Here is a 213,990-nt window from a genome sequence, read left to right as displayed (position 1 = left end):
TCTGTTCAAGAACCTTCAGTGGCCTCCCTCCTGCAAATAAAGCCTGAACTTTCTGTGCTAGCACCTTGCAAGGCAGTGCCCGGCCTGACCCCGAGCCACCTGCCAGGCCTTCCCTCCCACCGCTGCCACCATCCTCCAAGCCGCCCAACCTTCTCACCGTTGCCCCAAACATGCTATACCCATGTCTTCCGTTTGTTCGCTCTGCTCATGCCACTCTACTGACAGCAATGCCCTCCCTTCAAAGCCCTGCGCCATTTCTACCATCTGCCTGAAGTTGGATTCTCCACTGAAATGCAGAACTTCTGTGTAGACAACTCACTTAGCCCTTAGGAGTCACTGCCTGGCATCCAACTAGATGAAGCACTCCAGGCAGGTAAGGAACCCCTCATCATGTTTATTAACTCTTCATCTGAGAACATGGGACCGAAGCCCTATGGACCTGGTACAAAAATACTTGTCACCTGCATGTACTTTACAGGTTATAAAGTACATCCATCACCTCATTTAGTTCTCAAAGCCACTCCGAGAGGCAGGCCTGATGCCAGGATTAGTGATCTGCCTAAGGCCAATCAGTTTAGGCGGAGTTACCTGTGCTAGGACTAGGTCACAGCTCTTCTGCCTCCAGGTCCAAACTGTTCCCTCTCAGAACCTGCTGGGGGGAGGGGAGGCAAGCCCACATGTTAAGAAGTACCCAGCCAAGCATAGTGGTCATGTGTCACCCAGAAGGAAGGACTCACGTTTGGCCACTAACTGAACGATCCCGACACCTGCTCCCTAGAGGACAGTTAGCTTGTGCTGCCACCCATCACAGCAGTTTCCTCATCTGTAAAATGGGATTTCCCTCATTGGGGAGGTATGAGAATTACATGAACCGGGCTCCCCACATGCTCCAGACGTTTGTAGCGTCCGTCACAGAACAAGTGTGGGGACAGAACAAGCTCTTGGAGACCTAGTGACAATAGTCTCATTCTATGAAGGGAGGAAGGGGGTTCAGAAAGGGGAGTAAGCCAAAGTCACAGAGCAGCAAAGCCAGCCAGGAACCCCCAGCCACTCCCTTCCCTCCCACCTAAACCAGGACAGGGCCCACTTGGGGACAGCTGGAGCAGATGGGCCGCCACAGGCCAACCTAGCAATGTCTCAGGGCATCTGACCTCCGCTGTTGATTTCTACCCAGAGGCCATGAGCATTTTTAGTTTCCAAGGAATGTAAATCAGTCTCCGGAAGCTAGGCTACCCTGAGATAAGGTTGCTGGTTTAAAACAAACACAGGGCTTCCTATATAAGGACCAGACAGCCACCAGGCACCACCTCCACCAGGAATTCCAGGTAGGCACCCTCTGTGTGGGGGGCTAGGGGAGGTCTGCTTACGGGTGTAACTTACTGTGACCGCTGGCCATTCACAGCCCCATCTGAACAAAGGGGAGGTTGCACAACCTGGGGTAGCCTGGCTGCTCAGACAGCTGGCTCAGGAGCCGCCCCAACTCCCCCATGTCTCCTGGGGACCTTGCTCCTTCAGCTTCATCGTCCCTGTTAGAAACCTGGTACAAGTTCCTTGGGGGCTGGGACAAACATGGGGAGTCCCACTTACAAGGGTTCTGCCCCGAAGGAGCAGTCTTGGAAGAGAGCACACATGTCCTTCAATTCGCTCCTATCTTGGCAGGGGGAGGGGGATAGAGGGAGCCCCTCTGGCAGGGATGGGAAGAGCTTCTCTATTCAGCAGTTGCCATCCCAGGCCAAAGTGCTTCGCCCTGTTAGGCTCCTGCCTGCATTCTGGGGCATGGGGAGGGGAGGGGAGGAGAGGGGAAGCCAGGGGAAGGGAAAGCATGTTGCTTGAAGTCCCTTTCTCCTCCAGGCCCATCTGTCCCCACCCAGCTGAGGCCATGCCCTCCCTGGGGACCATCTGCTGCCTCCTGCTCATCAGCGTGCTCTGCGTGGACTTGGCCATGGCAGGCTCCAGCTTCCTGAGCCCCGAACACCAGAAAGCACAGGTGAGACATCTCCCCACAAAGCCCCACATTCCGACTGGGGTATCTCTTGCCAACCCTGCCACATAGCAGCTAGCCTGGGCAGTGGCTCAAACACCTGGGCTTCAGCCTTCTCCTAGAACACAAAGGAGAACTCTGGGTCTGCTCATAGGCCCATACTTCTGCTTCTGGAAGGATATGGGAGCTTAGGGCCCTAAAGAGAACACCTCCTGTCTCCAACAGAGAAAGGAGTCCAAGAAGCCACCAGCCAAACTGCAGCCCCGAGAGCTTGAAGGCTGGCTCCACCCAGAAGATGGAAGTCTGGTGGAAGGGGCAGAGGATGAGCTGGAAATCCGGGTTGGTTCCTCTGTAGTTTTACACTTTGTGGCAGTGGAGGGATGACGGGGGTCAGGGGGAGCTGGCTATGAACAGGGCCCACTTACCAGCTACCCAAGAAATGTAAAATAGTTGACATGGGCTCTGCACTGGGCTCTATGAGGTCTTTATCAAGAGGCGAACATCTAAGAGAAGTAACTTTGCTACAACAGAAGGGGAGTGTACAAGGAGCTGAAAGCCAGCAGACGCCAGGTGATTTCAAAGGGTGCAGCAAGTAGGATGCCCAGAAGTAGACATCCAGGAAGATGGCTGGTTATAGACCAAAGGTGTTTCCCCGCAGAAGACGTCCGGTTGGCTCTGGGGCCTCCCAGACCTGACCTGGGGCTGGAGGGCACCAAGGCTGCGCCCTGAACAGGGAGCTACTGCTAGCCGGGCTCTGGCGGCCAGCACTCACCGGCGTCCATCTGTAGGAGGACAGGCCAGTCAGGCTTGCTTTGGCTCTGACAAATTTTACATGGGACAAGAAAGCAGTTCAAAGTGGAGGACTCAGGGGCGGAGGGAGGGAGGCGCTTTATAGGGTTATTTAGGTAGCCTTCCTGAAAGGCTGGCTGTGGTTCAGGAGACGGTTCTAACAGCATTTAGGTGGCCACAGACAGTTCCCTGCAGAGAAACCACAACTCCTGGGGTGGTTCCTAATAATGGTAATTACTGTACTGCTGTGTCCCACGATCTCATTTACAAACTGTTTCACCCTTATTACATATCGTATAATCGCTACAACCACCTGTCAAGTAAGGCTGATATGCTTGCCCTCATTTTATAGACAAGGAACAGAAGTTCAGACAAATGTATTCACTTGCCTGAGGTGCCACAGCCAGTGCGTGGCAGGGGTGGGACTCAAGCTCAGAGCTGACTCCGGTCCCCAAGGCCTCTTTTCCTCCGCCCTGGTCTGGCAGATAGACAGCAGCCAGGCAGTGCCCCCGCTCGTCTCCTCCGGCCCGAGAGAAAAACAGCTCAAGTGGGTCCCGACCTGGCCTCCCTCTAACCATTCACCGGCCTCTTCTCCCATCAAGGATGAACTCCCAACCCATGCTCTGACCCTCCCCAGAGCCCAGGATCCCCCCCACTAGGTTTAAGACCCCCCCAACCCACCGCATTCCCACTTGATGGCCTGCACATCCTTGAAGTAAAGCCAGGCAAGTTTCCCGGTGAGATTGCCAGCTCCAATTCAGAACGGCTCTAAATTAGCCCCAATGGGGAAGGGGTTTCAGTGGCTAATGACTCAAGGCAGGGCTGGGACAACTGGAAGTTTCCAGTTTCCATGAAGGCTGGCTGTGGAAGGAATGACCCACACTGCCTCAACTAGAACCAGAAGTCGGAAATGTCTGGGAGATATTGAGGCTGTCAGAAGCTGGGTGAGGCCGCAGAGCTCTGGGTTGCTCCCCAAACCACTCCCGTCCTAGGGTTCCACTTCCCCCAAATGTTATCCTCCTAAAATCCATTTCAGCTGGAAGACTTTTGAAACCAACTGCTACCCACTCCCCTCCCCAACCCACCCACCCCCGACAGAGCAGATGAGCCAGAGGCCCCATGAGCCTCGTCAGGTCACCTGACACTTATCTCCCAAGCAGTAGCCGCCATGCTGCCTCTCAGCTGCTCTGCAGCAAGTCGCAGCTGACAAGGCCTTGGATTGGGATCCTAACGTGTGTTCGGATGATCAGATCACCCACATTAGCCACAGGGGTGGAAGAAAAATGAATCGTTACTGAAGGGAGGGAACAGGAGGGCTCAAATTCCTTTAAAAAAAATCATGTCATTCTCCACTCACTCCAGCTTCACAGTGGAGACCAGAGGGAAGGCAAATGTTTAAAAAGGTACCAACAGCTATTTGCTGTTCTAGTAACTCCTCTGGGCATGTCCGCACACCTGTAAAATAGGAATAGTGGTACCTGCCTGAGGAGGGTGTACGGAGGACAGGCTACAACGCGGGCAAGACACAGCCCGGGCCTGACGCAGGGTGGGGCCCTCTGCTGGGCGCTGCTGCAGCCCAGGGAATAGGGTCCTGGCTGGTGGACCCCGAGTCCTGTGGGGCCTCAGACAAGTCATGTAATTTCTCTGGGCCTTGTTCCTTTATCTGTAAACGGGGATAACACCTCCTGTCTGGAGGGCAGGGGGCAGAAGGACCAAGATTCGTCCACTGACTCCTTCAGACATCACGGTGACCGACATGGCTAGGTCCTGAGGCAGCTACTGGATGAAGAGATGATGACAGTCTCTGCTCTCAAGGGAATAAATGATGATGTGGCTCCAGAGGTCTTTTCCATTTCCCCAAAACCTTTAGCTCCAATAAATCATCTCATAGAATGCCGAGGGAGTAGGGGACATGGGGCGCTCTCCCCTGGAGGGGAAGAAATGGAGGCAAAGAAAGGATTTGGCTTAGAGTATCTTTCTAGGAAGCCTCCTGTCTGCTTTTCCACAAAACAAGGAAAGGCCTGTGAGTCTGAGGGAGACACCTGGGAAGGAAGATGTGGGGGCAGCAGAGGGGTCAGAGACCATCACCCAGGCTAGTGCCATGCACACCCGGTACACTCTCGTCCCCAGTCTCCCTGCCAAGGCCAGAAATCCCCCCGTTGGCGACTGATTCCCACTCGTGCCTTCTAAGATTGCAGATGGGGGGCATTTGATCCAGGGGCCTCCACAGCTTTTATCAGCAACCTCCTTAGAGGTAAAGGAACAGAGTAAGTCTTGAAGATCGATGAGGGTGTTGGGGAGGAACGGGCCTAAGGCAGGATATCCTAGCTCAGCTGCCCTTCGGGGTGCCTGCTGGGCCCATGGGCCCTTCTCCCTCCCTGTCCACGATGAGACCCTGAGAGCCCAGGGCCTTCTTTGGGATGGGGGTGTGCTTGGGTTGGGGTGGGAGGGTGGGGACTCTGACACTTCCTGGGTCCTTCCTGCCCTTCCTCCTAGTTCAACGCCCCCTTTGATGTTGGAATCAAGCTGTCAGGGGCTCAGGACCACCAGCATGGCCAGGCCCTGGGGAAGTTTCTTCAGGACGTCCTCTGGGAAGAGGCCAACGGTAAGTCCTTGCCTGGGTCAGGTCAACTCAGTTTCCTCCGAGTCCCAAACGTGAGCCCCTCCATGGGTGACACGAAAGAAGTTTTCTCCCCCCACCCCTGCCTCTCAAAAAGAGCTTCTAATTCCACTCCAGAGGGAGTGGCTCAGAGTGGGCTGAGCAGTCTTTGTATTTGAAGAAGCACTACGTTCCAAGGACTAGCACATTAACTAGCTTTAGGGCCCCAGGGAACCCCAATCTCCTTAAGCATAAAATGGAGCTAACACCCTCTGTGAAGTATAAAATTACTTAATTTAAAACACCTTTACTTCATAAACAAAAGGAATTAGTGTGACAGTTACATTCAGAATAGGCTCCATAGCCAGTGAAGCAGTTCTTTTGGTTTTGTTTGAATCCTCTTGCCTTGTAAAAAGGTACCACCCCACTTTTTCCTGATTGAGGTGTTTCCGAAACACCTGCCTTGGGAAGCTCCCTACAGTCTGCAAAGTACACTCCTTTCCTCACCCACATGGCAGCACCACCACCCCACCCGCCCTTCCCTTCGAGGTAGGAGGAAAACAGCACTCAGCTGTGATGCGCATAAGGAAAGCGAGACTCAGAGCTCTGAGATGACTTGCTCAAGTCACACAGCCCACACTCCAAGGCCAGAGCTTCCCCCCATTCCCACACACCCCCTCCTATGTCACCAATGTGGAAGAAGGCCATTTTGTGTGGCACTGGCCAGACACAGACACGAAATTTTGACTTGGCCTCTTGCTTTTCAGAGGCCCCGGCAGACAAATGACCATCAAGACTGACAAGTGACATCCACAAGACCAGCTCACCTTTGCTCTCCTCCCACCCTTAGAAGAGCTCACCTGGTTTTAGATTGCTTTCAAAACTCCCAGCTCAATAAATGTTCAAACTGTGTGCTGAATGTTCAAAATGGAAATTATTTCAACAGAGTAAAATATCACATTTCACCGAGGAAAAAAAAATTCTTGGTATGTGGAGGGTGGGAAGAGGGAAAAAGGGTATAAAAAGGGTATGTAGCAAGGCAGATATGAATGCTTAGAAAAACAAACTAGACTAAGGCCTACAAGCAGATGGAGTATTGGGGCATGTGTGTCAGGAGGACAAAGGGGGGAAACGGAGAAGGGTGGGCAGAGGGAGAGGAAGGAAAGACAGTCCCTTTAAGTATCAGATTCTTGAGTGCACCCAACTTGCATGGAGAGCTTATTATCAAGAACTGCACGGACGAAGAGCAGCTACCTTACCAGAGCTAACATCCACTGAATTCACACCCAGGATCAGAACAAGATGCTGGGGCAAAGCATGAGTTTGAAGTTGCATTAAATGGGGTGCTAACGATAGCTACTTGCCACTGCTGGGCAGGGCTGAAATAGCTACTGCTCCTTCCTCCTCGTCCACTACTGAAGAGACCTGGTGAAGCAGAGGCCGCCTCACTGTGGGCAAGGCTGGCCGTGGCCTTCATGACTTCACTGATACCAGGTAGGTGTCCCAAGACATTTCCACTCCAGCTCACGGCTGAAATGAGCCTTGCTCCTTCAGTTCTACTAGTTCTAGTGAAGACACCACTCTTCCTGGGAAGAATGTCCCTTATTGTTGAACATGTGAACTGATTATTGAGAGCTGGTGACAATGGATGGGTGAATCATTAAGGGCAAAAAACAAGGAGGCTCCGAAGAGAAGCACTGCCACCCTGCCTGGTCTGACATGAACGCCTGTTAGAAATACATAGGCCACCCCTCCGTAGAGAGTGGGAATAACAGCTACATTCTGGAAAAACCTCTACCACAGAGGGCTCTAGGAGCCGAGCCTAGAGTCAAATTCTGGCCACATGGCACTCAAGGCACAGGCCTACAGGAGCTATCCACTCGTCAGTCGCACTGAAACACAACTGCGATCCGTCATCAAGGAACTGCAGTCTGTGGGACGTCACCGTCATCTGGAAACCTCTCAGAAATGCAGACTCTCAGGCCCCACCCCTGCCCTACTATGTCAGGATCTGCATTTTTTAAAAAGATTTTATTGGGGAAGGGGAACAGGACTTTATTGGGAACAGTGTGTACTTCCAGGACTCTCCCCCAAGTGAAGTTGTTGTCCTTTCAGTCTTAGTTGTGGAGGGCGCAGCTCAGCTCCAGGTCCAGTCGCCATTGCTAGTTGCAGGGGGCGCAGCCCACCATCCCTTGTGGGAATCGAACCGGCAACCTTGTGGTTGAGAGGTCACCCTCCAACCAACTTAGCCATTCGGGAGCTCAGCGGCCACTCAGCTCAAGGTGCCATGTTCAATCTTAGTTGCAGGAGGCGCTGCCCACCATCCCTTGCGGGACTCGCGGAGTTGAACTGGCAACCTTGTGGTTGAGAGCCCACTGGCCCATGTGGGAATGGAACCGGCGGCCTTCGGAGCTAGGAGCACGGAGCTCCAACCGCCTGAGCCACCGGGCCGGCCCAGGGTCTGCATTTGAACAAGTGGCTTGGAGACGACTGGATCCAGCTCAGGCAGCACAGCCACTGCACCTGGCATACAACAGATGTCAACTGTCACGCGAGAAAACTTCAGACCTGGCCAGATGGGACCAACAAAACTGCCAACACATGAAAAAGGTGTCCTGTTTCTTCCCTCACTTACCTTCTTCCCATCACTGCAGTTCCAGCTGTCGTCAACTCCATGCCCCTCCCTTGGGCAGACCCCCCCCACACACACACACACACACACTCTTCCTTTTCTCAGATGGTTACAGACCCTGACTACACGACCACACAGTGACTTACTTCCGGGTCCTTGCTTCCAAAGCACCTGCCTCTGAGTCTCAGTAATGCTCACAGAGGGAAACGTGTTATCACCATTAAAGGAATTCAAGGTATTAGAGAGAGCGGAAGTAGAACTAGAGAGAAAGGAGCGTCCTCAGCCCGCCAGCCCGCCCCTCCACCCAGCCTAGCACGGAGGCCTAGACCGCACGCTATCCCGGAGCATAACCACACCCCAGCGCTATCCTTTAGGGGTGAAACCCAGAGCACCACTGACCATGCCTACAGCCCTTTTCTCAATAGCTAGAGAGGAGGATTCAAGGCTCAAGCATGACCAAAGCTGCTGACCTGGGGGAGCAGCAGCCACGGGTGGGGCTCAAAGGAGGACGCGTGCCAGGCCCTGGCAGGAATGCTGGTCACCTGATGCTTCTTCCCAACAAAGACAGACTAGACTGACTCCTCTCTCAAAGGACACAAGCATTCTCTCCCACTTGCCTAGGCCATTCATTCAAGCAACAGACGTAAAGCACCCACTCCGGACCAGGGATTCTCACCTGGGGCTGACGGCATGGTGTGGTGAAAGCTACGGGCTTCAGACTCAGACACAAATTTGAACACTAGCTGCATGATCCAGACCAAAACACTGAATTTCTCAGGCTCCTCAAATGTCAAACACCTACCTCCCTGGGTAACTATGGAAACTGAATAGTTATCTCCCACAAGGAGACCTGGCACATAGTAGGCATTCGATTCTAACAGCCATCATTTACTGCATCCCTGCCGTGCATCAGGCACTGCCCTAAATGTGTACGTAATTAACGTCATTTCAGTTAATTCTCACAACACACCACTTAAAGGGGACTGAAGTGCAGAGAAATGAAGTAACTGCTCACATAGCAACACGCTGTCCACTCACACCCAGAGCTGTGGTGCTCAAGTCCACGCTTTTCATAGCCCACTGCCTCCCACTGTTACTTCCCTTGCCCGACTACTGCGCGTCCAAGGGATTCCTTGTTTGTTTTTTTATCTCCCTTCATAATACACTGGGTCAACGTGGGGTAGGGTGAGGACAATTTCAACAATGGGCAGAAATAAAACTTATCAAAAGAAATGAGACGCACTTAAAACGTGGCATTTCAAACACGGTCCTGTGCCAGCCTAGCCCTCCATGCACCATTAAAGGATACCACTAACTTAAGCTTCTCTGAATGGGGTGTACTGACCCCCGGGGTGAGCAAGATACCCACTGGAGAAAAAGATTCTCCTAATGAAAAACTTTTATTTTGCATTTTATGATATACCTCGCACATCAGTAAGTAGCACATGTATTTAACTCATCATACACTTGAAGATGTGTGCTCAGACATTCTCTCGTGACGACGTGCGAACAGTAGAATGGAGACACGCTCAGCTATCTTCCTTAATCTGAATCTACTTCCAAACATTACTGACAAACGCGCATTTACAGGGGTCACAGGGGCCAGCTGGCCACTGATCAATAGCTCTGCTCCTGCCGCCATCTTTGTTGGACCGAGTTTGTTTAATGACTGGATATTTCAGTGACCATTTGCCCTTATTTTATAAAAACGAGTGACACAAAACTGAAAGTACTGATAGCAAATGACTGCCACGTTGCCCAAACTTCATACAGAAAAAAAAAAAAAATGTGAACACCAGAAAAGCCAAGAGCAGCAGATTTTCAGCCACAAACAGACTGTCACTGAGTGGACACAGTCAACTGGGAAGGCACTGAGCCAAAGTGAAGAAAGGTGCTAAAAACACAGTCAATGACTGTCTCGAAGATGAGGCACCGACAGATTTCAAAGCTGTTGGGCACTCTCGGACCAGAGCCTTCCTTCTCACAGGTGGCTTTAGCTTGCGCACTGTGTTCAAGAATCCCTTCGCATAAATTCAGAGGCCTGACTGCAAGCAGTGAAACAGTTTCCTCCAAAGTTTACCCAGAGGCATCTGAGGAGTTCTAGGTACTCGATTTTCCCACCTCCTACTGCACTGCTCCGGGGAAAAAAGAAGACGGTATCTATGTACTTTTCAAAGGCTAAGAAGCAGCAATGCATCTGAGTTCCCAGGCTGTAAAATGAAACGTAATGCTCAAAGGCAGCAGAATATTTAAGAAGCAGAACCATGTCTTATTTCCAGTGTAATTTTGCAGAGAGGCACATGTATATTGAAGAACGTCTCTAGACCATGGGGACTCCCAGGTTATGAAACCAGCCAACAACTGACCCACTGTTCCCACTCTGAGAACTCTAAACGAATGTGGAGAGTACGGGAGATGGCTGAGGGTCCATCCTTTATTTTCAGAAATTGACAGCCAGAGGTGGGGTAATACAGAGGCGTTCTGGCAGCACAGCAAAAACAATCAAGTCAGCCATCCAAAATAAAAAACGTGGCTAAGCAGCCTTCATGCCCCCGGCACAGAAATGATAATCCTACAAGCTAGAGCTAAAAGTCTGTAGCACCTTGTGCTTCACCTTGGCGGGGGGACTGCACAGGCTCGGAGACTTCCATTTAGTCATCATTTTAACCCTCTAACGCAGGCCTCGCTGGTGTCCTGCGCGAGCAATACTGACTTACAGGGCTTGTGCTGAAGGATAGAGACATGCTGCAGTTCATTTGGGTGACAATAAAGCACTCAATACTTAGCAGTCCCCAAACTCTTCCAAGTAGAACGAGCCCCCGATTCCCCACATTGCCAAATTCGAGGCAGACAATACATAACTAACCCTGGAAGGTCGACAGTGAATCAAGGCCTACTTCCCAGGCCAGCAACTTGTGTACGGGGACAAGACAGAAATACCAAATATAAACCATGGTAAGTCCACTCCCTTTTAACTTACAAGGCTCCAATGCACCTTCCAAAAACACCTAGAGAAATTCAGCGTAAGTGATGGCCTTTACATTTAAGCTACTGGCCTCCAAGAAACACACACGGGACTCAGGGTGACCTATTTCACTGCAGGAGACTGGGGTAAAGGATCTTTTTGGACAAAGTGCAGAGTCCTCACTTAATCCTTGAACATGATAACCTTCCAGGGCCTGTAATGAATACATCTTTACAAGGCACCAGCAGGGAGAAGAACACGGCTCAAAACTTGACACGACCTAGCTGCTCAAAAGTCAAAGGAGAGGCTTTCACTTCCAACCAGGAGGAAGGACACAGGAGGCCAAGGCAAGGGAGACCCCCCCACACACGAGGGCGCCTGACAGACTTACAGACACCAGCCCTGCCTGGTCTGCATGGGCAACAGAACATGGCTGAGTGGCCCCAGCAGAGCCCTGGAGAATTACTGGTCTGCCTCTCCACCTGGGTGGGAACATGAGGGCCTATCATAAGCGCTGCAACAGGAGTATTCCTGGTCCAGTGTTCCAGAAGGGGGCAAAAATGGAACACAGGCAACTGGGACCCCAACAGCAAACTAGCAGGTAGCTTCTGCTGCAAACTGGACTCTTATCAGTTTAACACACCCAAGCTGCAGCCCTGGGGGGACAGGGTGAGCGGGAACACCTTCTTTGGGGTCCTTATTCCAGAAAGCCTCTTCCTTTGTCCCCCAATCTGTCCAGACCTGCATCAGCCAGGACTCTCCCTGGACAACGAGCGCCCCTCTGTATCAATGGCAGAGGAACCAGGTAGACCAGCAGCTGAGGTCCTTCCACACCTGTGCCAATGCAGAGCTGACACAGCAACAGCCACGTTGAACAGTTATCCAGGGAAGGAAGAGGGGTGACTCCACTGATTGCAGGAAAATAAACCTCTGACACGGGTCTCCAGCAAAGGGCCCCCCCAGGAGATTTCCCACTAGTTCATTCATTCTTAGAACTGAGACCAGGAACCAAGTTACACACTGGCATGTGCTTAGATGAGTAGGAGGGTGATTTTATTCACAGGCTGCTCAAAAACACAGGCTGCAGAGGCCAGGGACCTGTGCTGGCCAACTTGCTGCACCCTCCTACCAGGCTTTTTCTCCTTCCCTGACTGCCCTGGAGCATTGCCCTGGGAGGCAAACCCTAGCCCTCACCCACTGCACTGCACCCACCCCGCCAACCCAGTAGCCAGAAGCAGAAGCCTTATGAGGCAGTTTCAAGGAAAACATCCTGCCTCTAGCCTGGTTTTCTCCATTCCAATGGGCTCTCCAAACACGTCCTCGTCCTCGGATCTGGGCAGAGTTGAAACCCAGCCATGTTCTGTCAGGCCACTGGTCATCCTGGAGGGCAGAGAAGAGAAAAGAAGGTTCCAAACCAAGTTCACTCAAGACAAATCAGGCTTAATGCTCACGCTGGTCATTAAGATAATGCAGCAAAAGACATTCTTGTCCTGATTTTTAAAAAACATACATGTGAATTTTATGACCTTTTAATGCGAGACTCGAATGCAGTCTCTCTGCTTAAAGATTGTAGAGGCGACTGGTGTTCTCACGCAGAGCAGCCAAGGTGCGGGAGAGCGGCTGATCTTTGACCCTGGCAATCTCTCGAACTGTATGCAAGGCCAGGCCTGGGTGGGCATACTGGCAAAGGCTTCTCGGAACCTGGAAGACATCAAGCATCAGAACATCGCTGTGCCTTCTGTACACAGTCATTACACAGAGCTCCCTCCCCGGCCCTTCCCCAGTAAGGACCTCTTTGGGGCTGCCCTGTAGAGACCCCTTTACCTGCAGGTGCAGGGAGAGTCCTAGTCATGGGGGGCTCTGGGTGAGCAAGGTCCCACGCTTCCTTGGACTACCCTCTACAGGGTAGGGCTTTGCACTGCCTGGAAGAGAGTGGTTACCCTTCAGCTTCTCAGCCCCCTAGCCTTTTGGTTCTGCAGAGCAACAACAGGGAGACATCTACAAGCCAAGGGTGGGACCTGGAAGTCACTGGAGCTCTGGCCCTGCAAACCTTGTAAGGGTGATCACCCACCGCCCCACCCTCTCTCCTCAGGGCCTCCACTCAGCCTGCAGACACCCCTACCTACCTGTCGAGGCAGGAAGTAGGGGGCGTCAGTTTCTACGATGACCCTCTCCAGCGGGATCTGTTTCAGAGCGTCCCGGGCCTCCCAGGCGGAGGAGTACGTCAGGACGGCCGTGAAGCCCACAGACATGTTGGGAAAGTGCTTCAGCAGGGGCTCGATGACCGGGTAGCTGCCAGTGAAGCAATGCCTGGAAGGAGAAGCCCAGGTCAGCGCTCTCTCAGAATCCACACTGCAGCCGCCCCACCACGCCCTCTAGACACGTTACCCCTTTTGAATCATTTTCTGTGGCTACATTTCCAGGAATAAAATGACTGCCTCCACGGGGAGGACGCCACAGTAAACACAGACGAGAGCTGGCTCTAACACAGTAAGACCCACCCTGACTCTTGGTGAGTGAGACTCCCCAATCACCCCACTACACTGCAGAATACTACACAGCCACTTGGAATAATCACCGCAAAGAATATACAGCAACAGTACAGGGATGAGGTATTCTCATAACACGGAACGAGAAGCAGAACTAAAAACGGTGCCCCCTCTAAGATTACAAGTACAGTAGATAACAGTATGTCCATGTAGTCAAATGAACTCCAAGGGAAAAAAAATATCGGGGAGTAGGACTACAGGTGAATTTTCTTCTCTTAATGGCTGCTTATGTCCTAGTACAATATATGTATTGTTAACCAATCTGAAAATTCAGGGCTTCCTCCAGCCACACCTCGTTGGACCATCTTAGCCCTGTCTACCTACCATCCATTAGTGTTCCTTTCAAGTCAGCCCAAAAGGAAGCAATGAAAAACCAACCTACCAACCCAGAAGGGCCAAGTGACTGGGACTCTTCTGTGCTGTGTGCTACCACAGCCAGGTCACAGGCTTCACTCTCTGCCTGGTCACCCAAAAGACATGGCCTAGAGGCCTGGCAGCCCCAACCCCTTCTGCCACCTGTCAAGACCTGATTTGGGCTCTAGACTCCGTTTTTTCAGTTAACACATCTCACCCATCACCCTGTGCTGGAAGAGCCAGCCCAGACCCCGCCTGCTGACCGCTTTCTGGCCAGGCTTAGCTAATGGCTCCTCTGGCTCTCCCAGCACCTTCTGCCCACCTCAGCTCCACACTCTCTCTCCAAGTCAGCAGATGACTTATCTGTCTCCCACAATCCTCCAGATTGCCCCTAAGTCAATGCCCAGGACAGACACACGGTTGGAGATCAGAGAGTTTACCAAACTGAACTTAAGAACCCCTAGATACCATTCAGATAAAACACAGCTTGGATGAGCTTTCAAATTCAAAACAGGCCAATTTCTTTTCAGGTGCTCTGGAATGTTCTCTGTGTGCTAAGTCACTGGACCCCACAGTAGCCTCTCCCAAGATCAATACTGCTCATTTCTGAGAACTGAGACTCCATTCTAGCCTGCCACCTGGGCCAGGGGTCACGAAAGGCCCCCTTCTTGCCCCATGGTGATTTAGGGTATTAGTCAAACCACATGAAGTTGCCATTTTGTAAGTAAAAAATGGTCAAAGATCAGAAATTTCATATGGTTCACCCTCATACTTAATCTTCAGAAAAAATACTACGTAAATATGTACTATTATCCATGTTCTCCTACTGAGTTTTCGTTTTCCCAAATAACATCCTAGACAGGGAGGTGTTCATTTCCTCCGCCCACTGAAGCTCCGGCCTCCTAACCTATGGATCTTGTAGTCCGAGGGCACAAATCTTTTCATGATGCTCAGCAGATCTTCGTCAGCTTCTCGGCAGTGGATCACCAAGGGCTTCTTTAGGGACACGGCCAGCTGCAGCTGTCTCTCAAATACCTGGGAGAAGACAAAGTGACACCACTGGTAGGTTAGGGCCACTTCGGAAGTCTGTTACCTCCAGAACAGCCAGTCCAATGGGCAGCCCCACGTCTCCAACTCTGTGTTTTTAAACTATAATAAACTATAATAATAGTTTTAAACTATAATAATAGCGAAGGCTTACTGGGTCTTACTACTGAGCCAGGTAGAGCTCAAAGCACTTCAGGTGCATTATAACCTGTTGTCCTCACAAGCACCCTGAGACGGGTACTGCTCTTAGCCCATCATGCAGTTGAAGAAACTGAGGCTCCAAGTGAGGTCAAGTAACATGCATCTGCGAAGCTGTAGGACCACCATTGAATTCTGAACCCAGGCAGCCCACAGAGCAACCACCACGCAACGTTCATTTAGCGTTGCAGGGGCAGAGCGGGGCTCAGGAACATAAAGTACAAGTTCAAGGTCCTTCTCCTCATTGTCTCCACCTCTACTCCCAAGAGGTAATCACCTTCCACACCTTTTCCTAGGCACAGTTGTGTGTGTGCGCCTGCACACGCACCAAAATAAATGTATACACATTTTAAGAAAGGAAAAAACTGTACTAAAATTGTAATAATATATACCAACAACAAAAGATGAATACAAGTCACGTTTGACTTCTGCAATTACAAGAGGTGCTCAAAGTAGTTACCATCAGTGTCCAGACACTTCTGATTAAGGCAAACTACTGCTTGAGCAACGCTGACCAATGTGTCTGCTTGTATACATTTTTTTGGCACTCTTGCTATATACACAATGCCTGGCTTTCAGAAGGTGCTCAAATATTTGTTGAAAGAATAAATACTGCACGTATTTTCTCCATTCAACCACAATCAGATATTTCTTTTAGGTGAATACCTACAGATACACTACATTTTGTCTTTTTCTTTTTAAACTCTAGCTATTTTTAAATCTTCATTAGTGAAATATATGTACTGTTAAGTATTTAAATGAAAAAAGTAGGGCTAGAACTTATTCATTCCTCTAACAAGTTCAGGTTTAGAACAAAGAACAAAAATATTAATTCATTATAAATTACCTCATCTTAAACTTAATGTTTCCATGAGTAGTTTTTTCAATTGTGGAATATAATTCACATGTGCATTTTTAATATCGTATAATAAGATGCTTTTTGTAATTTGAGTCAGGTGATATTCACTTGAGAATGATATTTTCAAGTCTAACACTTGTACTATCTCTTCTCAAAATAGTAGCATTGAGGGCCAGCCCGGTGGCTCAGGCAGTTAGAGCTCCATGCTCCTAACTCCGAAGGCTTCCCGTTCGATTCCCACATGGGCCAGTTCAATTCCTCGAGTCCCGCAAGGGATGGTGGGCTGTGCCCCCTGCAACTAGTAACGGCAACTTGACCTGGAGCTGAGCTGTGCCCTCCACAACTAAGACTGAAAGGAGAACAACTTGAAGCTGAAGGGCACCCTCCACAACTAAGATTGAAAGGACAACAACTTGACTTGGAAAAAAGTCCTGGAAGTACACACTCTTCCCCAATAAAGTCCTGTTCCCCTTCCCCAATAAAATTTAAAAAAAAAAATTAATTGCCCTCATTTATTTAAAAAAAAAAATAGTAGCATTGAACCAATACCAATTCTGATGTAACTCTTGCTTAATCTCTGTTTTCAACTAAAGGAAAATGACCAAAAGAACCAAAATCATAGAATGCTTGGTAGGGGCTTTAAAGACGGCCTAGATGCAATATCTACAGCTGGATGGAGCCCTCCCCAACACATCTGCCCTCCTTCGACCTCTACAGAGGCAGGAAGTTGCAGGAGATTCTAATTCCAACATGCAATTCCTGCTTCTAAAAACATTATTCCTTAGGGTAAACTACTACAGCCATAGGGTTTAAACAGTGTATTTTTCAAAGTATATTTAATGAAACAAGAATCTTTCCACAAGTAGAAAAACCATTCAAAACAATTACTTTCTTTTTTTAAATTTCCTAATTTCTTTTTTAAAAAGCACACAAACACACTCATTTCCTTGATTCTATGGCAGATGTTTCTAAGACTTGCCACCAATTATCGCTTGTGATTCTCTAAGGGATAATAGCATTAAAAATACAAATGCTTTGTAAAACACATCTGAATTTCAAAAACATTAAATGTTAGAATTGTTAGCAGGCAGGACCTTGAGGCTGGGTTGGAGCTATCTAGAGAACGCAGATGAAAAAGAGCCGGAGTGAATGAAGTGCAGATGAATTATTTACCCAGCATAATTACTCTCTTCTGCCTGCATGAGTCCGGGTTCCCACTGATCCATTATTTCCAGGGACTGCAGAGTTCATCAGTCTCTCCTGTGGGTGGCCCCAGGCAGCTCTTGCCTACTCATTACCTCAGTAATTAACTCCGGTCAAACACAAGTACAGACAGAAGCAGCCTGGCTCAGCAGGAGCAGTCTATTCACCCGGCTTTGGAACTCCAGAAACCGAGAGTTCTGATCCTCATACTGGCTGATGTGTGCAACTCCCACACACACGGTCCAGGACCTAACTCTTAGGAATGAAATAGGAAGGCCCATGGTTAAATCAATGAACACACAGACAAGGAAAAGTTAACCGTGGTTTGCTCTGGGTAGCAGGATAACTAGTGACATTTTTTCTCAATTCTTTTGCTTTTCTCTATTTTCCAATCCTTCCGCAAAATATTAGCTAACGGAAATCAAGCTCCCTCTTACAACAAACCAGAGCTGGCACTCTCTCACTTGGCAAAATATGGTCCTTCCATAGGTTTTTCTTCTTCCTTTCTCAGATAAAATCTTCAGCAGGACACATCAAGAATTTGCCAACCACTCCGCTTTTAGGCCAATGTGACTCAACGCAGACATCCACCTAGCGCAGCCGCCCAAATTGAGATTTCCTTCAAGAACTCGGCTTCCACTTCCTCCATCCAGCCTACCAGCCTCTAGTGCTCTAAGACAAATCTTACCTTCCTCTCCTCTACGTGCAGTTCTGCCCTCCCCCTGCCGGCAGTTTGTTTCCTCTGAATCGCCATTTTCCAGTCTTGAATCCCATCTCACCCAGCCACGTGATACTGCAAGATTCTTTTTATCACCCTATATTACGACTGCAAGTCTGGCTGTGCGGTGGTATGCCCCAGGGACAGGCCTCTATATACAGATCTGATACCACGATGATTTAACAAAGAGAAGGGCACTGTGAAATACTTAGCATACTTCCTGGCACGCGGTAGGCATTCAATAAACGTCATCTGTACAATGAAGCATAACACTGCTCTGTCTCCTTCCAGTCACCTTACTGGACATTTTCAAAACTGTTCCTCTTTCAATACCACACCTGCCCTGAGCCATAGAAACTAGTTGGGAAAGCAGAATATTAAGTATTTGTCTTTCTTAAAAATCTATCTTTTCCTATGTCTTCAGATTTAGCCTTTTTTCCATTCATTTCTGGCTAAGTTACCACCTCAAACCAGAAATCGTAAGCTTCCTAGTGTTACTAGTAATGAAAAGGAACTCTGGATAGGCAAGAGGTTGTTTGAATGTACAGGACACACCTAATTCTGAATAGAAACACTACTTATACTAACAATTTAATTAAGTCAAAAACTGAAAACATTCACACAAATAAAATCTCACCCACCTGTCTAAATGTAGATCCTCAGGTCAAAATCACTCTGTTCTGAACTTAGTAACCTTAATAATCCCAGCAAACTCATCTGAAAGATCCTGTGGAAATATCTGCACACCTGAGGCTGTTCCTTATGGAAATTAACTGTGAAGCTGGCATGCTTACTGGCTCTCACGGACAATTGTATTCACATCAGAATCTCCACCTCCTAAAGGTCTATAAAGGTCTGGAGCCTTCTGCTTCAGGAGACCATCACACCACCCCTGAATTTTCTTTGATCAAAAATTTTCTTCGAAAACAAAAAACCATTACTCTGGAAGAGTGTTCCTCTTAATTCGCAGTTCACCACATGCCCCAGTACCAATGGACACAGTCTCTGTGCACTAGAGAGGCTGGTGACCACACCAAAGGGACAGCTGGTGTGCCAAACTGCCCAGGCAGAAATCCACACACATGCTTGCTGAAGCCTGGAGCCTGTGGGGCGTGCAGACCCAGACCCAACTAACAGGTATCAGCAGGAACACAACAAAGTCTCCTGGCAATGCAGGCAGTGATGAAGTGGGAGGGTAGTTCTCCCTGTCCTGCTCTTTTCTAAATCAGAAACTTCCATTAAAACACTACAACTACTCTTATCCTGCCAAATCTCCATGCTCAAAAGACACTGGGAGGGAAAAATATTAAGATGGTAATAATTGTTATCTCTGGTGGAATGAGAAATTATCTTCTTTACAATTTTTTGTATTTCCCAAATACTCTGTAATGGGCATACTTAACTTTAAAATCAGAATAAAAATATATTATTTAATTAAACAAACACAACATTTGTTGCTTCCCAAGAAGGAAGGAAAACAAATGGTTTGACACTTACACCATTAGTCATAAGAAGTCACGAAGTACCCTATCCCACCGCTCTCACATAATAAAGCTGAAAGAAATAGCTGGTGAAGAATTTGAGAAATAACATCATGGTCTGAATACGAGCAATTAAATTTTTCGGAATTCTAAATTCTTTAGTTCCCAAAATAGAGCAACCCTTATTGTTTGATTACAATAACTAAAAGAGGAATGAAAACCGTAAGTGAGCTAAAGAGAACCTCATTACCTTGTGCTGTTCTGGGACAGGCGTCGTGCACTTATAAGAGTAATCCAAACCCATTTCCCCAAATGCCACAGCCTTGGGGTGCCTTAAAGCTTGCAAAAGATTTCTTTCTTGACTCTCACTGTAGTAACGTGCAAAATGAGGGTGACAGCCAAAAGCCCCCCAAACCAGATCCTCTTTCAACAGCTCCTCCCACAGGCAATCTGTCAGTGTCCTGGGATCACAGAAGTCAGAGATGCAGCCCTGAAATTCCTTAGGGAAGGAGCTGCTATAAATTTTTCTGAATTTACTAAAGGTCCCTTTGAAAGACAACTTAGAATAGAGCATGTCCAAGTGACAATGGGTATCAATGAAACCCTCCTCTAGACTTGGCTCCCGATGGCTCTTTGGCAGGGAGCTAGATGTGTGTCCTTCACAAGAACGGGGTGCTATTTCCTCCTGGAATGCTCTTTTCTCCTTGACCTCCTCTTCTTCGAAGCTTCTGGAGAAACGAAATGAACGAGAACTCTGAGATCTACCTTCCTCGGTCGCCTCCAAGTCTCTGGCGGCGTTTTGGGAGCTCACTGCAGAACTGGGGGAATAATCACTCAGGAGGCCCCTGCTGCCCCTCCCAGCCTGCAATGTGTCGCTGCTGCTGCCGCCCATGGAGGAGTAGCTAGAAGGCTTGGGACTGCTGGTCCAATAGCTGGCATAGTCACACCAAGGACTACTATACAAGTGGGCCGGGTACATGACATAGTCTGTGGGGAAGGCAGAAGGCTCTGGAACTGCTGAGAGTTTCAGTGAGACAGGCTCCTCCTGAGAGAATCTGACTGAGGAGACGTCATCCACATCGGACCAGTCGCTTCCGGAAGAGGTGTGCTCTATCACCACCTCCCTTTCTTTAGGCTGCAGAAGAGAAACAACAAAGGGTGAGCCTTCTTGTGTGAAGACAGCCTCCCATACTCACTCCGCTGTACGACATGAACTCTGGCTTGTTTTTTGGCCATGGTGAAGGCTTTGCACTGGCTCATTAGTTCACTTTGTCACCTGATTTCCTTATAATTTCCAGAAAGTGAGCCAGGTTACAGCTGTGAATAGTCAAATCATGTTCAGGGAATAAACTCATAATACCATCCTTAAAGGGGATGTTATACCTGCATTCCTTTCTATATGACCCTTCTTTGAGAAAAACTGCTCTCTAGAACATACTATGTCATTAGGGATTTTGGAAAAAAGCAGTGCCAGGCATCTCATCTCTAGTAACATGTCTCTAATACATTCAAAATGCAAAAACCACACCGTTGTGGCAGCTTTAAGGTGTGCCCTCAACTTCCCTGACACTACTCCCCACTGAAAGGTGGGATGTGTGACCCCTCCCCTCGAACCTGGGCCAACCTAGTGACTTATCTGTAACCAACAGAATGCAGCAGTGAGATACTATGCAACTTCCACGGCGAGGCCAGACAGCCTTGTTACTTCCCCCGCTTCTTTCAGCTCGCCCCTCGGGGGGAAGCCACCCCAAATAGGAAGTCACCACCCAGACCACACACTGGAGGCCACATGCAGGCACCAGCATCAACCGCGCCATGTGTGCTGAGCACCCTGGATGTCTAACTCTGTTGAGCTTTCCGACTGTAGCCCTCCTGACATCTAAATGGAACCACGTGATAGACCCCCTCAAGCAAGTCCTGCCCAATGTAGACATTCCTGAATTCTTGACTCAAAATTGAGAGCAAAATAAAATGGTTCTTTGATACCACCAGGTACCATGGTCACTAAAACAACTGTGCATGGCGTTAAATCAAATTAGCACTGCTGAATCATAAATTCCACAGCCACCAATTTTTATTTTCTTCACTGAGGTCTCCCACACACCCAGAACGGTGCCTGGTATATAGTGCGTGCTCATAAGTATTTGTTGAATGAATTTGTAGAATGCATGGTACAATGGTTCCTGAAATTAGCTTCACATCAGAACCAGTAGGTAGGCCTTTTAAAAACACAGCGTTTTAAGGCCCACCTGGCCCTGAGATATTATGATTCGGTAAGTCCAGAGCGGAGCCAAGGAATCTGTATCTAATTCTCCATGTAATTTTGACCATGTCAAAGGCACATGTGAAAAGGTTTAATGACATGTGAGAGTGGGGGAAAATAGGAGAGTGGGAGAAAAAGTGATTTCAAAAATGCATGTGTAACAAAAATTAAAAAAGGGAAAAAAGTGCACATGTAACTAGAAATACATACCATAAACAGACTTACGATCATGTCATCTAAGACCCTGAAAGGCTTTATATTGTCAAGCTGGCCAAGAAAAGATTTTCTGATTTTCTTTTTGGGAAAGCGGGAGATGACCTATATTCAAGCCTGCCTTAGGTTAAAGCCCACATGGCAAAAGTTAAAGTACACTCAGCACTGAGCAAAGTGTTTTCATGTGTTAATTCAGGGTTCAGTAAACTATGGCCCACAAGCCAAATCCAATGCACTGCCTGTTGGTGTAAATAAAGTTTTATCAGAACAGTCAGGCAATTCACTTAAATATGGTTGCTTTCATGCTGCTACAGCAGAATTGAATAGTTAACAGAGGCCATATTGCCCATAAAGCCTAAAATATTTATCCTTTATAGACAAAGTTTGCTGAACCTGTACAAACTTTCACGTATCTGTGATAACATTTAACCATGTCTTTTTACACAGAGGAAGAAACTGGGGCTCCAAGAGGTGAAATGACTTTCTCATGATCATAGTTCAGGTAGCAGAACCAGGATTTGAGAACCCTCTCTATCTGATCCCAACACTCATGTGCTTACCTACCATGTCACGCTGCCTCCAAATATGTACTTAACAGAGACAATCTAAATGTTCAGTCTGTCAAACAGAAATTTGGGTATATAATAAGTCTGGGAAGGTCATCCATACAATGCAATTCTAAGCAGCCAAATAAGATAATGACCTACATTACACAGGAAACAGTCTTTATGTATTTAGTGGAAAGAATAAGTTACAAACCCTAATGTTTTGGGGCTTTCCAGTTAAACATAGCATACGTGGCTTTTGTCCTTCCTGACAAAAAACCCTTTGAAAAATATAGGAAATGGACTTGAAAGGGCATAAACCTACAAAGAGAAAGCATATAATGTGTTTCCCCAAAAATAAGACCTACCTGGATGATCAGCTCCAATGCGTCTTTTGGAGCAAAAATTAATATAAGACCCAGTCTTATTTTGCTATAATGTAAGACCGGGTGTTATATAATATTTTATATTAATTTTTCTCCATAAAAAGCATTAGAGCTGATCGTCCGGTTAGGTCTTATTTTCAGGGAAACACGGTAGAATAAACAGCAAAGCAAATTAAACAAAATTTAGATGCTAGAAAGCAGAGAAATGAAGAGTTATTAAATAAGCGGATTATAGACGGCCAAAAACCTAAAACCCAGAAACAGGCTGACTCACACTACGGGATCCCAGGAAAGACTCAGGAATTGGAGGTACCAGACTTCTCAAAATGAAGGTGAAGGTGGAGATGACAATGGGAGAATGCGTTAGAAGTCTGTGAAGTTAGATCCCCAGCTCCCTGCTCCCATCCTATACAGGTGAGTCTGCCCTTTGCCCACCCAGGAAAAGACTAAGGTTCACAGTTGGAAAAGCTAAACCAAGGAACCTGTAGAATAATCAGGGACAGCAGATGCATAGACAAGTGGAAGGACCGTCACATGCTGAACAGTGAGAACCAGACATCTCCATCAAGCTGACTCCCAGAATACCAGCAGCCAGATGTGTGCCTCCTAGGCAGAAGAATGGAGGGTTTCTCCCAGGGGACACTGGGCAGCTTCTGAGGATCAAGCTACAGATCCAACTGGGAGCCCAGAAAATTACCCAAAACCACCGCTCTACACTGAAGCCAGCATCTGATAAGCCCATGCATGCACTCAGAACTTCCCATCAGCTCTGTAACCCTTCATCTTTAAGTATGAACACATAGCCAGGACATCGAAGGAAAGCCCTACCACAAAACATACAAAACCAAAATATTTAGGGGAAAAAACAAAGAACTAGAATGAAACTCAGAGAAAAGTAGAAAAAGTAATGTAGAAAGCAGACGATAACTTCAAAATAAACATATAATTAATATTCTCAGAAAAACAAGAGAAGGTATTATAACCTCAAAACAAGAGTTCAAAGAAAGGAATACTTAAAAACCTAAACCAGAGTTCTTAGAAATTAAGTATGTCAAAAATGAAACAAAAAAGTATTACCATTATATACACTCACCTTAAATACTCATAAAGAAAGCAGAGAAGAAAAAACAAAAAAACAAAAACTAGAAAAAAAGGAATCCTAAGAAAATAACTAAGGGAAATACACTTCCAAGGAAAAACATGGGACAAATTACTTACTTTGACAATATTGATAATAATTTTGTGGCACTAGCAGTTTGAGGATGAATTAGTGATAGGTACACAGAAAACTATACAATTGGGAGCCCAAAGTACTGATGAACCCAAAGGAAAACAAACTTCTACAAGAAAGAAAATGAACATGGTGATACTAAATCTTAAATAGATTTAATCAAAAATTGTAGGACAACACAGGGAGCTGTAGGAAAGGGAGGGAATGAATATATTTATGGGTGTGGGTGCCACTGAAATGTAGAAAACTAAATTTTCATCTTCCCGAGTAGTCCACAGATGTCTACAACTGAAAAATCAGTAAGCAAAATTACTTAGAAACATGGAAGAAAAAGCTAAAAGAGATGAAAGGGACTGCTTCTGAGGACCAACAGTACAAGCTGAGCAGAAACGAGGGCAGAGGAATGCTTCCCCACCCCCAATTAGAAGCTATGTTAAAAATGACTACTTTCCCTCCAATATCATTCTCTCCTTCTATAGCAACAGAAGTTTGTCTGGGAGTAAGTGAGCTCACATGGAAATTCATTTTCTAGACTCTCTTGCAGATCCTTCTCAATAGATCTGAGCAGATACCGTGTGGACAACTTCCGAGCCAAGCTCTTAAAAGAGGAGTATACGTTTCTCTCCTCCCCTTCCTACTGGCGGGACTGTCAATGCAATGTGCTCTAGAATCTGTCAGAGTAACCATCTCAGACCACAAGATGGAAACTGCACTGAGGAGCAGCAGAGCAGCAGGAAAGAAGGCCCAGGGTCCCTGACACGGGGGCGCCATCCCCCTTAAGCCAAACGTCTATTTTCTTTAAGCCACTGTTATTTTGGCCTTTGTACAGCAGACAAACCCATATCCTAACAAACATAAATCCTCAAAAAAAAAGGAGAGCACTGAATTGAGGTTTCCTAATAACTCTGAAAGTATGTTGAAAGTGAACCATCAATTTTTTCCTGGAGTCCTGGTTAAGTAAAGTACTGCTTCTAATGAGTACCACTTAGGATCAAACTAGAAAGACCAAATACTACATTTCATCAAGAGAACTAAAACCCCGGGACTGGTGTGAGCACACTCACCTTGTGGCTTTCGGAATGAGAATCGGAGTCATCCAAAAACTCCAGGGGTGGAGAGCACTTGTCAATGACTGTCCTTCGCTCCACAAGAGGCTCCTTGCTGGGTTTCTCCTGAGGGTCCATCACCACTCTCCGGTCACAGAAGCTGCTCCTCTCCAGCACAGCCTTCTCCTCCTTTACTCTGACCTCTGGGGTTGACTCTTTCTCTTTTGGAGGCGCAGACACAGTTCCACTCCTGGTTGGTACTTCTCCACGGCTGGGATGCTCTCCCGTGCTTGCTTTTGCCCTCGTGGCAGCCTCTCCCTTCCTTTTCGGCATTGACTTTCCCAGGATGCCCTGGAGAGCCTTCAGATAGATCATTGTGGACCCTTGGTCTCGAAGTCTATCTCTCTTCTTTTTCTGAATTTTGTTTGGATCCTCAACTGTATCACTCTGACCCTCAGCTTCAGCTGCAAACTCAGAGTTCATGGAATTACGAGAACTATCTTTGGAATCAACCTGGAAGAAAAACCAAAGATCATGAAAGGGTGATTTCATACATGAAGCACTTGGCAAATGAGAAATCAGTGGGGGCTCCACCAATCAAAGGGAAAGGAATAGTGGCTAAGACACAGATTTTCTCTGGGTGGTGATTTCCATACCACTCACTGAGAAGTGCCAGTGTACGAGACTGAACTACTGCCATTTCTTAATATTCACCTTCTCATGCTCATGAGATATCCTCATACAGAAGTGGAAGGAATGAGCTGAGAGATCAACAGTCTACTAACACTAAATTGCAAGCTCCTTGAGGGCGAGGACCATCACGTCCTTCAGAACACACACAGGCAACACAGAAGATTAACATTTCAGTACTGGAAGGGACCCTTGAAACCAGCAACCCAATCCCACAGCGAAGAGTCACAGAAACCCAAGAGCCCTGTGAGGAGTAGACACCAATCTCCTCACTCCTGAGGGTAGTGTGCTTCCCACTACCGTGTTTCCCCAAAAATCAGACCGGGTCTTATATTAAAGTTTGCTCCAAAAGACACATAAGGGCTTATGTTCAGGGGATGTCATCCTGAAAAATCACACTAGGGCTTATTTTCCAGTTAGGTCTTATTTTCAGGGAAACACGGTATACCCTGAGCCTTCCTGAAGTTCTCTGCAAACTTCTTCCCCCAAATCAAAATCATGGCGTTGCAAGGTGCCCCATCTCCCAGAGACTGCACCAGAGTCAGTCAAGAGATCCTAACTACCCCCTGGCCCCAAATCGCAACACAAAAACAGGTGAAGTCTCAGCCCCTTTCTTCTTTGCCTCTCTGTACCCACTCATTCCAGGAGTCCACAGGGAAGAAGCTAGACTATTTGCTCGCAATGTTAATTTGCTGTGAAACTCAGATCCAGTCTACTTCCAGCGTGGTTTAAGAATGCTCCATAGGCTGGTCCGGTGGCTCAGGCAGTTGGAGCACCGTGCTCCTAATGCCAAAGGCTGCCGGTTCAATTCCCACATGGGCCAGTGGGCTCTCAACCACAAGGTTGCCGGTTTCACTCCCGCAAGGGATGGTGGGCTGCGCCCCTGCAACTAACAATGGCAACTGGACCTGGAGCTGAGCTGCGCCCTCCACAACTAAGACTGAAAGGACAACAACTTGAAACTGAACGGCACCCTCCACAACTAAGATTGAAAGGACAACAACTTGACTTGGAAAAAGTCCTGGAAGTACACACTGTTCCCCAATAAAGTCCTGTTCCCCTTCCCCAATTAAAAAAAAAAAAATCTTAAAAAAAGAAGAAAGAAATTGAACTTTAAAAAAGAAAAAGAAAAAAAGAATGCTCCATAAAGCTTCCCCCAGAACCATCCCAAAAGCAGAGCACTCCACACACCCCCAGCTGTGACCTGGATTGACCCAAGAAATTCTACAGCACCGACAACTTGCATTTATAATTTGTTTACATTAAATTCCTCTCAAATGTACATATAATTAGAGAAAGGAACTCCACACTAAGCTTGCTAATCCTTGTCCTCTACTGAGGAAAAGTACAGTCTACTCCAAGAGATGTCCATCAATAAGGGAGTGGTTAAAGAAACATGAGACAGCTTTTAAAAAGAATGAGGAAGCTCTGCTATGCGCACAACACAGTAAGAGTGAAGGGCAGCTAACAAGCGCAGTGTAAGCTCACGTCTTCAATGACTAACCTGTCTTACACGTATACATTTGCAAAGTCTGAAAAACAAACTGTTTCTAATGAATATTTTTGGGGATCAAAGGGAAAGGAAAAGAGGCTTAAGCTCTTATTTTATATGCTTCTTGTATTATTTGAATTTTTTTCCCAAGAAGCACATAGTATCTTTATTTAAATAGTAAATCATTAAGCCTTTTGGGATATACATAAATCTAGATAGCAGTATAGGCACAATATTTTTTTCCTAAAAGTACTCAAATTGTTGACAGCTATTAACTTTGGGGAGATGGACAGAAAAGGTGGCTTTTACTTTTATTTTTAATATCTCTGAATTTTCTAACATGTTAAACATGTTGTTTTAATTGTCAGTTTCCAGTCAAGATAGCAGAGTAGGTCAACCCTGTGCTCGCCTCCTCCCACAACCACATCGAAATTACAACTAAACTATAGAACAACCATCATTGAGAATCGCCTGAAGTCTCATTGAACAGAAGTCCTATAACTAAGGATATACAGAAGAAGCCACTTCCAGACTGGTAGGAGGGATGGAGACGCAGAACAGGCTAGCCCCACATCCACATGTACCAATTAAAAATCAGGAGGGATATCTCGGCTGTGGAGGACCCCTGGGGAGTGAGGAGTCCCAGCCCCACACCAGGCTCCACAGCCCAGGATTCCAGCGCCAGGGATATAAGTCCCCACAACTTCTGACTGTGAAATCCAGAGGTGATTACGACTGAGTAAGGCAGAGGGCTACTGGAATCCCAGGTGTTCTCTCAAAGGGCACACACACAAACATACTCTCTGATGGACTCACTCACTCTGGGCTCCAGCACTGGGGAAGCAACTCGACAGGCACCGGGGACATACAGGGAGGAAATGAATTGTCCAGCTTCAGGGCAGGGCTGGAGAGGCACCTTTCTCTAAGACAGAAATGCTAGCAGAAGCCACTCTTCCTTTGTTGAGCCCACCCCAACCCAGCCTGCACAAGCAGGCAGGCACCAAATCTGAGTTTCCATCGACCTATATAACATCCTTTGCCCCTCCTTGATGATTCCCTGAGACCCCACCCAACCCAACTTGTGGGCTCACCCAAGCTGCTTCCAGTGGCTTTTCCATACAAACAGCCTGTCTTGGCTCATGCTGTGGACTTTCCTAAAATCTACCAAAGGTTCACAAACTCCAAACAAGCCTTAGTATGCCCCGGACCTCTTCCTGAGCAGCCCCAAGCTGAACATTAGCAGCAGCCAGCCTCAGTTCACAGCTTAGCCTCTCCCAAGCACCTCCAAGCCCAGTACTCATGGCAACTATCTGCAGATCATTTTGTAGCTCAGACCAAATGACCCCAGGAAGGGCACAGGCAACAGCTGACCCTGACCTGCACCAGAGCCCCTCCCAAGAGGCCCCAGAACCAACATACCTGGTAGCCAGCTTCAGACCACATCAGAGCACCACCCAACTACCTCCACAAATGACACACCCAAAGGGCAGACTAGGCAGGCATCAGAGCACTGCTAAAGAGAATCCTACTCCATAGTGTCAGCCCCTGCACAACAGCGACCCCACTATGGTCACTGCCAGTCCTCACAACCAATGAGCCTGAAGATCAATCTCTCCTATTGATATGTCAACAGCAATCAAGGCTCAACTACAAAGGAGGACACACAACACCCATACAAGGGACACACCTGGAGCATCCAGCTCAAGTGACCAGGGAGACTGTGCCACGGGGCCCCATGGGACACCTATTACATAGGGCCACTCTACCTAGACTGGGAGACATAGCCACTCTACCTAATACATAGAAACACACACAGGGAGCTAACTAAAATGACGAGACAAAGAAACATGTCCCAAATGAAAGAACAGAACAATGCTCCAGAAAAAGAACTAAACAAAATGAGCCAAGCAAATCTACCAGATGCAGAGTTCAAAATACTGGTCATGTGATTTCAGGGAGAACGTCAACAGAGATAGAAAACATAAAAATAGAGATAGAGGGGCAGCCGGTTAGCTCAGTTGGTTAGAGCACAGTGCTCTTAACAACAAGGTTGCCAGTTCGAGTCCCACGTGGGCCAATGTGAGCTGCGCCCTCCACAACTAGACTGAAACAACTACTTGACTTCGAGCTGATGGGTCCTGGAAAAACACACTTAAAATAAATAAAAGTTTTTAAAAAAAAGGAGATAGAAAACAAAAAAGAACTGGTCAGAAATGAAGAATACAATAACTGAAATGAATACATTACAGGGAATCAACAAATTAGATGAAACAGGATTGAATCAGTGGTTTGGAACATAAGGTGGCAGAAAACACTCAATCAGAACAGCCAAAAGAAGAAAGAATTAAAAAGGAAATGAGGATAGTTTCAGGGGCCTCTGGGACAATATCAAACATTAACAACATTTGCATCATAAAGGTACCATAAGGAAAAGAGAGAAAGAAATTGAAAACCTATTTGAAGAGATAATTACGGGGCCGGCCAGGTGGCTCAGGTGGTTAGAGCTCTGTGTTCCTAACTCCGAAGCCTGCTGGTTCCATTCCCACATGGGCCAGTGGGCTCTCAACCACAAGGTTGCCAGTTCAACTCCTTGACTCCCACAAGGGATTGTGGGCTCCGCCCCCTTCAACTAAGATGGAACATAGCACCATGAGCTGAGCTGCCTCCCGGATGGCTCAGTTGGTTGGAGCGCATCCTCTCAACCACAAGGTTGCCAGTTCGATTCCTCGAGTCCCGCAAGGGATGGTGGGCTGCGCCCCCTGCAACCAGCAATGGCAACTGGACCTGGAGCTGAGCTGCGCCCTCCACAACTAAGACTGAAAGGACAACAACTTGAAGCTGAACACACAACTAAGATTGAAAGGACAACAACTTGACTTGGAAAAAAGTCGTGGAAGTACACACTATTCCCCAATAAAGCCCTGTTCCCTTTCCCCAATAAAATCTTTAAAAAAAAAACTATAAAGAAAAAGGAGATAATTACGAAAAACTTCCCTAACCGGTGAAGGAAGGAGACATAAATAAGATGAACTCAAGAAGGCCCACACCAACACACACCATAATTAAAATGCCAAAGGTTAATGATAAAGAGCATCTTAAAAGCAGCAAGAGAAATGCAGTTAAGTTACCTACAAGGGAGCTCCCATTCAGACTGATTTCTCAACAGAAACTTTGCAGACCAGAAGGGATTGGCAAGAAATATTCAAAGTAATGAAAAGCAAGGACCTACAACCAAGGTTACTCCACCCAGAAAAGCTATCATTTAGAATCGAAGACAGATAAAGAGCTTACCAGACAAAAAAAGCTAAAGGAGTTCATCACCACCAAGCCAGTATTACAAGAAATGTTACAGGGACTTCATTAAGAAGGAAAAAAGATAAAAAATGGGAATACTAAAACGGCAATAACTACATATCAAAATTTGCTTTAAATATAAAAATTTGCTTTAAATGTAAATGGATTAAATGTTCCAATCAAAAGACATAGGTTGGCTAAATGGATAAGAAAACTAAACCCTTACATATGCTGTCTACAAAAGACGCACTTCAGATCAAAAGACAAACACAACCTGAAAGGAATGGAAAAAGATATTTTATGAAAACAGAAATGAAAAACAAGGTGGGACAGCAATATTTATACCAGACAAAATAAGACTTTAAAACAAAGGCTACATATAACAAGAAACAAAGAAGAACCTAGTAATTCCACTTCTGGGTATTTATCCAAAGAAATCCAGAACACTAATTTGAAAAGACATGCATCCATATGTTCATTTACAATAGCCAAGATATGAAAGCAACCTAAGTGTCCATCAACAGATGAATGGATAAAGAAGTGGTACATATAAACAGTGGAATATTACTTAGCCATAAAAATGAATGAAATCTTGCCATCTCCAATAACATGGATGGACCCAGAGGGTACTATGCTAAGTGAAATAAGTCAGACAAACATAGACAAATACTGTATGATTTCACTTATATGTGGAATCCAAGAAACAAAATAAACAAACAAAACAAACATAGATAAAGAGAACATTCTGATGGCTGCCAAATGGGAGGGCGTTTGGGGTTATGGATTAAGAAGCACAAATTGGTAGTTACAAAACAGTCATGGGGGTGTAAAGTACAGCATAAGGAATATAGTCAATAATATTGTAATAACTATTCACGGTGTCAGATGGGTACTAGATTTATCGGAGTGCTCACTTTGTAAGTTACATAAATATCTAATCCCTGTATTGTACACCTGAAACTAATATATGTCAACTGTCACTGAAAAAGAAAAAAATAGTTTTTAAAAATGTCTATAGGGATTATCTGGGAAAGGAGTTTACGGGCCTTTTTTTTTTTTTTTCCTTCATACCTTTCCATATTTAAGAAAGCCTAATAATAAATATTTAAAATAAACTTGAAGCTTTCCTGGGCCTGCCCTACAGGACACAGCCACAACTTCCCAGCCCATTCCTCGCTACCCACTTCTCTGACTGCCACCAAGCCCCTGCCATCCTCGGCCCATCACACCCTGATACACTGTCACAGGCACATCCTACTTCCCCGTGCTTGCAATATCCTTGCTTCACTCGTTTTATGCTTTAAGGCCCAACATCCCTTCCTTGATTTTCCCACCTCTGCCTGTGGGCCAAGCTGCCTCTAGTTTGCTCCCCCAAGGCAGATGTAAAATAATCCGGGACGCTGTGGGCTACAGCAAACTGAGGAGCCCCTGCACTTCTGAATGGCAACAGCTCCTCAACTCAAGCCACCAGCAGCCACTTGGAAGGACACACCCAGAGGTATAGATTCTGGTTTTTCAAGTAAAACCAGATTTTACTCAAATGGAATGCATTTTTCATCCAGTGAGCAAGTATTTGTTGAGCACTTACTACGCGCAGCAGGCACTGTCCTGGATTCAATAAAACATACAAAGATGCCTGCTTCCTGGAGTTTATATTCTAGTTGGTGAAGGAAGGGAAAACCAGAGGAAAAGCAGTATACATGTTAGAGAGTGAAAAGTGCCAGGAAGAAAGATAAAACAGGAAAGGAAGTAGAAAATGGGGAATGTGAGGAGGTTACTCAAGTCTCGAGTTCAAGGTGGACATTTGGACTGGAGGCATATATTTGTAATGTGAACTTTGTAAAATGTTAAATTAAATACTGTGATGCCCTAGCAGGCCACACTAAGCCTAAGGACCGCCAGTGTGCAAACCTGGCAGAGGAGACCGGGACTGCACCTGCGGGGGGAAAGGTTAAGAACATAATAACATACCTTTTATATTTTCATATGGACTCACAATTTACAGAGCTGCCATAGCTGTCACCCCTCTTTACTGAAAGGGACACAGCCACATGGACTGGAAGTGGCAGAACCCAGATTCAAATTCAAGTTCTCCCTAACATCCTGAAACCAAGGGAGAATAGCAAAAATATGAAAATTGAGAAACAGTATCAAAGGCTGAGATGCTAAAAACCATGAGGAACTAAGGCGAATCCAGATCACCATAGAAGGGTTTCAACAGTGGACAGGAGGCTATAAAGGTACAGATTAGACAAAGTACAAGAGCGGAAACAAACTGCCTGGCTTCAAAAGGGAGCGATTTCATTTTTCCTGGCAGTACTGCTTGGTGAACTGTGCGTCTCTGGGGGCAGGAGGGAAAGATCAAGTGGTGATGTCATCCCGGCTCTCAGCCCCGCCAGCCTGAACTTCAATCGTTCCTAACCAGTTCCCTGCCGACTCCCTCCCATCCTTTCCCTACAGTGAGCCAGGAGTTCTAAAATCTGGCAATGTCACACCTCTGCTTAAAACCCTTCAATGGCTCTCCATTTGCCTACAGAGTACATCCCAAACTCCTGAGCAGGACATCAGAAGCCATTCCCAGGCTGGCCCTCATCCTGCCCTCCCAGCAGCATCTCCTACCTTTCTCCACACACCGGGTGTCTGGGGAATGAAGGAAGCTGCTGGAGAAGAGGGGCAGGAGGACACACAGGAACCAGTAGTGTCCAAAGCACTTCAGACCAGCCACATTTCCTGACATTTTTTGGATACACATTGTTCCTGTTGCCTGAAATGTCCTTTCCTCCTTGTCCCCCAGAACACAAATGACACCTTTTCTGTGAGGAATTGCCCTATGGTGTGTCACTCATTCCTGACCCTTAGTACTTCAAATATCTCTATTCCAAACTCCACACACTGCACTGTGATGAATGACTTTTCAGTCTGTCAACCGCTGCCTTATTTGTTGCACATCTAGCCTCTAAACAAGACTTCCAGCCCAGCACGAGGGGAAGAGGCAGGAAACGGGATCACACGTGGAAGCTCTAGCATTCAAGAGTGAAGATCCATCATGATTTCTTATGTGTGGGCTGTCACCCTGCAGAGAGCTCCTCAAGGAGAGGCTCTTGCCGTCCTCATGTCTCCATCCCTCAGTCGGACGCTGGGCCAGGACAGAGCAGGGCTCCAGAGGGCAGCCGTGGAAAGAGCCCTGCTTTGAAGTCACATCGACCTAGAGGCCATCACCGTTCTGCTGGGTACAAGCTGCACGGCCTTCGTCAAGTTACTTAACCTTTCTGAGTCTCATTTTCCCAGTGCCTACGCATAGTAGGTGCTCAAATATGTGTTAACCGATATGTATATATTTGTTAACTGATATGTAAAGGTAATGCTACCTATTTCACAAGACTCTGAGGGTTATATAAGAGTCTATAGGTCACACATTGAGAATCACATTTGATCAAGGTCTATCACATCATAAATGTTAAAATTATCCCTTCCACTCTTCCTACCCTATACCATATTGAATGTAAAAATTTACATGTCATAAGAACTACATATAAGGTAGGTGAAGGTGCTCATAAGACACATTTAACCTTCTCTAGAAACAAAGATCATCAGCCACCATTAGAATTTGAGAAAACCTCTCATACAATTGTCCTGGAGATGATAATGAACAAATGCTGAGGCTGGCCAGCAGAGATCGCTAGTGAGTCCAAAAGGCCCAGTCTAGCTGTGGTCTGAATGAGTCCCCCCCCCAAATTCATATGCTGAAATCTGATCCCAAGGTGATGGCATTAGGTAGAGCCTTTGGGAAGTGATTAGGTCATGAAAGTGAAGCCATTATGAATGGGATTAGTGTTCTTATAAAGAGGCCCCAAGAGAGCTCCCCTGACCTCTTCTGCCATGTGAGGACAAATGAGAAGTCTGCAACCCCGAAGAGGGCCCTCACCTGACCATTCAGGCACCCTGATCTCAGACTTCCAGCCTCCAGAACTGTGAGAAATAAATTTCTGTTGTTTATAAGCTACCCAGTCTGTGGTACTTTGTCGCAGCAGCCACAACGAGCTAAGACAAATACCTACCCCTGAATATTCTGACGTGGCACAGAGCCCTCTGTGCTGAGGCAATGGGAAGGTGAGAGGGGTAACCACACACAAAGCCAAGTATGTGTCCCTCAAAGGTCACAGAGCAAACACAGAACAGGTGGATGCGTGGGCAGAAGAGTGATGAGGGAACACGGGAAGGACCTAGGGGAGAACATACCATTTTTGTGAGTGGCCCCCAGCTGTGCTTGCTTACAGGACTTGGGACTTACTAGCCAAACAAGTTCACACATGACTGCAGAGAAAGTGGGGAAGAAGTATAGACTGAGGAGAAGATAAGAGGCACTTTCTAACTCATCAAGATGAGTACTGTCCACCTTGTTTTCAAACACACGCCAGGGAGAACCCTTAGCAGTGCTAGAGATGGACAATTAGTATTGCTAATATCAACATCCTCACATTCTAACTTCATTCAACATGAGATGAGTGATCTTTCAAAAATGCAAATCTGCCTTCCTTCTGTATAGTCCTGTATAAACTCTAATGGCTTAGAATAAAATCCAAATTTCCTTGGCTAATAAAACCCTGCAGCAATTGGTCCCTTACCTAGCTCTCCAGACTCCATTCTGGCCTCTTTGCTCCACCATAACACATCATGAGACAGTCTCTTGACTTTTCCAACCATGTGTGCTCCTTAGACGCCATTTCATGGCTCCAAAACCGGACAGAGGGCTTGGGACACAGGAACCCTAAAGAGCTCACTGAGCCAAAGCAAGGCACTGGTGAACCTGAAGACATCTGAGACAAGCCTGGACCACCATTGCCCCACGGCTAACCATTAAATTGATTTTGGCAGAGCAAGGCCCCTTAGAGCTTGAGATGAGAGAAAGGTGGGTCCGTGCTAGGATTAGACACACCTGGCTTAGAGACCACGCCCTAAAACTGGAGTTCCCGGTCTGCAGGACAGACAGCCTTAGCCAGGAATGCAGCACACCTGAAAGACTAAGCAAGATTAATTTTCTACCCCTCCTACCACATTTCCCCGAAAATAAGACCTACCCAGACAATCAGCTCTAATGTCTCTTTTGGAGCAAAATTAATACAAGACCGCGTCTTACTTTACTATAAGACCGGGTATGGTATAGTATGGTACGGTACAGTACGGTATGGTACGGTATGGTATGATACCGGGTCTTATATTAACTTTTGCTCCAAAAAAAGGCCTTAGAGCTGACTGTCTGGCTAGTTCTTATTTTCGGGGAAACCTGGTAATACCAGGCTTCACTCTACCTGTAATTGTCATTGAAGTTAAATTCAATCAATTGGTATTTGTGGGGACAGAGCCAGGAGTGCAGTTTCCAGGCTCTTGCCCTCACGTGGAAAGGTGCTGGCTCAGGTAGTCAATGGCCATCAACTGTGATTGGATGGCCATCAGCGGTGGCTAGTTGGCCGTCAGCTGTAACCAGTGAGCCATTGGCCACTAATATAACTGCTGTGGCTACGCTAGGAGAAAGATGGGGGCTAGCAAGGAGATGGTGGCTGAGCTAGCAAGCGCAGATTGCAGAGGCACGGAGTATCGTGGTATGACCCCTACCTATGGCTCCGTGGATGTTTTGGCCTCACCATATTCTGTGTTCTTATGTGGGGAGCGAGACCAGAGACCCTGCCTGACACCCTGCACGACACATGGCGCAGCGAACAGGGTATGGTACCAGCCAAAGCTCTCCAAAGGGCAGTGGAGCAGTTTGTGTGTATGAACACTCAGTCTCAGGAAGACCAGGAGGAGCAGCTGCCAGAGAGCTGGACCCCCGTGGAGGGGTGGGAAGACGTGGAAGGTTCCCCAACCAGCATAGGTGGGAGAAAGCAAAGGTCGCTGCAGCCCTGTGGGCTGGGAAGTGCTTGCTGAGGCCCTCACCCCCAGGGTGGGGAGGACCTGGAGCCCTCGCCCTGCGGGTAGGGCACACATTGTGGGGCCAATGTGCAGCCCTGGCGAATGACTATGGACTGTGGGGAATTGCCTTCCATCCCTAATTTAATGGACCGCTTGACTGTTTGCTTAGGAATGTACCACCATGTAGTGGAACTGGTGGATGTTTGCTTTTGTGGCTTGACCGCCGCTATCGAAAATATGTAAGCACCGTGAATGTGAGTCGCTGTTGTTCCAGCACGATACTCTGAGCCCAGAGAGAGTGGCAGTGCCCAGAGAGAGTGGCGGTGCCGAGAGGTCCGGACTGTGCCCAGGAAGTCGGGCTGTGCCCAGAAGGACTGGTGGTGCCCTGAGAAACCCTGGCTGTGCTCAGAGAGCCTGGCTGTGTCCAGGATATTGCATTCACCTCCAGGCTCCTCGCACAGGGCCCCTTGCGGATGACGCTTGTCACGCAGATTATGAGGCGAGAGACCCTGTAGGGGTGGAGTATGGGGACAGAGCCAGGAGTGGTTTTCAGGCTCTTGCCCTCACATAGAAAGGTGCTGGCTCAGGTAGTAAATGGCCATCAACTGTGATTGGATGGCCGTCAGCTCTAACCAGTGAGCCACTGGCCACTAATATAACTGCTGTGGCTACGCTAAAAGAAAATGGGGGCTAGCAAGAAGATGGTGGCTGAGCTAGCAAGCGCGGATTGCAGAGAGAAGCAGACTATAGTGGTATGACTCCCCCATCTATGGCTCCGTAGGTGTTCCTTTTTGGCCTAGCCATATCCTGCGTTCTTATGTGGGGAGCGGGAGCTGAGACCCCGCCTGACACCCTGCATGACAATATTATTTTATGCTGTACCCAAATCCACTGAACTTATATCAAGGATTAATGACAAGATTAAATGGTATGAGCAAAGTCCCACATTCACCTGATTTACAGATGAGTAATATTCAGTATTCTTATGCCAAAGACAAAACTTTTAAATTCACCATTACGAAAAATCCAGGTGCCCATCCATACAAGAGTTCTGCGAGGGCCGCACTGAAAACAACTGGGCACTTCGTCCAAGAGTTCCCTAGGTAGCATCAACAGCCAAAAACAGCCTAATTTCTCAGTTCCACATAGGAAACCACTGAGCAAAGACTTAAAGACAAATCCACTTTCCTTGGGACCTTGTTTTTATTGCGTTTGTAAAATAACTTTTCTCTAAGGACAGCCCATCTTCCCCCAGATAAAGACTTTTTCTCCATTCCTCTACATGCAAACTCCTCCTCACCTTTTAAAGCCCAGAGCTCCAAAACCTACAATGCAAACTCTAAGAGGGCAGTGATCTTTGTTTTGTTACTGAAGAATCCCAAGCAACTAAAACATTGCCTGGCACAAATTAGGCCCTCGATAAACGTTTGTTCAAAACTTGATTGAATGAGTGGATGACGCTTCAACAGTATGGCCGGTGACATTAGCTAGTGGTGGCTCTACTCTAACAGGAAAACAGCAGACTACAAGAGACTGAATTGTATTTGCTCCTATTTATAAGAGACTCACATTCAATGCACGCACGTGTGCACGTGCGCGCACACACACCTGGGAAAATTTTATTACTTTTTAAAAAAGAGGTTAATATAAAATGACCCTGAGTAAAGGAAACGTACCTCCTGTGAAGTAGAAATACTCAGAAACCCTCCTGTGTGTCCCCATTGATGAAACAAAACGTTTAACCTACACAACAAGCCCCCGGCCCCACCAACCAGAACTCCAATATGCTGGAAACCCTAACTTGGGTGATAAGCCACACCCAGAACCAAATTTTCTTCCCTGGTTCTGTGATTCAGAGTGGTTCAAAGCACAAGAACACAATTCCCTCAATTTACAACTACACTACGTCTGTGTCTCTTGAGCATGCAACCCCCTACCACTGCAGTGATTCTCCAACCTGAATGCACATTACAATTACCCGAGGAGCATTTAAAAATGTGGAAGCCCAGACCACCTACGCCCCAACCCTATTAACCCAAGGTGGGAGGCAGCCACAAGTATTTTAAAGCTTTCCAAGTACTTCCAAAGTGCAGCCAGGTCTGAAAACGCCCTCTCTAAGGAACTTCAGCCCACCCAGCCAAGTGCTTCGTCTTCCACGTTAGCACAAAAGAGAGCCCTGGGAAGACCCCAGGGATCTTCAAGGACGTTGACCTTTTTTATTTTTCAGCCTCTTTCCAGCCCAATTCCCATTCCCAACATCTCAAGCCACCGGGAATGGGCTCCACGGGTTGCAAGGCGGTGCTGCCACCTACCTTAAGGCTGCAGGCTTCCTCCTCCAGAGAAGCCATTTCTTCTGGAGAGGGGTTGGCAGGGCGCAGAGATGCCCCCGAGGAAAGGAACGCCCGCGCGCTCCGAATCAGGCGGCCTTGGGGGGCAGCCCCGTCCACACCTGCGCCAGAGGAATGGGAGGAAGAGGAGGAAGAATTTCTGCGGCGGGATGAGTCCCAAGCCCACCGTGGTGTACAGGCCACATCGTCCTCCGCCTGGGCTTTCAGGCGCTTGGGGCTGCTGGCCCCTCCGGAACGCGACGCAGGGCGAGGCGCGGGCCGTCTGGAGGCGGCCACATCACCGGCCTCCCGGAGGCAGCCGCGCTTGCGGGAGCTCCCTTCCCAAGTGCTACTCCAGTGGTGCTTGAGCTCGCGCCTCTCCGACGCCATGGGCACCTGCACGGGGAAGAGGCGGGCTGGGCTCCAACAGCTCCCTCCCAGCTCCCCTCCGCACACTCCCGCCCTCTCGGGGTGCCCGGGGCTGGCCCTACTGACCTTTCCCCCTGCTTCCCACCGCCCATCACAGGTCTCTAGGGCTCAGAGATGCCAAAGCGCTTCTCAGAAGTCAGAACGCCGCAAGGTTCACGAAAGGCTCCGGTTCGGTTTCCAAGCCCACAACGTGCTTCCGCGATGACCAAACGCTTCGGTTTGCACGGCGCTACCTCGCAGATGTCAAAGCGCTTCCGGGACTACAAAGGGCTCCGATTTAGTTTGCAACGCGAAGCCCTTCAGAGACGTCAAAGCGCTTCAAAAGACTGGCGCTTTAAGGTCCACACATGGCGGCCGGACCCGCAGCCCTCCGGCGGGCGCGCGGCCCCGAGGCCCGGAACACCGATGGCGGGCCGCACGGCCGGATCGGCGCGCGGCCCGCCCTGCTCCCGCGGCCCCGCCGACCAGCCCGGGCCGGAAGGGGCCCGAGCCGCCCCTCAGGAGCCGGCGGCGCCCGAGTCCGCCGCCTCAGGACACCACCCGGCCGCCCCTGGTGTCCCTGCGCCGCAGCCCAGACGTCGGTCCCACCTCCCCCACGGCCCGGACGTTCCGCCCCGGCCACCCGCTCGCAGCCCGCCCAGTCCTGCGGCCCCGGCCCGGACTCCGCCCGAGATCCGACCACACTGGCCTCCGCTGCGCCCGCCTCCCGGAACGAGCCCTGCGGCTCGCGGCCCGGCGTGCGGTGGGGGCGGGCCCTGAGCCGGAGGAAGGACGCCCATTGCTCCAATCGGCGAGGGGCGAGACTCCGAGCAAGACGGAGCTCAACTGTTGGTCAGGAGGCTGGGAGGCGGGACCCTACGCCTTATGAAACTCGACCATTGGTCGAAAGAGAGGCGGGGCGGAGACACTCACGTGAGTCCAAAGAGCGCGAAGTTCAGGCAAGGCGCAGTTCCTGGGCCTGGCCTTCTGTGAGGTTTGGGGGCGTCCGCGCGCCGGGATCCGGGAGGACAGCGCCCTTCTGCTCACCATTGCCATCCTTAGCTGGACGCTTTCAGATCCGGAGACGTTCACCGAACTCACACCAACCCATATACAGAGCAGGAAACCAAGTGACTCACCCAGAAAGTGGCAGAATTAGATTTAGAAGTTAGAATCCACGAAAAAAAGAGAGACTACACAAAAATGTAAAATATCCACCTGGCAAAAAAAAAAAAAAAAAAGAAACTCAAAAGACAAGGTACAAACTTAGAAAAATATTTGCAACACATGACAACAGACGGATGGCCTTGCTATGTAAAAACTCTTGCAATGAGATACTTCAGTATTAAAATGGCAAAGGAAATGAACCAATGAGCAGAAATTATGAAAGCCTCTTTAACATATTAGAAAATGACCACCCCAGTCATTTAAAAAGTACAAATAAAATTATGTTTTCACCCATTAGATTGGCAATGATCAAAAACCATGATAATATTCTTTGTAACTGAGGATAATGGAAAAATGCACTCCCATCTATGTCACCGATGGACATTCAAATTGGTACAACCTCCCTGGAAGGCGGCACTGTGTAGTAACAAGAATGACAACAAGCTCAATATGCAGTAAGGAAAGCTAGTTATATAACTGTAAAATATACATTCAATGGAATATCAGGCAAAAAGAATGAAGTGATTCAAACGTACTGGTGAAAAAGAATGGCCAAGAAAGATGTGAAAACACACAGGATCCAGAGCAGTGCGAATGAAATGTGTGTAGTAGTAATAATACTAATAATAACAACAATAATAGGAATGGAGCGTCAAGATATTTTTAAAGGTCTGAGAATAACCATTGTGCATTTGTGTTCCTAACAGCTTTATTGATATAATTTACATACCATAAAGTTCACCCGTTTATATAGTTCAATGGTTTTAGTGTATAGTTCTTTTTTTTTTTTTAACAGGACTTTATTGGGGAACAGTGTGTACTTCCAGAACTTCTTTTTTTTTTCCAAGTCAAGTTGTCCTTTCAGTCTTAGTTGTGGAGGGCACAGCTCAGCTCCAGGTCCAGTTGCCGTTGCCAGTTGCAGGGGGCACAGCCCACCATCCCTTGGGGGAGTGGAACCGGCAACCTTGTGGTTGAGAGGACTCACTCCAACCACTGAGCCATCCGGGAGGCAGCTCAGCTCATGGTGCTGTGTTCCATCTTAGTTGAAGGGGGCGGAGCCCACCATCCCTTGCGGGAGTCAAGAAGTTGAACTAGCAACCTTGTGGTTGAGAGTCCACTGGCCCAGTGAGAATGGAACCGGCAGCCTTTGGAGTTAGGAGCACGGAGCTCTAATCGCCTGAGCCACCGGCGGCCCTATAGTTCTTTTTTTAGTATATTTAGTATATAGAGTTGTACAACCATCACCATAACCATAATCTAATTTTAGAACATTTTCATCACCCCAAAATCTTGTGACCATTACAACTCCCTTCCTCAAATTCACCCCCTGCCCTACACGCACGCAAGCACGCACGCACACACAGTCCTACTTTCTCTATAGATTTGCCTGTTCTGTACATTTCATAAAAATGGAATCATACAATATATATTGGCTTTTACCTAGCATTCTGTTTATCCATTTATCTGATGGACATTTGAGTTGTTTCTACTTTTTGGCTCTTCTGCATATTACTGTTATGAACAGTGGTGCACAAGTTTTGAATGGACATGGTTTCATTTCTCTTAGGTAGATATCAGTGGAATTGATGGGTCATAAGAAAACTATGTTTAACCTTTTGAGGAACTGCCAGACTGTTTTCCAAAGTAGCTCACCATTTTACAATATCACCATCAAAGTATAAGGGTACCGATTTCTCCAACACTTGATGTTGTCTGTTTTCTTCCAGCCATCTGAGCAGGTGTGAAGTGGTATTTCATAGGGGTTTTGATTTATATCTCCCTAATAACTAATGGTTACTTTGATTCAGTCATCAGTTTAAATAGAGACTGCAGCCAAGAAGTCAAGAGAAGGCTGAAACTCAGAAGGGCAGCAGTGGAAAAATTAGGGAAGATCACCAAGAGTAAAGATGTGTCATTAGAGACCAAGGCTAAGGTCATCTAGACCCTTGTATTCCCAATTACTATGTACAGATGCAAAAATTGTACAGTGAAGAAAGATAATAGGAAAAAAAATTGATTCATTTGAAATATGGTGTTGGAGGAGAGCACTTTGGATACCCTGGACCACCAGAAAGATGAACAAGTGGGTCCCAAAGCAAATTAAGACTGAAATATTGCTGGAGGCAAAAGTGACAAAACTGAAGCTGTCCTACTTTGGCCACATCATGAGAAGGCAGGGTTCTTTAGAAAAGACAATATTGCTGGGAAAAATAGAAAGCAGCAGGAACAGAGGAAGACCAAATACAAGATGGACTGATTTCATAAAGAAGCCATAGGCTAAATCTACATGCTGTACAGGGCTTCTGAGAATAAGACATTGTGGACTTCACTCATTCATAGGGTCACCAGCAGCCGACTCCATAGCATGTGACGCACATGATGACTAATGGAGCTAAGCAACAAGATAAAAGTTTTTATCATCTCTGGAAGAATACCAAATTAGTAACAGTGGTTGCCTCTGGGGAGAAGAAATGAGAAACTAAATTTCAAATGGTTAAAAGGCTTCCTTTCCACCATGTAATCTTTTGGATTTTTTAGTCACGTGCCTCTATTAAAAAAAAAAAAATTCAGGCTGTCTGTCCCTCTGGGGATTCATGAAAAGGCACTGTGGTGCCAATGAATCCCTGGAGTTCATATACAGTTGTATATGTATATATTTACAATTTGCTGAGAGGAGAAGGTCCATAGCTTTCATCAGATTCTCAGTGAATCTCCAGAAATTTATGAAGCCCTAGTCTGAAAATGCATGTCTGGATAACCCGTACCCTATTGACATCGGCCCTCTATTGCTCAAACAGCCCTGGAAACACGCTGCTCACAATTGTAAGGTGCTTACCACATGCCAGGTCTTGCTTGGGGCACGTTGACACAACCTTTCACTGAATTCTCGAAGCCACCAGAGCTTAATACAGGGGTGTCAGTACAGCTCACTGTCCACCTGGGCTGGAGCCCACCCTGGCTTTTGTTACAAAGCTGACCTTGCTGGAGGCTGTTGACTGCTTACAGCAGACAGGGTCTGCCCTTTGCCCTGATAACAAACCTACGAAACAGGTACGTTTTATTCTCCCCATTGTATAGAGGAAGAAACAGAGGCTCAGAGTAACTGCCTAACTTGGCAGAAGATTACACAGCTATTAATATATTGCCAACATTGACAGCCAGTGCCCAACCTCAGCCACCCCATGACACCCCGCTCATGGATGCAGAATTTATTCTCCAAAGAATCTCCAAAGAGATTCATCTGGACACAAAACTAATTACAAGGTATCTGTTGACTTTATCAATGTATTTTTATTTTACAAAAATAAAAAGGAAAAAATCACAATAGAATTATTTAAAATTATTTAAAATAAGGCACACTGAATTTAAAGTAACATTTGTTTTACAAAAAGATCTGCAACATGACTTTTCAGAAAAATACCCACTGCATAACCATTAGGTACATGGCAGAAATCTAAGTTTAATGTATTTCTATTTATTTCATAAAACAGGACAAGTGCATTTTCAAAATACGGTACTTCTGTAGCCATGTCTCACCTGTTCTTCCCAACAGCCCAGGGAGGGAGAATGAATAGGTGTTACTTACAAGAAAACTGAGGTTCCAGAAATTAAGTGATTGACTTAATTAGCAGCAGAATCAGATATGAAATCAGTTATCCTGATTCTATATTCAACCATAAATAATATTCTCAAAATAAAACCTCCAATAAAAATATTAGCATTAGTGGAATGGGAGGATAAAGGTGTAGAGTGGACATTAAATAAACATCTGTGGGTTGCAAGATTTCCAACAGAGAAAGCAGAAAACCTACAGAGCCCTTTGCCAGGTGCCTGGCATTTATAAAACTTGAGACCTTGGGAAGTGAGTCCAGAACTGCAGTGGGACACAAGTTGAAAATCTTTCGGGTCATGGAATTTGCAGGCAGCTGTTGGCAAATATGACCCGGAGATCTTATCTTTGGACGCGCTATCAGCATTCAGAATGCTCTCAGTTGAGGGCTGAGAAGGAGTATCGGCATCTGTTGGAGTGCTTAACATCACATCCTCCCCGGAACCACGAAATTGCCCACATCCTGGGCCCATGTATCAGGGTTTCCATTTCCGTCTCATGAAAACCAGCTCTGACTAACAAATCCCAGAAAGGAAGAGGACTTCATAGATTTTGGTGTCTATAAAAGCTGAGGTCCCTTCTTTCTTCCTTTAGTCTGGAATATGGAAGTTTCTCTCCCTCCCAAGAAAGCTGATGTTTGGTTTGTGTTTCCTGGGAGACCTTGGATTCTGCCTCAGACCTTTATCTTGACTTGACAGTCGTCTTTCTGATTGAAGACAGCGGTCCTCACTGTATTCTGGGCATCAGGGGCCAAAAAGCTCGATGCTGTCCAGTTTCTCCTCTTTGTAGAGCAGGATATTCTCCATCAGTTTTCTTTTGGCCTCATTAATCTCAATTTTCCATGAAGTGTCTGTAGCTGATATTCAATGGAAAATTTTTAAAAAGCCACTTGAACAAAAGGCATTTGGAAACAGGTACTACTATTACAATTCTTAGAGAGTCAGACTTGGTCTCTGAACCTCACTTGGACCAGGTTTCTGAATCAGGCACTGAATGTAATGAGCATTTTTATCATCTCTGCCTTTGGAAGGAAGCCCTGTCACCTGCCTCCACCTTTCAGAAAGGAGGGGGCTTCCATGCTCCTCCCTATGGAAGTAGGGAAGGGGGCAGGGTGAACACTGACACCCTCTTCTACATGGGAGGAGGAGCAATAGGAGTGGTCAGGCCCTGGAACACTCATTGAACCGCATTTACTAGAGAACAAGGACACTACATTGAAAAGGCCTTCCAACTTTTTCTTTCAGACAGAAGCCTGGTATATTTGGACCGGAGAGGCAGACATAGAAGGTATCTTTAGAAACAGGATGGCTTGTATGTTGTAAAGTGAGGATGGAGAGGTGGGCGGGGACAAATCAAACAGAGACTTGCAGGTCTGGAGGAACTTCTAACTTAGTCCCTAAGTGTGACGGGAGCTACACAAAAGCTTTAAGCAAAGAGTGACATGAGTTGTTTTTATAAACCACTCTGGTTGGCCCCTGGAGAAAGGACTGATGAGGGGCCAGAGTGGATCAGGGAGGACAAAGGGAGGTTGTGCAGTCATCCAGCAAGAGGACAGTGGCTGAGACGAAGGAGGGAGGTGGGGGCCGTGCAGAGAAGCAGATGGAGCTGAGAGAGATTTGGGTCAATGGATAGGACTGGGTGATGGACTGGACTCAGGGGGGGCCAAAGGGAGAGGAAGCTGTCAAAGATGACACCCCTGTGTTTCTCTTTATGCAGTCAGCTGGTATGTGAACAGCTGTATAACCAAATGACCGCGTGAAGGAGGGAGATGGAAGGATTAAATGATGGGCTGAGTTAGGGATACACAAATGAGTGTATATGTGCACTCAGTTCCCCACACACTTACCATCCTGGGGAGGTTCTGGGCTGGTACAGGGCTCAGAGGAGGAGTCGGCCTGCATCCTGCCTTCTCCATCCTCTGTGGGGGCAAGCAAAGCAGTAGCCCCAGACAGGGGTGCTGCCTTCATGGAGGAGGAGGTACTGAGGCTGGAATTGTTCACATCATCTGTTTCTTCTGGAGTGTTGGAGGAAGAGCCTGTGCCCTCGGAAAGCCCACCCCAAGGGAGCGATGTCTCCTGACTTCTGAGCCGCTCTTCCACAGCGGCCACGGAGTCACACACCTAGGGGAGGAGAGAAACGAGAGCACTCACCAGGAATTCTTTCTGAAATGAAAAATCTAACAGGTCTCTCAGACCTCTGGAGAGACAGACACCAAAGAATTAAATGCTTGTTGCTTTGTCGAGAAGAACAGCATCCTACCTTTAAAAAGAACTGAACTTCCCCCCTACCCTAGCCACCAACCCTAGCCATAGGTGGACCCATTATAGTATCGCATTCCTCAGACCAGGTTTGGGCATATGACCCAAGCAGGCCAATCAAAATCCTTCTCTGGCATTTTTCCACCTAAAGCTTTTTGAGGAAAGATTCCCCTTTCCTTTCTATTGGCAGAGCCAGACTCCTCACCACACACAAAAAAACCCATTTACAGTGGGTGAAAATGCAGCCCCAACACAGAGTAAAGCAGAGGCAAGGGATGGACAGAGAGCCACAGGCACAGACACAGATAGCTGCACCTTTGCTGATTGAGACCCTGCATCAAGCTCCTCTAGCAATGCCTGTCCTGTCTGCTGTTTGGTTAAATGAGCCAATACATTCATTCATTCATTCACTCATTGATATTCTATCTCCATCTCTCCCTCTCCTCTCCTCTCCCTCACCTCTCCTCTCCCTCTCCTCTCTTCTCTTCTCCTCTCCCCTTCCCCGCCCCTCCCCTCCACTCTCTTCCTCTCCCCTCCCCTCCCCTCCTTTCCCCTCCCCTCCCCTCCTTTCCCCTCCCCTCCCCTCCCCTCTTCTCTGTCTCTCTGTAAGAGTTTGAGTTGAGTTTCTATCACTTTCAACTAGAAATACCCCAAGTAATATAGATATTATCCTTAAGAGCTTCTCTGGTTAGGGAGGTTATGAAAATTAGAGGAAGGCAGGGAAGGAATGTTCCTTCTTTATACACACATACACACACTTACATATAAAGAGCATCATACATACATACACTTAATAACAATAACAAATCTCATTTGCTCGGTGTCTTGCAGTTTACAAAGCACATTTGACACATGATGCACAATGATGTTTTCGTAGATAAGAAATTAAAAGATCAAAGAGGCTAAGTTCCCTGCCTAAGGCCACCCAGCTAGTGAGTAGCAGAGCTGACCACCGAACCCAGTCCTGTTTGTCTTAAAGTCCATGACCCAGTTGATCTCTCTTCTTCCTAGATTGGCCAAAAAATACTGGGGGCAAGGACCAGTCTTCATTCCTCTATACACCTAAAGTACTCTATCCCCTTTATTGTACACAGCAAATGCCTCTTCATCCTTCAAGGCCCAGTTCAAGTGTCACCTCTTGAGATAAATCTTTACAGTGCATGCCCAATAAATATTTGCCACGCTTAAGATGATATTCCCTTATACCTACATGTGGCCATGTAACTAGGTTCTGGCATACTAGGTGTGAGAAAAACTGATGTGCGCATTTCCAGGTCACACCTTTAAAAGAAGGGGGTGTGTTCTCCTTTTCCTTTTAACCCCTTTCAGTGGCTGGCATGCATCTGAGCTAAAGTAGCTATCTTGGACTCTGAAATGGAAGCCACCTGGAAAGGACAGTAGAGCAACAACAGAGGAGCCTGGGTCCCCAATATGGTGGCACTGCCACATCAGCTCTGGACTGCCTATATTCAAACTGTGAAGTTAAGGAGAATAATCTGCTATCTCGTTTAAACCACTGTATTTTGGAGTCTCTTCATTATAGTAGCTTATTCCAGAGTACTTTAACTGATACACTGAACAAAAGAATGAAATGAATGAAGAAATAAATGCTGGAATGAAAGAATAAGTGGTTGAGGGAGAGAGATGTTTTAGAATGTAAATCTGATTATGTCTGCCCCTGCTTTACATGCTCAGTGACTTCCTAAAAATCCTGACTGTGCCCGCACAGCCCTCTATTATTGGGCTTCTCCTTCCTCAGCGCAGCATCACAAGACTTTGCCCCGGGTACTTTGTGTTCCAAACACTTTGACCTTCCAAGTCCTTGACCGTGCAAACATCTCTCTCAATGCAGGCCATTTGCATGAGCTGTTCCTTCTGCTTAGACAGTTCTTCGTCAGCCTACATACCACTTCCTGGGAAAGTCCTCCTGAGTGGCCCCGTCAGACACTATCCCAGCACTGACCACACAGTCGATTACTGTGCAATGTCTGTGAGATCCAGGAAAGTGGAACTGGCCTGGCTTGTTTACATATATCCCCAGGGCCCAGCATACAAATGCTGAAGGAATGACTGGAGCCTGTGGCACTTGGGCATAGAATAGCCCAGGCTTAGAACAATGGCTCAGGTTGCAAGACCGTGGTCGTTGGGCTGAACCAGGAGACCAGAGACCTCTGATAGAAATTCACTCTGTGGGCCCATCTTCTCCACTGTCTGGACCTAATTACTTCCTCATCTATAAAACGGGAGGCTTGGACTACATCAGTGATATGTTTGAAGACTTTTTTCAGCTACCAAACCCTTTCCTCAAATAAATACTGAGAACCCAATATAATTATAAGAAGTGAAAGTGGAGTCTGGTCAAAATTATGGGTGGGGCCTATGGCGCCCCACAGCCCTCTTGCTGCCAAAAGCAACTCCTGAGATACTTTCAAGGAGCCCCTCGCTGCCAGACACTTGAACATCACTCAGCTACATGACCTCCAAGAGTCCTCTTGGGCAGTAATTTTATCCTTAGAAAGACCTAGCAGTGGTCCCCAAATTTCTACCTATTACCACCTCTACATAACCTGTCCATAGGAAAATGTTTTATCCTGTGGTGCTTGATTTCTGGGGTGTCTGCCTAGCCCTTTCTCTAGGACCTGGCCCTTGCACCTTCAGCGGTTGACCCCCGAATTGCCAGGTTTATATACTGGACCCTGCCCCCATCTTACCAAATTAGCCAATAGGTAGACACCTGACCCTAGCTAGACCAATCAGATTCTCTCACTGAAGATGTTGGAATTGGGACCTGGAGACTTGATCTTTCAGTGAGGGTAGAGCTATAACTTGTAAATGAATATGGCCACATCCCCTAACCAAGAAGACAAAGGAAAAGAAAAAGGGGGCGTACAGAGAGAAGAGGAGGAATAAGGCAAATTCGGAGAAAGCAGAGTTCTGTTAACATCGGAGGGCGTAATCCCGGGCCCCTGAGGCCAACAGCACACCTCCCTAGGGCTCCTGAGACACCCTTATCCATACACGGCCCTGTTTTGCTGACATGAGCTCCAACACATTCTACGACTTGAAACCAAATACAGCCCGGGTTTATGAGATCACTTCTTGGTGAAGGGATCGACCCTGAGTCTTAACGTAGCCCCTGGTAAAGCAGACCTATGCGGCCCCCAGAAGTGAGGCCACGCTGACCCAGGACAGGGCTCTTCGCGGGGGAAAGGCTGAGAATCAAGCTCACCTCCGTCAAGCTGGTGTTCCGCCTCCGCAGGCAGAGGCAGGCGGCCGTGGCCAAGGCCTCCGCACAGTCCTCCGGCAGCCACCCTGCTCTCTTCTCTAAATATTTCTGGCAGATCTCCTGGGCCATCACTTTCTCCATGCCCATCTTCCGGGAGCAGAGCGAGGTGGTGCTGCTCGGAATTTCACTAAGCAGTAAATCCTTCTGTGGGAAGAAGAGTGGATACACCCGAGTGAGCTGTAAGGTTGTGGGACCCAAAAACACCTGAACCACCTACTTCCATGACTGCACCAGCGCTGCAAAAACTTCTCAGAAAACCAACAGGATTTCAAAAAAGAAATGCAAGGATCCCAGAAACAAGCAAAACAGCCAAGAATTGGAGAATTGCTAAATTTTCAATATACACAGGGCATTCCATAGTACACTCAAAAAATACCATAAATGCAGTGGCTTAACCTTTCTAGGCAGACCTCAGTTGCTTCATCAGGAAAATGGGGATAACATGACTAACAAAAAAATTAAATGACATAATACACCTAAGTATAAAGTGTGATACTTGATACAGAGTAAACATTCAACAGTTTATTAGTAGTAATAATAGTTATCGTTTATATACTATATTACTACATGCTGAGAAATTTACTTATATTAATAATTTAATTTTATTAACAATTACAGGGATAATCTCTTATGATATAAAATAAACATTTTAGGATGTAGAATTCTGACCCATGTATATTTAACTGGAGAAATTAGATCAGGAATTGCCAGGGGCTGGAAGTAGAGAAGGAGGACTGACTATAAAGGGGCCCAAGGGAATTTTCTGGAATGATGGAAACTTTCCATATCTTGATTGGGCTGGTAGTTATATGACTGTCTGCATTTGTGAAAACTGATACCATTCTGTACCCCTCAAAAATGTTAATTATACCTCAATAGAAATGCATACATATGTCCAGAATGAGACCCCCACACAAAGGTACCTAGCAGCTTTATCTGTAAAGGTCAAAACCTGGAAACACCCCAAATGTCCATCAACAGGTGACTGGACAAACGGTGGCATATCCATGCAATGGGACACCATTCAGTAACAAAAGAAATAAGCCACTGACACACACAAAGAGCATAGCCGTATCTCAGAATCGCGATGCTGAGTAGAAAAAGCCAGACAATCAGAGAACACACTTCATTTATATGAAATTCCAGAAAACGGAAACTTTTATACAGTGACAGAAAGCAGATCAATGGCTGCAGGGGATGGCAGGGGCAGGGAGGGATGTGGGGGAGGATTTGAAGGAGAAGAGGAAACTTCTGGGGTAGTGGGTCTGTTCATTATTTTGGTTTGGTGATAATCCCACAGATACATACATGTCAAAATCTATCATATATATGCTTTATCCTCTTTATTTATAAATATTGATAAGCTTATACTCATAAGTTTATTTATTTATAAATAACTTCATGGCATTCCACGGTGTGCATGATTATATTGTAATTTCATTAACCACCTCTCAAATGACAGATATTTCACTTGTTTGTAGTGCTTCGCTATCAAATAATGCTACAACAAACTTCCTTGTTCATCTGTCTTTCCTCACTTGTGTGTGTGTTTCCCTACTGTACAAGTGAAACTACTGCATCAGAGGTTACACACGTTTTAAATTTTGATGGAAACCACTCAATTCGCTCCAAAAGCACTGTCGCCACAAACACTCCCCCCATCACGGAAGAGGGGTCTGCTTCCTCCTACACTGGACCACACTAGGTGTCAGCAGCTTTCATTTCTGACTCGAACCCTGATTACATGCACAATCTGAATTGTGTATGTACCACAACAGGAAATGATGAGATAATTTTTTGGGGTCTAGAGAGAAATATTTGGGTCTGGAAGAGAAAGAAACTAGATTTTTAAAAAATTATACCTTTCACATTTTCAGAAACCATTAGCAAAAAGAACCTTCTAGCAAATTTCATACAAGCATCTCGAAAGCCTCCTTCTGTGACATTCACTCCCAAATTAATTAGCAAGCCCCAGCAAACTGCTAGGGAATGCATCTCAAGAAGTTTCTCGTGTCAGGAGATGAGTAACTGCCCCAAACCACTCAAACCACATCCGAGCTGCCCAAATCGTCTTGTTTGCAATATTTAGAGCTTGGTGCCCAAAAGGGGTGGAGCTTGGGGAGTTCAGCAGAGGGACAAGTTGTGACTTTCTGCTTGTATAGGAGGCCTTCAGCTCTCCACCCCAATGCTCAAGGAATGCTTTTGGGACCCAGTCACAAAAAAGCCAACTGCTCTAATGGCCTCAAAAAGTCAAAAAAGGGACTCCCCTCTCAAACTTGCTGAAGAGGACCAGAGCTTGCACAGAATCTGGAAGTCTGCAGAAAACATGGGTTCAAATCCCAATTGATCTCACTGAAGGGCCAAGACAAGTTTCTTCACCTTGGCCTTAGTTTTCTCATCTGAAAAATGGGGATGATGATAATAGTGGTTGGACTGCCATGAGAATTAGACAGTCAGGAGAGTGTCAGGATTGAGAATTCAGGATCTGCATGCAGTCCAGAAGACCTGACTCAGAATTACAGCTCTAATACTTAGTGTAGCTAAGATCTCATGCAAATTTCTGAATCTGCTTTCCTCATCTATAGATGAACAACATAATGCCTCTATCAATCTCTATCAATGGGGATTTTGAGATGACTCAGAAAGATGATTTATGGAAAGTGCCAACAAGCTGTGTTGTTATATTTTTGAAATGGCACTGCATACCGTGTTTCCCCAAAAATAAGACCCAGCCGGACAATCAGCTCTAATGCATCTTTTGGAGCAAAAATTAATATAAGACCCAGTCTTATTTTACTATAATACCGGGTATAATATAATATAATAAGATAATGCCAGGTCTTATATAAGGCTAGGTCTTATTTTTGGGGAAACATGGTATATGATAGTTCTTTGAACCTATCAAAAATGGAAGTTATTGGATTTATTATAAAACCTATTTAAAAGGACTGAAATTAAGTTTTACCAATTTTAGGACAAACCCTATTTGACTGCTTGATGTGTAGAGAGAGAAAAATGAGTTTTCCCTAAACATTCTAAATTCTACTATCATGAAAAAGTAATTGTTGGCTGGCAGGTGGGGTGGGAGATTAAAGCTATTTTGCACAGATGCAAATTAAACCCTAGACTGAGGCCTCATTAGCATCTGCAAATTAAACCCTAGACTGAGGCCTCATTAGCATCTGTAAAACAGTGGAGGTCCCTCCCCGCCTGACCCTTCATTGCTGTGAGACCCAAATGTAGCACCCAGCCAGAAGTGACTGGTTCCCTTACCAGGTAAACTGGGTTTCGGTCATTGTCCATTGCAGGGATGCCAGTGAGAATCTCGGCTAACACCTGGAGAGAACATGGGGTTAGCACAGTTCAGGCACTTGTGTACAAGGTCAGGCAAGAGATTCTGGCCAAGAGAGAAGCTTCTTTTAGGTAACAGAGTCTGAGCTCTGGGCCTGGCTCTGCCATTTTCCAGCACAGACACTTGCTCAAAATCTAGAACATGAGACTATCACCATACTTCCTCCAACTACCTATACTACTCAGCTGGAGTAGAAGGTTTGATTAATTGATAGCAAGGTAGGGAGGCTGGAAAACCAAATGAGTGTGTAATACCATCAGTTTTACATATATACATACACACACACTTACACACACGTATACATTCATATGTATATATACACACATATACTATATGCATATACCTGCACTTATACATAAAATATATACACACGTATATAAATGCATATATACATTACATATGTATACACACATATATCTCTATATATACATATATCTATATCTATATACACACATATATACACACACATCCTATATTTTAAAGATAATTTCATTTTAAAAACCCATCAGAAATGGAAAGCAAACACTGCTATGTCAATCTCAGGAAAGAAGAAAACTCATTTGTAAATATTTATTCTATACAGAAAATCTCAGCAACATCAATAGCATGTTTCATCCATAGACAGTGAGTAACATCATTTGTTCGTTAATTTATCTGCTCACAAAAGGAGCACAGACCTGAGTCAGTGTAAGCTACCACAAAATTGACAAGCCGTGATATGTGTCTTAGTAAATGGGAAATCTGCTTTGAACAGGAATTCTTTGCAGAGATAATAGCATGGAGGTTAAGGGCTTCTGTAGTCAGACAGGCCTGGGTTAAAATTCTGACTCTGTTCCTTATATGTGCAAGTGTTCTTTGGGCAAGTAACTAAAATGTGAGCCTGTGTCCTCATGTGGTAAATGGGGAACTAGTGGTTGTGAATATAAAGAGTAAGTACCCCACCCTCAGTGTCAAATCTCTCTCCTACAACCTCTCCAGAAGCAACTCATAATAGGTTCACATTTACTGCCAAGAATTCCTCACTCCCAGAGGAAGGGCTCCGAGGGTTAATAACAGACTGGCAGTGACCAGGAGGGGGCAGCAGAGGGCACTCCTGCAGCAAGTGGACAGGAGCCAATTGAAAAGGGACTCCCCATCAGCTCCTGCCAGAAAACGAGGGAAGATAAAGGGAAAATGAATAAACAAACATTTCCTCTGCCTCTTCCACACAATAGGCTCTGTGCAGGGCCTTTTACAGAGGTCCTTTAATGCTCACCAAAAAAAAAAAACCCCAAAAAAACAAAACTGAGAAATGCAGCGTTCCCCATATGAGGAATCAAAATTCAAAATCATATTGTCAGTCGGTGGCAGGGCTGAGAAAATGAGTGCAGGGAGCCAGTGGGCACTGAATGAATGAATGAATGAATGAATGAATGAATGAGTGAATGAATGAATGAGAAAGCCAATTGTTACACCAAAAGCTGAGTTAAAATGTCAAGAGTAAACAGAAATCAGGAGTTTGGGTATGAAGGTGGGAATAATAAAAATAACCACTATAATAATAATCTTCATATGTGCAGGATACTATGCTAACCAGTTTATGTATATTATCTTATTAATCTCCACATGAATCATTACCCCCATTTTACAGAGGACAAAACTGAGGCCCAGAGTTATAGGTGATGTACCCTAGGTCATTTAGCTGAAAGTAACTGAGCTGGGACTCAAATCTATGCTCTTAAGCTCTGCACTATAGTGTCTGGCAATCTGCAGGTTCAGTCCCACCAGGTCTTAAAAGAGCAGGAGCCTGGGCGAGCCCTGCTGAGCTTCGCTGAGCCATTCAGTGGGGCTGATGGGGCCCAGGAAACCAGCAGGGTCAATGGGCTGGGAGACAGAGGAAAGCGGAATCTGACGTGTGGAGACTGAACTAGGAGCAGAAGGTGGCTTAGGGGGAGTGCACTAGCGGGGGAGGTAGATAGGAGACTGTGGTCAGATAGAGGAAGTATAGAGTTCTCAAACCTATTTGGCCATGAGCCTTTAAACACACCAAGCCTGTAAAGATCTCAAGGAATTGGTGTGCTGTAGAAACATACACTGGAGACTGTTACCCCCAGACCATGAGCCCGTGGGAGTGGGATTGTGTTTGAATTATATTTGCAGTCCACACAAATTCTATACACTGTAATGACAGACAGGATGGTGGTGAGGAGGGAGGTTGGATGAGTAGATGGATACTGAATGGATGGGTGGCTATTGGATGGATGGATGGATGGATGGATGGATGGATGACTGGAAAGATGGATGGCCAGATGGACAAAACAGATAGACGAACAAACAAGGACAAATACAAGTGGATAAATAGATGGCTGGCTGGCTGGGAATCAGGGGACTACCTGTAGCCCACTAGAATCTGGACACTCATCAGTGCCTTTACTTGGAGGATCGGCAAACTTTTTCTGTAACAGACTATATAGTAGATATTTCCGGCTTTGCAGCCACAAACCAAGTCTCTGTCACATAGTCTTCATTGTTTTTTAAATTATTATCATTCAATCTTTTGTAAATGTAAAAACTATTCTTAGTTCTAGGCCATACAAAATAGGCCATAGGCCCGTTTTGGCCTGTGGGCCATAGTTTGCCAACCCTTACTATACTTTGATGGAACACATGTATGAGCCTCTATGATAGCCTGCGCTTACAAAGGAGCTGTGGGAAGGACACATGAATGTAGGCCCAAGTCTAAGCAGAGAAAGAAGGTCTTACTATTCCACAGCTGAAGATGTCCACTCGCTTTGTCAGCTGTCCCACCCTGATGAAATCTTCTGGCAGATATGCAGCTGAGGCTTGGAAAAGGTGGGTCTTCATCACAGTGTATTTTGATCTTTTGTTGACAGGACACATGTGAGCCATTGGATGGGCCAGCATGGGGGTCAAGTTTTGGTCTAGCAAAACATTGGAGCTGTGGAAAACAAAGCAGAAAGAAACTTCTCATTTGGGGCTGGACAAGAAGAGGTTGCCATGGAGACCTTTTTGGAAAACAACTTAGCAGTGAGTACTGTCAGCCTTTGCAAGTTAGGGTCACTGAAGACCCTCAACCTGGAGTTTCTGAGCCAATCCTGAGAGGAGAGCCCACTCCCACCAGCAAATGGGGAGGAGCTAAGATTAATCCAACTGCCTCAGAAATGGCATTTGATGTGACCAAAGAGAGGCAGCTATCCTGATCCCCACAGACGTCCACCCTGGTCAACCTCAGCTGGCCAAGCCCATAAGTTGTGCCGGCTCAGTCACTTCTAACGCTGTTCTGCCCCCGAGCTCTGGCCCAGCTGACTCAAGGCTAAATGCCAGCATCCTCTGGCACTGAACCTCCCCAGATCGTGGGGAATAAGAGCAATAAACATATTCTTGGACCTAATCATCTAAACCATGGGAGTGAACTCTCAAAAAGTACTGCAAAGTGGTAGGAGGGACAAAAACACTAAGCTACATGTGTAAAAATATTCAATGTAGAACTAATACCTCATAGTTTTTTTTCTTTAAGTATATACTAATTCTAACGTCCACTATTAGGAGTGTGTAAGTAAATTATGGGCAATCCCTGCAATGGAAGATTAAGAAGTCACCAAACATGATAACATGCAATGTGGGGAAATGTTTACCATGTTTAAATGAAGAGGGGGAGAGAATATAATTGGTAATCAGGTGACCATGCTACCTTAGAGCTAAGAATTCTGTGTGGGCAGGGGCAAAAAAAGAAAGAGAAAAATGGAGGTCGGCTAGAGTCAAGGCAGTTAGCCAGGCCGACCTCTCGTCCTTTCATTTCCTTTCTTGCTATTACAGTTGTTTGTGCAATCAAATAAGAATCAGGGGAGAGGAAAGAGAAAAGGCTTCCCCTTGCCAAACAGAGAGAGGACCTTGGGGAAGAATGGGTCCCACGGTTTTGAGCTCCATTTTGCCAAATTCTCTGGAATTTTCTGGACTCTCTCCCCACACTGCCAGTCCCCAGACAAAGATCTCTTGCTGTTGGATGTTTGGGAGCATGATACTGAGACGCTGGCGTGCATGTTAATCTGCAGGAAGCCTCCCTGACTCAAGTTGCTTTCACTAACAGGTACACAAGTGTGTGTGTGTGTGTGTGTGTGTGTGTGTGTGTGTGTGTGTGTGTGAGAGAGAGAGAGAGAGAGAGAGAGAGAGAGAGAGAGAGAGACGGTGGGGAGCAGGTCTCTGAGAAGACCCTGAGCACAGAGCTCAAAATCCCAGGGGGCTTGGCAGACGTGGCCCAAACACCAAGGACCAGGTGCAGACCAGCTGGGTGGGAAGTAAATACATCAGGGTCGTGGGGTGCTTGCTGGTAACACACCAGCTCAGAAAGACAAATGTGGTGACAGGCAGGCAGGTCACGCTGACAGCAAGCAGAGACACACCCCAGAAATACTTCTTTCTGACAGTATAACAAAAAAAGAAAGAGACTCAAGGTAGATAAGCTGGGTAGAAAAGGCAAAAAGGCAACCAGAGGAAGAGGAAGGGGACCCAGGAATGTGTGCTGCCTCATCCCTGCAGCCTGAGCCCACCTCTCTCACCTCTTAATGTTGCTGTGGATGATATCCAGGCTGTGAAGGTGCCCCACGGCACGAAGCAGCCCTGAGAAGATGCTGATGCGCTGGGGCCAGACGAGGGGGTCCAAGCCACCCTAAGAGAAAGAAAGGACTTCTTAAAGCCCCATGGCAGGGTCCTGGGCTCCTGTCTCTCCAGCTCTTCATACCCTCTGCAACAGGGCTCAGCCAGGACGGTGTGCTGGCAGGATGCCAGTCTTGACACAAGACAGATCTAGGTGTATGTCCTAGCTCAGAGAGGCAATAGCTGTGTGACTTTGGAAAAGACACTCAACCTCTCTGAGCCTTGGTTTCTTCAGATATAAAACGGAAATGTGAACCCCTATGCTTTAGGGTTGTAAAGGTTCAAAGGAGCGTATGGTAGGCCCGTAGCATAGTGCCAGCCACACATTGGGTCTTTGATAAACAGCAGCTATTTTAGTGGCAGCTATTATAGTGACAGCTCTACAATTTTTCTCTAGGAGAGGCTGATGCGGAAAGGAGCTAGGGAGCTTGTATTGACACACCAGGGATGTGGGCCTTACACCCATTTTATGTGTGTTTGGAGAGACTTCACAGGCGCTGATGGGGATTGTGACAGAGCGCGGCTAAAGTCTCCCCACTGCCCCAGGTGCTGCCACTATTTCCTAAGACTGAATTTCCAGACTAACTCACCACTTTGTTTTCAAGTCATGTCTTAGGTCCCACACCCTGTAAGAACTGGCCTTGTTAATAGATTTCTTCTCAAAAACTCTGAAATTTGAAGCCACATGAATGTAGTTTAAACCACTGCCCTGACACTTATCAGCTGTGTTCCTCTGAGCAAGCCACTTTGCCTCTCTGCGCCAGAGACTACTCTTTTGGAAAATGGAGAAAACCTCTTGGGTTGTGGCAAAGGCTGGAGGAGACATGTGTAAAGCCCTTGCACATAGTGAGAGCTCAGCAAAGCAAACATGAATAACTGCTTTGTTTGGTGCCACCCAAAAAAGCCATAATTCTGTTGTGGAGTAACTTTTTTTCCCCTTTGTTTGAGGATTTTATGAAAGGATGTTTGTTTTAAAAATTATGATTTTAATAGGTATTATAGTCACATGGTATAATATGTAAAAGGTACAAAAGGATATGTAGTAAAAGTTTCCCTCCCGTCCTGTGCCACAGCTATCTAGTTCTCCTCCCCAAACGCAGCCAAAGTACCAGTTTCTTGTATCTTTCCAGAGGTATATTCCATAAATACACAAGCAAATACACATATATTAGAATAGCATTTTTAAATAAAATTTTGCCTCCACTTTTCCATACTCTGTATCTCTTAATGCTTTTCCTTCTCCTATTGTACTGGCTAGCACCCCCAGAACGATGTTGAATAAAATTAGTGCTATGGGACCCTTTGTCTTGATCTTGACTTAAATGAAATGCCTTGAGAAATAAATTTGTTATAGGTTTTTACCTGAAAATGTTTAGCCAGATCTTACACATTCTGACCCAACTTTTCTTCTTGAAGGGCCTCTCTGGATCGTCCCTGTCCCCTCCGGTCATCTCTAAGTCCTTAACCCTGATTCTCTAACTAGTTGCTTCCTGGTCCTGCCGTCTGACCATGACCCAGCCCCTTACCTGACCCTGAAGTCTGTCTTGTAAAGAACCATTTGCCATGTAGGGGTAGATCAAGCCATAAAACTGTTTTCCAGTGCAGAAGCCCAGCAGAGGTAAGACGTTGGGGTGGCAGCATCTGAAATCAGGTATCGGTGGAGGGGTGAGGACTCAGACAGAAAGAGTCATCAAAGGCTGTTCCACTTCCTTACCGCCCACCCCTCTTCTGCCCTCTCCACCACCCTGAGGGCCCAGCACCAGCATAGAAAGATGAAAATTGCCTGTCTTCAAGGAGCTGGAAGTCAAGTTGCTTGAACTTATCCTGCTTCACTCCTCTGAAGCATGACACCTTAACCACCCCATTTTCTGGGGTAGTTAAGAGATTTAGAGATTAAGGAACTTGCCCAAGGTTACAACTAACAAGCAGTGAAGCCAGGATCAGTAGGTCTTTTCACTCCCAGAACTGGAGTTCCTCCCCAAAATCCCCGGCTGCTGGGCTCTAAGTCACCCGTCCCTCCTGACTCTCCTACCTCTCTGACCACTCTTGGCCTTTTTCACCAAGACCCTCCTTCTTTACCCCTCTCTGAAACCTGAGTCTCCCCAGCTAGGCTCATCATCTTGACTTATTAGCTGCTCTGCCAGGTATCTCCCACTTCTATGAGAAACGCTCTCAAATCTCATTTCCAGTCCCAGTGCTCTAGATGAGCAGCCTAGACTCAACAAGCCCCAAACCCGCTTCTCCAGCCATAGTTACTGTCACAGTGAAGGGTACCACCATCCATCCAGTTTCCTAGAAACCTCTTTACCTCCCCCATCTAATTAGTCACCATTCATGGTCATAAATAGCTTGCCAAACGTCCCTTTCCTTCCCCCCTCCTCTGCTTTGGGTCAGACTCTGATGGACTCTCCTCAGGACTGTTGTAATGGCCTACTGCCGGATCTCTCTGTTCTCCTTCACTCCCCCCAGGCCATCCTACTTCACACTTCTCATATCATTACTTATTTACACTTCACTTTCCCCACCAGACTTCTGAAGGCAGGGGCTCTGTATTCTTCAGTCTGCACTTCCTAGAGCCAAGTTAAGGCCTTGACAACTCACATTTGCCAAATCAATGAATGAAGGAATGACTGCCAACTCCAGGAAGGCACGACGCCAAGGTGGAAAGGTATTAGACTTCCAGTTTCTACTAAAGTGTATGTGTATATAAGTATGTGTATGCATGTGTGCATTCATACATATGTATGAATAAAGATTAAAGAATATACCAAAATAATACAAAATATTAATTTGGAGATATTATGAAAAATAGGTGATTTTTATTTTTTTATTTGTAATTTTCTTATTTCTTAAAATACTCTACAACTATCATGCATTATGTGCCCAACGCTGCATGTTGGCAGAGTTTCTCAGACAATGACTTGCAAAGGCTGAATGACAGCTGGTGTCAAGCATATGACAGGTGCCCAATACGCATTTGTTAAGTTCAGTGATGGCAGAACCAGGACAAGTCCACAGGTCTCCAAACAGTCCTTCCCCTTTTTTTTTCCCCAGTCCCCACGCAGCTCTGTGACAGGGAGGCTCACTGCACTTTTCCAGCCTCAGTTTCCCCATCTATAAAATGAGCAGGTCTGAGGGTGGCTTTTGAAGGTCCATAAGGACCTTCAAGACCAGAGGCCAGCAAAATTTCTCTGTAAAAGCTAGACAGTAAATATTTTAGACTTCACAGGCCATATGGTCTCTGTTGCAATTACACAACTGAGCACTATCACACAAAAGCAGCCACAGATAATACAGAAATAAATAAGCATGGCTGTGTTCCAATAAAACTTTATTGAGGACACTGAGATTTGAATTTCTTATACTTTTCCTGTGTCATGAAATATTCTTTTTCTTTTTCTTTTTTTCAAACCACTCTTAGCTCTCAGGTCATATAAACACAGGCAGGGCCAGATTAAGCCTGAGGGTCATTTGCCAGATCCTGCTCTAGAGCGCTAGGATTTTAAAATGGATTTGCCCTTAGAGTTGGTATCGGTAAGTGTCTGCCCATCTTAAAAAATGGCACAGGAAAAAAAATGGGACAGAAACGGATTTCTTTCCTCCAGGATGAAAGCAGTTGAGCCAAGTGAACCAAGGTTCTTTTATAATTCTAATCTATGCATATAGTCGCTATGTAGAAAAAGCATGGACTGTGCAGCTAGACCAATCTAGGTTTAAATTCCAGCTCTGTCACTTACTAGCTCTGTGATGTTGGACAAGACACTTAACTTCTCTGGGCCTCAATTTGACCATATGTAAAACAATGTGATAATAGTAGCTACATTACAGGGTTCTTGTGAGGATTAAATGGGTTTATACGTACAGAGCGCTTAAAACATGCTTGTCACATAGGAAGCTCTCCATAAGGGTTAGCTGTCATCATTATTAAACAAAGTATTTTCCTAAGGGGAGGCTTACCTCTGATAAATTTGTGTCTCTGCCTGGAAGAATTTTTCAACTGATCCTGGACCTGAGCAGGGCATCTGAGGGAAAAGACATTGAAAGGTGAAAATCCAGCCTCACCCGTGCAGCCTCCACCCCCTACTAGAAACCAAGAAGTGCTCACTTCTCTGAGCTTCTTGATGACAAATGGTGTGCCCTGCCTTTGCCCTCTGTAGATGTCAGCAAAGGTCCCCTCGCTGATTTTGTGGGTTTGGTTGAAGTTATCGGTTGCCTGAACCACGTCCACCTCACTCCAGAAAAGGCTTTCTCCAGCCAGGCTCGGAAGTGTTTCCTGCTTAGGAATAGAGGTGCTGCAATCCTGGGGATTCAGAGAGAAGAGACAGAGATTCATACTGAATTAATATGGAACATGCTATTTCCCTACTACCTCAGGAAATCTTAGAACAGCAGAGCTGAAGCGATGGCCTGGATCACCTCAACCAGTGAGGAGGAATGGTAAAAAGAGCAGGAGCAGGGCCAGCTCAAATCCCAGCTCCTCCCCGAACTGGCTCTGTGACTCTGGACAACTTACTGAACTTTAATGTCCTCATCAGCAAAAATGAAGATAACAATTGTACCCTGGAGGGTAATTTTGAAGATGAACTAAAATGTGAGTATTCCTGACAAATGGTTGATATTTGCTTTTTTTCAGTTTAGAAAGGTGAGCATCAAGGAAGTCAAAGAGCTGAGGTGAGATCACACAGCTGGTCAATGGTCTAGCGGGTGCCCCTGGTCCTATACGTGGTACACATGCTGGGTGAGAAGCAGGACATAGGGTCACATAACCAAACGCGATTCTGTAATCCGAGCTCCAGAGCCTGCTCGCGTGTGTAAGCCTATGAAAAGCAGCTCTGTTTCAATAACATCTCTTCTTAAAAATAGGTGTACATAAACTTAAGTTTGTGAAAGTTACATATGCTCTAATAAACAGTTTTAGAAAATTGGGGGCATTCCCTTAACCCCATTATCTACTTAACTGTTAGCAAAGTTTAGTGTATTTCTTACCAACTAGATATGTAAGGATGTATTTAACAAATTGAAATCATGACACACACATAGTTTTGATATCTGGTGTTTTCATTTAATATGATGCCATGGTCACTCTCCCAAGCTATTAAGTCCTCTTTAAGAATGATTAATTTTCAAAGGTAATTAAAACCCTGTGGAAGTGACAGTCTCCTTTATGGGAGTGCTTCATTAACCAGACCCACGCAGAGCTAGCTTCTTCACCAGGCACCCTGCCCACAACACTTTTAGGGGTCCATAAAACTGTTTTAAAATCAGAAGAACAAAAATGAACTTTTAGAGTGGAAGAAGATGTTTTAATTTTTAATCTAGCTTGAATTACATTCATCTTTATATTAACTCAATCGTAAAATATAATTTTAAATTTTTTTTAAATGAAGGAAAGGGCCCATGAAGGCACAAATGCCTAGACCCACAAAAGTCATATGTGGCCCTAGACCCAAGTCACTGAAAATTCAGGATAACTCAGATATATTTTCAGTTGAAAAGGTTGACGGGGAGGTAGTTTGAAAGCCAATGACAACCACAACCAATTTATTTTGAGGGGAAGGAAGATGCCAGTTATCATCTCTCATTTAAACACAAACAATGGAAAAGCTCATCAAAAAGAGTATTCATGGGGCATCCGGATGGTTCAGTTGGTTAGAGGGGAGCTTTTGGTAACAAGGTTGTGGGTTCAATTCCCTCATGGGATGGTGCACCCCCTGCAACTAAGATTGATAACGGCGACTGGACTTGGAGCTGAGCTGTGCCCTCCACAAGATTGAAGGACAATGACTTGGAGCTGATGGGCCCTGGAGAAACACACTGTTCCCCAATATTCCCCAATAAAAAGACTATTCACTAAAGTGCACCAATCCCCACACCCCCACCCCTGTCACCCAGCCCCAGCTTTATTGATGACCAGTACTTATAGTTTTAGAAGCTCAGAGTAATTTGAAATCACTAGTGGATAGGGGATTTACCTTTGAATCAGATGAAGCAGGAAGGCTGGTTTTTAAGGTAGGAGGGGCATCTTCAGGAGGCAGGAGGTTGGTTCTGGCTGGAACAGGCCCTAGAAAGGAGAGACTGTGGATCAGGAAGTGGCCGGCTGGAGGCAGGCAGGAGGAGCCCGGTCAGTCCCCAGACCAAGCCAGTCTCTGATTCATTCCACAAACACTTATTGTCCATAATGACAGCTGCCATATCCTGATACCCCCAGGCACCACCCAACACACTTCTCATGCCATCACCTAATTGAATCCTTATGACAGCCCTAGGGATTGGTCCTATAAATGATCCCCATTTGATCAGTAGAGCAACAGTTACTAGAGGTGGCCACCTGCCCAGGGCCACACAGTAAGTGGCAGTACCAACCTTCAAATGGAATGCATCTGTGTGACATCCAACCCCTACATTGTCCCACTTCCCTTGCAAGGAGCAGAGAAAAACTCAGAGGAAAATTAGCTATGAAGCCTGCCTTCCAGAAACCTCCACCATGGCAGGAATGGCAATAACCAGCCTCTGAGGTCAGAGGCAGGAGAGGCCGGCCAGAGGGGCTGGGATATCCAGGAAGGTTTCACAGAGTTGAAAGAGCATTTGAGCTGGGCTTGAAAGATGGGGAAATGTTTCCAACAAGTAGATATGAGGTAGGAGGGCACCAGCCCATGCGGAGGTATGACAGTGGGAAAGCATCATGCCAGAGACTGTTCTAAATGCCTCACTTGGGGCCAGCCCAGTGGCTCAGGCAGTCGGAGCTCCGTGCTTCTAACGCTGAAGCCTGCCGGTTCGATTCCCACATGGGCCAGTGCCAGATGGCTCAGTTGGTTGGAGCGCAGGCTCTCAAGCACAAGGTTGTCGATTCGACTCCTTGACTCCCTCAAGAGATTGGGGACTGCACCCCTCACAACTAAGATTGAACATGGCACCTTAATCTGAATCGCTGCTGAGCTCCCAGATGGCTCAGCTGGTAGGAGCCCATCCTCTCAACCACAAGGTTGCTGATTCGACTCCTCAAATCACACAAGGGACGGTGGGCTGCGCCCTCTGCAATTAACAGCGGCAACTGGACCTGGAGCTGAGCTGCACCCTCCACAATTACAATTGAAAGGACAACAACTTGACTTGGAAAAGTCCCAGAAGTACACACTGTTCCCCAATAAAGTCCTGTTCCCCTTCCCCAATTAAATCTTTAATAAATAAATAAATAAATAAATAAATAAAATCAATAAATGCCTCACTTAACCCTCATTTAACCTCCACTACAGTCCTAGGAGGTAGGTACCACTATTCTCTACTTGTTACAGAGGGTGAAACTGAGGCCTCTGAATAATTGGGGGCCGGCCTTTCCAAGGGAAGCTGACCTCAGGGTTGCTGGCCACATTCACCAGCTTCCCGTACGTATTTCTGGTTTATGACATCAGGAAAGGAGTGATTAATCTGAAACTTCGGCCACACACAATAAAAAATAATTCAGAAGGCTGAAAATAGTACCAGGGTGAATCAGCCCTGCTAAACTATTGATCCAGGAAGCTCATAAAACAAAAGTCACCTGGTACAAAACCTGAGGCTCTTTCGTCCACCACGGAGCCCGACAGGAGGGGCATCCTAAACCTCTCTCCCTGGGTCTGCTCCCGCTCCTAGAGTTGGTAGGAGCTTTTTGCTTTTCTTTTTCACATTTTTCAGCATTAGGTATATTTGAAAGAACTAAATTTGAGAAGGTACCATGTTTGCACACGCACAGTGTATCAGACAACCTGAGCATGGGGCACTAAACACACACACACACAGGTGCACACACACGTGCTCTCAGTCCATCAGTGTACTCGAACTGTAAACTGAGCTTTGGGGTAAGAGCTATAGCTCAGACACCGGAAGTAAACTTTAGCTGAACAAACAAATAAAGTACTTAATAAATCCAGAATGAAAAATAGAATAAACAAAATCAGCAACATGCCACAGACCAGCTGCTGGCAGCATAACTGACCTAGAGTCCTGCTGCTCACGCAGATCCATGCCCACATCTGCACCCAGGCCACGCTTCCCACAGGCTGCTCTCCTCCCCCCACGGGGAATGCATGCAGAGGGGAGTCTCAGGGGAGAGCCAGGACTCTGATGGGGACCCTGGTCTTTCCAAAGACACCCACTGAGCCTGCCTTTGACTATAGGCAGGCAGTACCCTCCCACCCAGTCTTCCCACCCTCTTTCCTTCCCTGGGGTCCAAAGGTGCCCCCAGCCTTGCCTAGCTCTCTCCCCATTTTTCTCTCAGGCATTTGTCCTACGAAAATCCTTGCATGCTCATCGTGGTTTCTGGAGTACAGGCTCCCACTGGCCCACAATGCAGGGACCCCCACTTTGCAGAAAGATGTCCTGCCACTGCCACCCCTGTGATGAAACCTCGGCCCCTGCCCTGCCTTCTCTTGACCTTGGCCCAGTACCCTGGGCCTATGCCCCCCAAACTGCGGTCACATTCAATCACCTCCTAGATGTTGACCACGTCTCTGTGCTGCCTCACTATGAGTTACTTGATGTTTTTCTTTCAATCTACTTTAACTCACATAAGTATGCATTTGGCCTTGAAATCCCTAGGTTTCTGTACATGTGATGTATATTTTTTCTAACGTCCATGTTCTCATGTACCACTGGGGACACAGGCTCCACACTCCAAGAACACTGCTCCAGGCCGACTTGATCTCCCTCCTGCTTCTTTCCTCGAGTGCTGTGCCATCCCCGCTCCCTGGCCGAGTGCTGGCATCAGAGCAGGGCTGCACAATGGCCCCTGTCCTCTCCAAGGTCACTGCTGACCTCACACAGCCAGAACTTATGATTTGACTTGATGCTTGGGGTTCACTTTGGGGGCTGTACCAGGTCCCTTGGGTTGGGGGGATCACTGAGATCTACTCTTGTGACAAATGAGAGCTACTAGTAGTAGTTGGAGGAGTGTCTGAGTCTATTTATTCCTGTGGTTTTGGAAAAAAATAAAAGGAATGGGATTTGGGCCACTACTGCAAGGCTGATACATCAGATAACAAGGAGCCCTTGCTTTGCCGATGCTCATGGAAGAACTGGGTCAGGGAAGACACTGGGCTACATAAGGGTCATTTCCAAAACACCAAGAGTTAACCCTTCATGTGCCCAAACTACTAAAAAAAAAAAAATCCCGTGGAAATCTTTCTAGAATATCTGCTTTCCCCAGCGGAATACCTCCACTCTCACTCTGTGGTGCTGCAACACTGGGGGCCTGAGCACAGAACGCGCGGTGGGCTGCATCTCATTTGGGCTTTCTTGTACCCTGCCTACTGGCTGGCCGGGGATCTGCCTCTGCAGCTTCCCAGTCTCCTCTCTGTTTATCAGACACAACTGGGCTCAGGTCCTGGCTCCATTTTTACTAAAGATTTGACCTTGGGTGAGTTGTGCTTTATTTCTTTAGCTTTCTCAAATGCAAAAAAAAAAAAAAAGCAATAATAATCCATTCCTTAGAGCTCTTGTCCAGATCAAAAGAGATGACAGTTACAAAGCACAAAGATCAGTCTCTGGTACACATGGAGTACCAAGGCTGGCAAAACTATGTGTAGAATAAGAGTGAACAGGTTCTGACTGACAGCCCAAGGGCCTCTCCCATAGCTAAGGCTCTGTACAGTTATTTCAGCTCCTCAGAGGTCTTTTATCTGAATTCTAGCTTTGAGAATCTGTTTAATGAGGTGCTCAGAGCCTGTCCGTGGCTCACCTGCTCACATATTTTCCTCCTCCATGTCTCTCCCCAACTTCCTCCCCACCTTCTGCAAGGGGGTCAGTATGTATATACAGGGATTACGATGTGAGCTCTGGGCAACCCACCTGAGCTGAACCCTGGCCCCACCACTCGTTCAGCCAGGAAGCTCTGGCAGGTCACGCATCCTTCCCTAGCTGTCAAAGTGGGTATCACAAGCCTCCACCCCTCTGGTTGTCAGGGTGACTTGTGAGGCCCTGACTAGGAGCTCTTGGCCCAGTGTCTCCTGCACGCAGGTAGCCGCTATTCCCACCTCAGCCCCCACTGACCCCACATTCTCCACTCCTACAAGATAATCAATCAGCTTGAACTTTGAGGCCCAGTGGAAGCTTGGAGGTTTTCCCAAGAGAAGACAGGCTTTGGGTTATTTGATGAAATTAATGATTACTCTCTTACGTTCAACTTAGAGAAAGACGACCGACTTCCTTTTTCTGTCTACAGATTGTAGTTATCATCTCAACCTGCCAAGGCACATGAGCTTCTAAGGGCCATTCAAGAAAATGAATGGAACCGGAGGGCGGGTGGAGGTGGAAGAAGGGGAGGGGGAAAAAAAGAAAGTGAACGGTATATTCACTTTGTGAGGGGTGTAAATGTCTAACTATTACATTGTTTTGTACACCTGAAACTAATTTTAAAAATGTATCCTAAAAATCTACAAAAAAAAAAAAAGAAGGGAAGAGTAAGTCCCCTTTCTTTGAGTATGGGCTGGACTTAATGACATCCTTCTAATGATTAGAATGAGGCAGAAGAGTTGTACGACTTCAGAGACTGGCATAAAAGACAGGGTAATTTATTATGTAGCAATAGATAACCAATACACTGGCATAAATTTATTTCCAACTTAGCCTTTGTATAAACTTTCTTTTTTTATTAGGTTTTAGCTGCTTCTATTTCTTTCTTCATATAGCAAATTATATTATCAGAACATCAATGTAATCCTGTCCTTAGGTTTTTTCAATATTGATGCCATTTTTTTATGTCATCACTGTTGTTCCTGAATTTATCGAGACAAATTATTCTTTTTTCTTTTTTTTTTAATTTATTGGGGTGATAATTGTTAGTGAAATTACATAGATTTCAGGTGTACCATTCTGTATTACATCATCTATAAATCCCATTGTGTGTTCACCACCCAGAGTCAGTTCTCCTTCCATCACCATATATTTGATCGACAAATTATTCTTTTAAGCAAGATAATGACTATGGTTTGAAATGTGTATAATTTATCATGCTAAAATGTTTTCTTCTGTTACTATCTTTCTAAGATGTCATGTGTAACATGTGTAACAAATGAATACATATTAATTATGAAGTTACTTTTAGAATCTACAATAATGTTATAAAGTATTAGACAGTAGAATCTCTAAAGTAAGACAAAATCTTATTTCAACCTTGAGTTTCATATTTCACCTTTGCTTCTATTTTAATTAAATAATACAATCCATTAAAAAAAAGAAAAAGAAAAGAAAGTGAACAGCACAAAGGCTGGCAGAGACATATGACGCTTGTTTTTGCAGTCACTTAGATAAGGAACATCAGAAGAAGTTGCTACACCTGTAACCTCCTCTAGCCTGACCAGCACATGCCTAGAATTTCCCTGTTTTATTATTGTGTTTCCCGTTGGCCATCAACTAGTATCATGTTTGCTTTAGGACTATTTCCCCTTATCTTTAATTGCTGATCAAAGTTCCTTTTTTTTTCTTTAGCTACAGGAAGTAATTCAGACCTTTTGAGCTAGAATTAATTTTCCAGACTCCACCTATATGGGGTGCCTGGAATGTTCCTAACATCAGCTCACACTGAATGAGCACTTGTACATGGTGGCAGCCCTGAGGTGTATGATTCCTTACCACAAAGTAACGACGTATGTTTTATCATGATGCCCATTTTATAGATGAAGAAACTGAGGCACAGAAAGGCTAAGGAATTCTGCTAAAAAGTGGCAGATTCCAATGGGATTCCAATGCAGGTCTGTCTAATGCAAAGCCTGTGCGTGCTCTCCTCAGCCCATGCTGACCTTGGCTTCAGGATCTACACTGCTGAACTGAGTTTGTGGATTTGGGATCCTTGGCTCACCACTCAGGAGGCTGCAGGAGAGCGGAAGGGAGGCTCCAGGGGAGAGGTGGTGAGAATGGAGATGTGGGCATGAGTGGCAATTCCCCTTGGAGAAGTCATCTGCTGGTTGAGTCCTTCCATCATTTGACAAACTGTCCCTGTGCCCATTCCTGGGCACGAGGGGATGGAGACAAATCTGAAGTGGTCTGAAAGGCTTTGGAATAGTGGAGTGTACAGGGGTTAGGGACACAGCATTCAAATCACACTGCTCAGATGCTCCTTCCTACTCAGGTGAGCAAATCATTTTCCCATTTGGTGCATCAGGTGCCATAGAACAAAGCAGCATATCTGTGACTGGCAAAGAGAAGGACGCTGGGAGGCAGGGAGCACCTCTCAGCACCCCACTGCATGGCTATGAGGGCAAACCACAGGCCTGTGGAGAGCAGACAGAAAGGTCATCAGGCTCCCAGCGCAGAACCTGCAATGGGGACTTGGGAAACCACAGGTAAAATACCTGGGCCCGTTCTATGACCCTGGGAGGCTATTCAGCCTCTCTGGGCTTCAGTTTTCTCATCTGTGGAATGGGGATAATCACAATCCCTAACTCACAGCTAACTGAGGATTAAATAAGTCAGCATCTTTGCAGTGCTTAGGTCAGTGTCTGGCACACAGAGAGCCTTCATTCACTAAGTTATTTCTTCCTTTCTATAAAAACAGTATCACATGATACATATTATTTTATGACTTTTTTCACTTTTTAACTCAGTACATTGTAAGCATGTTTCCATGTATGTATATACATCAAATCACTGTTAACAGTACTGTATGTTAATAATATGTTAACAGTGTTATTGTTACAACCTTCTGTCATTAACTTTACCACCCCCACTGTTGTTTCTTAGTTTTTGCTATTATATGCTGAGCTGAATATCCTTATAGACACATCATTTCCTTAAATAAATTTCCTTTAAATAAAACAATGAAATTTAATTAAAAATACCTGGGCCCAGAACGGTAGCTGGCCTCACAAGCGGTTCCTTTGTCTGTTCATCCTTGATGTTTCTCACAGAAGCTGCCAAGGGCCTTCCTGGCTTCACAGCATCTGGGAAGTCCGGGATGGAAGACTTGATTTCAGGAACTGGTTTCCCTGAAACAAGGTGGAAAGAAAGTTATCATTCAGTGAAGTGGGGTAGCCGTCCAGAGGCTGGGTCTAGAAGCCAGAGACCTAGAGATCTGAGCTCTAGTCCAGGGTGTGCTTTGAATTCACAGTGTGCCCTGGAGAGTTCTTTCCCTCTGTGGGCCTTGGTCTCCCCATCTGTAAAATGTAGTGATTGGATGTGACAATCCAGCTCTGACATTCTGAGTCAGACACACTTGGCTTCTTAACCTACTAGCTGTGTGACCTTACACAAGTCACCTTCCTTCTCAGAGCTTGTTTCTTCACGTCTGAAAGGGAGATGATAATCATGAAAACATCTGCTTGCCAGTTTATAGGCTGTTGGGAAGGGAGATATGAGAGCCCAGACATGAAAGAGCCCATAAATGATACATTTCCCTGAACATGTGGGGCAATGAGAGACATCCATCCTGCTAAGTCCCTAGTGGAGCCCCTAAATACAGAAGTGCTGGCTGTCCTACAGCTTCTCCTTCCACAAGCAGTGGAAACACATGTGTCCTTCCCCATTTTATAGATAGGAACCCTGAAAACAGTAGCTATGTCAACTGAGTGGCAACTCTGCCAGACCCAAGTCCAGCGTGGCATACATCAAAGCCTCACAAGGACTTTTCATTTCATCCCTGTTAGTGATGGAGAAACTGAGGCCTGAGCAGGTTAAATGATTTGCCCAAGATCACAAAGCCTGAGCAGGCAGGACTGGCCAAAAAAGCGTGGGTGAAGGTCACCTGCCTTCACGAGAGTAATCACTTCCCCTTTGCACGAATTTGTAAAACCCCAAAGGTGTTTCACAAACACCTACTCCACCTCTCGCTTCTCAGCGACAGCTCTGTGTGAAGCAGCTTCCTCCACCTCGTGTCATCTCTCGCTGCCTCCAGCTCCGAGTTCTCCTCCCCAGGCCACATCTTACCAAAATACAGACCTGGCCTCAGCAGTTCCCTGCTGAAAGCCTTTCTGACTTCCCATTGCCCAGATAAACAGCACCCCCTTCACCTGACATTTTATATCCCCCGCTTGCCTCCCAGACCAAATCCAAATTCTACAGTCCTGCATTCAAGGCCCTGCACCCTCTGGTGGTTAGAGGTGGACCCATATTTGAAAACCAAAACAGTGGGGGCACTGAAGTCCTGGGGAAGGCCACCGACGTGCAAACTCTCACACGAGCATCACGTGGCGCTGGGACAAACCGTCTCTAGCCTTTGAGTCCCAGTAGCATTCATCCCAACAGGTAAACTGAGTCGCTTTGCAAGCAAAACTGATCATTACAATGGGGCCAACCCTTTCAAACTCAAGCGCTGGGACTTGAAGAGTATTCATAAAGCCTAAACACATGGCACCACCGTTGTATGGCACTATGCGGATTATTTGATGTTCACGACAATCTCGGGTGGTTAACAAGTATCTGTATTTCATTTTTGAGCACCCTGAGGCTCCCAGAGACGAAATGGTTTGTCCCTGAGACAAACAGCTGGTAAGATTTAAACCTGGGGCTGCTTTCACTGTCCCCACCATCTGGCTAGGGCAGATGGTACTGCACCTGGGCCCCACCTGCAGAAAAGCAGGAAAACGGGGGGAACCTGTGAAGAAAGGCTAGAGGGAATGCAAGGAAGTAACAAGGAGGCTGAATGGGGGACAACAGGTGACGTTCTCCTTTACTGTCACTGGTATATTATTATCTTAAATAAAACTGTCTTATAAAAGAAGCGGCAGAGCTTAACTGTTTAGAGTTCAAGGTCTGGATGGAAACCAGCTCTTTCACTTCCCAGCTGTGTTTACTCTGGATGACGTTCATGAGAACTAAGGGAGACCGCGCAAGGAAACTGCTCAGCTCAAAACACAGGGGCTTCATTATTGCTGCTGTTGTTCTGTTTTTAAAATACTGGTTAACAGCCACCTATTAAGTATAAAGAGAATAGGATGAGAGTCATTGTTTTCATTTAACATCTTTTTTGTGTTGTTTATACTTTGAATTGTTTATACTTTCTTTTTTAGTTTTATTATTTTTTTAATGATGGTAAAATACACGTAACATAAAATTTACCAATTAACCATTTTTAAACGCACAGTTCGGTGGCACTAAGCACATTCACACTGTTGTACAACCACTACCACCATCCACCTCCAGAGCTTTTTACAGTTTCCCAAATCGAAACTCTGTCCCCATTAAACAAGAACGACCCATTCACACTCCCTCCAGCCCTTGGCAATCACCAGCCTACTTTCTGTCTCTATGAATTTGACTAGTCATTTACATTTTTTAACTTGTGTGTTTTTTACACTTTAATAGTAACTAAAAAGATGTTATGTGTATATGCATTGACATGGAAAGGTGTTCATATATTGACAAAAAAAGAACATAGGCGTATGTTACTAGTTTTTTGTAAAGTATGGTAAAAGTATAGAAGACATCTATATATGAAGAGAAAAAGAACCTGAAGAATATACACAAAATGTTAACTGATTATTTCTGGGTGGTGTGATTATCAGTGATTTTATATTGTGAGCTGAACAAAGGGGGTTGTTTTTCAGTTTATTCACACTGTAGAATTTTTCAACAATGATAGTGCATTCATTGCACAATAAAGTATGTTTCTTAAGGGAAAAATATCAGTAAGCAAGCTAGCTAAACTAATAACTAGGATTGAGTCTTCCCAACTAGAGTAAACAAGGAGCCGTTTGCCCTGGGAAATCCATCTAGCCCAGATTAGTAAGGAAGCGATCACTAGATTCAGATCTAACTCACTTCTGGCTTTTGCCACCAGCTATCTCAGACGTGTCCTTGATATTTAGCAAGGAAGGAAACTGAGACTCGAGGAGGTGAGGAGACATGCCTGAGAAAGAAAGTGAAAGAAAGGGGCATTGAGGCAGGAAGGCGGAGCCCCTTTCCAGGACCACGGTGGGGAGGCAGGGCTCTAGGCAGCATACACCCTCCACAGTGTGGTCCCCGGAGAACTCTGACTTCCTCTCTTCCCACTGGGGTCCTCAGGCACCTCAAAAGGGTGTCCGTGGACACACTGCCCCCACCCCAATTCCCACCAGCTGAGGCCCTTCAGGCCTAGAAGCCGGCTGTTCCCCAACAGCAGCCCTGCAGACAGGACTCACGGATCATACATTTTTGTTTTAGGAAACACCGCCGCCTTTCACAGGTGGGGGTAAGCGCACAGTCCCTCATACAAAATGAGAACCGAACCATCACCAGTGGTGAATGCTGATTCACGAGTAGATCCGTACCACAGCTGCCTGCTCCCCGAGTGTACAGACGTGTACTCTGTGCCCCTGCCCCCAGAAGAAGGGGCCACCCCATGCCACGCACTGCCCTCATCTTCTCTGCCCTCCCTTCCCTAGCTCAGGAGATGGCCTCTTTCCTGGCACCCTCCCCCCACAAACTGCCTAGGAAGGGAACCTGTGATCTTTACAGGGCCACGTCAGTGACATCCTCATGACATCTGGGTACGAGGCAAAAAGGCAGAGGTGGCTCCTCTAGGCGAGGCCAGCCACAGCCTAGCCCCCGCTCCCCTAGCTAGGCCTGCTAGCAAATGGGACCCCAGACTGCCATTTCCTGCAGAGCCAGACCACAAGAGTAAAACTGCTCCCAGCTGTACTGGCTTCCTACAGGTCGCAACTGCACCCCGAACTGCCTGTGGCCCCAAAAGAAGAAGCACCTTACTGCTCCTGTTTGAGGACTGGCTGAGCCTCAGTTTCCTCATAAGTCAAATGGAGCTGAGGGTGGCCATCCCAGCCTGACCTAACTTCAGTGTCCTACTCCTGGTGACCCTTTTGTTTCCCTTTCTGCACAGATCTTTGCTTCTCTGCAGAGACATTTGGCAGGAACATTTGTGGCTGACCAATATGGCCTCCACCCATGGGGAATATAAAAGGATTCATTATGTTTTCATCCTAAGGAGATTCCGGTTTTTCTCTTTGTTTTTATTCTTCTTTCTCAGTGACGTGCAGTGGCCCACAGCTGGCACCGTGGGTCACGTGCAAGCATGTGGACACATGTGTGGAGGGAAGAACTGTCATGCAGCACTGGTGGGGGCCACACAGCCTGTGACTGAGCCCGTAAGCACCTTTCGGGCTGACACCCACCCTCCCACCTAGTCATACTTCAAGGGCCACACCCAGCCACAGAGCTCAGCTGACAGCCCAGGCCGGCAGGGACAACTTGATGAGAAGTTTTGGTTTCCTGTGAAACCCCCGTCTTAGCATGCTGTGGGTTTTCAGATGTCTTTTAGAGGCAGACAATAAATAAGATGTTTAAACATCTTCATTTCTACTCTTGAGTCGTTGACGCCTGATCTGAGTTGGAAGGCACAGAGCAGGCTTTTTCTTGCCTCTTTTCCCAGCATCAAAACCAGAAAAGGGAGAAATTGTGGTTTCTCGGTCCTTCGTGCCTGGAAACCTGGTAGCTGAGCAAATATATAACGCCCATCTATCAGGCTGGTATACTAGAGTGCCGTGGAAATAAACACAGAACATTGAGGGCAGGGCGGGATAAAAGAGGCCAAAGTGTTCATGACAAAAGGTGGCGACGAGCTTTAAATCTCATCGGAGTTTCCTGCCTGCCAAGGCCAGGCTGCTTATATTATGTCTATGACTGATGTACAGGAGCCGCCTCAGGCTTCCAGGACAATGACTCTTTCCCCTGGGATTATAGTCTCAAAAAGAGTCTACACATAAAGTTGATTCTGCAGGATCATGAGATCCGAAAATATAAATTGTGATCAAACAATAGAACCGAGAATAAGTGTGGGGAAGCTTCCGTTTCCAATCCAGCCTCTAAAATTCCTAGCTATGTCCAAGGCAAATTTCTTAACCCCCTGAGTATCATCTGTGTCTTCTGTGGAGTCGGAATAATTATTAAATATAGGACTATAAAAATATAGGATTATCCCAGGATTCAAAGGGACAAGATATGTAAAGCAGCTGGCCAAAGGCCAGGGTACAAATTGTGCAAATGGTCATCCTCTGTCCTCTGTCTTCTCTCCCTGTCGAAAAGGTACAGGGGAACAAAAGAAACCTTTGCTCCCCAAATTTGGGTCTCTGAAGGAAGCATTTGGAATGGAAGACTGTTTTCAACATTTTAAACCCTCTGATAGAAACGGTGACTTTCAGTAGGCAGTGGCCTGATCTCAAAAGGCACAGTAACCACAGGGCAGCATAACACAGGAAGCCGGCTAGAGAACAGGCGGGACCTGCTTCTGCCTGCCTTTGCCAAGGGCAGCTGGCCTGGTCACACACAGGAGGACAGACTGCTCGGGGTCCCTCTCCCTGCTGGGACCCCCAGGGATGGGGCGTGGGTGCCAGTGATGGAAGTAATAGCTTTGGTGGCTGTGGGCACTGATAGGTTGATATATCGGTTCTCAGACCAATGAAATCAGTCTGAATGTTTTTTGAAGTTCCTTAGGTGAATTTGAGAAGTACTGGCTTAACCCAGAGTGATGAGGGTTGAGTTTCAGGTACCAAAGGGGCAGAGGTAGGGGAGTAGTATTTCTCTGTGCCCCTTTTCCCAGTTCCCAGGGGATGACGGGCCTGTCTTCTTTTCCTCTCTGCTTTGTATTTCAGGTGGTCCCATCCTCTAAGGAGCATGAACCACTTATGCTGTGCAGTCAAATGAATTCACAGCACTCCATCGTGCTTCCAACCAGTTATGCGTGCCGCAGCCAGGCTCACTGGCAAGGTAACCTGTCTAAGTCTCACCTGACACGAACCGAGGAGCTGCAACCCCACGGCAGAGAGGTGCCCCGAGGATGAAACAAGGCAGTGCTCAACAATTAGAAGCTATTAGTATTACTGTGGCTGTTACCACCATCCCTAACTCTAGTTCGGGCTTTGTCCTAAGTGCTTTCCCATATGGCCTATTTCCTCAGATAATAGCTCTAGGGAAAAGGTCCAATTGCAGTCTCTGCTCAATACCTCAATAAAGTGGAACCTAGAAGAGTTATTTATATTTTGTTTATTTATGTCCCCCTTCCTTCAGGTGAAAGGCTTAGGCATAATGGGCCCTTGGCAGAAAGGCCTGGGGTCTCCTCCCCAGTTGCCTGGGAACATTTAACACGGTGGCAAATCCAAGAGTCACACACTTGAGCAGAGGAAACTCTAGCTGCTGACAAGGTCTTTTTTCCATGAGCACACTCTGGAAATCCCCACCACCACCCTTCACAGTTCTCAAGTTAAACAAGGATGTGATATTTATACATTTGTTTTTATTCTTCAGCTGACTCAGGTGGCTGAAATGGATGAAAGTGATTCAACCATAACTAAATGCAACAAGTGGAAATGATTCCGCCATAACTAAAAGAACCCTGGTGCTGGTTGGCCATACATAGCTTTCTGAGCCCTCTCTTTTCCTTTCTCCCTTTTCCCTGGGCTCGACCCTCCTGGGCATCCAAAGTCCACACCCCAACACAGACACCCCACTCAAAATTCCCAATTCAAGCTACACATGAAATTCGGTGAATCTGAGGGCATGACCTTCTCCTAACTGCTTCCCTCTCTGGTTCTCCACTGGACCTGTACTTCAACAGCTACTAAAATGGCTCATCCTTCCCCATTTATCCATCTACTGTGTTAGGGACAGAGGATGCCATTTGTTATCAAAACTGACGTGATCCTGACATTAAGCTAGCTAAATACGAGATATCCAACGATAAACTGGGATGAGCTCTATGCAAAAAACAAACTTGAGGGAAAAGGAGTACCTAACAGACCTAGTTATATAGGGTGGTCAGGGAAGTCTTCTGTGGATAGGTACCATTTAAGCACAGACCCAAAAGATAAGAAGAATTCGTTATGGAAGGAATGCAAGGGAGTTGGGGAGGGACCAGTATTCTAAGGAGAGGGAATGGCATATACAAACTGTTTCCTGAGGCAGAAAACAGTTTGATGTATCTCTCAAATGAAGGATGACCCTAGTGGCTGAGTTGAATGAATGAGGGGGAAAGTGGCAGAGATAAGGTGAAAGAGTTGGGCAAGAGTTAGACCATGTGAGACCTCATAGACTATGGTTAGGTAGAACTTAATCATAAACTCCCTTGAACTGAAGTAACCTGTAGCAGAGACAGTGCTTACCAAATAGTCATTTACTCCCTCTTGTATCCCAGCCTCCCTTGCAATTAGATTGAGGCCACGTGACTAGTTCTGGCCAAAGGATTTTAAGTGGAAATGCTATTGTCACTTCTGGACAAAGCAATTAAGAGCTTGTGAGCCTCTTCCATCCCTCTCTTCCCTTGCCACATTGACCTTGGACCCCATGCATTCCAGAGGACATAGCTGGCAACAAGAATGCAGGAGTCAGCATTGGACTTTGAGAAATCAATCTTTGATATGTCGAACAAGTGAGTTTTCAGGGTTTATTTATTTATGACTGCAACATAACCTAGCCTGTCCTGATCAATGGATAATCTCAAAATGCGCCTAAAACTTAGACCCAGAGGAGCCCAGTTACAAGGGCTTAGCACAGAGCAAGAGCTCAACAAGTGACAGTTTCTTGCCCTCCACCTCTCACCCTCCCTCTCTAAAAAGATGGGGACTGGTTTAGATGCATTTCACATACCCCTCTGTTCATTCTCACACTACTAAGAAACCCATGGTGATTAAAGCTTCCCTTTTTTTAACGGAATAACTAATGTGTGGAAAGAAAGTCAGGTGACCTGTGCTGGGCCACACAGCAATAACTTAAAAAAAAAAATCCTCACCATCTCTTATGTTTTGAAGCTTTCCAGTTTACAAGAAAAATAGACAAGGCAATGTCTATACCTATTTTTCAGAGGGGACAAATGAGACTTGATGCCATCTAGGGATCTACCTCAGAAGGGGTTAAGGTCAAGCAGACCGGAGTTCCCATCCTGGCCCATTACTTAGCAATACATTGCTTGGGGCATGTTACTGACCGTGTTTCCCCGAAAATGAGACCTAGCCGGACCATCAGCTCTGATGTGTCTTTTGGAGCAAAAATTAATATGAGACCCGGTATTTATTATATATTATACTATATTGTACTGTAGTATGTATTATGTTATTATATTATATTATATCATAACTTGGTCTTATACTATAGTAAAATAAGATCGGGTCTTATATTAATTTTTGCTCCAAAAGACGCATTAGAGCTGATGGTCCAGCTAGGTCTTATTTTCGGGGAAACACGGTAATCACTGAGCCTCAGTATCCTCATTTATAAAATGGGGATAACAAGGTTTGTGAGATAAAATGCTACCTGGCACATATTTAGGTGCTAAATGCAAGTTATAACTTGTGCTTGCTTCGGCAGCACATATACTAAAATTGGACCGATACAGAGATCAGCATGGCCCCTGCACAAGCACGACATGCAAATTCGTGAAGCGTTCCATATTTTTTGACTCTGAGTGGTGAACACATAATGCAACATATAGATGATGTATTATAGAATTGTACACTTGAAACATATGTGGTTTTGTTGATCACTGTCACCCCAATAGATTTTAATTAAAAAAAAAGAAAAAGAAAGTTATAACTAGAACCCAGGTACACTGACTCCTGACCTGGCGGGGGATCGTGGCCCAACACAGTGCCACCTCCATTGTCAAATCCCCAGGGGCCCTAGGGTCTGATTTCTACCCATGTTTTGTTATTCCCTGGTGGTTGGAAAGGGACAGATGTTGGGAAACCTTCTGACAGAGCAACACACAAGCACTGTCTGGCCCTTACAACAGCTCAGCCTCTTCAGGAGAGGAAGAATTCATTCTCTTCTTTTTCACTTTAGGCAGCAGCCAAAAATTCCCCCCTACCACTACCCAATGAAAATCCAGCTCCAGGAAGGAAATGACTTTGGATAAGATGTCAAACTAAAAGTTAGAAACTGTCAAGATTGCATAACCAAGAAGAAATTACACAAAAATTGTGCAACCACCCAGGAGAATGGTAGGCAGCAGATGGGAAAATAAACCTTGGTCACTTCCCAAATCCCTTCAGATTCTAGAAGCTTCTTGCTCTCCTATTCAGTTGACACCTGGAATCACCCAGGCCCCCATTCCACACGGCGGCCAGAATAGTGGGATATTGCCCAGGTACCAGCCCTCCAAAACCTTCCCTTCACTCCTGGTGAAAGCAAACTCGTGACCACAGCCTGTGCCACCGTGGATGGCCTGGCCCTGCCCTCTTCCCAGTCTCAGCCCACCACCTCCCACTGCCCTCTGGCTGAGGCCTCCAGGGCCTCTCTTGGGTCCTCAAACATTGCTCCTCCCACTACCATGCCTTTGCATATGCTGTCCCCCCCCCCGCCTAGAAATGGCCGCGTGGTCCCTTCCCTCAGTTGTCCCACGCATCCTTCAAATGGAGGTTCCAGTTTCACTTCCTTGGGAAAGCTTCCCCTGATGAAATCAAATGTTCCCCTCTTTCCCTCCCCTCCCTATCTTCCCACCCTACCTACACTTCTCCTTTGAGTACTCACACTGCAGTTGGTTATGAATATCTGTGTCATCATCCTATGAATATTTGTCTCCCATGCTACACTGCAAGTTCCTTGGGGTCTGGGACCTGTATTTCCATCGCTGTGTCCCCAGTACCTAGTACATAGCAGGCAAGTGATAAAGATTTCTTTCGTTCATTATCGAGTCTCTTGTCCAGCTCTGTGTACCTAACTCCCTATGGAGAGGAACAAGGGGGAGTTTCACCTCATAGGTAGGTATACCTGTGAGGTTTCTGGCCTCCATCCTCATAGTTAGAGCCATCTGATGCCCACAATGAACAGGTCAGCTCCTCGGCCTGCCTTTGGTGGCATTTACCTAGCTCCAGAGCTCAGCAGTGATTGTAGCCCAACCACCACTGGCTAGGAGCCACAGCTCTGACACTTTGGCCTCTCCCTTGATTCTTGCTCCTAACTCCCTAAGATGATGGCACATAGGCTCTAGAGCCTGGCTCAGAGGCCCCTCTTAAACCTGGTTGTCTGTAAAAGTCCCTCTTAGAATTAGGACTCTCATGTTTTAAGCCCCAGGGTGATGGTAAGCCCTAGCCCCTGGGGTCAGACTCTTCCGACGCTGAATGCTGCCCTGACTATATAAATGCTGCCCCTCATCCCCCAGACTCTCCATCATGAGTCTCCCCTGAACTGCCTAGCAATTTCACCATGGTCACTTTTTCACTAGAGCAGTGATTCCCACAGTGTGTTAGTTCCATGGGAATATCAATAAGTATCAAATGAAAAGGGGATTCCGTGGTCAAATATAAATGGAAAACACTGGCCTAGATAGGCTTCTTTGCTGCAGGACTTATCGGAATCCTGTATATGCTGGTGAACACTGTGAATCTCCAAAGGTGGCCTGATAAAGCATAAAGGATTTCCCAAGTTTAGTTATTCATGAACCCTTTGTTTGTAGGAGGGTATCTTGCTGGAACACTGTTCTGAGACATATGGTTTGGGAAATGCTACTCTAGACTATGACTTGCCCTGCAGATGCCCTATACGCACACAGTACTTTCCTCATTACATCAAGGCATCTTTCAACCAGGATACAAAGACAGCATTTCCCTTTCTCTTCTGACCAGAGATCGGAGCTTCATCCAAGACCTATCTCTTCCCTGTGAGCTCGGGTGAGCCTGGAGACGTGACAACATCCATGCAGGACTACTTCACAAATGGTCTTTGCCAGAAGTTGAGAGGTGAAAGTGGGGACGAAAAAGTAAGAAAGGGCAAGGGAATGGACATCTTTGTCTTACAGAGAGGATCATCAAGAGACATTGCTTAGAACTGATGGAAAAAGAACTAGAAAAGTAAGGATATTCATTAAAAGTTGCAAAAGCAATTGTGGAGGAACTAAAAATTGAGATGTAAATGTACTGGGAGGAAAGGGGAGGAGAGGTGTGTACAAAACAAAAGCTCTTCTAGAAAGTTAGTGGATATTTAAATTGCTAAATATAAAAATATAAGATAGTACTAATGTGGTAGAAAACATCCATTCTCCATTTTCCTACATTAAGGAAACTTCAGCTAAATATATGGTTGCCTGACTAAACACTACACTTCCTGGACTCCTTTGCAGCTAAGCATGGTCAGGTGACTAAATTCTAACCAATTTAGTGAAGTCCAGGCTGGACTGTGGAAACTGTAGTAGGAGCAGGAGCAAGCATCTCAAATAAGATGGAAGCCACATACGTGTTAAAGATAGCCAAACGATAAGACAGAAAAAGCCTAAATCCCTGACACTGAATCCATCACATTAGCCTTGGATTGCCAACACATACATTACTAATTGAAAGAAACCATCTCTTAGTTTAAGCCGCTATCACTGGCCTTTCTTGTAGCAGCCAAAACAATATAATAATTAATACAGAATTTGGTATCCAGGAGTAGAGCCCCAGGCAGCAAGTATCCAGATATTGCAGCCTGGAAGGCTAGTCACTCTTTGTATACCAAAGCAATAAGTTGATAAAACAATCACCTGTGACACTCAGAAGGCAGTCCCTGTACTAAGAACACGTGTAATTACGGGGAGAAATTGAAAATGTTCTGAATGTTGGTGTGTGTGGCTTATTTTTCAGGAAGCTTCAACAAAAGAGAGATGAACTCCAGAGGAACTAGACCACGTACAAGCAGAGTTGCAAAGGAAGACTCTCTCAGCCTGTAATTGACAATCTAAAGCGACCAAGAACCCCCATTTTAGGGTCCCTGAAGAGACAGCATTGGCAGGAGATAAGACTGTGACCCCAACTTTTCTAATCACTATTCACCTTTCCCAGTTCCACCAATGAAGGGGTTCTCTGCCAACAGAGAACCCAAAGGCAAAAGCCAAATTAAGAGTGCTTCCTGGGGCAGCCGGGTGGCTCAGGTGGTTGGAGCGCTGTGCTCATAACACCAAGCTCGCCAGTTCAATTCCCACGTGGGCCAGTGAGCTGCTCCCTCTACGACTGGATTGAGAACAATGGCTTGACCTGGAGATGAGCCGCCATGAGCAGCCAGCTGGCAGCCTACTGGCTCAGCTGATTAGGGCACAATACTCATAATACCAAGATCGCTGATTCGATTCAGAGTTGGGGGGCGGGGGGAAAAGAGGGAGTAAGGGGAAAAAGAAAAAAGAAAAAAAAAGAGTGCTTCCTGCCCATCCGATTTATTGTTTCAGGTGGCCTCAAGTGAGAGAGCAAGTAAGCACATTAAATTAGGAGAAGAGACAACGCAGGCCGAGCACACAGACCACTAAATGAAAGATCAAACATTCCAGACTTATGTCTACACTGGATCATAACTGATTAGAAGGCAAGAAACCAGAAACTTCTAGCTTTTTCATAGAATTGTATTGTATTGCCAAAGAAACCACAGGCCGGTATAACAACAGCTTGTAATTATTTGACCCGTCACCTCCTCTCAGGCCTCTAAACCCACACCAGCAGGAAATGGGCAGTGTAAGCCATGTAGCCTTCTCTCCAGTTCCCACGTCACATGAGGCCACAGAGAATAATGAATGGGGTGGGGTCGCTCCCCAGAATGCCTACATCATCCCACCCCACCCCCAAGACAGAGCCAGAAGTTAGAGAACCAGGAGTTAGAACAGTGGTTCTTAAACCTTCATCTGCATCAGAATCTTTGGAATCAGGCCCCACTCCTCGAGTTTCTGAATGAGGAAATGAGGTGAGGCCCAAGAATTTGCATTTCGGACAAGTTCCCATGTGATGTTGAGGCACAGAATCAAGGACACCCACTCTGAGAATCACTGGCTTACGGAGAACAGGGGGACGCCAGGTGGACCCTTGGCAGGACTACGCCACTAGCCACGGGACCTTTTACAATTCCTGTCAGCCAGATGTGTCAACTGCTATAGACAAGTAACTACAGCGTCATCGTGTTTCTGATTTCAAATGGGAGTTTTGATTGTGACTTCATAGTCCACCAATGAGTTTTGGGCTGTGTTGGGGGAAGGGGAGCAAGTAACTTCTCTCTGGTGGAGAGGTACTGGATCATCAGAGGCTCATACAGAAAACTACGCATCACCCACAGATCCTGGGCCTTGAGCTAAAGGAAGAAACTGACTAGGACTCCAGGCCTGTCTCCCGTGGGGAAAGGGTAAGCATGTTTTATGTGTGGGAAGACAGGTATATATGGATATTTGGGTAACCCAAAGGAGAGGATTGTAGACAGACTGCTGTCCCTCCAATATTTATTCCCTCCTCTTCTGGAGTAATAGAAACTTTAGCTGTGCATATAACCTCCTAGCTAAACATTACATTTCCCAGTCTCCCTTGCAACTAGGTGTGATCATGTGACGAGGTCCTGGCCAACAATAGCTTGTGAAGGGAAGTTAGGTGTGCAGCTTCCAGGGCACACTGTTCTTGCTGGCTGGAATATGCGTGTGGGGACATAGGGTAGCCATCTCAGGTGTGAGTCAGCACCCAGGTGTCCAAGACGGCAGAGCAATGAAAAAGAAAGGACCTGGTCCTCCATACCCTGGGCAGCTTGGACTGTCACAGAAGAGAGAAATGAATGTCTGTCTTATTTAAGTCATGTAGTCTGCCCTTAGCAACAGCAGTAAACCTGGAATGCTAATACAGGAGACTACCAAGAAAAGGCTAAAAGAATAAAAAGGGGTTGACACTGACAAGCAGATTTGCTGGAGGAAGGAATGGGTAGCTGGGTAGTAAGCCTTCTGTACTAATTTTTTCTAATTCTTCTAACATTTAATGTTTGACAAATTGAATAACAATGGTCCTCGCAATTAAGGCCAAAAAAATGTCAAGAAACAAAGACGCAACAGACCTAGCTCTTCACACAATCAGACCAGCAGCCACCCACAGTACATGATTTCAAGGTACTGGATACACACGTGGTCCTCCAATGGCTCCCACACATCACCTTTCAGTTGAAGCTCAACCTTCAGAAGGCCTCTGTTAAATACAAATAATATTACCTGGAGATTAAGTCTCTGGGGAAGCCACCTTACCTCTAGGACTTTTGGTGTGTTTGGTTGTTAAGCACTGTTTCACTCCAATCTATTCTTAAAGTGGTGAGCAGAAGTCTGGTTCTCAAAAACGGCAGCAGGCAGCTGACCAAGATCATAAACAATCTTCAACAAGTACATGCAAAATAAGGTTTAACTAAAGTGACAATTGGGAACGGAAACTGGCTTTGACAATTGGAATACAGAAACTTAAAATGCTCCCTACATGCCCCCTACATTCACTTTCACCTCCGAAAAGTAACACAGATTCATAGCATTAAAAAAAAAACAAAAAAAACACAAGATACAGAAAGGGGAAGTGTCTTGCTGAGGACTCAAAGCAATAGTACCAACACAACGAGGCTCTCAAAACAAAAGAACGGGCAGGGATTTGTTGATGTGGAAACAGGCTTTAATCTCTCCTCCTCAGATAGTTTTAATGAACAAGGGGAAGGGAAAGAGAAAGGAGGTTGGGGAAGAAAGGTAGACTCACAGCCCTGAGAGGTTGAGGCAGCTGGAACCGGAAAGCAGGGATCTGTGTAAAGTTCTAAGCAGAAGAGAGGCTGACAGGCAAAAACGTCACTGCTTCCTGGAAGCCCACGCACTGCATTCTGGATGTTCCCGTGAGAAGAGCTAAGAAGGAGGGCTCTGGATCCAAATGGCCTGGGTGTGCCCTCCACCTCCACCCATGACCAGAGGTTGTAACCTCTGTTACTAATTTCTTAGTTGGATGATAAACCCTTTTATTCAAAGTTTGTTTCAGATTAAAGAGGTGTTAAGGCCTGAGAGTGCAGCTCCTGCTGAAACACACGTGGGCGCTGGCCACGCAAGGCCGCCTTGGTTACTCACAGTTCAGGATGATCTGGGCGGCACGGTACAGCTCCAGGCGGCACAGGAGGTCCAGCAGCTGCTGCACGGTGGCCTGTCGCATGCCCCACCACCACAGCAGCTCCCGGGTGATGCTCACGCCCTGCACCCGCTCCATTGACTTGATTTTCCGCAGCTGCGTCAGGTCTGTGATCACATAGGAGGCTGGAAGGCGAGTGAGAGCATCTGCTTAGCGCTGGGAAGGCAGTCCCTCAGTGAGAGTGTCAGCTAGCCAGCCGGCTTTGTCCCTGACATCTTCCCCACCTGCCCCCTACCATCCCTGAACCTCCACTCTCAGCTGGGGTCCCCAGACAGCCCAAGTTAAAATGCTGAGTCCATTTCATACCCACGGGACCAGCACATTCGCACTTGAACATAAAGATCGACTTGGCTGCCACACAAGGCTTAGGAGAAAGACTACTGGATGAGAGCGGCAGTGGCCTTGAGCTTTAGCTGCTTCTTTGCTCCGGGTAAGTCACTTCTCCAGGGGAGCCTGTTTCCTCGACTGGAACAGTGGAGTAACAACGTTGCCTGCCTCCCCTTCTAGAATAGAAGCCCCATGTAGGCAAGGAGTTTGATGAGTTGTGTTCACTGTTAGACCCCCAGAAGAGAGAACAGTGCCTGGCAGAGAGGGCGCAGAGCCAGGACCAGGGTGAGGCAAAAGAGGTGCCCCAGGGGGAAAATTTAAGGAGGCACTCACTCTTCCGCTTATCCTGCACTTGCCGCATCTGAAGAGTAAGTGCCCCCTTAAATTTTGCCCTGAGCGTCTCATTCTCCTCACCCCTAAGTCCCAACCCTGGCAGGGAAACTCAAATGAATGAATGAATGAATGAATGAATGAATGAACCAACCCACCCACTCATGACCACCATCCTCACAGAACTGTTATAAAAATCAAGAAAGCCTGTGGATCTAAAAGCACTTTGCCAACTCTGAAGCACTATACACAATTTACAGGACGCTACCATTGGCAATACTAAAAATAAGGCATTCCTTCTCCATTTTTTATTATAAAATTAATGGTTATTCACTAAAGGAAACTTGCAAGAAAAGGAAAAATGCAAGAAGAAAAAAAGAAACAAGTTACACAGCATCCCACTACGGTACTTTCCCTTCCCAAACACACACACACACACACACACACACACACACACATGGTTCTGGATGCAGGTGTCACCAGACTGTAAGTAAGATTTTGCACCCTGCTCTTATTTATTACCATCTACCAAAAGCATTTCCGAGTTGTAACAAGCTCCTCATAAATGGCTTTTTGAATGGTCACATAGTATCCCACTGACTTTATTGAAATGAGAAAGACATTTTTTAAAAAACTAGGAATAAAATAATCACACTCCAGTTCTAGGATTTCAGAAATCACGGAGTAGGAATCTATATGAACATCAAGTTATTCATTCATTCAACAGAATATGATTCAGCACCAGGTCTGTGGCAAGCTCTAGAGACCAGAAGTAAATCAGAAGCCCATGGAGCTTTTCTGTTTGAAAAATACAAACCTAAGTGAACTGAGTGAGGAAGGGGAGGCGAGAGGAAGCCCAGGACAACAAAAAGACAGGCCTTGAATGCCAGACTGGGAGTGTGAACTGGCTCCTCAGAGCCATGGATACCACGTCAGACCTCAGAGCCCGGGGGTGGAGGGGTCGGGGACAGACAGGGACACGATCATGTTGCACAATCCCCTCTCCTCTGAAGGAATGGGGGAGGTTGTGACAGCTTCCTGAAGAGAGAAAGCCTCTAGGAGAAGTGCCCTGTGAGGATGGAAAGTTCCTTGAGTTGCAACGTTAGTCACTGGAAACCCCAGGCCAGACTCCAGGTCAGTGGAAAGTGATGCCAGCAGGTCAGGGCCTGCTTCCAGCAGCAGAGAGAAAAGAGTGGAGTGAAGCTGTCGACTGCACCTCCCACCCTCGAAGGCAGCATGATGCCAAGGGCTGCCCCCGGTGCCCCACGGCTGTGGGAACTCAGCCACAGCCCTCAGCCTCTGTGGGTTGCACTTCCTCACAGGCAACACAGGAGAAATAGGAATTAAACTCCAAGGTGCCTTGTAATTTGGACATCTGGCTCTGAAAGTGACATATGTTAAGGTACTGACCTTGCAGCATTTAACTAGACCTTTAAAACAAGGTCAAAACAAGATAGAGGTCCCGGGGCCATTAGGCTCTGCCAAGGGCCCTCCTACGTCCACAGCTCTTTTCTCCACACACACACGTAATACCTGCTCATTACAGAACACTGGGAAAACAGAAGAAAATCAAAGTCCCTATGACATTCCACTTGGAAGACCTCAAGAAAGCACTGGTTATACTTTTGTTTCTAATCTTCCAGACTTTCCTATAGATAGAAAAATGTGTGCTTATGTCAGTAGGACAGGCCCAGATGGTCCAGGTGCTGACTTTGGATTCAGAGGCTTGGGTTCAAATCCTACCTCTACTATTTACCTGCTATGTGCTTGGGGAAGGCCCTTCACCTCTCCCTATGCCTCAGTTTCCTCATCTGCAAACGAGGATAATACCAGCACCTGTCTTGGAGGTCGTTGTGAAGATTAGATTAGTTATGGCTATACATGCACTTGGAATAGTGCTCTCAGCACAGAGTAAATGTGATGTGGCTGTCAGCATAATTGTTAAACCACCTACACTTTATGAAAAAGCTGTTTTTATCCCCGCTGGTTAACACCATGTGGAGACCATCCCTCCAGGTCTGAATTCCTGAATCCTGCAGGAGTTCACCTGATGCAGTAGAAAAGTTTGCCCATCTTCAAAGTCCTCTGGAGCAGACCGGGCACAGCCTCCTGAAATGACCCACCCTAGGGTCAAATGCCCCTTGTCTGGACTAACCAGACTCCTCCCAGGTTGAGGGAAGGGGAAAACGCTAAGGACCTTCCCCACTATCATGTCCCCTAAGCCTCTCAGCAACTCATCCCCATTTTACAGATGAGGAAACCAAAGGCTCAGAGAGAGGTAGTCACTTGACTGAAGTCACACAATTGGGCAGGGACAAAGAAGGGCTGTGTACAAAGGCTGTCTCATGCATGAGTAAGCAAGATGAGGAGCAGTTCAACAAAGGAACCTCTATCCCTGGGTCCCTCAAAATTCACCTGGGGTGGGGGGTGAAGCTGCAAGAAGCCAGTTTTCTCCCCAAGGGCAAACATGATACAGCTGCAATCATAGAGAAATGAACAGGAGGCAGCCACGTCATCTGCCAAGAAATCCAAGAACTGTCAAATCCAAAGAGCACACATAATTGTGGCTATGTGATTTTCTGAGTCACTTTAAGGATTTTCTCACCCCCCTGCCCACTCTCAGGACCACAATCAGCCCCAATGGACTATCTTTTCTACACTGACTTGCAGAAGCCAAGACTCTTTGGACTGAAAGGACAATTGCAATCACTGGTTCTGCTGCAGAGGAAACAGAGAATGCTGTGACAGGGCGAGGACAGGCTAACTGGCAGGCATGGCAGGCTCGGCAGGCTCCCCACCCCGTGACTCCTGACCCAACATGGAGAGCTGCTGACCTCAGTCCCAAAGCCATCTCTGTGGGGTAAGAAATGGTCATACACCATGTTCTCACCATTCCTACATCCTTCAGCTCCTCATTCATTCATGTGGTCACTGATATCTGCCCACAGCCAGGTGCTGTCTTAGGCTCTGGGAATAGAAGAGTGAACTAGATGGGTGAGGTACCTGCCTTCATGGTGCTTACATTCTATGAGGAGAGACAGTCAGAAACACACAAGGAACAAGGTAATGCCAAAGTTTTTCAGAGGAATGAAGGAAATAAAACTGGGTGATGGGATAGAGAATAATAGGGCAGGGTGGTCCTCTCAAACAAGGTGACATATGAACAGACATCGGAAGGACTGTGTCCCCCCCAAAGATGTCAGTGTCCTAAATCCCCAAACCTGTGAATGTGGCACCTGCAAAGAGACTTTGCAGGTGGGATTAAGTTAAGGATTTGAGATGAGATTATCCTGGATTATCTGAGTAGGCCCAATATAATCACAAGGGACCTTGTACGAGGGAGGCAAGAGTGCCAGATTCAGAGAAGATATGACTGATAGAAGCAGAAGTCAGAGAGAGATCTCAAGATGCTACACTATTGGCTTTGAAGATGAAGGGTGGGGCCACGAGCCATGGGATGCAGGCAGCCTCTAGAAGCTAGTAAAAGCAAGGAAATGGTTCTGCCCTAGCCCCCCTTGAAGGAATGCAACCCTGCCAGCACCTTGATTTTAGGACTTCTAACCCCCAGAATTGTAACATAATAAATCTGTGCTGTTTTTAAGCCATTACATGTACAGTAATTTGTTACAGTAGCAAGAAGAAACTAATACAGACTAGAAAGCCAGCCATGGGAAACACAGGGGGCAGAATGTCCCAGGCAGAGGGAACAGCAAGTGCAATGGCCCTGAGTCTGGACCAAGGAGGCCAGTGTGTTTGGAGCAAAGGGATGTGAACGGAGAGGAGGTGGGAGCCAGTGGGGTCAGATTGTATCAGACCAGGCCGGCCTGGTGAGGAGTTTGGGTTATATCCTCAATCACAGTGTGAAGCCTCTGAGAATTCTGAGCAATTCTGGTGTCTCCAGGACCTAAAAAGTCAGAGGTATTACCCAAAGAGGGTTTACAAAGGGACAATATGCACAATAAAAGATGCTCAACATCATTAGTCATTAAGGAAATGCAAATCAAAACCACAATGAGCTTTTCATGAAGATGGCGAGAAGGAAGCCCCTGACTCTGCCAAAGCCAAAGACAAAACAAACAAAGCCTTTGAAGACAAAGAAAACAGTGTGGAAAGGCATGCATAGCCACATAAAAAAGATCTGCACGTCACCCACATTCCGAACGCCCAAGACACTGCGGCACCGAAGGCAGCCCAAGGATTCTCGGAAGAGCGCGCCCAGGAGAAACAAGCTTGACTACTACGCCATCATCACAGCCCCCTAACTTCCGAGTCAGCCATGAAGAAGACAGAAGACAACAGTACACTGTGCTCATTGTGGGTGTCAAGGCCAACAGCACCAGATCAAACAGGCTGTGAAGAGGCTCTAGGACATTGACACAGCCAAGGTCAACGCCCTGACCAGGCCTGATGGAGAGAAGAAGACATGCATGTGTTCGATTGGCTCCTGACTATGATGCTTTGGATGTTGTCAACAAAATTGGGATCATCTAAACTGAGTCCAGCTGGCTGATTCTAAACATAAAACTTTTTCACTGTTTAAAAAAAGAAATGAGCCGCAGTGCAGCCTCTAGCTCACCAAGCTCCAGCAGAAATTTAAGGAGAGTAAGTAAGGAGGTCTCTAGACCACGGCTCATATAAAGCAGACTGCCGGCAAATCCATCCGTGGGAAGGCACCTAGGAAACAACAGGCTTCAAAAGCCGCTCACGAGAGTGCGCCCTCTACTGGAGGGGTGAAGAAACCTCATCGTGACAGGCCTGGTACCAGTGGCGTTCTGTGAAACTAGACGTTATCAGAAATCCACTGAACTTCTGATTTGCAAACTTCCCTTCTAACATCTGGTAAGAGAAATTGCTCAGGATTTCAAAACAGATCTGCGCTTCCAGAGTGCAGCTATAGAGGTACTTTGCAAGAGGCAAGTGAGGCATATCTGGTTGGACTTTTTGAAGACGCCAAACTACAAGTGTGTGCCACCCATGCCAAACGTTTAACAATTAGGCCAAAAGACAACCAGCTAGGACATACATACGCGAAGAACATGCTTAAGAACACTATAATCAAATATATGGTGATGGAAGGAGAACTGGCTCTGGGTGGTGCACACACAATGGGATTTATAGATGATGTAATACAGAATTGTACACCTGAAATGTATGTAATTTCACTAACAATTGTCACCCCAATAATTTTTTTAAAAAATGAAGAAAAAAAAAGAATCCACTATAATGGGAAACATCTCATTCTTAAAAAAAAAATTTTTTTCTCTTCTTCCTGTTGTTGGTAGTTCTGAATGTTAGATATTTTTTTCCCATAGTGTTAAAACATACCTAAGTATATGATTGCAAGTGGAAAAATAGGGGACAGAAATCCGGAATTGGCAGTTTTTCCATTTTCAGTTGTGTGTGAATTTTTAATATAATTGCAGGGACATAAAGCATTAATGCAAGTCAAAATGTTTCAGTGAACAAGTTTCAGCAGTTCAACTTTATAACAATTAAAAGTAAACCTGTTAAATTTTTCTGAATAATGCAAGCATTTGGATTTTTTTAAAAACAAGTAAATTTCTTATTGATGGCAACTAAATGGTGTTTGTAGCATTTTTATCATATAGTAGATTCCATCCATTCAGTATACTTTTTTGAATTGTCCTACATTCAAGTATCTGTTTTTAATGTTGTCTGTTTTCTGTGCTGTTCTTGTAAGTTTGCTATTAAAATAAATTCAACTATTTTAAAAAACCACAATGAGATACCAGATCACAACTGCTCCGATGGCTAGAATAAAAAAGACAGACAATAACAAGTGTTGGTGAGGATGTAGAGAAACTAGAAACTAGAACCCTCATGTAGGAATAGAAAACGGCACAGCCACTTTGGAAAACAGTACAGCAGTTCCCTCCAAATGTTAACCATAGAGTAACTATATGACTCAGTAATTCCACTCCTCTAGGTATCGACCCAAGGGAAATGAAAACATGTCCAACACAAAAACTTGTAGATGAATGTGCACAGGAGCATTATTCATAACAGCCAAAAATTTGGAAAGAACCTAAACGTCCATCAGCTGATCACTGGGTAAATAAAATGCAGTACATCCGTACCATGGAAAATTATTCAGTAATAAAAATTAAGCACTGATCATGCTACCTCATGATGAATCTTGAAAACATGGTACATGAAAGAAGTCCGTCACAAAGGACCACATATTGTATGATTGCATTTATATAAAATGTCCACATTAGGAATGCCTAAAGCAGGGGGAAATGGGAGGTATGCGTGGGAGTGTGGGGGTGATGGTTAAGGGGTACAGGGTTTCTTTTGGGGGTAATTACAATGTTCTAAGGTTGATTATAAAGATGAATGTACAACTCTGCATATACTAAATGCCACTGAATTGTAGAGTTTGAATAGGTGAATTGTACAGTATGTGAATTATATCTCAATAAAGCCGTTTTTTAAAAAAAGTCATAAGTGTGCCTTCTAAATTAACATCTTAGGAACCGAAGTTCTTCTGGCATTTACAATTGAGGCCAACATGAAAAAAAGAGACATGGGTCTCTTACACAGAGTTTGTCCACTGTCTAGGAAACATTCAAAGTAGTTAAATCATCCAAGCAAAGGGATACAGTGCAATCTAGAAAATCAAGTAGCAACAGGCCCTCTCAGAGGTGCTCTGACATACTACCAGTGACAGCCGCTAAGGAGAGGAGCAGGGAGACTGAGGACGAGGACCAGGAAAGGTATTTACCTTCCTCTATCATAGGTATATTATTTACATCGTTTATCCTAGTGCACGTGTTACTTTTACCACTAAAAATAGTTAATAAAAATACACACTGAAAATAAATCCATGTTGCTAAAGAATATTACTTGGCAAGGAAAAATAATTGTGATATGTTTAAGTGAAAAAAGCAGACTATTAGAATGTACAAAAATGATACGGTTATTGAAAAATCTATACACATAAATAAAAATGTTTAGGAAAAAATGGCTAGAAGGTATAAAACACCTAGCACTCTGCTGGCACATGGCAAGAAGCCAATAAATATTAGCTACTGTTGTTTTTATTATTATTGACATCCAAATATTAAAAATGGCTATCCCTGAGTGGTGGGATTTGAGCTGTCTTTGTTTATTTCCCACAGTATTTTGCAGTCAGCTTTTATTATTTTTGTTACTGGTTTCAAACAGGGTTTCTGAATTGCAGAACTACTGACACTTGGGCTGGGTAATTCTTTACAGAAGGGGCTGTCCTGCGCATTGTAGGAAGTTTAGCAACATTCCTGGCCTCTATCCGTTGCATCCCCCAAGCTGTGACAACCAAAAATGTCTCCAGACACTGCAAATGTTCCCTAGGGAGCAATATCGCCCCTGGTTGAGAACCACTAAGTTAAAATACATATTATTTGCTCAAAGTGGATGGATAACACATAAGTGTTCATTTTATTATTGTTCTCTCAACTGTACATATATATCACACACTCTTGTATAAGTGGTATATGCCATAATTTAAATTTTAAAGAAAAGATAGATAGTATTTTAAAAATGGGGCATGAGTTACACTGACTTAAAACATAAAACTAAAAATGATCGTTAACACTTCCTTATTACTTACAAGAATCTCTCACACTTAGGTATTGGGTGCTTTTTGTACAATTTTCATTCCTCGCAACAACCTCCAGTTTACAGATTAAGAAACTGAGGCTCAGAGAGGTTAAGTAGCTCGCCCCAAATCACCAGCTGGGCGGACCTGCGAGGCAGACCTCTGCTTGGGAACCTGAGGACCACTGGCGCCGCGGCGCAGACTCCCCCTAGATGCCATACCCTCCCAGCCAACCATCAGGCTCAAACAAACAAAACACACCAAAGAATTACAATACAATGTCTTGGTTCAAGGCGCTGGTTTCTAATCCCACTTTTCTTCTTAGCAAGGCCATGCCCCAAAGCAAGTGACTCCACCTCTCTAAATCCGCTTCTTCCTCTGTCAAATGAGGTTAATGAAATATGCACTTTAGAGGCCGTGGGGACTAAATGAGATCATCTGGGACAAGTGCTTACATCAGAGCCCGGCGCACAGCAGCGCACTGATAGCTTCCGGTAACTGCTGATAGCAATTATAAGCTTTACCGTAAACAGCAAAGTGGAGATGATCATTACTTAGTGACAGACTGAGTGACAACAGCGATCTTCAAAGATCTCACAATGCCTTCCAGATGATCGCACTGAAGTCCAGCGAGGGGGACAGTGGCCCGCCTGTGGTCACGCAGCGCAGCCCGGGTCCACGTGGTAGCACGCAGAGCCCCTCGGATCACCACCCACTTAAACAGAGACGAGAAGGGGGCTCGGAGGACGGTCCCGGGAGGGGTCACTTGGGGTCCACTCACCAAAATGCATCCAGTCCCATTCGCTGAGCGTGTCCATGTTGCGGCACAAGTCGTCCAGCACCCAGGAGGGCAGCTGGTAGATGTAGCAGGACATGACGGAACGGCGAGGGCCGGCGGAGAGGTACTCGGGCGACTGAGCCAGCGGCGGCGGGACCCGACTTCTCTACCCGGGAGCGGACCCCTCCCACCCTGCCCCGCCTCCAGGGAAGTGGGCGGGTTGGCGCTGAGCACCACTGCCCCCCAGTGGCCATGTGCGGCGCGACGCCACCTGGCCCGCTGGACTTGAGCCGCTGCGAAACCAAAAGGGTCAGAGCAGGGAGGGGAAATGGAGGCCCAGAGGGGAGAACGACTACGTTTAAGGCCACACGAGAATTCCGTGGCAGTCCCAGGATGCCTTCTGACTTTACTTCCAGTGCTTTTGGCGCTCCGCCACATATAATTCTTTCAACAAGTATTCTATTTATTATCTACTCTACGCCAGTCACTGTTCTAGATATTGGACATACGTAAGTGGAGAAAACCTTTTATAAGTCCTTCCTTTCATGGGACTTTCAATCGAGATGGAGGTGGTGGGAGGAAACTAAGAATAACTATTAATAATATAAAACCTGAATAAGTAAGTTACATTGTATGTTAAAAGGTAATAATAAGTGCTATTGCCAAAAAAATAAAAAGGAAAGTTAGTTAAGAGGAATTAGGAATTCAGAGCCAGGAGGGGGAGGACTAGTCAAGATAGACTTTATCATAATAATGGCTGATGTTTATTGAGCAGTTGCTATGTGCCAGGCACTGCTCTGGGATCTGGGGATACCCTTGAACAAAATCCCGGCCCTGGAGGGATACAGACAATAAGCAATAAAAATGCTAACTAAATAATTTAGCATTATAGAAGATGATAGGTAACATCAGAGAATAAAAGTAGAGTATGATGAAAGAGAGTGGGGGGTGGCTAACTGCATATTCATTATTTTAGGTGATAAATATTACTAGCGGAAAGCAGAATATGGTAAGAGGGACTGGGGGGGCAAATTGAATTATTAAATAGGGTGGGAGGAGACCTTATAATGGCTAGTATTTATTGAACAAACTTCACCTGGGTTATTTCACTTATTCCTCACAATGACCCCATACGGTAGTTGTGGTTATTACCCCCATTCTACGGAGGAGGAAACTGAAGCACGTAGAGGTTAAATAACTTGCTTAAACTCATACAGGTACAAAGTGGCTGAGCTAAGATTTGAACTCTAGCAGTTGACCACTGGCATCAAACTGCCTCTTTATTATAATAACTACCATTTATTTACACCTACAGCGTGCTTTGCATAAAGCATTTTATGTAATTCTCATAAGCCTATGCTATAGATATTAGTATCCCATTTTTACACAGAAGGAGGTTAGGCAACATCATCGAGACCAGATAAGCAACTAGAGTACCACTTAGTGACTGTAAACATCAGATATGGAATATGGATGCTGAAGAAGGAAACTGAAATAAAAGTGAGAAATCCTGGGGCCAAGTCCCAGTTCTGCCAAAAACAGGCTTTGTGACCCTGAAAAACCCATTTCACTTCCAAGCCTTGCTTTACACATCTGTAAAATGGGACTAATCATTCCCACTGCTTAGAGTTGTGAGAAAGGAAATGGATGAAATCGATTTATACAGCACATATAGAACAGCTACTCCATGGTCTTTCTTGCACAGAGAATGTACTTGAAAAATAGCAACTGCCGTTGATAATATTGAAAAGTGCACGAGGGAGAGTGCTCCACTGCTGGTGAGGTACATCCTCCAGTACATAGATAGTTTCCCCTTAAGTTAAGGACATCAAACTCGTTTAAAAAAGAAAAGAGCACCCATTGGCCTTAGAATCCTATCAGGCTATGAGTCCAAATTCAGCTCTATATGTCTGGCTCTTTATTCTTGAGCAAGATAAATTTGTATTACATTTTTTTGTAATGCAGGTATCCTTTTGAAGGATTGCTGTGAAGCTTGAACTGACCCCAAAATCCTTGGGATAAACTGTAAAGTACTGAGCCCAGTAAAGGATTGCTTTTATGCGAGGCCAGGTCCTTAATGTTGGAAGTGGAGCATGTTTCAGTGTTCTGAGATTTCTTTTCAGGGGAAGTCCCATGTTTCAGCAGTGGTTGAAGTTGGAATTTTAGGTGGAGAAGCTCCAGGGACGGTCTGAGTGGGAAAGTCCCTACATCCAGGGCAAAGAAGAATAAGGGCCCTCTTCTTTTCCTCTTTTTCTCTATTTGCAAAGTGCTCCACCTGCTTCTCCCTCTTTTCTGCAAGCACAGAGCATGTGTCTAGCACTCCTCTCTTAGTGCCATTCGGCCTCTTCTGCTTGATGAGGCTTTAAGACAACAGGTTTGTGTTCAACATAGGCCAGTCAGAGACAGACAAGCCCTGGCAGCTTCTCACTCTGCTACCTCCTTGGGCTCTTGGCAAGTTTCCTTCTCTCCCTACCTCAAGACTGGGGATATGAGTCCTAGGATTTTCTCCTCCAGACAGGCTTGAATAGTTCAGGGGCCCATCTTCATCCCCATCCTTTAGGATAACTTCTTCAAAGTAAGGTCTTTGCTATTACTAATTAATAGAGTTGCCACTCACTACCAAGTACCAGACATTTAGCATACATCACCTGGGACCCTCACAACACAACTACTTTACAAGGTAAGTTTATCATTCCCATTCTACAGATGAGGAAACTGAGGCTCAAATCAATTATAACCTGGTCAAGCCAAATTGGTCAAATGACAGGATGCACCCCACATCTGACTCCAAAGGAAGTGCTCTTTCTGCTCTATTATGCTGCTTCACAATAAAAATTTTCCTACAATCCTGCACAGTTTATGTCTTCTCCTAATTAGCTATTTCCAAGGCCAACACCCTCCCTAACAAGATCAGTTACAAACAGTTATTGAGACTGAATGTAATTAGTTACATAATTAATTCCCTTGAAATGACGATCAGTGGTTTGCCATCCCCACTGCCATTAGAAATGTCTGGGGAGATTTAAAACACTGTACACGCCCAGCCCTACCTGCAAAGATCCAGACTCACTTGTCCTTGCGTGGGGTTCAGACACTGGCATTTTAAATAGCTTCCAAGGGGAGCATTTGAGATCTTTATCCCTGGCATATGTCCTAAGTTTGACTCAAATAAACTTATAAAAATTTAAAAAACAAAACAAAAAAGCTTCCAGGTAATTATAATTATGTCCAGAGTTGAGAACCAGTATTACATCAGGAAGTTGGGGTGTGAAGAAAGAGTAATGAAGAGGAAATAATAATAAAGCTTCTCTATAGACTTTGCACATGTTTTTTCTTGTCTAATAAAAATACCTTGATTGGTTTTTCTGATAGTGCATGATCATTGTCCAAAAAAAGAGAAGGAGTGAATTTAGGGAAAAAAACCCACCCTAGTCTTTCCTTCTCCTGTGTAGGAAAGAACCCAGTTCTCCCTTCTGTGTATTTCTCCTGTTGGAGGGGGGTAAGGATTCCTGCCAGTCTACCCTTCTTTACTTCTTATGGACTAGTAATAAAATAATAAAATTGACATAAGACTACATTAACAAAAGAAAAATCAATTTAATATGTGCACACAAGAAAATCACATTATGATTCTCAGTTCATAAAATGAAGTTTAAAGAAATGATAGAACTGGGTACTTTTCATATTATTTAGACAGTGAAACAATAAATGTGAGAAATTGACAGAATAAAAAAAGTTAGTGTTCATTAGAAAGGAATCTAACAAGGTCTGGGTACTCATTAATGAGGAATTTAAACAAAGTAGTAAGTTAAAAAAAAAAAAGAGGCAGTAAGATTTGATTATACAGACTTTTAGACTCTAAGTTAATCCTAGCGACAGGGACATCTTCCAGTTGTGGTGAGGACACTTTCACAGGGGACATTTATTTCTTGTGTTCAAGAAGATAAGGGAGGTTCCAAGTGCCCTTCTGACACGGGCTGCTGGTCAGGCTGTTGGTCGAGTAACTTGAATTCAAAGTAATCAATATGCCATTGTGGAATATTTTGGGGCAGCCTGTCTTGGGCCCCCGGCTCTCCTTTACTTTTACACAGAACACTTTACTTATGACACTTCGGGTTACCAAACATGTGAGTTTTTCCCACACACACACACCATTCTCTGACACCAGCTGGGTATCCTACAATTTAACTCAATTCTGACACTGTCCACCTAGCGTTAGATCACACAGGTTAAAAGATTCCCCGTAAGATTGTTCCCATCCCACTTTAGGCTCCAATCGCAAGTAGTAGGTTCCTCAGGTTACCCACAATTTCTGTCCCACTTGGCTACAAATCGGAGGTTCCCACGACCTCCTCCTCAGGTTTAGTTAATTTGCTAAGACTCCCTCACAGATCTCAGGGAAACACGTTTACCAGTTTTTAAAAGGATATGATAAAGTATGGAGATAAACAGCCAGATGAAGACATACATAGAGCAAGGTCTGGGATGGTCCCCAGCACACTTTGGACGTGGGGTGTGTCACCCTCGTGGTGTGGATGTGTTCACCCACCTGGAAGCTCTCTGAACCCTGTGCTATTGGGGTTTTTAGGGAAGCTTCCTCGCGTAGGCATAATCAATTATTAATCCATAGCAGGCGTGTCCCCTCTCTGGACAAGTAGGAGTGGGGTGGAACTGAAAATTCCAAGCTTCCAATCTTGGCTTGGTCTTTTCAATGACCAGCCCCCATCCAGGAGCCACCCAGTCCCCTCACTGGAACGAAAGATGCTTGTGGTGCTCTCATCACTTAGGAATTTGCAAGAGTTTTAGAAGTCCTGTGCCAGCAACCAGGGGCGGAGACCAATACTCTATATTCTATTATCTCAGAGAGAGGGAGCCGGACAGAGAGGAAGAGGGAGGGAGGGAAGGAGGGAGGGAGAGAGAGAATGACAATGAACAGCTTCCCATAGTCTCATCCTCTGGGTCTTCCAGTAGTCTTAGCTCTCTTTACATCTGTGGGGCCAGCCTGTTCTCTAGGACTCTTTTAACTTCACCCAACTGGAACAAAACAATCTTTTGTGTTTTCTACCCAAAGACTAGGGAGAGAACATATTGTTGTTATTCGTTTGTATGTTAAGCTGTATGTAATGCTCTGAGGTTTCATGTTCCAAATTCTGAAACAAGTTTTGTGGGTTTTTCTCTCTGTTATATACCCAGTGCTATTGCCCAATCCTCTTGATTACCATCACAAACATATCTAACTTTCCTGTGTTCTGCCAATGGATTGCTGGGTATATGTGGTGAAAAGAGGGAGCCCCCAGGAAAATATTTTGTTGGGGCAAGGAGTTTAGATGTTCCAACAGAAAAGGGAATTACTGAAGGGGTACCAGGCAGCCCCATGACTAGCAGAGCGGGACTAAGGTGCCAAGAATGCTAAGACACAGATATCTGGCATGAAAATATCTGAAAAGCTCACATTGGTGTTCCCGTCAAAAGTACAAAACACTGATACCTATTTCATGTCCTTAGTGCATTGATTTCTAGCCCAGAGTCCTCTCCTTTTACCTACCACCTTCTCAACATAAACACTGGTGGTTCTTTTTTTAATACTTTTTTGTTTTAGAGTTTTAGGTTCACAGCCTAATTGAGAGGAAGGTACAGGGACTTCCCATATACCTCCTGCCCCCACACGGTCTCCCTCTGATCATCATCCCCCGCCAGTGGCGCATGTTAGGATTGATGACCCTGCATTGACACATCCTACTTTACCTTCGGGTTCACTCTTGGTGTTGTACATCCTATGGGTTTGGACAAATGCATGTCACAGACAGTATAGTGTAGTGTAGTAGTAATTAGTGTAGTGTACTATATGACACATCACACAGAATCATTTCACCGCCCTAAAAAATCCTGTTCTGCCTATTCATCCCTCTCCCTCGAAACCCTAGCAACCACTAATCTTTTTACTCCATGATTTTGCCTTTTCCAGAATGTTGTCTAGTTGGAATCATGTAGTATGTGACCTTTTCAGATTGGCTTCTTTCACTTAGTAATAATATGCATTTGAGTTCCCTCCATGTCTTTTCATGGTTCACAGCTCATTTCTTTTTAGTGCTAAGTAATATTCCTTTGGATGCACCCCAGTTTATTTATCCATCACCTACTGAAGGACATCTTGGTTGCTTCCAAGTTTGGGCAGTTATGACTAAAGCTGCTATAAATAAATATTCGTGTGCAGGGTTTTAGATGTTTTCAACTCCTTTGAGTAAATACCAAGGAGCACAATTGTTAGATCCTCTGGTAAGAGTACGTTTAGTAAGAAAACTGCCAAAGCGCCTTCCAAAGTGGCTGTGCCATGTTGCATTCCCACCAGCAGGAAGTGAGAGTGCCTGTTGCTCTGTACCGTCAGCATGTGGTGTTCAGTGTTCCAGATTTTGGCTTTCCTAATAGGTGCCTTGTGGTATTTCATTGTTCTTTTCATGTTCATTTCCCCAGTAGCATATGATGTGAAGCATTTTTTCATATGCTTAGTTGTTCTCTGTGTATCTTCCTCAGTGAGATGTCTGTTTAGTTGTTTTCATGAAAACACAAAAAACTTTGTTCCCAATGTGAATACTTTACTTCTTAATACTTTTCTGTAGTGCTTAAATTTTTTTTAGTCATATTTCATTTAAGAGAAAAATAAAGCTAAAAGAAACGTTGTTTTAAAAAAAATCCAGGTTTGGAAAGAGGATTGAGAATGAAGCTAGTTGGTTGTGTCTGCTACCCCCCTCCCCACCTTAAGCCTTTAAACAAAGGCAGCTTTCACAACTCTCCAAGAGAGAAGAGCTTGGTTAAAATAACACTACACACACCCTACCTATTTCCTTTACTCAGCACCCTTTAATGTATTAAAGAACAGCTTTTTTTTTTTTTAACTCAAAATAGGAAATATCAGTCTCCTATGGTCAATACATTTAATACATTCATAAGACTTCAAATGAAAAACGTTCATGCTACAGGTCTTCAATCTTCCTTGGACAACACAAAACACACTACTCAAACTGCATGTTTTAACAAGAGGAACACGAAATCTCATTTTGACACAAAGACAGGTTAAAAAAATAAAACCAATGTTGAACTAATCCAGCACCAGCAGACTTCCTTAAATCCCCATCCTACCCCACCCTTGAACAGCTGCCTTCTGAACCCAATAATTCAACAAAAAAATTAGATATTTAGAGGTGTGTCATTGAATGAGTCCTACAACGTGCTTTAAAAAAAAAACAAAAACAACACAACACACTTATTTGCAGAATGTTGGAAAAGGGAAGTAATATTGAGTGAAACTTAAAAGCATAGTGGGAAAACTATAGGGCATTTGTTTCACTTCACTGTGATTTCAGAGCACAGGAATTTCTGCTCAAAGGTTAGCATAAAGAACTAAAGATGCCAAGAAATATCCTAACATTATTTACAAAAGGAAGCCTGTTTATAATACCATGGAAAAATATTAAGTTATAAAGTTAAATGAGAAAGAATACAAAACTGTATGTATAATGTGATCTCAACTATGTAAAAATAAACCAAAAGTTGCCCTTTAAAAAAGGTTAAAAGTTCAAAATGTTAAGTTAGTGGTTGTATTTAAGTCGTGTACCCACAGTGATCATTTTCTTCTTTAAACTTTTCTGTCTTCTCCAAAATTTTCTCTACTGGATTTTTTAAACTATTAGTTACAAACAAAGGAAGCCTGACAGAAGTATTCCACTGTGTGTGAGGAGTAACTTCCCAGAAGTTAGAGGGCTTCAGCCTCTCCTCCAGGCAGGTGCAAAGTTTCACCAGATCCTGCCTGATGGAAAATGCTGAACCAAACAGAAATGTCATACATTTACAAAAAGAAACAAATGCCCACACTTGGCAAAAACCTATATACAGTACAGTAGTAGCTCCTTAACACTAGAATTAAACAAGAGGACAGCTATTTTCTCCCATTTTCTGTGCACAAGTCAAGTTTCAAATAAGCTATCATCACAGTAACTTTAGAAAGGTAATCCTGGTTTATAAACAGAAATAAAACAGCACTGTAACAATAGTGAACAGAAAAAAGTGCAAAACTTAGAAAATTATAAAAAGTGCTTTCTATAAAAATGATTCCTTTTAAAACATTTACTGTATACACTTTAAGGTCCCCCTTACCCCCCCCCCCAAAGAGCAAACACTTTCTACCAAAGTATCCATTGGTTTGTTCATTCAACAAACACTGATGAAGGCTCATAATGTGCGAGGCACTGGGGTCTCAAAGAGGAAACAGATCTGTCTGTCCCTGCTTCAAGGACACTTGGTCTTCTCCAAGTGGGAGGCAGACACATCACCAACCATAATACAGCAATTTAAAGCAGACACCACTGCTTACTTATAATCAAAGAATATGCTACCATTCTCATTGAATTACTTACACAAAAGTCCTTACACAGAAACTTTCTTGACTTACTAAGAGGCAAAAATGCAACTACTTTCCCTTGATAAATACTTCTAGAACAGGCAGGCATTAAATTACATTTGTGATACTTGCCCCTAAACATCACAATACTGAGTGAAGTCAGTTCACTTTCTTTTAAGCAATGGAACATTTTTCACTCCAAGAATGAGACAATTTGAAACTGAAAATAAGTGACCAGTCCTATATCTAAATCAAGATTGGTCAATTCCATAAAAAGCTGAGACTCAGGAGTACAAATTTCAATTAAAATCTTCAGTCTCCTCTTCCATCCGTTGATTTTCAATATGCTCCTGTGTCAGCCGCTCCAGGTCTTTCCTCACATTCGGGTGGTCTTCCAGATCTTCATAGAGTGATCTCACGATGTCCAGTCTCCTGTAATTCTCAGGCTTAACTAGGCTTCGGACAACCTGAAGGCATCGCTCTTTCAGGGTGTACACTGTACAAGGGCAGAAAACCAAAATCTTCAGCAGCAGACTCAGGCAGGACTTGGGACAAGGGATGAGCAAGAGGCTTTGCCAACTCTGGCAATTACATTTACTACCGATGGAGCTTACTTTGGGCAAAGAAAATGAGTACATGGGTTGTGGCAGAGTGTAACATGATGGCCCCAATGGACATCTCGTGGTATTTACGACCTTGTGTAGTAACTTCCCGTTGAAAGTGGGCTGGGCCCGTGACGTGCTTTAATTTAATAACTGAATGTAGGTGAAGTGACACTGTGGCAATTCTGGGTCTAAGCCTTAAGAAAGCCTGGCCACTTCCATTTTTATTCTCTCAGAAGCCCTGAGTTACCTTGCAGAAGAGACCACACAAAGAGGAACAGGCACTGAGACTACCTGGGAGGGAGGCCCAGCCCTCTGCCAACCTGCCAGCAGAAGGCAGCCACACCAACAACTCCCAATGAGCAGAATAACCACCTAGCTGAGCTAAGCCCAGGGTGCAGCATTATGAACAAATCAAACTGGGGTAGTTGTCACCCAGCAATAGATAACCAAAACAGTGGACAGTTGGATTTTGGGGGAACTTAATCCAATTTTACACTCACTGGGAAAGTTATTCCTTAAGGGTACCCCATGAGGCAAAATGTATTCCGTCTAACCTATCAATGGTCATTTTTGTCTACCCACTTCCTTAAAACAGGGTCTATACACACATATTAGTTTAAACCTTATGAAGCTGCAGGTATTTGGGGTTTTTTTTTAACCCACAAGAACATCAGTTTCTTAGGGTTCAACCTAATAAAATGACTTGAGTTTTAAACAAATGGTAAACTAAGAGGTTAATGTTCAATTTGGTGATTTTTTTTAACCCCTAATTGGTACTGTGAGCTTCACTGGGTTAAATAACATTAAAAATTATATACTAGAAGTCATATAAATAAGCCATGATATTTCATTCTCTACATTTTGTTCTTCCTCTGAGACTCCAAGGTGTAATTCTGCTCTAAGGTCAGAGAAACAAAATGCATTCACAATTCTACAATCAGAGATTTTAATGTAGCCCATCTCTGACAAGCCCAAAGAGCTTTTGAGACACCACATCTTTGCTCAATACAGAGCCCACAAATATTAGGTTGGTGCAAAAGTAATTGCGGCTTTTGCAATTCTTTTTAACCTTTAAACCGCAATTACTTTTGTAGCAACCTAATACATTACTTCCATTTTATTTGTGGTGGAGAATAGGACTCTGAAAGCTTGAATACCTTACCTAACAATAGGCAAAACTCAGTAAGGGTTTGGATCCCACAAATGGCCTATCCTCTACTGAGTACAACATCCTCATCCTTATGTTTTTAAAAGGATGGAACATCAGTACCTGGCAGTGTGATGTTGGCAAAAATTGGCTGTCCATCAACATTGAGAGATGGCACAAACAGTTCAGTTTGGTTAACCAGAAGCCCATCGTATGTCCCTGCATCTCGGAAGAGCCAAAGGTGACCTGTTAAGACAAGCAGAGGCTGTTAAGTAGCCAGACACCTATTTCCTCCATGTCCCTGGACTGACATTGAAATACTTGCCATTCTGCTTAAATATCATACAAAGCCCTTCCAGTAATATTATCTTATTCAATCCTCACAATAGATCCATTTACAGACGACAGAATAGATCTGAAAAAGCCAAGTGACCTGCTCAAGACAACAGGACCAGTAAGCAGAAGAGCATGTACTTGAGGCTCCAAATCCCACCCCCTTCTGCCACCATGGAAGAAAAGCAAAGTATATGAATTGCAAGTCACACCAAACACGGCAAACTAAAAGAGAGGTCACCAACTCCTCAAATCTGAGCTTCTCAAAAACAAGATGGAGAGAAAGAAGCTAGACAGAAAGGGCACGTTCTACAGGAACAGAGGAAACTAATCTATGATGTGAAAAATCAGATGAGTGGTTGCCTCTAGGAGTGAGGGGACTGAGTGGAAACGGGCAGGAGGGAACTTCCTGGGGTGATAGAAATGTTTGAATCTATTAAATGATCGAGGTGTTGCTGCATTTGTCAAAACACATCAAACCCTAAGATCTGTGCATTATACTACATGTAAATTATACCCAAATTTAAGAAACAAATACATCACATTAAAAAAAAAAAAAAAAGGAAGGAGGGAGGAAGGAGGCAAACCCCCAGGCCTACGACGTTGAAGGAGAGAGGAGGTATCTCAGAATAAGTACAGCAAGTGTTTCTGGGACATAAACTTACTTGAAGATTTAGTAGGGAAATTTAAGAAACGTAAACTGGTAATTTTTTTATTGTGGGAAAATACACATGAAATTGACCATTTAAACCATTTTAAGTGTATAGTTCAGGAACAGTACATCCATATGATAAACGTTTCTTTTTTTTTTTTTTGGCCTATGAAGATTTATTACTACTGTGTTTTCACTATCAAAAACTTAACATCTCCGTCTTTCCTTCTTGCCTTTGTATGAGGCTAAAAGAGAGACACTGGCTACTTTGACAACCTTAAAGCAGACTCCAGGAACGTCACCAACAGCATGACCTTTGCGACCAAATCCAGCAACCAGAACTTCATCATCTTCCTCAATAAAATTCAAACCACCATCACCGGGTACAAGGGCTGTGATGCGTTTTGCCATTCTTGGTCAGCTGGACCCTGACACACTTCCCGATGGCAGAATGTGGCCGGGTGGCTTCGACCCCTACTTTTCCCAGCACAATTCCCTTTGCATGGGAAGCGCCTCCAGAAGGGCTGGCCTTCGGGACTGTGCCCAAATGGGCTTTCTTGTACTGCGGGTCATGCCCCTTGTGATCCCATCAGTGACTCGGAAGCTTCCGGGCAGAACGAAGACAGGAGACCGGGACACTTGCCCGTCCGGCCGACACCACAGGCCTGAGCAAAAAGCCACATGGTCATTTTTCAGAAACATTTTACGTTGAACCGTGCACTGATAACTTTTGGAGAAGAACACAAAACTCACACAATTCTCTAGACAAAGCAGGAGATCAGAGACACGACCGCTGGGTGGCCTTTCCAGAATGCAAACCTGGCAACGCCACTTCCCCGTTAGAAAACTCTCCGTGGCCCCCATTTTCCTAGGGGCGAAGCATCACCGTCCTCCTCCATCACCGCAGCCCTCCTCCTCCTCCGAGCTGCGGAGCGCAGGCCCTGGCCCCCGCGGACCCCGTCCGCCCCGGGAAGCCCCCCCGGCTGACCGCACACGCGTGCACACCCCCCTCCCCGGGCGGGAGCGGCTCCCGGCGCCCGAGCCCCGCAGCCCGCTGCGCTCCGCTCCCGTCGCAGCCGTCGTGACACCGGCTTGTGCTCATCGCGGTGCGCCGGCCCGTGTCCCCCCCGGACTGTGTCCGCCTACGCGGACCCGGCCCCCTGGGGACATCGGGGGACGCGACCGTGTCCCACACACGGACCGAACCAACGGCCTCCGGGGTGGGCACTCCTTTTAGGGGCAGCGCGCGCGGACGGGGCGGGGGGTGGGGGGAGAAGCCGCCCGCACAGCAGAGCGACCCGTCTTGGAAGAAGGCGCGGCCGCCGACAGGTCCGCGTGGGTCCGTCACTACCTCTCCGCGGCCTCACGCCCCCGGGACTAACTGGGGACCGTACCCACCACGGCAGCCGCCTCCCCGGAGGGGAGGGACGTGGGGAGTCCCCGCCGCGGGCAGGCGCCCACGCGCGCGGCGACGCCAGGGGCGGCCACCTACCTCGGTAGCTGTGGATGCGGCGGCCCGTGCCCGGCGGCAGCGTGGGGTAGGGCTGCGGCTCGCCGTCGAAGTTGAGCCACACCGGCAGCACGACGCGCGGGCTGCGGTTGCAGAAAATGACCTGGGACGGCTCGCGCGAGTTCACCGAGCGCAGCACCGGCAGCGGCCGCCCGGCCTCCATCTCCTCCTCGGGGCCCGGCTCCTCCGGGTCCGACTCTTCAGGGCCGGACTCGTCCGCCGCCGCCTCTTCCCGGCCGTACTCTTCGGGGCCGGACTCCTCGGCACCCAGCTCTTCCGCGGCCGCCTCGGCCTCCTCCACGTCCCCCGCCTTCCGGGGCATTACCTCACGGAGCCTGGACAGCCCGGGTCTCGACGCCGGCGGGGCCTAGGGCCGCACGGGGCGGGGCGTGCGTGCGTGCGTGCGTGCGCGTCCCCGACAGGCGTACGTGCCGTGCGCGCGCGCGCGCTGGGTCGGGGAAGGAGCGCAGCACACCCTGGAAGGGGCCGGCCTGTCGGTGCTCCCGCGCGGACGGGTCCTCCGGCTCCACGGGCCCCACCTCCCTGAGGCGGTGGGTGGCGCTAGGACCCCGGCGCCCGGCTGATTCCTAGCAATTGGGTTTTTCCCCTCTTGTCAGCTTTTTAAATTTTCTTTATGTTATAAACTCCGCTGCTTCTCAAGCCAGTAGGGGCAAGATTGGTCCTTGTTGGGCCACGTACTCCTGACCAGGACGGAATCACTTCTCTGTCCCCCCTCCTGTGAGTGCCTGACACAGCGTTTCTGCAGCTTCATTCATTCCCTTAAGAACTTCACGTGTTTTTGCCCTATTTTCCCTACTATCTGCAGTATTATTGAATCATTTTCTCAAGTCAAGGTTCTTGTGCCTTATTTTGGACCACAAAATTCAAATTTTGTACAGAAGAGTACAATAAAGTAAAAAATTTCCCTCGAATCCCAGTTCCCCTAGCCCCCCAGAAAAAGTCTCTGGAGGCAAGTATCACCAGTATTTGTGTACTTCCTTTCAAAGATATTCTATGCATATGCAAGCGGTTAAACAAGTTTGGGAAGAAATTTTCTTTTTAGTTTTTTATTTTATTTTTTTTATCAGTTTCAGGTGCACAAGACAAAGTACTACTTAGACGTTTGTCACTTATATCCCTCACACTGTGTGGACCCCCCCCTTCCCCCAAGGGAAGAAATTTGGTATCACTACCATCAATGGAAATTCATGATCCTTTGCTATAGAGGAGTGGAACTAAATTCAAAGAAAACAAAATAACAGTTATTATATTTTATCTGTTGTCTATCTAGGCTCTGAGCCTACTCTTGATTCAAAAGGGTCAGCCAAGTGTTAGATGTTAGATGCCAAATGTTAGTTGTCAATCCCACTTTGTCCTGGACATACGTCATAGAAAAATTAAAGGAAACTGAAAAGTGAATAAATTTTCACACTGTAGTCTCTGTGCCCTCCGAAATTCACACCTACATGAGTGTGAAGTTCTCATTCCAGGTTTAGCTTTAGATATATGCGATCCTGGGCAAAGCTTTAAATTCTCTGAGCTTTTAATTGCCCATCTTTGAAACTGGCATTTTGGAATAAGTGGAAAAGCGTTCAATGCCTAGCACATAGTAAGCACCCAACAAATAGCAGTAGTTATTATAAAATGAGTTAAATGTACTATCTCTGCCCTCAAAATGCTCTTGGGCTACTGGGCAAGCATACAGGACATGTTATAGTCGTGTGATATTGATTGTAAAAGAGCAGGTGGAAGGTAAGTGGCTGGACCTGAAAAGAATCAGACAAGTCTTCCCAGGAAGAGTTATATCTGAGATGGACTTTGAATAAAGATTAAGAGTTTTCCCTTCCTATCTCCCACCATACAAATATCCATCCTGGATGTCAAATCAGGGTTCATGCCCCCCAGGAGAGAGGGAAGACCCCACAGTAGGCACTGATTCCCCAATCCAGTTTGCTTCTCATTAGTTTTATACCCATTGCCTCCAAGCCCAGAACTCCTACCACTGCCTGGAAACGCACCTGGTAGACCAGGCAAAAGAGGGCCAAATGTTTATGTCTACAGACTAGCACGACAGCCCCATATTTAAAAGAAATGGCAGCGAAAAGGGAGCAAACTGACTTTTTGATTTGTTTTTAGCTATACCCTTGGTTCTCAATCAAACCTGCAGCGGGTTAGATTTGATTTTCACCCATCTAAGCAAACTCTTTTCAGTTTCTTCAACTGCCTCACAAAGATTGATACAAAGTTCCGGGAACTTAATTGTCAGTCCTCATATGCAGTTATTTCCCCCCACTGCCCACTGCCATTTTCTGGAATGTAGTTTTATTACCTTTATAATTAAACTAAATCGGTTTCCCCCACCCAGTTTTATTGAGATAGAATTGACCTAAATCAATTCTTAAAAGCCACAGATGACTGGTAAGGAGGGAAAAACAATCAGATCTACTATGTACAGAAAACTATGGTGAAGATTTAAGAAATGAGACATTCATTTTTGGGAGATTAAAACTACAAAGTATAACCACTCATTTCTTCATTCATTCTACAAATACTTATTGCGGGCCTACTATGTGCCAGGTATTGTGCTAAGTGTTAAGAATATTGCAGAGAACAGTCATGGACCCTGCCTTCATAGCACTTCAATAGAAGGGTAACACAATGCTCAAACAATCACAGAAATAAAAACAAACTTGCAATTATAACTAGGGCAACAAAGGAGAAACAAAGTGCTATCAAGGCTGGAGGTTTGATGATCAAGGAAGATGGTACACAATTGTGTAATTAAATGTTCAGTGATGTGTAATAAAGAGTCTAAGTGAACAATCAGCATAGAAATAGCAGGATTCAGAGGGTTTCACTTTAGTCAAAGATGAATTTCAAGGAGAAAGAAAAAATGTATCAAGTGCCAGGCTCTGTACTAATCATTCCATGTGCATTAAAGCTATGTCATTCCCTTCATTTTACAGCTAAGGAAACTGAAGGGTATGTAAGGTGTGAAAAGGGTGGTCAGAGGAGAGTGCTGGATCAGAGAGGTTCATCATCTGATGCCTTGCAGGAAAATGGCACAAGTGAATCTGAGGAATGGGACATGTCTACAAAGGAACCAACACTCTGAGCCTAGTTACTTTGCCGTGGGCTCTCCCTGGCAGTGCCTTCTAGATATGGCATATCCTGATGGCCTCCAGCAGGATTACATGACCAGCAGTCATGCTGGACTTCCAGCGATAACGAACATCAACATCGAAACATTTGTGGAGAACCCCAAGGAAGGACAGGAATTCATGTTAAATCAAATTACAATGGCTCAGAACCAGCATAATTCATAGGGTTCATGCAAACATACCCTTTTGTACTCCCAAGCTAGTGAGTGAATCATACCACTTTGATACTATAGAAATGCCTACATCCCTAAAATCAGAGCAGTTGTTTAAACACGGGCCATAAAAGTGATATTGCATCAATGTAAATAATGTGTATAAAGATCATTTCAAAGCAAGGAAAACATGTTTAGGATATACTAAATAAAACTACAAACTGTATTGTTTTACAGTACACTTTCCACTATGCAAAAACAAACAGAGGAACAGAAGAAAATGCACCATTGTGTTTTTTTTTAAGTGACTAGTTTTTTTTTTGTTGTTGTTGTTTTTATTTTATTGGGGAAGGGGAACAGGACTTTATTGGGGAACAGTGTGTACTTCCAGGACTTTTTTCCAACTCAAGTTGTTGTCCTTTCAATCTTAGTTGTGGAGGGTGCCATTCAGCTTTAAGTTGTTGTCCTTTCAGTCTTAGTTGTGGAGGACGCAGCTCAGCTCCAGGTCCAGTTGCCGTTGCTAGTTGCAGGGGGCACAGCCCATCATCCCTTGCGGGAGTCGAACCGGCAACGTTGTTGTTGAGAGCGTTGTTGTTGAGAGGACACGCTCCAACCAATAGAGCCATCCAGCAGCTCAGCGGCAGCTCAGCTGTGCCATGTTCAATCTTAGTTGCAGGGGGCGATGCCCACCATCCCTTGCAGGACTCAAGGAATTGTGTGGTTGAGAGTCCACTGGCCCATGTGGGAATCGAACCGGCAGCCTTCGGAGTTAGGAGCATGGAGCTCTAACCGCCTGAGCCACCGGGCCGGCCCCACCATGTTTTAAGATAACTGGTGATTTGTCCCCCCTTCTACTTTTCCATCTTTTCTAAATTTTATTTTAGGACAATATATTTTGTCTTATTTATATTTTGACCAATTAAAAATATGAAGAAATAAAACAATAAAGCAAACACTGATGATCTCATCATATAAAATTAACATGTTGTCATATATACTTTCCTTAAAAAAAATAAGGCAAAAATTCCCATTAACTTCCACCCTGGCCCCATTTCCCTCCTTCCTCCCCAGAGGGAACAACTGTCATGAGTTTGATGTGTTATCTATCCAGGACATTCATTTTCTTCTAAGTTTATTTTACACTTACATATATTCACGGGTAATCATCACTATAATCAAAATACAGAATATTCTATCACCCCCAAAACTCTTGTGGTCAAACCCTACCCCCCAGGCTTATTATGCCTTGGCAACCATTGATCAATCTGCTGTCCTATGTCGGTATAGTTTTATCTTTTCCAGACTGTGATATAATGCATTCATACGGTATGTAGCCTTTTGGGTCTGGCTTTTCACTTAACATAATACACTCGAGACTCATCCACATTGTAGTATGTAACAGCTTATTCCTTTTCATTGCTGAGTGGTATTACACGGTATTACACACACCACCTGGATGACACTGACTTTTTTCCAGTTTTTAGCTATTATAACTATAAACACATACAGGTCTTTTGTGTGTGTGAATATGTTTTCATTTCTCTTAGGTGAAAATCACCTAGGGGTGAGATAACTGGGTCATATGGTTAAGTATATGTTTAACTTCATGAGAAACTGCTAAACTGTTTTCCCAGTGGCTATATTGTTGCATTCCCACCAAAAATGTAGCCTGTCCAGCTGCTCCACGTTCTTGCTTGCCCCTTAGTATTGTCAAATTTTTGTTTTGGTTCCTTTAAAAAAAAAGTGTCCATTCTAATAGATCATATAATGGTATCTTGAAGTTGTATTTTGTATTTCCCAGCAACTAACATGCAACAGTTTCATGAATTTGCCTTCCTTTTGTCTTCAGTGTCATTTCAGGTATTTTGTCCATTTATTAGGTTTTCTTATTGCTGAATTTTAATAGTTCTTTATATAGTTATCCAGCCTATCTTTTAATGCTTTTTCAACACTAGTGTACACTTATATCTATATCTACTGATGTATTTTATAATGGTAAAAAAAATTTTAAATCGTAAACCAAAACAAAAAAATCTGATTTCTACATACATTTTTGGCCTATGGTATCTTTCCTATTTAATAAATTTGATACTGCATTGGTCATGTATGTTCTTTGTGTTTTCCTGAGGTTTTCTGCAAATATCATTTTGGTGTCCTTTGGGTTGCTTGGGGAAAATACACTAAATAATGATTATACTGTAAGCTCCAAGAGTAGGAGCCATGTGTCTGTTTCTCACCATTTTATCTCAGTGCCTCACACATAGTAGACATACAATGTATTTAATGCTAATGAACAACTTCCTAGGCAAAGCCAAACTGAATTACTTATCATTTATTAAACTGGAACATTTTAATTCTTAAAAAATTATATTAACCAAATTGGTTTCCCCTTATGACACACTTATTTTCCATGTTTACTCTTAGTCACACTGGGATTGTCACATTGAATGAATTCAGATTTGAGGATACATCTCAATTCAAAAATGTTTTATGAGGAATATATAGAAATTCTTTGTACTAGTCTTGCAACTCTTCTACAAGTCTGAAAACTGCTTTACAAAAGTTATTTTTGAAAAAATGTTATGGTTGAGAAATATGGATCAAAGCCCAAAGATGCCAAAGGAAACTCTGCCCCAGAATTTTTCAAATGCGTATGGTGATATCAATGGATGCTATTTAGCTACATGACAATTGTCCTTTTGCTCTCTCAAGTTGTCAGAGACCCAGGGAGAGGCTAACAAAGGAAACAGAAAACCAACATGGCACATAAAAACAACTTGGGAGACCCTGAATGGCTCTGGCACTGCACCAGGAACAAGGAAACCTGGGTTTTCGTGTTGGTTTTGCCACCATGTAACTGGATGAGCATGTCACACATCTGGGTTTGTTTCTTCATTTTTCAACAGGCAGGAGTGGCCTAGATTCTCTCTAAAATTCTTTCTCACCTTAAAGTTCTGTGAGTTAAGTTCCAGCTAATCCTAACCTTTGGACAACCTAGAGTACAAGTTAGCTTTTCTTCAGGAAGTAAACGTGAGAGCCCTAATCCAATCTGATTTTTGTTATATAAGCTCCTTGACAGCCACACTGCCTTTAGAAATCAGCTATACTATTGCAGTTACTAATGGCACCAGCTGTCTCCAAACTGTCAGAGTAAGTTTTCTAACACACATTCTCCAGAGAAGTGGGGGCAGACCTTTTCTTGCAGGCAATAGTATGAAATTGAATGAGTACCAATGCTGGGAAGGAGCCTAGAAATGAAGAGGCTTTCTATCCACTTAGTGTGGCCTACGGCAAGATGTTTGTGAACATGGGTTTAGCCTCATGAAATAAAGGTGGAAAGTTCAAAATATTGAGTGATTTTGAACTTTTTAAGTGAACTAAGTGAATTTTAAACAAGAGCAAGATGACAGAACTTGGTACATTTCTAACACTAAAAAAAAAATCAGTTCCCTATTTCTTCCTGCTTCTGAAACCCAGTTCGAGCTTACTTTTAATTAGATTGAAAACTGTTTTATTATCAAGAGATTTGTAGTCTATTTATGCCTAATAGATTTGCTGGTTCAATCCATTACTCTAGTTTTTCAATAAATATATGAATTAAATTACAGGTTGAAAACAACTGCAAGTGTAAGGGAGTGAGGAGGTTCCCTTGAAGGCTCTCATGGATAGCAGATAGATTTTTCATTATTTAGCTCATTTCCCACTCAGGTTAGAAAATAGGGAAGTCCTTCATAATCATCCTTCTTCAGAAATCATTAAGATTTCATGAGGAAAGAAAGAGAAGCACAATGTAGGTAACTTCCCTACAACATGGGAAGAAGAAAAAAATTCAATCTAATTTTTCATTATGGTGAGGCAACTGAGAACAATTTGGAATCAGATAATCTGGGTATACTTAGTCTCTCTGAAACCCCCGTCTCCTCATATTTGAAATCAAAACAACTATCCTGTCAACATCTTGGTTATAAGGAAACATTGTTAAAAAAACAAACAATGATTTAGTAAACATAGGTTAAAATGTAAAATATAACAATCATCCTCAGTGAGAGTGAAATGTTAGTACTGGCAGACCACGATCAGGCATACTGCTGGCTCGATTCCAGATCACCACACCCAACGAGCATTGTAATAAAGGGAGTTGTAATCTTTTTGCTGGTGGAGGGTCTTGCCTTCAATTTGTAAAAAAATGCAACATCTGTGACGCTCAATAAAACCAAGTATGCCTGTGATTAGAACCCTAGCTGCGCAAGTTGAAGTGACACATTGGGAATGAAATATATGGCAGCTTAGCATAACACTATTTATGGACTGCAATGACCTGTGAGCAGAGTAAAATCCCGGTTTCTAGAGCCTGACCAAGTAAGGTCTTTTAGAAGGGGCTCCAGAACTTTTGGCTCCAGAAGCATCTCTAACCCAGAGACAACTACAGGAAGTGCTGGAGTTGATTACATTCCGTAGGCCAAGACTTCCAGAAAACACAACGTACTGTTAAACCTTCAGAGAAAGGAAGCCAGAAGAAGTGAAACTAGACAATATAGATATCCAAAGCAGTGTTTGCCAGATACAGCAAGGAAAACCCATGAAGCCTTCATTACCAAAGGAAGGATGGTGACTAGGCATTGAAGCCTAACATAGATGTGTGTGATAATTTTAAAAGTATCTAATACAAGTATAGTAAAACAGCACTGGACTAGGTTTGAGAAAATAAGTTTCAGATCTGGTTATACCACATTCCGAAGTAGAATGGTCAGAGCAATCTGAGTCAGGTAGGTATAGGTTCAAATCTTAGCACCTTCATTTAAATCGTATGACTTTGGACAAGTTTCAGCCTCCCTAAACCTATTACATGGAGATAAGAATGCCTACTTCTTTGGGTTTGAGGATCAAATGAAATAAAAGTACATAAAGCACTTAGCACATCTAGTATATGGTAATGCTCAGTAAGTTGTAGATAATACTGGATATATATCCTTGAGTGAGTCAGACCCTCATTTTGTAAAGGGGTGAGAACACAGGAAACACTCTGACACCTTACAGCGCCAGGAAAGATGGAGGAGTTACTACTAAAGGAGGACGACTTAGTTTACTTGTCTCCCATACCAAATGTTACCAGTTGCTCTCCTTACACTAGCAACTATTTTAGAAATCTTACTTTGACATTAATATCTATAGGATGAATATCTATAGAACCACAAAAAAATTAACATTTTCACATGTAATCTCATTGAAGGAAGGGCATTTTCTGTAATTGTGGTTTATGGGGCAGCCGGTTAGCTCAGTTGGTTAAAGCATGATGCTCGTAACACCACGGTCGCCGGTTTGATGCCCGCATGGGCCAGTGTGAGCTGCACCCTCCGCAACTAGATTGAAACAATTACTTGACTTAAAGCTGATGAGCCCTGGAAAAACAAACTTAAAATTAAAAAAAATAATAATAAAAATAATTGCGGTTTAGGTTAAAAATAATTGCACAACCTGCAAATTACTTTTGCACCAATATAACAGATTACTATCACTTTTGCCCCTATTATATCTCATGTTATAGTCCTTACAGAGTAGGAACACAAGTATCTGCAGAGTACCAGATAACCTAAAATTTAAACTTTAGAAGTACTTACTTTTTTATCCCGAGGATAGGGGAGATATTATGAATAATGAACTTAAATGAGCTCAATAATGTTCAAAAAACAGCACTTACTAAAGGATGTCAGTTTTGTTTCCATTGTAAAATCCCATTTTTTAAGTGAAGGTACTATTTTAAATGGTCTTTCAAAGGTCTAAGCAGTGGTTTTAAAAGCGCCAAGCAGCGTGAACTCTACAAGTCAGTTCAACTGGTATCTACTGACTACGTGCCTTCTCCAAGGCACCCATCTGGCCAATACACGGACAGACATATGATACAAATGCTAAACTGGAGAACAATTCACAAACCCAGAGCTGAAGTGTAGTGTTAGCATAAGATGGGAGGGACTGAGAAAAGGAAAAGGGCGGTACTGAATGAAAAAGTCGTCCTGGAGAACTTTCTGGAGGAGGTTTGGCTGGAGCTACACTTGGAAAGGCAAATAGAATTTGAATAGTGGGAAACTAGTGTGTACGGAGCACAGTGACTTCCATGTGACTTACAAGCCTTTAGAAGTAGGTTGGCACAAGTTTATAGCAAGCTTTGGATGCTAGAATGAAAAGTTTTAGACTCTTCTGTTCAAACAATTTTCTTTATAAAAGAAGTAGACATTTAGCTGTACCTTATAAACCCTGGATATAAAACCCTGGATTGTGGTTAAATTGTATGAATGCTGTTATTTCAACAGACTATAAGCATCACACCTGATTCAACACACTGTATCTTTTATTGAAGCATAATGTACCTACACAGTAAGTACTTGGTAAATGTCTGCTGAATGACCCAATGATTCCCAGGATGAATTAGTCAGCTCAAAGTCCAAATATGGGGGCTCCAGCTGGCAAGCCACCTAGGCTTTGATCAAACAGCTACCCCTGAAAGTTTTATGTCAGAACAATAATCCCACACATCAGATTTCTGTAGAACAGGTAAACCCCATCTCTAGCTCCTCTCCCCACCACAATCACAGCAGTCAGATAAAGTTGAGGAGTTTATTAGGGAAATGTGAGAGGCAAAGACACCCCAAGTGACAGAAAGAAAATTCTGAAAATGTCCCTTCAAGCCAAGTGGGGGCCTGGCCTTGACCTCCCCAAAAGGACAAAAAACTGGTGGGTTAGCAACCACATTCTCTGGCAGCCACCTTGCCAGGGCATGTGTGTCTCCTAGCCCCCAACAAGGTGTTGAGGAGACAGAGACTGTTTGTAGATTCAATGCAGAGGCCATGAGAGCTATGAGGAAAGTCTGAGAGAGGAAGAGAGGGGTGGGGAGGACCTTCACGAAGAGTCCCAGGCTTTTGGCTCTGAGTGCCTCAAATACATTGACAAGTAGTTCTACAAAATGTTACTGAAAAGGTAAAATGCCTAATGTTTTCAAGAGTTCCCCTGGAACTTCTCCCCACATGCCACATCACACTGCCAGATGTACATGGCAGAGCCCAAAGGCCACATTGTTGAAGAAAGAAAAACAAGAATAAGCCTCGTTGCTCTTTAAGAAGAGAGGAAGGAGTTGAAGGCTGCTGGGGCCTTTCCCACGTAGGCTTGTGTTTTGTAAAGCAACTTCCCAGCAGCAGCTTGGCACAGTTCTAGGTGAGGGTCTCACCTTTTGTCACCTGTTGAAGCAAAACTGAAAATTAGATAAATTCAAAAAGATTACAGGGTCTTAAAAATCTTATTTTAGATCCTAGGTAGTAGGGAGTGGTAGAAAATAAGATACCTTTGGAGTCTCAGACACACGGTTCAAATCCAGGCCAGGTACTTAAGTTCTCTAAGTCTGTTTCTGCTTCTAGGTTTGTTTCAGCAATAAGTGGAAATGTACATTCTCTCTTGCACAGCTATTGCCTAGCCTCATGAGGATGCATCTTGCCTGCCATACTCACCCGTGCTTCAATGTACTCTATTCTCCGTTCAAGAGCTGTCAATTTCTCATTTAATGTTGCGAGTCTTGAGCGACAAGACATATCTGGTAAAAGGAGACTGATGTTCAGGATTATTGTCATCCAGACACACACAGATACACAAAGACACACACCCACCACCACCACCATCCCAAGCTAAAGAAGAGGAATGATGTATCATGCAGAGTACAAATGGGATGGGTGGACAAAGCACGGGAGTGCAGAGGACAAGGTGAGAAGTATCTTAGGAGCACAGCTGCTTAGAATGGATCTGTTGAACTTCCTACCAAATAACGGCCCCCAAAGATGTGGCCTCCTAATCCCTGGAACCTGGGAATATGTATCTTACAAGACAAAAGGGACTTTACAGATATGATTATGTTTAACCTTGAGATCCTGGATTATCTAGATGGGCCCAACCCAATGACAAATCCATAAATACAGAGAAAGGAAGAGGAAAGCAGAAGAGATTTGCAGTGTGAGAGGGACTCAACTTGCCATTGTTGGCTTTCAAGATGGAGGAAGGGGACCATGAGCTAAGGGTTGCAAGTGACCTTTAGAAGCTGGGAACAGCCCTCAGAGGACAGCCAGAAAGGACACAGAGATCTCAGTCCTACAGCTGCAAGAAAATGAAGTCTACCAACAAGCCAATAAGCAAGGGAAAGGATCCTCTCCTAGAGCCTGCCAGAAAGGCACGCACAGTGCTGACCCGCTGTCAGCCCAGTGAGCCAGTGCTGGACCCCTGAGCCGCACAACCGTAAAATAACCCATTTCTGCGGTTTCAGCTGCCACGCCTGTGATAATCTGTTATGGGAACAATAGAACACTAATACACCAAGGGTGTACAGATGGCCATCTGCTAACAGGCAAACTAAGAGTTTCAAGAGAAGGAAAATGACAAGAGGAAGAAAATAATCTCAATAGGGAAGCAAAGCAGAGGCCAAGAATGCAGGAGACTATGTATGGGAAGGCGGAAAGGCGTCAGTGTTTCCGAGCTCAGGAAGCCACAGCACTACTGTGGCTCTAGGAGGGCACTTACGTTTCATTCTATGTTTCATTCGTATCTGCGCAGCCTTTCGGAATGAGGGAAAACTCAGAGGACATTAAATACCTTGTGGAGCTCACATTCCATCTGCAAAATTCCTTTTCTTCCTGTACCTTTTCCAATCTTCTGTCACCACCTCACACAAAATGAAACCTAGATTTCCCCTAAAATACCTTTTCCTCTGCAAGCTTCTCTAACACAAACTACTTGCCTATTCTTTCTCCAACTATTCTCAATATACAAGAGAAAATGGTTTCTAGCCATGCTAATTATTTCCTATCATTCCTCCAACACTGTTGTTCAGTCATCTCTCAATAATCTTCACTTTTTAAGTTTAAAATATCCACTCTCTGAGACACCCTCCCACTCAACGACTTAACACTTAGCTCACAACCTTCCTTTTCATCTCTTCCCTGGCTGTTATGCAAAAGTGCTTCGGTACCCATTTTGCGACAAATCTTCCTACACCCTGATCTTGCCTCAATTTTCATTTCATCACATCCAAATCTTACTCATCTTGCCTGTCTAAACATTCTTCTTTAAGGTTCGGTTTAAACTGGACCTCTGAGGGGGTCTGTCAGATGGATACATTTGCTCCCGTCTGTATTTACCTAAACATTTATGGTTGAATTTCTGATTTGTAAGTTATTTATGCGCTTAGTCGTAGGTTATCACTTCTCCCTTTGGATAAAGATTTAACAAACAAAAATGTTCACCACTATTACTTAGGAATGCTTTGATAAAGCAAGGCATATATATGAGACTATTGAAACAGCCATTAAAATTACATTTGAAGAAAATTTAATCACATGAGAAAATGTTCATGCAACACCAAATGTTTATGTACTTGTAATTTATTATTTACATGTCTGTTTTCCCAGTAGAATGAGTTAATCAAAAGCAGATAATGTCTCTTATCAATCTTTGTAACCTTAGTGTCTTGCCTGGCACACAGATATTTACTGAAAAAAATGATGGATTCTGGCATATTAATGCAACAAAAGCTTGATTTTCATGTAACTCCACTAATTTTACAAATGGGGAAATTAAGGCATAGATAAGTTAAGGGCCCATCAGGGGTCACCGATGGGAGAAAACAGTAGCAGAACTAAGTTCAAAACCCAGCTCCTTCATGCTCTAGTCTGGTACCCTTTCCCATCACACTGTCCCACTGCACGTGGCTACCACCCTTCTGAGACTCTGGGGCTGTAATTTATTCCTCACATCTCTTAAAATTTGCTTACAGCCCAATTCTTTCACTTTCTAGTTCATTTTTTTCTTTTTATTTCCATACCAGATCCTTTCCCACTCATCCATCTTCACTACTACTCTTCATTACTTTTTTAAAAATAGCTTTATTGATACATAATTTATATGCATACCATGAAGTTCACCTGTTTAAAATATATAATTCAATGGTTTTTAGAATATTTATAGAGTTGTGCAGCCATCACCATATTCTAATGTTAGAACATTTTCATAATCCCAACAGAAACCTTTATCTATTAATATTATTAATCATTCCCCATTCTGCCTCCCCCCAGCCCCTGGCAACCGCTAATCGTTCTGTCTCTATGGATTTGCCTATTCTGGACATTCTTCATTCTTCCTTTTAATCTTGTTTGTCTGCTAATACTGCGTCTTCTAATGCCCGGGTCTAGCTTGAGTAGAAGCACCTCAGCGCCCCTTTTCCTGGATACACTGCCACTGCTAGGACTGCCCAATGGGACCAAATCTCTTTCGCTTTTGTTTGTAGAAGCTCAAAGGTACACCATGTATGCTACTGAGTAACAGCATGAATGTTATCACTGACAACCTGTTATTTCCCATAGAAAGAGCCAAAATTATCCAGAGGGGCAGGGTGGCAAGAGGGAAGGTTTCTTCCGGATGGCTGTTCTGTTCTAGCTGTGTCAATCTGGTAATGAATCAGCATCCAAGAACACAATGCTACTGGCCTACATGGAGAATGTGGAGAAATACAAAAGGTTGAACTCCGGACACTTTGCTGATATTTCAGATCCCACTAAAGACATACTGGTTCAAACAAAGCACTGGGAAAACACTCCACAGGTAGACAAATCTAAAACCAGAGTGCACTTATGTGTTCATTATCACCACACTTTAACTCAAAATGCCACTTGTCCTCGTCCCCCCTATAAGCAGGGGATGAGTCCCAAGCCCCCAAGGGAAACCATAAACCCTATGCATGTTATGTTTTTTCCTATACAGACATACCTATGCTAAAGTTTAATTTAAAAATTAGGCATAGTAAGATGAATGATACTAACAAAATAGGACAATAAGATACTGTAATAAAGGTTACGTGAATGCCGTCTCTCTCTCTCCCAAAGTGTCTTATTGTACTTCTTGGTGATAATGCGTAATGAGACAAAGTGCGGGGAATGACACAGGTACTGTGATGAGGCATCCGGCCACTACTGACCTTCCGATGATACGCAGCAAGCACTTTATGGCTTCTCTTTGGTATCACTGAATTGCCAGCATCACTACTCTTGTGCTTTGGGGACATGATTAAGTAAACTAAGGCTACTTGAACACAAGCATGAGACACTGCGGCGTGGATATGGTAACCCAGGCAGCTACTAGGTGACTAAGGCGCAGGTTATATATACAGCATGGATATGTTGGACAAAGGGATGAAAAACGTCCTGGGTGGGATGGAGCAGATTGCAAGAGATTTTATTACAGTGCTCAGAACAGCACACAATTTAAAACATAAATTATTTACTTCTGGAATACTCCATTTAATATTTTCAAACCACAGGTGACTGCGAGTAACTGAAACTGGAAAACAAAATAGCAGATGAGGAGGGACAACTATGTCCATTATCACTGCTGAGTGGATGCCAGTTAGCAGACAGCTCCTTCTCTGAGCTCTCACTGCATATAACCTTGCTCTACAAAAATCAACACTGTCTTTCTCTTGAATCGTTTGTGCAGGTAAATTTTACTTCTTCAACAAAATTCTAGATTTCTTAGGAGTGATTATTATGTCCATTTATTCTGACTTATTCCTTTATCATAGCATCTGACACACAGCTGGGTCACAACAAGCATGCTCTACTTGTTGGCTAAGTATAAAAACTGAGACTTACAAATAGTCACATTCGCTATTTTTCGTTACATTTCTCTGCACATAGCTTTAATCAGGAAAAAAGGTATAAAAATAAAAAGCTATCATCTGTGGCAATTCATTTTTAGAAACTTCACCAATTCAAACTACAGAATAGGCCTCGTATTAGGAAGTTCTCACTGCACGTCCTCAGGTTCAGATGGTGCTCCGACACTCAAAGAGAAAGCCACAAAGAGATTGCAACTCTTCTCACCAGCTGGAATCAAAGGGTAAAAGCTGTTCGAGAATGTCATTAGCTGTCTTGGAAAAACAGATCCCTCTCCAAACCTCACGGCCTACAGACTCTGTGGTTGGCTGAGGACTGTAGGGTTGCTAGCATTTTCAGAGTTCCAGATGCTTCCTCAAAGTAAATTCCTATTCAATCTTTGCACCACCAAATCGTATCACAAATTCAACACAAGCCCACAGATACACATCAGCACTAAGGAGTCACGCTAAGGGCTTAGAATGGGAAAATACATCCCACACACGTTCATCCTGGGTCATTCAATGCCAAGACAATACACTCAAAGTGTACCCTTATGATTCATCCAGTTTCTCAGCCTGATGACCTTTGTCTAAATTCTTATATCATGATATTGTCAATCTTTGCAAGCTTTACACCTGACTGCTAAATCAAATTGCTTTAACTTTTAATCTTGCTTCATAATTCTGTTCTTACTTGTAATTAATTGTTCTTTTATTTAACAGGAGTAAATTCACACTGTAAAATCTTCAAAAACCACCTACCGTGTTTCCCCGAAAATAAGCCCTAACCGAAAAGTAAGCCCTAGCATGATTTTTCAGGAGAATATCCCCTAAACACAAGCCCTAATGCGTCTTTTGGAGCAAAACTTAATATAAGACCCAGTCTTATTTTCGGGGAAACGTGGTAGTAATTACCCCAAACATCAGGCCATTATTACTTTAGGGAGAATAATAGCCTAAGCTAAGGGAAGTCATTTCTTCCCTTTCCTAAAGACTGGAATTCTGTGCGTCTATTTCCAGAGCCTAGGACTTGCTGGAAATCTTGAACAAAAAGAAGTCTTTATTCTCTATCTGATCACAAAATGTGACGCACACACATTTGATAAAATCTCAGAGCAGGGAGTCTCTTGCTAATAAAGGAAGAAAGGAGACATTTCTCCTCTGCAAATCCTAAGCTCAAATTCTTCAATTTTCGGTCAGTTCCAAAAGACTCACTCACTATATAAATTTAGTGGGTGTGAGATGCTAAGATTTATGTCAAAGGTATGTGAATTAAAAGTTTATTAATATTAATAAAACTCAGTGCTCACAAATGAAGATATTACATTACTAAATCCAAATTTGGGGGACTGAGATACTAGATTACTTTAAAATTTTAAAAAAGAGCCCCAGTTTGACTTGTTATTTTAAATGCTTTATTGACTGAACTGACATTCTTAATACTTTGCTTGGATATTGTGTGTACCTATTAGATATTAACTCCTACCAGATAAATGAAGTCTTTTAATTCTGATTTTTAAAGTTAAAACTCCACATCAGTGATTTTTCCTATTATTTTCCACTGCCTCTCCAGACTAAGCCAAAGCTGTGATCCTGTCATCATTCCATTCGTTCCCTAGCATGCAATATTTTGGTTTCTCTTCTCTGGCCTTTCCACTGGGAGAATGTTATGAGTAAAGAATGCTGTGAGGAACCCCCAATAATACTTTAGCTCTCCGAGAAAGCAGGAGAAACCAATTATGAAAACTAACGTTTAAAGAGTTTGCACAGAATTTAAAAACACTACCTGACCGGAAAGGTACTTCTCCCAATAAGGTACCTTCACCCCCATTTCCTGGTAAGGAAATCCATCGCACCAAGACACATCAAGATTACAGTCCTATATATCTTCTATGTGAATACAAAACGATGTGCTGCTTTGTTCTGAAGTTACTATTTCGTGTGCAATACAGAGAGTCTTTGAATGCAGGAAATAGGTTCTTATTCTGTGTGTCCCCCCCCCCCCCCAGTGCCTAAGTCTTGCACTAAGATCTAGTTTCTCTTGCTGATGCTTTTTGACCAAATTCTGTCAAATGCTTCTTGGCAATGTTCGGTCCTTAGAACTCATCAGTCCTCTAGCTAGAAAGTACATAATACGTTTAAAAATCTTTTTTTTACATCATTTTGCCTACGAAATCTTAAGTGCTGAAATGTTGCCGAATTAGTGGAAGAGAAGCACACGAGTTGGAAAAACATCACTAGATGTCACCTCTACGTCTTGTGATTACGTAAGAAAGTCTACCCAGCGCCCAGTTCTCTTAAGGAAACACTTGAAGAACACTTGCCATGAGTAGGAAAGATTCTGCTAGAAGCAGGCAGGGCTGCCAGCTGGCTATCAGCAGCACAGAGATGTCCAATGGCCCTACACGCTCTGGACCTTACTTCTGACCTCGTCTACCCCTCTCACCACAGCAAACACGGGAGACAAGCAGGGACGGGCAGGAGAGTGGCCGAAGGGGCGACTAAAAAGCATGGCACTGAAGGGTTCTGACTCGATCCTGAAAGAGATGGGGAACCGTCAACAGTCTTTTTCAACAGGGCAGGGGCACGGCCACGGAGGCGTCCTGGAAGGCGCCCTCTGAATGCAAAGTGGGAGCTGGAAGGAAACCGTCGCACCAAGGAAGCAGGGAGGCTACTGCAGAGAAGAAAAGCCGCAGAAGGCGGATGGAGCTGCCTGACGAGTCTGGAAAAGGGAGAGACTCGTTTTGTTAATGGGTGCGGGGTAATGGCACTGAAGCGAAGAGCTCAGCCTAGAGCAGGACAACCCGACAGGAACTGCCCAGGGCGGCCTGAGGGGGAGGGGGGAGGCGGAAGGTGCGGCCTGAAGGAGGAAGCGAAAAGCAGCAGGAGCGGGGACTCGCAGAGAGAACCCCTTGGAAGCGTCTCGGCGCCCCCGCCAACCTGCCCCCGAGGCCTCCCGCTACCCCGCCTCCCCCTGCTCGCCCTCTGACCGAAGGAGTTGAGGAAGTCCGCGATTTTCTTGATGCTGCTGGTGATGACCTCAATGTACTCCCGGTTCGCCCAGTCCTGGTGAATCTCCCGCTGCACTGGATCCTCTTGTCCCGCCATGGCTGCCGCTGAATGAAGAGCGACTGCGCAAGCGCCCCGACCCTCCAGGCCGCCCGTGCGCCTGCGCCGCCAGGCCACCCCATCCCTGGGCGCCCACGAATCAGCGGGCATTGTGATGCGCCTGCGCAATGTCACGTCCTCGCCTGCGTTTCGGCCCGGCTCCCACGCCTCTGAAAAGTCGCCTTCACTCCGGCGGGGAGAGTGGAGCGCGCATGTGCCAGGAGCCTCTCACCCACCATAAACCGGGTCACTGGCGCTGCGGGGAGTTAGAGGCGCGTGGTCCCGCGTCACCCTCTCGCTCAGCTGCTCCAAACAGGTTGCGGTCTGTGTCAGCAGTAAGTTGGGCGTAACTGACTAAACCACATTAAATACAAGTCATTTTCAAAATGCCTTTCAACAGCACGGCATGATGGTCCACCTGGATTTGTCAAATGAATACGTATTTTTTTAATAATAATATCCAGTGATGGAGAGGCTGAGGGGAAATTAGTAGACTCGTAAATAGCCGGTCACGTAAACTTGGCATAATCCCTTCAGAAGGAAATTTGTAAATCGATAAACAAGAGCTGTAAAAAATATTCGGACTCTGATCTAATCATTTCATTAAGAAAATCACTGAAAAAGGAAAAAACAACACTTTAAGTTCAAAGGTGCTCTTTGTAACATTATCTATTAGAAAAAACCAAAAGACAACTAAATTCTAAATGTCCATAGTTGAGGAATGAGTAAACAACGGTATAGCCATTTACAGCAATATTATGCAGTCATTTAAATGCTAGTTATGAACACTATGGCAACATAACACATGAGAAGTTGAAGGGAAAAACAAAATATAAATGTTTCTTCAATTGCAACTACACAAAAATTATGACTGCTTGAGGGTAAGAACGATATACCAAAAATGTCAATATCCGGTTCGTTAAGGTAGTGGAATTATGGACAATTTTATTTTTAAGGGAATATTTGCAATCTAGTTTGTGCAGTAAAGCCTTTTACTTTAAAAGTGTGGTGAAACAGTCATTACTTCTAGCAGTAGCTGGAGGAAAAACCATTACTAACAGTCCTTTACTCAGAATATTTTACAACCTATAAAACTCCTTTTGTTAGTTATTACCTCATTGGACCCTCACAAATCCTGTGGAGGTCAGGAAGAGGTTTCTCATTCTACAGATGAGAAAACCGAAGTTCAAGGTCACACAGCCAATTAAGTGGTGGACCTTCACCAGCTAATTCCAGATTCCAATCTTTCACTGTACCAATCTGAAAACAGTTTAAAGTCTACCTGAACTCTTGTACATATTCATATAATGATTTTTAAATAATACATATCGACTAAATATAGAACCGCAGACATGCAGAAGGCTCCTCTGCGCCATTCAAGACCCTGCTTCCCATGTGATGCTGTTGAAGTCAGCATTTTGCTCACTTGTCAGAGAAGTCAGATCTGCAGGGCATCTCAGTTTTAAATCATAAATCTACCATAGAGGAGTCACTTCACCCCTCTGAGCATTGGTAATACAAAAATAACAACATGGAGGGGTTAGAATTGTTGGGAGAATTATGTGAGAAAGGATAAATAAAACACTAAATCTCATCATGAGCAAGTGCTTTGTGAAGACTCAGGCACTAAGAGACAGTACCTGACTCTTCAGAAAGCACTTACTATCAGTTTACATGTATTTTTATGCAGAAAGCAGAAAATTAAATACATATATCTATACAATTAAAAAATGATTGGGGCCGGCCCAATGGCTCAGGCAGTTAGAGCTCCATGCTCCTAACTCCGAAGGCTGCCGGTTCGATTCCCACATGGGCCAGTGGGCTCTCAACCACAAGGTTGCCAGGTTCGATTTCCGGCAAGGGATGGTGGGCAGCGCCCCCTGCAACTAATGATTGAACAGGGCACCTTGAGCTGAGCTGCCTCCTGGATGGCTCAGTTGGTTGGAGCGCGTCCTCTCAACCACAAGGTTGCCGGTTCGACTCCCACAAGGGATGGTGGGCTGTGCCACCGCAACCAGCAACGGCAACTGGACCTGGAGCTGAGCTGCGCCCTCCACAACTAAGATTGAAAGGACAACTTGACTTGGGGAAAAAAAAGAAAGGCCTGGAAGTACACACTGTTCCCCAATAAAGTCCTGTTCCCCTTCCCCAATTAAAAAAAAATGATTAATGGTCTTCCATGGACAAGTCAGGTTCAGCTCTTCTCCTTTTGCTTGACTTCCCATACACGTTTTCCAGGATCTCCCCTGTAGTTCCAAACAACTCAATAATGCTGTCCTGGAGTGAAGAATGTTCCTTTGGACTTCTGGAGCTTTCCCCTAAATGCCTCATGGAGTTTGCTGTCAGGCAGTCAGTCCTCCAGTTATGGGTTTGCCAGCATGGTAGTTCTTCATTGTAGGAAAACAGTTTCCAATATGTGATGCAGGGCTGCAGAGGCAAGCCCTTCGGGAATGGTTGGGTTAACAGGAGTGCTTCAGGCTGGCAGATTGCCTCAGCATAGGGGAATCAGATGTCTGTTTTCAATTTGAGTCTGTCGTATGCTTCATGGAACTTGGAGATCTTGTCAATGACTCCAGGTATAATAATCAGTGTGGAATCAAATTCTTGAAGTCAGTTGCATTAAGCCTCCTTTGCAATCATGCTCTAGGACCATCATTTGCACAGCTATGGATATGGCATGTGCACCATGACGATGTTGCGGGCTGCTTTGAAAGTATCAACTTGGCTTTCAGCACAGCCAATGTGGCTGGCTGTTGCCGTGAAAATCCTAGAACAATGCAACCAGAATGCTGAGCGCTGCATGAAACAAACCAAGTTGATATCGTAGGTCATCTGTAACGTGTAGTATGGAAGATTTTCCAGATGTGCATGGTAGCCATGGAGCTAGGTGGAGTATCAGACTCCGCAGTGATGGCAAATGGTACCTCTGAGACTACATCCCTTAGAACTGGGCAGACTACACAGGGGACTGTGGTGCAGATTGTCATAACAGCATGTAGCCCTTTCTATCCAACAATTTTTAATCATACAATTTTGCTTTGGGGACTTTTATTTAAAAAACACAACTATGCAACGAAAACTACTGCTTTCTTTGCTTTTTAAATAACAGGTGTCTTTCAAGAGGAAAATTTAAAACTTACCAAAAAAAATTATAACTCAAAATCATTTTAGTCTTCCACGAGTCATCATTCTCTGCCCCTTTCCAGTCTGACTCCTCCAAACTCTCCACTTACCTCTTTCCACAGGGACACACACACAAACACGCACACAGGGCATCTGATAATTCTTGACAAATTCCTCAAGGCTATCTGTCCTTTCAAACCAGGATCTCAGCTGGTCCCCCAGTTTCCCCCCTTCAGTTTCATGCAAAGGAACAAAGGGTGACAGTGCTTATTTATGCTGTGTTCTACAGTTCGCAAAGTGCCCTTGCACTTTGTATAAGGGAAGGACAGGTGGGCCCTTCGTTAATTCTTTCCGCAAGTACTTACAGCACACTGCCAGGTACTGAGACAATCAGTCAACAGGAGTTAGCTGGGGAGATCTGTCTGCCCTTAGCCTGAGTGATGCTTACAAAGTTGTCAGATCATTCACACTGTGGTGAAAGGGTCAGTTTTTCAGTTTTGTGAGAATGGGCCAGCATCACCCTTTTCTTTTTGTTGTTTTGTTTTTTAGATTTTATTGGGGAAAGGGAACAGTACTTTATTGGGGAACAGTGTGTATTTTTCCAGGATTTTTTCCAAGTTGTTATCCTTTTAATCTTAGTTGTGGAGGGTGCCGTTCAGCTTCAAGTTGTTGTCCTTTTAGTCTTAGTTATGGAGGGCACAGCTCAGCACCAGATCCAGTTGCCATTGCTAGTTGCAGGGGGTGCAGCCCACCATCCCTTGTGGGAGTGGAACCGGCAACCTTGTGGTTGAGAGGACGCGCTCCAACCAACTGAGCCATCCAGGAGGCAGCTCAGCTCAAGGTGCCTTGTTCAATCTTAGTTTTAGGGAGCAGAGCCCACCATCCCTTGCGGGACTTGAGTTGAAGTGGCAACCTTGTGGTTGAGAGCCCACTGGCCCATGTGGGAATCCAACCGGCAGCCTTCGGAGTTAGGAGCATGGCTCCAACCGCCTGAGCCACCAGGCCTGCCGGCATCATCTTTTTTGAGGTTCAATAGAAGGCAGAGAACGATTTTCAATCAGGAAGTCAATGGAAGACATGTACCTTTCTATTCATAGACGAGCATTTATAAATTCTGTCTCCTTGCACTGGAATCATTCCAATGCAGCAACAAAAGCCTTCAGAACTCTGGATACCTCAGCCTGAATATCCACTGAGCAGGGTTTAATAAGGACTTTTAACACTAACTACAGGTCCCGGGACTTTTATGCAGATTCCTGACCACAGCGTGCGGATCCTCTGCGACTAGATCAAAGGTACACAGGTGTGGAGAGGTGGAGAGAAGGAAGAGGAATGGAGGGGTCGGGATTCGAACCCTCATCCCTGAAAGCTGAGTCCTGGACCTGGCGTTCCAAGCAGGTGGTTCCGAGTCCAACCCTGACGCCCCCCAGCGGGGCACCTCGAGCCCTCCACCCCCACCCCCACCCCCTGCGGCTCAGGCTCCGGGTCCTGGGTCACAAAGGCGGTTGCCAGGCGCCCGGTGGAAGAAAGATGCGGCCCGGGACCAGCAGCCGCCACTCTGGAGCGTGCGGCCCGCGGAGTTCGGCAGGTGACCTCCCAGCCCAGATGGTGGGGCTCGGCCTGGGCTCCCACAGCCACCTCCACCTTGGGCAGAGCAGGGCTGCCCCCGCCCCTGGGTAGGGAACCCCGGGGCACAAGCCCCTTCTTCCAGTTGGGAGGGCAAGCTCCCCACACTCCGGGCACTTTCAGCCCCTGCGGATCGCAGTTCACAGTTCACCAGGACCTCAGCTGCACTTTGACGCTGCCTTCCCCTTTCCCAGGTGGGGACATCGGCGGACCGGTGTCTTGGAACGGGAGGAGCCATATGAAGGGGAAGACTTTTTGGCCAGGAGAACAAGGTGTTCCCTCTCTAGGAGCTATTAGAGCAGCTTGACCAGACTTCCTAGGTTCAACCCCTCTTGGACTGGATGATGGTGACTTCCTGGGGGGTGGGAATGGGGGTGAACCGTCTTTATGTAAACCTTGTGTGAAAGTGGTGGAAAGACCTGGGGTCAGAAGCCCTTCCCATCCCACGTTGGTTCTGTGGAGTATTTAGGCTGAACATTTGACATAGCCTTTTACCTCTGGCCCCATTTGCTCTAAGGAGGTGAGTCAGGAAAAGGGTGCTGGGATGAAATACTTCTTTTGGTCCTATTCTCACCTTCCACCCACCTTGCCATGGTGATATACACTGACCTTGGATGCATGCTCGTAGGGCCCTGATCTCCAGCATCAGAAGCCTTTCATAGGCTATTTGGAATAGATAACTATTCCTTGGCTGTCAGTTTCTCATCCTAAGGCAGCCCAGATAATTGAACACAGTATGCAAAAAGGCCTGCATAGGTCAGGAGAAATACACCAGTTGGAGGAAATCAACAAAGCTCCTTTATACTAACCCTTGTCTGGGGCTGATCTGGTTTGAAATGCCACCAGTTCTTTTTAAATGTGAACTTTACTATCTCACAAATTGTGGTGGAGGTGTCAATTTTTCAGAGCATTCTTGGGCAATTACTAGATGGGATGGGGTCAGATCTGCCGCTGTTACCTTTTCTGGGAGAAAAGGGGCAGAGAAATAAACATGGCTGGAAAGAAAAGGAAACTGCTACGGTGCTTCTCCGAAAATAAGACCTAGCCGGACAATTAGCTGTAATGCATCTTTTGGAGCAAAAATTAATATAAAACCCGGTCTTATTTTACTATATTTTTTTATTTTACTTACATTACTAAAATATTTTACTTATTTTACTATAAGATCGGGTCTTATATAAGACCGGGTCTTATTTTACTAGAAGAACCAGAAAAATCTTTAGAAATTTTTAAAGACTGGTCTTTAGAAACATTTTTTTTTCCCTCCCAGCCTGTTATAATTCCACTGAGGTGGTACATAAATAGCTCAGGGCTCAGACAGCAGCTCCCTTGTGTCATAAAACAGAGGTTTTTTAGGGCCAAGAGGAGATTGTTTCCATAATTAAGAATAGTAAAAGCTGAAGTTCCTTAAAAGGAACAGCATAATAAGTTCTCAAACTATAAGTGCACTCAGAATCCCCAGAGGGTTTAAGTACAGATTGCAGGGTCCTACTCCCATTTCTGTTTCTATAGGTCTAACGTGGGGCCCAAGCATCTGCATTTCTATATCTCAGATGATGGTGAAAATGTTAGTTCCAGGATCAAAGCTTGAGAACCACTAGTGTAAAGTACATGGGATTCAGATACCCAAATAGTTAGTAAGATGTGGCCTTTCTGAGCTTCTGACCACAAATAATGTCTCATTATGAAGTGCCAGCAGCTTCTACAACCTCAGGTGTAGATTCTGTCTTTTGCAGTTATCAACACAGCACAGGTCCTAATGGTGAACTGGGATACTCCACTTAGGACACATCCATTTCCTCATCTGTAAAATAGGCTAAAACCTACAGTCAGAGGCTTGTAATAAGGTTTAATAAAGTTTTAGTAAACGTAGCACTTGCCAGATTCAATACTTGTTACCATTCCCTACTGCCCTTTATAGAATGACTAGTACCCTAACATCTATTGTAATGTGTTCATGGGAACTACAGAGTAAGTTAAAGTCAATAATGAGACAAAGAGATGTGAATTTGAATGGCGATGCCCTAACCAAAAAGTTGCCAGGGAAATTCCATGTTCTGATTCCTCTCCTTTAGGACAGTCAATGGCAGGATACCAGCTCTGGTCACCATGGACCCCACTGGACGAGAGCTTCCAATGGCTACGGCATACAACACCCACACCTTCTTCCAAGCACCCTTTTAGGGCTTCCCCCTGCTTCTCACACACCCCTTCTGACCTTGAAGTGCAGTTATGCTTCCAAGAGGTCACTCTAGTTCTAGACAGCCCATTCCTGGAACCTGGGGTGAGTCCCAAGTTACCCTGCCACACATCAGAGCTCCGAACCATGAACAATAAGAAAGGGCTGGTCAGGAAGCCCCAGCCTGTCCGCCTCAGTGGCGTGGATTCCGTCTTTGGCAGGATCATCACGGCTCAGCCGCCAAAGTGGACGGGGACCTTCAGAGTTTCAGACAAGTCAGCCTTTTGCAAAATCATCAGCCGGGAGCACCAGTGGCCCACTGGACTTAAGGAACCTCAGATTCAGATGACAGTGACCATGTGCAAGCAGATGCTGCGCTCTATCCTCTTGCTGTATGCAACATACAAGAAGTGTACCTTTGCCTTGCAACACTCCAAGTAAAGGGTCCTCATCTGATTCCCGTTCCTCACACCAGGCCCTGTGCTATGTGCCAGAAGCTTACAGAAACCTGTCCGTGTAAAGGAAACTGTGACATTGCCCCTGCCATCTTATTTTTCTGTCAAGTGGTGACAATTCAGGAGTCCCTTTCTTTCCTTCCCCTCCAAAACAGGGCCAATGACAGAGCAAGGGAGAACATTTCCACTGTAAAGTTAAACAACCATTTAAAAGAGAGTCAAACTAGCACTGACATGTACATGTGATAAAGAACCATTAAATAAACCGTATAAACCAATGAGTCTAGTGTGAACTCACTTAAACATTTAAGACCACAGTGAATTGGGGAAACAAAGGAGGGTCAAAAAAGATATGGATTTTTATATACAAGAAGATGAAGGGGTCAAAAACCTGTATGTGGGTCAAGGATTAATTTTAAAAACAAAAAAACAACCTCCCCCACCAAAACAACAATAAAGAAACCTAAGCAGCCACACCCTAATGCCACTGGAGAAGACAAAAATGGGTAGAAACATTAACAAATATTAAACAACATTTATAGCCTGGAAAGAAATAACTTGGTAGCAAGACTGAAAGTGGGCTTTCTGACAGAAGACATGAGAGCTCCCCAGTTCAGTTGAACGTTCTATTTCTAATAAACTACAAGTAATTTTGTAGCATCGTTGTAACTAGATTATAGGTTTAACTCAGAATAACGTGGAAATAAACTAAACATTACACATACAGAGCCAACATGAGTTTGATGGTAACGTTCCCCATTTTATATTTACATGACAACCAAAGAATTTTAAAAAGCAGTCAAAATATTCCTTCTGACTTTCTTTGGGCATTGATAAATTTCATCACTCCTCCAAAAAGATCACAACAATCTTCTCATCTCAAGAAAAGATGGTCCTTAGAATAGGAAACGTGATTTTAATTGGTAGAACTGATGTATTGGCACCAGTCTTCATTATTGCTCTGCTCAAAAGCCAATTCAATTCCATCTAATCCTTGACTAATGAAGGAAATCCAGAAAGAGGAAAAAGATAGCTGAGGCAGAGCTTAAAACAGAATTTATTTGTAAAACTGATACAAACCTAACTTCTAACCATAAATTCAAAACTAGCTCCCAAAGCCCAGACTCATGACATACTCTGCAGCATACGCCTGGCACTGCCACGTCTGTCCAAACTGTTAGATGCTACCTTGGAATTCTGAGCCAGGGTCTTTGAATGTTAGACAATCTACAAAATTCCCAATGAAAGCCCCCACTTTAACGACAAAATATGATGCTTCCAGTGAGTAAGGCAGACAGTTTCAAGTCCTGAACAAAAGAGGGGGCATCATTCTCTCTGTGGTCTAATCAGTCTCGTCACCACTCTCATCACTATCTTGCTCCTTTTCTCCATCACTTGCTTCACCTTCTTCATCAACCTAAGGGGCAAAGGATAATTAAATATTTCAGGTCATCTGCGTGACCCCCTGAATTAAAATACTACTACCTCAGTATTTAAAATAGTACTATATCCCATTGTCATCCTAATAAATTTAATTTAAAAGTAAATAAAATTGCACTGTTGTTAAAACAAATGATAGGTTTTAAACCATTCATTTGAAAAATGAGTCAAAGGCTCCCTCGTTCTTATATCATGACCTCTAAGCCAAGGCCATGGAGGGAAGCCGTTTTGATACTGATTTATGCCATTCTCTAAGTGAACCAAGTTTGCATAATTTTTAACTAAGCCATGGCCCTCTTGCTCTACTGTACATATGTAACAGGAACAAAGTAGCATTTAATATAGAATGAAATGTTTGTTAAGTTAAAAAATCTCGTGTATCCCAAGAGGAATCCAGTGTAAAATTCACTCAGGTCTGCAACTCTAATCCAGGAGGTTTGCTTAGGAGAAAGTACCAAACTAATAGGATATTGGCTGCTTCATATTTTTTGAGAACAAGATAGAGGTATTCTATACAAATAAAACAGAAGACCATGTAACAAAATAATTTTTCATACTAGGTGATCTTTCTGCATCAGACTCAAATTGCATTATGGGTAGGCTCCACAGCAAGGGTTCTTAAATCTGAGCTTCTCAGTATCCATAACCCACCTGAATTATAACAAAATTTTATAAACATATACATTTTTCTTTATCTTTCTTTAAAGTTTTGGAAGTATCTGTAATAGCCCAGAAAAGAATAAAGATCCCTACTCTTATTTCAGTCCTCAGTGGTGGCAGCTTCTGATTCTGTGCTTTGGCTTTCACCAAATGTGTTCACATTTCTATTTTATATAGTCAAACAGCATGTTTAAATGGTTTAACTCATTCTTCTCAACACTCAGAGAACATTTTGACCTCTTTTTTTCTCCTCTCTAAAATAATTTTAGATGTGAATTCAGGGAAAATAGGAGACTATAATGGAAGGGAATTTTCAACACTGTAACATATGCCACAACTTGAGATACTTGAGTGATTAAAAGATTGTGCGGGTATTTTTCCTGGGCCTCCACTGAATTCACATAAACACAGAAGCTTTTTTGGAGGGAATGGAGAGAGGCATAGAAGTCTTTGATTATAAACATAAGTGGGGAAAGTTCTGCACTCTCTACCAACACAGAATACTTCAGGAAATGCAACATCAATGCCATGCTCTGGTGCCTTATGCAGAAATACCTCCATTGCTTTACTCTTGGAGACCAGGGATGATGTGTCATCGTCACTCTCATCTGCTGTGCTTTCCTGGGAATTCTGGGATATAATCTCTTCACCCTAAATGTGGATGGGCCAAGACAAATGGTGGGTTATAATGATCACATTTGGGGCCTCAAGGGGAGAAAGGCTTAGTTTACAGGCAATAAATACAAAGGAAGATATTTCAGCCATTTAAACATGGTCAAACGTGCACTAAACTGTGATCCAGCATCTAGCGAAGTGATAATCAACCCAAGATTTCTGAGATGCATGTGGTTTTGATACAATATATAGTTTTTACAAAAAGTGCTATTTTTGTATTCTAATATCATATTAGATTTTCCCAGGCCAGATTGTATTGATACCCAATTAATGGGAAGACAGCTCTAAAATTTCTGAAATACCTTAAGGTATATGAGCACTCGAACACACCAACCACGAATGGCCATTTAAAGGCTGAAGGACACTGAAGTGGTTTAAGAACATCAACTTTGGAACAGGATTGTCTGGACTCAAACCTTGGCTCTACTCATTGCTGAAATGACTTTAGCTAAGTTACTTAACCTCTCTGAGCTTCAATTTCTCATAGAAACAATAGTATCTACCTCACAAGGTTCATGCCACAAAAAGAAGCTAGTTCTCTGGGGTGCTAGTCTTTTCATATATGATTATAAAACGCAGGTATTGTAAACATGAATAAAAAGGGCCTGGACACTAGTTGGAAAATGCTATCACTCCAAAGCAGGACTATAAACAATACAAGATTTCAGCCAGTTAATCAGACAACTGAAGACCTTAGAAATTCTCACTTGTTAAAATTTAGCCAGAGAATAATTTCAGGAATAAGACAGACTGCTTTAGGAAAAAACCCAAAACAAGTTTGTCCGTATACAAAAATGGTGTCATAAATCTACCCTCAGTAGGACTTAAAAGTGCCCCTCTGGCTGATGGGAGAGGTTTTATTAATCTGGCTCCTCTACCTCTGAGGCCTTGTTGTATCAGTGGCACATTTAGGCCTTTGTTGGCTGGGCTAACAGGTGCAGTCCGTAACCAGGGCCCATAGGCAATGTACCCTAACTTTAAGAGCTAAATGGCCCAGACTTAAGAGAAGAGCAGTCTTATTGAGAGGGCAGGGTTCAGGTGACCTCCCTTGCATACCTTCCAAGGTTCTCAAAAAGAATAGGAGTAGGAGATTATTGCTGGTAGGGCCCCAGACTTACCTGCAAGTCCCGGTTTTTGAGATTGCCCAGCCAGAAAGCTTCCCTGCAATTGTTGAGGATGAGCATGGCTTTCACTCTGCAAACTAATAGCTCCAGAGTCTTTTTGAGCAAAGGCACATGCTCAGTGAGTTTCATATCCTGGTGAATCTGAATGGAAACAAATGCATCTAGCTCTTCTGGGTTTATCATCATGCTTCCACATTCCCTACACAGAAACTTTTGCACTCCTGACATATTGAACCTGTATAAAAGCATAAACTCTGCTAGTACAGGCCAGAGACACATTCCATCAAACAGCAGCAGTTTGGCAGAGTATTCTGAAGAGAATGGCAGCTGTCCTTCAAGCTAAGAAAGTCTAGAAAACATACCACCAACACCTCTAGGTCCTTTTTCATAACGTCTTACTGACCAATGATCGATCAATTTACCTAAAATATTCTTGAACATACATTATACCAATATTAAGCAATAGAGTAGCTGTCTAGCTGAAAGTCCCCAAAATTCCACAGTTCAGCACCTTATAAAGTTAGAAGCAGGGGAGGAAGTAAGTAATAGGAACTGGATTGAAGAATAATTTGGTTTGCAAGTGACTAAAGAACTCTATGGCTCTGTGCTCCTTTAGGCAAAAAGTGACAAAGGTTCAACTGTAAGCTTCAAGTAGAAAAGTCCTTTAATGCTAAAATGTTCTCACAAGAGACAGATGTGTTCCTTTACAAGTAAGGAGTACAGCTGACAAGCTCTAAAGATAGCTACTTTTAGAACCACCTCGTCTCCAGCAGTCATCACTTACATAACACTCCTCCTACCCAGTGCACTTTGTCGCAATAACACTTCCACCACCATTCCGTATTACTCACCAAAGGAAATAGGGCTATGAAGTTTGAGCCAAATTTCAGATGCAGAAACACCCCTCTAAATGATTGAGGGATCTTAACCAGCCTCTAAGGATTTGACCGCTTTGAATAAACTGCCTGTTATGCAGGATGTCATACGGGGTCTCTGGTCCTGCTCACCACATAAGAACGCAGGACATGTCGAGGCCAAAAAGGAACACCCACGGAGCCACAGATAGGGGAGTCACATCACTATAGTCTCGCTGCCGGCTGGGTTGGAGACACAGGAAGCAGAATCCACAACCTGCCCTCCACTTCTCTCTGCCAACCAGCCTCACTTGCTAACTGCAATCCGCCGTGCTAACTGCAATCCCTGCTTGCTAGCTCAGCCACCATCTTTTTGCTAGCCCCCCATTTTTTGCTAGCGTTGCCACGGTAGTTATATTAGTGGCCAATGGCTCACTGGTTACAGCTGACGGCCAACTAGCCACAGCTGATGACCATCCAATCACAGTTGATGGCCATTTACTACCAGAGTGAGCACCTTTCCACGTGAGGGCAAGAGCCTGGAAACTGCACTCCTCACTCTGTCCCCACACTGCCTTTGGACAGACGCAGTCCCAGAAATAAAGGCTGAAGAAGGGTATAAAAAGGAAGGAATTGAAGCCTGTGTATCTCCCGATCGCAACTGCTGATTAAGCCAACAGGTAGGCTGGTGATGTGACCTGTTGCCCTTACCTTGGAATGCCCACACAGGTGCTGAAGCAGCCTCGTGTTCAACTGGAAGGTTTCCAGTAAGCTCAGAACATCTTCCTATAGTCAACAAAATTCATAAACGCCATATGAAATACTCTCATTTTATTTTAGATGCCAGATATCCTTGTAATCAAAGGCTCCAAAGAAGATAAATCTAGCTGATTCCAGTTGTATATCAATAAGCAACTTCATCTGGTCCCCAAATAGGAGACATGCTGGCTAGCTGTCTTCCCCCTTCTCTTGATGGGTTATAAGGGACCAAGCAAATATTGTGAGAGTGTTGTGCAAAGTTTAACTTGCTAAATATGTGTAAGAAATAATCTTTGTGTCTATCCTTATTTCACCACTTTACCTCTGGATCCCGCTTGGCTAAAAAAAACTCTCAAGACTGCCCTTTATAACAGCAAAGGTTTATGACACCAGTGATTTTTTAAATTATTCCTGACAGTAGACCTAGAGCAGCACAAAGGAATAAGCAAGCATATTGATGCATGAGGTCCTGGAAGTGCAGCAACATAATAAAATCAAGCTAAAAGGAAAAACAATCCCCTAGTAGTAGAAGTAGAAGGAAAGGTGGGTTTGAATCAGAGTGGGTCTGAGGGGTTCATCCAACATTGGACTTTTCAATTCTAAATGGGCATCTCTGAAGTAGACCAAAGGTGCCCAAGTAGAACTGTGGCCCAGAACCCAGGTAAGGGTGCTGCCCCCACACCCACCCAGCCAGGAGTCACCATGGACATATCTTCTGAACAACTGCACAAAGCATGTCTTTGCTCTTACCCGGTGTTTTCTAAAACTGAAGTCTAGGAGTGGCATACAGTGCTTCAGAAATGCTTCCACAAAGAGACGCCCATACTGAAAAAGAGAAGAGACACAGTGGGGAGGACCTCCAGCTGAGGAGTTTCCCCTGAGAGGCCCTGCCTGAGGCAGCAGAGCATCACCCTGCCCAGGAGTATAGTTTCTTATTTTTGTACATAAAACATAAATTGGGATGGGACCAAAAGGTTAATTTGGAGAATGTAGCTTAATGTAAAAACTAAGTGGGCCTGCTAACTAAGCCCAGAATTAGGCAGATTTACCTACCATAGACATAGCCAAGGAAGGGCCCTTGCTCGCTTAAGAATGAGGGCACAGAAGAACAGACGGGAACCCCAGCACCCTGAGGACGACTTACTCCCAAGAAGAAAAAATTGGGTAGAGCCAAGAAAGTACATGTCCAACTGTCAAATCTACCAACCACATAAATCACTCCCCCTACTCACCCATCTCCCACACTAGCACCAGGGTGGAGTGAATAAAAAGGAAGAGAGAGGCCAGAAGATAAGAATGGGGCGATATGCACTTGGAAGGAACCACAAGAAGTGGGGAAGACGCATTCTCCCATAACATTCACTAGCGCTTAACCCATTGTGTATACCATTAAAGTAGGGCTAATCTAGGCTATTCCTATGGGAGAGGAGTTCAGTAGTTAATGAGGATATCAGCTCCCACATTCATGAGGCCACCAATGGGCTTTAAAAAGAATCATGCGCTCCTCATTCCTCACTGTTGCCCGCGAAGGAATGGCAGAGACTGACTACTTCTCCTGAAGTCAGTTACCCTGAAGCCACTCCTCCTAATTCTAAGACTCAAACCAAAAGTTTTCAGACTCATAGGAAAACTGGCTTCTCTAGTTATCCAACTAGTAAAGGAAAATGTACCCACTGTCTTTTCTCAACTAACACCCATTATTAGCACAGATTCAGGAAACTGCGGTTTGTAGGCAAGGTGTTAAGCAAGTCCTCCCAGCTGAGGCCCTCCCTAGAGAGAGCCACAGGAGAATAACACTAAAGAGGGCCCACTTAGTCTCTCACCTTCAAACATACATGCAGAACAGGACGGCTATCAAACACCTGGAGAGAGAAGAAACCAAAGCTGAGATATGCTCCTTTGAACACCCCAGCCTTTCTCATTGTACAAAGCACAGCTCTCAGTGTTGTAGAGAATTCTAAAATGAAGACCCGTCAACAGTTAAATTAATTACAAAGCAGAATAATCATAATTAAAGTTCAAGGAAAGGAAGAGGGGAGCAGAGGAACAAGAGACTGATTCCGACTGGGAATGTTAAGATGGCATTGTAGAGGTCCAAAACCTCCATCGGAAGCCGTAGGAAAGAGAGGATTAGAGGCAGAGAATGACAGAGGAGAAAATGACATTCTCAGCTGGGGGAACAGCCTGAGCAAAACCATGGAGTGGCTCAGAGCACAGAGTGTACTTGAGGGATACAGAAGGCATTCAGGGTTGGCAGAGGGAGACAGCGGGGCATGTCCCCAGTCACAGAGGAGCCGAGGTGAGGTGAGAGAGTGGGGGAATGATGTGCGGAAGGAGCCATCTCATAGTAAGTACTGTGACACAGATGACAAGTAGGAAGGGAGAGAAGGAAAAGACACTGCCCGGGGAACGGACGGGTTATCCAGGATGGGTAGGGGCACAAGGGGAAAAGACAGGGAGAGCAGGTCCCCAAGCAAGGGTGAGGAGAGGAGCAGGGAAAGTCCATTTAGGAAACCAGGACTCTTGTTGGTTTCTGCAGTCAGCCAATGCGATGGCTCAAGGAGCCTCCATTTTCACCTTTATCAGGTTGATGAGGATACTGAAGTCTCGAACTGCCATGTTCCAGTACAGGAGCTTCTCTTCATGAATCTGCAAACAGCCAAATATACAAGCACCTCTGAATCAAGCCAAGTACATCTCTTACTGTACTCCTACTAATTACACAGTGATTCAGAGATTTAAGCCAATTATCCTCCTAAAGAGATGTGGCATCTAGTGTACCCCCAAGATGGTTCTGAGGCCTGTGTATACATGAAAACATTAGGGTACCTTACAGAGACTAATAAGATGACTTCTCTTCAGTAATTTCCAAGTAGGAAAAAGCCTCGATTGGCCATCTGCTCCCTGTGACTTCTCTGATTCTCTATGCTAGCCTGAGCTCTCAGCGATCTTAGCTTTGGTTAGCAGGCTACCAAGGCTCGGTACTACCACATCTCAAAGAGGCTTTCTCATCTCATGCCAGCTCACAAGCAGCACTCTGCCGGGCACATGAAGCTGCAAACAAGGAGATTTTTACTAGAGCCAGGGTCTATGGAGCAGTCCAGGCTTTTCTCTGGGTGGGAGCCGGGCAAAACAGCCCAAGCCTCACCTCCAACTAGAGGGAAAGGAAGTTAAACAGGAGCTTTTTGGAAAAAGAAAAATCCTGGATCTCAGTACATCAAGGACATAGTTTAGAAAAAAACCCTAGACCAAAGGAATAGAAGATTCAGCAGATTTCAAAAACAGCAGGTCCTCAAATAACATTGTTTCATTTAATAGCGTTTTGTTATAATGAGGGGGAAAAAATCTATTCATGGCTGGGACCACAGTCTTGTGTCAAGTTGGTCTGAGTAGGTTTTCTCTCCAGGTACTTTGGTTTGCAGCCACATCCCAAAGGTGAGCACTTTAGGTTAACTGCCATGTCTAACGTCCCAGTTGGATGAGAAAGAGACAGAGAGAGAGACAGAGAGACAGAGAGAGAGAGAGCGGAAGTTTGTGTGTGTGTGTAGGGAAGGGCATCCTGTTCACGGAGGGTTCCCACCCACCCTGAGCTGCTGAAATAGGCTACAGACACCTGCAACCCTGACTAGAACAAGCGGGTTAGAAAATAATCATCTTATTTACTTTTATTAATCTTTCTTAAATGTACATATAGCTCACAATTATTTCAAAGTTTAATATTAGAAGTGTTTTGAGTCTTCATTTAGAAGTTTGGTGATTTTTTATGACCTGAAATATGCCATGGGAACTTAACTTTTGTTTACATCAACTAGTCTAGGGCAAAACTGGTTTTGTTATACAAGGTTCATTTCAAGTGGCAGTTTCCAAGAACCTACTGACAACATTAAATATAGACTTACTGTAATCCAGTCTATTTCTGGGGGTGGGAGTATTTGACTCACCTTCTGCGAGTCTGCTGCTGTGCCAGCCTGAAGACCTCTCACTGTCTTCTCCAGTTCAGCCATCATCACACGGAAGAAAATGACAAAGGTATGCCTAGAAGAGGGGAAGAGTGCATGCCCACACAATGATGCCCTGGTTAGAAAGAACTTCCTGGGAAGAAGCTAGGGAACCAAGTCATTTCCTTCCATACCTCACTAGGGTTCACTGCAATAGGATGGGGGAGCAGGAAGGATTTAGAAATCAGCCCAAGTAGGTAGTTTGTGAAACAATGGAATTAACTTTATTAAGGGAGATAGGGTGCTGGGATGGAAAGAGCCGGGAAGTAATGGTGAGAAGATCTGACTTTAGGTTCCTGCTTCCATATTTACTTTATGGCCTGTATAAGCTTGAACAAGTTCCCTCTCCAACCCTCAAAATCGGGTTAACGATACCTACCTCACAGAATCCCCAAAAGGATCAAATGAGATAAAGAATGTAAAAGTGCTTTATAAGCTGTAAATACTATAGGAATATAAAATAACCATTAACAATATTATGAGACACAAAACCCATCAAGTGAGACACACATGATTAGATACACCAATCACTTTATCCTTCTAAAGGTGGTTAAAATATTCGAAAAATAATTTCACGTTAAAGGATGAAAGTAGTAATAGGAGAAGTTGGGCGACCAAATATTCATTGCCTTTGAAGGCGGTAACTACTGAAAATTCATTCCTCAATAAGGTCATTTCACATGGGCTGGTTGAGAGCCCCTTAGGAAGAATACACAGCAGACATTCTATGCGTTAAATGAATGATTGTACCTACCCTCTGTATCAGAATCAAATGAAGAATAAGGTAGTTATTTGGGAATGACATATATTGGACCGTGTGAATCTAACTTTGGGAAGGACCAGAGGAGAGAACTCCCTTACCTGGTCAGTGTAGGGAACGTGGAGGAAGATGCATCTTTAGAAGAGTTGATCAGTTCGGGGACACAAACCCCAGCAATCTCCTCTATGGCCTTCAGAACACTGTCTGTGTGCGCCAGATAGATGCTGCATCAATAGCCACAGGAATACGAACACAGGTTACGGAATTCCTAAGTCAAGACTCTTGAGACATTACCAGGTATTAAGCTTTAAAACAACTACTGACATTTAAATCTTTTTAATAAAATAAAGATTCCAGATACTTGACAGGAGGTAAAGAAAAAGATGTCTCAATTGGAAATACAGTTAGACACCTTGCAAGTGGTGAATGTGTCTTGGATATGATAGGTAATCAATAAATACCCGACTCGTTGGTTAACAAGGCAGAATACAACTGCAGACTCTGCATTTCCTGCATGATTTAATAAGAAACTAGCTGACAATAGAAAACAGAACTAGAAGTTCTTATGATCCACATATTCAAAATCCTGTCAATTTCAAACCTATTTCATTGCTTCCAAGTTCTCCTTAACCAAGGAAATTTCTCAGTCTTTGACCAGATAAGAGACTGCAAAAGTGGCAAAATGGAAGACTACTGGCATATGGACCAAAACTGAGCCCCTTACCCAAGCAAAGCCTGGAGTTGGTCATTAGGGATGCTGCTCTTCTCTCTCTCCCCGCTCGGCCACACCCGACAGAGGAACTGTCTGGCCAGGGAAGCTGTTGGAGAAACAAGACAAAGTTATCTCATGTGTGGAATATAGACCTCACTATTGTTTATCAGGCTTTTGGGGATGATTTTTTATTGAAAGAATTATTTTTATATTGACTATAAAGTTCCTGGTCTAACATCATTTGAAAAAAGCTGTCATGGGTGCCTGCTCCACTGGCTGTTCTACCAAAAATAAACCCATTTATCTAAGACCCTCTCACTCCATCTTCACACACACACACACACACACACACACACACACACACACAAACACACACACACACAGGTAAACTATGCAGACACACACAGAGAAAAAGAATGTTGCTAGGCAGTGGGAAAGCTAATCTTGTTCCTCCTGAGCAGGTCAAAAAGCAGTGGCCACCTAGATTCAGACCAAACCCTCCCGTTTTAATCAACAGGGATAACCAAAGGTTTGTTTTGCACTTTCTTCTTGCTTTTCATCTGTGCTGCCAATCAGTATGTATAATCAGTGGGCTGCATTTTAAGAGCTATGATAAAAGATAATCAAAGAAAAAGATCATGGATGGGGCTAGGACTTTCTTTACACTTAATCCTGATTTCTCTTTTTTCTCCCATTTTATTAACCTCATGATTTATGTCTCTTTTAGTCAAATGTCTCAGATAATTTAAATAAAATAAAGGAAGGACATGAACAAACAGAAGCCAAGCAGAAAATTATCTAGTCAACTGAACTAACCAAATTCAGACTAAGCAATGTTACCAGAGATCAGTTATAGCTCCTTCTGGGAAAACGTCCTTTTGGTATAGCAAGAGGGCACATCCACAGTTATGGGGGGATTTACATGTAAAACATACAAGGTCCTAGAAATCCCCAGGTTTACAAGCTTGTGTTATTAATCCTATTTATGAAGCAAAAAAAGAGAATCTGGGCCCATCACCAATTTTTTCTTTCTTCTGAGCAGAAGCTGTAGATTTCTCCAAAATGACCATCAAAAGTTTGAGGAGATAAAGAGCAGACTGAAAACTGGGAATGCTGTGATGGAAATTCTGCAAGTAATGGAAGCTCTGGCTGTAAGGAGAGAAGAAAACAACAAAGCATCACAAGGGTTACAGATACATCTAAATCTATGAGTTGTTCAAGTCCACGTAAGTGTTTGATGGTCTAATCAGAATCCTCATTTTCAGGTACTTTAGTAACAACCTTCTTTCAAGACCTTGATAGAGAACTATAATTTTGTATGGAGAAAGTTAGGGCAGAACAGAGCCCAGTGGTGGAACACAGGCCTCATGCGTGGGTCACAGGGGTCATGCATGCCCAGGTTCCCAAGTACTAGTCTAGGTCATGCTTATATGTGCAACCCTGGATCAATAACGTGCTCTTTAAGGCCTTAGGCAACACACTGAGAAAATGATTCAATTCTGGGTTCTTAGGGACAAAGTAAAAGGAAATTATGAAGCAGACGAAGCAGAGCTTTTAATAAATGTACCATATATGGTCAACTTTCAATACACTGAAGTAATGGAAAATAGGAGTCACAATTCAAAATTGTAGTTGAAATAAAACTAGAGTCAACTCCTGACTGATTGGTGGGAAGGAGGTCAAACAAATTTAAAATGAAATAAGGTCCCCCCCAAAAAAAGAAAGAAAGGTCCTTCCCAAAAGGTAGAGATGACAGGCATTGACTGCAGACCCAGTGACAACCTAGGCTACCAGCGGAGGTGAGAGAAAAACCACATCAGTCTGGTTGAAGCTGGGGTAAGAGGCTTAGATTTTCTCCCCAGCTCTCTCCTCCACTGCCTTGCCCTCAACCTAGGCTCCTCTTCTTCCAAGACTGGGGGAAGGATACAGGCAATCAGTGATAACTAGCTGCTACCTAATTACCCAACCCTACTGGCAGTCTGAGTACATCTCAGGATTATCAAGAGTTGATTATAATCAAATATATGGTGATGGAAGGAGACTCTGGGTGGTGAACACACAATGTGATATATAGAGGACGTATTATAGAATTGTACACCTGAAACCTATGTAACTTTACTAACCATTGTCTCCCTAATAAACTTTAATTTAAAAAAATAAAACAGTTGACTGTATAGATGGTCAGTGCTGTCATCATTATTACCCGAAAAGGCAAACTTTACAAGATGAAAGATGCATGAAGATGTAGTATGACTTGTTCAATGGTTTCTGATGCTTCAGGATTTATTTGAATACATAGGTGAGAAAGCTCATGTAACTGAGGAAGAGTAACCAAAAATACCAATTTCCCTCACAACTACTGAGAGACACCCAAATTATTTCCAAGAAATCTTGCCAATCTTGTTCCTAGGAGTTTCTTGGGAAACTCTCTGGGATATGTAGTCAGACTCACGTGAGCAGTTCCTCCAAGGACTGGTCAGGCTCTCTCTGCTTCAGTCGGTTAGTAAGGATCTCGAAGGCTAAGTGTAGTAAATTTTGATTTTCAGGTTGAAAAAATCCACTCCTAAGGAAAAATCAAGGGAAGATGGTCTAGCTTAGTTTCAAGAAGATTGCTCGGACAGCATTTGTGGATCCTGGCCTCTAGTCTGTAGCATCAATACATCAACAGAGGAAAAAGGAGAACTAAAGTACTGAAAGTACTCAAATGCCAAATTCAGTCACAGCTCTGAGTATCAGACTAGAAAATGAAGTGTATCCAAAGTAGTCTTTCCTTAAAGACATAACAATCCACCTAAGTTTAGCTTCAAGGGAAAATAGCTCTTCTTCATTCCCTACATGTTGGAGATAAGTCTCAGTCTTCTCAAAAAAACCAGGAATAATTTTGTCAAATTGCTAAATCAATGTCTAATCCATAGTAGGTGCTCAATAAAGAACTTACTCTTTCTATATTAAGTCAAGTCTTGACAATTCTATCTTCAGATTTTCTTTCCTACAGTCCCTTCCTTTCCAAGCTGAGGCCATCACTCTAGGCCAGGCCCTTATCATCACATGTGGAGATAATGGCAATACTTTTCAACTCGTCTTTTTGCATTCCTTTCCAATCTTTCCTGCACACTGCTGCAAAAGGATTCCTCTAAAACACTGCTTTCATTGTATCATAGTTGTGATCATAAAACTCCAAAATTGTTTCCCCGGACAATATTCAAGGCCCAGCACAATCTGAACCCCTAGATCTTCTCCTCTAGAAACATTTCCACATCACCACTGATAGGCTTTCTTCTTTTCAACAAGTGTACTCTGAGGGCCTATTATGGGTCAGATTCTTCTTTTTTATTTTTTTCTCCAAGGGAAAACAGATGAACATGTAATTATAACAGTATGTAATAAGTTTTACCATAGGAAGCTACCAGCCTATTAAAAAAACTCGTGGTCAGAGAGGCAGAAGGGTCAGAGAAGACGCCCCTGAGGAAGTTTAAATCTAAATCTCAAGATTGAGTTAGAAAAGACTGGGGATCAAGGAGTGCGGGGATCCTAGTAAAAGGATGAGTATGTGTGAAGCATTTCAGATGGAAGCTATATAGGGTGCTGAAATTAATTCAGGAGAGCTAGAAAGCAAAGTACAAAACAATGAGTGGGATAGCAGGAGTCAGACAACAAAAGGTCTTGTAAGCTAGGGAAGAGAGTTTGAACTCAAGAAGAATTAAGGGGAATCAGAAACCAAAGATGGGATAGGATAAGATTGGGTTTGCACTGGAAAGATCAGACTGACTGCTATGTGAAGAATGGACCCAGGGAAGGCAACTGGAGGCAGAGAGACCAACTACAGAAACAATCTAGTAGGTGAGAGGTGACGGGAGTCTGGAAGCAGTGGAGAAGGACGGGAACAGCTGGCTATTTCGATGTTATCTAGAAGACGAAAATCAACAGAATTTTGTGACTGACATGAGAGAGAGAAGAAATAGACAGTAGAGGAAAGGACAAAGAATAACTTCTGGTTTCTGGTTCAGACAGCTGGTGGTGCCACTGACCTAGCCAGGCAAAGCTGAAGGAGCAGTGGTAAGGAAGATACACTCCATTTTAGATGGGATGAGTCTGAGGTGTAAATGGCACATCTCAGGGGGTGTTGAGTAGGCAGTTGGATATAAATGCCTATAGCTCAGAAGACAAATTTTAGCACAAATTTAAGCTTGGGTGCGATTGCCGAGGAAACCAAAAAGAACAGAGGGGCCAGGACCCAGCCCCGGAGGAACAAAAGCATTTAATGAACACACCTCCCTCATTTCCACTTTCGTCCATGTTGGCTCTTCCGGCCCCTTCCTTTACCTCCCAAAAGGCCGTCTACCCTCCAAGAGCCTGATGAAGTCCCATTGCTTCCACGAAGGCATCTCTAAACACTCCAGCTCCAACTGTGCTACTAAGCTCTTTATTTACCACATAATCTGGAATTTATCCAGAACTTGTTTAGTAACAACTTCTTGAGTAACAGTCTCTCCAGTGTTATTACAGAAAGCTTGCCATGGCAAACTCGGCTAAGAATCACATGGCCAGATTCATTACAGGTTAGCCAATAGCAAGTCGTCTCATTTTCAAATGACACAGAGGGTGGAAGATCAAATGAAATGATGCCAACAAAAACACTCCAAAAAAGAATAAGTACCGTATTTACATAAGGTTTTGGAGCCTTTTCCTTCTTTTCTATACCTAGTGCCAACTAAAATCAAGTGCATACTGGATTACCTCTACTTACCATACTTGCTACATACTCACCAAGCAAAAAGCCCATGAAAAATCTGCAGTATCCTCTGATAGCATGAAGACATTAGGTGGTACTCCTGAACTTGCATTCCTGGTCTATCAACTATACCATGATTCTCAGCAGTTAAGCACTACAAGAAAAAAATGCTTTTAGGACAGTTGCTTTAGCAACTGCCCTCATTTTCCTTCAATATTTCTTAGCCAAAAATTAAATATGTTAGTGATTTCTAAGTCTCCACAAGGATAAGATAGGCTTCTCACCTGAAAATAGTTGTGAATGTTCTCCAGATGGTTACACATTGGGGTCAGCAGTTGAACAATACAACGAGCAATTTCATGGGCAGATCTCTGATGGAGATGTGAGAATCCAATATTCTGGCTTCCTTTACTCTATAATAAATTGAGTTACTGGAGAATAAACTGCTGGATAACTTCTCTGAAACTAAGAGTTTATTATGGGGTTTAGTTAAACTTGTGCCACCAGGTAAGGGTGGAAAAACAAACTAACCGTTTGCCTACAACTATTCTGACAGAGGAATCTTGCTCCATCATCAAGTAACAAAGGGATTGGCTTTTGTAGAGTACGACCAGTGTGTGAGAAGTATAGACCCATAATTACTAATGAGATAAAGCTCACACAGAAATACAAATCATTTAGGCTGAAAAGAACATAGAGCAAACAGTGAGTACAAAGAAGAAAGAATCAAGTAAATGGATATATTAATGTTTAAATGTTTACACCTAAAATTTTCACATCTTGTTGTTTGCATCATTCAACTCCTTCACCCAAGGCCATGGCACATCTGTACACTACATACACATTCAAGGTTCTGGCCGACTACTCCACTGAAGCTTGGGCATGGGCTCAGTTTGGGAGGCTGTAGAAACCAAATCCCAAGCACAGAACAGGATTCAGGAATGCTCGAGCCATTTAGAAATATATTTCCTATTTTGGGTGGCTTTTTGCTTTCTATTTCAGAGTTCCTTTCTAAAGTAAGGAGAATATGGTCTGGCAATGAGGCTGCCACCAGGCTACCCAGTGACCCAAACACAGAGAAAGGGACAACTTATTCACTACGAAGATCTCCTTGTTTCCAAATCCACGGAGACTAGGGACTGTGCTTCTGCCTATACTAACCTTGAGGAAGGGGATTCTCCTGCCAACAGGAGGTGTCAGCATATTCTCCACCTTCTGAGAAAGATCTTCCAGTAGGAAAAGCAGCTCAGGGGGCTGAAGTTGCACGACTTCTGTAGCCTGGCACAAGGACAGAAAGAATGATTCCAAGCATGTCCTAGCCATCTATTCTGGGGAGCACATTTCATGTTTACTCTTCCCAAGGGGTGAAGAATCTGACCATTACCAAGAAAGGGGAAAATTTCCCCCACTTCATATAAATGGCTGTTGTGCTCTGTCAACAAATCAAAAGGTTAAGCATTTCTAAATTAAAACAAAATTTCAAATTATTAAAACAAAATTTTAAGAGTGTAGCTTTAGAAGACATACTTTTTCGTTAGAAATAAATGCCTCTGAGTATCCTTCCAGCTGTGAACCCAAGGTGCATTCTCTAAGTACCCTGGGATAAAAAAATGACTAACTCAAGGGAATTTCACTTTTCTCTGTTCATTAAATAATCCTTTCATTTTCTTTACCCTAATGTTTTGCTACCAACTCTGGACAGGATCCCTATAAGTGTATTACATTACCAGAAACAGAATGGGTCAAACACAGTATTACTTCAAACTATAAACTCAGTATACATTTATGGAGAATCTCCAAGCAAAAGTGGATATAGAAAGATTGGGGGGGAAAAATACTGTCTATTCTGAAGCAGATTACATTGTTATAAAAGTATATTGTAAAAATCCATGTTATTTCTCAATTTTTTTTTTAAACTAGAGAAACTCTACTCTGATGAAATCCCGTATCAAATTATCTTTTCTGTGAAAATGTTTTCTACTTCCAATTTCCTTATAAATACCATTCTCTCATCAGTTTCACTGGTACTTGGTTCAAACCATCAATAAATATAGCATGTACTGCTAATTATGTCTACTACCTTTATTAGATTATGAACGATTTGAAGGCAAGCATCATACTGTATATACTACTGAGGTGCCAATGTCTAGATTAGTGGCAAACACAAAAAAGGTCTCCATAAGCAGCTGTAGATGCTGAACTAATGCCATGAAAAATTGAAAATAGCGCTGTCCTCTATAATCTGGAACAGTGCTGCTCTGTAAGAGAAATCCAAACAGTTTATTGTTAATAACAAAGATAAGGATCACCTCTTTAGCAAGATCCTTTATAATGTCTAACATCATAAAAAACTTAGAATTATAAATATCAAGATGATGAGGACGATTATTCATCTTCATTTCCACACATAAAGTTGTTTTGGAAGCCAGAGTCCAACCTTTCTCAATGTCATGGTGTTCTTTTTGAAATAAAAATGGAGCTGAGGCACTTTCTGAAAGAAGACTAAGTTCTGGAATTTCATCTCTGTCACTTACTTCAGTGTGCATTTCAGAATCTAAGATGACCTTGGTCACAAGCCCACAATGGAGAACATTGAAGACCTCCATGTCCAGCTCCCGGAAAAAAGCATGGTAATTCTGTAGTGCCACTGTCTTTTCTTCTTTCCCTTTGAACTCCTGGGTAGAAAGGGGCAGCAGCCAACAGCATAAATAAGGATTCTATTTAGTCTAATTTTTAATGAAGATTTCCAAGTGCAATTATGCATTCATCTTATGTAAAGTTACATTTTCATCACATCACCAACTTTCACCAAAGTCCATAAATATTCCTAAGACAGAGCACCTAATTTAATATTGGGATATAGGTCACACATTGAGGGTCTTGATTGGTTTCTACTTAGGGATGAACTATTAGACAAATCAGGCATTATAGTGTGGTCCCTATGAGCTTAGGGGACAGAAAGATTTGGCTTCTTCAAGTTGATGGTCACCAAATGGAAGGGGGTTGGGGTGATGTGTGAAAAAGGCAAAAAGGATTAAGAAGTACAAACTGCTGGTTATAAAAGTAGTCACAGGGATGTAAAATACAGCATAGAAAATATAGTCAATAATATTTAAGAACTATGTATGGTGTCAGATAGACAGATTTATTGGAGTGATCGCTTTGTAAGGTATATAAATATCTAGTATTTTGTGCACCTGAAACTAATATAATATTGTATGTCAACTGCAATTGGAAAATAATTTTAAAGAAAAAAAAGATTTGGCTTTACGTCCTTGCTTAAGCACTTACTAACCACATGACCTTGGCCAAGTCACTTATCCTCTCTGGGTCTTAGTTTTTTTATCTACCAAATGTTATGGACTACTAACCTGGGGTGTTTAGGAGGATTAAAGAAGCTATACATAATATTAAACACTCAATGAACAGCTAAGGAAACAGAAATAATCAGGATCCATGTGGCTCAGGCAATATGACAAACACAGGAACCGTATTGTGAGTGGCACAGAGTTACAGGAAAAGGGAACTACTGGTTATTAAGTACCAGAAACTGAACAAAGCATTTCATGTTATCTCAATTTATTGAGAAGTTGATAATCTGGGATCAGAAGGGGAAAGAGGCTAAAAGAAGTATATCTATAACTACTTCTGAAGACAGAATTTGAAAATTGCTATAAGAATTCTAAGTACTGCTAGGGTGCAAAAAAGGGAGTAAAATGCTCAAGAAAATAATGAGGAAAAACAGTGTGTGGTAGTGTAACTTGACCACTATCAGCAGATTAACCTGAACTCTGCTACTGAGAGGGACACTGCAAGCTCCTAATTTTTCCCTTTGTAAAATGCAGAGAATGAAGCTGGCCCTCTGTTAATCTCACTGGGCTGTCACACCCCTTTATGGGGTGTGACAATACCTTTTGTCCAATACCTATGTTCCAATACCTTTTCCAGCTGGCCTCTATCAGGTAGTGTAGAGTCACATTCTGAACCATCCTCCTTTGAAAGCGTGTCATGGGAGGATGTTTTGTTGCCACCTCTTTTTCGTTTCCTTCCTCTTCCTGTTTCAAAAAGAAACAAGTGATTCAAGAATGCAATAATCATGTCTGCTAAATATCAGTGCCTTCAGGAAACAACCTGCTAAAGACTACCTAAAGACAGAGGAGGTAATTTTATAATCCTAAATTATAGCTCATTTATAACCATTCCAAAGAAATGGTTCAATTACATAATCTTTCCAATTACTGATGTCTTGATTCGTATAATCTCTTACGTCAATTCAGTGCAGCTCATAAGGAGACAAAGAATAAGAAGGACATACTTACCTGTCATTCCTTGTTTTCTGATTTTTGCTGAAACAGCTGTACTGGTATGAGGTATTACATCTACAGTTTCCAAGTCAAAGGTTGCAAGGGGAGGAACATAGTCTGGGGTGACTGAAACAGATAGCAGACACAAGCTCAACATATAACAACCATATACCACCATTAGACTGGGAATGTTTGATCACCTAATTGACTTAAAAACTAGTTTCCAGAACACCAGGCATGGCTGACTGCCTGTAAGATGCATTCAAGTCATCTGACATTAACTGTTTTGGCTTAGGAAAATGGCCAGAGATAACTTATGGGAATATCATATTAACTGATTATAATTAATATAAAACCATTCTAAATAATGATATAAAATATCCAAGCAGATACGGACTAAAAATAAACTTACATTTATAATCTAAAGATACTAGCAATAGTTCACGTAACAGTTGGTTTTACATAGTTATTTAGATGAGGGCCTCAGGGAAGCTTCATTTTTTTCACCAGAGAATCAAGCCAGCACTTTAAAAGGACAAGTTTACTTAATGGTCAAAAGGTATGAACAACTTTCAGCTTTACTATGGATTCATAATTATGTTCCCGAAGGCAAATCACATCAGAAGTTTGACCTCCGAAGAAGCAAACTAACTTGACAAAAGCCCAACCACTGTTTTATATTTTTTCAAGCAGCAAGAGCTCTTGGAGGTTATCAGTGAGAGGAAAATGGATGCACTCATTTTTAAAATTTTGTTGAACATTTGTCCCAGATGGGTAGGGAACAGTGATCATTGAGCCTGGCTGAAGAGCTAAATTCTTTATTGCCTCTCTGGTGTCTGAGTAGGACACCTCTCTTACCTGCCAAGTACTTTTCCAGAATTCTCTGTAGCTCTACAATGTGCTTTAATCGGGTGAGCACCTTCCCCATCATCTCGGGTGACGTTTGCCCACAGAAGGCATTTACAACCTGCAAAAGTTCAAATTCTATCCTCATACTTCGAACTGTTCAGATTTAACCTTGTTTCCATTGTCCATCCAGAGCTAAAAGATGCCATTCAGCAGCAGGATCTGTGAATTTAGTCTGTAATGTAAAAGTGTTCTCAGCAAGATGCTGTAGAGAAAAAGCCCTGGGCCAATACAGGCGATCTGACTTCTCATCCTAGTTCTAGGTATTACAAGTTAAGTAACAGGTGGAACAGCAGTAGCTACAGAAGCACACACTTTGGTGAAACAAGTCCTATTCTGCTACTAACTTGTGTGACCTTGGCCAAGTCTTTAACCTTTCTGAGCTTTTATTTCTTCAACTATAACATGGGAGTACAGTTGTTACACGAATTAAATAGTGTAAATAAAGAAATTAACCCAGCATTTGGCACAGTATAAATGCTTGATAAATTTTAATGACTTTGAACTCTCTGTACCTGCAACTCCATGTGTTAAAAAAAGGATAATACCCATTCTTGCCTACTCACAATATAACTATGAGGATAAGAGATAATTCAAGTGAACAAACATTCTCAGAAATAATATGCATGAGAAAAAAGTGAGATATAAATGTAAGATGTTATTATCATTCTCATCATTTCATTTTCCTTATATTTCATTTTATTGGACAGTTCATAAAGCACAAATATGTTCTAAAGGAAGGGGACAACTAACATTCAATTAATCTCACTGAATCGAAACATTGTGCACCTGTGCAAGGATGACCAGTATTTTCACAATGGAGAAGATGAAGTTATTCTAGGCAGAAATAAGTGAAGTAAGTATATACCGTAAGAAGGCTTGGAGGTAGTAAACCAAGGGCAACATTAAGTGAATTTTAGTATTTCGATTTGGCTACATCACAAGGTACATACAATTAGGGAGGAGTGGGACCTAACAGCTAGAGAAGTACACATACAGGGTTTAGTGCTTGGGGGAGACTTTTTACGGATTCTCATGAGAACCAAGAGAATAGTTTCCTTTTGAGAGGAACTACAGATAATAGGTGAAATGTTCCAGTAACTCTGCTCACCTCTCGGAACCAGTTGAGAGTAAGATATATGAGCGAACACATGAACGAACGCTCTTTAACAGACATGGACTCCAATCTCTCTCCAGGCTCCAGGTCAGTGAGGAATATAGGACAATCTGAAAGAGAACAAACGTATCTAACTCCTTTTAGTTCAACTCAACAGAACCTGGATACTGCTAGCTCTCTTTCTCCCCTTTAACTTGTATGTGAAGGTCAAGCTTTGATCAGTCTCAAAAATACTTCCATATTATGCAGCAGTCAACAAATATAATTAAGAAGTCTTTACAACAATTACAGGGGCAAGGACCAAAAAGCGACATGGAACTACAATAACAATCGATCTGTTAACATTATGTAATTCTGTATGTATTATTTTGTCTTTGGAACTCCATTATTACTGCTATACTAGTCTGTGAAGCTAGAAAATTCCTTCTCTCACACACCAGCTATTGGTCTGCCCTTTATTCAAATTTACCAAAGAAAAGTTACAAAGAAGAAAGATCTGATAACTTCATCCTATACCTAATAAACCATCAATCTCCTCCAAGTTTCCATTATGTTGTCTCACCACACAAAGTCTCAGTAACCGGAAATAGGGAGGCAGGCACAATGGAGACACCAATCTGGGAAGGAAAAACATTTCTAGATCACAGTTTATAGGCATATTAGTCCACATTTATAGGGAGCCCAACCTTATAATTGAATTTTGCCCCAAATAAATGTCTACATTTAAGAACTTATGACAAGAAACTTAATGGATACTTAGCAAATAAATAATAAATAATAATAAATAAATAAACTAAACTGCAAGAAGACAGAGGTGGGTAGAATGAAGACCCATATGTTAGGAGAAATGGAGGCAAGATGAAAGGAGGGAGTGAGAGTGACAAAGACAGAAAACTATGTCCATGAGAGGGGGAAAAGAACAGAAAACGAAAATAGCCTCACAGAAACCGGTTGGCTGTCATGAGGCAGTGCAAATCCCAACCCCAGGGTCGAAGAAAAAAACAGCGCGTCTACCCAATTCTCACTAACCCATCGAAATACCACCCGTCTTGGAAGAAACCCTTTTCAATCAAGTTCCCCAAAGATTCCAAGAACTGTGAAGTTCCTTGTGAATATTCAAAATACTAGCAGAGGTTTTAGAAAAGAAAAGTATACTAACTTGTGGTCTGAGTCCTGTGAAGTCATTCTACTCCCATCTTTTGCAAAATCTTGAGAGAACAACAGTGGCAGGAGGTTGACGGCAATCCCATCACAACTACTGTATTCTTCCAGCTCATAGAGAGCTTTCACAGGAAATGGATAGTCACTGTGGAGAGAACCCAGAATCTGATGCCCCGACTCAAGGGTATGCAAGTCTATGGGGGAAAACCACTGGAACAAATCAATCTCCCCTATTATGAGGAGAAATGAGAAACAAGATAAAGAATAATGCTAAGGAAACTTTTAGCAATTTTGGAGCTGGGGATTCTGGGGTGGGGAGGAAAGAAACTGTGGGAATGGGATAGACTTGGTTGAGGTCAAGGGCATTGTGATGTCTGTACCAGTTACTGACATAATTTCTTCACCAGTACAATCAAGTCAGTGGGTAAACAGTACTTACCCATTTGGAACAGCACACAAGTCCACCACAAAGGAGTCTTGGAAATCATTAAGGATAGTCTGGCCAACCCATTCCTTCAGGAAGCAAACAAAAAAGGCTGTACAGTCCAGGGTGTACTTGCTATGGAGCCCTAGACAAACTATAAACCTTTCTAAGCCTCAGTTTCCTCATTTCTAAGCCTCAGTTTCCTCATTTCTAAAAATAGCGATAATATACACCTCGTTATTATGAAGTGGCAAAGACATAATGCATGAAAAGTGCTTAACACAGTGGCTGGCACAGGATAGAAGCTGGCTGTCAACAACATCAGCAACGTTATCTACACCTCACCATTACTACTGTTACTATTATTATGGGAAGGACGCCTCCATGGAGAGGCCTGGGGCAGGAGGAGTCAGAACAGTTAGAATATGGGAGAGCTCAGAGGACGATCTATTTTTGCAGTGCAAAGCAGAAAAAAGCTTGAAGAATGTATAAGCAGCCCTCATGCTTCGTTGCTCTAAGAAAAGACACTTGACCTTACCAGGACTTTTGGAGCCAGCTTTCTTTTTTGGAGCAGGTTGGCAAATTCATCGTAATAAAGTGCAGAGGCCTGAGGAAACTGTTCAGTGCAGGAATGAACCAACTGCAGCAAGGAGGTCACCTGCCACAGTGAAGAGAGAGGACTGTTCAGCCCTTGGGCTGCCAATGCTTCCTCAACACCATCCAGCCCATTCAGTAGGTTTTTCCTTTCCCAATTTCACTGGCAAAGGTCTTACTCCTTCTCTCCTGAGGTTTTCCTGAACCTCTGAACCAGTCCATCTCTTTCCAATCCACCAGACACATGCAGCCAGATTAATTTTTCTAAAGCAAAGCTTGGATTATGCCATTTCTATGCTAAGAAACCCTTAAGAATTATCTATACACAAAAAATTAAATCAAAATGTTTTGATTCACATTCAAGGCCCTCTGTTTTCTATTTCCAAACTAGCTTTTTCAACTCTCCAATTGTACACTTACTTGTCCCTATGCTCTAGTCAATCTGCTATTCTCCAGACATGGCCCGTCTTTCGCTCTCTAGGAATTTATGATTTAATCAGGGAGATTAGACAGATACAGAAATAAATGCACCCCAAGCCAGTAGATGGTAATTGCCGTAAGAGTGGTACAAATCACGAAAGCTATAAGTCCATGAAAACATATTTTAAAAAAAGCAGCACACTTTCTGGTAAAGTGACAGTGACCAGCATCAATTCCTCAATTCCTCAAAAATGTATCCAATAACATAATATTAAGAACTCACCTGTGTGTACTGTTCATTGCTCAGGTCTGTTTTCCCTTGGGTCAAACTGGAAGATTGACTTCTAAAAACAAGGAATTTTAGCTTCGCTTATGTAATATTTTGTAACAAATGGCAATAAGTTTAAGAATCCTGCCTTCCCTGGGATAGGGGTGGAGGTAAAAGTGCATGAAGGCACAGAAGAGTATTTATTTAGGCCACACAAACTGTGGATTAGAGCAAAGAATGGCTCTCCAGATTTTTTTGAAGGGTACACTAAAATTAGTAATAATTACAAGAGCAAGCACTGGGCATTGTTCTAACCATTTAATGCTCTCAACAACTCTATGAAGTAAATACTATTATTATCTTTATTTCACAGATGTGAGACTACAGAGGCACAGAGCGGTATAGTACAGAGAGGGATTGCCCAAGATCATTCAGCTAATAAATAATGGAGCTAGTATTTGACCCCAGGCAAGCAGTATGGCTCCGGAGAATGAACTCTTAACTAGTACACTGTGTAACCTCTAAGTATTACTAATGCTGATTTTAAGGCTGTCTCCTGAGGCCTCAGGAATTCCTGACAAATCACTTCCAAGCAGCATAAACTGTATTCCAATGTCATTTAGCAATGAAAATGTCTTATCCAGCCCCAAATCTGATGTTTCTTTCCATGCAACAATTGTGGCATCAAAGTACAAGAGGGAAAATCCATAGGAATACTTTATTTGTATCAAACATGATGTCCCAGACAGGAATAACACAGCAATGAAAAAGCCTGTATTGTCTAGTGCTTGGGAGAGGAGCAGATGCAAAAAAATGCATTCCAAGAGGATCAGGGTTTCCCTTTTGTGGAAACAGTTCTAGAACTTTATTTCTTGGCAAGCCCTAGTTTTTAATGTATTACAATGACTGTGATCACAATTCTGTAAAAACTGTATGTGGTATATACAGTCAAGACTAGAAGGGACCATGGAAAAGTAGCAACAAACATTTGTTCACTTTCCTTATTATGGTTTTAATGTCTACTGCTATAATGATGTCTGCACAACGTAATACTTTATTTTGTAAAGTATTACAAAATAATACTTTACAAAGTATTATTGACTAATTGAACTTGAGCCACAGAAGTCAGAATTACCATGCATACCCGTCTGCAGCCATGATGCCAGCCATGGTGACAGCACCAATAATACCAATGAGTTTGTACTTGAATATGGTGCTAGAGAGCTGCTTCCGTACCACCAAGTGCATGTCGTCCTGCAAGGAGACAATGACAGAGAAAAGTGAACATGCTGGAACGGTATATAGTAAAAGGGCCTGGGGCCAGCCGGGTGGCCCAGGTGGTTAGAGCTCTATGCTCCTAACTCCGAAGGCTGCCGGTTCGATTCCCACATGGGCCAGTGGGCTCTCAAAAACCAAAAATAAAATAAAATAAAATAAAATAAAATAAAAATAATAATAAAATAAAAGGGCCTACAGATATCAGAGCCAAAAAACCTGGAACAGCCAGGGTTCTATCATTTACTACCTGTGTGGCCTTTGGCAAGTCATTTTATCTCTCTGAGTCTTAATTTTCTTCATCTAGGAATGTTTTGATAGGATCAAAGAAAAATTATGAAAAATTCCTAGAACAATGCCTCGTACATGACAGACACTCAATAACAACAGTTGTTATTGTTACTGTTGTGATAGCTGCTCAATTAACATATGTGAATTATCATAATGTTGTTGGTTGCTCAGCAAAAATAATAGAGAAAAACACTTAGGAATAAATTTAACCAAGGAGGCAAAAGATTTGTACATTAAAACCTACAAAACATTGCTGAAAGAAATTAAAGAACTACTAAAAAATGGAAAGATATCCCATGGTCATGGATTGGAACACTTAATATTGTTAAGATAATGATCCCACTCAAAGTGATAAGCACATTCAATGTAATCCTTATTAAAATCTCAATAGCATTTTTGCAAATAGAAAAACCCATACTAAAATTAATTTTGAATTTCAAGGAACTCCAAATAGCCAAAATGATCTTGAAAAAGAACAAATTTGGAGGGCTCACACTTTCAACTTCAAAATTACTATTAACACAAAGCTACAGTAATCAAAACAGTGTGCTACTAACGTAATGATACACATAGACCAATGCATAGAATTCAGAACCCAGAAATAAATCCTCACATAGAAGATCAAATGATTTTCCACAAAGGTGCCAAGACTATTCAATGAGAAAGGATAGTCTGTTTTCAACAGAAGATGCTAAGAAAACCAGATACTCACAATCAAAAGAGTGAAGTTGATCCCTTATCTTACACTATATACAAAAATTAAGTCAGAGCAAATCAATGATCTAAGTTTAGAAGCCAAAAATATAAAGCTCTTGCAAGAAAGTGCAGGGGAAAATCTTCATGACTTTGGATTTGGCAATGGTTTTTCTTTACTATGACTCTAAAACACAGGCAACAACAAAAATGAATAAATTGGACTTCATCAAAACTGCATCAAAAGACACTATGAGGAGTGAAAAAACAATCCACAGAATGGGAGAAAATATTTGTAAATTATGCATCTGGTAAGGGGTTAATATCCAGAACACATAAAGAATTCCGGCACATCAACAATGAAAAACAATCCATTTACAAAATGAGCAGAGGACTTGAATAGATGTTTTTCAAAGAGGACATACAAATGACTAGTAAGCACATGCTAAGATGTTCATCATTAGCCATCAGGGAAATGCAAATCAAAACCACAATAATATACTACTTCACACCCAGCAGGATAGTTATAATTAAAAAACAAAAAATAAGTGCTGGTGAGGATGTAGAAAAATTGGAACCCTCAATTGTTCATGGGAATGTAAAATGGTGCAGTCACTGTGGAAAACAGTTTGGTGGTTCCTCAAAATGTTAAACATAGAATCACCATGTGACCCAGCAATTTTACTTCTAGGTATATGCCCAAAAGAATTGAAAATAGGGACTCAATGAGACACTTGTATACTAATGTTCACAGCAGCATTATTCACAGTAACCAAAAGGTGGAAAAAGGCCAGTGTCCATGAATGGATGAATGGTAAACTAAATGTGGTATATATATATATACATATATATATATATATATATATATATATATATATATATATATATATATGTATATATATATATGTATATATATATATATATACACACACACACAATGGGATATTTTTCAGCCATAAAAGAAATTAAGTTCTAAAATATAGAACATCTTCAACATAGATGAACCTTGAACATATTATGCTAAGTGAAAAATAAGCCAGACACAAAAAGACAAATACTGCATTATTCTATTTAAACGCGGTACCTAGAATAGGCAAATTCAGAGACAGACAGTAGATTAGAGGTTACCAGGAGGTGGGAGAAGAGTAATGGGAGTTATTACTTAACGGGTACAGAATTTCTGTTTGGGACGATGAAAAAGTTCTGGATATAGATAGTGGTGACCATAGTACACCACTGTGAATGGACTTAATGCCACTGAATTGTACTTAAAAATGGCTAAAATAGTAAATGTGCTATGCATATTTTACAAGTAAAAAATAAAATGACATAGCTCTATATTAATGATATGAAGCAATCTCCAAATGTACTGCTAAATGAAAAACTCAAGATGCAGAACAAGAGGGGAAAGAGTAGAACATAGGTAAATACAAATTTGTAAATGCTCAGAACATCTCAGAAAGCTGTGAAATGGTAAAAGTGATTGGCTTTAGAGAATTAGATGCCTAGAGGACTGAAAGGGAGATTTATTTTTCACTACCTTTCTATACTTTTGAATTTTGTACCATGCATATTACCTAGCCATTTTTTTTTAAAATTAAAAAATGGTGCTGGTTGTTCAAAGTCATAGTTTAGTATGGATTACTGCCACAGGGTGGCACCAAAGATACAAAAAAGCTATGAGTTATGATTCCAACCTGAATCTCTTCTTTTATTTTAGTCCTTTGCCTGGCTTTTTCAATGAATGGTGTCCAGAAATGAAAACAAGCCCAGATGAAGTTCACGTTAGATGTAGACGTTCCTTAGGGAACAAGAGAATTCTCTGTGCCAAGGTACTCAGCACAGAACCTGAATGGCTTTTCTTACTCCGTTTCATAGTTAGCTGATTACAGACCCATGTCTACCCTAACAGACTAAGTTCCTTAAGGGCAGAAGGTCTCATATACCTAACATCTCAGTGCTTGGCACACAGTAGGCACTTAATGTCTGTGGTAAAAAAAAGAATAAACAAATGCAGGGGGCTATGGTTATGTACTCTGTTTTCTACTGCTACAAAGGCTGGAGTGATTTTTTTCAGTAAATTTCAATAGAAGTGGTTTAAGATTCTTTCTCAACACACTGCCTCTTACCTGGATATGACTGCTGCCTTCATGCTGTTTACTAAATGCCAGTGTACTGAGAATACAGAAGAGTTTTCGTATTTGCTGAGGGGACATTTTATCCAGATAATCTAAAATGCCCTGTGAGAAAAAAATGCCAATGATGTGGTTAACAACTAACATTTATTTCCTTTAAATCAAAAACATTAAATCCTTATAAGAGGTATACATAGATAGGCAGGAATCTGTTCCACACAAGCTCAAGTTCTCTAAAGCTATGCTCAGGGCCCGGAGAGCTGACATTCTGCTTAGTCATCCTAACATAACCTCCTAGTTCTTATTCTTTTTCTCCACCCTTCCATTTTTCTTAGTGAAAACAATATTCCGCCAAAAGTCACGTCTCCACTTTATTCCTTATCACATCATCCCTCCTCAGCTTCTACTCCATGAATTATTTATTCTGAAGGAGTCACAAGGGAACTATGCACTGACTTTCTGACCTTGGGCAAAGCCTCAGCTTTCTCATCTTTAATATGAGGATAACATGATCTACAGTTATCTTTCAAAGCCCAGACTTGATTATGTCAACTCCCTGTTAAAAACCTGGACTAGCTCCTTAACGTCTATAAAGTTGAAACTCATTAGCATTGTATTTGGGACCTTGCACAATCTGTCCCTGTCCCATGTCTTCCCAGTCTCACCTCCCACCACCTCACCATATAACCTACTCACCAGTCACATTGGTCTACTTGTCATCCATCCCTCAGGCACACCATGGACAAGGTGCCAATTTGCTTCCATTCAAACTGTACTCTGCTTAGATGCACTTCCCTTACTTTCTCTCATCAAATCATTCCCCATCCTTCAAGAATCACTGAAATGCTGTCTCCTCTTTGAAGACGTCTTCAGTTCCCCAATCCAAATTAACTATTCCTCCTCTGTTGTATCTATAGCACTTTATTAAAGAATTCATCAGGTTGTATTTATAATGACTTGCTTATGTGTCTTACTTTCCATCAGTCAGGACTGACTTTTGTATCCACAGCACCCAGAAGACAGCCTGACACATAGCTAAGTATAAAGAAGTATTTGCTGCATGAATTAATCCATATGTAGGTGAATTATTTTTTTTCTATTATTTGCCCATCACCTCACCTCCTTCTTGCCCCCTCCTATCGATTATAGTTCTCAATATTTAGAGTACAAAATAAATTGTTGCTAACATAGTAACTATCCCTTAGATATACGCAAGAAAAATGATCCAATAGATGTCAACAGAGGGACTCGATACCTTCACAAAGACAGCATTCAGCCTCATAGCAGATAGGTCTAGAACTGCCAACTCTAGGAGGACATCCAATGCAGTGTCAACTTCGGCTTCATTCCCACTGCAGATATGGGTCACTAATGCACCAATAGCTTCCTATACAGAGAAGAGTCAACAGGGCAGTGTGAGGCAAAAATATGGTATGACCATGGTAAAGGCGTTCATGCCCGAGGCCATTCCAATCTCATCATGATGAAAAACCCACCCTACCCCATCATCTACTTTTAGTATCTAATTTTCATTAATGTTGGATTCAGGAGGCTTAGGATTCTGCCAATCTACCATTCAGTCATGTCCCATAATTTATCAGTAAGCACTCGCTAAGCCCTGCTGATTTTGTTCCTTGGAGTCGTCTTTCTTTGTCATATGGGTTAAATATTAGCCTTTAAGTTGTACTTGTACTTAATCTACCAAAAAATGGCACTTAAGGAACTAAAGGTTGTGAAAGTTTTTATCGGTTAGACTTGTATGTTTCAAGCAAACATGGGCTATGATAGTGTTTTTTTAAGACATTAAGATGGTTTCAAAAAATGTCTTAAAGGCCATTCTCCCTTTCGTTTATACTGCTGCTCCATACTGAGTCGTATGGCTTTCTCAACTGCAATAGTTAGCTCATGCCAGCTAAGTCGATTTCCCTGTTTTAAATTTTTAATTTTTAACTTCATTTTTAAGAGTTCCATTCAAGTGTGTTTTAATATCGTTAATAATAGGTGTAGTATATATAACAAATACAGAATAAGACATTTCGTTCTTTGTTTTTATAACCACTTTCCACAAGTACAACCCTCCCTCTCTAGTTGTGTGCTATTAAATTGTGTGTCTCATGTTCATGAGAATAGATTTAAGCCCTCAGGCTTTCTCCTTCATTGGTTTTTTTGCCACATTATTTTCTAGAGCACTTGAAGATCAACTGGGAGTTGATTATTTGCAACTAAATTTTAAAACTGTAATTCCTGTACTGTGAAAACTGCTTTTCAACCCCAGCCCTTTAAGCCATGGTTTATCTGAAGTACACCAGATATGGATCTTCATTTTAGACTCAGAAAATTTTAGAGCTCACAACACAGTTAGATCCTCCAGTCCCATCTCTTCACTATATTGGGACTAGGATTAGAAATACCTTTTCCCAACTCCCAGTTTAGAGTGCTTTCTCCTTCAATGCCTCCAACCAACAATAAACATCAGATCACATGCAAGTCACTTGGAATTGCATTTGTTCCCTTTTCCCTCCTTTCCAAAATAAATATTTCAACATACCTGCTGGCAGTAAGTGTCGAAAAATTTAAATGCATATTTGTATAAGAGACTGCCAAACAAAATGATACTCTGGTCAAGGGAGTGCAACAAATTCTGAGCCAGCGACAGAATGGACGGACAAAGATCCTTAAGAACCTTGAGAGAGGAAGAGGAGAGAGAAAACAAGCTGTAGGAGAAACTTAGTACAACAACAAGAGTTGCTAACTCTTTGGATGTGAGATTTCTCCTTGCCAACTCTCATTTTAACTTAAGGAAACTTCATCTTTGTTTTACTCAGAATAATCGTTCATCATTCTGAGTTTTCTCTCAGGATCAATGGGATTCAACATATAAATAACAATTGACCTTGAAGCTCAAATATGTTAAATTACAAGCTTAATAGCACTATTCCTACCAGCTCAATTTGGCACTAGAAGCCAGATCTTCTAAATCACAATTTCCTCATTCAATCATACTCCCTCCCTGGGGATATAATAGGCCTGCTCTGTCTTGGTTATGATTTGAAATCAATCTATAAGGTTCAATGCTAATTAAGATGATTTATTTTAAAGAAGATCAAGAAGAGAACTGCTCATGATAATGTTTTTCAGACATTACGGTGCCTTAATGGACCCAGAGTAAAAAATAAGTTATTAAGTCCAGCTTCTTTACTGATGTCATCACAATTTTTAAAAAAACCTTAAATTAAGCGTTGAACTGGGTATCATGCTTTACTGAGGAAAGTGTAGTAAAAAATATTATACATGGTTTCTGCCTTCTGGAAAATTATAGCCCAAAACATGTATCATTGTCAGAATGAACCATAAAATAATACAAACATTAAATCCATTTCTAAATATAAAATCTTAAAGATCCAACTTCATATTCTCAATAGTTCCTAAGTCAAGCCCCAAACTACTGGTCTACCAGTTTTCTAGGAAGGTATACACTATTATAATCCTAAATATTCACCTGAAAACACCATTCCTAGCTTACAAATTCTAATTTGAATGGTTTACATTTCAACAGGAATGATCACCTCAGGTCAGAATGTTGAATGGCCAAATAGTTATGGTTCAATAGATGCATAATTATATTTCTACTAGCCATTCCTTTGATCCTGTTATGCTCAGGGTTTTTAAAAACTGCTTAGAACAGATACAGAAGGCAAGTTTCTCAAAGATGCAGATCGCACAGAACTAGGTAATTAAAATGATTACTGCAAAATTAAGATTTGCAAGTCTCAACGGGCTTGAAGTTACCACGATGAAATTTTACATGGGAGCTGTAAAGCCTTCTATTCCAGGTTAAAAATCAAGTTACATAAGTATGTAATTAGAAGACCAGAATTCAAATACTTCCTACAAAAAAGAATTTAAGTCTAATAAGCTCAACATAAATCAATTTTGTGACCTTTTTGCTAAAAATATGAAAAAAAATCTTAGGTTGGTTTTATCAACATCATAAAGTCTCAATTAAGGTAAGTAACAATCCTACTATGTTTTGAAATACTTAAGTCCCTGTTAAAGATCCACATCCAGCAAAGGTGGTGTTGTCAAGATTGCCACACTGGGTAGGAAAGGTTAAAATGACCTCTCTGTACCTTTCACAGTAATGTAGTCCAATTCTCTGACACTTACAAAGTAATGAATATAAAATGCACTCTGCAGCAGTTCTTCTTCAAAGCAGCCTGATCGAATCTTATTTCTTAGCACCCTCTCAATGTATTTCTTTGTTTGAGCGTTGGTGCTGTATATGATGATAAGCATCGCCAGGTCAAAAGTCTATTGTCAGGAAATACGCAACCACAGGAAAACAGTTTAATAAGTCAGTACATTTACCACGAAAAACAGCAGCTCTCAACTGTTTCCCATAAAAACACAGAATGGATGATACTAACTTGCTCAACATGCCCATGGGAGTAAACCCATTTTCACAAACCCAGAGCAACAAAGTGCCACAACTATTAACCACTGGTATCTTTTAAGAAACATTGGAGTACAAGTGAAAGTGCTATTATAGAAATAACTTTGAATATTTTCATTTATTAAAGAAAAATGATTAAATCACTTGCCAACTTCAGTATATATTTTCATTATTATTAGGAAAATTACGTTGTGTAAAGTTGGAGAGATTGTAAATGTCTGTCAATATGAAAAAGATTAAATAAATTATGAGTAAGTTTAAGAATATTATGCAGCCATTACAGAGAACGAGACTATATTGACAACATATTGAGTAATAAAAATTAAAAAAAACAGCAACCTGCAAGACAATAATCGTAGTAACATTCTATTTTTGTAAAAACAATATACAAATACATATATAAGAGTACTCAGGTATGCTTGCTCTCACACACACATACAACTTGTGTATGAAGCGGAAAACAATCTACAAGAATGATTATGCTTGAAAAACAGGACAGAGAGTAGAGGAAAACTTTATATTTAACATTTTTAGATTTCTTGTGGGGTTTTTTCCTCCCCAATTGGCTTATAGTACCTACTTTAAAAAAAAAAATAACAGGGTTAAAAAGTCAAGCAGGACAAAAAAGAAAAAAACAAATTACTTGGAACTCAAATAATTCAATAGCAAAAACAACAAAATGCAATTAAAAATGGGAAGAGGATCTGAACAGACATTTTTCCAAAGACATACAGAGAGCCAACAGGTACATGAAAGATGCTCAACATCTCTACTCATCAGGGAAATGCAAACCAAAACAACAATGAGGTATCACCTCACATCTGCTGGCATGGCTGTTATTGAAGAAACAAAAATTACAAGTGTTAGCAAAATTTCAGAGAAAAGGGAACCCTCGTGCACTGTTGGTGGGATTGTAAATTGGTACAGTCTCTATGAAAAACAGTATGGAGTTTCCTCAAAAAAATTCAAAAATAGAACTAACACATGATCCAGTTATTCCACTTCTGAGTATTTATCCGAAGAAAAAAAAACACTAATTCAAAAAAGATATTGGCACCCCTATGTTCACTGCATTATTTATAATAGCCACGACATGAAAATGACCTAAGCATTCACTGATAGATGAATGGATAGAGAAAATGTGGTATAACATATATCTTGCCATTTACAACAACATGGATAGACCTTGAGGGCATTATGCTAAGTAAAATAAAGCAGGGAGAAAGACAAATACTGTATGATCTCACTTATATGTAGAACCTAAAAAAACAAAAAACAAGAAAAACAAGTTCATAGATATAGACTAGGGGTTGCCAGAGGCAGAGGGTGAGGAATGAGCGAAATGGGTGAAGAAGGTCAAAAGGTACAAATTTCCAGTTATAAAATAAGTAAGTCATGAGGATGCAATGTACAGCATGATGGCTATAGTTAATAATACAGTATTATATAGCTGAAAGTTGCTAAGAGGGTAGATCACAAGAAAAAAACATTTGTAATTGTGTGGTGATGAATGTTAACTACTTATTGTGATCATTTTGCAATATATACAAATACCAAATCATTATGTTGTACACCTGAAACTAATATGTCAATTATATCCCAGCTGAAAATAGATATTTTAATAAAGATTAGATTCTAATTAAAAAAAACAAAAACAAATTACTTGGGACATCCTCTCGCTGAAGGTTCTACTAATTCAGATACCAAAATTGGGACTCATTGTAACAGAACAAATACAGCTTCTAAAAATAACAATGTAGAAGCACGCAAAATGTTTTTGACATAGTATCAGTAGAAAAAAATCAGAATATGAAATTATATTTATACAATGATTAGAAATCTGTAAAAATTGGTATGCAGGTAGCCAGGGGTCATGCAAAAATACAAACAGTTGTGTTAGGGTATATTGATTTTGCCCCCCACAAAAAGTTATTGACTTTTTCATTGTTTTATTCAATATCATAGAAGTTTTAAAAATAGTCACCCAACAATTAAATAATCCAACTAACAAAAACCCCACAAAACAAAACAGATGGCAACTAAAAAAAAAAAAAAAATCCTTAAAGGAAACCAAACAATACTAGGAAACTCAATAATCTGGCTTCTAGACAGAAGAATGTATTTCCAGAATTTAGACAGATTCTGGAATTTAGACAGATTGTCGCCTTGACAATGGATGGATTCACTCTGGCCAGGTCTGCATAGGCAAAGGAAAGTGAAACATGGAAAGCCATTATCTTGACAATTCTGTTTGGTGGGAAGAAGGGTAGTTGGACAGATAAAAAGACTTGTCTCATTATCCAGGGGACTCTGGACTTCACCTTCTCATCAATGGGGACTTGGCTTCTTTGACTGCAACTCACTATGCTTGTTTGTAAAGTTAATATTTCCCCTTACGGATATTTTAGGCTTACTTTTATTGCCAGAATAAACAAGTAGGGAAGACCATCTGGCAAGTCATCCACTCATATCATCTTCCCCAGACAGGTAATGTTTATTAGAGCAGCTATAGAGGGCACAGAAGGAATGACTAGAGAGAGCAAAAGATAGCAGGAAAAATACACCTGCCATTTTCACTAATTTTAAGTCTGCAATATTTGAAATTCATAGTATATGAACTTTACCTTGTGTTCAGACACTGAGGGAATGTGTTCAATTGCCTGGAAAAACAAGGATCACAAATATATCACAACGTAGTAGAACACTTCCGGCCTTATTCAGCATGTTTTGTTCTCTTACTTGAGAACCAATTTGCCCATCTGGCAACCATCACCTATCATTTCTACTTGAATGACTTTCAAGACTTTTATTTCAACCTACCTTAACTTATACATCTGTCACTGATTGCCACCCATTTTCTTTTTAATGTTTAAAGTTCCAAAGATCACACTCACCTTAACCCAAGCTTCTGAAATGGTTTTCTCATATCTAACAGCTGACTTTATTACATCAAAGAGAAGAAAAACGCAGTCCTGACCGCTGTTTTCTTGATTTCCTGAAAAACTACAAGTAGCAGAAGGGGGAAAAAAAATCATTCTTCTACTTACCAGAGAGGAACCTGTAAGATCTGGGTTTCTGTTTACTAGCCATGTGCCTTGAAACAAGTTATAACTTTGAGTGTAAAATGGCTAATAAACTTCTGCAGTCTATCTGGGACTGACGTGAATAGTCAAGAGAATACACACACACACACACACACACACACACACACACACACACGAGTGTACTATATCTATATATCTATATCTGTATATCTATATCTATACACACACACACACCAGGGTGCCAAAAACATGTATATACATTTAAGAGATATTATCTATGCTCAAGCAGTAGTTTGCCATAATCAGAAGTGTCTGGATGCTGATGGTAACTACTATGAGCACCTCTTATAAATGCAGAAGTCAAACGTGACTTGCATTCATCTTTTGTTATCAGTATATATTGAGCATTACAATTAATACAGTCTTTTCCTTTCTTAAAATGTGTATACAGTTTTTTGGCACCCTGTGTGTGTGTGTGATTTTGAAAGTGTATACACTTACATGAGTGCAATATTACCACCATTATTTACAGTTGTCAGTGTTAAGATCTACTGTCCTGGCTACAGGATAAATGCCAGAAAACTTCCCTTGCCTATGTGAGAAAAAGGGTGGTAACTCTCAATAAGCTTATACCTTATTCGTCCTTTATTTTTCAACTTGCTTTGGGAAGCATGCAACCATACTGGCAAAATAAAATGCTGCAAATCCAACTTTTCCCGGAGCTCGGAAATTACCTGTGGAAAATAACTATTAGCTACATGCATAGTGGACAGTCACAGTCCACTTTCACAGTAAGATAACCATAACTATCTCCTGCAAGATGGAGAAAGTAAAATTATTAAATGTTAGACAAGGCATTTTGAAAAAGAGAGTTAGTGAAAATAGCTAATGCAAGTATAGTATGTCATGTCTCTCAAAATTCCAGAACTTATTGAGATATTACACTGAAATAGCAAATATAACCTATAGCATCTTATGTAGAACAATAAAACTAGTTAGTAGCTCCATTCTCTCCCCTAAATACCATCTGGATTCATCAATATTATCAATTAGTTTGGAGACATAGAAAAACAATTAGAACCTATTAATTTAAATAATTTATCTTCGCCTAGGTTAGTGTTTTTCTGATTGCTGAGCTTCACAAGGGCACCACTGCTTTTCTTTGTAGTCTTTAGGATCTTGCACCCTGTTGGTATTTGTTAGGAAATAATACAGTACCTCAAGTGCATCCGTGGCTGTTATGGAATGAAGAATAAACTTGATTATCACAGGTAAATCATCCAATTTGACAGATGACAGCTTATCCATCATCAACTGACGGACCTAAACATAAAAGCACAAAAACCTTAAATATTTTCATGTTAATACCTCAACCTAGTACTGACTTGGCAGGTAAAAATAGAAAAATTACTTCTCTCACTCAATTTTCTCACATGCAATTTAGAAAAACAAACTCCTTTGTTTTATTTTTTTCCAAATTACAAGCTTTCAGTTGTTAACCACAGCTTCTTGTGATAAATGCATGTTATCTTACATTTTGCAGCCTGGATTTTCCATTGGCTAGATGAAGGCATAAAAAATTGTTATTACTAAGGAGAGCAGTTTATAAATATTCAGGCAGTATAGATGATTTCTATTAAAACTTACTACTTAAAACAGAGCAGCAAATTTAGCACAGTATGGCATACGAAATTCATTGGAAAGAAAAGAGAACTTAATGTCATGAAATATTGTTTCAAAATGAAACTTTTATTACATACAATGACTGACTGCCATTGGTTGTGAAAGGAGAAAACTAGCTCTGCTGCTGGCCTGAAGAGTCCTTCCTACCTTAGACAGGAGCTTTGGGTCAAGTCGGAGGCTAGAAAGGACATCCAGGATCGGGACAGTGAGTGAAGTATTTTCTTTTAGAAGGTCACTGTGAATAGTTGGAAAAAGAAAAGTTGTGCAACTTTTAAAAGAGCTGGGAAGATAACGACTTGGGCAAATCACTCAGAGTATGGGAAAAACGGATATACTTAGTTCCTATTAAATGTTTGTTTATAGTGTGTTTCATTAAAAATTTTGATTAAAAAAATGCTCATTATAAAAATTGAAAAAGCAGAGTAGAAACAAGAAGCCATCCCTCAACACCCCCCTGCCCAGAGGTAACCCACGATTGAGTTTGGTACATATCCTTCCTGAGAAAAGGAAAGAGAAAACTTACCATTACAATCAAGTGTAATAAACATGATAAATGTATATGCAGGATGCTATAGGAGCACAGGGTAGAGAAGAACAGTGATAAATTCTAAGAAGAGGCTATATAAGAGGACAAGCTGGAACTAAGCAGGTAAAGTAGATGGTATAGTGCTATACCCAGAGGGCGCATCCTGCCCACAAGTACAAAAGTAAGAAATCACTGAACATTTTGGAGGTGGCTTTGCAGACAACTATGGAAAAGAAAGTATTACAAGTGAATATTTTTTTAACTACTACTGATAGGATAAGCAAGAAGTTGCATTAAAACAGAAACACTATTACATATATTGTTCTCCCCTTAATTACTACCCTACCAATTCCTATTTTTCCTGTAAATGATAGAAAGCAGTCACTCTAGGCAATGCATCTGATGCAGCAATGTGCATTGGAATGAATCATTTAGGAACCAAAGTATGTATATGTTCAATAAGTTCCACAAATGATTTGAATGTGCAGACGTGCTTGAGGACCCCTTAGGTGGAGGAAATGCTAACAAAACAAAGGGATCATGTTTAAGTCTCCACAGACCAAATTTATATACCTAATCCTAGGCCAGACTTCATATTCACAACAGATATACAAGTACACACCTTTAAAAAAAGGACATGGATCTACTCAAATATATACTCATTGTTAGAAAAACAAGTCAAATCTCACACCCTACTCATGGTAGGTAGGTATCATCCTCTTTCGTATAAAAAGGAACACATTACTGTTACTCTTTTCATACTACAGTGATAAAGCTCCCAGAGTGCAGCCCTGCTTAGAATGGCAACAAGATGCTTACTTACCTGAGTTCTTTCCCCACATCAGCATGCTGAGAATCCCCTAGGATCTCAGGTAGGCTAGTGATGAAGTCATGCTGAAGGTTCTCTGGAGCAATACTGATCAGCTGCATGATCTTGGTGGTGAGATCCTGCAGTGGAGGAGACTATTAGAATTGGAGCACATTATAGAATAGAGAAGGACTTCCTATTCATGAAATGTAGAACTGGAATTATTTTGTGGACAATGAAACAACTATACACATACTCAAACTCGAAGCCTAAATTCAGAGGTAACTCACCCATTAATTTTTACACGTAGGATGGTATATAAAAAAAAAAGTAGGGTGGATGGTATGGTATCTAATTGGTCTTATATTTTTTATTTCCATTTAATCTTCACAACTCTAGGGAGTTTCTGTAATAATTCCCATTTCTAAATGTGGGGATAAGTGTTGTTCTGGATACACAATTAATAAATGGCAGACCCAAAATTCCAGCTCTGATAAGACTTGAAAACTCATGTTCTTCCAAGTAAAGATTTAGCCTTGGACTCTGTCAAAAATTAACAGAATGATTTTAAGAACTCTGAAAGGAAATGGAGCTTAAGTAGTAGGCTCAAAACAGATTAGACTTTACCAAGGTGCTTGATAACAAATAACAATTGCAAAAACTTCCTGAAATTTTCCTCAGTACACTGGTCCCCCCTTACCTGAGGGGGCTATGTTCCCAGACAGTTGGTGGCTGCCTGAAACCATGGATAGTACCAAACCCTATATATACTATGGTTTTCCAATACATACATACCTACAATAAAGTTTAATTTATATATTAGGCCCAGAAAGAGATTAACAATAATAATAAAGTAGAACAATCACAGTAATATACTGTAATAAAAATTATGTGAATATGGTCTCTCTCTCTCAAAATATCGTACTGTACTTACCCTTCCTGTGATGATGTGAGATGATAAAATGCCTACGTGATGAGAGGTAGTGAGGGGAATGATGTAGACATTATGGGTAACATTAGGTTACAATGGATCTTCTGACAACATATCAGAAGGAGGATCATCTGCTTTAGGTGATCCTAGATCACCAAGTCATGCAATGTCAATGGTTGGCTGTCAGGAGCAGAAAATGTCAATGTCAAAAATGTCAAAAATTTAATATTTTCTGATCATGGTTGACCACAGGTAACTGAAACTGCAAAAAACAAAACTGCGGATAGGGGGTCGACTGTGTGTAATCAAATTAAAACATTCGCAGTCAAGTAGGGTGGTTTGGGATCTCATTACTTTTGAAGAATAAAACATAGTGATTTCTATACTTTAAAAATAAATTTCTTTCCAAATATTTAATTTACTTAAATGATATCTAGTCATCATAATCAGGCAAATTTCTTTTTTTGGAGAAATTTAAAGAGTGAAATACCTGTGATTCTCAAATTATTAAAGATGAAAAAAGTTAATGCATGAATTAAAAAATGTGAATTTTTCTGTTTAGAAAGGAAAAAAAACCCAGCAAATTCCAAAAGTTTGATTGTCATGAGAGTGTGGAAAACACTCTCTCTGAATTTAAGAGAAAGAAAAGGTCCCAAAGCCTACCCTGCCATCCACAACTCTGTCCAGCCATTTCAGTTGACTGATGATAAGCCGAGGCACGCTGATTCCATCACTGTTCACTCTGAAATGTTCGGATGAGAAGACAAGGACCTTAGCCTTTCTGGCTTATACCATAGTAAGGACTAACACTGCACAAAACATTGCAACCATTCAATTAACATTTACTATGTGTTGTGCACCGCAATATATACGCAGGTGGTTAAAAAAAAGTGCGAGATAAGGATATATAACACATATAAGTATGTATATATATATATATATATATGTTGAGAAAGATGACTGGAAGAAGATACACCAAAACTGTGAACTGTGGCTACATTTGGGGAAGGTTCACAGAGAGGAGAAGAAAGGTCTGGAGAGTATCTCCTAAAATAATGTAAACAATTAAAAAAAGTAAAGGTAATAAACTTTAAGAAATTGAGTAAGATGAATATTTTAAGAGATAAAAAAATTGTATCAATGTGATGAGTACTGAAATAGTAATCATCTACTGCTATGGAAATATGGCAGGCCAAATTAGATTATATTTGTGAAAGTATTGAAAATCATTTATGGAAGCAAAAATGTTGGCTCAGTTATTGTTATTCTCCGCAAAGTGACAACCTCCGCTTTCCACCCAACCTATAATATCTAAAGTTTTGGACCACCCCCAGGTCCTTCATGTGACAGCATTCTCAGTCTTAAAGGTAAATCTTGGGGCTGCCAGTTAGCTCAGTTGGTTACAGCGTGGTGCTCTTAACACCAAGGTTGCCGGTTCAATCCCCGCATGGGCCACTGTGAACTGTGCCCTCCTTAAAAAAAAAAAGTTACTCTTTAAGTTTATTATTATTACATACAAGACCCAGAAAAAAAAACAACACATATGAAGAAAATAAAAATGACCTATAATCCTGTCATTCAGAGATGTCCACTACTGATATGGGTATTATGTGTACCTATGTGTATGTGTATACAGATGTACCTTTTATCTTAAAGAAAATACTGGACCAGACTATAAATAGATTTGTAACCTTACTTTTTTTTTCAATTAATGCGTGGTATTAAATAAATCTGTTCATAATTTTTTTTTTTTTAAGGAGGGCGCAGCTCATAGTGACCCATGTGAGGATCAAACCGGCAACCTTGGTGGTACCAGCACCACCAAGGTACCAGCACCACCAGTTGGTTAGCTGTAACCAACTGAGCTAACAGGCCACCCCTCTCTTTACAATTTTTAAAGTCTACATGATACTCCATTGTGTGAATGTACCGAATTTACTTAACCAATATCCTATAGTTGAACATGTCAGCTGTTTACAATTTTTGTTATTTTAAAGAGTAATCTTATTCACTAATATTTTCATTCACAATTATTACTTTAGCATAAATTAGGAGACATGGTTGAGGGTTAAATGGTATGTAAAAATCTAGGTTTTGATATATACAAGCTACTACCCTTCAGAATGATTGAACCAATTTATAGTTTCATCAGCAATGTATGAGCATGCCTATTCATTGCATTCAACAAGGGAGATCCTTTGAGTGGAAAACATGTATTGTTTTAAATTTGTCTTTGATTATTAATGAAATTGAGCATTTAAAAAAAATGTTTGATGCTCTTGCCTTTCTTCTTTGTGAATTGTCTGATCATGACCTTTATCTACTTTTCTATTCTGTTCATTTTTGTTTTAATTATTTTTTAAAGTAAATTTTTTAAAAAGTGGTAAATAAATTTAAAAAATGGTACAGTACAAAATTGAAAAGGTAAAGAACAGAATTCACAGAATATTTGACTCCAGCCAATTGGCTCACTACTATTACCAATTTATTGTGTATCCTTCTGGGAATATGTATTCATATAAATAGATGAAGTTTCAAAGATGCCATCATAAAATTTTTGTAATCACTTAAGAATCTGGCATCATAAATATGACCTGCAGAGAAACCAATGATGCTTTAATCTTTTCAGAGATAAACTTAAGTACACCAGGATACTTTAAGCGTTCCAGAATAACTCTACTTACCTTTCAAAAAGAAATTCTGGTACCTTTTCAAATAAGGTTTTGATAATGGCAGGCTGAAAAAGAAGATAAAGGGAGTTAGGAGATGGTCTCAAAATACACAACAGAAATGTATAATTAGCCATAATTCTTTACAACAAGCACTCTTGGAGGAAAAACCCTACTATAACAGAAATTCTCTTCCTATAAGAATGTCCACATGAATGCTACCTGTATTTTGAATATAAGCTGTTGGAATACAAAGACTTATCAATAATTTATCTTCTGAAAAATTGCAAAATGGCTATCAAAGCAACATTAAAATCATCACATAATCAAAAACATCATTAAATATGGTGACAACTGTTAACCCATCAAATGCAGATTTTAAAAGATTATCAAAGAGTTTGCAAGAAAAGAAGATCATCTTCAGAAGAACAGAGGGCAGTTTTTAGATTTAAGCTAATTAAATTATATTCAAGATTTTCAATGAAGGGATAAGAGTATGGGAAGATTAACAGTGGGAGAAAAGAAAAGACGAAAAATGGAGGATAGGGGAAAAGGAGACACTTCACTGGATATATGGTTTTATAATTTCAGATGTTTAAAAGATTGCAATGCCATGTCTACTCAATAAATTAAAAGATAGAGAAAAGAGAGTAAAAGTGCAAAACCAAGTTAATTATCAAATAAAAAGCTAAATGGGAGATGACAAAGATGTCAACATGTCAGAGGTATACAAGGTACTAAGCGCACACAGGATGAAGCTTTTCAAAACAGGAATGAGAGAGGCTGAAGGAATAAATGAGACTTTGAGATGTATCAGGCTAATCAGCTCAGTAAAAAGATGTATATTTTGCTTTGCCAGACGCATTTCTGCAACAGGGCTACAGTAAACTGTTACAAACCCAAACTCTTCCATTAAGCCTACTCTACTCTGTGCTCCAGACACTTATACTTGAGCATATGCCACAAATCACAGCCAACAAATGTTTAAAGAAAAAGCTGCAGTCTCACCTGTAATATGTCAATCCCCAGAAGCAATTTAATAAGGCTCTTAGAGTAAGATGTGCCCATGCTGTAAAAAAAGAAAAAAAGTTTCCTGTTTTGTTTTCCTTGTTTTAATGTTTTCCTCATTCTATCTTCTATCTCCATAAAATCGGTTAAACACATAATCTATAAAAACAAACTAACTTGGTAGATAACAAATACAGAACATGAGAAGATGGTTTTTAAGCCAGGGAAAAGTAGAGAATTGAAATTCTGTCAACACCGGTGAGACGCATTCTAGAAAATACTCTGGTTCTTAGTCTCATCATCATAAACTTAATAATTTACAGGTTAGAATAAAACTGAGGAAAAGAGAGCTATAAATCAAAAGTGAAATTCCAAAAAATTGCATTCTGCACTGTCCCCCCGCCCACCAGTTAGCATAACGGACTAAATTTCAGCGAGACTCCACGCCTCCTCTCCACACCTGGCTTCCTCATCCTGCAGACGTTCACAAGACAAAAGGCAGTTCCTGAAATTGTCTTGATCCTCAATGTAAGACTCCAGACCACTAATAAATTCTTCTATTATCTTAATGACATTAAAAAGAAAAAAGAGTAAGGTTAAGATTTTTAGTTTAACATTTGCTGTTGGTTAGCTAAAAATCACTGTAGCTCATTCAACATTTTATGCCAGTGAGTTTAAATTCCCAATTCCAAAACAATGCTGGCAAAAGTAAAAATATCAGGAAAAAAATACATACTTTGGGATAAGAAGGATGTTTCCTCAGAATCTGAAAGAGCTTCTTTTGGAAAACAATTTGATCCACAGCTATGAGGAAAGAATAGTTGGTCACCAGAATCTTTACTATCTCCTACTATAGTTTTACTTCCTTTCAGACCTAAGTTTCCTATCTGATGAAATGAATAAAGTTATTTTCAACATAATTCAGAGCCAAATCTTCTAAACCCACAGTAACACAGATTTAGCTTTGACAGAAGATAGCTACTAAGTGTTCTAAAAAGACATTCTATAACCTTAGTAGGACGGAATAATCTACACCCCACAAGCAGGGCCGACATGCCTTACATGGCTTTATAAATTTTCTTCTAAAATTATTCTGATACAGGTTTAATTGGTCTTTGGGTATTTATTTTTTCACAAGAAAACATAAAGTAATACTAGCATGTAGTTTTTTTCAAAATAAAGGGTTAGAAGTACTTTACTTAACATGCGTTTATCAGGATCACACACTATAACAATATTCTCTAAAAAGCAATTTCATTTTCATCTTTGTCTCAAGATGAATGGTGCTCCCATTTCTAATCTTCATTGCCTCTCTATTTAGAAAATCCATTATTCAGTTCTGAGCCCTTTCACTATACCCAAAGAAAACACTTAGATTAAAATATCACCTAGTTGATTCTGACTCTCTTTTGTCTTAAGAATAATTCCTGATGTCTTAAGAAGCTTTAAGAAGACACTGTCATTTTCTTCAACTTCATTTTGAACACGAGATTTCTTTGTCTTTCTGGAAAGTGGTTGCTTCCTGGGGTCTGAAAATAGAAAAAAATTTCAGGAATGTGACAAATAGTAAAGCCAAGATAAAACTGTAAATCCTAGAATAATAGCCCTAAGAGGAAAGCTGATAGGTTCCTGAAGAATTATACTGGAATTGAAGCCGTAGTGAAATTTTTTCTCTAACAGTGGTCAACAACAGTAGCTTCCAAATAAACAATCAAAAAATAGAATTATTTTCACCTATTGAGTTTTCATTTGAAAATTTCAAAATGTGCCCACTTCTAACAAGAATAACCATGGAAATGTTTTCCACCCAAATTCTAAAGCAGTCAGGGTTTCTAAAGCTGTTTTCTGCAAACCACTGCACTAGAATCAAAAGCATATTCATAGATCACATCCCAGAGCTACAGAATCAAAATTTCAGGGATGGGGACTGGGCGTCTGAATTTTTAACAAGCTCTCCAGGTAATAATCCTGATGCACAAAGTTTGAGAACGAATGATCTAGATGCAGGGATAGAAAGAATAGGGCAGATTCTCCTGCATCGTATCATTAAGTACAAAGCCCAGATTGGTTTCATCCCAAGGTTTCAACCCATAAGAAGCAATAAAACATAACTAACAAACAAAAACCAACAGGTACTTGAAGTTAAATATGATTATCTATTCTTCCCCCTTAATGATGCAACAAGTTAGAACTGCCTTAATAGAGTAGATGGTGTAATAAATGAAAAAGACTAGCAACTTCTTGTCAGAACTCTTAGGGCCTCTGTCAAGCACATTCTCATATGGACAGAGTCTGCACTGTTTCTTTGCCTCTGGTGTGTTTGCTTTGATATGATGCTTTTCCTTTATACATTACTATCATAGCATTTATCTAAACCATAATTTTTTTAAGGAAACAAAGGGGGCCATAAGTTTTTTTAAAGGGTAAGGACTATGTTGTATCTTTGTGGCCCAGCACCTACATGATGTACAGTAGAAAAGCTCTATAATACTAACTCCTCTTATGGATGTGGATACTGACGCTCAGAGACTACAGGCATGCCCAAGGTCACACATGGAATCAGAGGCAGAAACTCAATCCTGAATTTGATATAGATTGTGTGCTCTACCCATTAAGCCCTGATGACTCCCTGCACTTGAAAGTAGGAACTTCCTATCTCTTTAAGTGCTTCACACATTTTAAAAATTTTATTAAATTTATTGGGGTGACGTTGGTTAATAAGATTATGTAAGTTTCAAGTGCACAACTCTATAAAACATCATCTGTATATTGCGTTGTGTGCTCACCACTCAAAGTTAAGTCTCCTTCCATCACCATATATTTTGACCCTCTTTACCCTCTTCAGCCGCTCCCCAACACCACTTCCCTTCTGGTAACCACCACTGTTGTCTGTGTCTATGAGGTTTTTTTCGTTTGTTTAGTTTATTTTTTTGTTGCTTTTTGTTTTATATCCCACATCTGACTTATTTCACTTAGCATGATACTCTCAAGATCCATCCACGTTGTCGCAAATGCAGTATTTCATTTTTTATGGCTGAATAATAATCCATTATAATTGGATAAAGAAGATGTGGTACATACAGAGGGTGCCAAAAAATGTACATACATTTTAAGAAAAGGAAAAGACTGTATTAAAATTGTTTAATAGTCAATATATACTGGTAACAAAAGATGAATACAAGTCATGTGCATACATTTTTTTGGGCACCTCCAGTATATATAACGGAATTACTACTCAGCCATGATAAAAAGATAAAGTACTGATTCATATATTTGCTACAGGAAATAAAGTAACAAATGACTAGACACTTACTAGAGGCATCTTCTGTCAGGCTCTCTTTATTCTCAGATGTTGACAGTCGTCTTTGGGAAATCATTTTGACCAGTTAAATTCTTCCGCAGTTAAATTCTTTCTACAACAAAATCAGAGAACAGAAGTTACCCTCTAGACCAGGGGTGTCCAAACTGCGGCCCCCCGGGCCAACTGCAGCCCGCAATCCATTTTTAATTGGCCCGCAGCAAATTCCAAAAATATATTTAGTTTCCTTAAATAAACCAGGTGAGGCACTACTACTTCACCTCGAGGGAGTGGCCCGGCTGTTTGTGTATTTTACCGCACATGGCCCCCGGTGAAAACCGATGAAAAGTTTGGACACCCCTGCTCTAGAAGCTAGATGAAGTCTGAGAAGTTAAAGCTATAGCTCAAAGAAAATTACTCTATCCGAAACCGAAGCGGTTCTAGTGTTTACACTAATGCTATCTAAATCCAAGTGCTGAGAAAATTTTAATTCCTGTATCTGGTCAACACTCCCTTTCTTTCGAGACTTGTTTACTTAGTTGCCTTTCTGGCCAGACCCGTTTCCTCGTGCTGAAGGATAAAACCCACAGTTCTCTGACATTCAAGATCCTTCATCATCTAGCCCCAAACTATACTTCTCCTTGAACTTACTAATCCAATAGTACATATTGGGGACTGTGCTAGGTGCTGGGGTCACAACTGTGAACCAGACACAGACATGATGACTGCCCTCAGAGAGTTTACAGTATAGTAACAAGTCGTCTTGAGGCAGTTATTTAACGAGTCATGTCCCACTCAAGGATGGTTCAGATAACAGAACGCACACACCGCAGTGGTCCCATTAGATTATAACGGGACTGAGAAATGCCTATCACCTGGTGACATAACAGCTATTGTCACAGTGGAGTACAACACATTATTCACGTTTGTAATGATGCCGGTGTAAAAAAAACCTAGTGCTGTCAGTCACATAAAAGTATATAGCACATACAATTATGTATGGTACATACTTGATAATGATCATAAACACTCTAATCGTTATTTAGAGTATACTTTCTATTTATAAAAAATGTTTCCTATAGAACAGCCATGTATACCAACAGCCTCGTACATCTCATGTTTACAGCATCTCCTGATTACATCGTTTGTCTTGTGCTTGATTTAATATAGTGCTGTTTTGCAGGTTTGTAGCCTAGGAGCCATGGGCTCTCCCATCTAGCCTACCATCCAGGCTCGTGTGACGTGCGCTCTATGATGTTCACGCAACCAACAAAATTGCCTTAGGATGCATTTCTCAGAATGCATCCTCATGGTTGATCGGCGCGTGACTTCAGAACTGTGTGCTATAAAATGAAAAGCACAAGGTGCGATGAGGGCATACAAGGAAATCTAGTCAGCGGGGGAGTGACGGAGAAAAGCAGGGACAATTCCTCAGGGATAGTGTCTTTGAGAAAACGATTTTCAGCAGGGCACTGAAACAGGAGTTAGCCAGCAGAAGGGGTATAAGAAGAGTAGAAAGGGAGCGGAAAACCCAACGCTGAAAAAGGAAGGAGCTTAGAGTCGGAAACCAGACTGCAGAGGTAGGGGAGCGTCTGAACCACGTGGCGTCTAGTCTGTCCTGCAAATCAGACCATCCCTGCGCTCGGTGCTTTTGCAGAAGGTGTCCTTTTCACTCAAAATGCTCCCATCTGCCTGGAAACTACGACGCGTCCTTCAAGACTCAGTCAAGTGTCAACTTCCCTGAAAAATGTCCTGCCTCTCCCCCAGGGAGTTTGCTACCTCAGCTTCTCTGACCCGAGGAATTTATCTCGGAGCCCCAACAGCACAGTAGCCGGCGGGGCCCCCGGAGAGCAGGCCCCCAGTCTCCCTTAGCTGAGCGTCCCTACTGCCCAGCACAGTGCCTCGCATACAAAACTGTCCTGAGAATGGTGGCTAAAGGAGAATGGCTGGCAGGCAGGTCAGTACTAACCGCTACCAAAAACTACGTCAGTGCTTTCTGCTTCAGACTTCGCTTATCCCTCACACAGCTTTCTGAGGTAGGGGCCATTATGACTGCCACACCCAATGGCAGAGCTGGGCTTCTAACTCACGCAGTCCCAGTCTGCCCTCTGCACTACCACCTACGTCTTGATTATAACAACGGGCTTCCGGTCACACGTAACATTTACTATGCACCAGGCAGCCTACGTGAGCGTTTTCTTGATCTGTTGCTGCGTTTAATACTTATAACCATTATCCGTCACTTTGCAGAGTTTGCGGAGAAACGGGGGCGAGTCGGGGCCCGCTGCCTTCAGGGCTCGCCCTTCTCGGGGCTCTACCTTCCCATTTACAGAGAACCGTAAAAGACCGGGAGATGCGGCCGGATGCCCGGCCCCGGCGATTCGGGGAGGGGAGGGGGATAACAGCCCTTCTTACTTCGTCACCTTAACGACGCAGGGAGGTACCTGGGGGACTATCCCACGATAGAACCGACGAGGAAGCCGAAGTTCAGGGCGCGGAGCCCCGGAGGGTGAGACCGAGCTCTGCCGGGGCCTAGACACCAGGCCGCAGGAGAGCGGGGCCTCGAGACACGACGACCTGTGCTCCACTCACCGCCCGCAGGCTACCGCCGCCCCCCGTTTTCGAGTTTCCCGCCCGTCTCGACGCGACCCTGACGTCACCGAGGCGCGCCGCGTCGGGACGCCAACCTTCCGCGCCGGAAGTGGGCGGCCTCGGCCCGGCTGGCGGCAGTGCGCCGAGGCAGAGGCTGCGGCGGGGTCCCGGGCCAGCGAGGCTGAGGCTGTGAGGGGGCCCGGAGACGAACTCCAAGGGGATCCCGCGCGCCGGGGGAAAGAGAAACCCGGCTCTACCTGGCCGGGCGCTCTGGGAAGATGGCGGGGCCCGAGCTGTTGCTCGACTCCAACATCCGCCTCTGGGTGGTCCTTCCCATCGTTATCATCACCTTCTTCGTGGGCATGATCCGCCACTACGTGTCCATCCTGCTGCAGAGCGACAAGAAACTCACCCAGGAACAAGTCTCCGACAGGTCAGCGTTCTCCTGGATCCTACGACCTCACTCCCCCGTGACCTTGGGCAAGAAAGTGCAGGGATTCTGTCAATTCGCTCCCGATGTTCACGTCGCACCCCCACTGGCTGGGTGACCTGAGCTCAGTTACCTGTTTCACTTTCGTCATCTGTACAATGGGGATGACAGCATGACATGCCTCATAGAGTAGGCTTGGGGATTAAATTGTAGATGATATCTATAAAGGCTTTAGTACTGGGCTTGGGACGAATTAAGTGCTCAAAAAATTGTTGCTGTTAATATTGTTAGGCTAATTGCAAACCCTCGGCTTATCTGTGAACTAAAGATATGGTGGGTGTGATTATACTTGTTTTACCAAACTACTATGGTGGTCAGCTGAGATACCCAATAACCAAGTGCTTGGCAAACGTAAAACTGCCACAGAGATGTCAGGGGTTGTAATTATCTTTTCCTCCACTGGAATGGAGGCGACTTCTTCTTCCTCTTGTGTTTCATTACAGTATTTATCTATGGAGAGGGTAATTTGAGATGATTTTAGATGGTATCTAGACGTGTGCTCCCTCCATATTAAAAACCATTTTCAGTCAATCGTTCTGATTATTTTCAGAGACTATTTCAGGTAAATGCTATTATGTTTTTAACACTTCCCTATTGATTATTACTCTCCCATTTTAACAAAGGGCAAGTCTCAGGCCCAGAACTTTCCACAGACAACACTGTCTACCTATGTTTAATAATGTTTTGTTTTTATTAGAGTTACTAGTTACTTTCTATCTGTGGCAAGTAATACTGGTTTTCCATTTGCTGGTAATTTAAAGATTTAAAACCTACATAAGTAAAAAAGTTGATATATAAGAAATACTAAGTTTTTAATAGTACAAGTTCTAGGTGAATAAGATAATCACAACCAAGGAATGAGAATGACTGAAGTTTGCCAAGCACTGCTTTGTCATTTTCAGTTGTGCTTCCCAATTATGCTGAGAATAATAATAAACCAACATTTACCAAGCACTTATTCTATGCCAAGCACTATGCTAAACACTAATATTCATTAACTTATTTAAAATTCAGAGTAGATGGTGTCCCATTTTATAGAAACTGAGGCTTAAGAGGTTTCATGGTCACATATATAGTGACATCCAAGACTCGAAGCGAAGTCTTCTGGTTCCCAAGTCTGAAGCTCTTTCTACTACATCACAGTAGCCACTGAATTATTTTTCTGGGGCGTAAGTTCAGAACTGATTAGAACCAACCTGGAGATAACCTTAAGAAGTCAGTTCAACACAGAAGGGAAAACTATAGAAAGAGGCAAAGTGGAGAGAACTCAGACAGCATTTATTTATTTATTGACGCCAATAAATTGTTCTCATTGTATCCTCAAACTAAAACTGAGATAATCCTGAACTCATTTTTACAACTGAAGAAAAAAAGTAAGCCTGGCAAAGTTAAGTAGCCTTTCCAAAATAACCAAAATAGTAAAATATTGTGCCTAGACTTGAACCCAGCCCAGTCTCACTCCCAAATTAAATTCTCTTGACCACAATTCCTGCTGTCATAGATTTTCTAACAGTTTTTTGCTGCTGATTCACCATGTGATTTCAGAGTGAAGGTTCTAAATGATATCAGACCCAAAGCTCCCTTTTCTACCCCAAAATGAAATTCACAGTTGATGCACTCTACATACAATAACATTTAAAAACAAAAAACAAAACAATGCTCTAGTGCAGGAGTGTCCAAACTTTTTTCAACGTTTTTCACCAAGGGCCATATGTGGTAAAATACACAAACAGCCAGGCCACTCACTCGAGGTGAAGTACGTATTGCCTCACTTGGTTTATTTAAGTAAACTAAATATATTTTTGGAATTTGCTGCGGGCCAATAAAAAATGGATCGCGGGCCACAGTTTGGACACCCCTGCTCTAGTGTAACAATCAGGAGAAATAAAAATAAAATAATTTAATTTCATAAGTGCTTGTGCACAGTGATCCTAGAAGATGTAATGGAGAAGTCAGATGCAATCACTTAGCTGTAAAATCTATAATAGGGACAGATTGAATTGTAGGCTGATACAGTGTGTTAACTACTTAGACATCACAGAAGGCAGTTCTGTCTTGGATGTGATTTTCCTAAATGGTGAACTGCTCTTGATAAAGTTCTGAACAAAACAAAGTGCAGTTTTCCCTATGTTTACTCGGTGGTTGTATAACTGGAAATTGAGTATATAAAAAAATCATCTCCCCTCCCTGCAACACAAAAAAATGGAATTAGGTTTGAGGTTTAAGATAATGAAAAACAATTTGGTGAGACATCAAAAGGAGTGTGAGACATGGGACAGTTCTTTGTATTTCACAACTGTCCCCAGCACTGAGGGATACTTAGCATCCCTTATCCTTAACAAATGACAATTTTGTGCTCTTTCCTCTCCAGCCCATCCTTTTGACACCCAGAAAATTTCCACAGATTTCCATAAGGCCCCCTAGAGGGCAGTACTAGCTCCATGAAGAACCACAGCTTTAGAGAAAACTACATCTCCATTATTGCTCCATCCCTTAAGTAAGGTGTCTGGGTCATGCCAACTCTGACTTGATATGACTATACCCCACCAGGTCATCATTTGAACTTGGGTAGATTGCTGAGCACGTGATTCTGAACTGCCCCAAAGTCCAAGGCAAAAGATGTTTTTTAATTGTAAAATATCCCTCTAAATACAGTATAAGTTTCCAGTAGCCTAAATGATCACAAAATGCGACATTGAGTTTCATAAATTATTAAACTTTTATTGCCTCAAAAGTTATTAAAATTTTTCTAAAACATATTAAACCAAACCTGAAAAATACATGAACAAAATATATTAGACCATATTTGAGGATAGCGTGTATGTAAAAAGTAGTTCTCAAGCTTCAAGAGTATACTAACTCTTTGGAAAGGGGGAAAAAAAAAAACACAGATCTTTAAGCATGTGGAACTTCAGTTTGAGAAATACTGACTTTAAAAACTAAAGTTTTAAGAAATGTCTTTCAGTTGCAAATTACCACTTACAAAGAGAAGCTTTATCTTTATAACCAGTACAAGGACTTATTTTTAGATATTAATGGAACTGAAAATGCAAAATTAAAATTGTCTTGTAGAATTTGCAGACATCAGAGTTTATAACATACAGAATAATTTAAGCTTGCCTTAATTCAGGGTTGAAATGCCTCAAAGTCATGATTCTCAACCCCAGTTCTACAAAATTGCTCATCAGCATATAGGAGAGTTAGTTGAATTTCCATTGATCACAGTGCCTGCTGAAGTCCTGAATTATCTGCAGTGAACAAATTTTTGCTGATGACCTACCAGGTGCCCTGCATTGTCCTGTGGGTACAAAATCAGACAAGGTCAAGACCCTACTCCGGAAGTTTCAGTCCACGGGATAAAACATGCAAAAGGAAAATAATGGATACCATTAATTTTATGCTTAGGTTGTGCCAAGTACAGTGGTAATCACTTTAAATGAGATAATATATATGAAGAACTCAGCTTAAAATCATTCAGTATTTCCCTTTTGCTTTTTTTTTTTAACAGATTGTGGTAAAATATAACAAAATTGACCATTTTAACTGTTTTTAAGTGTATAACTTAGTGTCGTTAAGTACATACACATAGTTGTGCAACCACCAACCACCATCATCCACTTCCACAGTATTTTTATCTGCAGAAACTGAACCAGTTAATAATAACTCCCATTCTCTCCTCCCCGCAGCCTCTGGTAACCACCATTCTACTTTCTGACTATGAATTTGACTATTCTAGGTACCCATGTCAGTGGAATCAGACAGTATTTGTCATCTTGTGTCTGGCTCATTTCACTTAGCATAATGTTTTCAAGGTTCACCCATGTTGTAGCGTGTCACCATTTCAGTCCATTTTACAGCGAAATGAAGTGTATAATGTAACAATTTGACAGATGTATACTTTGTGAATTGATGACCACAATCCAGATAATTATACATACAACACTGCACATAGTTACCTTTTTTTTTGGTGGTGAGAACACTTAAGGTCTCTTATTAAATTTCAAGTACACTATGCAGTTTTATTAACAACTGTAGTCACCATGCTGTATGTTAAATCCCCAGAGATTATTCATCTTAAAACTGAAGGCTTATATCCTTTGACCAGCATCTCCCCATCTCCCTTACCCCCCATAACCACTCTTCTAGTTTCTCTTTCTATGACTGCAACTTTTATATATACATATATATGTATATGTGTATATACATATATAAACATATATGTATATGTATATGTACATACATATATATGTTCTCCATATAAGTGAGATCATACAATATTTGGCTAATTTCATTTAGCATAATGTCCTCTAGGTTCATCCATGTTGTAAATGGCAGGATTTCCTTCTTCATCATGGTCAAATAATATTCCATTGTGTATACATGTATACACCACATCATCTTTATCCATTCATATGTAATGGACACTTAGGTTGTTTCCATATTTTGGCTATAGTGAATAATGGTGCAGTGAACATGGGAGTACAGATAGCTCTTCGAGGTAGTGGTTTTGTTTCCTGCAGATATATTCCCAGAAGTGGAATTGCTGGATCATGTGGTAGTTCTATTTTTATTTTTTTGAGGAACCTCTATATTGTTTTCCATAATGGCTGTACCAATTGACATCCCCAACAAGGGGATGCTCTTAAGATAAAGATCAAAATACATGGGACCCTTAAAAAGGAAGGAAATCCTGTCACATGCTACAACATAGGTGACATTTAAGGGCATTATGTGAAGTGAAATAAGCCAGGCACAAAAAGATAGTAACTGTATGATTTCACTTGAGGTATCTAAAATAGTAAAATTAATAGAAACAGAAAGTAGAATGGTGGTTACTGAGGGCTGGGAGTGAGAAAAAAGAGGAGTTATTGTTCAGTGGGTATAGAGTTTCAGGATTGCAAAATGAAAAAGTTCTGAAGATCTGTTTTACAACAATGTGAATATACTTAACAGTACTGAACTGTACACTTAAATATAGTTAAGATGGTAATTTTTATGTTACATGGTTTTTGCCACAATTAAAAAGAAAATACAGTGGGTCCTACATGGCCTTGTATAGCCTCTCCTCTCAAGCCTCATTGCCCACCTCAAGCCTCGTTTTCACCACACTTTCTGTAGTTCTCTTTCTTCCAGCCATATGGCCTTTTCTCAGATCCTAAGAAACATGGTGCTTATTACTGCCACAGGACTTTTGCCCATGCTGTTCTCTCCAGCACTCTGTCAAGGTAATCTCTACTCATTCTTAAGATTCCAACGTAATCATACAACCTCAGCAAAGCTTTTCCCAGGACCTTGCTTTCTCATACTTGGTCAGATCCTCCTCTTGTACGTTCCATCATACCATCCATCTCTCCTTCATAGGCTATAAAAGGTAAATTTCAGATTTATTCCTGTGGTTATTTAGTTACTATTTTTCTCCCCCCACTAGACTTTAACCTTCATGAGATATTTGCTTTTTGGCACTTAGAAGCTCAAGAAGTATTTGTTCAATGAGGATAAATCTTTTATTGTACAGAATATGAATGGAGGCATAGGGAATTTAAATGACTCACCCAAGTTCACTAGCTAAGAAGTGGAAGAGCAAGGATTTTAACCCATCTGTCCAACTCCAGAGCTTAAATTTTTACCCATTATTCTAGACCCAGTGCTGCTCAAACTGTCAGTGGTGAAGGACCAGTTTTTTGGTTTTTAAATTCCCAATATATCACAGACTGGTACTCTTATAAAATATTTTGATCAGATATTTAGATCAGTCAAATTACTATAAAAGTTTCTAAACCCTTACTTAGTATCACAAGTAAAGTACAATGTCTGTACTTATCACAAACCAGTATTGGTACATACGCCGCACTTTGACTAGCGTTAGAGTAGCTCACAGGGAACAGAAACATATTACATGTCACCTCTGTACGCCTGTGTGGAGCAGACACCTGTATAGTATGACGAGGCATGGAGGAGGAAGACCAGAGAATTCCGCAAGGGCGCCATGGAATTTTCTCTAGTCTTCCTGGAGAGTTTCACAGAGAAGGTAGGGTTGAAGAAGAGTTTCATGGAGTGTTTCATGGAGAAAGTGGGGCTTGAAGAAGGTATTAAGTCATGTTGCGGTAGAATTAGGAGAGGGACACTGGAGAATTGCCATCATATGGAGAAGCTAGAATAATCATAAGGTGGCAAGGAGACCCTAAGGGTACTGACCAACTGCTTAGAGCAGGTGGTTTGTACTGAGGAGTAGAGAGAACCAAGCAGTTTTCTTGTATTTGTTTCTACCTATGGTTGTTTTGTTTTTCTTTTTCTTTTTTTTTTTTGCACTTTTCAAGACTGAGTTCCATTAACCTAAGGAGACTCCCCCCATCCCCCAATTAAAACAACTTTTGAAAACCTATTAGTATTTTGATCACTGTTCTTGGCACCAACCACTTGTGGTATTACACTCTATTACCTTTAATGGTAACTTGTGTTCAAATATTACCAAATAATTTCATTTATTAATTCAGTTAATGTTTATTGAGAGCTTAATAACAGGCTGAATCCTGGTTGGCATTTCTATTTGTTGTCTGTCAGATAACAACCTTCTTAAGTACTGCACTCATTTCTCTGTGGCATTTAAAAAGTTCCTTCTTCAATCCTCACCCGTCCTCCCTCCTCCTGCCCCCAAATCTTCTGAGTAACCTCCAACTGCTACTTTTTTCACTCAGAAAAAATTCCTTCTTAGCTCATTATAAAGTAAGAAGAAGCTGAATGTTCCAAATGTGCCTTCCTCAGAAATCTTTGTTTGTTCAGAAACACAGTCACTTCTGAAAAATGTTCTCTTGAAAACCTGATTTTGGGGTTAAATATGTTAGATTGGTTTTAAGGGTACTTGTGGTTTGAAAAGTTTCCGCATAGGACTGTTTCCAAATAGGCCCTCTCTTGTGTTTAAATAGGTCTCCTACTTTATTCTCTCATTTTCTTCTAGTGTTTCACTTTTAAAAATCTCATTGTCTTGGTTGTATTTTTCAGTCAAGTCCTAATTCGAAGCAGAGTCCTCAGGGAAAATGGAAAATACATTCCCAAACAGGTACTCATTTATCTTTTATTAAAAGCCCCACAATTCACTGTTGAGGGCAGTAGATATCTGAATGTTTTATAAGGGGATTCTTTGGGGAAAACTGAAGGCTGGCAAGTCGGGAATTAAACTGGCCTGGTGGTGTTTGCTGTCATTGTGACCTCACCTTTCTTAGGAAATTGTTTTTAAATGTGACTCAGCTAAAATGTCAGTTCAGCTGCCAAATAGGCTGCCAGCTCTGAGTGTAACAGCATATTCCAAGGGCCTTTTGACTAAACGTCTGGGGAATAATTTGACAATTTGCTATGTCACAGTTTTAAGACTTAAAAAGCTCTTTTTTTCTACTAGTCTTTCTTGACACGAAAATATTACTTCAACAATCCAGAGGATGGATTTTTCAAAAAAACTAAAAGGAAGGTAGTGCCTCCTTCGCCTATGACTGGTATGTTTACTCCCTTCTCTCATTCTTTGAGGAAGATTTTTAACATGGGTGAGGGTAGGAGGGACAGGAAAGATGTCGTTTGATTTAATTGTTAAATTGTAGAAGACAATAATCTCAGGGACTTTAGAGATCATCTAGTACAGGGATCTACAGAAGTGGAGTTCTCTTTTTCAGATATATCTTCTGGGAACCCCAGTGTATAACATGGATGAAAAATAAGCTCTCGGCTAAGGGGTTGGGGAGCCTAAAGCCATTGTGCCTGGGTCTCTCCCTGTTGCTGTTCCTCAGGACCCAGGGCTCTGGGGAGTACAGTTGGAAAAAATTCCAGCCCACCCAGTGCCTGGCTCCTGTTGCTGACAGATGGTCACCCCACTTCTGCCTGGATGAGGAGGAGCTCTCACTACTTCTCTAGACCAGGCATTTCTTTGTTAGACATGACTGCTTGGCTCACCCTACAATTTTTGCTCTAGCAGATTTCTTACTGCCACTGATCCCAGCCATGTGAAAAACACAGCATCACTGAAGTAAAACAAAATAATTTATTATTGTGTGTTGACTGTCCTCTCACTTTAGTACCCATTTCTTTAGGTGAGATAACCAACAATTTTAAACGCAGACAGAAGTTTCTAGAATTGATTTTAGCAAGTCTTTTAGAAGACCTACAAGAAACAAAACACCAATAAATATATGAAAAGATACTTGCCCTAACTACAATCTATGAAATGCAAATTAAAACAAGATGTCCTTTTTAGCCCATCACATGTCAAAGATTGAAAAGCTTGACCAAAGCTGCTACTGTCAAGGTCATGGGAAGTTGGGCCCTCTCACTGTGGTTGAAGGACAATCTGACAATATCTGTCAATTTTAAATGTTCAAACCCCTTGACCTAGAAATTTTAAGAGTTTCTCTTACAGAAACACTTACATAAACACACAGATTTATGTACAAGGTAGTTGTTGGCAGCATTGTTTGTTGGCAAAAAGAAAAAATTGGAAACAGTCTGAAGGTCCATCCCAACAGTGATGACTAAAACCACATTGTGGACTCCTATGCAGACACTGAAAATAATGAGACAGTGTATCAATGTGGAAATACCATTCACACTATATTAACTTTTTAAATTTAAGCAGAATAGTAAGCATAGCACCCTCTGTTGTGTATGTACAGAAACTGTTATTGGTGTAAATAAAAAGATGGAAGGATATGCAACAGTTAAAGTTGTTTAGAGAGTGAGCTCAGAAGAACTGTCTACATCCTGTTTGTATGTCATTTTGATTTTTTACAAAGAACTTGTATTTATCAAATAAATTAAAAGTGTTCAGAAAATTGGAGAAGTCCCTACCAACAGTGGTAAAATGTAGTGGTCTCTTGTGTTTTTGTCTTAGATCCCACTATGCTGACAGACATGATGAAAGGCAATGTAACAAATGTTCTCCCTATGATTCTTATTGGTGGATGGATCAACATGACATTTTCAGGCTTTGTTACAAGTAAGTTACAGACCTAGAAGACTTGAGGTTTGCTTCATCAGTGCACCTTTCCCTTATCCCGATTCGGAGAATATGCTATGATTTTATGGTTCTTATTGCAAACTGATTCTAAGTTAATAATGTGGGTTTTGTTTTTTACACTAATAGGTTTTCCGATGAGTGACTTGCTAGTGTCTATCCGAAACTAATGTAGTGTTCTAGTTGAGTAGGATGAAGGGAAGCCCATTTCTATTTTGACTTCATTTTCTAGGTGTTGGGGTGAGTCGTTAGTCTATTTGTTTATAAGTTGATTTGATTTGAATTAATTTGGTTTCTTAGTAATGTAGTTCTCTGTATGTATATATTCCACTTCAGGTTTAACAAATTAGTGAGAGTTTCTTTTGAGATTTTAGGTCACGGCTCAGTTTGAGTCCCTGCTTCTTAAGCCATAGAGAAGCTAGTGTTGTTCAAGGAACTATAATAGAGTGACATTTGACTGTTGCTTCAGAAAGTAACACAAATTTTCTTATGGAATTCTTACCAAATTCTGTATGGCAGAGTTCCCACCTTCTCAGGGAAAGAATATATGCATTCACACTTAAATTATTCTAAAAATAAAGAAGGTAGAAGTGATTGTGAACTTTTTCTTTGTTCTCTGCAGCCAAGGTCCCATTTCCACTGACTCTTCGTTTTAAGCCTATGCTACAGCAAGGAATCGAACTACTCACATTAGATGCCTCCTGGTAAGAACTTTCTTTTACTTAATGAAAACGCAAACAAAAATCTAAAACTAGTATCTCTTAAAGAATAGGATTTCCAGTTTGCATACCACAATGAATAAGTTTTGGAGTTTTTATCATTGAAACTGCTCAAAAATGCCACAAGTGGATTATGACAACTTTTACATGAGTCTTACAACAGGAAGGAATGTGTCAGCCTCTTTAGGTGCTTGGGGCTTAGGAGTGCAAGGTGAAGGTGTCCACTCCCAAAAAGTTAAAAGATAAAGCCAGGAACTTTGGCCAGGCAAACCTTTTAGCAGTACCCGGAGCTTATGGGAGTGGGTGTTTGTATTAATTTTTCCAAAATATATTACCGCTAATACTAACATTCATCTTTTTCATTGGTACCAGTCTGTGCTAGGTGTTTTCCATATATTATTTTATCCTCATAGCAACCCTACGAATTAAGTGGAGGAACTTGAGATTTGACCACAGAGTCTGTCCAACTCCAGCACTCGTGTCTTATTTACCACTCTGTTTTCTATAGCAAAGTAATAAAAGCCAAAATCTGAAAAGCTCTTGGAATACTGCTGCTGCATCTGGAATCCAGTACTTCTTCATATTGTCTCTTCCGACAATTTTATCTATAGCTTCCCAGAGACTGACATTAAAAAGGAAGCCAGACAAGAGGTGGAGGAGAATGGGCAATGAATGGGGTCAGCAGTGGTGACCTTAACTCACTCCTCAGTTTGAGCAAAGTAGGACAGACTAGGTGCTGGGAGAGCCTTGGCTGTGCAGATCCACTCAAGGAGGAAAGCTACACTGATTTCGAGTAGCATGATTCTATTATTTCATGTGCTAAAGAAAAGCTTTGTTATCTTTTCTCAGCATCTGGCAGGTGTGTGACTGACATGCTTGCCAGGATAAAGGAGACTAGAGCGCAGATATACAGCTAACTTACTGTTAGATATAAATCTGCAACATTATGTACAGATAGGCCGTTTACTTACCTGCAACCTGATGGAGTAAACCAGAATAGACCCCTGCGGTTGTGTGACCGAAGTATTAGAATGAAGTGTGGATTCTTTCTATGTCTGTATCATTTCTCATACTCCTTTTTTAGTTTTTAGTACATCGGAGCATATTTATTTTATGGGGACAAGGTGGGTAACCTAAGCTTTGCTGATAAAGTTCAGAACTTAGAGTGGCTTTCCCAGTAGCTACCGTTTTCAATATTGCAAGTATTTCCTGAAAGTCACCTTTCATCCTTTCTTCCAAGTGTGAAACCCACCCCCACTTGTGATTCCTTGTAAAGACTGGGATTCAGGACAGGTGGCCTCTTAATTTTTATTCTGTGTATTTCTATGTTGTTTGCGTGTATTATATATAACAAGTGGTATTGTTTTTAAAATTAAAAATAATAAAGAGTTTGAAAACTCATTATGTAGAAAGGAAAATTAAATAACACAAAGCTTATGTTCCCTGATTAAATGGGAGCACACCAGTTGTGAGTTCAGCTCCTGCCACTGAAGGCAGAAGAGTTGATTACGTAGCTGTAAGTAGCAGTTGCCTACAGTGAGCTGTAAGTATTGTCAGACTCCCTTCACAACTTGTATTTCTTCTCTAGTTGTGCTTTGAATGCATATAACATACCCCAGGCGATTTCTTTACATATTCTGAACAACTTTGGGTGTAGAAAAGTGCTAAGTACTGTTCATTCTGACATAACTACCTACATTGTTTCACTTTTGCTTTACTAGGGTGAGTTCTGCATCCTGGTACTTCCTCAATGTCTTTGGGCTTCGGAGCATCTATTCTCTGATTCTAGGCCAAGATAATGGTAAGGAGCACATCAGGTTTAATCAGCAGATACTTTAATAGATGAATCATCCATGCCAGGGTCAGAAAAATCATATAGGCTATGCTCCTTGTTCGCATAGTCAAATACATGCTTCAGTCTTTAAACTTATTCTTAAGTTTCTGAGGAATTCTAACACAGTTTTTAAAATTCCAGGGTCAAACTGGAGATCCAAATTCCCCGTGGCAGTCATGGGGACAGTATGTAGTCCCGCAAAGTCTGATATCCTCATGTGAGGGATCTAGCCTCAGCAATGTAAGCCTGTAAACCTGAAGCTGAAAGACGCCCTGGTGTGATCAGTTAGTTCATTGACTAGACGGTTTACCAGGACCAGTCCTGGCTGTCTCACTTAATGGCTGGGACCTCCGGCAAGTTCCGTAAGAACCCTGATCCTGTTTGTAAAACAGCGTCCTTATTCATTAACTTCAGGGTTTGTTGTTAGGCCTGGATGAGGTAGCTTATGTGAAGCGCTGAGTAAAGTATTTGACATATAGTACTTGCTCAATAACTGGTGACTGTTGTTATTGTTTAAAGTTGAACAGTGCTTCCTTTAATTATCTTTCTTCTCCTGCTGTTACCATCCCCGTTCTTCAGGAGAGGTAAAGCGACTTTCCCAGTGTCAGTGTGAGACAGGGCCAGTCAGTGAATCTGTCATGTGGTTCTTTAACTGACTACTGAGTTAACTCACTACTGTAAGTTCTGAGCTGGGGCTCAGCAAGCACCCAGCACCCTCAGGGAAGAACAGTCCCCGAGGGTGGTGGGTGCTTGCTGAGTCCCCAGCACTCACGCAGGCATGTCTTCCTGCACAGCCGCGGACCAGTCACGGATGATGCAGGAGCAGATGACGGGAGCAGCCATGGCCATGCCTGCGGACACCAACAAAGCTTTCAAGGTACATTCACTTCTTCTAGCTTTACCTAAGCTCTAAAACGCCTTACTGCACAGCTAAAGACAGGTTCCCTGAAGGGAGTGTAGTATGTATGGTTTTATCATTTAGATTTAAATTTAGCAAAAATGTATTTTGGTTTACATGTCTCTTAATCCTGAGAGAATCCCCTGTGAAGTAAATTGGAGATTCTTGGTACTTTCACTGGTTTTAAATGCTCTCCCAGATTTAATCCACACTGTAAATGAAGGTGTAAAAACAGTCCAGTAAGAGGCACTAGATAAGCATTTGGAATATTTTTTAGCTTTTGTGGATCCTGTAGATACCAGATATAAACTTCATTTTTTTTAAAAAATCAATACTTAGAGCCTTTTCATGAAATGATTTTCGAATTTGTAAAATCTGGTATAACTTTTATACAACAAAATCTCACTAATTTTTCATCATAAAAAGTAGAACTAGAAGGGAACTTGCTAATCTTCATGAAAGCCATCTCTGAAAAACCCCCAGTTAACATCATACTCATACTGACATCTTTTCCTCTAAGATTAGGAACAAGATAAGAATGTTCACTGTTGCCCTTCTGTTCAGCATTGTACTAGAGGTTCTAGCCAGGGCAGTTAGTCAAGAAAAAGAAATAAACGCATTCAGATTAGAAAGGAAGAAGCAAAACCATCTTTGTTTTTAGTTGACACGGTCTTGTATGTAGAATATCCTCAGGAATCCACACACACATAAAAACCTTTTAGAACTAATAAGTTCAGCAAGGCTGTAGGATACAAGGTCAATATACAAAAATCAGTTGTATTTCTACACACTGATAATAAAGAATCTGAAACTGAAATTAAGAAAACAATTCCATTTACAATAGTATCGAAAAGAATGAAACACTGAGGAATAAATTTGACAAAAGAAATGTAACACTTGTACACCGATAATTACAAAACATTGCTGAAAGAAATTAAAGAAGACCTGAATAAATGGAACGGCATCCATGGCTTAGAAGACATAATATCATCAGGATGGCAGTACTCCCAAATTAGTCTATAGATTCAGTGTAATCCCTGTCAAAATTCCACCTACCTTTTGTGCAGAAATTGACAGGCTGATACTGAAGTACACGGAAATACAAAAGACCTTGAGTAGCCCAAACTATGTTGAATTAGAACGAAATTGGAGGACTCACACTTCCTGGTTTTAAAACCTACTTCAGAGCTACAATAATCAAGACAGTGTGGGACTGGCATAAGGACAGACATATAAATCAATAGAATAGAATTGAGAGTTCCGAAGTAAGCCCATACATTTAAGACCACTTGACTTTTTTTTTTTTTTTAAAGATTCTATTGGGGAAGGGGAACAGGACTTTATTGGGGAACAGTGTGTACTTCCAGGACTTTTTTCCAAGTCAAGTTGTTGTCCTTTCAATCTTAGTTGTGGAGGGCGCAGCTCAGCTCCAGGTCCAGTTGCGGTTGCTAGTTGCAGGGGGCACAGCCCACCATCCCTTGCGGGAGTCGAACTGGCAACCTTGTGGTTGAGAGGACGTGCTCCAACCAACTGAGCCATCCAGGAGGCAGCTCAGCTCAAGGTGCCGTGTTCAATCTTAGTTGCAGGGGGTGGAGCCCACCATCCCTTACGGGACTCGAGTTGAACTGGCAACCTTGTGGTTGAGAGCCCACTGGCCCATGTGGGAATCAAACCAGCAGCCTTCAGAGTTAGGAGCACGGAGCTCCAACTGCCTGAGCCACCGGGCCGGCCCCAGATCACTTGACTTTTGACAAAGGTGCCAAGATAGTTCAGCGGGAGAAAAAAAGAGTCTTACTGCTTACTGGGTACAGTTTTGGTTTCAAGGGATGAACATTTTTAGAAATCGATAGTGGTGATTGTTGTACAACATTGTGAATGTAATTAATGCCACTGAATCATATACGTATATTTACAGTGGTTAAAAGTGGCAAATTTTATGTTACATATATATTTTACCACAGTAAAAAGGCTTTAATAAAAAGTTTTAAAAGGTCAAAGACGTAAATGTAAGAGCTAAACTATAAAACTCTTAGAAGAAAATTAGGTGTAAACATTAGTGACCTTGGATTAGGCAGTGACTTCTTTTTTTATATATGATACTAAAAATATATGCAACAAAAGGAAAAATAGATAAATGGGACTTTGTCAAAATGAGCACTTTTGTATTTCAAAGAACTCCATCAAGAAAGTGAAAAGACACCCCACAAAATCGGAAAAAGTGTCTGCAAATCACATATATGATAAGGACCTAGTATTCAGAATGTAGAACTCAACAATAAAAGAAAACCCAGTTAAAAAATGGGCAAAGGTTTTAAGTAAACATTTCTCCAAACAAGATACACAAGTATCCAATAAGCTTATGAATAGCTGCTCAACATCATTAGCCATCAGGGAAATGCAAATCAAAATCACAGTGAGATACCACTTCATACGCACCCCTCATAGTTATAATAAAGAAGATGGACAATAACACGTGTTGACAAAGATATGCAGTCATTGGGACCCTGATATATGCTAGTAGTGGGGAAGCCATTTGGAAAAACAGTTTTTAGCCTTTCTTCAAAAAATTAAAAATAGTTGCCATATGACCCAGCAATTCCACTCTTAGGTAAAAACCCAAGAGAATTGAAAACATAAGTCCCCACAAAAACTTATACAAGAATGTTCAGAGAACTATTCATAATAGTCAAAAAGTAGAAACAATCCAAATGTTCATCTGATAAACAACATTTTGGTATATGAGTATATGGACAATGGAATGTATACAATGGAATATTATTCAGCCATAAAAAGTGGTGAGTACTAAATTAAGCTACAACAGAGAGAAACCTTGAATACATGCCAAGTGAAAGAAACCAGTGACAAAAGGCCACATATTAATGTCTAAAATAGATGAATCCAGAGATACAGAAAGGAAAGTAGTAGTTGCCAGGTGTTGGGAGAGGGGGATAGTGGGCAGTGTCTGCTGTTGGATATGGAGTTTCATTTTCTGCTGATCAAATTATTCTGGAATTAGGTAGTGGTGATGGTTGCACATCTTCGTGAATATACTAAACCCTAGTAAACTGCATATATTAAAAAGGTGAATTTTATGTCACGTGAATTATGTTTAAAAACAAAAAAACACACCCTTGTGCCAACATTTGTATTGCATGTTAAATTTCATAAACATATTTCTAAAGTCTACTAATTAAAGGCAAAGTACTCAGCATTAGTAAACAATTGGAGAAATGTAATTCGTCACTATCGCCAGTGACCTTGAACAAATAGTCTGCCTTTCTTGGCTTCAGCCTCCTTGTCCATAACTTAGGGGTGGGAGGGAGCAGGACGGACAGCAGCAGCTCCCTCGTAGGATTGAATGAGCTTGTGCGTGTAAAGAGCTTCACCCAGTGTAGGTGCTCACGAAGGGTCAGCACTGCTCTGAGTAACAGCCCGCCTCTGCCCGCCCCGCTGCTCTCTTTTCTTGCAGACAGAGTGGGAAGCTTTGGAGCTGACAGATCACCAGTGGGCACTAGACGATGTTGAAGAGGAGCTCATGGCCAAAGACCTCCACTTGGAAGGCATGTTCAAAAAGGAATTACAGACGTCTATTTTTTGAAGACCAAGCAGGGATTAGCTGTGTCAGGAACCTGGAGTAGCACTTACCCTGGTAACTTTCATGTGAGCAGGCGCCTCTCGGAATAAACAGGAGGATGCAGGAGCTGGCGGGTGTGCCGCAAGGATCTCTCCTGTCGGCGCCGGTTCCCTTTATGTCTGAAATTAGAGGACATACGAGGTGTGTCTGCTGAGTGACTTATCCAGAAACAGCTATTTTTAAAATATTTAAAATTTTCCATCTGGTGACTTTAGTAATGGAAGTCAGAGAAAGGGGGATAACTCAAGCTAGTGATAATATATGAAACTTTATAACAATACAGTCTTGGAAAAGGCATTGTCAGTTACACCTAATTATTATGTGTAGTAAGCCTGACTTCTAACCACCGTAGACTCCTGTTTTCTTGGGATCCAAACACCCTACGTTTTACCTTTAACTTTTTGTTAGTATTTTTATAACTTTCTTTACATAAATAATACACTTTCATTACTAAAAATTTAGGAACTATGGATGAGCAAAGTGAAGCTCCCTTTGTTGTTCATTTTGAGCCTACAGAATGACATAAAGAGCAAATGTGTCAAAACCTTATTCATATAAACTTTTCAGAGTGAATAGCCAGGGTCAGGACAGAGTTAGCAAACCTTCTCTATCTCATAATACTGTCCAGCGAAAATCAGTGACCGTGAGACACTGCCGGATTCTCAAGTGCCTTTCGGATCATCAGAGACCGGTTAAATAACGTGAGGTCTTGATCTGGAGTTCAGAATACATGAAATCCATTGACAAATCAATGGTGCTGTACTGTACATGGTTACTCAGTTAAATGAAATACCGCATTTCCCAGTTATTCTGCATTGGAGGGAGTTTATGTATCGCTGTAAGGAGGGAGAGGGGGCGATTGCTGGCAGACACATAGTTAAGGTTGCCCAGGAATAATTCCGTCTGGATTAACTCCCAGGAAAGTAGCAGGGTGCCATTTCTGTACTAAGGTGAATATAATTTGCATGTTGAACGCTGTAATCAAGAACAAATGATTCTTGACTCTGCGAATTAAACCACCCTGTTTTCTCTTCCTTGCCTGTGAAAGCATTGCCTTTGTGGATCGCTAACAGCTTCTGACAACAAGTACGAGTGTCTATTGTGGAATAGTGCTGGAGGGTCCAAGGTGAAAAAGATGTGGTCCTTGCCCCTCAGTTAACTCAGAGATACAGAAGAAACTGATGGTTCTTAAACTTCCTTTGAGTCACAGGATCTCTTTGAGAATGTGTCGGAAGCTCTAACCCCCTTCTCCAGAGTAACACATGGGCACAGATACACAGATTTCTCAGGTGACCCCAGGGGTATTGATAGATCCTCCAAAGTCTGTTCATGGTGACCCACAGTAAGAACAAATGCGGATATTTAAAATAGTTACTTGAACAAAATACTAAAGGATCCAGGGTTCACAGGACAGCTAACCTTTGACCTGGGCCTTGAAAGAGTTCTGTAATGCAGACGGGCATCCCAAGCAGAGGAAACAACTAGCAAACGTCGGCAGTTCATCATACCCCCCGGAAGTGGGGCGTGGCGTGCTATATACAGGGAAGGTCCAAGTTGGGCTAGAATATAGTGACTGGTGATAGTGAGGTCCCCTGGTTCCTACAAGGCATCCTCAGCATCTCATTCTGTCTCTTTCCCCTACGCAGTTTGTCTTTTTCCCCGTAGCAGAGTTGGGTGGGTAAATGTGAGACTTTTCTGACCCATCATGTTGGCAGTAAATGCACATGTCCTAGGCACCAGCAAGTCAAAGGAAAAAGTCAAATATGTTTTGGCAGGCTCTTCGCAGAACCAGCACACAAGTTCAGGGAGCGATGGTGCTTCTTGGAGTGCAATTTGGATCAAACTACTAAGTGAGCATTTTACGTTTTCCATCAACCTGGACTTGTCACCCGGAACCATTTAGGACAATCTGAAACGTCCGCTTCCTGATCATGGCATGGAAGGCTAAATACTGACAGTCGACTGTACAACACAACTCACAAAAATAATGATGGCAGATTGGAGGGCAGGAGGTAAACTTGCACTTGGGGCAAAAATCAGTGTGGTCCCTCTGGTCTGTAAGGAGTGTTTTGGACGTGTGTGTTTGTGCAAGACACGGAGGATTACTATGTGAGTGATAATTGCAGTTGCAAGTGACAGAAACTGAACTCCACCCTGCTTAAGCAATCTTTTTAAAAAAGGAATGTAAATTGGCTCCATGACTAAAATGTCCAGTGGTCTGTTCGACGGTACAGCTGGAGGCAGGGCCTCAGGTAATGTCACTGGGACTCAGCGCCTTTCTCAAATCTTTGTTTTTTAATTCTCAGGCAGTTTGTCTTAGGGAGACACCAGCTCAGTAACCCCAGTGAAGAGAAAGCATCCCTTTCTGAAATTTTTCAGTAAAAGTCAGGGTAATTGACGTGATTTGGGTCCTGCGCCAATTCCGGGAACTGCTTAACCCCACTTAAACTACAAGGACTGAAGGTGGGCTAGGGATGATGCCCGAAAGGAAGTACTACCTACCCTTTAATCACCCAAACTGTCTGGAATGTTCCCAAAAGGAAGTACTACCCCTATCTTCTTAGGCAGTGAAGTCTGCGAACATTTCCTGGATTTGTACAATATGGCCAGTGCCATGCTAGATATTTTCAGATTTTTCTATTCACTCAACAAACACTGCACACGAATAAGCCACAGTCCCAGACCTTAAAGGCCCAGACTGCTGTGTCCCAGGCCATGACGGGTGACCTGAGGGAGGCCATGGGAATGTCCTGCAGGTCATCCAACCAGACTAGGTCAGGGAAGGCTTCCTAGCACAAGTGTCACCTCGAGATGTGAAGGATCACAAGGAACTATATAAGGAGAGACTATTCCAAGCAGAGGCGACTGTGGGCAAGGCCCCAAAAGCAAAGGTGGCGGGTGTTTTCATGAAACTGAAATAAGACCTGAGTGACCCTGAAGTGTAGAGAATAAAAAGTGATGAGCATTGGGCTGGCTGTACACTTTCAATGGGTGAATGGTTGGTAGGTTAATTATATCTCAGGAAAGCTACTTAAAAAAAAAAGATGATACCATGAGCAGAGCCAGATGGTGGAGACCTTGTAAATCACCCCTCAGAGGAGAACTTGATCCTTACGTGGCAGCGGGGTAGCTTTGTGAGAGATTGATGTGCAGGGATTTGCTGCTGGGTGGGGAAAGGAATGGAGGTGTAAAGTGGGTGTGGGGGTTTAGGGTTACAGTGAGATGGTAGTGAGGTCAGAGGAGAGGGAGAGTGGAGTTGAGATTATTTAGATGATTAGCTCCTGCTTCCTAGCAGTAACTCAGTGTGTGGCTTTGCATAAGATGCTTTCCCTTTCTGGGCTTCAGTCCATCTGTAAAAGGAGATAACGGTGCAGCCACTTTGGAAAATAGTCCGGTAGTTCCTCAAAAAGTTAAAGTTTCTTTATGATCCAGCAATTCCACTGCTACATAGATATATACCCAAGAGAAATGAAAGCATACATCCACATTAAAATTTGTACACAAATGTTCATTGAGCATTATTCATAATAGCCAAAGTGGAAACAACCCAAATGTCCATCAACTGATGAATGACAAATAAAATATGGTATGTCCATACAATGCAATATTATTCAGCAATAAAAAGGAATGAAGAGCAAACAACCTACAACATGGATGAACCTTGGAAAACACTAAATGAAAACCAGTTACAAAAGACCACATATATGAACCTATTTTTTATGAAATATCCAGAATAGGCAAATTCATAGAGAAGGTAGATTCGTGGTTGCCAGGGCTTGCGGGGAGAAGAATGGGGAGTGATTGCTCATGGGTACAGGTTTCTTTCTGGGGAAATGAAAGTGTTCTAAAATTGAATGTGGAGATAGTTGCACAACTTTGTGAATATACTAAAAACCTGAGTAGTACAGCTTAAGTAGGTGAACTTTATGTAGTATGTATTATTCATTATTATGTATTATGAACTATATCTCATTAAAGCTGTTAAGGGTAGGGAGGGCTCATAAGCCCTTGGAAACTGACAACAAGAACTCTCACGATCATGGCTATGACAGGCTGTTGTAGGCTAGCCAGACTGAAGATAGAGAGTGTCACGGAGACAGCTGGGTGCAGAGGGGTCTCGGGTCAGCCATCATGTTCCTGAATCTCGTTTTCTTTAACCCCCAGTCCCTGCCACTCCTCCTACTGGCTGCTCTCACCCTGGTCCCACCTCCCCACCTCCCTTCATTGCCTTTTGGCTCTGCCTCACTGGGGGCAGCCTGGGAAAATCAGCAGGGTTCAAAACCTGGGTTCTATATCTGTGCCCCTCCAAGATGGGCTCGTACCCAATAAATAAAACGTTTTATTTCTGCAATCAGCTCACCAAATGTATGGCCAGCCCCTTGCAACCTTTTCCTTTCTCCCATTTCTTTGTGAATTCCTTTCTTATTTTTCATTTTATTATGGACAATTTCAAAAATAAGACTGGAACGAATAGTATGATGACATACCCATCACCCTGCTTTAAAAAAATTATCAATATTTGCCAATTCTTCATGTATCTCCCAAACGCCCCTCCTTTTTCTGGAATGTTTTAAAAGTAAATCCCAGATGCACTATTATTTCACACAAATATTAAGTATCTCTAACAGATAAAGATTTTTAAAAACATAACCCATAATGCCATTATCTCACCTAATGAGACATTCTTTAGTATGTTCAAAGGCCCAATCTATGTTCAGACTTCACCCATTATATTAAAATGTCTTTGCACAATTGGTTGGTTTGAGTGACAATCTCAACCAAGGCCCCCACGTGGCATTTGACTGCTGTGTCTCTTAAGTCTCTTTTATAACGGTATCCCTTCCGCACCCCTTTTTTCAAGCCATTTATTTGTTAGAAAATCATGTGCTTGTTCTGTACAATTCCATGAGTCTTTGAAAATATTCTTATCTGGATGGGAAATCAAATCTTCAGATTGTTTATCACTTCAAGGAAAGATTAAGGGTAATGAATGAGTGATAAATGCATAGAAAATTAAGCAAATACTAAACATCAGTAGGAGGTCCAAGATGGCAGTGGTGTAGGAGGCTGCTGATCTCATCCCCACCCAGGATCAAATTCAAATATACACATATAGAGAGAACAGTTACTCCTGCGAGACAACTGAGGGCTGAATGAACAGCTTTTGAACGACATACAAGAGAAAGAGACTGAATAGAGAAGGCTGGGAGGCTTGGGAGCCCTCCAGGAACTGCAGGAACTCTCCTGCCAGAAGAGCTGGTGACTGCCATTATTTACACACCCCTCCACTTTGATATGGTGGTGAGAGCTCTTTGGGTGCTTTGGTCTACCTGCAAGATCACCCCAGGGCAGGCCGTTCTGAGCTACATTGCCCTGCCCGGAGCATTTTGCCTCCGAACAAAGGGAATAAACAGGAAAAACAGTGTCACCACACCTCTCTGGCCTCCCTGCCAAGAGCAACTCCAACCTGGCAAGCTCGCGTCCCAGGCTCCGTGAGTGCCTGCCCAGCTCCAGCTGGCTTCCCAAAACTACTTGGCACACAGAGCCTCCAGAGAGGTCCCTTCCACACAAGACCACTTTCTCTACAACGAGAAAGACTGTACAGAGAAGGCTGGGGAGCCGTGGGAGCTCTCCATGGGCTGTGGTGAGTGCTATTGTTTATGTACCCCTCCACCTCCATAGAGTGGGTGGGGATTATATCCAGGTGCTCTAGCCTACCTGCAAGGTCACCACAGCACATTCCCAGACACATCCAAGCCCTTTTGGCTTCGAACAAAGGGAGCAAGCAGGATCGACGGCATTACAACACGCACCTGGCCTCCCCACCCAGGGAGCTGCTCAGGCTCGTAGGCCAGTGCCCTGGAAACCTTAGCTCAGCTCCTATCGACCTGCCAAAACCACCTGGCACACCAGGGACACACAGCCTAGGCAGAGGCCACTTCTATATAAGGCCACTTTTTCAAGACTGGGAGAGAGAACTATTTTGTCTAATTTATGTAAACCAACAGAGAAAGTCAAAATGAAAAGACAGAAGACTACCTCTCAAATGAAGGAAGAAACATGAAATATTTCCAGGAAAAATCCTAAGGAAATGGAGATAAGTAATTTGCCTGATAAAGAATTCAAAAAAAATGATCATAAGGATGCTGACCAAACTCGAGAGTGGAATAGAGAAGCTTAGGGGAAACTTCAGCAACGAGTTAGAAAGTATAATAGAGAACCAAGCAGACCGGAAGAATACAATAACCAAAATGAAAAATACATTAGAAGGAATCAACCGCAGATTAGCTAACAAAGAACAATGGATCGGGCAACATGGAAGACAGACTAGTGGAAATCAACCAGAGACAATAGCAAAAAGAAAAAAGTTAATTAAAAAAAAAGGACAGTGTCGTGCGGGGTGTCCAGCGGGGCGGCCTGTGGGGTCTCTGCTCCCGCTCCCCACATAAGAACGCAGGACATGGTGAGGCCAAAAAGGAACACCCACGGAGCCATAGGTAGGGAAGTCATACCACTATGGTCTCACTGGAGGCTGGATTCACACAACGTGCGACCTGCTGTCCGCTTTGCTGCCAACCGACCAACTCTCCTCGACTCTCCTTACTCTCCTTCAGTCTCCTCCTTCACTCTCCTCGGCTCCCCTCCATAGCCGCGGCAGTTATATCAGTGGCCAATGGCTTAATGGCTACAGCTGATGGCCAACCAGCCACAGCTGACGGCCATCCACTATCTGAGCCAGCACCTCTCCACATGAGGCCGAGAGCTTGGAAACTGCTTTCTGGGGCTCTGTCCCCACAATAGTTTAAGGGACCTCTGGAATAACATGGAGTGCTCAAACATTCACATTATAGGGATCCCAGAAGGAGAAGAAAGAAAGGAACAGGAACTTTATTTAAAGAAATAATGGCTGAAAACGTTCCTAACCTGGGAAAGGACATCCAAGTGCAGGAAACACAGAGAATTCCAAACAAGATGAACCCAAACACACCCACATCAAAACACACTGTAATTAAAATGGCAAAAGTTAAAGAGACAATCTTGAAGGAAGCAAGAGGGAAAACAATGAATTACATACAAGGGAAACCCCATAAGGCTATCAGCTGATTTCTCAGCACCAACTTGACAGATAAGAAGAGAGTAGCAGGACATCTTTAAAGTGCTGAAAGTAAGGAACCTATGATCTAGAATAATTTACCCAGCAAGGTTATCATTCAGAATTGAAGGAGAGAGAAAGAATTTCCCAGACAAACAAAAACTAAAGGAGTTCATCACCTTTAGTTTTACAAGAAATGTTAAAGGGTCTTTGTTAAGCAGAAAAGGAAAGGCTATGTCCAGAAATAAAATAATATGAGAAAGGAAAAAAAATCTCACAGAAAAAGCCAAATACGTAATAAATACAGCAAATCAGACATTTAAAAAGCTACTAAGAAGGTGAAATGAAAAGTTTCAAACTCAACTCAAACTACAGTAAGGGATACACAACATAAAAAGATCTAAAACATGACGTCAATAATACAAAGCATGGAAGAGGGAGTAAAAATGTAGTCCTTATAGAATATATTTGATCTTAAATGTCTATCAGATTAAAATCGACGGCTATAGATATAGAATGATATACAGAAACTTCATGGTAACCACAAACCAAAACCTACAAAAGATCTACAAAGAATTAAGAGAAAGGAACTCAAACAAGCATTACAGTAAACCAGCAAACCACAATGGAAGAGAGAAGAAGAAAGAAACACAGGAGAACTGTAAAAACAATTAACAAAATGGCAATACGTACATAGTTATCAATAATTAGTTTAGGGGTGGCCGGTTAGCTCGGTTGGTTAGAGAGTGGTGCTGATAACAACAAGGTTGCCGGTTCAATACCCACATGTGAGCTGTACCCTCCTTAAAAAAAAGAATTAGTTTAAATGTCAATGGATTAAATGCTCCAGTAAAAAGATATAGAGTGGCAGAATGTATTTTAAAAAATGACTCATTTACGTGCTGCTTACAAAAGACTCTCTTCAAATCAAAAGACACATAAAGACTTAAAGTGAAGGGATGGAAAAAGATATTCCATGCAAACAGAAATGAAAAGAAAGCTGGGATGGCAATATCGGACTTTAAAACAAAATACGTAAAAAAAAAAGACAAAAAGGGACATTACACAACTATAAAGGGATCAAACCAAAAAAGACTATAACAATTGTAAATGTCTATGCACCCAACATAGGAACACCAAAATATACAAAGCAAGTATTAATGAATATGAAGGGAGAAATCCACAGTAAAACAATAATAGAAGGGATTTTAATACTCCACTCACATCAATAGATAGATCATACAGACAGAAAATTAGTAAGGAAATAATGGCCTTCAATGTCACATTAGACCAGATTGACTTGATAGATATTTATAGAAAATTTTACCCCCAAACTGCAGAATACACATTTTTTTTTCAAGTACATATGGAACATCCTCCAGAATAGATTACATCTTCCAGAATAGGTCACAAAATAAGCTTCAATAAATTCAACAAGATTGAAATCATATCAAGCCTCTTTTCAGACCACAATGGCATAAAAATATATCAACTACCGTGTTTCCCCCAAAATAAGACCGGGTCTTATATTAAGTTTTGCTCCAAAAGATGCATTAGGGCTTATGTTCAGGGGATGTCATCCTGAAATATCATGCTAGGACTTATTTTCCAGTTAGGTCTTATTTTCAGGGAAACACGGTATAGGAAAAAAACTGGAAAAAAACACATGTGGAGACTAAACAACATGCTACTAAACATCCAATGAATCAAAGAGGAAATGAAACAGGAAATCAAAAACTATCTTGAAACAAACAAAAATGAAAACACAGCTTTTCAAAATTATGGGATGCAGCCAAAGCAATTCTAAGAGGGAAGTTCATAGGTATACAGGACTACCTCAAGAAACAAGAACTATCCCAAATAAACACTTAAATTCTAAACCTAAAGGAACTAGAAAAAGAAGAACAAACAAATCCCAAAGTAAACAGAAAGAAGTAAATAGTGAAGATTGGAAATAAACACAATAGAAATTTTAAAAAGAAAAGAAAAATAAAACTAAGAGTTGGTTGAAAAGATAAACAAAATTGATAAAGCTTTAGCCAAACTCATCAAGATGGAAGGAGAGAGAGCCCAAACACATAAAATCATAAATGAAAGAGAAATGACAACCAACACCACAAACATACAAAGAATCATTAAAGAATACTATGAACAATTATATGCCAACAAATTCGACAATCTAGAAGAAATTGTTAAATTTCTCTAAGCATATAACCTTCCAAGACTGAATCAGGAAGAAATAAAAAATTTAAACAGACCAATTACTAGAAATGAAATTGAAGTAGTAATCAAAAAGCTCCCAACAAATAAAAGGCCAGGACCAGATGGCTTCACAGGTGATTTCTACCCAACACTCAAAAAAGAATTAATACTTATCCTTCTTAAACTATTTCAAAAACTTGAAGAGGAAGAAATGCTTCCAAATTCATTCTACAAAGCCAGCATTACCCTGATACCAAAACCAGACAAAGACATTACAGAAAAAGTAAATTATAGGCCAATATCCGATGCAAAAATTCTCAACAAAATATTAGCTGAGATTTTATATATATAAATATAAAATATATATATAAAATATATATATATATATATATTTAACTCTCCATGCCCTCATCTCTCATTGTATGTGTGTGTGTGTGTATATATATATATATATATATATATATATATATATACACCAGGGGTGCCAAAAAAATGTATACAAGTGGACACTTTTGGTCAGTGTTGCTCAAGCAGTAGTTCACTGTAATCACAAGTGTCTGGATGCTGATGGTAACCACTTTGAGCACCTCTTGTAATTGCAGAAGTCAAACGTGACTTGTATTCATCTTTTGTTATTGGTATATATTGAGTACTACAATTTTTTAAAAAATATTTTATTGGGGAAGGGGAACAGAACTTTCATTGGGGAACAGTGTGTACTTCCAGGACTTTTTTCCAAGTCAAGCTGTTGTCCTTTCAATCCCAGCCGTGGAGGGTGCCGTTCAGCTTCAAGTTGTTCTTTCAGTCTTAGTTGCAGGGAGTGCAGCCCACCATCCCTTGTGGGATTCGAAGAATTGAACTGGCAACCTTGTGGTTGAGAGGACACTGGCCCATGTGGGAATCGAACCAGCAGCCTTTGGAGTTAGGAGCAAGGAGCTCCAATCGCCTGAGCCACTGGGGCAGCCCTTGAGGACTACAATTTTAATACAGTTTTCCTCTCTTAAAATGTGTATACATGTTTTTGGCACCGTGTGTGTGTTCACACACACACACACTGGAATATTATTCAGCAATAAAATGAATGTAATCTTGCCATTTGACAAGATGGATGGATCCAGAGGGTATTATACTAAGTGAAGTAAGTCAGACAGAGAAACACAAAAACTGTATGATTTCACTTATATGTGGAATTTAAACAAAACAAATGAATAAACAAAACACAGACCCATAGATACAGAGAACAATCTGATGGTTGCCAAATGGGTGGGGGTTGGGGAATGGCAATAAAGAAAAATTATACAAATAAAAAATCAAGTAATACCCCAGGAAAAACAGAATTATCTGTCAAAGGAATTATAATCACAGCATACTTCTTGTATACTAATTGAATATGTGTTTAATTAGCTTGAATAATTGTTTTACATGTCTAGTATTGTAAATGCAGAATAATGATATAAACAAAAGCAGTACAGGAAAACGTGCACAGTGATATAAAAGCAAAATCACATTCCTTAGTAGTAGCCCACAGATAAAATCTAAAGCTGAGAAAAACCTTAACCATTCACAATATAAATCTGATGCTTAGAAAATCGATATAAAACCAGAAAAATATAACCAGAAATGCCAGAAAAAGTTGAAAGGAATTGAAAGTGACAGGGAATAGTTGATTTTAAAGCATGTACCAGATACTCATATTTATTAACAAAAAATAGCTTTTTTAAAAGATTAGGTTCATTCTGTGGAGGCTAAAATCTGAGAAAGAATGAATGATGACTCAAGGAACCCTGGGGGCTTAATGCGGCCAGTTTAGTGAAAGAATGTAACTCTCCATGCCCTCAGAATTCAGGACCGTGGGCAGAGCTTAGAGAAGTTCCTCTCAGCTACACCATTTCCCACCTGTTCTGCATTTTATTTGCTCACTCCAAAGCGACCAGCCAGAACGAAAATGTCAGCCAACTGTCCTGGGCATTGTCTAAGCCAACTTCGTCACTGCCAGACACATCACCTTTGCCTTTTCCTTTTCTCTCCCTTTCTTTGGGAGCTTCCAAGGTAATTTTGGGAGGGAGCTCCCAACAACTCCCAACAGAGTTCCAGGTTGGAGGTGTATTTTCATAATTCAAACTCATAATACAGCAGGGGCCACCTGAAAGTCCCAGGGTTTTCATCTCTCCTTCTCCCTTCTCTGAGGTTCTTCCAGAGGGTCAGGATGGTGTCACCGGCTCCAGAGTCAGGCTTACAGCTTGGCCTCTTATTTGCTGTGTGACTTTTAACAAATTATTTAACCTCTCTGAGCTTCGGCTTGTAAAAAGGACAGCATAATAAAGTATAGGGTTGTTGTGAGGACTTAAAAAGAATAATGCATGTAAGGTGTGTAGCATAGCTCCTGGCAGACTAAATGCTTGGTAAACAGAGCTATCAACCACCTTCTCATACACTTGGAATCATCTCCCAGCCACTCCTTTTGGAGCCAGGATACTCCCCACCTCTACCTGGCACTCCATGTTCTCCACTAACATTCACCTCCATCCCCAGGCAGTCTCTTCTTTCCATGGGATCAGCTTTCCTCTTGGCTTCTAGCCAAAGGGATCATAATCTCTCTCGCCTTTGTCTGGAATCTCAAAACCCCTACCAACTGATGGTTTGGGAACACAATGGGATTGGGGCTCCTGGCTCCAAAGAGGGCAGCCAGGGATATTGGGCACCGTCAGGCCAGTGCGATTTTGCAGGGGTATGAATGGGTGGTCCTAGTACACACACCCCGCCCTCCTTGGGGAAATTAAGGAAGAGAACCAGACCAGCTCTGAGCCTGCTGAGGAAATCTCCGGCATCTCCAAAGGAGGCTCTCCAGAGAGGTCACAGGAGACACTGAGAGAAGGGATCTGTACCCCCCTACTTCTGTAGTGGGCCCCCAGAACTGTCATTGCATCAAGTCTGCCTATGGGGAAAAGACATAGTTCCCCCAAAGGAAATTAGGATGCTGTCAGGAAGAGAAAGGATCTTGGACAATGCTCCAAAATGCCAATTATCTACCCTATATAGAACCAGGAGCCAACTAATTTCCCACAAGATCAGAACGACTGGCTATATCTTAACAAGATAAACAACAAAACAACGTAGAATCCTACATTGAGGGGTAAGAAACCAACTGCACACAAAGAGATGGGGAAGACCTAGTGGATAAAAAATGGGCAACAAAATGATGGGACTGCCAGAAACATTTATTCAGGGGCCGGTCCGGTGGCTCAGGCGGTTGGAGCTCCATGCTCCTAACTCCAAAGGCTGCCGGTTCGATTCCCACATGGGCCAGTGGGCTCTCAACCATAAGGCTGCCCCTTGAACTCAAGGGATGGTGGGCTCCGCCCCCTGCAACTAAGATTGAACATGGAACTTTGAGCTGAGCTGCCACTGAGCTCCTGGATGGCTCAGTTGGTTGGAGTGCAGGCTCTCAACCACAAAGTTGCCGGTTTGACTCCCGCAAGGGATGGTGGTGGGCTGCGCCCCCTGCAACTAGCAACAGCAACTGGACCTGGAGCTGAGCTGTGCCCTCCACAACTAAGACTGAAAGGACAACAACTTGACTTGGAAAAAAAAAAAAAAAGAAACATTTATTCAGCACGAAGTTGCATTAATGAAGGAGTAGAAGCAGCTTTACTCCTAACTGGATTCAGTTCCAAGAGTCATAGTTTAAAGGGGACATTGTTGGCCTGGTAAGAAGAAAAAGAGAAGAGATGTCGCAATGGTGAGAGCCCAGAATCCTGTCCTTGAAAGAGAGGCTGAAAGAACGGGGCATTTGGCCTTGAGGGAGAAGATTCTATGGAACTGAGAGACGCCTTCAGAATTCTGCCGGGGTTTCCACAAGGAAAACAGTAGAGCTTGTCAGATGATATGATGAAATGGGAAAAGCCAGAACCCTCTCCCAGAGTCAGAAAATCTGAATTCAGGCTCCACCATTTTCCAGCTACTAGAGACTTCACATTGCAACACATCAGACACAACTGAACCCTGAGTATTGCTTTTCTGTGAGAGCCAGAGGTAGGAAAATACTGGGAAGGATATTTCAGCTCAACCCTAGGAAGAATTTTTTTCCTTTTAAAGTGATATTTATGGTTCTTATCTCGGATCACAAAAGAAATACATGGTTGTATAGAATATTGCTAAACAGAAAAGCAAAATTAGATAAAAGTCACATCAACCCCTATTTACTTTCCAATACGTAGGGATAAGATACATCGACAGACAGCTATTTACAAAAATGGGATTATACAAATACTTCTCTGAGAGAATTTAGAGTATCAGCATATAAAGATGTATGTACTGGTATGTAAGGATTGTTTCACAGCACTGTTTCTAGTAGAAAAAAGCCTGTAAACCACCTGACTACCAATCAGTCAGGAGATATGGGGCATGTCTGAATAAATGACTGTGTAGCCACACCATGAAATACTGTGCAGCTAGTTGAAAGAAAAGGGCAGAACTAATATGTATTGCCTTCAAAATATTTCCAACATATATTGCTTATGGCAAAACAAAATTATAGAATAATATGCACAGTATGATCCCGTTTTTGAAAAAGAAATGCATGCACATATCTGTTTTTATAAGCAAAGGAAACAGTATGGTGTTAACATTTGGGGGTGTGGGGCAGAGTTGGAGGGTAAGACAGTTAACATGTTCTTTGAACATTTCTGTGTTGCTTGAATTGGGACAATCAGTATATATTATTTTTATAATTCAAGTGATTGAAATTTAAATAAATAAACAACAATTTACCCTGAACATTTCTCCATGCCATTAAAGATGCTACATCACATTTCATGACCACATGTATTCCTTGTGTGGGTTTCTCAATGTATTGAGTTGTCCAAAGAAGGACCAGGAGCATTTGACAGTGTCCATGAGATCTGAAAATGTCCACACCCATAGAACTAACCATGCCGCAGGTAGGAAATTATCTGGTAGGTACGAAGTACCTATCTGATAATGCACGAAGATGTCTATGTAAGAACTGGTCCCTAACTCATTCTTCTTGCTAGTAAAAGGCCAGAAACAGCCTACATTTCCAACCTCAGGAACAAGATAAATAAAAATTACAGGCTGACCATATGTTGCAATTCTCAACAGCGGATACAAGAAATGAGATGGATCTGTAGAAATTTACATGACAAATGTGCTAGGATATATTGCAAAGTGATGGGGGGAAAGGCAAGTTACAGAGCAATGTGTCCAGTATGGTCTCATTTTTATTTAAAATGTGTATGTGACTCATTGAAAAAGACCTGAAGGATACACAAGGTATAGGCAGGATTTACCTGTAGGTATGTATGTATCCCTATAAGGATATAAGTAT

General features: G+C 42.8%; 8 protein-coding genes across 9 annotated transcripts; 3 read left to right on the top strand and 5 right to left on the bottom strand.

Moving 5' to 3' along the window:
* Positions 1-1,879: 1,879 nt before the first annotated feature.
* GHRL (ghrelin and obestatin prepropeptide) lies at positions 1,880-6,156 on the top strand (the record flags this gene model as incomplete). The annotated part of the gene is made up of 4 exons (XM_081072199.1): positions 1,880-1,987; positions 2,207-2,320; positions 5,267-5,375; positions 6,137-6,156. The coding sequence occupies 4 exons, from the start codon at positions 1,880-1,882 to the stop codon at positions 6,154-6,156; spliced, it is 351 nt and encodes a 116-aa protein (XP_080928325.1).
* Positions 6,157-10,417: 4,261 nt separating this feature from the next.
* TATDN2 (TatD DNase domain containing 2) lies at positions 10,418-39,663 on the bottom strand. The gene is made up of 8 exons (XM_081072630.1): positions 39,268-39,663; positions 38,758-39,168; positions 25,078-25,572; positions 19,626-20,510; positions 14,777-14,904; positions 13,093-13,276; positions 12,493-12,667; positions 10,418-12,346 (listed from the first exon to the last, which is right to left on the bottom strand). The coding sequence occupies exons 2-7, from the start codon at positions 39,160-39,162 to the stop codon at positions 12,527-12,529; spliced, it is 2,238 nt and encodes a 745-aa protein (XP_080928756.1). The 5' UTR covers positions 39,163-39,168; positions 39,268-39,663; the 3' UTR covers positions 10,418-12,346; positions 12,493-12,526.
* A 3,952-nt stretch (positions 39,664-43,615) lies between these two features.
* Positions 43,616-94,532, bottom strand: IRAK2 (interleukin 1 receptor associated kinase 2). The gene is made up of 13 exons (XM_081072134.1): positions 94,342-94,532; positions 85,246-85,428; positions 70,316-70,462; positions 63,479-63,567; positions 61,612-61,806; positions 61,464-61,528; positions 59,033-59,147; positions 57,410-57,519; positions 55,596-55,791; positions 52,775-52,837; positions 49,445-49,645; positions 45,804-46,077; positions 43,616-44,813 (listed from the first exon to the last, which is right to left on the bottom strand). Exons 1-13 carry the CDS (start codon positions 94,433-94,435, stop codon positions 44,701-44,703), a joined length of 1,845 nt encoding a protein of 614 aa, XP_080928260.1. The 5' UTR covers positions 94,436-94,532; the 3' UTR covers positions 43,616-44,700.
* Positions 94,533-99,935: 5,403 nt separating this feature from the next.
* Positions 99,936-107,369, bottom strand: VHL (von Hippel-Lindau tumor suppressor). 2 transcript variants are annotated; one of them, XM_081072135.1, is made up of 3 exons: positions 106,963-107,369; positions 104,609-104,731; positions 99,936-103,229 (listed from the first exon to the last, which is right to left on the bottom strand). In XM_081072135.1, the coding sequence occupies exons 1-3, from the start codon at positions 107,300-107,302 to the stop codon at positions 103,033-103,035; spliced, it is 660 nt and encodes a 219-aa protein (XP_080928261.1). In that variant the 5' UTR covers positions 107,303-107,369; the 3' UTR covers positions 99,936-103,032. The 2 variants fall into 2 exon arrangements, with proteins under 2 accessions (XP_080928261.1, XP_080928262.1); XM_081072136.1 differs by lacking the exons at positions 99,936-103,229; positions 104,609-104,731 and adding an exon at positions 105,620-106,135 and having other exon boundaries at positions 106,963-107,353.
* A 9,522-nt stretch (positions 107,370-116,891) lies between these two features.
* Positions 116,892-125,338, bottom strand: BRK1 (BRICK1 subunit of SCAR/WAVE actin nucleating complex). The gene is made up of 3 exons (XM_081072755.1): positions 124,964-125,338; positions 117,790-117,872; positions 116,892-117,522 (listed from the first exon to the last, which is right to left on the bottom strand). The coding sequence occupies exons 1-3, from the start codon at positions 125,190-125,192 to the stop codon at positions 117,496-117,498; spliced, it is 339 nt and encodes a 112-aa protein (XP_080928881.1). The 5' UTR covers positions 125,193-125,338; the 3' UTR covers positions 116,892-117,495.
* A 14-nt stretch (positions 125,339-125,352) lies between these two features.
* FANCD2OS (FANCD2 opposite strand) lies at positions 125,353-132,450 on the top strand (the record flags this gene model as incomplete). Its single annotated transcript, XM_081072754.1, has 4 exons — positions 125,353-125,416; positions 129,437-129,499; positions 130,025-130,102; positions 131,906-132,450. The coding sequence occupies exons 3-4, from the start codon at positions 130,069-130,071 to the stop codon at positions 132,448-132,450; spliced, it is 579 nt and encodes a 192-aa protein (XP_080928880.1). The 5' UTR covers positions 125,353-125,416; positions 129,437-129,499; positions 130,025-130,068.
* Positions 132,451-133,200: 750 nt separating this feature from the next.
* On the bottom strand, positions 133,201-182,827 carry FANCD2 (FA complementation group D2). The gene is made up of 44 exons (XM_081072553.1): positions 182,631-182,827; positions 180,202-180,301; positions 178,277-178,417; positions 177,625-177,692; positions 177,349-177,452; positions 176,889-176,949; positions 175,896-175,948; positions 173,875-173,953; positions 172,296-172,420; positions 171,094-171,181; positions 170,482-170,586; positions 169,897-169,997; positions 169,114-169,222; positions 168,844-168,879; positions 165,934-166,077; positions 164,315-164,449; positions 163,022-163,153; positions 161,761-161,871; positions 158,517-158,626; positions 157,388-157,448; positions 156,629-156,748; positions 156,106-156,179; positions 155,665-155,811; positions 155,022-155,122; positions 154,500-154,615; positions 153,341-153,449; positions 152,498-152,608; positions 152,118-152,233; positions 150,713-150,853; positions 149,340-149,456; positions 148,463-148,591; positions 148,214-148,332; positions 145,899-146,009; positions 144,465-144,595; positions 143,459-143,552; positions 142,836-142,958; positions 141,918-142,011; positions 140,554-140,625; positions 139,800-139,838; positions 138,727-138,801; positions 137,929-138,003; positions 136,358-136,504; positions 135,120-135,215; positions 133,201-133,881 (listed from the first exon to the last, which is right to left on the bottom strand). The coding sequence occupies exons 2-44, from the start codon at positions 180,263-180,265 to the stop codon at positions 133,807-133,809; spliced, it is 4,359 nt and encodes a 1,452-aa protein (XP_080928679.1). The 5' UTR covers positions 180,266-180,301; positions 182,631-182,827; the 3' UTR covers positions 133,201-133,806.
* A 51-nt stretch (positions 182,828-182,878) lies between these two features.
* On the top strand, positions 182,879-200,382 carry EMC3 (ER membrane protein complex subunit 3). Its single transcript, XM_081072552.1, has 8 exons — positions 182,879-183,211; positions 190,268-190,325; positions 190,662-190,755; positions 192,141-192,245; positions 192,886-192,967; positions 194,704-194,783; positions 195,611-195,693; positions 199,184-200,382. The coding sequence occupies exons 1-8, from the start codon at positions 183,057-183,059 to the stop codon at positions 199,310-199,312; spliced, it is 786 nt and encodes a 261-aa protein (XP_080928678.1). The 5' UTR covers positions 182,879-183,056; the 3' UTR covers positions 199,313-200,382.
* The last annotated feature ends 13,608 nt before the right edge of the window (positions 200,383-213,990 follow it).

The sequence above is a fragment of the Rhinolophus hipposideros genome, assembly GCF_964194185.1.
Source record: "Rhinolophus hipposideros genome assembly, chromosome: 14".
NCBI classification, from domain to species: domain Eukaryota; kingdom Metazoa; phylum Chordata; class Mammalia; order Chiroptera; family Rhinolophidae; genus Rhinolophus; species Rhinolophus hipposideros.
Note: the sequence above shows the minus strand (reverse complement) of the source record. Positions and strands in the feature narration are given on the sequence as shown.

What these genes read in the sequence shown, in the direction of transcription:
- TATDN2 (XM_081072630.1), bottom strand. Translation starts at nt 39,162, where the DNA reads ATGGCGTCGGAGAGGCGCGAGCTCAAGCACCACTGGAGTAGCACTTGG. An exon ending in CTCATTCCGAAAGCCACAAG is followed by an intron (nt 20,511 to 25,077) that starts GTGAGTGTGCTC and finishes TCTCTTCTGCAG; the next exon opens with CCTAAAGAAAGGGAGGTGGT. An exon ending in TCGGACTACAAGATCCATAG is followed by an intron (nt 13,277 to 14,776) that starts GTTAGGAGGCCG and finishes TTCTCCTTCCAG; the next exon opens with GCATTGCTTCACTGGCAGCT.
- IRAK2 (XM_081072134.1), bottom strand. Translation starts at nt 94,435, where the DNA reads ATGTCCTGCTACATCTACCAGCTGCCCTCCTGGGTGCTGGACGACTTG. An exon ending in CGCCCAGATCATCCTGAACT is followed by an intron (nt 70,463 to 85,245) that starts GTGAGTAACCAA and finishes ACCTTGTTTCAG; the next exon opens with GGAAACCAGTTCCTGAAATC. An exon ending in CTGCTTCATCTGATTCAAAG is followed by an intron (nt 61,807 to 63,478) that starts GTAAATCCCCTA and finishes CTGAATCCCCAG; the next exon opens with GATTGCAGCACCTCTATTCC.
- VHL (XM_081072135.1), bottom strand. Translation starts at nt 107,302, where the DNA reads ATGCCCCGGAAGGCGGGGGACGTGGAGGAGGCCGAGGCGGCCGCGGAA. An exon ending in CCGCATCCACAGCTACCGAG is followed by an intron (nt 104,732 to 106,962) that starts GTAGGTGGCCGC and finishes TTGTCTTAACAG; the next exon opens with GTCACCTTTGGCTCTTCCGA. An exon ending in TGCCAACATCACACTGCCAG is followed by an intron (nt 103,230 to 104,608) that starts GTACTGATGTTC and finishes GCCCTTGTACAG; the next exon opens with TGTACACCCTGAAAGAGCGA.
- BRK1 (XM_081072755.1), bottom strand. Translation starts at nt 125,192, where the DNA reads ATGCCCGCTGATTCGTGGGCGCCCAGGGATGGGGTGGCCTGGCGGCGC. An exon ending in GGACTTCCTCAACTCCTTCG is followed by an intron (nt 117,873 to 124,963) that starts GTCAGAGGGCGA and finishes TCCTTTTACCAG; the next exon opens with ATATGTCTTGTCGCTCAAGA. An exon ending in TAGAGTACATTGAAGCACGG is followed by an intron (nt 117,523 to 117,789) that starts GTGAGTATGGCA and finishes TTGCTTCAACAG; the next exon opens with GTGACAAAAGGTGAGACCCT.
- FANCD2 (XM_081072553.1), bottom strand. Translation starts at nt 180,265, where the DNA reads ATGATTTCCCAAAGACGACTGTCAACATCTGAGAATAAAGAGAGCCTG. An exon ending in CTGCAGGATGAGGAAGCCAG is followed by an intron (nt 176,950 to 177,348) that starts GTGTGGAGAGGA and finishes CTTTTTTTACAG; the next exon opens with CATGGGCACATCTTACTCTA. An exon ending in TCAAAAACCGGGACTTGCAG is followed by an intron (nt 135,216 to 136,357) that starts GTAAGTCTGGGG and finishes ATCCACATTTAG; the next exon opens with GGTGAAGAGATTATATCCCA.
- EMC3 (XM_081072552.1), top strand. Translation starts at nt 183,057, where the DNA reads ATGGCGGGGCCCGAGCTGTTGCTCGACTCCAACATCCGCCTCTGGGTG. An exon ending in ATTTTCAGGCTTTGTTACAA is followed by an intron (nt 192,246 to 192,885) that starts GTAAGTTACAGA and finishes TGTTCTCTGCAG; the next exon opens with CCAAGGTCCCATTTCCACTG. An exon ending in ACACCAACAAAGCTTTCAAG is followed by an intron (nt 195,694 to 199,183) that starts GTACATTCACTT and finishes CTTTTCTTGCAG; the next exon opens with ACAGAGTGGGAAGCTTTGGA.